Raw genomic sequence first — 288,358 nt, 5'->3', positions numbered from 1 at the left:
CTTCTTGAGGTTTATAATCTGCCAGGTGTAGGTACACCCACAGTGTTGTTAGGAAGGGAGTTACAAGGTTCTGAACCAGCAATGGTGAAGGAATGGTGATATAGGCACTATGGTTAGCCCTGCTATCTCACAGCACCAGGGACCCAGGTTCGATTCCCCGTTTGGGTCACTTTCTGTGCGGAGTCTGCATGTTCTCCTGTGTCTGCATGGGTTTCCTCTGGGTGCTCCAGTTTCCTCCCACAGTCTGAAAGATATGCTGGTTAGGTGCACTGGCCATGCTAAATTCCCCTTCAGTGTACTGGAACAGGTGCTAGAATGTGGTGACTAGGGGATTTTCACAGTACCTTCATTGCAGTGTTAATGTAAGTCTACTTGTTACACTAATAAATAAACTTAAAAAAATATATATAATTCGAGGTTAAAATGGTTTGTGGCTTGAAGAGGAATGTGCTGGTGGTGAAGTTCCCATGCATCCACCACCCTCTTCTTTCTAGGTGGTACATGTCACATGTGGAAGTTGTTTCTGAAGGGGCAAGTTGCTACAGTGCATCTGATAAATGATTAACAGTGGTGCCACTGCGTGTCAATAGTAGAGGGAGGGGGTGAAGTGCTGATCAAGTGGACTGCTTTGTCTTGGATGATGCCGAGGTATCGTGGGAACTGCACACGTTCAGGCAACTGAGGACTATAACATCACACCCCCGACATATGCCTTGTACAAATCAGCCAGGATGGTGGATAGGCTTTAGAGAGCCACAATACAGAGTCACAAGGCTTCTCAACGTGATGAAGTGATTCAAGTAGGTCAATATAACAATGCTATTTTCTCTTGTGTGCAAGTCCAGAGCAAGGGCACATAACCTTGAAATGAGAGCTAGGCTAGAAGTGAAATCAAGGATTACATATTTACAAAAAGGACAATCTGAAACTCTCTGGATCATAAGACATAGACACAAGGTCAATTGAAATCTCAGGTTTGAGATTGAAACATTTATAGGGTAAAGCTATCAAAGGGTATGGAACAATGTGGGGTAAATGGAATTGGAGTACAAATCAGCCAAGATCTAATCAAATGATAGAGCAGACTGTGGAGGAAGAAAGTCCTGGCCCCTTTTCTTTATGTAAAGATGGATTTTTCTGGCTTCGGATGGACATCTTCTCAGGAAAGCAAATAAAATTGGGCCAACAGAACACTGGCAACTTTCTGAAGACCAATTTTAACATGGAGAATTTTAACTCATAATTAGCCTGGTTTCCACTCCAATTGTAGGGATAATATCATCCCCAAAGTATCCTGAAAATGTTGATACTGATTCACTTTATTTTTGATGAAGAACAGGAGGCGGCAGCTTTTCCTTGTGGATATGTGAAGCATGTATTTTTGTGTATCATAGGAATGTAATCTGAATTTATGAGTCAAGTCTTATAAACATATCCTTTACAAATACGCATGGAACCTTTTTTAGAAGACGTGTTTGATGAAGTTTTAAGCGTGAATCAAAAATGTTTGAACTCAGAATGGAACTTGAATCTTTTCATAAGATCCAAAATGATTATTTACCCAAAGTGACCCGGTCATGATGAAGGAATGTATTTTACAGAAGAAAGAACACTTACGGGTAATTAAAAACTGGATGGTATATTTCGAAGAGTGTAAAACTCCTGAGTGTTCACATACATGCATAAGTCATTGAAGGTGACAAGACAAATTGATGAAATTATTACTGAGGCCTACTGGTGCCTTGGTTTTATAAAGGGGTGGGAGAAATTCATTTGTGTTGAGCTGCTCAAAAAGGATCACACAGCAAGATTTCATATCTTAAAGATTTTCACTATGACATGGGCTAAACATGACTTAATAGGCAACTAATCTACTGAACTACAGAAAAGGTATTTCCTACTAACTTCTTAATATAACTGAAAACTCCATGCCACGTTTATATGCATGGTGGCACCGTGGTTAGCACTGCTGTCTCACAGTGCCAGGGACCCAGGTTCAATTCCCGGCTTGGTTCACTGCCTGTGCGGACTCTGCATGTTCTTTCCGTGTCCGGGTAGGTTTTCTCCGGTTTCCTCTCACAGTCTGAAAGGCGTGCTGATAAGATGCATTGGCCATGCTAAATTCTCCCTCACTGTACTGAAACAGGCACCAGAGTGTGTCAATGAGGGGATTTTCTCAGTAACTTCATTGCAGTATTAATGTAAGCTTACTTGTGAAACCAATAAATAAACTTTATATATTACCTTGCAATCTCTAAAGAAATGTCTTGTTCTTAAGGTCTCAAACTCCTCCCAGTTTGACAAGGTCTTTTCTCCCTGTCTAACCAGGGTGAGTCTTTCAATGTCCTTTTAAACCAAGTCTCCTCCACTCAACCATCAGAGTATTAACGAATGGATTTCCCATGGCAAGGCACTCACCGGTTATCCTGTGTTCTTTAACAAACTCCATTTCTTCAAGCTGAGCAGCAATGCTCACCAGCTTTTTACTTGGTGGTTAAGCCAAAAACAATTCTTTTCCTCATCCAAACATGGTGGCATTCGTTTCCAGTCCCCTCAGATCTCCTAGTCTGACAGACAATACTATGTTTCTAAAAGGCAACTCTCCTGCATAAGCTATTGTGTCAACGTGTTAAAACTTACACCTTACTTTCAATATATTTTGATCGATCCCAATGTAACTAGGTCACATGCGCTTGTCACCAGACAGATTTAGTATGAGGTCACATGGGCTGTGTTCAGGCAGATTTTGTATGAACTCACTCCTAAAACTACTCCACTGTAATATGAATTGAGGAAAAAAGTTTTAAACATAGCCATCTTGTAAAGTCTAGCGGTCATAACAGTAGAACAGCAAATGTGGTTTGCTAAACCTTAGTGAATCACTGCTTAGGCCTCAGTTAAGTCTCAGGTGGAATCACAATGGGATTGGAAGGGGGGACAAAATAGTGGGGAACATATCAAAGTAGATCCCTGACACCTACCAGCTACTAGGACATTTCCCATAGAGAGTTGGGCAATGGAATTGGGAAGACACAAGACAAGAGCCAGCAGGCAATTGAAGACGTTAAGCATCAAAATAAGAAAGACATTAATGCAACTCTTAAATACTCCTGGGGAGATCGAGAGGCTTTGAGTAGTGAATATTCCACATCTCAATTAGATATGTCTATGAAAAGTGATATTGTCTAGAATGAGAGGTGTGGAATGGGATTAAGAACCAGGCCAGATATGAAGGGCCAAAATGGTCACCTTCTAAGCTATATGATTCAATGATTTTATCAATAAAAATATCAATTTCATGTTTGTAGGGATCACAAAAAATGTACTGCAATTGAGAAAAGAAAAGCACTGAAATACATGTCCAAAACAGATAACTGGAGATGACATAAATAATTTAACTAGGCGTTTCAAGAAATATGTAAGGGAATTTAATGAAGCCCACAAAAGCAGGAGATATGACATATTGGGTGAATTAATTAGGTGGGATGTGAAGTTTAGATTTCCCAAAGGTAGATTAAGATGTAGAGATAAAGTCAGCTATGCATTTGTGATGTGTTGAAAACTATAGCGGCCTGTGGCCGCATACCAATACATTTGCATATCATAAGCAGTTTTAACTTTAAGAGTTTTCCATAATGTCCTACCCTCGGGTGTGTGCAATAGTGATGAAGGTCAGCAGGTTTCCATGTTGAAGCCCATAGCACAAGGCAGTGGTTTTTGAAAGGTTGGTGCTCAGGCGTTTGAAGGAGCAGTGGAGGGAGGGGAGGGTGGATAGAAAGACTTGTTCAGATACAGGGAGATGTGGTGGAGGGAAGGGGTGAGAATGTTGGGTGTGGTTGATGTGTAATAGGATGGATCTGGGTAGGTCAAACGCAGATTGAAAGATGGATGAAAGGCCTAAAGAGCAGGGTTGGTGTTACCAATAGTGAGGTCGTGAGATTCTGGGCAATGAAGGGAAGCTGGAGGCATAGTCAATATTGAGAAAGGTCCAGAGTCAGAGTTGGGTACTGAAAGGTCCCATGTGTAGGTAGGCTAGGGGAGCAAACTGAAGCATGGAGGAGAATGATGGCGAGTTCAGGGTCAGAGAGGGCAATGAAATAGTCAGGAGTACAGGCACAGAGAGATGGCATGTGCAGGGAAAGGACAATTGGGTTCAGAGTAACAGGGATGTTTCACCAGAAACAGAGGGGGAAGAAAGCTTATATTGGGTGGGTCAAGGATGATGGGACTAAGCCTAAAAGTTACAGGGGAAGAGTAGAAGGTGCAGGATCAGATTTTGAATACAACATGCATCATCATAATTTTAAGGGGTGAAATTTTCCAGACTGCCCATGACTGCTTTAAGGGTGGGAGTGGGGAGAGGAACCAATGTGGTAAGAAGCAAAAATCGGTTTTATGCCACCATAAAATGCACTCTTGCCAGTCATGGCAAGTTGCCATTCTTGCCAGAAGCCAGAGTGAAACTGTTTTGCATTCTCCTGAAAGCTTGAATAGAAGCCCCCATCCAAACATCCACACCACCAGCAGGTTTTCATATGGATCCAGAACATGTCAGGGCCAAAATGGCAAATGTTGGACTTACTGTCAAGAAGTCCTGAGGCAGCTCTCGGAGATCAGAAGGGAAGGTGATATCTGGGTGCCTTTTAAATATGGTGCCCAGATGTCTTGGTGAGGCTGCCCCACCCACCGCACAAAGTGTTGGGAAACCTCACCTGGATAAATCATGAGGCCAGCATTGCGCAGTTCACAGCAAATTCCTGCCAGTCTCTGCAGTGGATGGAGTAGACATTCTCACCCCCACCGCAGGACTTAGAAGGGAAAATTCTGCTTCGTGTCTCTTTTCAAATAAAGGCTTTTCTGAATAAAAAATCAATTGAAGTGGGAGAGAGCTGTTTTTGGTGGGGGAAGTTAATGTTGTGTACAATTGTCCAATTAAAGGGAATCACAAATAATTAGTTACATATGAACACATTAAGTAGGAGGAGTAGGCCACTCAGCCCCTCAAGCCTGCTCCACCCGCCATTCAGTATATTTATGCCAGATCTGATTGTAACTTCAACCCCACATTCCTGCCATTCCCAATAACCTTTCATGCCTTAGGTAATCAAGAATCTATCTAGTTCTGCTTTAAAAACATTCAAAGACTCAGCTTCCACCACCTTTTGAGGAAGAGAGTTCCAGAGATTCGTGGCCCTCTGAGTGAAAACATTTCTCCTCATTTCTGTCTTAAATGATTCGCTCCTTATTTTTCAACATTGACCCCTTATTCTAGATTCTCCAACAAGAGGAAACATCCTATCCAAGTAGAACCCTATCAAGACCCTCCGAATCTAAAAGGTTTTGATCAAGTTGCCTCTTATTATTCTAAACTCCAATGGTTGCATACCTAACCTATCATTTTCTTAGAAGACAACACACCCATTCCAGATATTAGTCTAGCAAACCTTCTCTGAACTCCTTTCAATGCATTTACATCCTTCCTTAAAGACGTTAACAATACTCCACAATATTCTAACTGTGGCCTCAGCAGTGCCCTTTACAGCTGAAGCATAAACTTCTTACTTTTGTAATCAATTCTTCTCATAATAAACCATAACATTCTATTCGCTTTCCTAAATAGTTTCTGTACCTGCATACTAGCTTTTTGTGATTCATACACCACAACACCCCAATGCCTCCGAACCTCAGAGCTCTGCAATTTCTCATCATTTAGATACTGCCTTTTTCTCCTTCCAGCCAAAATAGCAGGAAGCATATTTCCCACATTAAAGTCCATTTGCCAGATCTTTTCTCATTCATTTAACTCAATATATCCCTTTGTAACCTCCTTATGTCTCCTTCACAATTTAATTTCCCAGGTATCTTTGTGTTGTCAGCAAATTTAACAACCATTCCTTCAGTCCCTTCATCTGAGTCATTGATATAAATTTCAAAATGTTCAGGTTCTGCCACTGACATCCCTGTGACATTCATCTCTTCACGTCCAGCCAGCCAGGAAAGGACTTATTTAAGCCTACTCTTTCTCTTGTTAGCCAGCCATTCTATAATTCATGTCAAAATGTTACCCCTACACCATGAGCTTTTCCTTTTCACAATAACCTTTGATGTTGCACTTTATCAATTGCTTTGATGCTTAATTAATTAAATGAATGAGAACCATGGACAATCTTACCTAACCTAAACAAGGTTAGCAAAATAATGATGCTTCTACATAACCATCACTCCGCTGCATGACTTCCATCATCTTTCTGCAATCCTTCCTTGCAGGGTTAACTCTAACCATTTAGAATAGAATGGGGAGTGGATATTTGTCTCACACACACTCGCTAGCATTGGCATCAAGAACATCTTAGGGGTGTGTGGACATTCACATACCTCCTGCATTCTGATGCAGCACCATCATTCAAGTGCTTTGCATGTAACTGCACTTGACATGTTCCACACAATCCACAGAAGTGAACATTCAATGAAGAATGCTTGAAAATGCATCACATCTTATTAGGAATAAGGTCCTCTCCTCACTAGCCATCACCTTGATTACAAACAATTACAGAAAACAAATTACATTGTGCATACTTTAACAAGTGAAGTAGACATGGAAAAACATCACGTGTACCACTTAAGTGCTCAAACTGCTACAATTTTCCTTTTCTGCTGCCATTTCTAGGTGCAACCCTGGCTGCAGCAGCTGAGGTAGAAAGAGTTTACTTTGTATCATGCCCCATAGCCCTGGATTATGGTAGTGGACCTACTCTGGAGGCATGGGGCCTTGAGGGCTTCATCCTATTGGGATCACCTTCATTTTTGCAAGGGCATTCCCCTCAGCTTTGGCTGCTGAAGCTATAGTGGAGGGGATGAGACTACATTGATAGCCATTGGATGTCATGAGAGGAAGGCCCTAAGCAGCTGACATACGCTTCCTCTCCATGTAGGTGATTAATGGCATCTTCCCATTTATTGGAAGGATGGAATTCCTGGACAGAAATCCTCAATCCCTTTCACCGAGCCACTTCTACATTGAGTGCATTGCTAGACTGATGAAATGCAAGTCAGAGGCATATACATCTGGTTCTCTTTGGTGCTTGTCAACCTCTCCACATTTGAAACCACGTGGTCAATTACTTGAGACATGGTAGAGCTCATGGCTTGCATGGGCTTTTTCATATTGTGTGTAGTCTCTGGTGACTATGCCATATTTTTCCCTAGCCTCTGCTGCAAGTTCAGCTGGTTTCTTGTGGCTGTGACCAGAGGCCTGCCATCAGTGTAGGACTCAGCAGGGGTGTGACCTCCAGCAGTCCTCTGGTCATCTGGGACCTAGCTGTCAAATCTCCCCTCAGCTGTTGCGACATGTTTGTGCTGTGTTTACCAGATTGTGTTTCTAAACCTACACTCGAACCCTCAGTGGACTGTGTGAGTATATGTGCGTTGATGGAAGTTGATGATGAGGTAGATGTCAGTACATCCACAGAGGTACTGGCTCCTTCAACCTCAGTGCTGGATTCTTCCGGTTCCCCTCTTGACTATGGCCTGGTCCTTTGATGGTGGTGACGTGTAGTGGTGAACAAAAAAAAAATCACATTTGGAATCACTGTAGTTTGAGCCCTACACATTTCATCATCACCATCTGTGGGCCAATTTGCTGCCAGCAGAATAATTGCCTTATCCTCCTTACTGCTGGGCAGTCCAACCTTGCTATCTACACCAGTTAGTCTCTCTCCTCACTAACAATCTCCATTGCCTCGACCATGGATGCTTGAGGAGCCATAGCTCTGGAATCCCCCCTCCACTGTGTCTCCTCTCCATGGCATTGTGGGCCTGCTCGTCTTGTTTGATGAAGTGCAGAGTTAGTGACATGTCAAATGACACCTAACCTCTCCATCTGCATGTGTCCCCAACACACCTACAGGTCTGTTATTTGCATGTTGGATCAAAGCTCACGCAAAAGGCAAACTTTCACATGCTTTGGTCTCATTGCCATGTGACACTAAGGCTGATCACACATTCATACTTCTGGCATAGCTACCCATTTGATGATCATCAATAATATCCATTATTGATGATCATACAAAAGACTCTGGTTGAGGATACGATACTGGCACTTACCCTTATGGATGGGAGCAAGTCATTAGCCTCTTAACTGCACAGGTTCAATGGATGGCCCCCACAGTTGATCACTTTCTCTGCTGCCTCTGTCCTGACTGTTTTGTTCTTATGGGAGGGCCTTCTTATGCCATCTTCAGGAAAAACAACTTCCAATCTGACAGCCTGGAGAAGAACATGCATGGAGGCATCACTGACGGTGCAGAGGGACCTCGGGGTCCTTGTGCATGAGTCGCAAAAACCCAGCCTGCAGGTGCAGCAGGTGGTCAGGAAGGCGAATGGGATGCTGGCCTTCATAGCGAGGGGGATTGAATATAAAAGTAGGGAGGTCTTGCTGCAGCTGTATAGGGCATTGGTGAGGCCGCAGCTGGAGTACTGTGTGCAGTTTTGGGCGCCGCACCTGCGCAAGGATATTTTGGCCCTGGAGGGAGTGCAGAGGAGGTTTACTAGGCTGATACCGGAGTTGAGGGGATTGAGCTATGAGGAGAGGCTGAATAAACTAGGCTTGTACTCGTTAGAGTTTAGAAGAATGAGGGGAGATCTCATTGAGACGTATAAGATGATGAATGGGATGGATAGGATAGAGGTGGAGAGACTCTTCCCGCTCAAAAAAGACAGTAGGACTAGGGGGCACAGCCTCAAGATAAAGGGGAGGCGGTTTAAAACGGAGTTGAGGAGGAACTTCTTCACTCAAAGGGTGGTGAATCTCTGGAATTCTCTGCCCGTTGAAGTGGTGGAGGCTGCCTCGCTAAATATTTTTAAGAAGCGGGTTGATGGGTTCTTGATAAGAGAGGAGATTAAGGGTTATGGGGAGAGGGCGGGAAAGTGGAACTGAGCCACGACAGATTAGCCATGATCTTATTGAATGGCGGGGCAGGCTCGAAGGGCTAGATGGCCTACTCCTGCTCCTATTTCTTATGTTCTTATGAACCATAAGGTTGGCCTTCTTCAGTATTCACTCATCTGCCTAAGAATATGTTGCTCTCAAGCAATGGACTTGTGGTGTTCAGTGTTCCTGGTTGAAAAGGAGGCTCTTTAAAAGGTTGCATGTAGATACACTATTGTCAGCCAATGGGGGGTTTTGCCAATGAAAAACATCCCCTGCCATTAAGTCTCACACGATTCTCATGCACGCAGCCGGCACACAGAATTTCAATTTTAGTTGTGTGGAAGACGACACAGAGAGAAAAAGTGAAAGTGGTGTGCAGTTCTGGCTATAGCACTGAGACTGGTGTTGTTGACAAAATCCTGGCCAAGATTACTTAACTAGAAGAGAATGTGATACTCTTCCAATGTAAGAAAATTAATGATAAACTGGAAGTGTCCAGAATGCGGATGATTCATCATGTATCCAAGATCATATAATGACAAGATGCCAGAGAAGACATACTTGGAAGAATTGTACTAGGATAATGCCAGGGAGTTCCTTAATCCATAATGTGTACTTGAACTTTTCTTTACTGGCAATGATTTTTGAGAAAGTGAACAGAAAGGAGAAGCATTGCTTTAAGGTGCGCAGGGTGTTTTACCTGGAATGGAGGCATGGCCTCTTTCAGGGTGATTTTTCACAGGCTACATGAGTGGGCTGGAGCCATTGGAGTAAAAGATGCAAACTCCTGAGCCAATCAGGAGGGAGGGACCACAGTGTACTGGAGCTGGAGGGCTTGGAGTCAGGGAGTTGTTAGGAGTGGGCCTGTATTAGTTATGCTGTTAAACCTTTCATGCAAATAGTTCTCATTGTTAATAAAACCTGGCCACATCGAGTCGCCTCGAGGTATTTACACTGGTGACAAGCAAAAATTGGATCAATTGTCAAAAACAGAGTACAAAGTTGGAGGGGAAGGAGAGTCATCACTTGAAGTTAAAGCACAAAAGAAGATAAAGACTCCATCTTAAGATGCAATTGTTTGGGAAGATAGAACCATCTGACCCAGAGATTGCATGTTGAGGGCAGTGTATTGATAGGCTGCTGTGTTTGTCAGGAACGAAATAGCAGCTGAGAAAAAAAACAAAAAAATAATTCTCACAGTCTGCAGCCCACAGACTCTCAACTTGGTGAGGGGCTTAATATCACCGGAAGCTCCAAAAACAAAAACTTTTGATCAGCTAGTTACTTCAGTTAAGTAATACTACAACAGCTGGCCTTTTGTAATTATGGAAAGTAACAAATTTCATTCAGCACATACCGAGCCAGGAGAGGCGGTCTCCCACTTCATGGCTAGACTTTAATAGCTGACAGAGAACTGCGAGTTCGGACTTGCACTGGGAAAAATGTTGAGGGACTGTTTGGTATGCGGGATTAAAAATCTCCAACACCCAAAAGAAACTGTGGCTGAAGTAAACATCCCACCGGAGAAAGCAATCGAGATGCCCCAAGCAACTGAGCGTGCTGAGCAAGGCATATGTGAGCTACAGGGAATACAGGATGAGGTGAACCAGTTGTGGCGGGAATCAGCTGCCGCTAGAAACAGCCCAAGTGATGTTAAAAAGAGTCAGTCAGCATCTGAGTTTCACACATCTTTTAAGTGTGGGGGAGATGACCCTCAAGAGATGCACTGATGCAAAAATTTAGTCTGCTTTAGTTGTACAAAGAAGGGTCATCTGAAAGCTATCATCAGGGAAAAGACATGCAAGCACTGCCAGAATGGACTACAGCCCTTAAACCTCAGTCATTCTGAGGCTACCTTGGCAACCTTGCTCCTATATCTTACGGTCTTATAGGTTATGGGAAAAAGGCGGGAGAATCGGGTTAAGAAATATATCAGCCATAATCAAATGGTGGAGCAGACACGATGGGCCAAATGGTCAATAATTCTGCTCCAATATCTTATGGTCTTACAATATACTGCAGAAACCTTAAGAATGTTAGGGACAACATCTGTACTGGTATCATGCTAATACCAGCCTGCTCAGCTGCCTGATATGATGATTGAAGGTCAGAGGCCCAGTCTCATGGGATAGGACTGGTTAAACAAATAAAACTGGACTGACTAGAGATCTTTAAGGTTCAGGATACAGGATTTCAGCAACTCCTGTGTGCATACCAAGAAATATTCAAAGGGAACTTGGTCGAATAAAAGGGGTAAAAATTTACTCGAACTCTAGTTTTTTCCAAGCTTGCCCCATACCATATGCATTGCATCAGAAAGTGAAGGTTGAACTGGAAAGACTAGAAGACCTGGGCATCATCAAGCTTGTACAATTTTCAGAATGGGCCACGCCAACATCCCTACCCTGAAAGTGGACTGTACTGGGAGAGACTGTGCAGACTATAAACTCACAGTGAACAAAGGGGCCCAGAATACAGAACCTCTATGCTAAGTTAGCAGGGGCTCTCAAGTACACTAAACTAGATCTAAGTCATGCTTATCAGCAACTGGAATTGGAGGAGGATGCCAGACAGTTAGTCACAATAAATACGCACAAAGAGTTATATCAGTACACCAGACTGCCATTCGATGTCTCGTCAGCCTGTGCCATTCCTCCACACACTGTGGAAAGCCTGTTACAACGAATTCCCAAGGTGATGGAATACTTGGACAATGTCCTTATTACAGGTTGCTTCCTCTTGAAGATAAGGCGAAAGCAATTAAAGAAGTGCCAGAGTCAAGGAATGTGAAGAACTGAAGTCTTTCCTAGGAACAGTCAATTATTATGGAAGATTTCTACCAAACATATCAACAATTCTGGCCCTTTTAGATCGAGGAGATATACAAAAAGAAGCTTTTGCAAGAAATAAACAAGTTCTACAGTCATCGTCATTGTTTGTGCACTTTGATCCGAGCAAGCCATTAATATTTACATGTGATACCATGCTACAGGGAGTTGGAATGGTCCTATCACATAGCATGCCTGATTGGGCAGAGAGGCCAATTGTATCTGCTTCAAGGATTTTATCAGACGCTGAGAAAAGGTATGAACCAGTCAACAAAGAAAGTTTAGCAATTATCCATGTGGTGAAAACATTTCACCAATTGGTCAGCATTTCACTGTTGTATCAAATCGTAAACTGTTGTTAGGGCTCTTCGGAGAGGATAAGCCAGTGCCACCTATTGCCTCTCTAGGATACAGAGATGGGCTTTGTTGCTGGCAGAGTACAGCTATCCTTTCCAGCGTAGGCAGGGAAAGGCAGATTTCAAATGCAGATGCATTGAGTAGCCTTCCCCTACTACAAACCATATCTGTTCTGCAGGAGATAGTATTGTCTCTGCATTTTTTGGACACCCTGCCTGTTTCAACAGTCTACATTAAATCATAGGCAGATAGGGACCCAGTTTTAACAAAGATCTAGAAAATAGTACTGACAGAATGGCACTTCAACAAGGCAGAGTAAATGAAGCTGTACTAGGGATGAGATAACCTGCAAAGATGGACTACTATTTTTGGGGTTGGGATGGGGGGGTGTTGTTGAGGGGGGGGGGGGGAGCGGTTGTTGTTTTGCCCTTGGGGTGACAGCCCATCTCCATGAATTACATGATGCCACCCTGGCCACAGCAGAATGAAAACATTGGCCAGAAGTTGCCTGGCATTGATAAAGATATTGAAGAAATAATTGGGCAGTGTGAGAGTTGTCAGATTCAGCAAACATTACCTTCATCAGCAATCATGCACCCTTGGGGATGGCCAAGCTGTCATTAGTCACAGCTTCATGTAGCTTTAACTGGACTTTTTTGGGGCATATGTTCCTGATTGTAGTAGATGCCCATTCCAAGTAGCTGGACAATCAGCTCGTGAGATCCATCACAGTCACAGACACTACTGAGAATTCACACTCTCCCTAAAGTGTTGGTATCAGACAACAGAACATCATTCACAGCAGATGAATTTCAGACTTTTCTTTAAGTGCAAAAGCATTCACCACGCTAGGGCAGCCCCTCATCTTGCTGCCTCAAATGGGTTGGTGGAGCATGCTATGCAGATATTCAAGACTTCATTAAAGACATAGACTGAAGGACTATTGTGTTTGGCAAGTTTTTTGTTGTCCTAGAGTTGCTGATGAGTTAGAGCCTGTGTAACAGTTTGGACTTGGCATTCCCAAATTCATTAGGAATGGTGGAGGCTAGGCAAGCGTCCCTGAAAGAGCATCATAACTCACAAAAAGGTGACAGATCATTTGAAATAGATGACCTCAGGTTGGCACAGAATCTTGGTGGCAGACCTACCTGGGTACCAGACAGAGTTGTGAAGAAGACAGGGCCAGTCTCTTATGTGGTGTACTCACTGAATCATTGAGTAAAGAAGCATGTGAACCACTTATGCAAGAGAGCAGAGCCAACTCCAGGGGATGAGCAAGTGTGCCCCGCTTCAAGTTCATATGTAACAGCCTCTGAATAAGACAGTTCCTTGTCCCTGATGGGACCAAGACTGCCTTTGGCTTTGGTCGTTGAGATAGAAGAAGCTGGTAAGGACTTAGCTCCAAAGATAGCTGAAGCATCCAACTCATCATTGAATCCTGTGTTGTTGGCTGCTGATGAACGTCTAATGGCGCTGCAGCAATCCATAAGGGTCCAGACGTCTCTGGACTGGCTGATGATATGAACTGTTTTCCCCAAATGTCCCTTTTGTAAGATTGTTGTTTCTTTACCTACGTATTAACTGTTTTTCTTTTTGGTTTATCATAGGTCATCCAAGAAGTTAGGAGGGAAGGAATGTGGCCCCTTTGACATGCTATCCTTTGTGGGCAACATAATTGGACTGAAACCAGTAGAGTACGAGCATATGAACCTAAGCCTATAGGAGTGAAGGAGCACAGTCCCAGGGCTGGAGGGCTTCACCTGCAGTTGGGGTGTTGTTAGGAGTGGATCTTACTCGTCATGCTGTTGAATCCTTCATACATATAATTCTCATTGTTAATAAACTCTGAGTTAATCTTTGCAAAATCAAGTTGCTTCGAGTTATTACACTTGGCATAAGCATGAAGGTATGATTTGATTATGTAATTATGATACTGGATGACTTGCTAGAGTTCTAATATTGCTTTGCTTGTAGATTTCCAGTGTCTGATGTTTTTTTTGAGTGAAGTCCTTCTTTAAACAGATGGGGCATTGGGAGAAACCCTAAGAAAATTTATCATCACTCCAAAAAATATTGGCCGGGATTCTCTGCTACCAGCAAGAACGGAGAACTTGGCACTCAGCCAAATCTCCATTTATAGCAACAGAACTGGAGAATCCCAGCCATGGGTGAGGTCAGAAAATCACAGACATTGGGTGGGATTTTACGGCCTCACTTGTCCTGAAACCATAAAATCCCACTCGAGATCAACAGACCTTTAAATGGTCCATCCCTTGTCCGCTGCAGGTGGGATGGTAAAATTCTAACCATTGTTTTCTATAAAGTATAGCCTCTGCTCATACAGCCTAAAACAAGTTAGATAGTCTGCTTCATATTAGTCCATGTTATGATTGAAATGTATTGACTATATATCTCGGGTTCTCCTAACTTTTATATCATAGCTGTCAATGTTTCCATAAGATTTCCTTATTTGTTCATTACTTAATGTTAACAATGTCTGAGTTTTAAAATTCCAGTCTGACTTGGCTTACTAGCTGCAATTCAAATTGTATCAATGCTTTTCTATTTTTGATAATGAACCTTACATTCTGATTTCCACACAGCTGAATACATATCTTGCCAGCACTGAAATACTGATTAAATGAGGTAATCTCATGGAAACAATTACAGTAGAAACCTGTAACTGATGTATTATAAATTTACTAAATTAATTGAAAGCTAAATTCAAACTTAATATAATGGCTGGTATAAAGAAAGGTTTCAAAGACTGATATCCAACCAAATACACATTATAAAAGGAGGTACAGTTCATTTTGTCATTAATGAAAAACATATATAACAATTTCTAGAGATTATATTAAATCAATGTAAAAGAGAGATAGTCCATTCTTCATTGTGTGGGAGATCTTAAGGTATCCGACTTCAAAATGCAAATTTTGGCTCATAGCTATGATCCTCTCTTTAGAGGTTTTGAACTTGAAGAAAATTTGAAATTGGGGTGGAATTTTCCCAAAATCCAAGGTTCATAACGGCAAGTAAACAGGAGTGATCTGCTGCGGTCTTTTCGGCCCACTCTGCACTGCAATCCTCCCACACTTAGCACACTGAACAAGCCTCCATGTGAACCACGCTGTTATGAAGCCTCCAGGTGCATGACTTGCCCAAACTGGCCGCAGCTGTGAGCCGTTAACCAGGGGAGCTACATTTAAACAATCCCGCTGCACTCACAGCTCCCACGCCAGCAGGATGACAGCACAAAGACCAACGCCACGCTTCACCGAGGAAGACCCAGGACAACTGCTGGATGCCATGGAGGACAGGCAAACCATCCTGTGTCCCCAAGAGGGCAGACAACCTAGGAGCATGGACTTGAATGTGGCCTGTGATGCACTGGCCATGACAGTCAATACTGGAAGAAGATAAACAATCTCATTTAGACTGCAAGGGCAATTGCCCATCCATCTTGTCCTGGCAGCAGTCCCGTCTGTCATACCTGGAATGTCATGTTTGATTAATTTACTGGAATTTTATGAGGATTTAACGAGTGCGGTTGACAGAGGGGAACTAATGGATGCGGTGTATTTAGATTTTTGTTTAGAATGTCAGTTACTTAATGTTTAATGTCTTGTTTGTTTAGAATTTCCAGAAGGCATTCGATAAGGTGCCTCACAAAAGGTTGCTGCATAAGATAAAGGTACACGGAGTTCGGGGTAAAGTGTTAGCATGCATTGAGGATTGACTATCTAACAGAAAGCAGAAGAGCGGAATAAATGGGTGTTTTTCCGGTTGACAACCAGTGACTAGTGGCACGCCGCAGGGATCGGCGCTAGGGCCTCAACTGTTTATCATATACATAGATGATCTAGAGGAGGGGACCGAGTGTAGGGCAACAAAGTTTGCGATGACACAAAGTTGAGTGGAAAAGCAAATTGCGTGGAGGACACAGAAAGTCTGCAGAGAGATTTGGATAGGCTAAGTGAGAGGGCAAGGATCTGGCAGATGGAGTATAACATTGGTAAGTGTGAGGTTATCCACTTTGGAAGGAACAATAGTAAAATGGACTACTATTTAAACAGTGAAAAATTACAACATGCTACTGTGCAGAGGGACCTGGGGGTCCTTGTGCATGAATCGCAAAAACTCAGTCTGCAAGTGCAGCAGGTAATCAAGAAGGCAAATGGAATGTTGGCCTTTATCACGAGGGGGATGGAGTATAAAAGCAAGGAGGTCGTGCTGCAATTGTACAAGGTACTGGTGAGGCCGCACCTAGAGTACTGTGTTCAATTTTGGTCCCCTTATTTATAAAAAGGCCATCGGTGGCAACGTGAGGCAGACTGAACTCAGCGCTCTGGATTCGACATAGAGCATAAGGGTGGCTGTGGGAAGGTTCTCAATGTGGAATCCTTACAGTATAAACCTATGTGCACCCAACTGGACGTATGGTGCAAACTAGCTTCCAGACATGGCATACAGTTCAGATAGATGGTGGGGGAGTGCCCTCCTGTCTTCCCTGTGATGGTGCTGTGTGTAGGGAGCACTGCAGAGTCCTTGCAGTATGAGGAGCTGTGAACGCACACACCAAGCTTCCTTGATTGGGGAAACGCTGTCAGACCGGGTGCTTGTTACTGTTAGTGAGATCTAGGATGGAATGTCAGCACACAGGTGGCACAGTTAACTGTGTGACATGAGTGGGATTTAAGCTCAACCCCATATGAAAGCCCTTGGGGGTCTTTCAGCAGTCAGGGAAATGCTCACCACAGGAGCCTCAACCTGCGATAACCCTGACCTGAGAACACCAGCCCAGCCCGAACCACCCCAGTTCTCTGCAGTCATGGGGCCTTCCCCATCCCACTGCACACCAAAGTAGTGGCTGATCCACCCTCTTTCAGTCTGGAGGTCGGTCCTCAGCAGTACTCACCTCCTCGCTCACCCTCGCAACAGTTGCACCTGAACCACACTTGAAGGGACCAGTAGTGATTTGCATCCATGTGACATCCTGCCAGAGAGGTGGAAACATTCCGGGAGGTGGGACAATCGCTACTGAGTTTGAAATCCAGTCAATCTGTTGGAAATTGGCCTCGCGCCCTTTCTGGGCATGATCCGGATATCCCCCCCCCGTAGAAAGGGGCTAGGAGTATCACAAACTATTGGTGCCGGGCGTGAAACTGATTTTTAGGTCGACACGCTGCTCTCCAGGATCAGTGCGATCTGCACCAGGCATGGTCAGAGAATTGTCCCATGCCAATTAAAATCTCTGCATTTTGGTTTGTCAGAAATCAAAATCTGAACCTGAAAAATCAAAATCTAAATTTGAAAGCTGCAGTTCACAAGAAACAATGGCTGCAATTCCTGGCATGTACATTGCTTAAGCTAAACCAAAACACTAAGAAGTGTGACTATTTGCATACACTACAAATGCATCTTTTTATTAGATTATCACAAAGCTAATAGTCTTCAAAAAGTCAGTTACTTGCTCTCTGCTCTGATGAAGGGTCATCCAGACTTGAAACATTGGCTCTATTCTCTCTCCACAGATGCTGTCAGACCTGCAGTGACTTTCCAGCATTTTCTGTTTTTGTTTCAGATTCTAGCATCTGCAGTATTTTGCTTTTCTACTCGCTCTCCTTGCCTCAGCTCAATCAGTCAGGACTCAGCCACACAAGAAGTAATATTTTGATTTCAGTTTAAATGTGCAGACCTAAGATATGAAAATATATGCCAGACTGCACCTGCTAGTAACCTTCTTTCCTGAATTCATCAGAGGATTCAAGCACAGACAGCATTCATCTGCTTTGTACTAGTGGAAACATGTCCTGGATACCCGTCTGATTTAACAGATTCATAAATTATTGCATAGCCTGGTTGCTCTGTTAAGTGGTTGGACAACAAAGCAAGAAGTAAATTATTTCAGGGATCCAGCACATTGTTCAAACCTAAAACAACACATGGGTTCAATTTGTGTCAGTTAGCAAGTCAGTACAACCTCTCTTGCCCACCTACACTGGTCCACTAATAACCTGCTGAACTGGGAACATGGAAACACATGGGAGCTGCCTCACCTGAACAAACCCCCACAGCCATATGGCCCTCATCTTAAAAGAGAATGAATATGATGTTACAAGCCGAAAGTAATCACAATCAATAAGGATAGGCAACAACACTTTCTCAACCATCATCCCCAACACTGGTGCTCCACAAGGCTGTGTCCTCAGCCCACTACTATATTCTTTATCCACCTCTGGCTGTGTGGCCAAATTCCCTCCAACTCGATTTTCAAGTTTGCTGATGACAGCACCATAGTGGGTCGGATCTTAAACAATAATGAGACAGAGTACTGAGAATAAGAGAGAATCTGGTGGATTGGTGCGATGACAATAATCTCTCCCTCAATGTCATTGACTTGAAGAAGTGTAGTGGAGAACACGCCCCTGTCTATATCAATGGGGATGAAGTATAAATAGTTGAGAAGTTCATGTTTTTAAGTGTCCAGATCACCAACAAGCTGTCCTGGATCCCCATGCCCACCAATGCCTCTACTTTCTCAGAAGACTAAGAAAATTTGGCAAGTCATCTATGACTCTCACCAACTTTTACAGATGCACCATAAAAAGCGTTCTTTCTGGTTGTATCACAGCTTGGTATGGCTCCTTCTCTGCTTAAGACCACAAGAAACTACAAAGAGTCATGAATCAGGCAAACCAGCCTCCCATCCATTGACTCTGTCTACACTTCCCACTGCCTTGGCAAAGCAGCCAGCATTATTAAGAACCCCATGTACCATGGACATTCTCTCTTCCACCTTTTTCGATCGTGAAAAAGATACAAAATTCTGAGGACATGTAGCAACCGATTCAAGAACAGGTTCTTCCCTACAGCCATCTGACTTTTGAATGAACCTACCTCACACAAAGTTGATCTTTCTCTACACCCTAACTATGACTGTAACACTACATTCTGCACTCTTTTCTTTCCTTCTCTGTGAATGGTATGCTTTGTCTGTATATATCACACAAGAAACAATACTTTTCAGTGTATACTAATATATGTGACAACAATAAATCAAAGCAAATCAAATCAAAAGCAGGGTGTTTGAGCCATGGAGGTCCGGTCAGGCTTCACAAGGCTATTCCATCAATCAAATCAGCAAGATATAAATGTTGGGTATTAATTTTGTCCCCCTGCGAATATACATTCAAGCACTTACCTGGAACACACATAGTGAATGCAAAAGCACTTAGCTGATTATCTTTACAGGAAAGTGTTACAGCTATTCCAGTACCACAGGAAATTATCATGGCTTTGAATTGTTTGGGCACATTGAAAGTCTCGACACAACATATGAGTGAGCATTGAAAGACCCTGAAAGGAAGGTACTGGAAGACCCCAAGAGGGCAGTGAAAAACCCCAAAATGAGAGAAATTATGAAAAGTCCCAGGAGTGCAATGAATGATAATGAATGATTAAATGAAGGGCTGCAAAAAAAATTACTGAATAGAAACCAGTCAACACTTCATCACAGGCAGACCAAACCAACAGTGAAGCTGAAAAGGACTAGACTGAAGTTAAGACAAGTAGAAATGAAGGTTTCCTTTGTGAAATGTATGTGTCCAGTGAGAACATAATGGATTCACCTCAAAAGAATCATAGAAATTGAAGACTTTAAAGAAACTAGAAACAGCTGAACATCAAGAGGAATCAACAAAAAGTATTAACGTTCAAGAGAAGACATTAAAAAAACAAGATGAAATGACTGACAGCAAACTTGGAAAAAGTTGCAAAATGACTTTATAAAATGAAGCTAAGAAGGAAAGTGCCTTGCTCTGAGACTTGGATGCAAAACTCTGGCATCTCTGAGAAGTAAAAGATGTTACAGGACCCCTTGGCTCTAAATTGGATCCTAGCCTCCTAGGTGCGAGTTGAGGATTGAGTTCTGGCTGTGATGTGTGGACTTGGCCTTGACTGCTTCTGAGGAGATAACAGTTATACTGTTTCCTCCTTTGTCATTTCAATATTTCAATAGCTGTCTACGTGTCTCACTTTTTTTCCATTGTGGAGCTTTTTGTTTCTACAGCCCTGAATCAGCCAAACATTTAGATAAATTGTTTTGGCTTGGGGAACTTAACATTTCTATTGCACTCATCTAAGTAATTTGTTTCTACTACTAGGGAAATTCAGACTTGATCATCTTTAGATCCTCTCAAGCCTTTGGGATGCCCCAATCACTTTTAGAGGCTTGCATGCCCCTGGAAACTCTGGTTAATACTGTTTCTAACTTTCTAGCCTTTTTAAATTCTTGCGAGCGTCACTGTTAGGCAAGTCCCTGACATTGTTAATGTCGATCTGATGGAAGCATCTCAGGCTACACAATTACAACTTTCTACAAGAAGCAGAAAACCCCTTAAAGACTCGATTTCTAATTGTCCAACTCGTGTATAATGTTAAGTTAGAATTTTGGCTTCAGTAACTTGGTTAGTGAAGATTAAATAAAGGATTTAAAGTCAGAGGGATATAGTGACTGTGGTGATGTCCTTTAAGGGCAATGCAACAGACAAGGATCACCTGGCTTGGGGGACTATTTGGGACTGAGAGCGGGTAATCACCCCAGGGGATGGAGTTCACTCTTAGGCACAAATCAGTCTGAAGGCGGGTCGAAGGCATGTAGGGACTGGGGTAGCAGATGGTCTGCTCCAGGGCCGGGGGGGCGGGGGTGGTGTGGGGGAGGTGCTGGCCTCTGTACAGTACAGTATTTCCTTATTAACAAATACCTTTTGTATTCCTGAAGAAGTCTGTGAGTGTGCATCATTGCAAGATTTCAGAAATCAAAGATCAAATTCTGGGACATGTTGCAACCAATTTGGGAGAAAAACTATTGCAACATTAGCAACAATGTTTTTCACATTCTTTGATGATGTTCCTTAATTATTTATTACTGATCCATTATGGATATTTTACAGATGGGGCAAAAAGACTAATAAGGCAATTATAGTTGATGGTGGGATATCATAAGTTAAAACCAGGGTAAAAGGTCTCACACCACTAGGCTAAAGTCCAATAGGTTTATTTGGCAGCACAAGGTTTCAGAGCTCCTTCATCGGGTGAGTGAGGACTTACGTTCACAAGCAGGGCATATACAGACACAAACTCAATTTACAAGATAATGGTTGGAATGTGAGTCTTTACAGGTAATCAAGTCTTAAAGGTACAGACAATGTGAGCGGAGAGAAGGCCAAGCACAAGTTAAAGAGGTGTGTTATATCTCCAGACAGGACAGTCAGTGAGATTTTGCAAGCCCAGGCAAGTTGTGGGGGCTACAGATAGTGTGACATGAACCCAAAATCCCAGTTGAGGCTGTCCTCATGTCTGCGCAACTTGGCTACCAGTTTCTGCTCAGCAATTCTGCGTTGTCATATGTCGTGAAGGTCGCGTTGGAGAATGCTTACCCGAACATCAACAGCTGAATGCTCGTGACTGCTGGAGTGTTCCCCGACTGAAAGGGAACCCTCCTGTCTGGTGACTGTCGAACGGAGTTCATTCATCTATTGTGGTAGCATCTGTATGCCCTGTTTGTGAACACAAGTCCTCACCCACCTGGTGAAGAAGCAAGACTTTGAAAGCTTGTGTTGCCAAATAAACCTGTTAGACTGGTGTTGTGAGATTTCTTACTGAGCTTACCCCAGTCCAAAGCTGACACCTCCACATCATAAGTTAAAACCTCCAGGAGTACAACCAAAGTTGAAACCCAATCAGAACAGTAGGCTAAAACTGGACAGAATACCTGGGAGTCCTCATTTGTTTAATCACACACCTCCTAAACTTAATGTGGCAGTGCTGGAAAAGTTATAAATTTTTTGCCACATTTTCTTTATACATTGTGCATTGGCATCAATTTTTTAAGGTAATTATAAATAGCTGACTTTATCTAAATTCAGTTACTTTTAAATACTTAAATATTGGTTGTTTCATTTGGTTTGGCATTTGACATAACTCATCCCTACGAAGGGTTGAATTTACCTAGTTCTATTATCTAATGAGATTTGTGACAGTCAGGTCAGATAGATGGATTTCACCCAATATTAAGGAAGGTATACCACTGGCTAAGTGAGAAAATAAAAGGATTCATCAGATTGTTCCCAAACAAAACTGAGCCTATCTAATTAATTAATTAACTTTACATTTATCTCATCACTTTATGTACTCATTGTAGTTGTTGATAATGAATGGTCAGACCATGATAGAATCTTAGATTAGAATCATAGAATCACTACAGTGTAGAAGGAGGCCATTTGGCCTATCGAGCCTGCACTGACCACAATCCTACCCAGGCCCTATTCCTATAACCCCACATATCAACCCTGCCAATACCCCTGACGCTAGGGTCAATTTTGGCATGGCCAGTCAACCTAACCCACACAACTTTGGATTAACTTTGATATCAGAAGATATTTAAGACAAAATTAATAATCTGGGTCAAGCCAACAACAGACATTGTTTAAAAAAACCCTTTTACCAGGAATTCTGTCTCTGCGTGCAAATTGATAAAAATAAATGCAAAATGGGAAAATTCAGATCATTTTGAAGTTAAAACATTGTATGGTTCCCTGTCAGAATTTGTGGAAATCACGGCTTCGTTCCTAAATTCTCCACAAAATAAGTGAAAACTAACTCCCAATAAACCTCTACACTTACAGGAAGCACATAAAAAAATACATTTTAATAAATATTGTGTTCATATATCTGTAGCAGTTCGCTTCTTTTCCCCACTATTGTTGCGAGCTAGTTACACTTACTTTCCTCTTGAGATTGAACTGATCATTTTATGCGCTGGCAATGTTACTAAAGTTCAATTGTCAAGGTCTATTTAAACTTTGGGTTTCGTTCCTTGTGATTTGGATTTTCCATCTAAATTGGAAAGTGTAACTCACACAGAAAGTGTTTAAAAATATCTCGGCTGGTTTGTAGTGACTTTTCAATTCTTGGGTGTGACAAAGTGGGCTTGACACCTGAGGGCACATATATTTTCTTCTCTCCAAGGTGATCCTTGAGGTTTTATAATCCCCTAAACTAACTGATGGGTGTCACTACTGAAGAGAAGACTTAAAGAGTTCACACTGAAGAATTCAAATTTCTGGCAGCTGGGATCAAATTGAAACTGATTATTGTATTTGATATCATTACACATTCCACAACAAGGCATGCAGATACCATCCCTGAAGGAAAAGGGTGGATTTCACACCACTCATGAGGCAATGGAATTAAATTAGAAGTCATTAAATTTATGAGGCAGTCATATCAATATTTTGCAAGGAGATGATTGAGGTCCATGACAGATACAGGTCAGAATTTTTACCACAAAGGAGGGAAACAGGAACATGATTAGTTTTGACATCAGGAACTCACAAGTAATGGGCAACACATTAATTTTGCTATTTTTATGAAGATCAGCCCTTAACTGAGAAGGGGACTGTCCCATTAGGACCCCAAGGGGCAGAAGTGGGTCGCTTAAAGTGGGCAACTGATTTGTCTCCCCACAGCAACAAGCACTGAGGATACTGGGGAGAAATTTGACAAGTATATAAAGCTTTTCAAATCGTCAGAGGGAAGTGAGATGTCACAGGAAAGACAAAGGCTTGAAATGGGGGGCAGGCCTATCCTTCACTCCATCAATACTATGATGTTTGAGGTCTGATATAAAGACTAATAAAAGGTCACAAGATCAGTGGAAGTAAACAACTGGAACTGTTTATTCATACATCTGTTTTCTTGTACAGTCAGCACAAGGCTGGCTAGGCAAGCTGAACTGAGGGAGGAGCTTGAGTCCTGGATCATCTGACCTACTCTGTTAAAGGTCCTTGGCCCAACATATATAACAAATACCAACCTTGACCTAATATTCGAGGCAATGAGGGAGAGGAGGGAAGTCATCTCTTCAGAGGGTGAAAGGGGAAGGCCACCAGGTGAAACCAAAAAAGCCTGAGTTCAGATTTCTATCACCAACAGAAGTGACAGAAGCGAGGAAGAATCTGAATTAGTGCCTTAAATAAAAGGATCAACAGACTCATACATGCTGGCAAGATGAGCGCAGCCCCCAACCTTTCAGACAGGTCTCAGGATTTGAAGCTTCCAGGAGAAACACCGTCTGATTCATGCTTTCCCTGGACATTAGAGTGATGTGTGGCGCGCCACTGGCTGACCACTCCAAATGACTCACAGCCATAATAATGCTGAGGAACTGCTATCACTAGAATGTGCTAGAGGCAGGTGGCATTGGCTACAAAGCACAACAAGTGCCTTGTCTCACTCTCTTTTGTCCTGGCAGCAGAAATAGGCGCATAATGTTAATGTTCATTATTCTTTTACCACATCACTTCAAAAAAGCAGGAAGCAATGGAGGTAACTAAGATGAATGAGGAGGCAGCTGGGCCAGGTGAAACGGGAGCTTCAGGTGGACATGATGATCACAGAAGGCAAAGCAGTCATAAGGATGCAGTGAACTCTCATTGTCTGATTGTGAGTGGTGCATTGAATAACATTGGGTAGCCTCTGCAGTTGCTTCTATTCTCCAAGGCCAGCTATCATCATCCCTTTCTGGGTTTCCCAAGTTGTAGATATTGAAACCAAAGTTTCCTCTCCGGGCTCAAAGCAACTAGAAGGAGATGAAGAAGAGGCCTTGCCTTACAAATTCACCATCCACCAGTGCAGATATACTCATGCCAGTGGATCCTCACCCGTGTACAGATGTGGTGGCAGAAGATGATCACAGCATTAGGAGGTGGTGCCAGAGGGAGTTCTGGCCAGCTCTCCTCGGAGGAGAGAGGGCAGCCAGAGTCTTTCTCAGCTGGGAGCAGGTGCAGGACCTCAAGAGCCACTGAACATCTGACTCTACTACGCATAGCATTAGATTTGCTCCCAAATGTCAGAGACAGTGAGAGGTCTTCAGCAGAGTTGAAGAATCCACCCTGCTCATATGTGCTGCAAAAGCTCAGGATGCAGAGCACATGAACTCCTCCATTTAGAGCATCACCAAACTTTTGGAAAATAAAACATGACATCACTTGAAGTGACTAATGTTCCTGGGAGACATCAGATGCTCAGCGGTCCAGTGATGTTTGGAGTGGTGCCACCAAGTGCCAGCTGATATCCTTTGCCAGACCTCCTGTCCACTGGACAAAAGCTGAGTATGCCACATAGGAGAATGAAGGTGCTATCTCGTATGAAGCATCCTTATTAGCTTCGGCCTCCTTGAAATCTCTGACTGAGGGACCATCAATGAAGTAGATCACAGCTGCCCAAGAAACAATGCAGGGGCCTCTGGTGATATTCCGACTGGCACCTCCGTAACAAGGATGACTGCCACATGCTTCTCAGCTTTAAGCCTGAAAGATTGAGTAGGGTGGCTTCACTTCCTTCAAAGCCTGAAGCATAGTCCCATGTGTAAGGTGGCAGAGCACAGAGGACACTATGCTGCTAGCAGTATTGAGTAGCCCACTGGAGGTATGATAGATGTCAGGTGGATAATACAATTGAGAACCAATTTAAATGTAGAAGATTCAAAGGGAAATTGAAAAAGCAAATAAGAGAAGAAAAGGGAGATGATGAGAAAAGATTGGCAGCTAACACAAAAGGGAATCACAAATGTCACAGACATATAAATAGTAAAAAGATGATGAGGAGTGGAGCTAATTAGTGACAATAAATGGAATATATATATATGTACAGCTGAGGGATGTAATGAATCCTTATCATCTGTCATTACCAAGGGTGCTGCTCAAGTGATGATGAAAGAGGAGATAGCTCAGACACGTGAAGAATTTTAAATTGATAAGTATAATATTGGATAGGTTGCCTGTACCTAAAGATATCAGAACCAAATAAGATGTATCATGGATACCAAAAGATGTGAGGATTGAAATTGCAAAGTCACTGCCCATAATTTTGCAATATTCCTTAGATTCTGAAGTGGTTCCAGAATACTGGAGAATTGTAATTAGTATATACCCTTATTCAAAAAAGCATGTAAAGTGTAAAGGTAATCCCAACAATTGATATTTGATTTGATTAATCATTGTCACATGTATTAGTATATTGTGAAAAGTATTGTTTCTTGCGCGCTATACAGACAAAGCATGCTGTTCATAGAGAAGGAAACGAGACAGTGCAGAATGTAGTGTTACAGTCACAACTAGGATGTAGAGAAAGATCAGCTTAATGCGAAGTAGATCCATTCAAAATTCTGATGGCAGCAGGGAACAAGCTATTCTTGAGTCGGTTGGTACTTGACCTCAGACCTTTGTATCTTTTTTCCGACAAAAGAAAGTGGAAGACAGAATGTCTGGAGTGCGTGGGGTCCTTAGTTATGCTGGCTGCTTTGCTGAGACAGCAGAAAGTGTTGACAGAGCCAGTGGATGGGAGGCTGGTTTGCATGATGGATTGGGCTACATTCAGGACGTTTTGTAGTTTCTTGCAGTAGTCAGTTAGTTAAACCTTGGCTGTGGGGAAGCTTTCAAAAACGATAATTCAGGATAAAATTAATAGTTGGGCAAATGCAAGTTAATTAAGGAAAATCAGCATGGTTTGAGGGAAGATTATGCTTAACTAAATTGCTGGAATTTTTTGATGAGGTAACAGCGAGGATTGATGAGTGTAATTCTATCGATCTACTGTACACCGACTTCCAAAAGGCACTTGATAAAGTGTCACACCACGGACTTGTGAGAAATGCCATACTTACTGGAACAAAAGGAACAGTAGGAAGCATGAATGCAAGATTAACTGAGTGACTGGAAGCAAAGAATTGTGGTAAACGATTGTTTTTTAGACTGGAGGAAGGTTTGTGGAGGAGTTCCATAGGGTTCTTTGATATTCTCCTCCCTCTATATTGATGACTTAGAACTTTGTGCACAAAATCTGAGGAAAAATCTTTTCACGTAGTGAGCGATTAGGATCAGGAATGCAGTGTCTCAGATTGTGAGAGAGGCAGTTTTCAATTAAGGCTTTAAGGATCATTATTGAAAATGAAATATTTGCAGGGTTATGGGGAAATGCAGGGGAGTGGTACTAGACGAATTCCTCCCACAGTACTGGCGCAACTCACCACTCTCCCAGAAAGTGACTAAGTGTCAGGCAATTGCAATTGGAGAGTGCCTGATGGACCGACGCAAACCGCTCTGGTGTTCTCACCGTTATGACACTTTGAGTAAAATACGCCCCCTCAAAATTCTAAGTATCGAATTCACGTGGAAACTCAAGTAATTCACATTTTTTTTCAGTGGGAGTTCAGAGAAGAATCTCCCATACTCTGTGCACTGCAGCGGTCACTAGCACGAATGTCATTAAATTTCAGTCAGCTGGACCTTTTCCTACTGGAGAGGCTGAAATCAGCACACTGAGGAGGCCATTGTGCATGTGAGAATCTGTCAGTGCTGAGATCAGTGGTGGCATTGATGGCCCCTTGATCACTGGCCAGCCTCATGATCTCTGCAACGCTAGCTCTCTGCCCCCACACGGCTAAATCACTGGCCACCTGACGATTCCCAGACCTAGTCTTGATCACCCCACCCCATGCACTGCAATCTCCAGCCTCCCTCCCCGCCACCTGATTCCCCCTCCGACAATAATCCCTGCTCCCCCGCAGGCCCAATCCCCCTGCAGTGACAATCCCTAACAGGATGACGGCCCGCCTCCCCCCCCCAACACCCCTCCCCCCACCCTGCTAAATACCTTCTAACCTGCCCCGATCACTGGCCTCCCTCCTTCTCACACTGATACCTATACAGAGTGGCAGCAGAAAACCCCCACCCCATTGTTCGCCCCTAGGCTTCGTCCCCATCCAGCTTGCCCCCGAGCTCCACCGCCCCATCTGCCCTATCCCCTTGGCACTGCTCCATGTCTGGTGATCAGTGCCAAGGTGCATTGGAACTTTGCCCTTTGGGCAGTGCCTGGGGGCACTGGCTGGCATTGCCAAGATGCCGATGTTTAGGGGTCACCACATCCCCAGCCACCCGACCTTCTGGGGGAGGGGGGATTCCGATTGAGCTCAAGTTAAAATTGAAATGCATATGCAAGACTGGTAATAGAGCCTGTTCAATTCTCAGAATGGACAGCACCCATAGCCCCTATCCTAAAACTGGATCAGACTGTAAGAATTTATGGGGTTATAAATTGACCATCAATAGTGGAGCTCAAATAGACAGATACATTGATAAATAGAAAGTGGAAGCAGGAGTAGGCCATTCGGCCCTCTGAACCTGCTCCACATTCATTGTGATCTTTGCTGATTGTCAAATTTAATATACTGATGCCCCCATAGAAACAAACTGCATTCCTTAACTTCTACATCATCAAGTTAGAATTCAAAAATACTGACCACCCATTAGAATCTGTGAAGTTTCACAGAGGTTGGTAACCAATCATCAATACTCACAAGGTTAATATCAGCATGCACGTCTGCTCTTTGGAGTCTCATCAGCCTCTGCCATTTTACAATGTAAATTGGAAAGTTAATTACAAGGAATCATGAATATAGTGGCTTATCTCAAAAATGTTTTAATTACAGGAGCCAGACCTAAAGAATACAGGGCAAATTTGGAGGAAGTTTCGAAACATTTTAAAGAAACAGGTGTTATGCTGAAATGGGAAAAATCTACTTTCTAAGCAAAATTACCAATTTAGTTTTTAGGAGAGATGCAAGAGGGCTGCATTCCTTGGAAGAGAAAGTAAAAGCCACAAAAGAGGTTCTGCAGCCAAAAAAAGTCCCAGAATTAAAATCATTTCTCAGAATGGTGAACTATTATGGTAGACTTTTACAAAATATATCTACCACCTTAGCACCACTCCACTAATTGTTAAAGAAACATCAACGTTGGAGATGGAGAGAAGACCAGAAAGTTAAATCAAACAGTCGCAGCATTATTGCGGCACCACTATTTAACCAAGCCCTTGGTGTAACTTGCAATGCATTATTATATGGAGTGGAAGCAGTATTGTCTTACAGGATTCCTAATGGAGCAGAAAGACCAATTGCTTTTGCTTGGAAAATAGATAAGGAACACTTGGTGGTCATATATGAGTCGAGACGTTCCATCAATTCACTTATAGACACCATTTTACAATAGTTTCATACCATAAGCCTTGGTGCTGGGCTTATTCAGGGAAGATACGCCAATGACTTTGACAAGACTGTAGAGATGGGCTCTCTTATTGAGTGGAAACAATTCTACTTTTCAACAATACTCAGGACATAGATATCAAATGCAGATGCACTCAGCAGGTTACCCCTGCCACAGACAGGGGCATCATCAGTTGCAGCTTCCGTAGGAAATAGTGCTGGTATTGCATATGATAAAGACTTTGTCAGTCTCAGCAGAACAAGTACGTGGACAAAAAGAGACTCAGTACTGTTGAAGAAAAAGAAAATGTCATGTGAGGGTAGAGATATGAGAAATCAGAGCTGCTTAAGCTCAACCAACAAAAGAGGATGGAGATAACTGTGAAAACATGGTGCTGTTGTGGGGGACGAGAGTTATAGTCCGATCCAAAGGAAGAGGAGTCTTTTTGCAAAAGCTGGACAACTCACAACAAGGTCTAGTCAGAAGAGATGTGTGGTGGCCAAGTCTGGATAGAGAACTAGAAAGGATGGTTAGTCAATACCCTGGTTGTCAAATGCAACAAGCTTTGTTGCCACTAGGTAATATGTATCCTTGGGGGTGGCCAGCCAGACCTTGGGCAAGAATACATATCGAATTTCAGAACCATTTATGGGCCATATGTTTCTAATATTAGTGGATGAACATCCAAAGTGGCAGGATTTGAGTTGGTGAGGTCCAGAATGGCAGCTGATATCATTGATGAATTGAGAAAAATCTTTGCCATTCATGGTACCACTGAGTTCTGGGGGACTATTCCTGATCCTTGCCAGAGAGGACCTTCCCCGGTGAGGCAACACAGGCAAGTGAGCCTGCCTGATTTCATCCTGGACTTGCTAATTCCATTTAAATGAGTATTAAAATAAATTGAAATCAAACATTCAGCCCTGCACCATTCCGGGCGTGAGGCTAAAAACGCCAGGTATCCGGTGCCGGTAAGATCATGAGAGGTGAGAAATCAGGCTAATTTCTCAGTCCTCTCATGATCTTACCAGATCACCCTGCCCATTGGCCCGTGGGTGCAACAGAAAAATCACCCCCAGGACCTTTATCCCAATGGATATGCTGCAATTTCCAGACCCTCTGCTCTTTCCAGGTAATCACATAACCCATCTGAAATTATGTTTCCCTTAGTTAAATAAGATACCTAACCCTACTTCAACTTGGTAAAGTATCTGGACTTCAGTTTGTCTTCAACAGCTTGAAATATCAATGTCATTTCTCTCCACAGAGATTGCCTGAGCTGTCTTGCAATTTTAGCATTTACTATTTTTATTTCAAGTTTCCAGCATGTGCAACAGTTTGCTTTTGATTAAACAAGGGCAATTGATAGGGGAGCAACAACTTCAGAAGGAAGAGGTGTGTTGGGAAAAATGGCTTACGTTTTGCTTCAGATTTATATTTTGGTTTATTTGACATGGATTTCATTTTAGTTTTCAGTTCACAAACCTTATTCTACATCCAGCCATGTATGAATTGCAACATTAAGGATGTCGAGGAACTAGGTCACACTGGTGCACTTCAAAAAAATTATCCTAAAAATAATCTTTGCTTATTAACCAGTCTAACCAGCAAGGAAACGATGGGCCCGATCTTACCAACAATTTGCGCCCGTTTTCGGGCGTGAAATCGTGCTAAAGTCGGGTCTGAGGCCTTTATCGTGATCTGCACCTGAGTCTGCGCAGATCGCCACTTTACTGAGACGCGCGCATGACAGAGATCCGTTCCACGCCAAAATTAGGCGCAACAACGATTTAAGTACATTTGCATGCATTTAAATTGAACTAATGAACTGCCTACCCAACTCTATCAGCAGTTCCCCCTTTACCACCAAGTTTACCTATCCGGAACCGTGCTTTTAGGGACCTGCTGAATAAAAGTCTGAGTCAGGGGTTCCAGTCTCTGATGAGCATGTTCAGTGTTTGCAACTGTTCTCTGACTTAGATCAGTGGTGGGGAGGAGGAGGGAGGCGGGTCAGATCATTCTCTGGTTGGAGGGTGGAGGAGGGGAGTGAGGTCAGATCGTTGTCTGGTTGGCGAAGGAGGAGGAGGAGGAGGCAGGTCAGATGGATCTCTGGTGGGAGGGGAGGGCTGATCATTGTCTGGTGATGGGGGGGAGAGCTAATCATTGTCTGGTGGCGGGGGAGAGCTGATCAATGTTTGGTAGTGGGAGGAGGGTTGATCATTGTCTGGTGGTGGGGGGGAGGAGGCGAGTCAGATGTTCTTCTGGGAAGGGAGGGGGAGTGAGGCCAGATCATTGTGTTGGGGGGGGGAGGAGGAGAGAGGCAGGTCAGATGGATTTCTGGTGGGGGGGGACAGGTGGACCTCTGGTGAGGGGGGTGGTGCAGATGGATCTCGGGGGAGACAGGGCGGTCCGCTGCCACTCTGCAGGAAATCGGTGGGGGGAAGGGAGGCAGGGGTGGTGATCGGTCTGGGTAGTGGGGGGGGGTGGATAAGAGGGCAGTGATGTGCACGTGTCCCCCTTATCCACCCCCCACTACCCAGACCAATCGCCACCCCTGTCCCCCTCTCTCCCCCACCGATCACCCGCAGAATGGCAGCAGACCCCCGGCCCTCCCTCTCACCAGAGATCCATCTGCCACCACCCCCCCACCAAGATACATCTTACCTGCCTCCCTCCTCCCCCCAACCCCCACCTAAGATACACCCTCTCTCCTGCTTTTTGTTCCCAGGCCGCTTTCTCTGCTTCCTGCAGCTCGGGAGTGATCTGACTCGGGCACGCATTTTCTAATTTTTTTCTAACTGCGCACGTGCAGCTCAGAGCTCCGATCGTTCCGGCAGCGCTAAGCCCCACCCACAGTGCAAATCAGACTGGAGATGGCTGAGACCGTATGGGGATTTCTAAGTCGGATCTGTACTACACCTAGAATCAGCACTTAGAATGAAAATGGTAAAATCGGGCCCGATGTTTCCAATTGTGGAGAGTGAACTGTGCGCAAGAACTAAGAAATTCAGATTTAGGTCACTAATAAGGAATTCAAGTAAAGTCATTTATCCAAAGAGTGGTGATTTACGCATATGTACATGCAGATCCTTATGCTCCCGAATCCACTTTAGAATAGTACCTTTGTTTCATATTATCTGTCTACGATATTTCTACCAAAACGAATCATTTTACATTCTCTGCAATATCTGCTACATGTCAGCCCTATCCACCAGCCTGGCGAAGTTCCTCTGAAATTCTACACAAGCATCCCCACAGGACACGATACCTGCAAGTTTGTGTTGTTCGCAAATTTTGAAATTACACCCTGGACACCAAAGTTTATGTCATTAATATACCTCAGGATAAGGAGAGGTCCTAATACCAAACCTTGGAGAATTCCACTACAAACTTTCCTCCAGTCCAAAAAATATCTACTCACCTTTTTTGCTTTCATTTCCTGTGTTAAGAACCCCACTGATATTAAATGCAAGGGTGTCCCAAAGCCCAGATGGGTAACTTGGAACACAGTTTCCAGTGGTGTATAATTTCGATTTGGAGGAAGGAACCAGCGAGGAATAGTCCAGTCATTGTGTGATCAATTAATATAGAATATTCATTAATTTATAAGAAAAACACACGACAAGAAAGACTATGAAACACTATAACAGTTCACTTAACTATACTGATAGCTGTACACACATTACATTAAGTTACCCATTTTTCCCCAACTACTTCGTTTCCTGAACTATGAGATGCCCCTTCATGCAAAACAACTGCCAATATTATGTCATTTTATGAGCTAAATCCAGCAGATAATTACCACGCACAGTTTATTTGTTCATGTTTGGGAAAACAATCTTTCATTTCAGCAAAGGCAAAATCTTCTTGGTGCGAGTTTTCTACCTTAACCAGTTTTCGATTTAGCAATAATTGGTTTTTAAGAGGCTTTCTGCAGCTGGATGTGTTTGTGATGGTAGCTGCTACTGTGTCTCTTTCCCAATTATTGTGCTATGGATATATTATTTTTCTCTTTGATGTTACCCACCCTGTGGACCCAGTTTTTAGCACGTAAGTGTAAATTTCCTTATCTCTTCATTTTGAAGTTCTCTTCTATACCCTATTGTTTTCAGCTAGACACAAAGGTAAACACTTGCTTTATTCATGGTATGATAATTCACATATTAAAACCTCTTCAGCAAGCTGCTCTTATTAGTACCCCTTTTTATTTTATCCCAATTTCATTTTTTAATCTTAATTTTCCCAATTCTGAACACCTTCCCTTTTATTTAAATAAAACACCATAATTTGAAAGACTATTTCCTTTCTCAACCATTTCTTATCAATTCCACCTTATCAAACGTTACAAAAATTTAAAGATATATATTAATGTAAAATAATCCCCGAAGTATTTACACACAAGATCTTCAACAGTCGTTTTTTACACTCATAATAGCGCTACAGCAATGACGTAGCTTTCTCAGCCACATGAATGATTTTCAAATTAAGCAACTATAGTAACACACTCCATCTAAATAACCTGGTGCTCTGATTTAGAAACCTCTCCAAAAATATTGGAGGTGCAATTTATGATTGTCTCTGCTGAATTACTGGCAGCATAAATCTCAAAATGTTGTTATGCCAATACCAAACATTTTTTTATTTTTCAATTGTAGAATGCTTCTGTTGATGAGGACTTAATTTGCTTGAGAATTACCCCATTGGTTTCTCAATTCCAAGTTCAATTTCCTGTAACAACACCGCCCCCACAACAATGTGACTAGCATCCACAGCCAGCTTAAACTGTTCGGTGTGGCTAACCCTGATGCTATTGTCAACACAGTTTTTAAATGTTGGAATGTAGTTTGGCAATCCTCTTCCAGTTAAATAACTTGAAGAAGAGGAAGACATGTTAATGGTGCTATCACGCTGCTAAAAATCAGCAAACGAATGATAAATCTACTCATTCCCAGATATTCAAAATCTCTTTTCTTGTTGTAGGTTCTGTAAAATGCCAAATGGCCTGCATTTTTGCATCTTGTGGAGCTATTTGACTACGTCCCATGATATGTCCTAAATACGAAATCTGAACTTTAACAAATTCACTTTTTACCAAATTCATGACTAGATAAAGGGGAGGCGGTTTAGAACGGAGTTGAGGAGGAACTTCTTCACTCAAAGGGTGGTGAATCTCTGGAATTCTCTGCCCGTTGAAGTGGTGGAGGCTGCCTCGCTAAATATTTTTAAGAAGCGGGTTGATGGGTTCTTGATAAGAGAGGGGATTAAGGGTTATGGGGAGAGGGCGGGAAAGTGGAACTGAGCCACAACAGATCAGCCATGATCTTATTGAATGGCGGGGCAGGCTCGAAGGGCTAGATGGCCTACTCCTGCTCCTATTTCTTATGTTCTTATGTTCTTATTAGCTTCTTTTAAGTTTCAAACGGTTATTTTAAGTATCTCAGATGTTTTTCTCAACTTCAACTAAATACCACTATATTGTCACTGCATAGTGACTCCGTTCTTGAATAACTTTATTAGTTTGTCTGTGAAATATCGCTGGGTGTGTTCTTCGCTTCGAATGGCATTATGTTAAATTGAAAAAGTTAATTTGGTGCCATGAATGCTGAGATTTCTTTTGTCCTCTCAAACAAAAGTACTTGCCAATATCGTTTTAGCAGGACTATTTTTGTGATGAATTTAGAAAATCCAACTCTTTCAATCTAATCATCCAACCATGGTATAGGAAACAAGTTCTTCTTGGTGATGAAGTTCACATTCTTCGGCACCATCACAATAGATGAACTCCAAACATTAGAACCCAATTCAATAATATCATCTGGGAGCATATATTCAATTTTCTTCTTTGCTGGATTTAACCTAGATGGATATTGCTTTATGGGAACTGTTTACCCCAATCTACATTATGCGTCGTTAACTCCGTTCTACCTAATTTATTCCCACAAAAACTTCTAAAAGACTGCAATAACTCTTCCAATTCACCTTGGCTCTTATCTGGAAGATAAATTAACCAGTTGTTTAAATTTCCCAGTACTTCCTCATTATCCAAATGAACAAATGAGTAAGAGGAAATTCACTCTCAGTATTTAATCCCTCTTCCTACTTCATTACTACCAAGACTTAATGCTTTTCCTCATCTTCTCTACCTCAATAACTCTTAAGCATGTTAATATGACATATTTTGTGAGATTGACATCTATCTGGTGTGTGATAATGTACTTTGCTCAGTTTGTTCAATCTGATACGGCCCACTAAATCTAGCTTTCAATGGTTTACTGGACACTAGTAATAACACAGACACTTTCTCCCCTACTACAAAACTGTGCTCTTCTATCAGCAATTGGTTTAGTTCCTTGCTGTGCTATCTTTAAATGCTCCTTTGCCACCTCATAAGCCCCATTTATTTTTTCTCTGGAATTTGATATGTAGTCCAAAAGTACAGTCTCTGAATTTCTTTGATATGCAGTCCAAAAGTGTAGTCTCTAATTTCTTACTTACAAGTTTTCTTGGATTAATTTCAGCAGTTCCTTGACCTCATGTCCATAAACCAATTAAAAAGCATTAAATATTGTAAAATCAATTTGTGCATCCGTAATGGAAAATAATAAACATGGAATCCAATTTTTCCCAATTATGAGGGTAATCTTGATTATACACTCTCGTCATTATTTTTCAAAGTTTGATGCCACCTCTTGAATACTCCCTGTGATTCTGAATGATACACCAATGATTTACACTGTTTTATTTCCAGGTTATTCATGACATTTTTAAATAATCCTGACATGGAATTTGACCCTTGATCCAATTGCATCTCTTTTGATAAGTCAGCTATAATAACAAAGTTTGCTAATTCCTTTACAATTCTCTTGGCTGTGATGTTTTTTAATGGTATGGCTGCAGGAAATCTAATAAATATATTCATAATAGTTACCAAGTATTGATTTCCACTTCACGTTTTCGAAAGTGGTCCAACAAAATCGACTAGAACTTCTACAAAAGGTTCCTCAAAAGCTAGAATAAGGATCAAAGGTGCTTGTTTTATTACAGCTTGTAGTTTCTACATTACTTGATACATGTGACATGTTCAACAAAAATTAACTACATCTTTATATAGTCCAGCCAGTAAAATCATTTCTGTATCTTCACTTGTATTTTTTTTATTACCAGATGTCCTCCTAATGGAATTTCATGAGCTGTCCTTAGAACTTCTTTCCTACACACAGGAGTAATACAATTTGAAGTATTTCTTCCCATTTGTCATCTACACTAATATGCAGGGTATCTCATTTTCTCATTAATATGTGTTCCTCTACGTTTAGGAGTGCACTGAGCCTCCAATTCTGAATTAGCTTTTTGTTAGATTAATTTTAATTTGGAGTCACCCTGCTGTAATTCTGTCAATCCCTTTGAGCTAAACACCTCTGTTTCTTTCCCTTCATTTTTTCATCTTCATTTGGCTTACTAAAAGTACTATCAGATAACCTTATCTCACTTTACTCATCCTGTTCTCTTAGCTCTTCCTTCTCTTGTCTCATCTTATGTCGTAAGAAGTCTCAGAGCACCAGATTAAAGTCCAACAGGTTTATTTGGAATCACAAACTTTTGGAGCGCTGCTCTTTCATCAGGCCACAACAACTGCTCGCACTGCTCCTCTAAAAGTTGTGCACATTTTTTCACCCCTTTATTCACTCCTGATGGGTGACATGATGGCACAGTGGCTAGCACTGATGCCTCACAGCACCAGGGTCCTGGGTTCGATTCCAACATTGGGTAACAGTCTATGTGGAGTTTGCATGTTCTCCCCATCTCTTCAAGGGCTTCCTCCCACAATCTAAAGATGTGCAGGGAAAAGTTGATCGGCCTTGCTAAATTACCCCTTTGTGTACGAAAATGCATAAATTAGAGGGATTAGCAGGGAGATAGTGGCACAGTGGTATTGTTGCTGGACTGGTAATCCAGAGATCCAGCGTAATGCACTCAAGACCCGAGTTCGAATCCCATCAATGTAGATGGTAAAATTTGAATTAAATAAAAATCTGTAATTAAATGTCTAATGATGACCACGAAACCATTGTCGGGTTGTTGTAAAAACCCATTTGTTTCACTAATGTCTTTTAGGGAAGGAAATCTGTCATCCTTACCTGGTCTGGTTTACATGTGACTCCAGATCCACAGCAACGTGGTTGACTCTTAAGCGTCCTTGGAGATGGGCAATAAATGTTGGCCCAGCCAGCATCGCCCATATCCTATGAACGAATAAAGGGGTGTCAGGTTATGGGGATAGGGTCTGGGTGAAATTCTCTGTCAGAGAGTCAGTGCAGGCTTGATGGGCCAAATGACTTCCTTCTGCACTGTAGGGATTCAATTATTTCTTCCTTTCTATGTCCAAACTATAACAGCTTCTCTTGTTCTCCAGCCTCTCATTTAACATTTCCTTTCTTAAAAAGAGTACCTGAGTGTTCTCAGGTTGGCAAGATGGGCTGAATGGCCTCATTTTTTGCTGTAACTTTTCTATTGTTCTATCGTTCTAACAACTCCAATCTAGAAAACCATAGAAAATTACAGCTCAGAACAGGCCTTTTGGCCCTTCTTGTTTGTGCCGAACTATTTTTTCCCTAGTCCCACTGACCTGCACTTGGAACGTATCCCTCCACACCCCTCTCATCCATGTACATAAGAACATAAGAAATAGGAGCAGGAGTAGGCCATCTAGCCCTTCGAGCCTGCCCCGCCATTCAATAAGATCATGGCTGATCTGTCGTGGCTCAGTTCCACATTCCCGCCCTCTCCCCATAACCCTTAATCCCCTCGCTTATCAAAAACCCATCAACCCGCGTCTTAAAAATATTTAGCGAGGCAGCCTCCACCACTTCAACGGGCAGAGAATTCCAGAGATTCACCACCCTTTGAGTGAAGAAGTTCCTCCTCAACTCCGTTCTAAACCACCCCCCTTTTATCTTGAGGCTGTGCCCCCTAGTCCTACTGTCCTTTCTGAGCGGGAAGAGTCTCTCCACCTCTATCCTATCCATCCCATTTATCATCTTATATGTCTCAATGAGATCTCCCCTCATTCTTCTAAACTCTAACAAGTACAAGCTTAGTTTATTCAGCCTCTCCTCATAGCTCAACCCCCTCAACTCCGGTATCAGCCTAGTAAACCTCCTCTGCACTCCCTCCAAGGACAAAATATCCTTGCGTAAGTGCGGCGACCAAAACTGCACACAGTACTCCAGCTGCGGCCTCACCAATGCCCTATACAGCTGCAGCAAGACCTCCCTACTTTTATATTCAATCCCCCTCGCTATGAAGGCCAGCATTCCATTAGCCTTCCTGACCACCTGCTGCACCTGCAGGCTGGGTTTTTGCAACTCATGCATAAGGACCCCGAGGTCCCTCTGCACTGTCACCTGCTGCAGTTTTTCACCACGTAAGTAATAGTCCTTCCTACCATTATTCCTACAAAAGTGGACCACCTCGCACTTGCCAACATTAAATTCCATTTGCCATTTCCTGGCCCATTCGCCCAGCCTATCTAGATCCTTCTGCAGACTCTCCACACCCTCCGCGCAATTTGCCGTTCCACCAATCTTGGTGTCATCAGCAAATTTCGACACCATACACTCGGTTCCCTCCTCCAGATCATCTATATAAATGGTAAATAGCTGAGGCCCCAGCACTGACCCCTGGGGCACTCCACTAGTCACCAACCGCCAATCCGAATAGCACCCATTAACCCCCACTCTCTGCCTCCTATTTGACAGCCAATCCTCTATCCACGCTAACACCTTGCCCCCAACTCCATGCCCCCTTACCTTCTGCAATAACCTCTTGTGAGGTACCTTGTCAAAGGCCTTCTGAAAATCAAGAAAGACCACATCCACTGGCTCTCCTCTATCCACCGCCCTAGACACATCCTCATAGAACTCCAATAAATTTGTCAGACACGACTTCCCGTTAACGAAACCGTGCTGCGTCTGCTCTATCAAGCAATTCCCCTCAAGACGCCTCGGTATTTCCTCTTTGATGATGGATTCTAACATTTTACCTACAACAGACGTTAAATTAACCGGCCTATAATTCCCTGCCTTTTGCCTGCCACCCTTCTTAAACAATGGTGTAACATTAGCCATTTTCCAATCTTCCAGCACTTCCCCGGAATCCAGCGACGTTTGGAAAATAACCACCAAGGCATCCACTATCACCTCTGCCATTTCTTTCAGAACCGTTGGATGCATTCCATCCGGTCCTGGGGACTTGTCCACAATCAGTCCCTCCAGTCTGTCGAGCATCGCCTCTCTAGTAACGATAATGTCATTGAGACCCTACCTTTCCATCGCTAACACCCGGCAAATTATTCACATCCTCCTCCGTGAAGACCAAAACAAAAAAGTTATTCAAGACCTCAGCCATTTCCCCATCCCCTACCACTAAGTCCCCCCTCTCATCCTCTAAGGGTCAAACGTTCACCCTAGCCAGCCTCTTCCTTTTTATATATTTATAAAAACTCTTGCTATCCTTTTTTATATTAAGCGCTAGCCCAGCTTCATAGTTTCTCCTACCCTTCTTTATCAACTTCTTTGTCAATCTTTGTTGACATTTAAACCTCTCCCAATCCTCTTCTCGCCCACTACTCTTAGCTACTCTAAACGCCTCCGCTTTTAATTTAACACTTTCCTTCACCTCCTTCGTTATCCACTGCTTATTACCTCTCCTCCTATGGTCCTTTTTAACCATCGGAATAAATTTCTGCTGAGCACCAAGAAAGATCTCCTTAAAGATCCTCCACTGCTCCTCAGCAGACCTACCTTCCAACGCGCTCCCCCAGTCAACATTCACCAAATCTTCTCTCATCCTACCGTACTCCCCTCTGTTCAAACAAAGGACGCGTGCCCGGGAACCCACTTTCTCCTCCTCCATCTGCACCAGAAACTCCACCATACAATGATCACTCTCCCCAAGAGGATCCTTCACCACAAGGTCCCTAATTCTACCTGCCTCATTACATAACACCAGATCCAAGATAGCTCGCTCCCTCGTCGGCTCCAACACACACTGTTCAAGGAAACTATCCCGGCAGCATTCCAAGAACTCCTCCTCGAGCCCACCGCGTCCAACATGGGTCGACCAATCAATATGTAGATTGAAATCCCCCATAATTATCGCCGTTCCATTCCTGCACGCCGCACTTATTTGCACGTTAACAGCCCGCCCCACCTCCAGATCATTATTTGGGGGCCTACAGATGACACCCACCAGCGTCTTCCTCTCTTTGCTGTTCCTAATCTCCACCCACAACGATTCCACTTTCTGCTCTTTGGTTCCTATATCATCCCTTGCTACCACCCTGATGCTATCCTTAATCAGCAGAGCTACGGCCCCCCCTCCTTTTCCCTCCTGCCTATCCTTCCTAAACACTTGATACCCCTGGACATTCAGCTCCCAGTCCCTGTCACCTTGCAGCCACGTCTCTGTAATGGCCACCAGATCATATCCATTTATGCTGATCCGCGCCACCAGCTCATCCACTTTATTCCGAATGCTTCGTGCATTCAGATAAAGTGCCTTCATCCCAGCCTTCACCTGGACCCTATTTGCCAGAACGCCACCAACCATACTCACGCCCCCTACTCCCTTTATTATTGGGACATCCTCGGCCTCTTCCCTTACCTGTACCCTCTCCTTAACTTTAGACCCCGTAATGTCACCTACCCTCGCACCCTCCCCCCACTAATTAGTTTAAAGCCCTGTCTACAGTCCTATTTACACGATTCGCCAGGACTCTGGTCCCAGCACGGTTCAGACCAACTCCATCCCACCTAAACAGGTCCCACCTACCCCAATACTGATGCCAATGCCCCATAAGTTCAAATCCAATCCTCACACACCAATCCCTGAGCCACCCATTCACTTCCTTAATCTTATCAACTTTACGCCCGTCTGCACTCGGTTCAGGCAGTAGCCCAGAGATAACCACCTTGTCGGTTCTACTTTTTAATTCCATTCCCAGCTTTTCATACTCCCTCCCCAGATCCTCAGTTCGCATTTTGCCTACGTCGTTGGCACCCACGTGTACCACAACGACCGGATTCTCATCCTCCCACTCCAGGTTCCTCTGCAGTCCAGATGCGACATCCTGGACCTGAGCACCAGGCAGACAACACACCCTTCTGTGCACTTTGTCATTGTGACAAAGGACAGTGTCAATACCCTTAACCCCACTATCCCCAATTACTACTACGTTCCTTTTCACCTTCTCTTTGCCTATGTCCTGCGTCTGCATCACTGTGCTGTGTGCAGTTTGCTCACCAACCTCACCTCCCTCGTTCTCGTCCAGACTGGAAGCAAGAACCTCAAACCTGTTATGCAGATTGAGAGGCTGAGGCATCTGCTCCCCACCCTCCTTCCTCCGCTCCCCACCCTCCTTCCTCCGCTCCCCACCCTCCTTCCTCCTCTCAGCAGCCCCCTCTTGTTCCTGACCCTTAGAGTTAGCCAGTCCAGGGGGGGTGGATGTCACTTGCACCCCATTGACAATGGCACCCTCTCTCCCCCTGATGAGCCTCAGTGTCTGTAGCTCAGAGGCCAGCTCATCTACCTTGAGCTGGAGCTCCTCCAGCAACCTGCACTTACTGCAGACATGGTCACTGGGAAGGACCCTGGGGTCCACCAGCTCCCACATCATACAGAAACAACACATCACATGCCCCTCCATTATTCACTGTAGTAATATTGAAAATTTCAACACGAACTTACCTGGCCCTTTTTCTCCCCAGCCGTTTTGCTCCTAAGCCCTAGTAGCTCACTCTGCTTCCCTCTCACTCCGCTGCCCGCTCCGACGCTGCCCGCTGTCTACACCAGGCCTCCTTTTAAACCTGGCGCTGTTTTAAAGCCTGCTCCCCCACAACTCCCTGCGATCTACTCCCTTAGAATTCTTAAAGCGGTAGATACAAAAAGCCCGCAAAAATGCTTTTAAATGATTTAAACAGTTCTACAAGGTAAGTTCTTACTACGAAAGTGCTTTAAACTTATTTAAACAGGTTTTTAACAGGTAATTTCTTATCTGTCTCTCTGCTCCTTCACTCGTCTGCTCCAGCAAACACCCATCCAAGTTTTTCTTGAATGTTAAAAGTGACCCTGCATTTACCACTTTATCCGGCATCTCATTCCACTCTCCCACCACTCTTTGCGTGAAGAAGCCCCCCCTAATATTCCCTTTAAACTTTTCTCCTTCCACCCTTAATCCATGCCCTCTGGTTTTTTACTCCCCTAGCCTCAGTGGAAAAAGCCTGCTTGCATTCACTCTATCTATACCCATCAAAATCTTACATACCGCTTCAAATCTCCCCTCATTCTTCTACGCTCCAGGGAATAAAATCCTAACCTATTCAATCTCTCTCTGTAACTCAGCTTCTCAAGTCCTGGCAACATCCTCGTGAACCTTCTCTGCACTCTTTCAACCTTATTTACATCCTTCCTGTAACTAGGTGACCAAAACTGTACACAATACTCTAAATTCAGCCTCACCAACGCCTTATATAACCTTACGATAACACTCCAACTTTTATACTCGATACTCTGATTTATAAAGGCCGATGTACCAAAAGCACACTTTACAACCCAATCCAGCTGTGACGTCACTTTTAGGGAATTCTGTACCTGTATTCCGATCCCTCTGTTCTACTTGTCATTTAACTATCAGGATAATGATTTTGTATCCCCAGTTCACTACAATGAAAGCATCTAACTATCCTCATATCCCTTATTCCTTCAGCACTGTCCTTTTTACATTGAAAATAAGTCTCTTTGGAATTTTCAACCACTGCTTCTGTTGCTTGACTGTCTTTTCTCACACCTTCCCATTGTCTTTCTTTCTCAGACACAGAAGTGTGTCCAATAAACGGCTTTGACCAATGAACCAGTTCATTGTCATTAGCAAGTTCCATAGCTTGCCTTGCAGTTTTAACACTTTGTCCCTCCATATGGGTTCTTCTCACTGCAGGTAATGAATCTTTGATTTTTTCCAGCGTAATTACTTCTCTAACAACCTCATAGTTTTCTTCTATTTTTACTGTTCTCAACACTTATCAAAATTACTTTGATAAATCTTTCAAGTAAGAACGTCCAGACTGTTTTTTCACATTTCAAAGCTTTTGTCTGTAAGCCTCCTGTATTAACTCATAAACACTCAAAGTCTTCACTGTCTCATATTCCCCAGACCTTTCTTCTGACAAAGATGCATAGATTCACTAGCCCAACCTACAAGTTCAGCCAGTAAAAGCAGAGTCCAAATATCTTGAGACGATTTAATTTGTCTGGATTTTTTCTGAAATTACTTAAAAGATGCCTCAACATCCTTTTAGTCAAAGTTTGGAAGAGTCTCCAAAAATCTAAACATCTCCCCACCAGGTTCATGTTGAGAACTACTTCCTTCTTCACTCTGTTCTAATGTCTCTGCTTTAAATTCCCGCATTTTAAATTGGAATTCTATCTCCTTTTCTCTTTCTGTCATTGCTAAATTCTCTTTTTCCAAATTCTGGACATTCTCTCTTCCAATTTTTTCTGTCAGGAAAAGATATAAAAGTCTGAGGTCATGTATCAACTGACTCAAGAACAGTTTCTTTCCTGCTGCCGTCAGACTTTTGAATGGACCTACTTTGTATTAAGTTGATCTTTCTCTGCACCCTAGCTTTGACTGTAACACTATGTTCTGCACTCTCTGTTTCCTTCTCAATGAACAGCATGCTTTGTCTGGATAGCGTGCAAGAAACAATACTTTTCACTGTATACTAACATAGAACATAGAACACTACAGCACAAACACGCCCTTTGGCCCACAAGTTGCGCCTAGCATATCCATACCTACCAGGCCTATCTATAACTCTCAATCCCATTAAATCCCATGTACTCATCCAGAAGTCTCTTAAAAGGCCCCAGCGAGTTCGCCTCTACCACCACCGACGGCAGCCGATTCCACTCACTCACCACCCTCTGAGTGAAAAACTTACCCCTGACTTACTTAGACAGGCACATGAGTGGACTAGAGATGGAGGGATACAAGAGACTTTTCTAAATAAAGATCAAGAGCTTTGGGGTGTCCCTGGGAATCAATTGATTCCTATGGACCTTCCAAAATATTTCATGGCTCACTTGCTTTATTTGCTTTATTTCTGCGCTTCTGGGGATTCCGTAAATATCTAAGTTCTGCATGTTTATTGATACCTTTTCTTTTACTTCACAGGTGATTCAGTCCGCCTTGTTGACCAACAAGGGGCATACACGCAATGGGTCATGCGATGGCTGCTCTTGGATGTTGCTTCGAGAGTTGCCTAGCGCTTCATGTCATTAGTGTATGCTTAAACTGGACCATCTAATGGGCAACATGACAGCTCAGTGACTATCACTGTTTGCTGTGCAGATACATGGATTTGGGCCGATGTCTGCGGGAGTTTGCACATTCTCCCTGTGATTGCGTGGGTTTTTTCCGGATGCTCTGGTTTCCTCCCACATCCCAAAAAACATGCTCTTAGGCTGATTGGTGTAACAAATTGTCCCTAGTCTTCCCTTGATCTTCCCCAATAGGTGTAGGCATAGGTCATGGGTAGAGGAGGGCACTCATAATGTTAAAATGGCGGCGCGGGCTCGTTGGGCCGATGGGCCTGTTTCCCGTGCTGTGTTGTTCTTTGTCCTTTGTTATTTCCTCTGTACCTGCTCCCCAGCACCTTAAACCTATGCCCTCTTGTAGCAACCATTTCAGCCCTGGGAAATAGCCTCCGAGAATCCACCCTATCTATACCTCTCAACATTTTATAAACGTCTATCAGGTCGCCTCTCAATCTTCATCTCTCCAGGTAGAAGAGACCTAGCTCCCTCAACCTATCTTCATAAGGCATGCCTCCCAATCCAGGCAATATCCTCGTAAATCTCCTCTGCACCCTCTCAATAGCTTCTACGCCCTTCTTGTAGTGAGGCGACCAGAACTGCACACAACACTCCAAGTGGGGTCTGACATGGGTCTTATAAAGTTGCAGCATTACCTCCCGACTCCTAAACTCAATCCCTCGATTAACGAAGGCTAGTACACCATACGCCTTCTTGACCACATCCTCCACCTGCGAGGCTGATTTAAGAGTCCTATGGACCCGGACCCCAAGGTCCTTCTGCTCCTCAACACTGCTAAGAGTCCTACCCTTGATATTGTATTCCTTCATCCCATTGGACCTGCCAAAATGGACCACAACACATTTATCCGTGTTGAAGTCCATCTATCACTTCTCCACCTAGTCTTGCATCCTATCTACGTCTCACTGCAACTTCTGACATCCGTCCAGACTATCCACAACACCACCAACCTTCGTGTCATTGGCAAACTTACTAACCCATCCCTCCACTTCCTCATCCAGGTCATTTATGAAAAAAAGTAATACATTTACATTAACTAAAATAGCAACTCTTCTACATTTAAATGCTTTGCTATTCTTTCAATTACCTCAGATTTCCTGATCCCTGTAGGTAACATTTGTTCCTAGCTACTTACATTTCCTGAGCTCTGAGATGGCACTTATTCCCAAACAACAATATTATATAACTCTATGAGATAAATCCAGCAAAAAATTACCATGCACATATTATTGGTCCACACTTGGGAAAACCATCTTCAGTTTCAGCAATGGTAAAATCTTCTTGGTTCAAATTTTGTTTCCGAACAGGCTGTCCACTTAACAATAACTGGTTTTTGAGAGACTGTTTCTGTAGCTGGATGTGGCTCTGATGGTAGCTACTTTTCCAGTTATTGCACTATGGATATATCAGGCAGCACGGTAGCACAGTCGTTTGCACTGCTGCTTCACAGCTCCAGGGACCTGGGTTTGATTTCCGGCTTAGGTCACTGTCTGTGTGGAGTTTGCACATTCTCCTCGCGTCTGCAGGGATTTCCTCCAGGTGCTCTGGTTTCCTTCCACAGTCCAAAGTGTGTGGGTTAGGTTCATTGGCAATGCTAAAATTGTCCCTTAGTGTCCTGAGATGCGTAGGTTAGAGGGATTAGTGGGTATAATTTGTGGGGGTAGGGCCTGAGTGGGATTGTGGTCAGTGCAGACTCAATGGTCTGAATGGTCTCTTTCTGTACTATAGGGTTTCTATGATTTCAACTACCTCCTCTTTGTCTTCCTCATTATGTGTGCAGCATCTTCTCTCTTAGTAAAGTTACATGCAAAGTATTCATTTAGTACCTCAGCAGTGCATCCTAGCTCCATCCATACATCTTTATATTCATCCTTAATCAGCCACACTTCTCCTTTCACCATCCCTTGACTGCTTAATTGCTTTTAGGTTCCTTTTTATCTTAGCTACCAATCTCTTCTCACACTGTCTCTTTGCTTCTCTAATTTGCTTTTACAATTCCCCATTGAACCTCTGTTGAGCTTGATTTGTATGAACATATGAAATAGGAGCAGAAATACATCATTTGGCTCCTTGATCCAACTCCACCATTCAGTAAAGTCACAAATGATATTTCTGTGTTTCGAATTCCACATTTCCTTCTACACGATAACCTTTTATCCTTTGATTCCCTCGTCTAACAAGAATCTATTTACCTCCACTTTACAAATCTTCAATTAAGCTATCTCCACTGCTTTCTTAGGCAGAGTTTTCCAAAGTCCCAAAACCTTCTGAGAGAAAAAAGTTCACCTCATTTCTGTTTAATAAAGGCAAACCCTTAATTTTAAAACAGTGCCCCTATTTCTTTTTTCCCTTTCCACATCAACTTTGTAAAGATCTTTCAGAACCTTACACCCTTCAACCAAGTCACCCCTTCACTCTTCCAAACTTCAGTGGAAACAAGTCCAGTCTATACAACTTATCCTCATAAGATAACCTGATTATTCTAGGTATCAATCTAGTAAACCCCTTCACTCTTCCAAACTTCAGTGGAAACAAGTCCAGTCTATACAACTTATCCTCATAAGATAACCTGATTATTCTAGGTATCAATCTAGTAAACCTCTTCTGAGCCACCTTCAATGCATCTACATCTTTCCTTGAATAAGGAGCCCAAAGCTGCACAATATTTAAGATGTGGTCTCACCAATGCTCTGTATAACTGAAGCATAGCATCCTTACTTCTACATTTAATTCTTCTCGTATCATTCCATTAGCTATAATTACTTGCTGCACCTGCATTCCTAACTTTTTGTGACTCGTACACTAGAATATTTAGATCCTTTTACACCTCAAAACTCTGCAGCCATTCTCCATTGAGGCAATAGTTTACTTTTTCATTCTTTCTGCCAAAGTGAACAACTTCAGCATTTCCAATATTATGTTCCAACTGCCAGATTTTTGCCCACTTAATCAACCTATCTATGTCCATCTGCAACCTCCTTACATCCTTGTCACAAAATACTTTCCTGTCTTTCTTTGTGTCATCTGCAAATTTAGCTACCATGCCTTCTCTTTCCTCATCAAAGTAATGACATAAATTGTAAGTAGTTGAGAGCCTAGCAAATATCGCTGAGGGACTTCATTCATCACATCCTGCCAATCAGAAAAAAATTATTCTTTTTGTATTCTGTCCATGCGGTATTACTGCACAATACCACGATCTTTTATTTTCCACAATAACCTTTGACGTGGCATCTTATCAATACCTTCAGAAAATTCTAGTCATGTATGTCTATACACTCCCCTTTATCCATAGTGCCTATTACTCTATTCTATTAATTAATGGGATCACTGGCTATGCCAGTATCTATTCCCCATCCTGAGTTGCCATTGAAAAGGTGGTGGTGAGCTGTCTTCTTGGACCACTGCAATCCTTGAGGTATACGTACACCCATGGTACTGTAGGGAGGCAATTCCAGGATTTTGACTCAGTGACAGTGAAGCATTAGCAATATATTTCCAAGTCAGTATGGTGAATATCTTGGGGAGGAACTTTTAGGTGGTGTTCCCAGGTATCTGCTGCTGTTGACCTTTTAGATGGTAGTGGTTGTGGGTTTGGAAATGCCACCTAAGGAACCTTGGTGATTCCTTGCTGTGCATCATGTAGATGGTATGCTGTTCATTACTGGCAGAGGGATTGAATGTTTGTGGAATGGGGAGCAATTAAGCTAAGGGGCAGCAATTACTCCTTCAAAGAAATCCAATAAATTGATTGAACATGTTATCCTTTTTATTAAACCATGCTGACTCTTCCTGATCACCTTGAGTTTTTCTAAGTGCCCAGCTATAACCTCCTTAATGATCAAATACCTTCCCATGACAGGTGTCAAGCTAATTGGCCTACAGTTTCCTCCCTCTCTCCCTCCCTTCTTGAATAGAGGGATTATAGTACTACTTTCAAGTGTGATAGAATATTTCCAAAATCTAGCAAACTTTGGAAAATTAACATCAATGCACCTACTACCTTCATTAGCCACCTCTTTTAAGACCATAGGATGATGTCCATCAGGGTGCAGAGACTTGTCAACCTGCAGTTCAATCAGTTTGCTCAACAGCATCCATTGTGATTGTAATTTCACCAAGTTCCTCTGTCCCTTCCACCTTCTTAATATGAAAACGTCTCAGTCATAGCTGCAATTATCTATAGTGAAGACAGAAGCAAAATATTTATTCATTAAATCTGCCATTTCCTTCATATCTATTAACTTCCCATTAACACTCCCTAGAGGATGAACACTCACTTACTCCTTTCTTTTTTAAGTACCCTGCAGAAACTCACCCATTTTTACATTCCTAGCCAGCTTCTTCTCACTCAAATTTTTGTCTCCTGATTAACTGTTAACTCATTCTCCTCCATTCTTTACATTCTGACAGATCATCTGACTTGCCACTCACCTTTACAATTATATGCTTTTCTGTAAAATTTGAAGATTTCCTTAACTTTTTTAAGTTAACCAGAGCTAGTGGGTCTTCCCCTTAGAAGTTTTCTTTCTTGTAGAAATATACTTAGTGTTATGAAATTTTCCCTTCCGTATCTGCCATTGCTTCTCCATTGAACTATCTTTTACCCTAGTATCCCAGTTCACTTCAGTTGGCTCAACTTTAACGCTCACACTGTTGCCCTTATTTAAGTTTAAAATAACAGTCTTAGACCCACTGTTCTGTTTTTCGAACTGTATGTAACATTCAATTTTATTGTGGTTGGAGCTACCTAAAGGATGCTTTTACTCTGAAGTCATAAATTAATGCTGGCACAATCCCAACCTGCTCCCTGGTTGGTTCCAGAAAGTTTTACAAACAAACAAAGAACAAAGAACAACCCAGCATGGGAAACAGGCCCTTTTTGCTCTAAGAAACTATCCCAAAAGTTTTCTATGAACTCTTCATCCAGACTACTATTGCCAATCTGATTTTTCAAGTTTATATGTAGATATCCCTTTATCACAAGCATCCAATATTTCTTCTTGTATAGTTGGTCTGACATCATGGTTACCGTTAGGGGGCTTGAAGATAACTCCCACCAGTGTCTTTTCGCCGACTATTCCTCGCCATCACCCAAATCGATTCTATATCCTGATCTTCTGAACTAAGATCATCTCTAACTATTGCTCCTTAGCTTCTTATTTTTCTTGAATGTCATATACCCCTCAATATTCAGGACCCGATCCTACAGCTATGTCTCCATAATGGCTATTGGATATTTCCTTATTTCAATGTGTGCTATCAATTTGTTTACTGTTATGCACATTCAGCCTTTAGTTTTTATCTTTTTGGTACCTATGTAACATCCCCTCTTGACTGTTCGTGCATTTTTATTTTTTTCTTCCTGCCATTCTCTAACCCTCATTTTGTACGTTACTATTTTGTTCTCCTGCCTTATCTCTATGCCTTGACCTGCTACATATTATTATTCACTTATGGGATGTGGGCATTGCAGGCTATGGCAGTATTTATTCGTCCATCCCTAATTACCATTGAGAAGCTGATGGTGAGCTGCCTTCTTGAGCTGTTGCATTTCACATGGTGTAGGTGCATCCATAGTGCTGTTGGGGAGAGAGATCTAGGACTATGACTGAATGACAGTGAAGGAATTGCAATACATTTCCAGGTCTGGATCGTGACTGGCTTGCAGGGGAATTTCCAGGTGTCTGCTGTCTTTTTCAATAGTAGTGCCCATAATTTTGGAAGGTGCTGTTTAAGCTGCCTTGTTGAGTTCTCGTAGAGCATCTTGCAGATGGTATACACTGTTGTCACTGTGATGGAGCGAGTAAATGTTTGTGGATGGGGTGCCAATCAAATGGGTTTTTTTATTCATTCAGAGGACATGGGCATCACTGGCTGACCAGGATTTATTGCACATCTCTAGTTGCCTTTGAGAAGTTGGTGGTGAGGTGCTTTCTTGAATTGCTGCAGTTCATGTCCTGTGTGTTGACCCACAATGCCATTAGAGATATCATTCCAGGATTTCAACCCAGCGACTGCGAAGGAACGACAATATATTTCCAAGTCAGGATGGTGAGTAGCTTGCAGAGGAACCTCCAGGTGGTGGTGTTTCCACGTATCTGCTGCCTTTGTTCTTCTAGATAGAAGCAGCCATGGTTTGGAAGGTGTTGTCTAAGGATCTTTAATGAATTTCTGCAGTGCATCTTGTAAATAGTACACACCACTGCTATTGTGCATTAGTGGTGGAGTTGATATGGTGCCAATTAAGTAGGTTGCTTTGTACCGGATGGTTTCAAGCTTCTTGAGTGTTGTTGGAACTGCACCCATCTCGGCACCTGGGGAGTATTCCATCACACTCCTGACTTGTGCCTTGGTGGACACCCTTTGCGGAGTCAGGAGGTGAGTTATGCACTGTCGTATTCCTAGTTTCTGACCTGCTCTTGTAGCCACTGTGTTTCTGTGACAAGTCCAGTTGAGTTTCTGGTCAATGGTAACCCCAAGAATGTTGGCAGTGGAGGATTCAGTGATGGTGACACCATTAAATGTCAAGGGTCAGTAGTCAGATGGTCTCTTACTGATGACATTTTTGTGACACGAATGTTACTTGTCACTTATCAGCCCAAGTCTGAATATTGTCCAAATCTTCTTGCATTTGAACATGGGCTGCTTCAGTATCTGAGAAGTTACAAATAGTGCTGAACATGTTTGCAGATGATTGCACAATCCCCACTTCCGACTTTATGGCAGATGGAATGTCATTGATGAAGCAGCTAAAGATAGCTGGGCCTAGGACACTTCCAGCGATGTCGCAAAACTGAGATGACTGACCTCCACAATGTTCCTGGTGCCAGGTATGACTCTAACCAACAAATAATTCACCTTTTATCTTGGGCGGTGTCAAGCTTCATGAGTGTTGTTGGAGCTGTACTCAACCAGGCCACTGCAGTGTATCCCATCACACTCCTGACTTGTGCCTTGTAAATGGTGGACAAGTTTTGGGGGTCAGGACTTATTCGCCACAGGATTTTTAACCTCTGACTGGCTTTTATAACCACAGTATTTATATGATTAATCCAGTTCAGTTTCTGGTCAATGATATCCCCAGACTGTTGAGTGGGGGAAATTGAGTGATGGTCATATATTGAACGTCAAGGGGTGATGGTTAGACTGTCTCATTGGAAACACTTTTTGCCTAGCACTAAGAGGCAACTGTTACTTGCCAGCCCAAACCTGGCTATTGTTCAGGTCTTGCTGCATGTTGACATGGGCTGCTTCTTCAGTATTTGAGTCATCGCATATAATGCTGAACACTGTGCATCCATCTGCATATTCCACTTCTACCCAAGGTTGTTCCCTCATCCCCCAATACAGTTCAGATGTAGACTATTTCAATGGTATGGCCAATCTTTCCCTTGTACTGATGTCAGTATTCCACTTCTCCCAAAGCTGTCTTTGAGCAATTCATTTCCCTAATTCTCAACTGTGCTAACCACCTGACATCTGTCATATGCATCCACTTTCTACTTCATCCCACTATCATTCAGGGTTTTCTCAATTTATTTGCCCTGAAGCTCTCCTTCATTGTAATATACTTGACTGCAGTCCATTATTCTCATTCAATTTCATTCCAATTTATCTGGGCCAGATCCATTTTCACTCTACTGCAACTTCTCCTCCCTCAATTATTCTTACTTGGATTGGTTTAGATCATCAATGGAAAAAAATCAAAAAAAAAATCACTGTGCTCTAAATGTTCCCCTACTGATACAATCCACTTGACCAACTTCATTGCCAAGAACCAGATCCAGTAATGCCTCCTTTCTCCTCAACAAAATCTAGGAATGCCAGCCCCACTCAGCCTTTTACACTAATTATCCCAACAACGACTGGGATAATTAAAACTTCCCTTTATAACTATTCCATTATTCTTGCACACCTCTGTAGTTTCATTGCAAAATTGTTCGTCTACATCTTTTCCATTAGCTGATGGCCCATAGAATGTAAAACGTAATGATACTTTGTTTCTTGGTCTAACCAATTACATTCTAGTCTTGACCTTTCTGGGAATTTCTCTCCAGCACTACAATGATCCCATTAACCAATACTGCCACCCCTCATGCTTTTATTTCTTCCCTTTACTGAACAAGCTCTATCCAGCAACATTCAGTACTCAGTCCTGCCTTTCTAAGGCAAGTCTGTTATTACCAAAACATCTTATTTCCATGTGGATATCTGTGCCTACAGCTCACCAATCTTATTTAGCATACTCCTGATTCATTCCTGGAGATTTTATTACACTCCCTCTACTCTAATGCTGTTTCTCTCATTGCTCAATGTACCTGTTTCTTTCTAACTATCCAGCTGGAAGTCGATAAAACTTCATCCTTGAATCTGTCTGAGGAGATTAGAACTGAGAATAAGTCCACAGTAGGCTTCTTATATCAGGTACAGAAAAACAGATTTCCAGCATGAGCCTTATCCAATATCTTGTACTGTAAAGATCAATGTGTGGTATTACATTCTGCTGGAAGGACACTACATTGAAAAACGTGCTGATACATTAGCCTAAATCTTCATGCAGAGACTCACCATTTTAGCAAAAATGGCATCATAGGCATTGATGCAGGAGTCTTGCCCAGAACTTGGCCTCTACCATTTTTACAAGGGGAAATAAAAAAAATCTAGAAATTTCTAGCTCAAACTAAATAATTCTTATTAACATAATAAAATATCCCAAGGGTCTTCAGAAATGTATAATTGGACAAAGTAGATGCCAAGCCAAAAGCTTAAGAGATTGTTAGGAGTTTTGTAAAGGAAAGAATGAAAGGAGACAGGGAAAGGGAATAGGAATAGGAATAGGAAAGGAAATCCAGATTGTACCAGGAGTTGTGGAGATGGCAGGAAGTGATATTTGTGATGAAAATTATATGGAATCAGTAGTTCAGATTGGAATCTAAGAGGATTCAACCTGAGGCAGGAGCGATGGGAGACTGAATCAGTGCCAATGGCACACAGTAATAAAAGCAAAATACTGGCAATCTGAAAGAAAAGCAAAGTGCTAGAAAAATTCAACAGGTCTGGCACCATCTGTGAAAAGAAAAATATGTGAGTCCAATATGATGATTCTTTACAGCCAATGAGCTTGTAGCAAGATTGCAGAAATAGCTTTTATCTTCTCAATGTTTAACTGGAGGGAATTGCAGCTTATTGGTGACTGGAGCAGTCTGACAACACAGCAACAGTATACTGGTTTACAAAAGGTGGAGGAGAGGTAGAGCTGCATATATTACAAATGCAAAATTGACTCTTATCAAGGCGTCTTGTGGATAAGGTACAGGTGGCTATGATAAAAGCACTCAAGATAAACTTGTGGCAATGCATGTAAACTTGAATTGATGTGGGGAAAAAAAAACACTCCATAGCCAATTCAGAAAGGATGGCATGAAGTCTCAATATGAGCAAATTGACCCACAGGTAATTTCAGTAGATCCAAAACCACTTATAACAGTTGGTGTAAATCAGGCATTGGAAAACTTTGTGGCTATCTAAAGAAAGGAATGAAAAATCCATAGTCTGAGCTAAAGATTAGGGATTATGGTCAATTCCTATTAAAGAAGATTTGAAGAACAATTCTCAATTCTGGTTCTGGTTTTTGATGTTTTGCTAATTGTTAGTTGCCTTGGAACCAGCACTTTGCAATAGGATTACACATTGCTTTAAAGATTAAAACTTTTTTTTTGCTCTACTGCTCAATTAGTACCAAGCTACTATCCAACTGCTTATTTGACACAGTTGAGAGAACATAAATAGTTCATTGCTAAAACATCCATCACTCAGGATACTGTATTTATCTATCATAGTATGCAAACAGTAATAATATGTTTTTGTCACACCTCATTCATAATTGATCCCAGTTATATACAAATAAGAACAAACTTGCAATTATACACTTCCTTTCACAACCTCAGGATGCTTGGAAACACTTTACAGCAAATTAAGCAATTTAAAATATAGGCAATATTGCAATGCAGTAGACAGTAATAGCTTTAACATGATGAAAAGTTAACAACTTTATCCAATAACAAAATGTAAATTTACACTGAATTTTAATATTCTTTTCTCTCAGTAATCCAGAACAGTGATTAAACATTTGTCATGATGCACACACTACAGATTTAAATGTTTATTGTTTCAAAATTCTGAATTTGTTTTGCAATACATTAATATTTTAACTTGAAGATTTTATGATGGTTAATATACAATGAGAAATTGGTTTTAAAACTGAATGGAACACTGGTCACCAAGATGAAACAATATATTACATTTATTCCAGCTTTAGGTTTCTGGGAAGCTTTAGTACTGTATTATTTGTAAACAACACAAATTCTTCCCTTCCAATGTGTATACACAATTAACGATTGATGGTGCATTTTTTCAGAAATGCAATTCTAGCAACTGATTCAAATTCCAGTCATATTCATCGCACAGTTCTTCACCATACAGGGCTAGATCTCTATATATTTCTAAGTAATTGCAGTATGTACGTAGATTAACAGCTAGAATGAAAATCCATGGAAACAAACTTAAGATTGGTTTATATGGGCCATTTGCATGCTAGGAACACTCCTATAAATATTTAGATGATTAAATACATATGGTAAAGATGGTTTTCTCAAACTACTCTGATAGTGATAAATTCCTTCACAAATGCTGGTAATGACAAATGTTTAGGCATCTGAATAATCAGTGATTTTGTTTTGAACAGGCAAATTACATAGCTATTATGCCACAATGTAGAGGGCATGCTCTTTGAAAATAATGTATTTGGTCCACATTTCTAGGTCTTCTGGGTAAGAATACAAGCAGTTTGTTGGATGGACTAGATGCATTTTATGATCTGGGGCAGTGCTGAATTCAATACATGTTGAATGGGGCGTATCAAAAAAATGAAGCATCGCTCCGGCAAGTTTCTACTGATGTAAATTACAATTGTGCCACCTTCTTCTCCGAGTATCTTTAGAAGCTGCATAACAGATGTAGCACAACAGACCATAAAGGAATTGTGACAGAAAGGTAAGGTGAGCTAATAACATATTAATGTTTCATATCGCTGTTATACTTTCTTGTTCCAGGGCACTGCTTTCACTCTGTAGAATTTTGTTCCCAGAGGAACTTTAAATCTGTTCTGAGCCTGAAATAAATCAAACAATATTTCAGTATGACCAATATACAAACTTAATTGAATCCATATATTTGCACCTTATCACAAATAATTTCCAGTGCAGGGATATAAAATCCAAATAAGTTCCCAGCTAATAAATGTGACTAATTTTAATATATTCCAGAGCTTTCACGGACTGTGACTAAAAAAGTTCAATCAGTTCATCCATTAAAATGTGTTCTGCTTATAAGATGCAAGTAGTCACACCACCATGAGTGAGTTTTTAAATCACTCAAAATATTAGCACATCATTAAAAACAAAATGTTCCATATTACCTTATTTCTAAATTGAATAGAAATGTGCAAGACAGCATAATTTTTCACTATTGAGCTATATTATGTATGTTTGTCATAAAACATTTGGTACTTCGTTCTTTTGCATCAGCCATTTCTTCTAAAGTCACAGATGAAGACTTTTCAAACACTACCTCACACCCACTATGCAGGTTAGTTAGATACTATATTAATCTTCTGTAACAGTGAAATTACACAGTTACTTGATACTTCTCAATATGATGATGTAACTTTCAATGGAGTGGCAATGGAGTCAGATCGGCACTCAGCTTGCAAGTTTGAAATCCAGGTGATCCCATTCCACCCGACCTTTTGGTTTGAAGTCTGAGCAGTGCAGGGCACCCCCGTGGACTAGTGATGGGGCTGTAGGGTCCAAGGTAAGTAAGCCATGCTCCTTTTGATGGCACCAGCTGCTGTAGACTAGGTAAGTTTAAAGGTGTTGCCAGGTTTGAAGATCTTTGACAAGGTATATGAATAAGACAAGGATCTGGAGCTTGGGGAAAATAGGGTAACTATTCATTTAACACAGTCAAAACCATCTGATGTTTGCAATTTAAAATCACAAATTTTCAAATGGTACCCTGTGCAGGGCAATTGTCCAGAGGAAGTTCGTTCTTCCAGGCAACTGTTTGCAAGCCTTATTATGAACTTCTGGTGTGGGTGTAAGTGTGAGGGGTCCCCAGCGAATCTCTGGCATTTCCCTTCAACCTCCGCCCCCCCCTGCCAACCTTCTGGCATGGCAGTAAAGGGTAATTCTTAATACATGGCGTTGAGGTATTTGGAAATTATTCACATTTTTCCTATAAAAGTACGCTCTCAGCACACAAATATTGACAGCACAAATGTCATAGCTAAGCTGATACTTGAAACAGGAATTTCCTAATTAAAGTACTCATTAGGTACTCATCACAAATCTCAATGCAAGCATTATCTTTCCAAGATAACTGGGTTCTTCTCACTCTTGAATCTATTCCTCAATAACGTGGATGCACTTCTGAACTAAAGTGAATGCAATGAGCTAGTACACTACAAAGAACTTTAATCATTTTATTCTGCAAAGAGACACCCAGAGGGAAAAACAAAACAATTACTTTTGTAACTGGCTCTATTTATGCTTGACTTACTTTTGAGTGTGCTACAAAAACTACAGGAGCATAGCATGCCATCAACATACTTCATGAATACAAGTCCTTACGGCTAATGCTTGCTATGAGATTAGCTAACATCTATATCTCCTGAGAGGTTCAGTCAGCCATCCTCACTAACAGGGAAAGTCAAGAAGAGCAAAGAATTGATTGTTGTAGTTTATTCTTTACTTTGTAAACCAAGGAATTCTTACAATTTAGAAAAGAGCTTCAATTCAACACTCTTTGTAGGTGCCTTAAAGCATACCACTGCAAACTCTTGACACGATAGCTAAAAACTAATGACAGCTGCGACTAATAGCCAAAGGCAATGGGTAGGATTTTCCCTGAGTCATGTAAAGTCCAGCAGTGGGCATAAAAATAGACATTCAACATGCCGGTCAAAATGATGATTTTTTTGCACCATTTTGCGCTTTGAACATCCATAGAGACCATGCCATATCACTAATATGATGCGGCAACGTGGCATCGGACTGGCGTAAGAAGCATCGCTGATATCACTAGTAGACAGCCTCTGATACACGTGCAATGCCATGACCTCAGCACTTCTCAACTCTGGGCACAATACTTAAATGGGACCCTGCTCAGCATTCACACACTGCAACTTAGGACCGCTTCACAGAAGGCAGGCAGAAAGCACAGTGCACAAATTCAGTGACATCTCACTGGAATGCCTAGTGGACGCAGTCACGGCTTGTCATGATGCACTGGACCTCAGCTTTGCCTGCAAGAGTTCCAACAAGGAGAACAATCTGGCCTGGGATGCAGTTGCAGTGTTGGCTGGTGCAGACACCCTGCAAAAGAGGTTAGCCAGCCAATGCAGAGAGAGTCATTTGTGGTTGGAGACATTAACTTTACTCATATTGACTGGAAATCCCTTAGGATTAGGGATCCAGATAGTGTGGAATTTGTTAAGTGTGTCCAGGAAGGGTTTTTGGAAAAAAATATGGATAGTTCAACTAGAGAGGGGCTAAAATGGACCTAGAACAAGGGAGTGAGCCCAGCCAGGTCATCAAAGTTGCAGTGGGAAAAATGAGGTGAACAGTGACCACAATTCTATAAGCTTTTGGCTACTGATGGAAAAGGATGAGTGTTGATCCTAGGGTTAAGGTGCTAAATTGGGGGAAGGCTAACTACAACCAGATTAGGCAGGATTTGGAGGCTGTTGTATGGGAAAGGCTGTTTGAGGGTAAATCCATATTTGGCATGTGGGAGTCTTTTAAGGAGCAGTTGATCAGAGTGCAGGACAGGCATATGCCTATGAAAAGGATGGGCAAGATAGGCAGGATTCAGGAATCGTGGATGACCAGGGCAATTGACAGCCTAGTCAAAAAGAAAAAGGATGCACACATGAGGTCGAGGCAACTAAAAACAGATGAACTATTTGAAGAATACCAGGAAAGTAGAAAAGAGCTCAGAGTTATAGGAGGGCAAAGAGGGGTCACAAAATGACCTTGGCAGACAGGATTAAGGAGAATCCCAAGGTTTTTTACACATATTAGGAACAAGGAGGGTAGCTAGCAAAAGAGTTGGTACAATCAAGGACAAAGAAAGGAAATTATGTATAGAATCAAAGGAAATGTGCAAGATCCTTAATTAATACTTTACATTGGTATTTACAAAGGAGAGGGACACATCGATTGATGGTGTCTCAGAGCAGTGTGTAAAACCTTTAGAACAAGTCATCATTACGAAAGAAGTGTAAGGTGAATTAAAAAACATTAAGGTAAACAAATGCCTAGGGCCAGATGGCATCTATCCCAGATTACTAAGGGAGAGAAGAGATGAAACTGCTGGGCCTTTAACAGAAATCTTGGTTTCCTTGTTGGCCACTGGTGAGGTCCCAGAGGTTTGGAGGATAGCCAATGTTTTCCTGCTATTTAAGAAGGGTAGCAAGGATAACCCAGGTAATTATAGGCCAGTATGCTTGATGTCAGTGATAGTGAAATTGTTGGGAGAAAATTCTTAGGGATAGGAGCTATATACATTTGCAACTGAATGGTCTTGTTAGTGACAGACAGCATGGTTTTGTACAAGGGAAATCATGTCTCACTAATTTGAGTTTTTTTGAGGTGGTGACAAAAATAATTGACGTGGGAAGAGCTGTGATATTGTCTATATGGACTTTAGTAAAGCATTTGACAAGGTCCCTCATGGCAGGCTGGTGCAAAAGAGTAAATCTCACAGGATCAGGAGTGAACTAGCCAGGTGGATTCAGAACTGGCTGTAGAAGACAGAGTAGCGGTGGAAGGGAGTTTTTTCTGACTAGAGGTGAGTAACTAATGGTGTTCCGCAGGAATCCGTGCTGGGGCCTCTGCTGTTTGTAATAAAAATGACTTGGAAGAAAACATAGCTGACCTGATTAGCAAGTTTGTGGATCATACTAAGTTTGGTGGAGTGATGGATAGCGATAACGATTGTCAGAGAATACAGCAGGATTAGATAGGCTGGAAAATTAGGCAGAGAAATGACAGATGGAATTTAATCCGGACAAATGCAAGGTGGTGCCTTTTGGTAGATCCAATTCAGGTGGGAACTATAAAACAAATGGCAGAACCATCAGGAACACAGACACACATCTGGAAGTACAGGTCCACAGATCCTTAAAAGTGGCAGCACAGATGGAAAGGGTGATGAAGAAAGCATATGGCATGCTAGCCTTCATTGGACAGGGCGCTGAGTATAAAAGTTGGCAAATTATGTTAGTTATATAAAAATAGTGTCCAGTTCTGGTCACCACACTACTAGAAGGATATGGAGGCTTTGGAGAGAGTATCAAGAAGGTTTGCCAGGATGTTGCTTGGTATGGATGTATTAGCTATGAGGAGAGATGGAATAAACTGGGACTGTTCTCTCTGGAAAGCTAGAGGCTGAGCCACAACTTGATAGCAAGTTATAAAATTGAGGGGTATAGATAGGGTGAACAGTTGGAAACTTTTTCCCCAGATTAGAAGTGACAATTACAAGGGGGCACAAGTTCAAGGTCAGGGGAAAAAGGTTCAGTGATGACATGCAGGTCAAGTTTTCTTATTACACAAAGAGTGGCGGGGCCTGGAATGTATTGCTAAGTGACGTAGTTGAGGCAGATACATTAAGACTTATGTGGACAGACACATGAACAGACAGGGAATTAAGGGATATAAGTGGTTGGTCTAGATCACGACATGATCGGTGCAGGCTTGGACAGTCGAAGGACCTGTTCCTGTGCTGTACTATTCTTTGAATGGATCTCCTTCATTCTGCCAAGCTAAGTCAAGTAATTCATCACTCGACTCAGACACTCAAGTCCACCACATGTTCACTTTTGTTCTTCTTCCTTACTTTTATTTGCTGAAAACCTATTACTTTTTTAACTTTCCTTAAAGTTGTTGAAAAATCAATAACTTGAAATAGTAATTGTTTCTCTCCATAGATGCTGCCTGACTGGTGGAGCATTTCCAGCATTTTGTTTTTAAAGCCTAAATGACTGGCTTGACATATTGAACTAAGCAGCAAAATTCTGAATAACTACCCCAAAATACTTAATGGCAAAATTGAGAGCTGTTTGAATTTGCACTTGGCTAGTCATTGATTTCCAGTGGCAGATCAAATCTTTGAGGTAAAAGGTGAAAGACTTACCTTTTTAGCTTGACAATATTCTTTTTCCATTACTTTTCCAAGCACCCAAGGCCTCCTCGAAGAACCTGGAACTGAAGTTAAAAAAATCCAATGATTAATCATTAACTCAAAGTCAGTGAGTGAAGCATTTGTTCCTTGAAAAATATCTTCAGAAAATCATACCTCTTAAATTTGGAGGGTGAGAAGTCTATTCGTAATTTTGCCATTTTCAACATCAGTGATCAGTCAGCAGAAACTATGGGGGCAAATTTTCCCATTCCATGTGCCATGGGAATCATGGGTTGGGGGGGGCAGGGGGGGGAGCAGTGGTGGTGGTGCGCATCCCAAAAAGGTCTGTTGACCTCAGGCGGGGTTTTCCACTTTTGGAGCAAGTGCAGCAGGAATATCCCACCCTACCAGTTCAACCAATTTTTCATCTTCGAAAAGTATTAAAACGGGCTGCTCATTCCCAGAAGCTACTATACCTAAAAAGACAAGTTCAACTGATACTTAAGATGTAAATTTAAAAAAATAAAATGACATTAGGTGTTGCCTTCAGTCATACTTCTCTTGTTAGATTACCATTCATGGGGATGGCTTTCTTTATTCTTGGATAAAAGTTTGATGTTCATACATGATTGGTTTCTGTTACTCCAGAATGAATAGTCACCCAGGGTTCAGAGTTCTCTAACAATATATGCACATAGTACGCTATTTAGTCAGGCTCTTTTGCCTCACACTATTAGTAAGGATATTGTTTTGCATGAAGAAGTCCAACATAAAAAATTAACACAAAAGCTATTTCACACAAGTTAACAACAAAGCTGAGGTCATAATTTTAGGTATTGTAAGAACATAAGAAATAGGAGGAGTAGGCCATCTAGCCCTTCGAGCTTGCCCCGCCATTCAACACGATCATGGCTGATCTGAAGTGGCTCAGTTCCACTTTCCCCCCATAACCCTTAATTCCCTTGTCTGTCAAAAACCTATCTACCCGTGTCTTAAATATATTTAGTGAGGTAGCCTCCACCACTTCAACGGGCAAAGAATTCCAGAGATTCACCACCCTTTGAGTGAAGTTCCTCCTCAACTCCATTCTAAGGGACAAAAGTGGGGAGTTATGTATTGAGTCGGAGGGAATGGGGGAGCTCCTGAATGAATACTTTGCGTCGGTATTCACGAAGGAGAGGGGTTCGGAAGCGTGCGGTCTCTTGGAGGGAGCTGTGGATCAGTTGCAGGAAATATCTATTACGAGGGAGGAAGTGCTAGGGCTTTTAGATAGCGTAAGGACGGATAAAGCTCCGGGGCCAGATGGTATTTATCCCAGGCTGCTTAGGGAGGTGAAAGATGAAATTGCTGGGCCTGTGGCGCAAATCTTTGTCTCTTCTTTGGACACAGGTGAGGTCCCAGAAGACTAGAGGGTAGCAAATGTGGTACGGCTGTTTAAAAAAGGTAGTAGGGATAACCCTGGAAATTATAGACCGGTGAGTTTGACATCGGTGGTAGGGAAATTAATGGAAAAGATACTTAGGGGTAGGATGTATGAACATTTGGAGCATTGTGATCTGATTAGGGATATGCAACATGGCTTTGTTAGAGGGAGGTCTTGCCTTACGAATCTGGTAGAATTCTTTGAGGAGGTGACAAAAACGGTTGACGATGGGAGTGCCGTTGATGTCATCTATATGGATTTCAGTAAGGCGTTTGACAAAGTCCCTCATGGTAGGCTGGTAGAAAAGGTTAAGGCGCATGGGATACGAGGTCAGGTGGCTAGGTGGATTGAGAACTGGCTGGGCAATAGGAGACAGAGGGTAGTTGTGGAGGGGACCTTTTCGGGCTGGAGGCCAGTGACCAGTGGTGTGCTGCAGGGCTCAGTACTGGGACATCTCCTCTTTGTAGTATACATAAACGACTTGGAAGAGAGCGTAGGTAGTGTGATCAGCAAGTTTGCGGATGACACCAAGATGGCAGGGTTGGTGGGTACTGAAGTGGAATGTCAGGTGATACAACAGGATATAGATAGGTTGGTGCATTGGGCAGATAGGTAGCAGATGGAATTTAATCCTGACAAATGAGAGGTGATGCATTTTGGAAGGAATAATGCAGAGAGGAGCTATGTGATAAAAGGCAGACCGATTAGGAGTATAGAAATACAAAGGGACCTGGGAGTGCAGGTTCACAAGTCCATGAAGGTTGCGACACAAATGGAGAAGGTTGTTAGGAAGGCTTATGGAATGCTAGCCTTTATAGGAAGAGGTATAGAGTATAAAAGCTGCCATCTAATGCTTCAGTTGTACAGAATGTTGGTTAGACCGCATTTGGAGTATTGCGTCCAGTTCTAGTCACCTTACTACCGGAAGGACGTGGAGTCTCTGGAGAGGGTTCAGAGGAGGTTTACCAGGATGTTGCCTGGCATGGAGGGGCTGGGTTACGAAGAAAGGTTGGAGAAACTGGGACTTTTCTCCTTGGAAAGACAGAGATTGAGGGGGGGACATGATAGAGGTATATAAGATACTGAAGGGAATAGATAGAGTCAATAGTGAGAGACTGCTCCCTAGACTGGGTACAAATACGAGAGGTCATGATTTAAGGGTGAGGGGGGAGAGGTATAATTTGGATGTGAGAGAGTCGTGGGGGTATGGAACACGCTACCGAGTAGGGTGGTGGAGGCAGGAACATTGGACTCATTTAAGTTTCAATTAGACAGACACATGAGCGAAACGAGGATGGAGGGTTATAGTAGGGGCTATTAAATAAGGTCAGAGCCTCGGGAGACACCGGAAATGCAGACTTGTAAGTTAACGTTTTTGTCTTTTTATTCCGCAGGTGGAGGTCCACCTCGTTGTCAAACGAGGGGCATGCACACGGTGGGTTGTGCGTGGGCTGCTCTTGGAGGTTCCAGGAGTGACCTAGTACTTCGTGTCGGTGTGTGTGCGCTTGATCCTGGACCGGTAGACGGGCGCCGCAACAGCTCGGTGACTAGCACTGCTAGCCGTGCAGATACATGGATTTGGGCCTGTGTCTGTGGGAGTTTGTGCATTCTCCCTGTGGTTGCGTGGGTTTCCTCCGGGCGCTCCGGTTTCCTCCCACACCCCAAAGATGTGCTCTTAGGCTGATTGGTTTACCAAATTGACACTATTCTCCCCTGAATCTGGCTAAGGTAGGGGTCCCATTCGTAGACACGCAGGGTAGAATAGGTGTAGGGTGATGCGGCAGCGTGGGCTCGTTGGGCCGAAGGGCCCGTTTCCCATGCTGGGTTGTTCTTTGTTCTAAACTGCCCCCCCTCCTTATCTTGAGGCTGTGCCCTCTAGTCCTGCTGTCCTTTCTGAGCGGGAAGAATCTCTCTACCTCTACCCTATCCATCCCTTTCATTATCTTTTACGTCTCTAAGAGATCCCCCCTCATCCTTCTACACTCCGAGTACAGACCCAGTCTAGTTAGTCTCTCTTCACAGTCTAACCTCCTCAGCTCCGGTATCAGCCTAGTGAACCTCCTCTGCTCTCCCTCCAAGGCCAAAATATCCTTGCGCAAGTGCGGCGACCAAAACTGCACACAGTACTCTAGCTGCGGCCTCACCAGTGCCCTGTACAGTTGCAGCAAGACCTCCCTGCTTTTATATTCTATCCCCCTCACTACAAAGGCCAGCATCCCATTTGCCTTCTTGATCACCTGCTGCACCTGCAGACTGGGTTTTTGCGACTCATGCACAAGGACCCCCAGGTCCCTCTGCACCATAGCATGCTGCAGCTTTTCGCCCTTTAAATAGTAATCCCTCCTACTATTATTTCTGCCAAATTGGATAACCTCACACTTGCTAACACTGTACTCCATCTGCCAGGTCCTCGCCCACTCGCTCAGCCTATCCAGATCCCTCTGCAGACTCTCCACACCCTCCGCACAATTTGCTTTTCCACTCATCTTTGTGTCATCAGCAAATTTCGTCACCCTACACTCAGCCCCCTCCTCCAGATCATCTATATAAATGGTAAATAGCTGAGGCCCCAGCACCGATCCCTGCGGCACTCCACTAGTCACCAACCGCCAATCAGAATAGCATCCATTGATACCAACTCTCTGCCTCCTATTAGATAACCAATCCTCTAACCATGCTAACACTTTACCCCCAACTCCATGCCCCCTAATCTGAGCGGCACCTTATCAAATGCCTTTTGAAAAAAAGAGAAACACCACATCCACCGGTTCCCCTCTGTCTACCGCATTAGTCACATCCTCATAGAAATCCAATAAATTTGTCAAACACGACTTCCCCTTAACGAATCCGTGCTGCGTCTACTCTATCAAACCATTCCTTTCCAGGAGCCTCGCTATTTCTTCTTTGATGATGGATTCAAGCATTTTTCCAACTACAGACATTAAACTAACCGGCCTATAATTCCCTGCCTTTTGCCTGCTACTTCTTTTAAACAGCGGCGTAACATTAGCTGTTTTCCAATCTTCTGGCACTTCCCTGGAATCCAGCGAAGTTTGGTAAATAATCACTAAGGCATCTACTACCACCTCTGCCATTTCCTTCAGAACCCTGGGATGCATTCCATCCGGTTCTGGGGACTTGTCCACCATCAGTCCCGCTAGTCGATCAAGCACTACCTCTCTAGTGACAGTAATCACATTCAGGACCACAACTCGTACCATCCTTCTATCTTTAATATCCGGCAAACTATTCGCGTCCTCCTTCGTGAAGACCGAGGCAAAAAACTTATTTAAGGCCTCCGCCATTTCCTCATCTCCCACCACTAAATCCCCCCTTTCATCCTCTAAGGGTCCAACATTCACTCTAGCCAGCCTCCTCCTCTTTATATATTTGTAAAAACTCTTACTGTCCTTTTTTAAATTTAGTGCTAGTTTAGCTTCATAGTCTATCCTTCCTTTATCAACTTCTTAGTCATTCTTTGTTGATTTTTAAACCTCTCCCAATCTTCTACTGGCCCACTACTTTTAGCCACTCTAAACGCATCAGCTTTTAATTTAATACTCTTCTTTATTTCCTTCGATAACCACGGCTGATTATCCCTTCTCCTACATTCCCTCTTTACCATTGGAATATATTTCTGCTGAGCACCAAAAAAGATCTCCTTAAAGATCCTCCACTGTTCCTCAGTCGTCCTACCGACCAATCTGCGCCTCCAATCTACATTCGCCAATTCCCCTCTCATCCTATCGTATTCCCCTCTGTTCAGAGGACACAGGTTCGGGGCCCCACTTTCTCATCCTCCATCTGCATCAAAAGCTCAACCATACAATGATCGCTTGTCCCAAGGGGATCCCTCACAACAAGATCCCTAATTCTTCCTGCCTCATTACACAACACCAGATCTAAGATAGCTCGCTCCCTCGTTGGTTCCGTCACACACTGTTCAAGGAAACTATCCCTACAACATTCCAAGAACTCTTCCTCAAGCCCACCGCATCCGACTTGGGTCAACCAATCAATATGCAATATTGTCTCTTCGGCGTAGCAAAAAAACCACATTTGTGCAAAATTAAGACGTACAGCTCATTGACAAAAGTGGATCATGGAAACATTATCAAAAAAGTAAAACCTTTATATTCTAGTCTCAGCGCACATAGTTACAACGTTATAACAAGATCATGGAAACGTTATCAGGTAAATTGAAAAAAGAACACCTTCATATTCTACCCTTATTGTGTATAGGTATAACATTCTAACAGTTAAGGGATCAAAAACAGAATCTATTTGGTTAGAATGAAAGAATAATACTATTTGGCCTGTATCATAGGTCACCAAATAACGGGAAGGTGGTAGAGGAAAGCATTTGCAGGGAAATTATGTAAAGATGGAAGAACTCAGGAGTGACAATGGAGACTCAATTATCTGAATATAGACAGGAATAGTGACAGCATAAAGGGTGAAGAATGGGAAAAATTCCTGAAATGCGTACAAGTTTTTGATTACTATGTTTCCAATTCAACAAGGAAGGAAGTAGTGCTGAGTCTTAGTTCTGAGAAGGAAGTAGTAAGAAATGAGTTTCAGTGAACTTTTGGAAGAAGAGATCTTAACTGTTCTAAATCTATTGAAATTAAGAAAAAGGATCAGGAATAATCAAGCATAAAATTGCTTAACTATAAAACATGTAACTTCAGTGCTTTGCAAAGGGACAAAGCGATTTGAAAATCAAGAGGAGATGGGCAAAACAGTAACTGGATAAAGGGAGGCCTTCACCGAGGATATGGTTCAGGTACAGAATAGACACATTACCATTAAAAGGAAAAGGAAGTACATCCACAGATGCAGCTCGAGGGATGATTAAAGGTTGGAGGTTAAAATAAGGTACAGACAAAGAAATTAATGACAAGTATTTGGTACATTATAGAGAGCCAAGCTGAATATAGAGGAGAAGACCTACAACAATGGAACAAAGGGACAAACAGAATATGAGAATAGATTAGCAGCTTGTTTCCCATACAGACTGATAACTGAAGATAGAGCTCCAAGGCAGCTAGCAGTACTACCTCTCAATGCCAAGGACCTGGATTCAATTCTGGCCTTGGGTGACTGTGTAAAGTTTGCACAAAGTTTTCACATTCTCCCGTAGTAAGTGTGTGTTTCCTTTGGGGGGGGGGGGGTGGCGGTGGTGGTGGTGTGTGTGTGTGTGGTGGTGGTGGCGGCTCTGGTTTTCCTGCCACAGTCCAAAGATGTGCAGGTTAGGTGGATTGGCGATGCTAAATTGCCCCTTAGTGTCCAAAGAGTTCTAGGTTAGTTGATAAGCCATGGTAAATGTGTGGGGTTATAGGGATAGGGTGGCGGGGTGCTCTGGATGGGATGCTCTTGGATGTTCAGCACAGACTCAAAAGGACCAAATAGTCTCTTTCTACCCTGTAGGAATTCTATGGCTCTATGGTTTAAAGAAATTTGAAGTTGCAGTTAATAGTTAAAAGGGTGACAGAAGATTTCACATTTTAAGACTTTTACTGGAACCAACGTTTCAACACCATCTTTGTAGGCAATTAGTACTTGAAAACACAAAACATTCTTTTTTTCTTTTAGTACAACCAAAGAGATACTTCAGATATCTTTCAAACTGTCCTTCAAGTAGACATTCAATTTTCTGGAAAACTGTCCAAGATGAACACGGATAACTGTGTAGTGGTCCATTTTAGCAGGTCCAATGGGATGAAGGAATACAATATCAAGGGTAGGACTCTTAGCAGTGTAAAGGATCAGAAGGACCTTGGAGTCCGGGTCCATAGGACTCTTAAATCGGCCTCACAGGTGGAGGATGTGGTCAAGAAGGCGTATGGTGTACTAGCCTTCATTAATCGAGGGAATGAGTTTAGGAGTCGGGAGGTAATGCTGCGGCTTTATAAGACCCTTGTCAGACCCTACTTGGAGTACTGTGCTCAGTTCTGGTCGCCTCACTACAAGAAGGATGTGGAAAGTATTGAAAGGGTGCAGAGGAGATTTACAAGGATGTTGTGATTGGGTGGCTTGTGTTATGTGGATAGGTTGAGGGAGCTAGGTCTCTTCTCCCTGGAGAGACGAAGGATGACAGGTGACCTGATAGAGGTTTATAAGATGTTGAGAGGTTTAGATCGGGTGGATTCTCAGCAGCTATTTCCCAGGGCTGAAATGGTCGCTACGAGGGGACACAGGTTTAAGGTGCTGGGAAGCAGGTACAGAGGAGATGTCAGGGGTAAGTTTTTCACTCAGCGGGTGGTGAGTGGGTGGATTCGGCTGCCGTTGGTGGTGGTGGAGGCGAACTTGATGAGGTCTTAAGAGACTTCTGGATGAGTATATGGGATTTAATGGGATTGAGGGTTATAGATAGGCCTGGTAGGTAGGGATATGATCGGTGCAACTTGTGGGCCGAAGAGCCTGTTTGTGCTGTAGTGTTCTATGAGTTAAAGATCCTGCAGTTTTCTTTTGTCCTTTTCATTCCTCAGCCTGGGAGCTTTTATTCTTAGACCTATTATTTCACTTTCTTATTTCCCTCCCTGTAGAATTTTCCTTTAGTGCAAGCAAGGCAAATCTTTCAACCTCCTTTTAAGCTCATAAAATTGGTCTTTTCAATCAGAATGTGAACTCCCAACCATATTCCTGCATGTTGAACCATAGTGTCATGCTACCTATTGCTCATCCCCCTCTCCTTGGCCCTTTCATACTAACCTTGTGGGCAAGTTTCCAGGGATATTTTAAATACTATCCCCTCTCAAAGATGATCTGCAAATTAATGTGAATCACACAGTATCTAGGCAGAGAAGCTGATTAGCAATCCTAGGGACCTAATTGTCTCTTAATTTAGAAGTAAATGGACGTTTAAGACACAACTGTTTACAAATCCACATTCTCAACACTTTCCTGGCACTTTGGAGACTCTGTTTACCCACTGTTGGCATACAAGCTGTTTCCGTTGTCTGCAATTGGAAACAGCTTGTGCATTCTTCCCAGTAGAACAATTTAGCTCTCCTTTAATCTCTAACAATTAAATCTCCCAGGCTTTCAATGAAGCAGATATCAGAACAGGTCATGTCCAGTTCATTTCACCTTCAACTAAAGGCAAAACCCAAAACATAATAATCTTTAAAAATTCATAATTGTAACATACGAGCATGAAAGGGAACACAAAAATCTGTTATAAATACAAACAATAAAACAGATTTTCAAAGGAATAGTGGGGCTGATTATTGTTTGAAAGGAAGATATTCTTGTAGATGCAGACGGCATGGCTGAGGTCAAACTTTGCACTGTCTTCATGAAAGAGGATGCTGTTAAAGTAGCAGTAATGACAGTGGAGAGAATAAAACATACTTGAAAAGGTTAGCAGTCCTCAAATTAAGTCAGCCTGATTAGATGAGATGTATCCTATGTCAGAGATGCTGATTAAGGGTGGAAATTGCAGAGGCTTGGCTGCAATTTTCAAATTCTCCTCAAATATAAAAGTGATGCCTAAAGATTGGAGGATGCTAGACCCTTGTGTTTTCATAACAAGGAGAGAAGGATAAACCGAGCAACTAACAGCCAGTTAGCCTAACATTAGCTGTTTTGAAACTCAGGCAATAATTTGGCACAAAATTCTTAGATACCTTGGAAAGCATGGGTTAAAAAATGAAAGTCAGCTTAGATTTGTTAAAAGGCAGATTGTGTTTGATTAACTTGATTAAATTAGTTATTTGATGAAATAATGGTGAGGGTTGATGCTGTGCATGTGGATTCCAGAAGGTGTTTGCTGAAGTGGTACAGATTAGACTCATCAGCATCCAGCTGGCATGGTGAGCAAATGGCTGGGGCCCTATTTACAAGGCTGCCAATAAGAAAAACCTTATAGTGGTGGAATTGTAAGAATGTCAACATACATATTAACCAGTGAAGGTAGGCTAATGATATACCATGGTGAACTCCTCCTTGGCTGATTTCTCAATTAGTACATCAAGGAAGGGGAGTTCATTTGACTCCTTCATTTTGAATTTGAACGTAGAATGAAAGCCCATTGAGACATGCAAGGAAACTATTAAATGCGACTTATTATATGTGACAGCCATTTGCTGATTCATTCCCCATTGCAGTGCCTTGACCATTCAGAATCAAGTTGTCTGGTTCAAATTTCAAACAATGCTTGGCAGTTACGTCAATCACCATCAACTGTTGCATTCTCCACGGCAATACCTCTACCCAGAGTCCACTTGCCAACCAATTTACATACTTCTCTCATACAGCACAAATTGTTTTGTCTTTTCTGGTATTCTTGTGAAGTGTCCTGATGAGTACTTCAGCCTCTCTCTTTTTTCAGCTGTACTAGCAAATTACTAAAAGAAAGATTTTAGTAAATTAATAATTCACTAACTGAGTGGCCTTTTCAAACATTTTAAATGAAAATCATGGACAGTCATATATTCTAGTCTATTGATCCTACCATTCCTGCAAACACACCTCTTACCACTTAAGGTTCAGAACATCCTTTTTGGCTGAAATGAGTAAAACTTGGCAACTTACTTTTATAAGAAAAACATGTTTACATTGAAGTGCATTTTGTTACCTTCATCAGAGATATTCCCATAAAGTGGTGACAAATCAGTATTAATGATCGGAATAAAATGCTCCTACAACAGACATGTAGATAGAGCTTCAAACTATATCGACCAGGTAGTGATTAACTCTGGATTACTTCTCAAGTTTCTGTACTGGTAGCTGAAATCTCCACTTTTTGACAAGGATGTTTATTGTTACATTCTGGGTTATATTTTACGTAAGCCTTTAAGATACTGTACTACACCCACTCTTCATTTTCCATTATGCCTCTACATTCCCCAAATCCTGGGGATTTATCAGCTTAGAAAAGCATTTTATACAATTTTTGTGAAGTATCACAGCGGCATCTTGACTAACCCAACAAATTACTTATTTGGAAGACCTACTGAAGTGTATAGTAGCAATGAAATCCAGTTACGCACTTTGAGTGTATTCAGTAAACCGATCACAATGTGAATAATGCATCAAACATTAAAGTACAGTAAATGCATCATTTATGCACATGTGGCCTATCCCTGCTCCTTATTTGTATTTTTGTATGAGCTTAAAATTTCACATGCAAGCTAACCCTGTAACTACAGATAATGTTATTGAGGCGCAGTAGGTAGGCACATGCAATGATGCAGCCTGGGTGAACTTTATTCAAACATTCATTTTAAAACTCAACCCTATAAAGTGCTCAGAGAGTCTACTGACGGTATGAACTAATCTTGGCAATAGCGAACACAAAGACAAAATGCTATAAAACTGAGTTCATGTCAATGTTTTAGAGTCAGATTGATCTGACGCTGCAATCAAGAATAGCTAAATATGGTAGATGCTTGAAATTTTTAGAACAGAAAATACTGTTAGCACTGAGGAGGTCTGGCAACGTGTATGGAGAGAAAGACTACCTGAAACATTAACTATCAGACAGGTCGATGACCCACCAGAACCTTTGATGAAAGATTGCATAACTGAAATGTTAACTCCGTTTCTTTCTCCACACAGCTGCCAGACTTGTTCAATGTTGACAGCATTTTCTCTTTTCATGATTACTTTAAAGGAATTTGTTTCAGTGATGTAAATGTGCAGTTACTTCAATTTGAGGTGTTCACAAAAGCTAGATTGTTCTTACAACCATCATCCTTACATTAACACTTTTGCATTGCAGCATACAAATAAAAGTATAATACTGAACAAGTTACAATTACAAAGTCTAATAGCTAATTATTAACTACAACTTTTCTTGCGCCATAAAATTAAAAATTAAATGCCATGAAATTATAAAAGAAATCATGTTCAACACCAAGTCTCAGAGGTCTTGTGTTTGACTTCTACGTCCGCTGACCTGAGTAAATTCAAAATAGGTCATTTCAATCTTTTATATCTACAAGGACAAGAAACCATCTCATAATAAACCAGGGATTTACAGTATAACATACGATTGCAGACTTGTCCAAACATGGCAAAAAAAGCAACAGCCTGTACAATCACAAAGAACATCAAAGCTGCTTCAATGTTTGATGACAACTAACTTGTCTCATTCACTCAACTTGTTAACCACCTCATCCAATGGTCATACTCTAGTCTCATCTAGTCCATCACACATAAGCATACAAGACATATCAGAGGCGCCACAGAGATTTTCCAACACCATATCATTCTCTAGACAGTGGCCTCATGTGACATGTGGCTATTCTTAATTGAAAAAATCATTACCATACAATCCGCACAACTGACCAACCAGCAGCAAGATCTGTTAATATGTACCAACATATTACGAACAATAGCCTATCAACAACAGCAGCATGATCCCACCCATATGTCTATCCTCCACTCTTTCACCTGTTTCCACTCAATCTTGGAGATGATCGGCAGAATATGGTGTCTGAAATATTAAAGCCAGTTTTTCTAAGGAGTAACTACCATTTTCAGAGTAAATTTTTCATGGTGTAACCATAAAATTGACTTATTCAATGTTAATGCTCCTACCATGAAAAGCTTCAAACAACTTAAGTTTAATTGTTAGAAAACACTGGACTGAAATGAAATGGCTGCTTTCCCCAAAGACACTCCAGGTACGACTGATGGATTTTTTCTATTTATTATTTTCATTGAGTTCCTGGAAAAGCCAGAATTTATTGCCCATCTTAATTACCCTTTACCACATGGTGAGCTGCCTTCTTTAACTGCTGGCAGTCCATGTGGTATAAGTACATCCACAGGTCTGTTTGACAGTGAAGGAATGGCGATATAGTTCCAAGTCAGGATGAAATGTGCCTTGAAAGGGAACTTGCAGGTGCTGGTATTTAAATGCATGTGCTGCCCTTGTCCTGTTAAGTGATAGAGGTTACTGGTTTGGAAGATGTTATTGAAGGAAACTTGAGTTGATACAGTATATTTGCCATGGTGCCAGTGGAGGAGGAGATGAATACTTTAGGTCATCGATGGGGAGCTGATCAACTGAGTTTTTGTATCTTAGATAGTGTTAAGCTTCTTGAGAATTGTTGGAGCTGCACTCGACCGGGAAAGTGGAGAGTTTTCGATCTGACTTGTGCCACATCGATATGGAAAGGTTTTGGGGAGTCAGGAGGTGAGTTACTCACTGCAGAATTCCCAGATCTAATCTGTTCTCGTAGCCATAGTAGTAATATTGCTGACCAGAAACTTAATTGGACGAATGGTAATCCCCAGGCTGTTGATGCTGGAGAATCCTAGAATCCCAGAGGCACTAGTTACAAAATTCCTCAGATTCTGGAAGGAGCCCAGTGGATTCAAAAATAAGCAGCGTAATAACTTCATTTAAGAAAGGAGAGAGACAAAAAGCAGGAAGCTATAGGTCAGTTCACCTTACATCTGTCATAGAGAAATTGCTAGAATCCACTATCAAGGAGGTTATAGCAGTATACTTAGAAAAATCATCATATTATCAGGCAGGGTGAATATGGTTTTGAGAGGGGAAAATCATGTTTAATTAAATCAATTAGAGTTCTTTGGGGAAGTAACAGGTAAAATGGATAAGGAACCTGCAGTAATGACGATTTTGATTTTCAAGGCACTTGATATGGTGCCACATCAAAGGTTATTACACAAATAATAACTGTGTAGGGATAATATTAGCACGGATAAAGGATTGGTAGGGAGCAGGGATAAATGATTATTTTTTGGGTTGGAAAGTTCTGACAAGTGAAGTGCCACAATGTTCGAGCCTCAACATGAACGATTAAGTCCACAAATCCCCAGGACTTGATGGCCTACACCTTTGGGTTCTAAAAGAGATGGCTGCAAAGCTAGTGGATGTACTGGTTATGTTTTTACAAGTAAACTGTAGGGAGGACACAGAGGCTACAGAGAGAAATAAACAACTTAACTGTGTGGGCAACAAGATGACAGATGAAGTGTAATGTAGAGAAGTTATTTACTCTGTTTGTAATAGAAAAGCAGAATATTAGTTAAAAGGTATGGAAATGCAAGTGTTGAGGTTCAAAGTGATTTAGGTATGTTGGTACAAGGAACACCAAGTTAATTTGCAGGTACGGCAAGCAATTAGGAAAGCAAATGACATGTTGGCTTTTATTGCAAGAAGACTGGGAAACAAGAATAAAAAGGTCTTGCTATAGTTGTACAGCGTTTTGACAAGACCATATTTGGAAAACTGTGTGCCGTTTTGGTCTCCAGATTTAAGAAAGGATATACTTGAATTGGAAGCAGTACAACTAGATTGATCCCTGGATGACAGGTTTATCCTATGAGTCAATTAAATTGGGTTTTTATCTCTCTAGGTTTCAAAGAAATCACCTTTCTTGCTTCCAAACTACAAAGATCCCAGGGAATTTCATAGGGTAACTATTGAGAGATTTTTCTACTAGCTAAAACATGGAGACACATAAAAGCATAAGAAATAGGAGCAGGAGTAGGCCATCTAGCCCTTCGAGCCTGCCCCACCATTCAATAAGATCATGGCTGATCTGAAGTGGATCAGTTCCACTCTCCCGCTCTCTCCCCATAACCCTTAATTCCCTTGTCTATCAAAAACCTATCTACCCGTGACTTAAATATATTTAGCGAGGTAGCCTCCACCACTTCAACGGGCAGAGAATTCCAGAGATTCACCACCCTTTGAGTGAAGAAGTTCCTCCTCAACTCCGATCGAAACTGCACCCCCCCTTATCTTGAGGCTGTGCCCTCGAGTCCTGCTGTCCTTTCTGAGCGGGAAGAATCTCTCTACCTCTACTCTATCCATTCGCTTCATTATCTAATACGTCTCTATAAGATCCCCCCTCCAACGAGTACAGACCCAGTCTATTTAGTCTCTCTTCATTGTCCAACCCCTTCATTTCCGGTATCAGCCTAGTGAACCTCCTCTGCACTCCCTCCAAGGCCAATATATCCTTTCGCAAGTGTGGTGACCAAAACTGCACACAGTACTCCAGCTGCGGCCTCACCAGTGCCCTGTACAGTTGCAGCAAGACTTCCCTACTTTCATATTCTAACCCCCTTGCAATAAAGGCCAACATTCCATTCGTCTTCTTGATCACCTGCTGCACCTGCAGACTGGGTTTTTGCGACTCATGCACAAGGACCCCCAGGTCCCTCTGCACCGTAGCATGCTGCAGCTTTTCGCCTTTTAAATAATAATCCCTCCTATTATTTCTGCCAAAGTGGATAACCTCACACCTGCTAACATTATACTCCATCTGCCAGGTCCTTGCCCAGATCTCTCTGCAGACTTTCCACACCCTCCACGCAATTTGCTTTTCCACTCACCTTTGTGTCATCAGCAAATTGAGTCACTCTACACTCAGCCTCCTCCTCCACATCGTCTATATAAATGGTAAATAGCTGAGGCCCCAGCACCGATCCCTGCGGCACTCTCTCCTCATAAGAGACCAATCATTTAGGGTTGAAATGACGAGGAATTATTTTACGCAAAGAGTTGCGTTGTGAATCTTTGGAATTCTCTACCTCAGGAGGGTTGTGGATGTCCATCAGTGAATATCTTCAAGACGAGCTTGACAGATTTCTGGTGTCTTAGGAAATTAGGGTATATGGGGAGCAGGGAGGAAAATGCCTGCTCCACATATTCATCCAAGATCAGCCTTTATTATACTGAAGGGTAGAATAGGCTCAGTGGGACATACGGTCTATCCCTGCTCCTATTTCTTGTTCACATGATTGACATTCTGAAATTGTGGTCAGTTTGGGGGAGACTAAGGTTAAACACTGAGTTTACCACTGATCCTCACCCACTGTACTACCACACCCCCATCTCCCATAAAACCTGTCCCATAAAGATGATCAACATATCGATGAGTGGGTGAATTTACATAATCCTGTAATGAATTGTTGAGGCTTCAGCCATGACAAGTCATATGGTCACATAGTAGCATGGTACTGCTGACAAGAAAAAGAGACTAGCTATTGAAGTTTTTTTGTCCTGCACTCATCAGGACAGATGCAAAAATACCAAAGTTCAAAAGCAGCAACAATTTGTACTGCATGAAACAGTACTGATTGATTGGTAAACTAACTCAGGCATTATCACGGAGAATGCATGAGAGAACATTGTCCAAACTTTTGCTTAATTCACAACAGGTGCACTACCTGGACATGCCTCCTTCACCCTACCTATAAGTAGGCACGCTTTTATTGTGTATGAACGAGTCACATTGCAAGTTTAACTGAATCTTAATTGGTTGTTCGTATAATTCTTGGCACATTTCAGACAGATCATGCTGAACAATCCCATCATAAAATCAAATCTAATGTCTGACATTATGTTCTAAGTTTTATAAGCAGAGACTGTTACCTCACAAGAGGTTATTGCAGAAGGTCAGGGGACATGGAGTTGGGGGTAGGGTGTTAGCGTGGATAGAGGATTGGTTGTCAAATAGGAGGCAGAGAGTGGGGGTCAATGGGTGCTATTCGGATTGGCGGTTGGTGACTAGTGGGGTGCCCCAGGGGTCGGTGCTGGGGCCTCAGCTAATTTACCATTTATATAGATGATCTGGAGGAGGGAACCGAGTGCAGGGTGTCGAAATTTGCTGATGACACCAAGATTGGGGGAAAGGCAAATTGTGCGGAGGGTGCGGAGAGTCTGCAGAAGGATCTAGATAGGCTGGGCGAATGGGCCAGGAAATGGCAAATGGAATTTAACGTTGGCAAGTGTGCGGTGGTCCACTTTGGTAGGAAGAATGGTAGGAAGGACTATTACTTACGTGGCGAAAAACTGCAGCAGGCGACGGTGCAGAGGGACCTCGGGGTCCTTGTGCATGAGTCGCAAAAACCCAGCTTGCAGGTGCAGCAGGTGGTCAGGAAGGCGAATGGGATGCTGGCCTTCATAGCGAGGGGGATTGAATATAAAAGTAGGGAGGTCTTGCTGCAGCTGTATAGGGCATTGGTGAGGCCGCAGCTGGAGTACTGTGTGCAGTTTTGGGCGCCGCACCTGCGCAAGGATATTTTGGCCCTGGAGGGAGTGCAGAGGAGGTTTACTAGGCTGATACCGGAGTTGAGGGGATTGAGCTATGAGGAGAGGCTGAATAAACTAGGCTTGTACTCGTTAGAGTTTAGAAGAATGAGGGGAGATCTCATTGAGACGTATAAGATGATGAATGGGATGGATAGGATAGAGGTGGAGAGACTCTTCCCGCTCAAAAAAGACAGTAGGACTAGGGGGCACAGCCTCAAGATAAAGGGGAGGCGGTTTAGAACGGAGTTGAGGAGGAACTTCTTCACTCAAAGGGTGGTGAATCTCTGGAATTCTCTGCCCGTTGAAGTGGTGGAGGCTGCCTCGCTAAATATTTTTAAGAAGCGGGTTGATGGGTTCTTGATAAGAGAGGGGATTAAGGGTTATGGGGAGAGGGCGGGAAAGTGGAACTGAGCCACAACAGATCAGCCATGATCTTATTGAATGGCGGGGCAGGCTCGAAGGGCTAGATGGCCTACTCCTGCTCCTATTTCTTATGTTCTTATGTAAATATGCAAAGTATTCTGCCTATTGTGAACAGTCAAAGGAATGTGCTGTTTAGTATGATCCACTAGTCATTGGGATGTATGGCCTACATATCTGGCATTACACCGGGACTGAAATTCATATACCACATTACTTTGTGTGGTAGGTAGAATTTTTTTTGTGGCTTGACAGTAACATCCCATTAATAGGAAATACTAGTTGTATTGTTACTTTTTCATTGAAGCATCTTCCATGGCAATGCTTTGACTAGTCAACTTGTCAACAAATGATCTATTAAAAAGATCAAGGGATACGGGTGGTGGGGGGGGTGGAATCATGATATTGAACTCGATGATCAGCCATGATCAAAATCAACGGTGGAGCAGGCTTGAACAGCCAAATGGCCTACTCCTGCTTTTATGTCTCTACGATTACACTTTCACCCAGTCTAAATTGTTGCTATCCTTTGAAATTTTGCATTCTTGCGGTCTGTCCTGAATGCAAGATGATAAATTTTGATCTCATGTCTCTTCAAGCAATATGTAAACCATTTACCTGCACTCAATCTGCCCAGTGACAAGTAGAGAAAATTATTCAGTAATAACTAGCATTAGGGCAAGATCTCAGAACTTGTCCACCTAATGTCTGTCAAATACTTAATTAGGAAATACCTGCAGACTTTTTAAATTGAAAGGTTTCAATCCGAAAATCACAAAACTTTAAAATATGGGTACCAACCACACTTTAGTTATTTATCTGTTTTTCCTACATTTCATATTCAAGGTGTCCACAATGTGAATAGAATGAGTTGCTGAAAAAAGTAAATAATTACACCATTTGTTGACTGTTGCTAATGATATGGAAACAACTGACGTGCACTTAAGTGACAAGCCCTCTACTGTTCACATGCAAAAGCAAGAAGGACAAATATCATGAGGTCAAACGCCAATACACTAAAAGAATATTATTCTCCCCCCACGTAAGAATTTAAATAATCTAGTATTGAACTGTTGAGGCTTTAGCCATGTCAAACATAAATCATTTTGTAGCAAAAGACCAGCTGCAGAAGGTTTTTGTTTTATACTCATCAGGACAGGTGCAAGAATACCAAATTTCAAAGCAAGCAACAATTTTATACTTCTATTCAAAACAGTACTTGCTCACCTGGTTTAAGATCCAATGCTCCCAATGACTCTGAATGCAGGAAGTAAAGTGTTGGGCCAACAGTGAACAGAACGTAGTTATCATGACGTTCATCCAAGATAATAAGCACTAAATCCCCAACTTGGAAACTGTAAGAAAAAGTGATAAGATATCAATGGTAAATTTGAATACTACTGATCACTCAATAAAGTTCAAAATATGTCAGTACACTTAAATTATATTCTTGCCAAAGAATGGTGTACAGGAGTTCAAAATTCAATTGAATTCTCCAATGCCTTCACATCCTTCCTAAACTATGGTGTCCAGAACAGAGTGCAATATTGTAGCTGAGGCTGAACTAGTGTTTTACATGGGTTTAACATAACTACTTCACTTTTCTACTCTATACCCCTATTGATAAAGCTCAGGATGCTATATGCTTTATTAACCTCTCAACCAATCCTGCTGTCTTCAATAATTTATACACATTATCCAGGGCCCTCTGCTCCTTCATTCCACACTTTAGAATTGTACCCTTATTTCATGATGTCTCTCTGCATTCTTCCTACCAAAATGAATCACTTCACACTTCACATTAAATTTCATCTGCTACTTGTCCACCCTTTCCACTAACCAGTATATGCTTTTGAAGTTCTAAACTACCCTCCTTACAGTTCACAAATTATTCAAAGTTTTGGATCATCCACAAATTTTGCTTTGTACATCAAGGTCTAGGTGATTATATGAACTCTGCTCATTGAGGAACTCCTCTATAATCTTTACTCCAGTCTGACAAGCAACTGTTCATGACTACTTTGTTTCCGATTATTTAATTCATTTTGTATCCATGTTCCTACTGTCCCTTTTAGTCCATGAGCTCTAAATGTACTCAAGTCTGCCATGCAACATATTATCAAATGGCCTTTTGGAAGCTCAAACACCACAACAGCAGCATTAACAACCCCTGTTACCCTCATCAAAAAACTTAAGCAAGTTAATTCAACATGGTTTGCCTTTAACAAATCCATGCTGTCTTAATTACCCCGCAATTTCTCAAGCGACTATTAATTTTGTCTCAAATTATTATTTCCAGAAGCTTCCCCATCATTGAAGTTCAACTGAGTAGCCTATAGTTGCTAGGCTTATCTTTGCACCCTTTTTTGAACAAGGGAGTAAACACTTGTAATTCTCCAGTCATCTGGAATCATCCTGACTCCACGGAAGATTAGAAAACTATAATCGGTGCTGATGCAATTTCCACTCTCATTTCTCTCAATATCCTTGGATGCATTCAATCAGTCCTGATGCTTTATCAGCTTTCGGACAACCTACTCAATGCCTTCTCCTTACCAATTTAAGACACTTCTACTACCTGAAGTACCTCTTCTTTCACCATTGCCTGGGAAGCATTTTCTTTGGTAAAGATGGATGAAAAGGATTCATTTAACACCTTAGCCACATAATCCCTTTTTTGGGCCTTAAAAATCAGCCTAATTTCTCCTCTTATCTTTTTACTATTTATATTCTTATAGAAGACCTCTGGTATCCCTTTTGTTAGTTGCCAGTTCCTTCTCATTAAAGATTAATTTTGCCAATTTTGGTCAATTAAATTTCTTGGGGAATCTCAAATATTTTGATCATACTATTTTTAACATAGATCAATGATCCAACGCATTTCACAGAAGTACAAGGACAACTAGCCACCGAGTCCAAGACAGATAAATTGGGGAATTCAAGAAACTCCTTTATCTAGGTTATTTAGTGTTTAGAATGCGCTACTTGCTACAAAATGGAATAGCTGAAGTGTACAGTATAAATCCAATTAAGAGGAAATTAGATAAACAAGCAAAAGAGATAGAAGGACATGTTGAAAGTAAGAGCTGAGGGTGGAAGCTCATGAGCAGCATAAACACCACAAACCTATGGGGCAAACAACCTATTTCTCTACTGGGACCAAACCTGACTTGATCATTTCTTCAAAATCCCCTACAGCCAGTTTCTCTATTATGGATAAAACTGCAGAAGCTGCTTCTACAACAGGTACTTAGGTCTGATGTCAGACTGAAGTGCAGCACTGTGTCGGTGTTTACTTAAGTTTTATTACCCTAGGTCAGTAGAAAATAAGCAGCAACCTTTAGATGATATATTTACTGCAATATATCTTGGGTTACAACAGGACAATGGAATGTGAAAAACAAGGAAGCATATAGCTTGGCTTTAGAAGTAGTTCATCTTTGGACAGTATTTAATTCTTATTTAAGCTGAGTATTCAAGTGCATTTAGGGAGAAATTCTTTTCTGTTGTTGAGATCCAGACTTGCGTTCTCATGCTGTTGGGGCCAGCAACTCCAAAGTCCCAACAGGCCTTGGCAGTTGTGTGTATGTGTAGGCTGGGAGTGGGAAGTGCATGCACAATCCAATACTAGTAGTCCTCTGGGCCAAGGATGGGCCCGATGAGTTGGCACAAAAATGGGGAGAGGAGCTCAACAACCAAGAGGAGTCCCTGACAGGGGTCATAAAGACCAGAAAGGGATAGATCCCAAAGAGAAGGGGGGGTGGGGGGGGGGCGGTGGTGGTGGTGCAGGGAAAGGAAGAGACAAGTCCCAGTTAAGAGGAAAGACACCCCCAACAGAAAAAGGCTGCAGTTGGCAGAGCCAAGAGGGCTCAGGAGAACATCAGGCAATCAACTGCTTTGTGTTGGGTAATTTCTTTGTCTTTCTGACCTTATAAAGTCTATTTTTGTTTATTCAAAATCCGTGGATTCTTGTGGCCTTACTCTTTTAGCAAGTGTCTTCAATCTCAAACTTTGTTCACTTTAAACAAAACATTGTTGGTCCCTAAAGCTGATCTTACCAAAAACTTGGATATCTGGACCAGCATCATAACATAGTCATTAATATTTGGGTTGAGTAAGGGAAATCTGAAATCATGCAGAACTTTAGTACTGATGGAAGTTTAATCTAACACTATGTGTGGGTGGCACGGTAGCACAGTGGTTAGCACTGCTGCTTCACAGCTCCAGGGACCTGGGTTCGATTCCCAGCTTGGGTCACTGCCTGTGTGGAGTTTGCACATTCTCCTCGTGTCTGCATGGGTTTCCTCCAGGTGCTCCGGTTTCCTCCCACAGTCCAAAGATGTGCGGGTTAGATCGATTGGCCATGCTTAAAATTGCCCCTTAGTGTTCCGAGATGCGTAGGTTAGAGGGATTAGTGGGTAAAATATGTGGGGGTAGGGCCTGGGTAGGATTGTGGTCAGTGTAGACTCAATGGGCCGAATGGCCTCTTTCTATACTGTAGGGTTTCTATGATTTCAAGTTATCTATATTTCTAAGCTGTACGCAGAGGAACAGAAATGCAGAGAGCTAGCAGAATAGATGCAGAGTGTGCGAAATAGGCCATAACGAATCTTCAGTTATAATCATAGGCAGCACATTTCTATTTCATGAACAAAAGGGATTGTGTAAAAAAAGAGAAAAGCGCAAGACCATATTCTGTGGAAGAAAAACTATTTTCACACATGCAGGAAACTGAACTCGGTGTATATTGGAGAAATTAGGTGAGCAGTAATTCAATGAAGGGTAATCCTAACCAGCATTGTGGCACAGTGGAGCAAGGTATCTTCCATAAGGCCAACAAGTTAGTTAAAAGAGGTAAAGAGGGCTTCTGGTGTCAGGGAAGCAAGTATAATTTTTATTTTAATGGCAACAGCAGATTTGATAATATGTTGCCTCCCCAAGTGCCACGATCAACATCAAGTGACATAATGAAAAACTTCCAGAAAGGGAGACAGAACAATTATCCACCCTGGTCACCACTGGAACAAAGCAGCATAGGTTAGCAGAACATCATGGGGTACTGCAGAGGTAGTTTATGGAAATCAGTAGCGTTTTTAAAAAAGCATCAAGAGTGGTAATCTCTGCACTGTTTTCCATACAAGGAGTTTGGCAGGGTATAGGAAAATTTATACAGTCATATGCGACTGCAGGGTTGAGGGGATGAGAATGATCGAGGTATCTGGGGCCATTTAGGGAAAAGAAAATTCTATATTGAATAAATGACCATCATTTGAATTGAAGTAGAAACAACAGACGTGCAGAAAGTCTGATTGAAGGGGAGCGGAAAACTATGCTTGAACTTGAAAATGGATTAGCAAAGCTTTTATGAAAAGAAAGAGGAGCAGGAGTAGGCTATTCGACTCATTGAGCCTGTCTGCTATTCAAACAGGTAATGGCTTATCATTTACCTCCCGGACCATTTTTCTCCACTATCCCCATATCTCTCGATATCATTAATATCCAGAAATATATTGATCATGTTCAAGACAGAAATCGATGAATGAACTTCTATAGCCCTCTTGTGGTAGAAAATTCCAAAGAATTACCATCTCTGAATGAAGAAATTCCCTCATGTCAGCCTTAAACGGCCTGTCCCTTATTCTGAGACTGTCCCCTGGTTCCACGTTCTAGGTTCACCAGCCACAGGGAACATCTTATCCACATCTACTGTATCCTACCCAAAGGAACCTGTAAGTTTCAAATAGATTCTAATAAAAGTTGGCAACTTTGCTAAATGAAGAAAATACCACAAAAAAAATGCATTTTTGAGATAGTAACAGATACCATTTATAGAAGCAGATTGAGGATGGCGTGGCTAAAGAATCTGCAAATGTGAATCAGAGCCTGCTTTGGTGAGCGTGCTAGGCTCTGATCTTTCATACAGGATTGGAACCCCTACTTCTGACCCTAATCAAAGCAGCACAAAATTAACTTCCTCTGATTTTTCAGGGCAATCTGCTGATGGGGGAGCTCAGTCAGTGCAGGAAAAATTTTAGAAGTTAAAAGTTTGTTTAGTAATCACAAATAGGCTTACATAAGCAGCAAGGAAGTTACTGTGAAAGTCCCCTAGTCATCACACTCCAGTGCTTGTTCCGGTATGGCGAGGGAGAATTTAGCATGGCCAATGCACCTAACCACATGACTTTCGGACCGTCGGAGGAAACTGGAGCACCCAGAGGAAACCCCTGCAGACACATGGAGAACGTGCAGACTCTGCACAATGACCCAAAGCCGGAATTGAACTCAGATCCCTGGTGTTGTGTGCCACCATGCTGCCCTCAGAGGGAACAGAAATAACGCTTGCATTTTACTGCATTAGCTACCATGTTCTGTTAAGTAAGAACGTAAGAACGTAAGAACGTAAGAAATAGGAGCAGGAGTAGGCCATCTGGCCCTTCGAGCCTGCCCCGCCATTCAATAAGATCATGGCTGATCTGTCGTGGCTCAGTTCCACTTTCCCGCCCTCTCCCCATAACCCTTAATCCCCTCTCTTATCAAAAACCCATCAACCCGCTTCTTAAAAATATTTAGCGAGGCAGCCTCCACCACTTCAACGGGCAGAGAATTCCAGAGATTCACCACCCTTTGAGTGAAGAAGTTCCTCCTCAACTCCGTTCTGAACTGCCCCCCCTTTATCTTGAGGCTGTGCCCCCTAGTCCTACTGTCTTTTTTGAGCGGGAAGAGTCTTTCCACCTCTATCCTATCCATCCCATTCATCATCTTATACGTCTCAATGAGATCTCCCCTCATTCTTCTAAACTCTAACGAGTACAAGCCTAGTTTATTCAGCCTCTCCTCATAGCTCAACCCCCTCAACTCCGGTATCAGCCTAGTAAACCTCCTCTGCACTCCCTCCAAGGCCAAAATATCCTTGCGCAGGTGCGGCGCCCAAAACTGCACACAGTACTCCAGCTGCGGCCTCACCAATGCCCTATACAGCTGCAGCAAGACCTCCCTACTTTTATATTCAATCCCCCTCGCTATGAAGGCCAGCATCCCATTCGCCTTCCTGACCACCTGCTGCACCTGCAGGCTGGGTTTTTGCGACTCATGCACAAGGACCCCGAGGTCCCTCTGCACCGTCGCCTGCTGCAGTTTTTCGCCACGTAAGTAATAGTCCTTCCTACCATTCTTCCTACCAAAGTGGACCACCTCACACTTGCCAACATTAAATTCCATTTGCCATTTCCTGGCCCATTCACCCAGCCTATCTAGATCCTTCTGCAGACTCTCCACACCCTCCGCACAATTTGCCTTTCCCCCAATCTTGGTGTCATCAGCAAATTTCGACACCCTACACTCGGTTCCCTCCTCCAGATCATCTATATAAATGGTAAATAGCTGAGGCCCCAGCACCGACCCCTGGGGCACCCCACTAGTCACCAACCGCCAATCCGAATAGCACCCATTGACCCCCACTCTCTGCCTCCTATTTGACAACCAATCCTCTATCCACGCTAACACCCTACCCCCAACTCCATGTCCTCTGACCTTCTGCAGTAACCTCTTGTGAGGTACCTTATCAAACGCCTTCTGAAAATCCAGAAAGAGAGTAAAGTAAGAGAGTAAATGTCTCAAAGCTTCTTTGAAATGCAACAGAAGGGTTAGGTCAGTGAGGAACTAGGTCAGGTCAGAGGAGGTAGTCAGGCGGCAGGGCTCATCACATCATTTTGAAGGCAGGGGGAGGGTGGTTGGTGGGGCTAATCAATTAGTGTCAGGAGATCAGTGAGTGATTGGGAGCTCAGTTGTGCAATTACACAGGTGTTGGATTAATCTTAATTAACATTTCCTAGGTAACTAACCAGTTAATGGGAACTATTTAAATTCTCTATCTCATTGAGATGTTTCTGGAAGGTCCAGAGAAGTAGGGGGATTGCCTATTGGAAGTTCAAACATCCCAGGTAATTTTCACAGAGTCACTGCACTGGGACTTCTGAAGGGTCTGGTGACACAGCTTTGGGAGGTACCTCAGGTCTCTGACTGGAAGATCTGGACCTTCATTTCCCCAGGGTTAGATTGTACGTTAGTTCAGAAGGTGCTCAAGATATCTTATCAATGATCAAAATTTCAGACTTTGATCTTGCAGGAAGAGTGATCATATTGTTGGGATTCAAAGATTTTGTAAAGGGACAAATAGTCCTTTTTCATTTCAGATAAAGAACAGGTACTACACTCTGTTGTGCAATGATCAGAATGTTATCAGACCTGATTTTTGTAACAAATGATAATGAAAAAAGCCTTTTTTTTTAAAAGCACAACTAGGTCAGCCACTAAATTTTATTTTAATGCTAATTGGGCAAATTAAGATTGCAACAATCACACGCAAAGTAAATTTTTACATTATTTGTCAATATTAATTTTAAACTTCTTCAGTTCTCATGAAGGATTACTTCTGAAGCATCAACTTGTCTGTACTCTCCACAGATGTTTTAAATGTGATCTTGTTTCAACTTTAAGCAAAATGTTTTCCTGATGTAATTGGATGAATGAAACAAATCTAAGTGATACCTTGTGACCTAACTTTTCCTAATTTTCAAAGCCACAGCAGATAAGATTGCAGACAGGTTCTCTTATGTTGAAGTGAGCCACTCCATCTAGAGGCTGACTAGAGAACTGATCAAGTTAAATAGTTTCAATAGCATTCAAAGTGAGATAATATGGAAACCCCAATCCCCTTATCCATCTGATCAGGAGGATCTTATTCCATTTTCCATTATCTTGTGAAGGATAATCAAAAATGAGGGAAATAATCTGTCAGTAATCTGCAGGACAAAATTAGGAATTCTTTATTTCTGTTTTGAACATGCTCAATAAATGAACTTCCAATGCGTTCTATGGTAGAGAATTCCAAAGAATCAACCCTCCAAATGAAGAAATTCCCTCATGTCAGCCTTAAATGGCCCTGCCCCTTATTCTTAGATTGTGTTCCCTGGTTCGAGATTCACCAGCTAGGGATTGTCCAATATTTTTAATACAGTAGCTATCCAGCAATCCCAAAAAAAATCCACACCAAAAAACAAAAAAAAAATCACTGCTCACTGTTCTTAAAGAGTAAAATGGATGGCAACTTCTGGTGACTGTGCTTACACAGTTACATGAGGAAATCATGAAGTTGCTGTTCAAAATGCACTACAACTACATAAAAAAACTAGTATTCCACCCAGAGAGCTCCTATTGAAAGATATGAGGCAGAATGAAGTTGGGATGCATGATATATTCCCACTAAATATATTCCCACTAAATATATTCCCACTAAATATATTCCCACTAAATATATTCCCACTAAATATATTCCCACTAAATATATTCCCACTAAATATATTGCCAAGGGTTGGGATTCATCAATTCATGCGCAAGTAAATTTTAACTGTAATAAGTTTCAATTACTGCCAAACCACCTTTCAGCACTGAAACTTGATTCTTACAAGTGTGACGTCCTATTCCTTCAGGTTTTAAATCTTGAGTTTTTTAAAAAATATAATTTTAGTAAACTTCTTTTCATCTATCACTTGCTTTTAATCCCACAAGAAAAATTTCTCACCTCCCCTCTAGATCTCTCGCCGATGATTTTGAATCCATGTTGTGTAGTTATTGATCCACATGGAGAATTTGTTACACCTATTTACTCTATTAAAAGCTTTCATCATCTTGAAAATCCTTATGAGGTCACCTCCTAACTCTGTTCCAAGAGAACAGGCATAACTTTACCAACATACAAGAGGCCCCTCATCGAAGTAATCATCCTTACAAACCTACATACAAACCTTGAATAGAATTACAAGTAAGGAAGGCATACTATAACCCATTTCAGACCTAGGTGAGAATATACTTAGATCTTGACTAGCTATTTCAGTTGCCTTATTATGAAAAGATATATAGGCGTTAGAGTGAGTGCAGAGATGATTCACAAGGATATCAAAAAAATGCATGGGTACACATTTCAGGAAACTTAACAGGCTGGCTTTCTATTCTGTTTGCAAAAAGATTGAGGGGTGATCTAATAGAGGCCTTTAAAATTATGAAGGATTTTGATCAAGTGGATAGAGAGAGAAAATTTTTACTTGTGGGGAAGAGTGTAACTAGACGACATTAACATAACATAGTCACCAAGAAATGCAATCTGTAGTTCAGAAGAAATTTGAGTGGGAAGAATGCAGAACTCACCATCACGATAAGTAGTTGAAGTGAATAGTGTGGATGCATTAAAAGGGATGCCAAACAAGTATTAAAAGGAAAAACAACTTGGTTTTGTGACAGAATTTGGAAGTGGCACAAATGGAGCATAAACACCAGCATGCACTGGTTGGGCCAAATGTCATATGTACTATGTGATCCTCTGCAAATCTCCTCTGCACCCCTTCTAATGCTTTTACACCTTTCCTGATATTTGGTGTCTCGATGTTCACAACACCTGCTGAACAAGTAGTGAACTACAAAATTTTGGCACGATCATTTTGCTTTACTGAAATTCTCTGCTTATAAAGACAAATAAGCCATATGTTTTTGTTTAACTTCATTAAGAATTCTTTAATCTAATGGTTTAAGCAGATATAGAATTGCATATCTTGGTCACCCAGGTACTCAACTGCTCTGCAGAGAGGGTGCTACACTCTCTTAGATTTCCAAAAATGCCAGTTCCAGTTAAAAATCCATTGAAAGTCTGTGGGCAAGGAGAAATAATCATTCACGGTTGACTATAAAAATCTGGGCCAGTATTTTAAGGATTGTTTTTGGGGAGTGGGCAGTATGGGGGGGTGGAACTAAGAAGAAAACATTCTTACAATTCAGTACCTGCCCAACTTAATCCATCATCAGTTGTGTATCTCAGTTTCTCTTTATGTAGCTATATCCATACACTGTAAATTAATGTATACATATAATCACAAAATATACCAATTAATATCTAACAATTTGCTTTAAATAAATAGAACATACTTACTCTCGAATAGCTATTTTGTCAGAATGTCTGGAAGATACAGAGGACATGCTCTGAGACATCTGAAAAATTAGAAGGTCAATCAATTAGCCCGAGAAAATTTTAAAGTACATTGTAACCAAAACACAATGATACAACAGCTTGCTCCAAGTTGGTGTTGGCCTCATACTGTATCTCAATTTAATTCATTCTCTGCATTATCCCAAGAACCTTTAGTATTTCCTTTGAATGTTTATTTAATTATCTCTTGTTCATAATCATGAAGTGTCAGGACAAAATAGACAGGTAGAAACTGCTCCTACTGGCTGTAGAGTCAAGAACTGGAAGACAAAACAGCACAAGGAAAAGCCTTTTTCCAACATAGCAGGTGGCTAAGATCTGGAAAGCACTGCCTGAGAGTGGGAAAGGTAGTTTCAGATTTTGCTTTCAAAACAAAACTGTATAAATACCCGAAGAGAAAAGACCTGCAGGACTGGTGGGAAAAAACAGCAGATGAGTAGGCCTGAATTGATCTTGCAGCGAGCTGCCCAGAGACTTGGCAGATCATACAGCTGCCTTCTATGCTTTAACCATTCTATGATTCAATAAGCTTTTTTATATGACAAAGCACAAATTTAGTGAATACATTTCTTAATGTACAATTAATGCTATGGGATCAACAGATCATAGGCAGGTGCTGAAAGAAGTCAGTAAATATGCAGTCCATCAAAATAAACATGGTAAAAAAATTAAGCAAAAACTAATTGACTATATCTGAAGATGTTTGCATAAAACATGAAACTTCCTGCATTAACTGAGTTCCATCAGTATGGTGGAATGTTCTCTAGGGCAACAATCAATCTGGTGCTAGAAACATTGTCAAGTAAAACTATGTTCATTATTCATTAACTAGTTATTAGGGATCTGTCAATGCTTTATCCATCATTCATATTCTCAGGAAATCCTCACAGTGAATGTATTATTTTAATATTAAATAAACGAACCAGTAAATAATTTGGGCATAGCAAGGACCCAACAAAAACGCTCAACATAATTGACCAGTTATTCTGCTTTTAGTGATTATTGTGTAGGATAAATGATAGGAGATCAGAAAAATTCACTGCTCTTCTTCAAAAGATACGATGGGATCTTTTATATCGAAGTAAAATGGCAAATGGCATCTTAGCTTAACAGATCTTCTGACAAACAGCTCTCTGCTGTTCCTTCATGTTTCTAAAAAGGTATTAACCTAGTTCATACCCCAAAGTGGACTTGCACTCTCAAACCTTCTTACACGGAGGCAAGAGAATACTGCTGAGCCAGGCTAATAAAACACATTCAAAGTTCAATTTTTTTTCTGAGAAAGCATAACAACAAGATTACATGTTGCAATTTACATTACTTCATTTTTAAAAAATTAGTACATGGATGTGGAATTGCTGGCAATGCCAGCATTTATTGTCCATTGTTAATTGCCTTAGAGAAGATGGCAGTCAGTGAAGTGCAGTGAAGGAGGGAGTTCCAGAATGTTGGCTCAGTGATCATGCTGGAATTGAGAGATATACATCCAAGTTAACAGTGCGAGACTTGGAGGAGTATTTGCACTAGGTGTTGCTCCCATGTGCCTGCTGCTCTTTTCCTTCTAGGCAATAGAGACAATGGCAGGAATTTTACCACCCTGCCCACCATGGGAATCAGAGCAGCCAAGGGGCAAACAATGGGAAGGTCCGTTGACCTCGGGTGAAATTTTACAGTGTGTAAAATCCCACCCAATGGGTTTGGAAAGTGCTGCTGAGGAAGCCATAGCAGCGCATAGTGTTTCTTCTAGATGATACACAATGCCGACATGGTCCTCCAGTAGTAGAGGGAGCGAATATTTAAGGTTGTGGATGGGATGTGAGGTTAAGTGGGCTGCTTTGTCCTGGAAGGTCCTGACTTGTGTTGGAGCTGTAGTTGTACAGACATCTGGGAAGTATGCCATCACAAGGCTGACATGTGCCTTATAGATAATGGATCAGTCTGGAAAGTCAAGTGGCAAGTTAATCAATATCAAATACCCAACTTCTGATCCACTACTGTAGACAAAATACTGATGTGGTTGGTTAAGTAAGTTTCTCGTCAATGATGACACCCAGGATATTGAAGATCTTGGTGAAACCACATCTAGAGAGGAGTGTGCATAGTTTTGGTCTCCTTGCCCAAGGAAAAATACACTTGCCATTGAGGGAGTGCAACAAAGGATCACCAAACTAATTTGAAGGACAGGAATATTGTTCTGAGGCAAGATTAAATAAACTAGATCTTAATTCTCTGGAGTTAAGAATGAGAGGTGATCTCATTCAAACATACAGAATGCTTTTAAGTGGCTCCACAGAGTCGATGCAGGAGGAACCAGAAAGTATGGTTCAGAATAAGGGGCAAGACATTTACGACAGAGATGAGGATGAATTTCTTCACTCAAAGGATGGTGGATTTTTGGAATTTCTGTCCCCAAGGGCTCAGTTAAGTATGTTCAAGACGGAAATAGGTAGATTTCTACATTTTAAAAACATCAAGGGATAGTAGGATATTACAGGAAAATGGTGAAGTAGATCAGCCATGAATACACTGAATGGCGGAGTAGACTCAAGGTTGAATGACCTTTTCCTGCTCCTATTTCTTATATTCTTACGTTGACGATTGTGGATTTAATACTGTTGTTGAGCGCCGAGATGATGGTTGGACACACTCTTATCAAAGATGGTCAGTGCCTTGCTCTTAGTTAACACAAGTATTATTTGCCAATTTAGTTTTATAAATACTTGATCAATTTAAAAATTTCCCACAATGAAATATACACATCTGTTTCCCATATTGAATTTTAAGTTCAAATTCCTATGTCCCTTTCTTTCAATACTATTGGGATTCACTGATCTCTACAATTTTTTCATGCCATCAGGTTTAGTTATGGGCTCTGTTTTGTTCATTAGATTGCTAGCATATTAGCAAGAGAGGATAAGGGAATTTGGTGGAAAACAGTGGTGCAACAGGGAAAAAGAAAAGTGGGAAGGAAAGAGAATTGATGTTCCAGAATTTCCCTCTGAGGATATTTTACACTCAGCATCCATATTTCAAAGTCTCTTCCATAATTAACAATCTTGACCAGATACATGTAGCATCATCAAGATTTAGCCAGCAACAAGAAAGATAAATTGTGTTGCAATTTTACAGTAACTTAGATTGAGCAAAAATAATCCACTGATAATGTATTACATACTTAGTGAACTAAGGTTCATATATTTATTTAGATGAATCATACCAATTGGATAAGGCAATTTAAGAACCAACAGTTTCAAAGTACAAAACATGGAAATGAAGTAAAACAATTTTATTAAAATGTTCTTTGATGAAAAGGAAATGGAATATTTGATCTACAGTATTTTGACTTCCAAGCTAATCAGAGAAGGCATTTGAGTGGTGAAGCCCAGATTAAAGGGAGGAAAATCAGCTCGAGTACATTAATTTCCCAGAGATTGCTCGTATTCACCCCCTATTGATCAGCTCAAAAAAGCGTTGGCAGATTTTCTGTTCTGCCTCTGTGAAAAACAGTACGTACCAAAAGGAACCACAACATTGAAGAGGTATTGTGTGGTGATTAGTGGTTGAGGAGACGAAAAACTTATTTTACAACTGGGATCCCAAAATCATGCACAAGCCCTGCAGCAGCAATGGCAAATGTGGCAATGAAGACTCTGGTGAAAGAAATGGCACATCCTAAGAGAGTTTTCTCCAAGGCTCCATCAGTGTCTCCAAATCTAGCTGAAAAAGCCATGCATCTCTCGCTGCATTCATTGCTCTGTGACAGCTTTTGTGCACTCCCAACTCACCCATGCTTTAGAATTGAGGCAATTTTTGAGTGTTAAAATGGGGTCACAATGTACAGAAGTTTGGGAAGCATTGCTTTAGAATTTAAAATGAACTACTGCTCATAGCAATCAAGTTTAGATTATGTTCAATTCCAGATTTCTTTCTACTGTACCACAAAATTTTGCTGAACACCAAAGATTGGAAAGTGAACATTATTCTAAACACTACAACTGGCAAGTGTTGACAAAATAAAATGCATATATATCAATCAAGTACAAGAATCCAGTACTGTTAGTGGTACATACAGGGCAGGAGAAATAGCCCATTTGGCCCCTTGAGTATGCACCGCTATTTAATGAGATCATGGCTGATCTGGGTTTCGAATTCCACATTCCCATCTACATCCAATAACCACCTATTCCATTTCTCAACAAGAATCTATCTCTACCTTAAAAAATTTAAATGACCCCACCTTCTGTGGCAGTATTCCAAAGTTGCACAACTCTCAGGAAAATATTCTCATCTTTGTAACTTTGATTTTTATTGATAGTATAATATTTGTCACTCTGGATCTGTGGGCAGTGCTGTGGACTCAAAGCTTCGAAATTATCCACAACTCTGCCATTTCCATTTGCAGTAGCAGAAAATTACATTATTCAGAAAATCAGGTTTGCATATATAAATGTTCTACCCATGCTAGTAAACAAAAATGCAACTCTTTAAAAACTCCAAGGAACCATTGCCATAAACCTATTTCGAATTTGATATACAGTGACATGGAAACCTTGGATTGTTATTTACAATCAATCTTTGCCACCTTGCACTGCAAGAGGTATATACAGCTTTTGTATTATTTTAATTAATACTCCATGTAAGGATTCCAATTTAAGCCGAAATCAATCTCTCAAAAAATTCCCAGAAGACACTAATCAAGCTAATCATAGACAAAGGGTTTTCTCAAATAACACTATGCAAGTATTTTTTTCAATACTGGAGAGATTTTAATGGTTAACGTTTAAGATTGACCAGATATGAATAAAGGAATATAAGAATTCTTTGATCATTTGATGAAGTATTCAAGATAGAAATGGCTGAGATAACACTGCACATTAAAACAATACTTCCTTTATAATTTAATTACACTCTAGCTTTCAAAGACAGATTCCAGTAGATGACGTTTAACAATTAACGTCAATGCGATTAAGATAACTGAAACAAACAATAGGAAAACAAACAGATGTGTAGGTTAGAGGTAAAATATGTAGGGATGTGGGGGTAGGGCCTGGGTGGAATTGTGGTCAGTGCACACTTGATGGGCCGAAGGGCCTCTTTCTGCATGGTAGGGTTCTATGATTCAAAGCAGCCATTAACCCTAAAAAAGATGGGTAGCAAGATATGTGGGCCGAAGAGCCTGTTTGTGCTGTAGTGTTCTATACAAAAGTCGCAAAACGATGGTGACAGTCATTGTAGTTGATGCCCTAGAGTGTAAGAACATAAGAAATAGGAGCAGGAGTAGGCCATCTAGCCCTTCGAGCCTGCGCCGCCATTCAATAAGTTCATGGCTGATCTGAAGTGGCTCAGTTCCACTTTCCCGCTTTCTCCCCATAACCCTTAATTCCCTTGCCTACCAAAAAGCTATCTACCCATGTCTTAAATATACTTAGCGAGGTAGCCTCCACCACATCAACAGGCAGAGAATTCCAGAGATTCACCACCCTTTGAGTGAAGAAGTTTCTCCTCAACTCCGTTCTAAACTGTCCCCCCCTTATCTTGAGGCTGTGCCCTCTAGTCCTGCTGTCCTTTGAGTGGGAAGAATCTCTCTACCTCTACCCTATCATAAGAACATAAGAAATAGGAGGAGTAGGCCATCCAGCCCCTCCCTTCAATAAGATCATGGCTGATCTGTCGTGTCTCAGTTCCACATTCTCGCCCTCTCCCCACAACCCTTAATCCCCTCGCTTATCAAAAACCCATCAACCCGCGTCTTAAAAATATTTAGCGAGGCAGCCTCCACCACCTCAATGGGCAGAGAATTCCAGAGATTCACCACCCTTTGAGTGAAGAAGTTCCTCCTCAACTCTGTTCTAAACCACCCCCCCTTTATCTTGAGGCTGTGCCCCCTAGTCCTACTGTCCTTTCTGAGCGGGAAGAGCCTCTCCACCTCTATCTCATCCATCCCATTCATCATCTTATACGTCTCAATGAGATCTCCCCTTATTCTTCTAAACTCCAATGAGTACAAGCCTAGTTTATTCAGTCTCTCCTCATAGCTCAACCCCCTCAACTCCGGTATCAGCCTAGTAAACCTCCTCTGCACTCCCTCCAAGGCCAAAATATCCTTGCATAAGTACGGCGACCAAAACTGCACACAGTACTCCAGCTGCAGCCTCACCAATGCCCTATATAGCCGCAGCAAGACCTCCCTACTTTTATATTCAATCCCCCTCGCTATGAAGGCCAGCATCCCATTAGCCTTCCTGACCACCTGCTGCACCTGCAGGCTGGGTTTTTGCGACTCATGCACAAGGACCCCGAGGTCCCTCTGCACCGTCGCCTGCTGCAGTTTTTCGCCACGTTAGTAATAGTCCTTCCCATCATTATTCCTACAAAAGTGGACCACCTCGCACTTGCCAACATTAAATTCCATTTGCCAGTTCCTGGCCCATTCGCCCAGCCTATCTAGATCCTTCTGCAGACTCTCCACACCCTCTGCGCAATTTGCCGTTCCACCAATCTTGGTGTCATCAGCAAATTTTGACACCATACACTCGGTTCCCTCCTCCAGATCATCTATATAAATGGTAATAGCTGAGGCCCCAGCACCAACCCCTGGAGCACTCCAGGGCCACTGCGCATGCACAGTCAGCCTGCGGTTTGCTGGCCAGCTCAATGGCCAGCGTAGGTCCCCTGCAGTGCTGCCTCTCCCGACACTGCCACAGCCCAAATGCAGCCCCCACAAGCATTCCAGGGCCAGCACCAACCCTCCCCCACCCCCAGGAAGACCCTGGTCTCCAGACCCCCACCCCCACCTTCCATTCCACAGGAGGCAGACACCCCCATCTCCTGGCAGATCTTTGCCCCCCAATTGCTGGCCTCCCTCCACCCTGATCGATCCCAATGCAGAGTGGTAAAAGGAGCACCATCCCACCAATCACCCCTAAGCCTGCTCCTAGGCTCCATCCGCTTGGCACTGCTCGATGCCTGGTGGGCAGTGCCAAAGTGCTCCCTGGACGTGGGCACTTTGCTCTTTAGAAGCCCCGAATGCGCCCCCCTTCACTCCAGTGGGGTCTCTCGCTAGTTCCCTGAAAGTGGGGAGCTAGTCCGAACCCCCGCTGGAGTGAAGTTGCACTGATGGGCTGGGAGAATGCTAGCGGGCCTGGAGACTTCAGTCCCAGGCCCGATAATTACAGTTAAATTACATTAATAGATTGCTGTTCCTGCCAGTTTCTAGCGTGGTCCTGACTGTGCCGAGATGCGTGCACATCGGGAATGCATGTGCGAATCCCACTAATCAGCCCACATGCGATTTCTCCCTGCCTCCTGCACTAAAAAAAAATCAGCACATCGGGATGGGAGAATCAATCCCTTGATGTCCCCATCACCGGAATAAATTGACAGTGTCCTTTTGCAGATGTTCATTTAACATGGATTCAGATTATATGAACGAAAGTTTGATTATACACAGTTTTCGTGTTATGGTTCCAAAAACATTCCATCAGTATGGAGGGATTTTAGAAAATGATTTGTATGTTTGTATGCAAGGTAATGGATGTAGATTTTATGGTGCAGTGGATTGCATCCTGACTCTGAGCCAGAAAGGAAAGAGGCCCGCCACAGAACTTGATGGTAACGTGCATTTATAAAACAGCTACACGTGTTGCAACCTACAAATTTGTTCAACGTATACCAATGGAAGGCAGTAAGAGTGAGAAAAATTCCTGGTCAGCACGTGACGGTACGGGAATCACAGCCTCCACTATCACTAACCATAGCTCCAGACCAAAACAAGCATGTGACAAGTGCTTGTTGCCAAAAGTAACTCACTCAATGAACTGTAACACACCATCACAAGGTTACTATTGGTGAATACCAAGTGATGAAGCTTATATAAGGCAAGGTATGTGTTACAATGCAATTTTTATAAACTTGCAATTGAAAAAAATCTTTGCTATTTCTTATTATAAAGTTATTTCTTATTATAAAGAATTAAATCAAGCTCTAGCTGTTTGTTTCAATGAATGAGTTTTGATTTTGTCACATTATTGAATACCAATATTGTGAAAATACTTGCATGTTTTCAGTTTTCTGTATGTATGAATATTTTCAGTGAATTGAGGAACATAATTTGTAAAATGGTTCAATGCAAGTTTTCTTGCTTATTAGCTTAAATAACATTTTGGACAAAAAAACAGTCAAAGACTTACCGCCAGATATGTTTGAACTATATATTGTTAGTAATGATTTTTCCTTCAGGCATAGAGCAACAAACTCTGATTTTAAGAAACGGAAAGACCCACAAGTACCAAAAGTCAACTACAAAATAATTAGAAAGCCTAACAATTTAGAACAAACACATCATTTACAACGAGTTTTAAACATTTCTTTGCAGAATATGCCAGACACTATAAACATGCAACACACTTTGAAATCAATATTAAAAATAGCAATGAGAAAATTAAATGTGCATTTCCCACAAAATTCTCTAAAGTTCTTTTTGAAATGTTTTCCCTCATATTGCAATCGAGGGCATTCATCAAATTAGAATAACACAAAGAAAATAAGTTCTTGTGCAAGTAAAATAATTCCTGAAGATTCATGTGCACGCTGTGCTTCTATTCTGACAGCAACGCCACATGAAATATGTCCTTAATAAAATGTATAATCAATTTGTTACTGGAAAAAGTTAAGTATTAACCATTTCCATATTTCTTATTGTACAGAATAGTTCTAAGCGTTAGGAGTTTTCCAATCTAGGGCTAGATATTTTAGTTACAGTTAACTAATAATTATACCCTGTTCATAGCCTACAAAAAAAGAAGATACAGACTGGCTAGCAAACTGAATAACCACATTTAGAATGTAGCTTTTGGCTTATTTAGCAACAAATATGAACTAGCTTCAAACAGACTACATTAAATTACTTAAATAAATAGTGCACATCTCTTCAAAACTGGAAATTCTGCAATTACTTGCAATTTCAAACATTTCCTGTATATTTTAAGAGGCCAAAATATTTTGCAACAGTTTCTGAACACAGAATAAAACTGCAGAATAGCCAAGATAGAATTTAAAAATGCAAATTTCATCTGGCACTCAAAACAAAAATCAGGCATTTCCGTAAAAAAAACCCAAGCGAAACCAAGCTATACAAATTGATGTATTGTGTGGCACTTTAGAAATTTAATCCTAATGCTTAAGAAAACACAAGTATCAATACAAACAAAAATCATTTGTATTTTCTACTTTAGAATGTGACAGTAGAAATTTTGACAGAACCTAGCATATAGTGAGGAGAAAAACAAACAACTTTAAAGTTGGGAATGTTTGCAAATTGGCATCTAACATTACTTTTCCCATCTTTTCCTTCACTCCTTCCCAGTTTTCAAGTGAAGCAGTCAGATTAAGACAGCTCACTGCAGGGTTTATTGTGAAACTATTATTCTTGCATTAATGTGTTGGACCAAATTAAAAAATGTTTATTTGCTTTGTGGCCCAAATAGAATACATACCAATCTTTGATTTAAACGTTTATTCTCCTCTTCTTTCATTTGTAACGTCTACAAGCAAGCAAAATAAATTCAATTTTTAAATTGGCAGCACATTTAACACAAAAAACTTAGAATTTGTATTTTAACTGGTTGCCTCGTTAAAAGTACTTGTGTCAAAAGAAACAGTGACACCATTAGGTAACAGCAAAATGTTTAGAAAAGATATATTCATCAAACTACATATGGCATCAACATTTTTTTTCCAACTCCTTTCCCTGATTACGTGTACACAATTCAGCAGCACAGTTGAAATACCATCAAATAACTCACGTTTTGGAATGTGCCTCAAGAGATAACGTTATTTACAAACAGATTAGAAGCTCAGGATACTGTGTTTCTATGCATCATCCAATTGCATACTATATAAGCTTCAAGAGAAAGATGCCAGTTCAACACTGGTTAATTAAATGTTGTGAACAATGTGATGCAACTTCAAAGATTGTTGAGACATTTATTGTAAAGAGAAAAGATCGTTAAGGAAAAGAACAGAAAACTCAAAGTGATTAATTTCTGTGATAATAAAAACAGATGAAAAAAATGACTGACAGTAGCTACACAGCATGAATAAAGGATCATGCCTAACATTCAGAAAACTCTCACTAGCAACAATATAAACATGATTAAAGTTAATCAGAGCAGTTGAATGAAAGACTGCCCTGTTCAAACAGTTGATATACAGCAAGAGTAGGCAATAACACATTTTTCAAGTGAGAGTTTAAGTTATCAACATTTGTTTAACCACTGATTCATGTAACAGGTAAGAATGAATAAAATGAGAAGCAAAGAAAAAGCCAAATATATTTTTAAGAATGGAATGTTTTTATAATTAGGCATTCATGCCCTAATATCCTGAAACACTTATCAGCCAACAAGTGTACTCCGTGTTATATAGCAAACATGTCAAAAAAAAAATCATGAATATGATGAATAACCACTAAATATATATTTTGTTATTGTTGATTGAGGGATAAATGTTGTCCAGAAAAATCTCTCATAAGGGCTAACTGTTCATTTTCAACAAGAGCTGCATTTTGTTCACAACACCTTTTTGGAACTCTCATACAAGACAGGAAGCATACTGCTAAATGTACGACAGCGCTTCTCTTTTAATCAAAACTTTTTTATCCACTTGACATGATTCTACTGACATATCCAAGTACAAATTTAAATGCATTAAAAATATTCAGCTAAAGGATCAAATGAATAGGTAATTATACATTTACTGTATTATGAAGGGACTACCAAAGATCAAGAAGAAATGTTTCAGTCATAAAGTAGGGAAAAGGGGTATGTGGGAATAGTTTCAAAGTTTGGGGATAAAACAAAACTTGGAAGTATTGTAAACAGTGAAGAGGACAATATAGAACTTTAGAAGGATATCGACAAGTTGGAGGAGTGGAAGGTAGGTGACAAAGTTCAATATGAAGAAGTGTGAGGTGATGCATTTTGGTAGGAAGAATATGGACAGACAATACAAAATAAGGGGTAATATTCTAATAGGGATGTAAAAGCAGGAGGACCTGGGCATAAATGTGCATAGATTATTGAAGGTTGCAGGACAGTGGAGGGAGCAGTTAATAAAGCAGATAGTAGTGAACTTTTATTAATAGAGGCAGAGTACAACAGCAAAGAGGTTATGCTGAATTTATGCAAGACACCAGTTAGATCTCAGCTGGAATATTGTGTACAGTTCTGTGCATCAGACTATAGGAATGATTTGAAAACACTGGGGAGAGTGCAGAAGTAGTTTACAAGAAGGGTCCGGGGATGAGAAACTTCAGTTACAAAGATAAATGAGAGGGGTTGGGACTGTTCTCCTAGAAGGTGGCTGAGGGAAATTTAATAGAGATGCTCAAAATCATGAGGGGGCTGGACAGTGTAGGTAAGGAGAAACTATTCCCTCTTGTAAAAGTATTAAAAATGAGAGGGCAGGGATTAAAGATGATTTGCAGAAGCAGCAAATGTGACGCGAGAAAAAAAACTTTCATACAATGAATGGTTTGGATCTAGAATGCACTGCCTGGAAGTATAGTGGAGGCAGGTTCAATTGAGACATTAGATGACTATTTGAATAGAAACAATATTCTGGGGTATGAGGAAAGGTAGGGAATGGCACTAAGCCATGATACTTATTTGGAGAGCTGATACAGATAAAATGGATCATGTGTCCTCTTTCTGCACTGTAACAATTCTGGGAAATAGTCTTCCTGTTCCAAAAATTATTAGACGAGTGTAAAGTGTGCGTTTTCATAATATGGTGATGCTTCAAACTCTCTTTTCTTTCGAGGTAAAACGGAGTAGTGGAGAGAAGTGAAATCTACTAATTCTACTAGATAAACCAGTGTAATCTGATTGCATTGGAGAGAGACGCTCAGAGGCTCAGTGCCAACTGTCACAACTTGTGGACACAAGAAAAAGAACTTGTGTAGACTAACTGACTTGAGAGTAAGGGGGTGGGCAGGTGCAGGGAGAAATAGCATCTGCTGTGAACAATTTGCTGAGACACAAATTGCAGGTGGAAGCTCATTCTCTAGTTGGACACGAGTAAGAGGAGCAGGAGTAGACTCTGTAGCCTGTTGAACCTGCTCCACCACTCAATAGGATCATAGCTGATCTTGGGTTTCAACCCTATTTTCCCAACTGTTCCCATTATCCCTTAAATTCTGAGACACCAAAATTCTGTCTACCCAGTCTTAAAATATTCATCAATGGACCATCCATAATCCTCTGGGGCAAAAAATTCCAGATTCACAATCCTCGCGTGAAGTAATTGCCCCTTATTTCAGTTTTGAATGATTTTACCCTTAAACTGAGGCTGTATGCCCATGTTTTAAACTCCCCATCCAAAAAAAATCTCAGAATCTACCTTAACAAGCCCGTTCAGAATTTTGTAAATTTCAGAGATTGCCTATCATTCTTCTAAACTCCTGAGAATATAAACCCAATTTACTTAGATAAGACAACAACCTAACCCAGGGGCTAATTTAGTGAACCTTTGCTGTACCACCGCCAATGCCAGTATATTCCTTCTTAAATGAAACCAAAACTGCACAGTATCCCAGATATGGTCTCACCAAAACCCTGCACAATTGAAGCAATGGTTCTTCATTCTTATACCCCAATCTCTGAGTGAGATACAGAAGTGTCCAGAGGGGCAATATTTTCACACATGTGGTGAGTGTCTGGAACAAGCTGCCAGAGGGGTACAATTTTATCTTTTAAAAAGCATTTAGATAGTTACATGGGTACAATGGATATACAGGAATATTGGCCAAATATGTGCAATTGGGATTAGTTTAGGAGTTTTAAAAAAGGGCAGCAGGGGCAAGTTGGGCCAAAGGGTCCATTTCCATGCTCTAAACCTCTACGAGTGGACCTTGCTACTCGGAAAATGGAGCAAAATGACTCATGACGGATACTGGATGTTATGACTCAAAGTAGGGAAAAATGAACCAGGAGTATTTTGGGACTGGTTCCTGTAGAAACTAAAATTCTGTGGAGTGTGTGCACAGCATAAATACTATTGGGTTTTGTGTCATATTATGAGGTTGATCAATCGCTGGTGGGGGGGTGGGCAGGCAAATCTTTTCTGTAATTTAGTGTATTAGCTGTTTACTGTAATTGTGTATTAGCTGTTTGGTTGATGTTGATTTTAACTTGTAACTGTAAAATTCTGAAATGTGAAATCTTCTCATATGATACATTGAGTCAGTCTCTGGGAATTCAAATCTTTTCAGCGTTATCGATCTCCAGTTTACAAACCCATCCATGACCTCTGTGAAAGGCCTGAGAATAATCAGTAATTGTACTGAGCCTTGCAGTGCCTCAGCTGGAGAAGTAGCTGAAAGTAAGAAACTGGCTATGGCACATTACACTTGAACAGAATATTCTTTACATAAAAGCATAGAAACAAGCTGTATCTGGTTGGAAAGAACATGTAGTAGCATGGGTGGGTGCTTTGTGCACAAGTATTTAAATTTTACAGAAGATGTACGTACATGTACACAAAGAAAATCTAGTGGTAGATCCTGTGTTTAATCTATATTTTTGGACTTGTTTTGGGTGCAACAAATCAAAAATTCAACGCAAATTACAAAGGCAACACTTGGAGATCCAAGTAGCTGTTCACAATGGACAGAAGTCTTGGTCAGAACTAAACATTTCATTAAAACAACCAAGCTTGGTTTTCAGGTAAACACAGCTTGTCGGCTGCTTTACAAGAACAGTATTTTGCTAACCACTGTTTCGCAACAAGTTTTGCTTTTTTTTAAATTTCAAAGGAAATCACCAATTATGAAGGGAGATGAAGACGCTTTATCCTACACACAAGCAAGATATTCTCCTGTATATATCAGCAAAGTGATACTTCATCAATGGAAGTGACGATGCGATTGATAAAACTTCAGCACAATGCTTACCCAAGTGAGGTTGAAAAACAAAAAAAAAAGGACTGAGTTGAGAACTTTCCTACCCAGTAAGGGCAAGGTCACGAACCACTAAAGACTACACTGCACTCATTTTAATACAGACAAAAAAAAATTAAACTGTTATGGAATTTTAGAATTTCAGGCACCCATGTGTTCAAGAGGTTCCGAAATGGGTTTGCACAAATTTAAACAATGATCAAAATGGTGCCCTTCATACACCAGAACAATAAGATTTTCTAACCTTACTCTCACTAAATGCCTGGTTATAGAAAATGGTAACAGCATATTGATCCTTCCACTTTAATTACATTTTTCATTCTGTTAGTGTATTCACAAGGCAGGTGCCCTGAATTTAACACTGAAGATGAATTGCAATTTGATCCTTGATAAACTCAAGATTGGAATGTTCAGAGGATTCAACTGGAATGGCCAGTGAACACATCATGCATTTTGAATGCAATGGAACCTGAACAATACAAGCCTTGGAATAGAGACTTTCCTACAAGATCACCTAGCAGGCAAGAATAACACAAGACTCTTCTCTACCAACTGCATTCTTAAACCCTCCTCCCTGCCCCTGCACTCACTCTACCGAATGAGAGGCTTTGCAGATTCTGTGACAAAATCTGTCACAGAAACAAAACAAAATCTGTTTTAAGATACATCATCTATGAAGTCTCCCATGTTTCTCCCAAATATCCCCCATCACTTCATCAACCGAGTTCAACTTGCCTCCCTAGCTCTGCTTGCAATGACCTTAATTCATATCTTTTATCCGACTGCCTCTCTTAAAGGTCATCTCATCCACGATTCACACCGCTCATTCCTGCTCAAATGTTTGATAACACAATTGGCCCCAATTAAGGGAATATTGTAAATGGCTCCAGTTCTTAAGCTACTGCCTTATAACGTCCAAAAAAAGCCCTAATCTCAAATGTCCTCAAAACTCACACCAACAAACACTCCCCTCTAACTAACTTCCAACCTTAAGCAGCATTTCCCTTCCAATATATGCTTGAGATCTGTGTCCAAATTTCCCACATTTCTGTTTGAATTACCCTTAATCAAGTTTCTAACTATTCTACAACATTGAAGTGGTTCTACTAAAGGCACAATGAGATTTACTGTCTGTGCTGCATTACATCCCTTAATCATTCTGCAGCTTTTTGACAATCATCCTTACCCTCTTTCATCCTGTTCAACAGAGCTCACCCTTGCTTGGTTCCATTCTTTAAATCTGATCATAGCCAGAAGTCGTCTAGTAACAACTTGTATTTATCTCCAAAGTCCATCAAAAATCATTTTTGGCATCCCCAATTTCTCATCTACATGCATTTGAATTAGTAGGACCAGCTTTCATCAATATCCAACTTCCTATCGTCCCTTCCATTCCTGTAACATTCTTCATTCAGTTGCAGTGTACCCAGCAACTACAATTTGATCCCTGATAATCTCAGATTGGAATGTGCAGAAAATCAGCTGGAATGGCTAGAATGAACACATATGTAGAATATCAAAGATGGATAATACCCAAGTCAAAGATGGATAATACCCAAGCCAAAAATGTACTGATAAAGGTAGAATCACCTATCTGGTGTAGGCAGACTGCAATTACGCATGCCCAGTATAATGCCACTCAGAGATTGATACTGTTTTAGCCACAGCTCTTTTTTTTTTAAATGGATCATGCAGTTTAGACAAATCAGCAAGATAATTTCATGAAGGAAGAATTTTTTCATCTTCACCAGATCATTCAGATACTTGTAAATGTAGAAAACTTCTCCCACAATTAAACAGTCACAACATTAAAAGTATGTAACAAAGACACCAGGAACATTGGTTTGAGTCATACCAGAAGATTACTAAGAAACATAACAATGAGGTAAATAGTCTCAACACCAGGTTAAAGTCCAACAGGTTTATTGGGTATCATGAGCTTGGAGTGTGGCTCTTTCATCAGGTGAGTGCAGAGTTGGGATTCACAAACAGGGCATATAGAGATAGACTCAATTGCAAGGTTAACAGTTGGAATGCGGGTCTTTACAGGTAACCAAGTCTTTTACAGGTACAGATAATGAGAGTGGAGAGGGCAATAATGACAGGTTAAAGAGGTGTAATTGTCTCAAGCCAGGACAGTTAGTAGGATTTTGCAAACTCAGGCCAAGTGATGGAGGTTACACGTAGTGTGACATGAACCCAAGATCCCAGTTGAGGCCATCCTCATGTGTGCAAAACTAGCTATCAGTTTCTGCTGGGCAATTCTGTGTTATCATGTCTTGAAGGCCGCCTTGGGGAACGATTACCCGAAGATCGGAGGTTGAATGCCCTTGACTGCTGAAGTGTTCCCTGACAGGAAGGGAACAGTCCTGCCTGGTGACTGTCAAGCAGTGTCCGTTTATCCGTCGTCGTAGCATTTGCATGGTCTTGCTGATGTACCGTGCCTCAAGACACCTTTTCCTGCAGTGCATCAAGTAGACAACATTGGCTAAGTCACATGAACATGTATCGCGTACCTGATGGATGGTGCTCTCACAGACGATGATGGCATCCATGTCGATGATCCAGCACGTCTTTCAGAGATTGTTATGGCAGGATTGTGTGGTATCGTGATCGCTGTTCTCCTAAAGGCTGGGTAGTTGCCGTAAACAATAGTCTATTTGAGGTTGCCCAGTTGTTTGAAAGCAGATAGTGGGGGTGTGGGGATGGCTTTGGTGAGACGTTTGTCTTCATCAATTAAATGTTGAAGACTTCAAAGATGATGTCGTAACTTCTCCGCTCCAGGGAAGTACTGGACAAAAGAGGATATTCTGTCAGCCGTGTCCCTTGTCTGTCTTCTGAGGAGGTTGGTGCAGTTTTTCGCTGTGACGCGTTGGAACTGTCGAAAAGTCGAGCGCCATATCCTGTTCTTACAGAGGCATCTTTCAGTGTCTGTTGCATTCCTCCTCATCTGAACAGATCCTGTGGATACTGAGGGCTTGTCCAGAGGGGATGGCTTCTTTTTAATGTGTTTAGGGTGGAAGCTGGAGAAGTGGAGCACAATGGGATTATCTGTGGGCTTGTGGTACAATGAAATGCTGAGGTGACTGTCCTTGATGAGGATGCGTGTGTCCAAGAATGCAACCAATTCTGGAGGGTAGTCCATCCAACTTCTCATCTCACCTGAAGGAGTAGCACTCCAAAAGCTTGTGATACCAAATAAACCTGTTGGATTTTAACCTGATAGAAATGTAGAAAAACTACAGCACAAAGTTGTGCCGAACATGTCCCTACCTTAGGGATTACTAGGCTTACCTGTAACCCTCTATCTTACTAAATTTCATGAACTTATCTAAAAGTCTCTTAAAAGACTCCATCAAATCTGCCTCACCACTGTTGCCGGCAGCCTATTTCACGCACCCACCATTGAGTGAGAAACTTAACCTTGACATCCCCTTTGTGCCTACTCCCCAGCACCTTAAACCAGTGTCCTCTTGTGGCAACCATTTCAGCCTTGAGAAAAAGCCTTGGTAAGATGTTCATCTTCATCGATATTGAGAGACTTCTTACTGTGCCTACCCCTGTCCAACACCAGCATCATCACATCATGCTTATGTCTCTTGAGAGTTGCTGATTCAAACAAAAGTACCTTTCAGATTAACAGCAACTATTTAGTCTTCTCAGGGCATCTGCTTGTACATTTCTGGACCCCCTTCCCCCAACCAAGTGTCGTTCCAGTGTTCTAAAGGAAAGCTAATGGCCATACTTCATGGTTTGCCAAGTATGTATGTGATACATTTTCACAATTTTAAATGCTTTCCCACCTCCCAAACAGGAGTTTCCAACAGTAATTGGAGAAGGAACCATTGAAACAAAGGCCTAAAATGGAGAATTGTCCATAATGATTACAGAGACCGATGATATGTAACAATAATACATGCGCTGTGTTTGTTTTTTTTTTAAAGAACAAACTTGCATAAATATAGAACATTTCACTTTCTCAGGATTTTCCACATCTCTTCACAGTTCATTAATTACTTTTGCTGAGCAGTCATTGCTCTGTCGGTAAACATGGTAGCTAGGTTCTACACTGCAGGTAGATTCAATATAAATACTATTCCTGAGGCTTCTGGTGAGTAAACATTAGAGGCAAAGTATTCAAAATTCAAAACAACAATCACCACTATATATACACCACAATGTATGTACAATATATTTCAAACTAACTCAATACGTTTAGAATAGTTTGCAGGATAAATGTATACAAATAGAAAACTTTTACAAGGTAGCTCAAAATTGGCAAGAAATCTACCCAAAACGGTTCAAATATGTTAGGTAGATTTCTTACATAACAAAAATGTTATGGCTGTCAGTAACTGAACTGTGAAAGTAGCATTTATGGACAAAAGTAAATACATATATCTACATAATGTATATGTATGGGGGTATCCGTGATGGCACCCATAATATTGTATAGAGTAATGCTCCCTCCAACTCTGCATCAGTGCACGCTTATATTTACTAAGCACATCAACCATTTGCTTGAATAAGACAAAGAACAAAAAAATGCAGTACAAGCATAAATAAGTATACAGAAGTCTAGTTTGCAGACCGGCCCATCAGTAAATGAGATGGCATTGTTCAAGTTGTTTTATCAAGACTCAGCTTTTTAAATTAGAAAGATGCTTCAAGATATTTACAGTCAGATTAAGAGGCTTTTGTCCTACATCTGGGCTAGATTAAATACAGGTGCCAGCACAGATCCCAGAGACGAAAGGTCAAACAATGAAATGCAAATTGCCATTTTGATGGCAGAATATTATTTTGAAATGGCAAGATCCAATTAACTAAATAGCTAAGTGATGTATTGAAGGGGTGTTATAAATGGTCCTTCTCCTTTAGCTCCATGTGCTTCCACTTGCTTGGAGCAGGCTAGGGTTGGAGTGGATGAAGCATTATAAATTCAGAGAAAACAATCAATTTTGCATCAAATGGACAAAATTCATTCATATTTTTGAATAAACTACATCATTTTTAATTTAGTGCTACCTAAGAGACTGCATGCTACTTCATGAATACCATGGTATGCATCCCATAAGAATTCATTTACAATGCCAATTACTGGTAGAAATACTCCTTACTACTGTAAGAGCAAATCAGTAACGCACTGTCATAGTATTAAAAAAGGCATATCCTGACAGAAATCTTTAAGAACATCTTCGATGTACTACATTCTACAAATAACCATTTTTGCACTCAATAAACCTCGTAGTACAAAATATTGATTTTTAAAAGAAATAATGCATTGCACAAGTATGTGGAGAATAAATAGAGGGCTAAGTATTACTATTCAGAGAATTCAGTAATTTATGACGCATGCATTAAGTATACATTTCAATTAACAATACTAGCTTCATAACCAAATGCATTGCTCATTCACCAGTAATGCATAATTCTATGCATAATTAAAAGAAACCGCCACACAATTATAATTCAGAAAGGTGTTGGAACACAGTCAACAGCAAAATGTACTTGTGCATTACTCTTATCAAATCGGCGCAGTCAGCTTTCCTAAATAAAGGAACTTGCACTTGTACAGAACATTATCAGGTTATGAGAGCACCTCAAAGCTCTTCATCTCCTATAAGTGGCTACATAGGTTGAAAATATGCAAGTTGTGCCTGCATTATGGCAATCCAATCCTTGGGAGCCTAGTCACCTTAGTCCAATTTATAACTCATTCTTTCATTTGCTAGAGGAGTTTATTAAACTCTGCAAGTTTGGAAGGGGTTGCTTAAAACACTGTTGTCTCAATGAACAGATTTTAAGCAGCATTTCAAAATCTGATTGCATCAGAAATTTTGGATATATGCAAAATAATGGGAACATAGATTTAGAGTTTTAACTACCAACCTTTTGTTTAAATTCAAACAGGCAGATCTACTCTGATCAAGGTATTACCATGGTGAATGAACCAGGGAGCAGCTGGTAACCATACTTTTGTATATTTACAAATATCTCTTATCAGCAATATCAAGTTCTCTACTGGCAAATAATTATTTAAACTTGTATGCTTTTAGGGCTTCAAAACAAGACAGCATATTTGACAATTCAAATGCAGATAAATGCTGGCAGCTGATTTGCACACCCGAAATGCCCTACAAACAGCAAATGAGATGACTAGCCTGTTAAACTATTTTTGAAGGAGAAATGCTGACCAGAACAGTGGGACAGCTTCCTGCTCCTGTCTGAATAGTGGATTGTATCTGTATACACCCAAATAAGTTGTGTTTTAGTGTCTCATCAGAAAGACGGCGCCTTGTAGCATTCCCTCATCAAAGCATTGGAGTATTAACATTTACTGTGTGCCCAAGCCTTGGAGCAAGATTTGATGTCACAACCTTTGGCATCAGTGGGAAACACACCAAGCTGACACACTAATCAACTGGATGCTATCAGGAAAAAAAAATCAAATTTGTGTTATTTAAATTATGCTCAAAATAGACAAATTTTAAACACAAAAATGCAGCAATCATGCAATGGATTATGGTCCGCTTTATTCCATCTTGAGATGTATTTATTTCATTATAGAGGTCTAACTGTATTTTAAAATATCACCTGCATCTTAGCCATACTTTATTAGACATAAACATCTACTTACTCTTTCTAAAATCATAATCCGATGTTTTTCCTCAGACATTTGGGTGGTTTCACTGCAATGAAGTAAAGATAGCTTTGATTAATGCATTGAAAAATAGTTGAAATAAAAATAGGTCAATGTTTTATTACAACGTTCAAAGAGCTCCAGATAAATAACCAGCAACAGATTTTGCATTGCAGTAGGTATACTCTTTGAAACATTGTCAAAGTCCCAAATATAGTATTCGTCAAGAAGGCACATGTACCATTAGGCTTCTTAAATTCAGGATTAGAGGTGGGTTGGAGAGGAGAGAAAATATAGGGATAAAGGGATAGCCTTTGTCTGAAAGAAAACAGTCTAAGCAACCTTGTTTTTTATTAAAGAGCCAGAAAACTATTTGGATTGCAAAAGTTATCTAATGTATGTTTCTACTTCACAACAGAATTGCCTAAAACCTTATCTACAAAGTAGAATGGTACCAAATACCAGCTTTGATCATCTTTGGAAATATTTGAGGCAGGATGGAGATTAAAAAGACAAAAAAGTTGGTTAGGCTTACAAACAATTTTCTACATACAAAAATGCAGCAATCATACAAAGAGATCAATGGATTTCTGAAGTGAGAAACAAACAAAAAGTCTAATTGTAAATGAAATTGTCACCAATTTTGGGATACCATATTTAATATGGAGATGTTTCTAAAGGTACGTTTGTTGAATTAGTGCTTGTCCACCTTACATGAGGACTTACAGCATACACTTAGTTCTAAACAAAAACTGCAATTCAGATTCTTGTAAGCAATTGGGACAATTTTGCCATTGGTCCATTTCAAGAACGAGAGGGAAATCAGCACAATTTAACCAACAGTTGAAAAACCAGCTTGCACTATTAGGCTTGCTTGTGCCCTTCTGGTGTCAACATTATTTAGCCCTAGAAGCACAGGGTGAAAAGGACCGAGTTCTCTCAACAGGAAATACAGGACCTGAAAAAAATAGGGCAACTAACTGTGTACCTCCCTAACCAAAGGATTGTGAAATAATCTGCAAGTAGTCTGAACAATGAATTACAAATTTGAATGATAAATTAAGTGCCAAATTAGGTGTAGTAAAAGTAGTATGGAGACAAAGACTAGATTAAGAGATGGAAAAGGGCCAGAGGAAAAATTTTGAAAACTTTGTTAACTATTGAAATCTGAAGGAATAACACTCTAGACTATTAATTGTTAAGTTTCAGTGTCAGAAACATTGACCGACAATAACAAATAACAGTTAAAAAAGGTATTTAGATAGAATTAGACAAGCCCTAACTTCCTGTTGCAAGTTTAGTTTCGATCTACTGTCAGAAACATGACATCACACAATATATTTAATGGAAAGCCAGATATCAAGATGCTAATTTCTGCATTTAATGATGTGTTTGCTCACACTAGAGGTTGCTGTGGCATTAGCAGCCATGTGATTTCAAGCATTACTCATCCAGCCAGTATTTTGGCAGCAATTGTCAGGAAAATATTGTTCCTTATAGTTTTAATTGATAAAGGTCTTAAGATGGTGAAAAATATGTCTAATGGTTAAAAGGAAGTGAGGGGAATTAATAATAAAGCACATAGTATTCTGGAATTTATAAGTAAGGGCAATCAATTTATGATAAATCTGTATGAAACATTGATTAGGCCTTAATAGGGATGTTTTGTCCAGGTCTGTGCACTACAAATTAGGAAGAATGCGAAAGTATCACAGCGGGTACAAAAAAGATTCACAAGAATGATTCCAGAGGTGACAACAGATTAAAAAAGTTGGGGCAGTTCTTCCTGAAGAAGAAACAAAGAGGAAGACATTTGATAGAGGTGTTCAAAATCAAAGATCTTGACAGAAAAGAGAGAGAAAATGTTTCCATTAACGGTATAATTGAGAACCAAAGAATTTCAATTCAAGGTGAATGACAAAAGAAGCAACGGCAACATGAGGACAAGCCCTTTTACACAGCAAGTTGTTAGGATCTGGAATGCATGGAAGCAGCTGCAAATAAGGCCTTCTAAAGAGAATGAACTACTTATAAGAGAAAGCATCTTCAAAGCAAAAGTCAATGGTCAATGGTCAATGGCTTTTGCTGAGAACTGGCAATAAAGTGACAGGTCAAATTGCTCCTGTACTTTTTTGATTCTACGAAAAGCAATTATTAGACTGTTTGCTGTTAATTATGTTGCCAAAAGAGTACAGACTAGCATTAACATGACAGGAATAGGATGTTATATAGGTAGCTCCATCTTTGCACTTGGAGTTGTAGGGTTTTCTTGAATTACTGTTGAGTTATCACAGAGATAAACACTCAAGTTAGAGTAAGGTAGAGCCAGGTACAACAGTTGCTTTGAAAAATGACAATATTTTGATTTTTTTTTAGAAAAAGGAAGGTTTAACAGGTATTAGTGTAAAGAAAACGAGTGAGTTTTTGGGAGCCACAATTGCAAAAAATAATTTACTTTGTGACTGAACATGTTCCGTGTTTGTTTGTTCTGTGGTATCCAAATTAAAGTAACTACTGCAAGTTGATTGCAAATTTAATTACAAATTATTCCTGTTACTTACAACCTGTTGCAGCAAAAAGTAGTCCTCCTTCAACATTAAAGATAACTCTTAATTGCTTGGGCAATTTGTGATCTGATTCTTTGTTGTCACATGTATTAGCATACAGTGAAGAGTATTGTTTCCTTGCGCAATACAGACAAAGCTTACCATTCATAGAGAAGGAAACGAGAGAGTGCAGAATATGGTGTTACAATAAAAGGTAGGGTGTAGAGAAAGATCAACTTAATGCAAAGTAGGACCATTCAAAAGCCAGATAGCAGCAGGGAAAAAGCTGTTCTTGAGTTGGTTGGTGTGTGACCTTGTACCGACGAACATATCTTTTTCCCAACAGAAGTGGGAAAGAGAGAATGTCCAGGGTGTGTGCGGTCCTTAATTATGCCGGATGCTTTTCTGAGATAGCGGGAAGTGTAGACAGAGTCAAGGGATGGGAGGCTGGTTTGTGTGATGAATTGGGCTACATTCATGTCCTTTTGTAATTTCTTGCAGTCTTGGGCAGAGCAGGAGCTATTCCAAGCTGTGATACAACCAGAAAGAATGGTTTCTATGGCGCGTCAGTAAAAACTCAAAAGGTGAGAATCGTAGCTGACATGCCAAATTTCCTTAGTTTTCTGAGAAAGTAGAGACGGTGGGCTTTTTTAACTGTAGTGTCAGCATGGAGTTGACCAGGACAGGTTGTTGGTGATCTGGACACCTAAAAACTTGAAGCTCTTGACTCTTGCTATTTCATCCCCGTTGATATAGGCAGGGCAATGTTCTCCTCTACACTTTCTGAAATCGATGACAACCTCCTTAGTTTTGTTGACATTGAGGGAGAGATTATTGTCACCGCTCCTGTTTACCAGATTCTCTATCTCATTCCTGTACTCTGTCTCATTATTGTTTGAGACCTGAACCACTACAGTGCTGTCGTCAGCAAACATGAAAATCAAGATGGAGAGGAAATTTGACCACACAGTCATGGGTATACAAGGAATATAGTATGGGGCTGAGAGCACAGCCTCGAGGGGCACCAATACTGAGGATGATCGTGGAGGTAGTGTTGTTGCCTATCCTTACTGATTGTGGTCTGTGGGTTAAGGAAATTCAGGATCCGGTTGTAGAGGGAGGAGCCGAAGTCCAGGCCATGGAGCTTGGAGATGAGTTTTGTGGGAATAATAGTGTTGAAGGCTGAGCTGTAGTCAATAAATAGGAGTCTGACATAGGTATCTTTGTTATCTAGGTGTTCCAGGGTTGAATGCAGGGCTAGGGAGATGGCGTCTGCTGTGGACCTGTTACAGCAGTAGGCGAACTGTAATGGATCCAGGCAGTGCTGGAGGCTGGAAGTGATTCATAATGATGAATGTTAGAGCCACCAGACAATAGTCATCAAGGCACGCTGCTTGGCTTTTCTGTGGTACTGGGATGATGGTCAATTTCAATAATAAACAGGAAATAGACCATTCTCTCTCTCCTTACTGCAAAACTATGAGTTTGATAGTCTAGCAGTACAAATTTCTCATGCTGGAGACATATTCTGCTGTATTTTCCGCAACTCAAAAAGCAAAACAGTTGTCACCGAAGGGAAAATGCAAGGTTGAAATAGTGATTGTGAAACCAATCTACTTCAGCCATGAAGTGAACATAAGCCATGAGTGTCCCTTTCTACATGGAAGATAAAGTAAATTCTGAAAAGTCAGAGGGAATCTAAATTTGTTGAGCTAAGAAAAAGCCATGCCTGAAATAAGCCTAATAGGCTAAGATATTCAAAGTGGACTAGATCATGGACAACTTCCTTCTGTTCTGACACTGAGTACCAGAAATACAATTTCCTCTGAGAAACTGAGGGAGCAAGTTCATCATTTGGAAGATTCAAAAGGGTTTTATGGTTGCTGGTGACAGTTGGGATCAACAAAAGTGCTCTAACTATTGAAATATATAGTCCACTAAATCAAATGTTTAGTTATAAAATTACATAGAATGCGCAGCACAGAAACAGGCTATTTAATGCAACAGGTCAATGCCAATGTTGATGTTAAAGTAAAGTTTGAAGTTTATTTATTAGTCACAAGGGGCTTATATTTACAGTAACTTCATTGCAATGTTAAAATCCCCTAGTCGCAATACTCCAGCACCTGTTCAGATATACTGAAGGAGAATTTAGCACAGCCAATGCACCTAACCAGCATATCTTTCAGGCTGAGGGAGGAAACCTAGGTAGACACTGGGAGAATATGCAGACTCCACATAGGGAGTGACCGAAGCCAGAAATCGAACTCAGGTCCCTGGCGCTGTGAGGCAGCAGTGCTAACCACTGTGCCACCATGCTGTTCTACAAGAGCCTTCTCCCACCTCGCCTCCTGTGACTATTAGCACCAGGGAGGAGGTAGCATAGTAGTATTGTCACTGGACTAGCAACCAGAGTCTCACTGAAATGGGAACGCAGGTAAGAATCCCACCATGCCAAATGGTGAAATTTGAATTCAATTAATCACCATCGCCATGAAACCACTGTCAATTGTTGTAGAAGCCCATTTGGTTCACTTATGTTCTTTAGGGAAAGAAATATGTTGTCTTTATCTGACATAGCCCACATGTGATTCCAGGCCAAAGCAATGTAGTCGACTCATATCCTCTGAAATAACCTAACAAGCCACTCAGTTGTATCAAATCTCAAGAAAGTCTCTAAACAACAAAACCAGACAGACTATCTGGCATCAACTTAGACACTGGAAATGAGAACAGTAAACTCAGTCAAGTCTTCCTTATGAATGCCAGGTGTCTATGCCAAAACTGGGAGGGCTGCCTCACAGATTAATCAAATAACTGCCTGACACGGTCCTAGTCAGGGAATCATACCTTACAGATAACGTCCCAGACATCACCATCACCCTTCCTGGGTATGTCCTGTCTCACCGGCAGGACAGACCCAGTAGAGGTGGCTGCACAGGGATAGTAAGAAGTCTGACAACACCAGGTTTAAGTCCAGCCGATTTATTTGATAGTAAACTCACAAGCTTTTGAGATTTCCCTCTTTCTCAGGTGAATGGAGAGTTCTGGCCTCAGACAGTGCATATAACAGCACAGACAGTTTAAAGATGCACGGAGATATACGGTCAGGAGGAATCTGCCCTGGGGAGCCTCACCATCAACTCCAGACCCCAAGTCTCATGGCCTCGGTCCACCACCACCCCCCACCCCATAATCTCCTCTATGTTGATCATCACTTGGAGGAAGTGCCGAGGGAGGCAAGGTCTTATTGGGGTGGAGGGCAGACACATCAATGTCTATTGTCAAAAAGTGTCTTTTTTTATTATCCAACATATTATTTGTCTTCCTAATTGCTTGCTGGGCCTACATGCTAGCTTTCTACGTTTCTTGTAAAAGGATATCCAATCTCTATAAACCAGCATTTAATGGTTTACACAATTTATGAATTTTCTATTCTTCCTACACAAGTGAATAACCTTACATTTCCCAAGGTATATTCCATTTGTCATTTACACTTCCATTCTATTTGTGGTTTTCTTACAACTGACTTCCAGTGCTCAACGCCCTAGCCACACTGTACACACAGTCCCCCAACACTGATGTGCCCTTGTCGGTCCCAAGCCTCCATGCAAGCTGCCATTCTACTGCTCTCCTCCCTTCTGCCACTGAGTTTACCAAAGAAAACGCTGAACTTAAGCACAACTATATGAAGCTGATTAGTGCAGACCATTTATAAACAAGCAGGAATTTAGTACATTCTCCTGCTCTACTGGCTTTATCTCAAACTTATTATAATAAGTTTCACACGAATGGATATTCACTGTTTGCAAACTTATTACAAATATGAACTTGACAGAGGCTGACATGAGGCAAGGACATTGCTGAATTATCTCAGCACCTCATCATCACCGTCAGGAAAACTAAATTTCCACTACTGCCAAATTCAGTCACCCCATTTTCCATGTTTCAAGTTTCATTAAATGCTCCATTGTCTACACCTGGACTCCAGTTCAAAAACTGAGCTAACTTCCTCAGGATGCAGATGTGCTGACAAAGATTGCAAAGCACTCCACAAACACTTGCATGCTGCAACTGCAGCACACCAATTGCATGGCTTCCCACATACTTGTTTGATTTATTTAATTCATTTAAGTCTATGCATTCAAATCAACTAGCTTGTAACTTTCACTCTTAATTATTTAATATAGTATAAGGTTTACTTAGACGGAATTAAATATTTACCTCAAACACAAACCACATCAAGTAAGGGAGATAAAAATCTCCTTCCCAGCTGCACCAACTTAACACTATTTTCTGTTTATAACTATTCAAGGACACCAATGAAAGTAGCTGGTCATACAGCATAGGACAATCACGTATGCAAGCATACAAGAACGAGCTTGATTGAGCTATACAGCAGGGGAATCATTTCTTTCATATCACTCTCCAGAATTTGGGGAGAATTAAGGAATGAGGCACAATTCAGTCTTGAACTAACAATCTAAATTCTTGAACAAGGCAGCAAACAGATTATCCTGGGCTGCTGCTTATGATCTCTCTAAATGGCTGGTAGAAAACCATTGAAACGTGTCCAGGGTGAGTTGGAGACCACTATTCTTCCTTTGCTTTTGCGAAGGGGCTCTTCTATTTGGTGCATCTGTCCTACAGTACATCTAAAGAACTCACCATTTTGAGAATTAAAGGGATGTGCATACATAAAATTATATAATTTACTCAGTATCAGAGCAAATCATTGTTTCTTTCAAATTCAAATAACTGAATCTTTTCAACTGTAAAAAATATTTTATTCAGCATGACTACTCACCGTACAGCCATAGTGCTTGCCTCCATTGCAGAGTCTATTTTGCCATCCTCCACTGCTGCAGCAGCAGGTGCAAGTCTTTCCGAATCAAATGGAATATCAGACCCAGAAGCAGAAGCCTCGGCTCCAGAAGTTCCAGGTGATGAAAAGGGAGAACAAACCAGCACGTTACTTCGTAGTCTGTTAAGTTCCTCATCAAGCTTCTTCTTTTCTTGTAGCAAAGTAGCTCTGTCTGCAGAGAGGCTTTCTATCAAAACTGAACAAACAATAAATACATTTAAAATTATGCACATTAACACAAGATTCCACCTTAGCAACAAAGACAAGTTCTATATTATTGGATGTCAAATACAATCTTATGAGTTTGACAGCAGTTAACAATTCAGTTTGATGAGAGGTGACAGATCAAGAAATAAATCTTGTTCAAGTAGTAAAGCAATACATTCTTGGGTACTTGGTAAGTGCATCTAAATCACTCAATGTGTAAGCATTTACGTGCACATGAATATTATACTGAAAAAAATTCCTCCGCTATTTCTGTTTTGTACCCAGGGTGATCATATATACATAGGTCAATGAACATGTTTAAATCTATTTTATAAAACAATATTTGAAATGCATTAAGATCATTCAGGATAGGTCCACTTTTAATAGTTAAAAGTATTTAAATATTGAATACAAGCATGACATTAATTAGCTACAATGTTGTGATATATTGACGTTTGTCATCTGCCAATGTTTTAGCATATATGCTGCTTACATTTACATCAATCTTTTTAGCCATGATTCAGGTTAGTGAAATTTTATAAAATGCTACATAGGCAACAGCTTGGGATATGATCTCATGAAATATGTGAAATCAAGTAGTTAAGCATTTTATACATTTATGGAAACCAAAATCATCCAATTTATAACATGCTGTTTACAATCAATCCTATAAGAGTGCCAAGACTAGAAGGTGTGTGTGATGTGAAAGGACATGGGCTCTATTCAACTTGGGGACAGGGAGAGATTTTCCTTTTTACATCTGCAAGCAATGAACAGAGGGGAAGGTTGAACAGACTACTCTCCAAATGATTTTATTCTGTGTGATTATATCTGCTAACTGAATATTGATGAACATTTTCTCAGTCTTAGTTACCAGTGTTCTGATGAAAGGTCATAGACCTAAAATGTGAACTGTTTCTCTCTCCAAAGATGCTGTTCAATGTTTCCAAAACTTTCTGCTTTAAGTCATTTAACAAATTTGATTAAGTAGTAATTGAAATTTTTTTTTCTACCAAGATTCCGTAAACATTAATTGCTGCAATCAGCATGATGCCTTAATCAAAGTAAAGTTTGTGTTTGGTTGCCCTCTCGTAGAGATCCAAAAACATTAACTGCTTTAAGTAGATACTATTCAGTTCCAGAGTTCATTTACTATGTGAAAATAGAAGTTTGCAAATTAAATCTCTGACTCCATGTCAGATTAAAAAATGCAAGCAACCACTTATCATTATCGTCTTTAAAGTCCTTAAATTAATCCCATGGTAAGTACATCCGAGCTCACCTCTATCCTTTTCTTGTTGCTGGGTTAGCTTTTTCAGTTTGTCATTCAGCTCATTGATAATTTGTTCTTTTTTCATTTTTTCACGAGTGAGAACAGTGTTGAAGTTGGTCTGGAAAACAAATTATTTGATAGGGCAATCCAAGATCTAAAAATCAGCACACTGATAACCCCAAGTTTTAATAGTGCTTCCAAATTAACTACAATGAATTGCTTCAAGTTAAAGTGATGATATCAAGGAATTATATTCAATTAAAACTCCTACGATATATTGTACAAATGCTCTTGTGTTCAAAATACCAGGTGCAAAAGCAAAAGCCTAAAACTCTCAAAGTGACACACAATCTTTCAATTTAAAAGAACTGATCTTGGACCAAGAAAACTTTAGATAATTATAGGCAAGGCAACTGCAATGTTCTCACCTACTTATTGGAAAATCATGAGATGGGAAATTTTAGTAATGGGGCTCGCCATCCTTTAGTGCTGCCAATTTCTCCCATAATGTTACCTTGCTTATGCTAACTTGGTTGAGTCTTTGTCCCCAATTTAATAATGGCTTCCCGGAATGCCTGAAGTGCTATTCTTTTGGGAGTCCCAATGCAGTTATATCAAATTTATTTTTGTGATGTACCCAATCTGAAAAGCATGTAATTGAAATCATGGGCGAGGTTGCATGTCAGGTTCTTGATGACTTAAAACCTCCTGTATTTAACTGTGTAGGCAGGAACAGACCAATCTGGCAAGCCATCAGCGCAGCATATTATCAAATTAGCACAATTACCCCTGAGCAAGCAGGAATTTAGTTGGAGCTCAGGGATTCAATGCAAGTGGCATTCTAGGAACGGTCCTTCTTTCAAAGGCACAGTGCTGATCAACAGACCCAGCAACAGGAAAGGGAATGGTCAATGAAAATGACCCTTGACTTTAACAGCCCCTGAAACACTTTTCTGCAACCCTCACCCGACCTAGTCCAAGAATCCAGCAGGTAATGTCCTTGGACCATTACCGGCAACAGCTGTAGTTACTGGTGGCAGTGTTGACAATGGAGAGCTGGTGGTTTCTGAATGGTCAACAACTCATGACAGGATTTCCACCCCCAGGTTTCTAAATTCCAGGGAAACCTCTAGTTAATTCAATCAGGCTTCCCCCTCAAATGTAACACAGGTCTTTCACTGGTTCTTCAACTAGTGTGTACACCTGCGTCAAACCTTTCAGTTCTGCCCAACACACTTAACAGCGCAAAACTGCATTATTGAAGTAGAGTGGTATCCTAAATTAACTGATAATATAAATGAATTGGGACTTGGACATACAACATTCTGACTCTGCGCTGAGAATATTATCTGTTGTGTCGTGATAACAGCTTGTAAACTTTGAATATTTAAAATCAAATAGTTTTATATAACAAAAAAAATTTATACAATAGATAAACATTGGGAAATCTACCTGTTGCTCAGCTATCAGTGATGTTTTAAGGCTTTGAAGTTCTTCATTCCTTTTTTCTAGTTGGTTTAATAGATTGGCCTTCTCTTCTTGAAGCTTCCCTGTAAGGTCAGTATTAGCACTAGGTGGTGGACTCCAACTCATTGACGTAGATGAAAGTGGAACTTTCCTGTATTGACAATTTTAAAAAATGAAGCAGCAGCTATGGGACAAATAGAAAAATTCACAAGTCTATTTGAAAAACCATTATTGGACTTCCCATATTTGTTTCTCAAAATGTAATATATTTTCTTGTTAACCTACACTGCTTGACTTTAGATATAGTGCATCATAGAAACGTGCATCATATACACATCAGATAATGTACATGCAGTTTGAGAAATCATGCCTTTAGTTCATTGGAGGAAGAAAACAAAGACCTTAAACACAAAAACCACAAGTCACAGCAGGTTAAACTAATCAAAGACAACACCAGGAGGTAGCTGTGTGTGTTGTGGCTCAGTTTCAGTAATATACAAGATCAGCAATCTAATATTATTCCTATCTGAACAGTTATATACAAATGAAGTGCAAAAACTACAATCCTTAAGGCTAAGGCATTTAAAGTTTGTACTGTAGTAACATCAAAGCCTCCATTATCTTGAACTGTCTGGTCAATTTATTCAACTGTTTAGAAGCCTCCTCTGGAGAATGGGCTTTGCTTTTAAAAGGAAGAGTGTTTGCACTTTGTTTACGTTTAAAACTTAGGGATGAATCAGGAGTGCACAAAGCATGCATACAATATATCTAAAAGGTGTTGGGACTGAAAGGAAGAACAGAACCAAGTCATGCAGCTACATATTCAAAATGCTGTAAACAGTCTGCCCATGGGTTCCATTGCACTAAATCAAACAATTCCATAGAAGTTCCAAAAACATAGTTTAGCAAAACTCTACAATACCTTAAGTTTGAATAACAATGAAATCAGCAACCTACAGAACATTTAACCATTGTACTGAACATTCAATGCTATCCTAACCGGAGTAGGGTAGTTATTACAAGCCTATTTCTGAACAATTAAAGAACAAACCCATTTGTGAATATGAACAAAATGCACAGAAGATTTTGTTGGGCAGCTTGTTATAAACTCAGTGACTGAAATCAATACTTTCCTTTTGTGCAAAAAGCAAAAGAACAGTATTTTTTAAACCAATGTCAGTGACCACCAATACCATGGGACTTAACAAAAATAATTGTTAGTATCAATGGAAATGCAGCAGCTAATCACAAAACACAGGCAATAATGATCCCAGAATTATCAAACACTAACTGACCCGACAGCCACTAAACAAAAATGTTTGCTAACCCAGTAGCAGAATATCCGAACACACTAAAATCCAAATTTATATAATGGTGAAATTTCTCAAAGCATTTCACAGTTTATTTTTGGCATGTAGTGACTGATAGTTAAGTATACTGTTGTGAAACAGTAAAGAACAGAATGATTAACTAATGGGCTCTGTCTAAGCACCATAATGCATGAGCATTTCTATAGTGTTTTCTGGGACACAAAGAATTTGCAAAACAAGACTGATAGCTATTTCAGCAATTTAGGCAAAGGCAGACTGTGAAAATAAAACTTTGAAAGGATTATAAAGTTGCAACATTACAAAAACAAAAGCCGTTCCTAGAATTCAGAACAACTGATTTCTATAGCATAAAAGCCCATCATGTTGGCTTGCCATCAGGGCAATTTCCCTAGTACCCACTTCCGTGTCTTTTAGGGGTGGCATGGTAGCACAGTGGTTAGCACTGCTGCCTCACAGCATCAGGGACCCGGGTTCAATTCCTGGCTTGGGTTACTGTCTGTGCGGAGTCTACACATTCTCCCCGTGCCTGCATGGTTTTCCTCCAGTGCTCCGGTTTCCTGTCTCAGTCTGAAAGATGTGTTGGTTAGGTGTATTGGCCGTGCTAAATTCTCTGTGTACTCGAACAGGCGCAGAAGTGTGGCGACTAGGGGATTTTCACAGTAACTTAATTGCAGTGTTAATGTAAGCCTACTTGTGTCACTAATAAACAAAACTAAAACGTTTTCCCAGTGGCTGCACAATTTCATTTCAGGTAATAATCCAATTCCTTCTTGAATGCGTCAGTTGTACCTGCATCAACGACAGCAGCCTCTAACAGTGCATTTCAGATCCTAAACACACTGAGTGAAGAAGTTTTGCATGCTATCATTGCTAATTTTGTCAATTACCTTAAAATCTACGTGCCCTCTAATTCTTCATCTTCCTACCAATGCACAGTTATTCTTTTATCTATGCCCAGAACTGCATTCGAATCAAATCTCTTTTCAACCTTCTATTTTCCAAGGAAAGCAGTCCCATTCTGTTTATGTAACTCCCTGGAAGCAAGGGCATGGACAGAAGTCTTACCCAAGGATGGCAGGAGGCAGCCAGCCAAACTCACTATTCAGGTGTAACTTCAAGCTGCAGAGATTGTCACAACATCATAAAATCCAGCACAGCAAACTGCCCTAGAACTTCAACCTCCCTAGCAGTTTACTGCAGAGCACTCCTCAGACTGGCACACCTTGCTGTGTTATTTACTTTTTCTCTTCAACCTCTTCCTCTAATCTCCATCCCAAGTGATAGCAGGAAAATCTGATCACAATCCATTGCCTCCATGGGCCCATTCCTCAGTTTGTGTTGGGGTGGAGTAAGGGGGTGGCAGGAGTTGCATTAGGCTGCTAATGTGAAACTTTCAATATTGCAAGCAAATTTCTCAAGTATAGCATGCCCTGATGGGGCTGTCATAAGTTTTTCTGGTAGCAAGGTTTGCAGCTGCAGGTGCCAGCAGCACATCAGGTTTCTTCCTCCTTTGAGGATGTCAGGCACACTCTATCTTCCTCTGGCAGCATCTCCAAACCTCCATGCAGGAGCATGTTGCACAGTGTACAGCAAACAATTATAATTCTGGTCAATCTTGCTGGGGCATATTGGAAGATGCCTCCAGATCAGTCAAGGAAACAGAACCTCATTCTGAGTAGATCAATTGTTTGCTCCATTGTGACCCTAGTGGAAATATGACTCCTGTTTTATCTTTGCTGTGTCTCTGTAGAAGGGTTCTTCGCTTATGAAAAATACAAACAAAAGTCACAATTGGAGATAAAATGTTTGTTTTATACAGTCTAATAGGCAGCAGTAAGTTTTCCTGAGCTGAGTAAAAACAGTTCTAACCATCAGCCCATGTTCTTGTAAAAAGAAACAAATGCAGGAAGAAATGAATATCCAACATGTGATAGACCCAAACCTTAGTTAATCATTTCTTAATAGGAAGCACTGCTGATTAGAGGAGAACACAGGAACAATTATATGTAACTGTAATCACGTAGGCACACAAATATATATCAGTAGCTCTACAATTGCTTATTAATGCATGCATTTGAGTACTTGAGAGAAGAGAGTTAAACGTTGTACTAAAATAATTGAAATAAATTTAACTTTTTGCTTTCTCAAAAAGAAATGAAAATGAGATATAAAGATGAAGAAGAATGGGAAAAATAAATCTTAGAATGTCTTGAGATGTATCACTTAATTGAAGACTTATAAATGCATAGGAGCTTCACATACCTCTCAGCTCTATTTTGCTCTTCAAATTGACTTTCAAGTTGTTGATTTTTTATTTGCAATTCTTGCTCAAGAGCTCGCCTTTTCCGTTCACAATCCTCATGCATTTTATTTCCAACAAATTCCTCTCTTGCCTGGATTAACATGTTGAGCTGTTGCTTCTCCTCCTGAAGACCACGGATAGTATCTTTAAATTTTGTTTCTAATTCAAAGGTAATTCTCTGTTTTTCAGTTATCATTTCCTCCTTTTGGGCTTCTATTGTTTTCAAACATTCTTCCAACTTAGCATTGAGTTCTTCAACTTGCCCCTTTAATGCTACTTCCACATCAAGTGCTTGCTGTCTCATTGCATCTAATTTACTTAGCTCTACTTTAAGTAGGGACTTCTCCTCATCTTGCCTGTTTATCAGCTCAGAAATGCACTGATCTTTTTCAACAGCCATCAGTTTTCTTTCTTCTGCAAGCCCTACCTTATACTCCTCAATTTTTAGCTGAAGCTGGTGTTTCAAGTCAATTATCTCTTCGCTATATTTCTCAGCTTCTTTCATAACCTGACATTTTGTGATCTCCGCTTGTTGGACTTGATTCTCTTTTAAACACTGCTTTATTTCCTCAGTTTCAGTTTCCTTCAAAGCCAATTCAACTTCTAGCTTGCACCTAATGTCAGAAAGCTCTGATACATTAACTTTAAGTTCATTTAATTCCTGTTCTCGCTCCTGAAGCTTTAATGTAAGGGACTGTTGCACATGATCTAACCTTGCCTCATTTTCCCTTAACACTTGTTCTTGCTGACTACAGTGATCACTTATCAACCTTTCCATTTCCTGTTGATGCCTGGCTTTCAGGTTAGCTTCAAGATCCTTCAGATGACTTTGCTCAAGATTCTGAAGTTCTTCTCTTAAGCACTCCATCTTCTGATCAGCCTTTATGTTCAGTCTGTTTAATTCTTCTAATAAACTCTCTTTCGATTGTCTGAGTTCTTGGATTTCTGTCTCTTGTTTTTTTCGATATTCCACCAAGTCACGTATTTCTTCATCTTTACTAATTTGCAAACACAAGAGAGTTTCATTTTTAGTCCTTGTTGTAACAATCTCATGATCCTTCTGTTTTAAATCATTTTCAAGCTCCAACAAATCCTTTTTCAGCTTTTCTACATTTTGATGAGCAGTCACAACCTTGACATTCCATTTGTCTATTTGATCTTCATAATCTTTCCTCAAAATCTCTAATTTTTGTTGATAATTTTCCTTTGCTCCTGCCTCAACCCTACATTTTACAGTTTCTATTATGCTTCTCAATTCTTCACTTACATTTTTCATAGAACTACTAAAATCACATTGCTCTTTCTGAACAAGCGCTCTGAAATGGGTAAGGTCTTTCTTAATGTTTATAAAGTGCAACTGAGACATTTCAGTGATAAGCCTGTATTTTTCTATATGCACTTTTAGAGTTGCAACTTCTTTAGAGTCCTCATTTGCACCAGAGGTAGTGTCCTGCATACGTCTATTATCAATAGCATTAATAACTGAAGAATATAATGATTCAAGCATCATTTCAGGGCTTTGGGGATCACTGTTCAAGTTGGGAGAGGTTGGGTTCTCCTCAATCATAAATTCATTGACAGCTGATACAAAATCAGACTCTGGACTTTCTGCCAATGAGTCCATATCAATAGATCCTTGTTTGAGAACTTGTTCTAAATTTGGATGAGGAATAGTTTCAAAATCAAACGTATGGGCATCAATACTATCAGGAGATAACTCTTCTAATGAGGCAGGGACATTAGCAGGTGGACAGATTGGTCCCTGAAGGCTAAGTGTAGATGTGGCTCTAGAAGAGGTAGTTTTTGTTCCAATTGTGCTTTCCAGCCTGTGTGTTGCTGCTGTTGTTAAAGTAGGTTGATCAAGGGACACCTGTAAAGAAAAGAAAAAGCATTAGTGAAACATTAGTTTCACACCTGCTACAAAATAGCTGCAATTTTGTAAAATAGCTGCATTCCCTATCCCAATTCCCTCCTCTTTCTTCTCCCTCCACTCTTGCCTTCCCTTCATTCTTCCGCCCTCCCCCATCCACCCCTAACTACACTGCATGCTTGCTCTCCTCAATTTCCCAATGGTGGCACAGCGGTTAGCACTGCTGCCTCACAGCACCAGTGACCCAAATTCGATTTCTGGCTTGGATCACTGTGCGGAGTCTGCACGTTCTCCCAGCACCTGCGTGGGTTTTCTCCGGGTGCTCTGGTTTCCTCCCACAGTCTGAAAGACGTGCTAGTTAGGTGCTAAATTCTCCTTCAGTGTACCCAAAGAGGTGCCAGATTGCAGTAACCAGTGGATTTTCACAACAACTTCATTGCAATGTTAATGTAAGCCTACTTCTGAGACAAATAAATAAACTTAAACTTAGCTTCCTTTACCCCATCTTCTCTCCTTCACTATTTGCTTCTTCCTCTTAATTATTTCTCTCAACTTTGTAAATGGACTTAACTACCCAAATGTAACCCCATGAAAGTTCAACAAGTGTCAATAGCAAAACCTTCATTTGGTGTCTGGAGAAGTCAATCCAACTTTCCAAGGCTATAAACAGTAGTAGTTTTAAAAGTATACAGAAAATCAAGAAACAGGCTCATATAAGCCAGTTTAAACTCCTTTCAATTTCCTGTATTTTTGCCCACATGTTAGTTTCATGTCTTTTGGCAAAACTGTGCGAACCCTTTATTTCTGAAACAAAGTGCTGCTGTCAACAATACTAAAAGAATCCAATCCAAGTTACAATTTAGATCATCTAACGTGACTCTGTTTCCCAATGGAAACTTATTTCAGATGAAAACTGGAAGAATGAAGAATTTGTACACATATCTTTTGGCTTATGCTCCACAGGCAACTGAGTTTTGAATGATATTATGTTTTGCAGAGGATAGAATATCAGAGACCAACTAAATATAACCTATGACAGAATTAACAGAGGCAAAGATGCAGATTTCAACAGCAGATAAGTTGGGTAACCATAGTGATGGTGTAGCTGTGTGGTAGGAAGATCATCTCAGGGTCAAGAGCAATGTTAGCCAACAGCCTCAGACATTTGCCAGGGAGAAGGATGGAGTTAATGGTGAGAAGTTGGCACTTGTGTTAGGGAACAAAGACAATAGTTTCTAACTTCTGAACATTTAATTAGAGGAAATGTCAGCCCTACCAACATACAGTTGCAGTCAAGTAATCTAACAATTCAGGCAGCGAAGGGAGCAAAAAGAAGTCGAGAAGAGGCAAAGCTTAGAACACAGAAATTTTGAATCAGTTGAGAAAAAGAAAACATGGGTATCACTCTTAGGGAGTCACCAGAGGCAATGGTGGGAGAATGAGAAGGGAAGCTATTGCAAGCAATTTCCCGGTTACACCAGGATAGGTTCAGATGAAACCAGATTAGTGCGTCCCACTCAGCCCAAATACAATGGAAAGACACTGAAGCTAAACTTTGTGATCGACAGTGTCGAAGGCTGTAGATAGGTCAAAGAGGATGAGAAAGCCTGGCACTACCCATCAGGTACAGGCAGTGCCAATGGACAGGCCTAAGATGCGGGGGGGGGGGGGGGGGGGGGACATATCAGAGTGGTGATGGGCCAGGGAGGGTGAGGGGACTGACAGATCTCAGTGTGTACTATGCATGCACAATACTGAGAAATCAAGGTTCATGTGCAATGGCACCATCTTGCTGTCAGCAACCAGCTTTCAGACAAGAATAGACTCCGTTCATTCCCCCTACTGGCATGAATCACACTTTGCCTCTACTTTTGCGCTAAGTGACATAAGGTACTGTTGACAGCTCACCAAAAAGAAATATAGATGAGGTTCTCTCCTGTCTTCCTGTTCATTTAGTACAGATCTGCAAAGTAATAACATGCTCAAGGATTGAAGAGGGGTTTAAGTTTGCAATACTGCAGGCGTCAAGGGTTATCTTTGAGGACAGAGATAACAACAAATTTGAAAGAGAAGAATACAGCTTGAAGAAAGAGAACTAACCACATCATCATGGGTGGGGGTGAAGGAAGTAGGGGGAAATGGTTCAAGACATTACCACAAATGAGATGTTGCGTCCATCAGCAAAGACTGGAAAAACTGGGAAAAAAGATTGCGAGTTGCCTGCTCAGTACACACATTTGATTATGAAAGAGTTTTGTGTAGCAGGTATTGGGAACATAAACCACTTGCCAACAATACCAGAAACTAGGGGCCTTAAGTACAAGGTAATCACAATAAAGAACTTAGGTGAAACTTCTTTACTTAGCAAGTGACAGAAATGTAGAACTCAGTACAAAAGGAGCAGTTGAAATAAATAACACAGATGTATTAAGAGGGGAAGATAGATGAGCCTACGGAGTAAGGAATAAGAACATAAGCACATGAAGACATAAGAACTAGGAGTAGGTCATCTGGCCCCTCGAGCCTGCTCCGCCATTCAATAAGATCATGGCTGATCTTTTCGTGGATTCAGCTTCGCTTACCCATCCGCTCACCATAACCCTCAATTCCTTTACTGTTCAAAAATGTATCTATCCTTGCCTTTAAAGCATTCAATAAGGGTGCCTCAACTGCTTCACTGGGCAGGGAATTCCACAGATTCACAACCCTTTGTGTGAAGAAGTTCCTCCTCAATTTGGTCCTAAATCTGCTTCCCATTATTTTGAGACTATGCCCCCTAGTTCTAGTTTCATCCGCTAATGGAAACAACTTCCCTGCTTCTAACTTATCTATTTGTTTCATAATCTTATATGTTTCTGTAAGATGTCCCCTCATTCTCTGAATTCCAATGAGGATGGCCTCTCAGTCTCTCCTCATAAGCCAACCCCCTTAACTCCAGAATCAACCTAGTGAATCTCCTCTGCACCCCCAGTACCAGTATATCCTTTCTCAAGTAAGGAGACCAAAACTGTACACAGTACTCCAGGTGCGGCCTCACCAGCACCTTATACAGCTGCAACATAACTTTGCTGTTTTTAAACTCCATCCCTCTAGCAATGAAGGACAAAATTCCATTTGCCTTCTTAATTACCAGCTGCGCCTACAAACCAACTCCTTGAGATTCCTGCACAAGGGCATCCAGATCCCACTGCACAGCACACAATTTTTTACCATTTAAATAACAGTCCATTTTGGTATGAATAACAGCAAAATGAATGACTTCACATTTACAAACATTGTAACCACCAACATTGAAGGATATTGTGACTGAGTAAATCGAAAAGGGGTGGGAGAAGGTTCACAAGAAATATAAAACACTAGTACTGCCTGTTTCTATGCTGCAATTAATTTGCAATTGCGACGATTTGTACAGATTGTCCTACTCTACATCCAGCTGACCTTATGGCCTTTGATCCAGACACTAGTTACCTCTGAGAAAATGTGTAATTCGCTTGCACTGATGATCTCTTTAGATGGATGCAGCTAACAAGAATGCACTAGCTTATTATTCAGTACAAATGTAAGTGAACAGCTTTTAAAAATCTTTTAAACCACGAAACATAAAATCAGCAAATTACCAATTATTGCACAGCAATTTGTCAAATTACTTATTATATGAAACAGCATTTCATAATTATTGAACCTGCAAGAATACTCAACCACACTGGAACTTTATCAGCAAATAGTTGAAACTTGCATTAAATAATGAAAAGGCAATTCACAAGATAAACTGAGTTTTTTTCCCATTAATGGATATAAACGTAAATGTCGTTTCTTTTCCAGCGCATTAACCCAAGTGTTCAAACATTCATTAAAAAAGTCAGTAAGTAAATGATTTTTTTGCTATGACTAAAAACTAGCAACTTAAATTAGCACCAATGAAATGATATATTACCTTTTGTTCAGTCAGTAAGTCAGTGATAGTCTGTGACATTTCATCCAAACTCTGAGCAGCTTTGACCAAATTACGAAGAATTTGAATATGCTGGTGTAAAGGTTCAAAGTCACACAATGTAGGAATCCTGAATGGAAAATGAACAAGAAACAGAAAATTAGAGGAAACACACCAAATGTTCATGTCTCAATTATGCTCATTACAATAGCCAAACATTTTAAATAACAGGTTTCAAAGTGTTTTTTTTAAACCTGCCGCCATTGTAAATAAGAATTCAAAACAGCTACGCAGAAACCTTGAAAAAAAACATTGAAACAGCATTTTCAAACTGACTGTGAACTATTTTTAAAACATTAAAAAACTGCCCAAAATAAGAAATGCATTGTACCTGCAAATTCTATGCCTGACTCAAAGTCACTTGTGCTACAAGAAACATCAAGTGGAGGCAAATTACTTCCAGAAGGAAGACAATAAATGAAGAAAAATTAATCAACCTATCTTTTTATGCACTGGTGACGTGGCAAGAGCTGCAAAAACATAAGCCAGCACTAGTCTGTTATTCTTTCAATTAACAACCATGGAAGAGTCTTTTAAATTACTCACCTTTACAAGGAGTAGTCCTCACTTCAGGAATCAAGTTATCCTCAACATACCATGGCTAAGGTCAGCAAACGGCAATGAAAAAATAAAAACAAAACTCTAAGACTTTCAGCCAGAACTGCATGACATATATATAAAAAATATGTGTCCCTATTCAACCATCTTTTTATTTTTCAGTGAGATGCGGCAAGATGTGTGTGTCTTCCCCATCACCCAATTAACAGAAAATTGACAACATTTGAAACTATTAAATGTTAACTATTCAGAATGCTTAATTGAAAGTTTAGTCTAGTTAACATTTTTCTTTCTGCACTGTCGGGATTATATTCTATGAATTGTTATAGATTTAGGTGTATGAAATTATGGTGTATGACATTATAGGCAGAAAATATAGCTGTAAAGAATGAAAAGTAGAAAATCTGGTGTGTCTTAATTTGAGAAATGAAAAAAGGGGACCCCAAGATGAGTACATGTATCTTCCTTCGTTATCCTCCACATACCACGATGCAGACTTTACAAAGAACTGTCCCTTTAGTAGCAATGACTCATTTATCATTAGTTACAGAGACAGCTTAGGCACACTACATTTGTGCAGGAAAACCAAGCTGACGCCTTTTGAACATAGCAATCACTCAACGTGGCTGGATTTAGATGGCTTAATTGTTTAAGTATTCTACTTGGTGGCTCCTGCTCATGACTGTACGGCATTTCATTTTATTTCACTACAGTGCCAACTGGTTGCCATTCAAAATGCTATCAACTATTTGTTTGGTCTCATTTATCTTCAGTATTTCTTCTCATAGGTTATTCAGATTGATGTCCCTTAATAACTTAACTTCCACGTGCATTGCAACAGAAAATTCCTAGCATCCACATGGAAGAAATTACATTTCATTCCACATTTCGAAATGCTGGTAAAAATGGTATAAAAATTTGGTGGATTCCAAGGCAATAGACAAAATGCTTTGGTACAGTCCTCAGCCTGTTTTAATATCATGGTTGAATCGTCACTCAGACTTGTAAATTGTTCACTTTGATGACATTCATACCATTAAGGCACAAGTTCTTCAGATCTGAAATTTCATGAGATAAGCAAGTCACCACTTCAAGATCAGGCAAGAGAGCGTACTAATATTCTGGTTCAATCTTTAATATTTAAGATTGGTCATATGCTCATACTACTGGATTTTTTTAAAAAACTAAAAGAATATAATCTGTTTATACAGTGAGTCAGTGTACTGTAATGTTTACAAGGTGATTACGGTTGGTCATATGACAGTAATGATGCAAGGATTATTTTCCATATTTGTCAAGACACAAGTAAACTTCCACAAGTCTCATGCTTTTATCTCAGGAAATAGTGCCCTACATCAAGTACTTTCCTATTTGAAAGCAACTGAGGGGTGAGCAAGAAAGTAGTCTTTTAATCCCCAGACTTCTATGTTGCCTGCCTGTCATCAATTGTGTGAAAATGCTTAAAGTCTAGGCCACAAATACAAGCAATGAATAGGACATTACAAATGGAGAAAAGGGAAGGAAGCAGAGTACCAATTTTTAAGGGGATTCCAACATCCCATTTCTTAGGTAAAATCTTCAACATCAAAGATGACTTGCTTCCACTTGTGTTCAATCGTTTCTGAAGTGGCCAATAAGTCCACTGCACGGTCTGCAGACTCTGTTAACATAGAGGTGATGCTTGAAGGGTTGGGCAGATGGGTTGTTTAGACGTTTGTGAACTGTTCCAATACTTTGACTTTGTCTCTGCATGTTCCAGACAAAATCTCTGAGTTCGGTAGTTTCCTGAATGGCCCTTCTTCACTTTGGTCAGGGTCTCCCATGAATCAGCCAAGATGTTTGACCTTGTCAGAGATGCTTTGAGGGTAGCTCTAACGCATTTCCACTATCCTTGGAGTGTCTTGCTGTGACTGAGTTCTGGTATCAGTCACACGATTGCCATGTCCTAACAAGGTGGTCATTTTAAAAGTGATGGCACTTCAGAAGTACTTCGCTGGGTGTAAAGTGCTTGGAGACATCAGGTGGTTGTGAAAAACATATACAAATCTCTATTTTTTAAACCTACAATATTCTTCACCTTCACTCATGAGGTGGGCAGCAAAACTGAGTGCAATTCAGCAAATACTTAATACAGTCAATATAAATGGAGTGCAAAGGAAATTGCTAATTACAGGCATGGTCTGACGCACTTCCAAACTTGCAGCCTCTACCATCTAGGATTCGTGGGAATGTCATCAACTACAGGTTCTCCTCCAGCCAGTACACCATCCTGACTTGGAACTACACTCACTGTTCCTTCGCTGTCACAGGGTCAAAATCCTGGAGCTCCTTTCCTGACAGCACTCTAGGCGGACCTACACCAAATGTAATGTGATGATTCAAGGCAACGGCTCACGCTATCTTTGCAAGGGCAATAAGGGATGGACAATAAAAATGCTGGCATAGCTAGCACACTCATATCTCATCAAAAAAATTAATAAAACATAACAATAGCTGTAGTACTAAGTGAAAAAGACAACAATAGAAATTTGGCTACACAACATCGGAAACAGTCCTTTACAATTTCCAAAGACTGAGCAGTGTGCAATGTGAGCTCACGATAGTAAACAAAGAACATAATGCATCAAATTCCTCAAATGAATGGAAAACAAGCATTTTCAGGCCTGTTGAACTCATTTACTTTTTCTTATAATTTGCTTATGAGATTTGAGCAATTTTGGCAGGATACTGTCCATCCCCAAATAGCCTCAAGGCGGTGTGGGCCAACTGCCTCCTTGAACTGATGCAGCCCGTGTGGTTTAGGCACATTCATAGCACTATTGGTAAATGGAGAGTTGCAGATACTGATCAGGTGACTATGAAGGAATAGGAATAGCAATATATCTCCAAGGCAGGGTGGTGAGACTTGCAGAGGAATTTGTAATTGGTGTTCCATGTATGTGCTACCTCTATCTTTCTAAAGCATAGAGATTTAGGGTTGGAATGTCCTGCCTAAGAGGCATGGGTGAGCAGTTGGAGTGCATTTTTAAATGGTACTCATTGCTGCCACTATGCACTGGTGATGGAGAGAGCGATTATCCAAGGTGAGAAATTGGGTACCGATCATGGAGGCTGCTTTATCCTGGATGATGTTGCAGTTGAGTATTGTTGGAGTTGCACTCAAAAAATTCCACTGAACACCTGATTTCTGAAATGTAGATGGCAGAAAGACTTGAAAAGAATGAGTTACGAGCCACAAATATCCAACCTCTGACCTGCTCAAGTTCATTGTATTATGAGTCTGGTCCAATTAAGTTTCTAGTCAATGGTGGCCACCCCAAGATGTTAATGCTCAGGAAATTCAGTGAAGGTAATATCATTGAATGTCTTGGGGAGATGGTTAGACTCGGTTAAATGTCACTTCATTAATTGTTGCCTGAATTTCAAAGGTTGTTTCTTTCAACTCAACTCTGCAATTCAATTCTTTTCTCCAGGTTTGGACTAAGCTTTAAAGAGATCTGTAGTCAAGTGCTCTGGCAGAATCTGAACTGAATATTGGCAAGTATCATTCTGCAGGACTGCCAACGACTTCTTTAATTACTTTACTCGTAATTGAAATTAGATTAATGGGCTCGTATTTGGATGACTAGTTTTGTTCTGCCTTTACATGGGTAATTTTTCACCATCAGGTAGACAACAGCAGTTTACCTGTACTGGAACAGTTTGGTTGGAGGCACAGCATGACTGGAGGACAAGTTCTTCAGTACTCCAGTCTGGATCCAGCAAAGGCTATGATTTATATACACTCAGCTGTTGCTTGGTATCATGGGAATGAAATCAAATTTGTTGAAGGAAGTCATGTGATGAGGGGACCTTCAGGAGGAGGCTGAGATGGATCATTCGATCTTTCTGACTGAAGATAATGCAAACACAAAGCTGGTCTTCAGAATGATGCTATTCTTAAAAACTTTGTAGCATTTAAAATCTTCAAAATCAATACCAGCATCTAAAATGTATTAGATGCATCACATTAGATCAAACGTGTGCATTTTCAATTGGCACTCCAATTTTTTCCTTTTTTTGTTGAATTCTTGCATCAAGGTGAGGAATGTCAGTACCAGAGTCTGTATCAGCTATTCACTTTGCATTTTGTTTCTGTGTTGAACAATTTTAGATCAGAGTTACTCTTCTACTTGAACAATAATATAGTAGACTCCCAATTTCAGAAATAAAAATGTCCTGCCGTATTTTGGGGAATTAGGATCAACTTTTCACAAAGGGTTTGTATTGTTTTGATTTAAGTAATTGCATACAGGTTCATCATTCTCTTTCCAGCTTATCTTGGAGCCACCAAAAGGAATTCATTTGTTAATGGCTAGTCATTTGTTAATGCTAGACAGACCAGTTTGTAAAATCATAGGATCCAAGAATCACTACAGAGCAGAAGGAGACCATTTGGCCCATCAGGTCTGCACTGAATATAATCCCACCCAGGCCCTATCCCCAAAAGTCCATGCTTTTACCCTAGTGAGTTCTCCTGACACTAAGGAGCAATTTTGCATGGCTAGTCCACCTAATCTGCATGTCTTTGGACTGTGGGAGGAAACCTGAGCATCCAGAGGAAACCCATGCAGGCACGGAGAGAATGTGCAAGCTCCTCAGAGACAGTAACCCAAACCAAAAATTGAACCTGGGTCCCCAGCACTGTGAGGCAGCAGTACTAACAACTGTGCTACCATGTTGCCCCATATCATTCCTCATAGATAATTCAGAGTTAATGGATTTACCAAAGACTCTGACTCATTTAGAGAATAGGATAGCAGAAGGTATTTCTAGACACCTGACATTTCAAGTGGAGGAATCAGAGGGGAAGAGTTACTGGTTTTGACATGTCGTCTAACGGTGAATTATTGTATGAAGGCCAAGTCAGGATAGCCCATCAACGTCATGGTCAGATGTAGTAAGAAAAATAAAGCAGCACACAAGCACAATGTCAACGGCCAGTTAAAAGAGATCTAGATAAGACAAAGCTTGCTTATGAGGAATCAGAGACAGAAGGTTGACCAACAAGTCAATATATGCCTGCTAATATAAGGTAGCATGATATGGTTTATTAGATTTTTTAATGTAGAGAAGTGAAGTTAAGCTAGGCAAGACTCAGATACAAATACACTTCTATGATTCTATGACTAAGTGTTGGCCTATATATTCATTTGTTTTCTGTAAAATAAAAACCCTGATCTATTCAATATATGGCCTTGCTATTCCTGACTTCTTAAGTTCTACTAAAAAGTTTGGAGAAGCATGTATGAGGACATCTGTGAAAGACAGTTATACGAATGCAATTATTTTCCAACTTAAGCATTAATCTTTGTTATTTATAGACTCTCAAATTACCAATTTGTGGAAAATTCTAAGCATGTTTTACTTTATTGATGACAGTAGATTTGAGCCTACCAGGAACTAGGTCAAGATTATCAAAACTTATTTAAACTGAGAATCATAAGTGAGGTGAAATAACACCTGCCCTAATCGTCAAAGAGTTTGGGATTTTAGACCAAGTGCCCGAGAAAGAGGATGTTTAATGACGATCCTTAAGGACTTGAATTCAACATGGAGAAGAGAGGGGAGTCAGTTATCTATTTAAAAGGCATGTGAAAATACCATTTTACAGGGACACAAAACAGTGAGAGAAGCCAGATGAGCAAAATACATTTTTTAATACTTTAAGCTTTTTTTTGTGACAATTTACTGAGCTACATGTAGTATATTTTTCAATGAACAACATAAATACATGGAAAATCTAGCAACATTTGGCCCAACACATTAATGGCAATTGTAACTGGTCTTGCTATTAAAGATAATTTTGATGCTTATGTTCAGCATTCGTCTGATTTTCATCCCACTATTACTTCAACACAAAATATATACTTTAATAAACCTTGGAGGCAACATGGTCTCTCCTCATACATATAGGTAATGGGATCCAACACAATCCAGAATGGGCATCAACTATCACACTGATAAAGACAACAGTTAAAATTGGTGATTATAGAATATTTATAGAGTGTGAAAGGAACGTTAGATGGTTCTGGCTGAAAAAAAAAGTCTTAAAAGGACTAATGTCCCCAGAATGCTGATTTTATGCATGGTATGTGGAGGATAATTGAAAAAAAAACCATCACATAAATACAAAATACAGTGGCATATCATTCTAAATTGTATTTGGAACTGGTATTTTATTGCATATCACATACATAACAGTTTACCTACCTTTGGTACATTATCTTTGCTATTGTACCAATCATGATGTTCTCTAAATTAAAGTACCCAAGAACTTGTTCTCAAATTCATTCCAGAGTTCATCAACAGATTATAGCAGCACAGACTCAGCCCATAGAACCAGCAAAAAAAAAATCACAAAATATATTGACATTCAAGTTTTCTTCACTCCTTGATGCAATGCAATCTCCACACTTAAATCCATATTTTTAAAAAATCCATACATTAGAAAGCAACTTGGGTTGTTTCCTTTTTCAGAATCAAGCACCAACAATCCTACCCCAATGGATCAGAAATGAGGGGCAAAACAGGAACAAACTTTGCATACGGAGTTTACATAGTGTAGGTATGAGAAAGGATAGTCCTACATTTAAGGTTTCTCAAATGGTTGTTTTCAAATACAACCATGAATACAACAAAGCTGCTTAATAAAACTGGATGTGGCTTTCTAAATGATCTGACATCATCCCCAAGTAAGAAAAGTATGGTGGAAATTTCAGACTTGGACATTGTAGGCATGACTATAGCCAAACATGGCATTGGTGATACAGAAACTAGCCCAATAAACAAAAGTTGTTAAATGTAGAGCTGCATTCAGATTTACCAGCTATCCATCTGGAGAAAATTGTGATGGTGTCAACATAAGTCTCAATAAATTGATAGGCAATTTCAGGATTAAGGCTTCAGAGGGCAACTTACTTCTGGAGAAAAGGGTATTGTATGATGCTAACTAATGTGAAAACACCCAGATGACTCAGTATTGAACTTAACAACATCACTAATTATCTTCAATGTGTGGAAACCTGTTCATCAGAGGAAAACCCTTCAGCAATATCAGTTAACGTACCTGCTTTAGATGGATTAGTATTGAAGCTCCTGATAAACCCTTATTCTTTACAAATTTTACAAGTGAAACAGGATGAGGTAATTCCAGACCTTAAGGAAACCTCTGCTCTAGAGTACATAACCTGAAGTTACAAAAAAATGCTTTCTTAATGCCTCATGAAATTATTACAGGATATTTTCCTCATCAAGGTTGTCTTCCTTTCAATGACACATCAAATCATTTTCCTACAGAACTGTTGGCAATTGAGTTTGATGTTACTATTATTAACTTTCAAAATAAAGAAAAGATACAAAGCAGAAAAGAGACCATTTCTAGCTGGAATCAGTGCTGATGATGGGAGAAAAGAGTGTGTTTCTGTCAAAAGACTTGTGAAAATAAATCAGGCCAGACAATACTGAGAAAGTACTGTACTGTCAAAAGAAACCGAACCTAGATGTGAGTGGCTTAATTAAGACATGTGATCTCACAATATAATCAAAAAGGGATTCTGGCAGTGTTACGACAATGATAATCTTCAATCAGTATCAAAAACTAATGATTCATCTCACTGCTGATCATGATTTATTACTTTGCTCAAAACAGCTTGTGGCACATTCAGCTATGTGTCACACAACTAATCATAAAAATTATAGTACAAATGGAGAACATTCAGCCCAAAGTGCTTCAATACTAGCTCTTCAATTTCAAATATACAACTAATAAGAGACCTTAAAGACACATTAGACTTAAGGAGACAAATCTCCATGTGCCTTGCCTCTCTAAGCAGGTGAGCAGACCATGCTGTTACGTGAATAAAAATAAACAAGGGTAGCTAGGCATGCACACAAGAAATTAATTACTGCTTCCAACCTTGAGACATCATAAGCACCAGCCAGCTTTTTTCAAAAAAATTGGAACCAACAAGAACTGAGATACATTAGAAGTTTGGTACAATACTGGATAACAGTTTACTGTAGCTCCAGATGCTATGATAAATAGACAACTTCAGTTTTGAAGCTGGATGTATGAAAAGACTTACCTACCACAAACTGATGGCATTCATTCATCAGAGACTGATCCACTTGTGACCACACTGATGTCTCAGTCACACAAATTACTACTGCTGGGTGTTCTCATATTTAATATCACACCATGACCCTCAAAGTGCGGCACCCCCTCAGAACTGATCCTCTGACAGTGTAGCACGCTCTCAGAATTGAGAGAATGATTGTGGCAGTGGCTTTGTCCATTAGCCAGAAAGTCAGCAACAATCTCATGGCAGTTATATGCCAGGAGACTCACTCAACAGGATTAAATATCATTTAAGCATTAACTGTCTGCATATATATGCACAGCTCTGGTGAAAGGTCATCTAGACTCAAAACATTGGCTCTATTCTCTCTCCACAGATACTGTCAAACATGCTGAAATTTTCTAGCATTTTTTGTTTTTATTAACTGTTCACATTTGCAGCTCTCGTGCCCTTAAAGGAAAAGATTGGGCCTGAGTCAATCAGCCTCAGTAGCGCCACCAAACTCTGAAGCCACTGTCAGAACTGCAGCAGACCCTGAAATAGCAGCCCTGAAGGTGCATCCCAAAGATGGATGAGCGTTATGGGCTCATCAGATCTTCAGGCTGGCCCCAGTAATGGGGTTTTGTTGGAAGGCAGGGGGCACTTGCAGCTGGGGCGATCCTCATCCTCTGGCAGGATTTCATTGAGGCACAGGATGCTCAATCAAGGTATCTCCTCCTGAATCCAAGCCTATCGAGATAGCCAGGTTATACCTAATAACAACCTCCCAGCATGGCACACAGTCCATTTCCTCACCCCCACTGTTAGCAGAATACCTTCAATTAAGGCAGCATGGTAGCACAGTGGTTAGCACTGCTGCTTCACAGCTCTAGGGACTTGGGTTCAATTCCCAGCTTGGGTCACTGTCTGTGTGGAGTTTGCACATTCTCCTCCTCTGTGTGGGTTTCCCTCCGGATGCTCTGTTTTCCTCCCACAATCCAAAAACGTGCTGGTCAGATTGATTGGCCATGCTAAAATTGCCCCTTTGTGTCCTGAGATGCGAAGGTTAGAGGGATTAGTGGGTAAATGCATAGGGATATGGGGGTAGGGTCTGGGTGCGATTGCAGTCGGTGCAGACTCGATGGGCTAGATGGCCTCTTTCTGTATTGTAGAGTTTCTATGATTCTATGGAGGGCCTCAACTGATTTCCAGACAATGGCCAACCTCAATCTCCCCCATTCCCAACTTAAGGGAGAGTAGAAAAGGCAAAAAACTCCTCACTTTCTTGCCTGTTTATAAAGCCCCCTCCACCTTCCAGACCACTCCCAGCAGCAGAAATAAAATCCTACCCTGTAAGCAGTCAATCTGAAGGGATAAAGTGTCACTCATTGCAATATGATTGCCCTCAATAAGAACAGCTATACATGTCCCTCAAGGAATAAAAAGAGCAGTCCATTGAAACACACCAAGGAATATTTAATCCATTATATTTCTGGGTTAATTCTGTACTTAACTAATCTACCCTTGTTCCATTTTCCTGCTCATTCCTTATGTCCTTTTAAGAATTTTCAAGTTCTGTTGTTGGTTAAATTTAATTTTTGAAGATTTGCAGCCAAACATTTCATATTCTAATAAACCTTGCATGAACATCCAGCTTTGTACTTCTAGTACCTCCTTTAAGACACTGATTAATCTGCATTAGGATACTACTCAAAATAAAGTAGCTGCACAGGGCTTGAAACACAAAACCTTTTTTGATTTTCAATGATCAGGATTAGAGGGTAGTAGCAGTAATATAAAACTAATAATTTACCCAGCATAGAATTGCTGATTGCCCTGTTGTACATGGTTCTCTTTGTATAAAGAAATGAAAACCGAATCAATCTACAAGCGTGACAAAAAAACAAACTTATAGTAAGTTAATGAATCCTTCTTCTTAAAAATACACTCTCAATGGAATTGACATAAAAACTTTTACCCAAGTTCTCTCAAAATATTTTGTGCCTTAAAAATATAAGCTTAACAAAAAAGAAACTTTTGAAATTCATCCATTGCCCAGAACGCATTAAAAGAAGTCTCTGACACATGCCACCAATAAAAGTTTGGCAATTTTTCTCTTGTCACAGCTAGAGAGATAACGAAAACAGAAATTACTGGATAAACTCAGTAGACCTGACAGCATCAATGAAGAAAGAAACAAAACAGCATGGTGGCACAGTGGTAAGCACTGCTGCTTCACAGCACCAGGGACACAGGTTACATTCAGGTCTCGGGTAATTGTCTGTGTGGAGCCAGTGTCTACGTGGGCTTCCTCAGTGCTCGATTTTCTCCCACAATCAAAGACGTTCAGTTTAGGTGAATTGGCTATGTTAAACTGCCCCTTAGCGTCAAAGATGTTTAGGTTAGGAGGATTAACCACGTTAAATGAGCAGGGTTAAGGGGATATGGAGGAGGAGGGGGCCTGGGTGGAATATTCTTTCGGAGAATTGGGGCAGATTTGATGGGCTGGTTGACTTTCTACACTGTAGGGGTGTCTGAGTTGATATGATTCTTCTTCCGAACTGGAAAGGGGTAGAAATGTAATGGATATAATTGGAGAGAGGATAGAGGTGGGACCGAATAAAAAAGGTCAGGAAATGTCAGACCCAAGGAGAAATTGAAAAAGATGTCATGGACGCAAGATAAAAGCAGTACGAATAGCAGCACATATAGCAAAATGTGTTAATAGGCAAACAAAGTTCAGTGCTCTTTACCAAAATTCGATGCACTCCAGGGTGGTTCTGGCAGATCAGAAAACAGCAAACGTCTTACCACTGTTTAAAAAAATTAAGTAGACTAACTAAGTAGACTAACTAATTAAGTTAACTACGGCCAGTTAGCTTAACTTACATAGTGGGGAAAATGCTTGAATCTATCAAGGAAGAAATGGTGAGACATCGGGATAGAAATTGCCTCATTGGGAAGACACAGCATGGGTTCATGAAAAGAACGTCATGCTTAACTAATTTACTGGAATTCTTTGAGGACATTACGAGCATGGTGGATAACAGTGGATGTGGTGTATCTGGATTTCCAGAAGGCATTCGACAAGGTGCCACACAAAAGACTGCTGCATGGCGATAAGGTAATGTATTAGCATGGATAGAGTATTGGTAAGTTAATAGAAAGCAAAGAGCGGGGGTAAATGGATGTCTTTCTGGTTGGTAATCAGTGACCAATGATGTGCCTCAGGGATCAGTGTTGGGACCGCAATTGTTTACATAGATGGTTTTGAGTTGGGAAGCAAGTGTTGTATGTCAAAGTTCGCAGATGACACTAAGATGAGTAGCAGAACAAAGTATGCAGAGGACAGTGCAAGTCTTAAAGGGGATAGTTCAAGTGAGTGGGCACGGGTCTGGCAGATGAAATACAATGTTGGTAAATGTGAGGTCATCCACCTTGGCAGAACAACAACAAAATGGACTATCATTTAGATGGTAAAAAATTCAAGCATGCCACAGTGTAGAGGGTGTCCTCGTGCATGAATCGCAAAAAGTTGATTTGCACGTACAGCAGGTAATTAAGGCGACAAATGGAATTTTGTATTTCATTGCTAGAGATGGAGTTTAAAAACAGGGAGGTTATATTGCAGCTGTATAAGGTGCTGGTGAGGCCCCACCTGGAATACTGTGTACAGTTTTGGTCTCCTTGCCTGAGAAAGGATATACTGGCACTGGAAGGAGTGCCGAGATTCACTAGGCTGATTCCAGAGTTGAGAGGATTGGCTTAAGAGGAAAAACTAAGTTGACTGGGAATATACTCTTTGGAATTTAGAGGCGGGGGGGGGGGGGGCGGGGGGGGGGGGTGCGCGCGCATCTTATAGAAACATAAGATTATGAAGGGAATAGATAAGATAGAAGCGGGAAGGTTGTTCCACTGGCGGGTGAAACTACAACTAGGGGGCATAGCCTCAAAAGGGGCAGCAGATTTAGCACTGAGTTGAGGAGGAATTCTTCACCCAAAGGGTTATGAATCTATGGAATTGCCTGCCCAGTGAAGCAGTTGAGACTACCTCATTGAATGTTTTTAAGGCAAAGATAGATTTTTAAACAATAAAGGAATTAAGGCTTATGGTAAGCAGGCGGGTAAGTAGAGCTGAATCCACAAAAAGTTCTTACTGAATGGCACAGCAAGCTTGAGAGGCCAGATGGCCTACTCCTGCTCCTAGCTCTTATATTCTTGTGCTCAGTGAAAACAAAACTGAAGAACAAGGTGACAGATGGCACTGTGAGGGTGAAGGGCACGGTGGTGTTTGCATTTGGACAAACCAAGGAAACAAAGCAAAAGATGGGTCAAGATGGAGTGGAAAGTTTACAGTCTAAAGCTGTTAAACTTAACATAGGACTCAATCCAGAAGGCTGCAATGTGTCTAACTGGGTGATGAGGCGTTGTTCTTTCCAGTTGCATTAGGCTTCATTGGAGCATTGCAGCAGGCCAAGGCCAGACATGTGAGCATGACAGCAAGATGCAGAGGTGAAATGACAAGCCACTGGAAGGTTTGGGTCATGCTTGCAAATGTACTGAAGGTGTTTGGCAAAGCAGTTTGTGTTTAGTCCCCTCAATGTAGAGCACTGGGAGCAGCGACTACAGTAGACTAAATTAAAGATGACAAAACTGAAATGCTGCCTCACCTGTAAGTAATGTTTGGACCCTTGAATTATAAGGAGAAAGCAGGTAAAGGGACAAGTGTTGCACCTTCTGCAATTGCATGGGAAGGTGTTGTGGGAAGGGGATGAAGGAGGAGTGGACCGGAGTGGTCCCTGTGAAAGACAAATGATGGAGACTGATCCTTCAAATGCAGATGCTGGTGGGGTGAAAAGTGAGGACAAGGGTGGTGGTGGTTGAGGGCAGAGGTGCAGGAGGTGAGCAGACTTGGTTGAATGCCCTGTTAACCACAGTGGAAAGGTACGTTGGTTGAGGAAAAAGGCAGACATGTCAGCAGCACTGTTTTCAACACAATCACTGGGACAGATGTGGTGTGACAGAAACTGTGAAAATGGGATGGAGTCTTTACGGAAAGCAGATTGTGAGGAACTGTAGTCAAAAGGTAGCTGTGGGAGTCAATAGGTTTGTAATAAATATCGGTGGTCAGTCTATCGCCAGAAATGGAGGCATAAGTCAAAGGAGGGACAGGAAGTATCGGAGATAGGCAATGTGATGGGGAGAGAAGGCGGAAACTAGAAGCAAAGTAGACAACCTTTTCCAGATCTAGACGAGAGCTTGAAGCTGCACCAATACACAGTCATTGATGTAACGGAGAAAAAGTTGTGGGAGAAGGCCTGGATAAGAATGGAACAAGGAATGTTCCGCATACTCTACAAGCAGGTACACATAGCCAGACCTTTTATTTGCAGGAAGTGAGACAAATTAAAGAAGAAATTGTTGAGTGAGAGAATGAGTTCAGCGAGGTAGAGGAAAATAGTGATGGTTGGGGAGTGTTCAGGCCTCTGCTCAAGGAAGAAGTACTGAGCCCAAGATCCTCCTGGTTGGGATAGAGGTGTAGAGGGATTGAGTGTCCAAAGTGAAGAGGCGATGGTTCTGGGTTAGAAACTTAAAATTGTTGATGTGACATATGGCATCAAAAGGAATCACAACGTAAGTGGGAAGGCACTGGACAAGGGGAGAGAGGATCAAGACAGGCAGACAAGTTCCATGGGACCCTAGCCAGAAACAGGCTGACATAAACAGACCTCTCAGAATTATCCTGCTTGTGGATTTTGGGGAAGCTGGTAGAAGTGGGCTATGTGGGATTGGGGAATGATGAGGTTGGAAGCTGCAGAGGGAAGCCCTGTGAAGAAGATAAGGATAGTGGTAGTCCTGGAAACAATACCTTGATGTTCAGTGGTAGGGTCATCTGGATGGGTGGGGTCAGCGATAAGAGGAAGTTTCAAGAGTTTGTGCTCAACAGGTCACTACACCAGGTAAGAACACCACCCTCATTGGCAGGTTTCATAAAATTAGAGTTGTACTTTACAAACAAATCATAGTTCAATCTGTGTCAAAGATTGATGCACTTTTTGATATTTTAATGGAATGGATTTACATCCTTGGAGAACCCTAACAAATGACAACAAATTACAAATTACAAATTCTGACAACATTCAGCTGCATGTTACCTGAGGAAAGGCTGAACTTCTGAAGGACAGCATGACTGCAGAAACTGCAAGTCAGCTAAGGATACCTCTGGAAGCTCAAAGTCAAACTTTCGTGGTTTGTATGTCTGTAACAATAAAAGTCAAAATTCAATGTTTTTGTTGTAAAACATACTTAACATGTAATAGACACCAATTTGGTAATTTGTCATATGTAATTGTTTAGAGAGAAATTGGAATGCACTTGCTCTCCATCAATTTTTAAAATTGTCTTAATTAATGTTTCGAACTAACATTTAGCAGGCAGTCACATCACCGTGAAATTTTCACTGTGGCAAATCACGAATAGCATAATTGTAGCCCAACAGGTTCATTAAAACAGTTGATAACAGGGAAAATAAATCTTGCACTTTTAGTTTTATAATGGTGCCTTCAAACTTCTTGTAATAAATAGCTCACTCTCCTACATTATCAATATTGCCAGTACGGAGAGTCTGATAATATAGACTGTGGTTAAGTATGCATAAAGAAAATTAATTGTCTCTTGCTAGGAAACATTGCGCCATCAGCAGAGAAAATCTCTATTCTTTTCTCAACAACCAAAAGACAATTGTGGAATTAAAAACATCATGACATTATAAAGAATTAAGTATTACTAACACTATAATAAATTAGTGCTAAATTTATCCATCAGTAACTTAGGAAGAAATTGCAGCTTGAGGGATGTCTTGTCCTGACAGGTAGAACTGTAGGGCATACCAGAAGTGAGAATTTAAACTGCTACCTTTAATAAAAATAACCATTAACTGTTTATACAAATTCCATGACAACTGACAACTTTGTTGTGATCACTGTTGAAAAATATCTAATTTGCTCAAAGGAATTTTCATAACTGGACAAAGTCTACAAGTTGGAGGAAATAAAGCCTCGATTTTATAAGAGATCTGACTAAAATACATGTGCAATCTCACTAATTATATTTGCTGGCAAGGCAGCTGAACTCATACTCATGATCAGGATCTACAACTTGGTTCACAGTTGAAACAGCGCTACAATTAACTCCCATTTATTCTCAGAAAGAATCCATAAACAAAACATTTTACTCATCCAAAGTGTTTCATGCAAATTTAAACAGCCGATTTTAAAAAAAATCAGTTTTCAAATCTCTTTGCAATTTTGCTTTAAATAACCATAAGCTCATAGGAATGCTCAAGAGGCTAATGAGCTCAAATTTTAGGCCCCACAATGACCAAGATCAGAGGCAGGTGGGTGCTGAAAATGCTGCACTGGACTATCTACCACTTCCCACTTCCATCCCACCTACAGGGAGGTGGAAGGGGCAGGTGGTTACCCATTCTCCTCTTTTGAGTTAAACAGGGATAAAATAAAAGGGACAGCCCTGTAAAAGGGAATCACCTGAAACAAAAACAAATCAGAAATGAAGCTTAAAATATTAAATCAAATTAGGAAGTAGCTAAAAGAATTGTTATTGACTGATTAAAACCAATTAAAGAAGGCAGATTGAGATTTTTCAGTTGGCCTCCAGGTGATTGCAGGCAGCAGGGCCATTTAACTGCTTTGAGACTGTCTCCCAGCAGTCCACTGGGAAGGCCGGCATGCCTGGCAGGACTAGCAGCCCTCCCGGTCCATCTGCTTCTGCAGCAACGCCAGCCTCTTTGTAAAGGGAGGCTCCCCAACAGCAGTGAAACTGGAGAAGGGGCGCCTCTATTTTGAAGCGCCCTCTCCTTCACTTACCTTCCATTGTAGCCTGTTCCTTTTAAGCTGCAAGGTCTTGGATTCATTCTCCAGGTTCATCAGCCCACCTGTCATTGTTGATTGGAAGGCAAGCCTGCTCCACTGACCACTAATGGGACACTCTGGGGAAGATCACCAAGTGACTGTTTCCCACAGACTGCAGAGTTCAGAACTTCACAGGAAAATTCAGCGCCTTGATTCAAACCTTTTCTTAAGAACGCAACAAACTGACTGCAAACGCTCAATGACTTAAAATATTCTAAGAAATTCTTCAGACAAAAGTTACTTATACGTACACAAAAGGATGATGGCGGCCATGAGTCGAGTCCTTTAAACAAACGATTTCGAAGAAATGACCTTCCTGTGAGAAAAGAAAGGTTAGTATAAATATACAATTGGTAATCTTGAAAATGTTAAACAATTTACATTAAATATTTTGTACAAAAAACATTAAAATGAGTAAATAGATCCTCTGAGCTGGATAAGGCTGTGATGAGCAAGCCAGACAGGCAAGTCTGTTTCCATTACTGTTTATGCTGAGTAGTAAGGCCACAACAATTAGGCACAGCACCACCAGGTTAGAAAATGTGTGCACAGCGGTGCTGGTGGGAGAGGCGGCAGAAGGGTCAACCAACGTTTCTGTTTCTGACAGTTATTCAACAACACTATTACTGTTGTGTGAAGGCAGGACAAGGGTACAACATATTTCAGATGAATGGTCCACAGCCACTCTGTCAGGGTTCAGATGTAAACAACGATCGCTTAGGCAAACTTCCACAGGACACACACAGTGTGTGAAAAAGCAAAAGTTAATATTCATAGGAGATCAAGGGGAATAAATTTACAGCTAAAAATAATACAGCCAGTGTTCACCATCCTCCAAAATGCTCAAACACACAGTCCCTTGTATTTATTATGCAAAGCATAGAAAAAGCATTTAATGGGCATCAACATCTAAGTCAATCACTGTTGTTGCAAAACTATCCGCCCAAAATTAAAACTATGGTGGGCATGAATTTCAAGATTTTCATCTGTTTGGGTCTCATTTAAAAAAAGCAATTCTGAGGCTGTCTCATTCTAGGTCAAGTATATAATCCCTAAGTATAACCATAGGGATCTGCTTGAGCATGAACTGAACCAACCCTGCAAATACACTCACTTCAGTCTCTACTTAAGCTCAATGGTCCAATCCATTCCTTCTGAACTTTAAAAAAATTTGTTCATGGATGTGGGTTTGACTGGCTGGGCCAACATTTATTGCCCATTCCTAATTGCTGTTGAGCGACTGGCTTGCTAAGTAATTTCAGAGGGGCATTTAAGAGTCAACCACATTGTTGTGGGTCTGGAGTCACATGTAGGCCAGGCAAGGATGACAGATTTTCCTCCCCGAAGGAGATTAATGAAACAGATGGATTTTTCCAACAATTGGCAATAGTTTCATAGTCATCACAAGACTTTTTACTCCAGATTTTTATTCAAATTAAATTTCACAATCTGCCATGGCGGGATTTGAGCCCAGGTCCAATATGCCACCACCTCCCCTCTTTAGAATATGTTGCCAGGCAAGTGCAAGTTGCTGACCTCCAAGTTATTTTAATGCAAATTATTGGAAAATTCTAAAAACGGTGTGACAAGTGTAACATATTTGACAGTTTTTACAGATTAGATTCAGAAAATGCCAGTACAATCATATTCCTTGAATTAAGAAAAAACACAAAAATCACATATGTCAGATATAAACCACGAGCAGATTGCTAATATTCCCATTTTGCCTTCATGCAATGAATCTGAATAATGGAGAAATTAACTTACTGAACAGCTTTCCAAATGATTCCCTTTTTGCTCGTTCAGCTTCGTAGAGTTGCTTTCCTTCTTTTACAAGAGCACTGGCCCACTTTAAAGCAAAAATGTGAATTATTTTTTGTTTGTTTTTCAATGCTGTTCATGAAAAGTATACGGAGATTAGACCAGAATTGATTAACATACCTCCCTGTAATGTTTAGTGAACATTTTCCGCCTTACTATCTCAACAACAGCTAGGCAGTACATTTGAGGAACAGTACTAAGTGCCTCCACAATCCGGACTCTTTCCTGCAGTTCTGTCAGAAGTCGTAGCAAAGCCTGGAGTTTTTCACCATTCTGATCTGCGTGAAGCATCACATAACAGCACCATCTAACAAAGACACATCAGAATTGGCGCTAAATTAATATGCAATTTTGAAACAGTGTCTGGAAAGTTTGTAACATTGAAATATATCAAAAACTTCTACTGTGGAATTCTGACACGTGACTTTTATGTTAAGGCCATCAGGGAGGAAAGTCTGTACATTTGAGTTTTAAAATCCCTTCCTTGGCAAGTTGCTGAAATGATAATGTCACCACCTCAAGAGAAACACAGCCTATCTGGTAAGCAGGCCAAATAGCTGTGCATGTCTTTAACAAATCAGATTAGAAGATTGTGAAATCAGCAGCACAAGGACCAAATGTCAAAGCAGATGAAAAAAATGAAGGACGGGGGCAGGGGGGTGGTGGTGGTGGTGGTGGAAATTGGGGAAGACGATGACATTGTTAAAAATTTCCAGCAATTAAAACTTGATGGAATCAGAGTCTAGATACGCATATAGTTTGTGACATCGGCTTTTATTTAGTCTAGATCAAGCCTCTGTAGAGTCAACAATCTCTCAGTAGGCCGGCAATGTTGTTTTCACCCAATCCCACATGCTGTCACTTTGCATTTTTTTAATCCAATAAGAGAAGTATATAAAAGAATAAAAAGAATACTGGTGACAAGGAATGGGATAAACATTTTAAATCGGAGCTGCACTTACCAATTGGGAACTTAAGATTCTTTTGACCTTGGGCCAGAATCAACAGGTCAAATAATTGCACCTTCCATTGGACTGGTATGGTTGTTGGACAGGAAAGAAATGTCCATACTAAAATTTAAAAGTGGCATCCCAAGGAGTTCAGATTAAAGACCCACAGAAGCAGTTAAATGAAGCGCCAAGATACAGCAAAAGAGAGGGAGAGAGATTTTGTGCACTGCATTAAATCTAAAAAAGCTGCTACAGTTGGCTCATAATCCGCAAAATAATTTAGACCATTGAAATTAAGGGAAGCTATTGAAGGAACGCTGTTCAGCACGTTTCGGGCTCCCTGTAAATTGTCAGGAAAACTTGTCATTAGACAATTCTAGGTATAATGCGAGAATAGGAACTCCCATGCAGAAAGATTTAGGTGTTATATTTTAGCAAACAAATTCCTGAGGATGTAGTAGTGCCTGCACTTCTCAGAACCACTGGCAGTAAAACTTTTAATTTACTCTGGAGTCTGGTTCAGCCCAAAAAACTCGATAGCAAAACATTTTAGAGGACTATTAATTATTGCAGAGAGTTTTAGGTTTCATAAGAGGGTCAGCTAGGAGGAGAAAATATAGCACAAATTGCTGTGACCCTAAAGCACCTTACAGAGCATTGTGAATATGGTGAATCTCCAAATGACACAATCAGAGACCATCTGGTTTGTAGACTGAGAAATGAGGTCATTTAGCAGAGATTGCTAATTGAATGGAATTTGGATTGGAAAATAGATTTGGAGATTGCCATTTTGATGTAGAGTGTTGTTAAGGAAGCTTCTCAATTCAGAGCAGACATGAGAATCTATAAAATGGCTGCTGACAAGAGAAAGTGTATCCAAAAACAGGCATGTCATCACTGTGCAAAAACATCAGGGAAAGAAAGACCAATAGCTTTTGTATCATATACTTTGACAAATGCTGAATCAAATTATGCCCAGTTGGAGAAGAGATACTAAGCTTTATCTTTGGAATGTGGAAATTTCACTAATACCTCTATGGTTGTCACTTCACATTGCAGACAGACCACGTCCCTTAACTATTTTTAGGACAATAAAGGTATTCCACTACTTGCCACAAGCACACTTCAACAACGGCCTTTAATGCTATCCACAGATTCCGATAAGTACCAGTTACAAAGCCATGCCAATGCTGAAGCATTGCATAATTGCCTTCGACTACTGGTCAAGAATCACCTAATAGTATTTTCCTATTTTCTATTTTTCACAGATTGAACAATGACAGAAATAATTATCCTGTGATGGGCAAGGTACTGGAAGGTACGTGTTCTTCACGCAGAGGGTCGCGGGGGTATGGAACGCGCTACCGAGTAGGGTGGTGGAGGCAGGCACGTTGGACTTGTTTAAGGTTTACTTAGATAGACACATGAGCGAAACAAGGATGGAGGGTTATAGTAGGGGGTATTAAATAGGGTCAGAGCCTCGGGAGACACCGGAAATGCAGACTTACATGTTAACGTTTTTGTCTTTTTATTCCGCAGGTGGCGGTCCACCTTTTTGTCAAACAAGGGGCATGCACACGGTGGGTCGTGCGTGGGCTGCTCTTGGAGGTTCCAGGAGTGGCCTAGTACTTCATGTCGGCGTGTGTGCTTGATCCTGGACCAGTAGACGGGCGGCGCAACAGCTCAGTGACTAGCACTGCTGGCTGTGCAGATACATGGATTTGGGCCTGTCCCTGTGGTTGCGTGGGTTTCCTCCGGGCGCTCCGGTTTCTTCCCACACCCCAAAGATGTGCTCTTAGGCTGATTGGTATACCAAATTGACACTATTCTTCCCTGAATCTGGCTAAGTTAGGGGTTCCACTCGCATACACGCAGGGCAGGGTAGGTGTAGGAGGATGCGGTGGCGCGGGCTCGTTGGGCCGAAGGGCCTGTTTCCCGTGCTGGGTTGTTCTTTGTTTAAATGGTGTTAAAAAAAGGGAAAAAAAAACAGGAACACATCATGAATTAAAACCATACATTTCCAGAAAACTCCAGCTGATAGTACAGGGCAGATGATTTTTGTGGGGAAATAAGGGTAATAATTCCTCCAATTTTGTGACAATAAATACAGGACAGTTACATGAAGGACATTTAGGTATGGTTTGAATGAAAGAACTCGTGAGATGCTACTTCTAGTGGCCTGAACCAGATACCCAATTGAGGAAAATGCAAGACTGTGCTAGTCAAGTGTATGACTATGGGATGCAATGCAGTTGTCTCCATGGGAATGGCCTAAAATGCCTTGGCAACATTTACACTGACTGTGCAGGTCCATATGAGGGATACATGTTCATGGCTGCCATTCCAAATGGATGAAAGTTGCTTGAATGAAGTCAACAACTACGGAACAAACCATTCAAAAGCCCATTGTGATTTTCACCAGATTTGAGAAACCAGTACAAATCACAAACGATAGTGGACCACAATTCACATCTGGAGAGTTTGTGGATTATCTGAAGGTCAGCGGTGTCCAACACATAAAATCAACACCTTACCAGCTATCAATGAATGGATTAGCTGAACGTTTGTCCAGTCCTTGAAGCATTCACCAAAAACCTCCAAGGATCAATAAATCACTGTCCAAACAGTTTCATGACAACGTATCACAACACCACAACTGGAACTAGAGTTCCCCAGCTTTGCTATTACTGAAGAGGAAGTTCAGAAAATACCCTTGAACTACTCTTATGGCAGGAGACATCAAGGCTGTAGAACATAAGCAGCAGTTGCAAATCTTAAGAATCCACAGAATCCCTAGAGGCAGTCCATCGCGTCTGCACTGACACTCTTCACCCCCATCCTTTTCCTGTAACTTCACATAATTATCCAATTTGCTAATCCACCTAACCTGCATCTCTTTGCACTGTGGGAAGAAACCGAAGCACCTGGAGGAAGGCCACGTGTACATGGGGAGTACATGTAAACTCCATACGTTCCAAAGCCAGGATCAAATCCAGGTCCTTGATAGTGAGAGGCAGCGGTGCTAACCACTGTGCCACGATATAACGCACTTTTTAAGACAGAAGATAATTCTAAAAGAAACCTGTTTCAACAATGAAAGCAAGCTTTGCTGTGCAGCTAATCCACTGGTGAAAAGTAGGTTCTTGCAACTTATTGGCCTAAACTAGCCCCATCTCTTATACAGTACAAACTGAGGATGAACTACTGTGGAGACAACATGCAGATCAGTTGTTAACAAAACACAATGTAGCAATACCATGTACGCTTGAACTACCACTGGATGCCCATACCATCAGATATGGACTTCAGATCAGTTAGCAGAAATCGAGATTGCTGAATAATCTCTTCCTTCTGCAAAAAAGAGTCCACTACATCTTCCAGGGTAGAGGTATTCTCTGGAGAGCACCTCTATTTCCTATCAACTATTATGACTATGTAATTGATGCATTATCTACCCTTGTATAGATGTTTTGATGACTATGCAAAATAATATTATTGTTAAGTTTATTTGTCACAATTAAGGCTTATATTAACACTGCAAAGAAGTTACTGTGAAATTCCCCTAGTCACCACAGTCTGGTACCTGTTTGGGTCAACGTACATAACCAGCACGTCTTTCAAAATGTGGGAGAAAACTGGAGGACCCGGAGGGAACCCACACAGACAAGGGCAAAATGTGCAAACTCCATACAGATAGTGACCGAACCTGGGAATTGAACCCAGGTCCCTGGCGCTGTGAAGCAGCAGTGCTAACCACTGTTCCACCATGTGGGACCTTAGACGCAAAAGGGAGAGGAGTGCCATATATTTGGAGCTGTTGTCATCTTGTTGCACGAACAGTCTGGTCACGTGTATAGTTTGCCTAGTCTAGATCAAACCTCTGTAGAGTCAGTTTATCAATAAACCTGCATTGTTGTTTTCATCCAACCCCATTTTACATTTTTTCATCCAACAAATACAGCATATAACAGTATCACCCATGCACTGTATAGGTCAACCCAAATTGATACAATTTTCAACTCCTTTCAACCAAAGACAGCAACGCAAAAAAAAACTATAACAGCCAGCCATTTGGCCTCACAATGCATATTAATTTATCTATGTGAGAAGAAATTTCTAAACAAGATAATAGTGCTTAAAGAAACAAATCCAGAGTTATACAGTAATTCTGTGTTCAAAAAGGCAGAATATTTAGGAGTGACTCACCAAACAACGTAGATTAGAAACAGAGCAAAGGGGTAACAAAACAGATGAAGACTGACCTATTAATCTAATTTTCATTCCATGCCTCGTAAAGGAACCAATTTTCAGAAATAAACTGAAGAATTTGTAGATCTGTCTACTTAACAGCAGTGACCGTTGATTCAGAAGGGGTGCTCAACATTCTCGACTGCTTTGAGGAAGTGACAACACAAGAGACTATACTAAGCCATGTAAGAACATAAGAACATAAGAAATAGGAGCAGGAGTAGGCCAACTAGCCCTTCAAGCCTGCCCCGCCATTCAATAAGATCATGGCTGATCTGTCGTGGCTCAGTTCCACATTCCCGCCCTCTCCCCATAACCCTTAATCCCCTCTCTTACCAAAAACCCATCAACCCGAGTCTTAAAAATATTTAGCGAGGTAGCCTCCACCACTTCAACGGGCAGAGAATTCCAGAGATTCACCACCCTTTGAGTGAAGAAGTTCCTCCTCAACTCTGTTCTAAACTGCCCCCCCCCACCTTTATCTTGAGGCTGTGCCCCCTAGTCCTGCTATCCTTTCGGAGCTGGAAGAGTCTCTCCACCTCTATCCTATCCATCCCATTCATCATCTTATACGTCTCAATGAGATCTTCCCTCATTCTTCTAAACTCTAACGAGTACAAGCCTAGTTTATTCAGCCTCTCCTCATAGCTCAACCCCCTCAACTCTGGCATCAGCCTAGTAAACCTCCTCTGCACTCCCTCCAAGGCCAAAATATCCTTGCGTAAGTACGGCGCTCAAAACTGCACACAGTACTCCAGCTGCGGCCTCACCAATGCCCTATACAGCCGCAGCAAGACCTCCCTACTTTCATATTCAATCCCCCTCACGATGAAGGCCAGCATCCCATTCGCCTTCCTGACCACCTGCAAGCTGGGTTTTTGCGACTCATGCACAAGGACCCCGAGGTCCCTCTGCACCGTCGCCTGCTGCAGTTTTTCTCCACGTAAGTAATAATCCTTCCTACCATTATTCCTACCAAAGTGGACCACCTCGCGCTTGCCAACATTAAATTCCATTTGCCATTTCCTGGCCCATTCGCCCAGCCTATCTAGATCCTTCTGCAGACTCTCCCCACCCTCCGCACAATTTGCCTTTCCACCAATTTTGGTGTCATCAGCAAATTTCGACACCCTACACTCGGTTCCCTCCTCCAGATCATCTATATAAATGGTAAATAGCTGAGGCCCCAGCACCGACCCCTGGGGCACTCCACTAGTCACCATCCGCCAATCCGAATAGCACCCATTGACCCCCACTCTCTGCCTCCTATTTGACAACCAGTCCTCTATCCACGCTAACACCCTACCCCCAACTAGCTGCTGTACGCTTACTTCCAAAGGACTCTAGGGAACTAAAGGGTCTACATGAAGGACTCACATTTTTGCTATAGGCCTGTCCAACTGCTTTATTTTCTCTAATTGAGCAAATCCTTGAAGCCTAAATAGAATGCAATTCTTTCCAACTCTGGTTACGTGTCAGCATCTACAAAATTTAGTGTTATCTGGTTATTGCTAAATGACAGCAACAATTTAACACATATGCATCAACACAACTAAAAGGAAAAGCACAGTAAGGATCCCCAACACTTGAAATGTTACTTCTACTCTCTCTCTTCACAGATGCAAGTTTGAAAGCTCATGCTTTCAAACAAACTAAAAAAAGGCAGAGCTAATTAAAATTAACTAGGAAACTAGATTAAACAGTAGAGCAGTAACGATGCACTGGCATTTTTTTTAAAGAAATATTAACTCTCAAAAGATTTCTCCCAGCAAGAAATAAAGACACTTGGTGAAAGATGCATCACCCATGGCAGAATCAGGGAGTTAAGGGCATCAAATTGAAAGAAGCACTATAAATCTGCAAAGAATCACGATAGGTCAGATTTTAAGATCCAATGCCTTAAAACTATAGAGGGAGAAAGTAGAGTACGAGAGAAAGATACCTAGTAATATAAAAATGGATAGTAAGAGTTTCTCTACGTATTTGAATAGGAAAAAGCAAATGTATAACTAATAGTGTCCTAGAGTGAACCTGGGGATTTGATAATGGAAAACAAATTTGTGGAGGTGTTGAACAGGTATTATGTGTCTATCTTCACTTAGAACAATACCTGAAAAATCAAAGGGTGAAGGGGAGGGAGGAACTCAAAATAATTATTACCTGGGAAAAATAATGTGCTGGGAAAATTATTAGACCCAGAGGCCAATACACCCCCGGAAGCAGATGGCTTGCATCCTAAGGTCTTAAAATAGCTACAAATACTAGCATTGGTTATACCTTGCAAAATTCCTTAGATTCTAGAAGGGACCTGGAAAATAGTGAATATAACATCTGTACTTAAGTTGAAAGGAGTGAGTCAGAAAATTAGAAACTAAATGCTAATTAACCTAACATCTGTCAGAAGCAAGGTACTTAAGAGAATCACTGTGGAATCAAGCAGATCTCCTAAGATTTTCCAGCATTTTCTCTTTTAAAGTCAAAATGGCTTTGCGGAATGGAAATGGTGTTTATCTAATTTATCGGAGTTTTTTGAGAAAGTAAGTAGCAACATACATGAAGGGAACCTACAGATGTGGCATACCACAATTTCTAAAATACATTAGATAAGGTTCCACATCAAAGATTACTGCATAAGGTAAGACCATAAGGCAGGTAACATGTTAGCACAGATAAAGTATTAGTTCACTAACAGGAAATAGAGTAGGGATAAATAGGTCTTTTCAGGTTGTCACAGGGATCAGTGCTGCGGTCTCAACTATTCTCTTCCCCAGAAAGCATCGGAGGCTCATAGTCATTGATTTTATTCAAGGCTTGAATTAAGTTTGAGAGACAACAGGTTAGAAAGGTAGAGTTGAGACAACTATCAGATCAGTCATCATCTTATCGAATGGCATAGCAAACTCAAAAGGGCCAAATGGCCTGCTCCTAAGTCCTATATTTCTATATGTACACACACAGTACCATGCAAAAAGTTAGTAAGAGAACAAAAATAGTTATCTTTCATCTAAATATTTAAGTTACATACTTTATTTTAACATTTAAACTAATGTACAACAAACAAAGTACTGGTACACAAATTGGCATTGGAAATTTCAAAACAATGCTAATGCTTGAAAATTAAATATCCCCTATTTCACGTTAAGTAGAAATTAAGAATGGGTTCAAAAATAATAATAAAAAAATGTTGGGGAACAATTTAAAATGTAGCTTATACAGTTCAAAAGATAGAACATCAGTTCTACGCCCACAGTACCTCAAGCAGAGTACATACCCACTGTACACTTGGCATATTTTAGGATAATAAATTTTGGATCATGGAAGGATTTCAATTTACCTCCAGCTCTATTTATAAACTGAATGCCAAGTCTTCAAGCAAATTTAAATTACTGGTCTCCATAAACAAAGGCATTTCACATAAAAATAATTCAAAACTGAATGACATCATACACTCTAATCATTAAGTTTTGAAACAAAAATAGCTCGATTTTTGTCGAATATGATAATTGCTACTTTCTTTCCACAATGTTTGATAAAGTTCAAGTGTGATCAAACTTACTTCAATCTGACTTGCAAGTTATTTGCAAGCTCTTGTTTAGCTGTGGTACATTTCTGTTTAATATCCAGCAGTTTCTTGTGGTTTGTTAACATTATCATTAACTGATTTGCATGACTCAGGCATAAATCAGGAAGAACAGATGGGTCTTTCAGGTTTTCAGCTCTCTTCTGATTAGCTAAAAATCCCTGTTGGCATAAAACAAACTACTGATTATGCAAAATTCACATCCATGAAATACTTTTAAGCAGTACAGAAACATGTTACAAGTTCAATAATGCTTCCTGAGGTCTACAGCATTCAAATAAACTGGGCATATCTAAGCACAGCAAAACAGGAAAGGAATGTGTAGAATGGATATTTACCCCAACAGTACCTAGCGCTCGGTACTACTTAGTAAGACTTAACTGCAAAAAGGCTTTAAGTCAACAGTATTTTTGTTAATGAGATTTATTGTCCACGTCCCAAGACTGGAAATCAATGGACCTTTACATGGTCTGCCATATTTTCTGTCCTGTCCACTACGATTTCCAGTGGGCAGGACAGAAAAATTCTGCCCTTTGTCTGTTTTGAGATTCTTCTTAAAAAATAAATTAATTAATTCTGATAATTCCAATAGTATGAATGCCAGATTCTAATAGCCAGTGAACAGAATATAGGCTTTCTGCTACAAACTCCTTAGTCACACTGAAGTTTCTATTGAGATACTCAGCAAATGTAGAGAAAGATGAGATTCACAAAAACATTTGGATCCAATAAATGCGTTTAGCATAATAAACCAGAACGAAGAAAGAGAACCATCTATATAGTTATACAAAGGTGTACTCAATTAGATTTTAAAGCTATCTGCTTCATAAAATTGAAGTTAAATAAGACTGTTACACAACTTACATTGAGCTGTTTCAAGCTAATTGAAGGAATACAAAAACCACTCCATGTAAATTTTTAGAACATTATCTCTTCTCAATGTTATACCATAAAGTTGAAGGAAGATATTTTCATATCAAAATCATAGCCAATCATATTGTAGTCTTAATTCCAATTTCTTGACTATCCTCTAACTCTTAACTCAGCCTTAAGTATATTCAATGAGCCAGTCTCCACTGCTGCCTGTGCAAGAGAATTCCTAACACTAACCATGGAAAGGAATTTTCATCGGTTTAAAAGTGAGATTTTAACTATTATTTTTAGATTACCCCCAACAAGAGGATACATCTCTCAGTATATACCCCATCAAGTTGCTTCAGGATCATTTAAACATAGGTCCAATCTATTGTAAGGCAATCCCTTCATCCCAGGAATCAACCTTCTCTGAACTGCTTCCAATGCCAGTATTTTTCCTTTAGTAAAGAGACCAAAAATGTACACGAGTTCCTGGATAGATAGATGTAGCAAGTCACACCTCCCTTTTATTCTACATTTCCCTTGCAATGAGAGGCAACATTCATTTGCCTTCCTGATTGCTTGCTGTGATTGCCTGAGGGGTACCATTCTATGTCAAAACACTTCAGGCTGCATTAGGAACAAAAGGGATTTGTTAAGAAAAAGAAATCAGGTACAGGGAAATGGCAGCTGAGGCTGCCTTGGGGCAGAACCCCAGTTCTTTCTTGCTTGCTACATGGCTGCTCGAAGAATTGCACAAGAAAAGACTCCACTCTCTGGAGTGATTGGTCCCTCAAGTGAGGTGATCCTCTGCTGTGCTACTTAAAGAGACAGACCCTACAATCACTAACTTGCTTTACCAACATGCTAACCTTCTGCAATTCTTTTGAGGTTACTAGATCTTTCTGTACTGCAGCATTCTGCCAGCTCCCTCCATTTTATAATGGATTCTAGTATTTTACCAATGAAAGATGTTAAGACTAACTGGCCTATAGTTTCCTGCTTTGTGTCCCTTCTTTAAAGCATGGTGTTAAATTTGTGGTTTTCCAATCTGCTGTATGCTTTCCTAAATAAAGGGAGTTTTGGGGGTTACCAATCAATGCATCCATTTTCTCTGCAGCCATTTCCTTTAAGACACTAGGATGCAGGTCACCAAGTCCAGGGCACTTCACAGCATCTAGTCCCATTAATTTTTCTGATGCTTTTTCTCTAGTGTATTAATTATTTTAAGTTCCTCCCTCCCTTCTGCCTCTCAGTGCTGTATGTTTTCTACTGTGAATACAGATACAAAATGCTTACTCAAAGTCTTCACCATTTTCACGCTCTTAAAAGAATCAAATTTACATTAGCTACTCTTTTTTTTACAAACTTCCAGCGGCACATTATTTTTGCACTCCTTGCTGCTTTTTTCTTACATATAAATTGATCCCTCAATTTTTTTTTTTTTACTTGCAGGTTTCCAAAGCTTTCCAATCTGGCGTATTTTGCAGCATTGTACAATTTTAATTTCTATTTGATACCATTCTCAAATTTCTTCAGGTATGGATAGTGCATCCTTTGTGTAGCATCCTTTTTTCCCTCAAATGGCATACACCTTTGTTGAGATTTGGCTAATATTTTCTTACTGCATCACTACTCTATTATCTTTTAATCCATTTCCCAAATCCACCTTAGCCAACTCTATCTTCATATCCTAGCAATTATCTTTAAGACACCTGTTTCAGAGCCAAATTTTTCACCCTCAAAAGGAATTTGAAATTCTTCATGTTACGATCATTCTTCCTGAAGGATCCTTTACTCTGAAATAATTAAATAACCCTGTCTTATTACACATTACCAGGTCTGAAATAGCTTGTTCCCTGGTTGGTTTCAGAATGCATTATTCTTAGAAACTATCCAGAATACCCTGTATGAACTCACTCTTCAGACTACTTTTGCCAATTTGATTTGTCCAACTTTTAAGATTAAAATCTCCTATAATTACTGCACTACCTTTATTATAATCTGCCATTATTTCTTTACTTATATTCTGTCCTTAAGGGTGGCTACTGTCAGGGGCCCTGAAAACCACTCCCATCACTAACTTATTTTATTTGCTGCTTTCACATGTCCAGTATATTCAACTATTAAAATATTAGATTTCCACATTCCAAACTATAGAAACTTGTAATAAAAACAAAACAATGTTAATAATTGTTCTTAAAAGATGCAAGTACAATAAACTGTCTGGTGCCAGGGAACAGGCAGATAGTTAATGCAATTCCTATATTTAATGGTGGAGAACAGAATATGTCCAAGGAATTATAGACAGTCAGCTTATTAGTGATAGATAAAATAATGCAATGCTCAAATACAGCAACATCTAGAATTGAGAAATATAGCAAGGAATAATCAGCATGGATTTCAAAAGTAGAAGTGTTGCTTTGGCAACCTTATTCAATATTTTAAGGTTTGAAGTAGCAGAAGTTGGGAAATGACATTACGAAAAGTTCAATGCTGTTTACAACTTACACTAAATGATTGAAACTTTGGAATCAACGGCAATTTCTAATTTTGCTGATAACACTAATATTGAGGACACTGCAATGTCTTACAAGACAACGTTAATTAACTTGCAGAACAAACAAATAATTAACTAACAATGTTCAGTACATAAATTTAGAAAGAAGAGGAGGGAGGTCACTTATTTGGAAGATGCAAGAATCAATAGAAGAACAAAGGGATGGATCTTGAAATACAAAAATAATGATCCTTAAAAGTTGTGCCCAATAAAAAGGGAAACCAAACACGACTTTATTTCTACAGGAAGAGAACTGTAAGTTACGCTAAACAAATTTGATGATACCATGTGTGCAGTTCCAGTCACCATTTAATGAAAAAACAAAAAAGAGGCACTGGAGAGAGTGCAGAGAAAATTTACAAGAAAGATACCAGGAATGCATAGGTGTACACAATTGACAGGCTAAGTCCTTCATCATTCAAGAGAAAAGGCTGAAGGGCAATATAATGGAGGCTTTGAAAATTATGAAAGGTATTGAACAAATGGATAGAGAGAAAACATTTCCATTTTGGGGACGTCATCAACTAGATACAAGATTGCCACCAAGAAATCCAATAGCGAATTCAATGAAACCTTCTTACTAAAGTGTGAATGTGTAACTTGCTACAATGGAAAATGGCTGAAACAAATGATATAGGTATATTTAAGGGGAATCTGGACAAGAACATGAGGAAGAAGGGAACAAGTGATTACAATGGTAGATTTACAGCAGGAAAGATGGGAGGAGGCTCAAAATAGTTGGACCGAACAGCACATTTGTCATATATTCAAAAATATAGCTTAAAAATAGTGAAATCAGTTACAATAAAACAACTAAATTGTTTTTTGTTTTAAAGTAATCATCACAGGAGAACAGAACTCAGAGCCTAACTGCATGCATACATCTCAACCCACTGGCTTGTTTTTTTAATCGCAGTAGACACTGGTATTAATAAACTAACAGAACGGAACAAATGCAGAGAAACAGGCAACCATAAATCAATAAATAAACACACCGACAGTTCACTGATGAATTCTAAATTATTGCAAGAGCGAATCAGAATTAACGCTCTATTAACTTTTTGCCTCTGGATTACTTCACTTAGTGAAAAGTCTGACAACACCAGGTTTTAGTCCAACCTATTTATTTGATAATATACTCACAAGCTTTCGGGGTTAGCCCCTTCGTCAGGTGAATGGAGAGTTCTGGCCTCAGACAGAGCATATAAAGCACAGACAGTTTACAGATTACTGATTAGAATGCGAATCCTTACACCTAACCTGCTGTTCAAGTGGCTGATAATGTGAGTGGAAGGAGCACTGATCACAGTTTGAAGAGATGTGTATTGTCTCCAGACAGTACAGTAAGTGAGGTTTTGCAAACCCAGGCAAGTCACGGGGGTTACAGATAGTGCGACATGAACCCAAGATCCCTGTTGAGACCGTCCTCATGTGTGCGGAACTTGGCTATCAGTCTCTGTTCAGCGACTCTGCGCTGTCGTGCGTCGTGAAGGCCGCCTTGGAGAATGCTTACCCGAAGGTCAGAGGCTGAATGCCCGTGACCACTGAAGTGTTCGCCAACAGGAAGGGAACAGTCTTGCCTGGTGACTGTCGAGCGATGTTCATTCATCCGTTGTCGTAGGGTCTGCATGGTCTCCCCAATGTACCATGCTTCGGGACATCCTTTCTTGCAACGTATCAGGTAGACAATGTTGGCCGAGTTGCAAGAGTATTTACCGTGTACCTGGTGGATGGTATTCTCACGTGTGATGATGGTATCCATGTCGATGATCCGGCATGTCTTGCAGAGGTTGCTGTGGCAGGGTTGTGTGGTATTGTGGTCACTGTTCTCCTGAAGGCTGGGTAGTTTGCTGCGAACAATGGTCTGTTTGAGGTTGTGTGGTTGTCTGAAAGCAAGAAGTGGGGGTGTGGGGATAGCCCTGGCGAGATGTTCGTCTTCATCAATGATATGTTGAAGACTCCGGAGAAGATGTCGTAGCTTCTCCGCTCCGGGGAAGTACTGGACGACGAAGGGTACTCTGTCCACTGTGTCCCGTGTTTGCCTTCTGAGGAGATCGGTGCGGTTTTTCACTGTGGCGCATCGGAACTGCCGATCTATGAGCCGCACTCACAAGACAGCCCCGAACATCACCCAAGCACAACGCAACGCCATCCACGCTCTCAAGACAAACCGCAACATTGTCATCAAACCAGCAGACAAAGGAGGGGCCATCGTCATACTGAACAGAACGGATTACTGTAAAGAAGTGTACCGACAACTAAACAATGAGGAACACTACAGACAATTTCCCACAGATCCGACCAAAGAACACACTCGTCAACTCAACAATCTGATCAAGACCTTTGATCCGGACCTTCAGAGCACCCTCCGTGCTCTCATTCCACGTACTCCCCGCATTGGAGATCTCTACTGCCTCCCAAAGATACACAGGGCAAACACACCTGGCCGTCCCATCGTATCGGGCAATGGAACTCTGTGCGGGAACCTCTCCGGCTACGTCGAGGGCATCCTGAAACCCATTGTACAAAGAACCCACAGCTTTTGTCGCGACACTACGGACTTCCTACTGAAACTCAGCACACACGGAGCAGTTGAACCAGGGACACTCCTCGTCACAATGGATGTCTCAGCGCTCTACACCAACATCCCCCACAACGATGGCATTGCTGCGACTGCCTCAGTACTCAATGCAGACAACTGCCAGTTTCCAGATGCAATTTTACAACTCATCCGCTTTATCCTGGACCACAATGTCTTCACCTTCAACAACCAGTTTTTCATCCAGACACATGGAACAGCCATGGGGACCAAATGTGCACCTCAATATGCCAACATCTTCATGCACAGGTTCGAACAAGACTTCTTCACTGCACAGAATCTTCAACCGATGCTGTACACTAGATACATCGATGACATTTTCTTCCTTTGGCCTCATGGTGAACAATCACTGAAACAACTATATGATGATATCAACAAATTCCACCCCACCATCACTCACCATGGACTATTCCCCAGAATCAGTTGCATTCTTGGACACACGCATCTCCATTAAGGACGGTCACCTCAGCACCTCACTGTACCGCAAGTCCACAGACAATCTCACAATGCTCCAGTTTCCACCCTAAACATGTTAAAGAAGCCATTCCCTATGGACAAAAGCCCTCCGTATACACAGGATTTGCTCAGATGAGGAGGATCGTGACAGACACCTCCAGACCCTGAAAGATGCCCTCATAAGAACAGGATATGGTGCTCGACTCATAGATCGGCAGTTCCGATGCGCCACAGTGAAAAACCGCACCGATCTCCTCAGAAGGCAAACACGGGACACAGTGGACAGAGTACCCTTCGTCGTCCAGTACTTCCCCGGAGCGGAGAAGCTACGACATCTTCTCCGGAGTCTTCAACATATCATTGATGAAGACGAACATCTCGCCAGGGCTATCCCCACACCCCCACTTCTTGCTTTCAGACAACCACACAACCTCAAACAGACCATTGTTCGCAGCAAACTACCCAGCCTTCAGGAGAACAGTGACCACAATACCACACAACCCTGCCACAGCAACCTCTGCAAGACATGCCGGATCATCGACATGGATACCATCATCACACGTGAGAATACCATCCACCAGGTACACGGTAAATACTCTTGCAACTCGGCCAACATTGTCTACCTGATACGTTGCAAGAAAGGATGTCCCGAAGCATGGTACATTGGGGAGACCATGCAGACCCTACGACAACGGATGAATGAACATCGCTCGACAGTCACCAGGCAAGACTGTTCCCTTCCTGTTGGCGAACACTTCAGTGGTCACGGGCATTCAGCCTCTGACCTTCGGGTAAGCATTCTCCAAGGCGGCCTTCACGACACACGACAGCGCAGAGTCGCTGAACAGAGACTGATAGCCAAGTTCCGCACACATGAGGACGGTCTCAACAGGGATCTTGGGTTCATGTCGCACTATCTGTAACCCCCGTGACTTGCCTGGGTTTGCAAAACCTCACTTACTGTACTGTCTGGAGACAATACACATCTCTTCAAACTGTGATCAGTGCTCCTTCCACTCACATTATCAGCCACTTGAACAGCAGGTTAGGTGTAAGGATTCGCATTCTAATCAGTAATCTGTAAACTGTCTGTGCTTTATATGCTCTGTCTGAGGCCAGAACTCTCCATTCACCTGACGAAGGGGCTAACCCCGAAAGCTTGTGAGTATATTATCAAATAAATAGGTTGGACTAAAACCTGGTGTTGTCAGACTTTTCACTGTGTTTACGCCAGTCCAACGCCGGCATACCCACATCATGATTACTTCACTTAGCCAAAGAGTCATTGTGGGTGCACGGCAATTGGGCACCCCTTGAACAATCAGAGGTGTGCATCAGCTACAAAGGCTTCCAATTCATTCAGCTAGTGTACAATCAAAGTCACTTCTGCAGGTGTGTGCAAGATTCCTGAGAGTTTCCACGATGCTTTCATTCTGTGCCAGTTCTAAGTCTCTTCACAGCTGGAAATGGATTTTTATGGGGTAGCTGTTTGGCGATAAGGACCACCAACTACAAACTTGGCTTGTTAGAAACTCCAATACTCAGCCCAATAGCTACATAATCCATTGAATCCCCACAGTCTGATGTGGTCATTTGGTGAGGAGAAATTTTGTGAATTTCTGAAATTCTCTACCTCAGAAAGCACACTGTGTCACATTGAGCGTATTCAACACTTAGGTCAATAGATTTTTGGTCACTAAAGGAATCAGAGGATATGGATGTTTTAAAATCATGTTTTATATCAAAAATGACTATTTATTGAATGGGCTAAAACCACTGGACTTGTGTTTAAAAACTGAACAACAGGATTTTAAAGAGATTAAGCAGCAGATCCTAAGATGGCTGAACATCCATACATCTAACCCCACATACTACAAAGTCAGCAGGCTGTCCAGAAGTAGCCCATCAGAGATGGCTTAGATGTGTGAATCACTCATCTCCTGAACCATTTGCAAAACATTCAGACATAACATATGTAAGGAAACTTCACCAGTCAGATTATCCAAATTTTTTAAACAAGGGTCCTGAAATCAGCTTGCTTTGACCATGTTTAGGTAACCAGCCAGCTTGCGAGAAGTGATTATGCGATAAACAAGCTAAACTTCTCTTCATTTCAAGAAATTGTTTCTTTCCAGACGAGAGTAAGATGAGAACGATTCTAAAGCGACTCTTTCTCTCCCGTCATCCATCTGGAAAGCTTGTGCACTTGCCTTTTTTTCCACCAGCAGAGCAGGCAACATCTTAAATATAATCCCAACAGCTGCAAACTCCAGATGAACAGAGATAAATCATCCGACAAACATCTTTAAATTGTTTCAATGCTGAATTGGGAAAGACTGTTGATCCCAGTTTGAAACCATTCAAGTCAAAAAGCTAAAGGATCTATAAAAAGTTGACTTTTTTTGGTCCCTGACGTAATTTAATCTATTCTCCGCCCCCCCCCCACCCAATTTGTAACTAACTTGTGAGAGAGAGAACTTGTAAATGCATGTGAGAGCAAGAGTGGTAGGGTTTTTATTATTTTAAATAAGTACAGTAGAAGCAGTCCTCAACTTTGCAACGTTTGCATCAAGACGAACGGCACTTTTATGAATTAACACCCAATTTCGACTTTACAATTTTGGTTTCCACTTTTACAACCCCATGCCAATATCTTCATAAGTTCACACTGACATTCTACACTTCCCAATTGTATGACCGGACAGTTTGAACCATGTATATTAGGTTAGAAACGAGTGTTTTATCCTTTTTTTAAGTGCAACTGTCATAACTTAAATGCATTTATATACTTAAGTTGTCAGTCTTTCATGAGGCAAATCAACAGTGATTGACGATTTCATTATATCCCCCATATTAACCAAGGATCTTGAGCTAAGGCATGCATGCATGAACAGTTACCTCAGCAACTTGACAGCTAAGAGTGGAGAGCATTTAACAAACAGACACTCCACGAGAGTGATTTCCAGCTTTGGTTCATGAACCAATCCTCCATTTACACCAATGTTCCGATAGCAAAAATCCATTCCAATTTATGACAATTCATAGAATCCCTACAGTGTAGAAGGAGGCCATTCAGCCCATCAAGAGTGCACTGACAAAAATCCCACTTAGGCCCGAATCCCGTAACCCCACGTTAGTCCCCCAATCGTAAGGGGCAGTTTTGCATGGCCAATCAACCTAACCAATACATCTTTGGACTTTGGGAGAAAACCAGAGCACCCAGAGGAAACCATGCAGGCATGGGTCGAATACGCATACTCCACACAGACAGTAACCCGAGGCCAAAATCGAACCGAGTCCCTGGCACGGTAAGGCAGCAGTGCTAACCGCTGTGTCACCATACTGCCCCTCGATCTATAACATGGTTTTCAGGAACCAATTGTGTTGTTGATCCAAGAACTAACATACTTACTATTGTCTTTTCTTTTAAAATCTACTGTAAAACCCCTGTGTTACTTTTACATTCACAGCACTTAAACATCTAAATACTCACTAAGTTGGCAAGCAAATCATTTTAAAGAAATACCTGTTGTGACCAAACTGAGGGGTGGAAAGACAAAAGGGGCTATTTTACCACTTATACTGGGTGGCATGATAGCACAGTGGTTAGGACTGCTGCCTCAGTGTCAGGGATTTGGACTCTGTTCCAGCCTTGGGTGACTGCAGAGTTTGCACACTCCAGTAGCTGCATGGGTTTCCTCCAGGTGTTCCGCTTCCCTCCCACAGTCTAAAGATGTGCAGCTTAGGTAGATTAGCCACATTTACAGGGATAGGATGGAGGGGTAGGCCTCGGTAGGATGTTCTGAGCAGACCCAACTGGCCAAATGTCCTTTTCTGCACTATACAGATTCTATTTTATGGTTCTCACCTGACCATCACAGGCAGGTTATGGAGCTGCGGCTGAAGATAAATCACGATCTTACTGAATGGGTGAGCAGGTTTGAGGGCCCTAGTACACACTTCCATTTCTTTTCAACAGTATGATATATCAGTAACTGTTACTTAGTTATGCGACTATGTAGCTGGGTGCTCGCCATCTCCCAGCTCTGATGGCCTGCATGCTGAAATGCCATTGGTATCTGGTGCCATCTCCTCTTTCTTTATCAGGTACAAACTATTTGAATCAGATTTTCTACAGTGCAAAAGGAAGCCATTTGGCCCATTGAGTCTGCACCAACCACTTCCACCCAGACCCTATTCCTGTAAGCTCATACATTTACCCTGATAATCTCTGATACTACGGTCAATTTAGCGTGGCCGATCAACCTAACCCACACATCTTTGGATTGTGGGGGGAAACCAGAGCATCTGGAGGAAACCCACCCTGACATGGGGAGAATGTGCAAACTCCACACAGACAGTGACCTGAGGCTGGAGTTGAACCCATGTCCATGGCACTGTAATGATGTGGGTATGCCGGCGTTGGACTGGCGTAAACACAGTAAAAAGTCTGACAACACCAGGTTTTAGTCCAACCTATTTATTTGATAATATTCTCACTAGCTTTCGAGGGGACAGCCTCTTCGTCAGGTGAATGGAGAGTTCAGTGCTAATCACTGTGCTACCATGCTGCCCCAAAAGCCCCTTCTAACTTGCTGCCTCTCCCCAGTACCTTGCATTCTCTTTTCAAGGGTGGGGGGGGGGGGGGATTTCTGGGGCAAGGGTGGCAAAAGAGATATAATGGCACATGCTCTTCCGATAGTTGAGTGTATGTGGTGAGTGATTACGAGACACAACATTTCATGATGATGAGGGCTAACGGGAATGATGAATGGACAGATGGGAATGCAAAGAACGGCACAGAAAGACAAGGCCTGCACAATGAGATAAGCGAGTCTAAGGAGTTATGCCATGGAATAGGCATTGACAAGGCTGATGCAAAGCAGCTGCATCGTGGGCACAGTCAAAAACAAATGAATGTGTCACCGTACTCACCTTTCCTAACTTGCTTGGGACCTTAAAGCATTTTGAATTGAATCCAGCTGCATGGAACTATACTCTGCTTCTGACCTCCCTGCTATGCCAAACACCTTTCAGTCTCCATGGTAGGTTTCTTCCTCCCATCACTGGGGAAGTGCAATGCTCTCAGTCTGACAACCTCAGCTAAATATCCAGGGATGCATCACTGAAACAAGGCTGAGCCTTTGTCATAGGTATTTTATTCAGGAACTTCCCTTTTTTGTGTCCAACTAGCATGAGTTTCCTTTAAATACTAGAGTTGAGATTGCATCATGCGAGTTTACATGTCCAATGACACTGATTAGATGAGAAATCCAGAGGAAGATTATAGTGAGATAACAGAATCAAAACATCATTAACAGACACACTGCATTTACTTTCAGGTGCTGAGAATCCTGAATGTTGTGTCTCACAAATTAAAATTTGAGCATAATATTTATTTATATAACACATGCTTCTGGCAGAAATATATTTCATGTAAAATTACATCAATAAGTTGCTTAAGCTTCACCAACAACATATTAACCCTCGAATGTCTCAAAGGTTTGAAATACCCCACACGTTACATGGCAGTGGTCTTCATTTTATAAAATGGAAATTTACCTGAGCTAATTCTTTTTGTTCATTCACCAGTCTGTTACAGCTGGCTATCATTTGATCCAGGGCATATAGGCGGTCCTCAAGTCCCTTAATTGCCTTCATATTCTGATTATCAAGTTTGGAAATTGTTTCACGACAGTCTGTCAAAAACGGCTGAAGAATTTCTGGATCAAGCTGAAAGCAAAATAAAGATGATGTTTAACTTGCTGTACCGAAATAGGCAATTACATCCTCATGCAATAAATGTGACTGATGAAAGTTTTTGATTAAATTAATGCTTCTCATCAGTCTATAAATCTGTTATAGCACGACAATTGCAAAAATTACCTTTACTGAAAAGCGTGCCATTCAAACCTGTACTCCAACATATTTAAATATATACACTAATCCATTTTTGGCTGAGCTTTGTCAAATTGCCCTCTTTAGAGCATGTCCCACTTCAAATTGTTTTTCTATTTAAGAGTAATGACTAAATTTATTGTTGAAATCGCAAGTATATGTTATCATTTATAACTTGCTTTTAGCTTTAAGAAATGCATTACACTAAAAACCATAAGTTTGAATCCACAAATGAACATACATAAGAACATAAGAAATAGGAGCAGGAGTAGGCCATCTAGCCCCTTGAGCCTGCCCCGCCATTCAATAAGATCATGGCTGATCTGTCGTGGCTCAGTTCCACATTCTCGCCCTCTCCCCATAGCCCTTAATCCCATGAATGAAAAGCTTCAATTTCATGATACAACATCAAAAAACAAAATAAAGCCTCATAACCATTATATGAAAAACGCTGCCTGCTTATTTTCAAAATTTTGGATTAGTTAAATATTTAACATCTCAAAAACACTTACTCGATTCATTGAATCGAAGCATTTCCTGACCAGTGATTCCACATCATTTGGTCTATCTTGTACATTAATCCAATCCAATAAGGAGACATTAAAGAAAGTTTGTTCATCCATTTCTTCTTTAAGTTCATCTTCCCCTGCAGTCTTCGAAGTTCTCTCTTCACTGGTCTCATTGTCCTTTCCGTCCTGTTGAACAACACTATTCTGTACAGAATGTTCAAATGATATAGAACTAGAGGACAATTTCCTGTTAACTGCCGGTTTAACAGAACAAAGCATAGAATTGCTGGATCTCTCCTCTTCAGTTTCTTCTTCTGGGCTTTCTTTTTCCGAAGGTACTTTCAGTCTTTCCTGACATTCGCGGTAACAGTGTCTGGTCAGGCACTCCAACAGTGGTATCTTAGCCATTACCAAGACTGCTGTGCCTAGACTTAATTCATAACATAAAATAGTGCATTAGTACAATCTGTAGTAATTGAACAGTCCAACAAAGTGCTTGAAACATTTCCTGTGATACAGATTCAGCATTGAATCACCAATGATGTTTCCTGCCATCCATCCCATGACTGCAAAACCAACATCTCTATAAAACCATAGGAGGTAATCTGTCAGCCAAGAGCCTTGCTTTGCATTTTGGAAAATATTCTCGACAAGAGTGGAAGCAGCAAAACCGCTCCGACACAAGTCAACTGCAAAAATGTATGGGTTTCTAAAGTTTCCTTTTAAACAATTGAAAAGACTGATGCTGGGTTACTTTAAAGACAAATTTGGTAATCCACTTTGGTAGGAATAATGGTAGGAAGGATTATCACTTACGTGGCGAAAAACTGCAGCAGGCGACGGTGCAGAGGGACCTTGGGGTCCTTGTGCATGAGTCGCAAAAACCCAGCTTGCAGGTGCAGCAGGTGATCAGGAAGGCGAATGGGATGCTGGCCTTCATAGCGAGGGGGATTGAATATAAAAGTAGGGAGGTCTTGCTGCGGCTGTATAGGGCATTAGTGAGGCCGCAGCTGGAGTAGTGTGCAGTTTTGGGCGCCGCACTTACGCAAGGATATTTTGGCCTTGGAGGGAGTGCAGAGGAGGTTTACTAGGCTGATGCCAGAGTTGAGGGGGTTGAGCTATGAGGAGAGACTGAATAAACTAGGCTTGTACTCGTTAGAGTTTAGAAGAATGAGGGGAGATCTCATTGAGACGTATAAGATGATGAATGGGCTGGATAGGATAGAGGTGGAGAGACTCTTCCCGCTCAGAAAGGATAATAGGACTAGGGGACACAGCCTCAAGATAAAGGGGGGGCGGTTTAGAACGAAGTTGAGGAGGAACTTCTTCACTCAAAGGGTGGTGAATCTCTGGAATTCTCTGCCCGTTGAGGTGGTGGAGGCTACCTCGCTAAATATTTTTAAGACGCGGGTTGATGGGTTTTTGATAAGAGAGGGGATTAAGGGTTATGGGGAGAGGGCGGGAATGTGGAACTGAGCCACGACAGATCAGCCATGATCTTATTGAATGGCGGGGCAGGCTCGAAGGGCTAGATGGCCTACTCCTGCTCCTATCTCTTATGTTCTTATGTTCTTAAATTCCTGCCCTCAGCCTTTTGTTTTAAAACAAAATTTTCAACTTAATTTTGAAAATTTTCATTCTTCTTACTCTGTCCTTAAAGCTAAAAAGCCAATGCTCAGAATGGACCAGGTACACCAAAATCTATTTTTTGCTTTCTCCAAAAACCAAATTAAAAATCCAATTCATGGTCTTCACAAGAGAGACAAACAAGATCCAAGCTGACAGGACAAGACAAGGCATTGCACTCCATCTTGGGCTTGATCCAAAAGACCGAGGAGCGATACCACATTGGCTTTAAGTACAACAAACTCTCTGCGCAAGATACTTCATGCCTTCAGGAACTGTTGCTATAATTTGAGTAAATGTACTTGCAAGTCATTCTATACTAACGAGCTACTTTCAAGTCAGGTTCCTTAAAATTATAAGATAAAAACAGAAAATGCTAGATTAACTCAGTAGGTCTAACAGCACCTGCTGAGAAACACAATCAATCCATAGGACCCTTCTACAGAATTTGAAGAGGGGTAGAAATATAAAAAATTATATAGTTGGAGAGGGTGGAGCAGAATAGAATGACAGGGATAGGTCAAAACAAAGGAGGCTGACAAAGGTCCATCTTACCTTCTGCCATTAGCAGCAGTATTCAGTCCTTAAATGGAACCACTAAGACACCCCTTTGTCTCATGCCCCAGCTTTGCCTGGGGTAGAACATTTGAGCTATGAAACAAGACGAGATAGGTTTGGGTTGTTTTCTTTAGGGCAGTAAAGGCAAAGGAAGGGCCTGATTGAGGTGTACAAGATTATGAGTGCTATGATCAGGGAGGATAACTGTTCCCCTTATTTGAAGGGTCAAAAACAAGGGGGGATAGCTTTAAGATGAGGAGCAGAAGATTTAAGAGGGGATTGGAGGCAATTTTTTTTTCATCCTGGGTGGTGGGAGTCTGGATTGCACAACCTGGGAGGGTAGTAGAGGATGGAAACCTCAACTTGTAAAAGCATTTGGAATGTCATAACAGTCAAGGCTATGGGCTAAGTGCTCGACAGCAAGATTAGTGTAGATATAGCACAGTTTTGTGGGTGCAGGCTCAATGGGCCAAAAGGCCTCTTCTGTACTGTATGACTATGGACTCTATCTATTTTGCCCCAACTATACAATTCTTTACATTTCTACTGCTCTTCAATTCTGTAGAAGGGCCATATGGACTCAAAACGTTACCTCTGTTTTTCATCCACAAATTCTGCTAGATCGCAGCACAGTAGTTAGCACTGCTGCTTCACAACTCCAGGGACCTGGGTTCAATTCCTGGCTTGGTTATTGTCTGTGTGGAGTTTGCACATTCTCCTCATGTCTGCGTGGGTTTCATAAGAACATAAGAAATAGGAGCAGGAGTAGGCCATCTAGCCCTTCGAGCCTGCCCCGCCATTCAATAAGATCATGGCTGATCTGTCGTGGCTCAGTTCCACATTCCCACCCTCCCCATAACCCTTAATCCCCTCGCTTATCAAAAACCCATCAAACCGCATCTTAAAAATATTTAGCGAGGCAGCCTCCACCACTTCAACGGGCAGAGAATTCCAGAGATTCACCACCCTTTGAGTGAAGAAGTTCCTCCTCAACTCCGTTCTAAACCGCCCCCCATTTATCTTGAGGCTGTGCCCCCTAGTCCTACTGTCCTTTCTGAGCAGGAAGAGTCTCTCCACCTCTATCCTATCCAGCCCATTCATCATCTTATATGTCTCAATAAGATCTCCCCTCATTCTTCTAAACTCTAACAAGTACAAGCCTAGTTTATTCAGCCTCTCCTCATAGCTCAACCCCCTCAACTCCGGTATCAGCCTAGTAAACCTCCTCTGCGCTCCCTCCAAGGCCAAAATATCCTTGCATAAGTGCGGCGACCAAAACTGCACACAGTACTCCAGCTGCAGCCTCACCAATGCCCTATACAGCTGCAGCAAGACCTCCCTGCTTTTATATTCAATCCCCCTCGCTATGAAAGCCAGCATCCCATTAGCCTTCCTGACCACCTACTGCACCTGCAGGCTGGGTTTTTGCAACTCATGCACAAGGACCCCGAGGTCCCTCTGCACCGTCGCCTGCTCAGTTTTTTGCCACATAAGTAATAGTCCTTCCTACCATTATTCCTACCAAAGTGGACCACCTCACACTTGCCAACATTAAATTCCATTTGCCAGTTCCTGGCCCATTCGCCCAGCCTATCTAGATCCTTCTGCAGACTCTCCACACCCTCCACGCAATTTGCCGTTCCACCAATCTTGGTGTCATCAGTAAATTTCGACACGATACACTCGGTTCCCTCCTCCAGATCATCTATATAAATGGTAAATAGCTGAGGCCCCAGCACCGACCCCTGGGGCACTCCACTAGTCACCAACCGCCAATCCGAATAGCACCCATTAACCCCCACTCTCTGCCTCCTATTTGACAACCAATCCTCTATCCACGCTAACACCCTACCCCCAACTCCATGCCCCCTTACCTTCTGCAATAACCTCTTGTGAGGTACCTTGTCAAAGGCCTTCTGAAAATCAAGACAGACCACATCCACCAGCTCTCCTCTATCCACCACCCTAGACACATCCTCATAGGACTCCAATAAATTTGTCAGACACGGCTTCCCCTTAACGAAACCGTGCTGCGTCTGCTCTATCAAGCAATTCCCCTCAAGATGCCTCGCTATTTTCTCTTGATGACCTCTGGGTGCTCTGGTTTTCTCCCACAGTCCGAAAAGGTGTGTGGGTTAGGTTGACTGGCCAAGCTAAAATTGCCCCTTAGTGTCCTGAGATGCATAGGTTAGAGGGATTAGCGGGTAAATGTAGGGATATGGGGGTAGGGCCTGGGTGGGTTTGCGGTCGGTGCAGACTCAGTGGGCCAGATGGTCTCTTCTGCACTGTAGAGTTCCTATGATTCTATTATCTCAGTTTTTCCAGAATTCTGTTTTCATTTCAGATTTCCAGCATTTTGTTTCCTATTTAAAATTATAAGTGATTTTTAAATTGCAGCATATGCTGCCAACTGCACACTAAATTGACAAGCTTGATATCAAATTAAAATTAGATCAGCAGGTCCTAAAGAACAACTGATGAGGGCACCATCAAGCAGCAAGGACCAAAGATCTGGGTCATAAAGAACCAAATAGTACAAAAAACTGTTCAGATTGAGGCAGACAAAGATTTCAAGCACAACAATTGTGAAGGAAGCTCAGCGTATTGAAAGCAGGTGTATTGTAAGGGGTAGTAGTGCCATCTAGTGTTTAAAAGCTAAACATTGTAGTGAATGGAACAGTTGCCAATTCGATTATGGCAGTACCAGTTTTCAGCAGACATTATTCACTTAGACATAAGAATTCATTACATAATGATGAGGAAACAAGTGTGGCAACAGAAAATGCAGTCATCAGCCTTTTATATATTACTAGTCAATCTGCTGTAGCATTACAAAATGAGGAATCAAAACCCAATGTGGTTTTCAGGTGAGCAAGAATTGGCTGCAAGTCTAAGGCATAATAGGGTACACATGAATTCAACTTAACATTCAGTTTCTCCCCTGCTCATATTGCCAGTACTCATCCTTTTGGCTAAGATGCAAATTAGATCAAGCCTTGGAGGAGGAGCTACACCTGCTCCAATCAACTTGGATCATGTAGATCAAGCCCAAGACAGGAGGTGAGAGCCCTGTCTTCTCAGCTTGGATCGGGAATGTCTCAACTTGTTGAGACTGAACTGGATGATTTGATTGAATTGGAATAAAAACAAAAGAAAAAAGAAAGAGTTTAAGTTGTGGGAGGCAGAATTTGAGAAAGGGCCTCAGCGAAATAAATTTAGGAATCAAAACTGGAATTGAAACACATTTTAAACTAAACAGGTTCAACAAGAAATAGTTCTGGGTGACTAATTTCAATGAAAAATACTTCCACCCAAGAGAAGACTGGAAAATATATAATTGTCCAAATGTAGGCTGAAATAGTAGTGAGGTAAAGGGAGGATGAGCTCCTAGAAAAGATTCAGAAAAAAATTTCTTCAATAATATGTTTCCAGTCCAATGAGGAAGGAGGCACTAATAGAACTAGTTCTTGGTGATGATAAGAGCCAAGTAGATCAAATGTCAGTAGAAGATATGATACTATGATCACTGCCCCCTAAAGTTTAAGTAGCAGGCCAAAAGAAGAATTCCAGATTGAGAAAACTTAACTGTGGGAAAGCTAACTTCAATGGGGTAAGAACAGACGTGGGCGAAATAAAGTGGAATCAAAGTTTGGCAGGAAAAAAATGATAACTGATCAATGGGTTACCTTCAAAAAGAGATCATTTGGGAATAGTTAAGGTACATTCCCTAAAAAGGGAATATAAGGCAAACAAATCCAGAGCTCTCTGGATGACAAATGAAATAAGTCAAAGAAAATGTGTGCTTATGACAGACGTCAAGTTGAAAATAGAGAAACAAGCTGAATATAAAATGCTCAAAGTAGTAGTAAGCAAGAGAAACAACGAGGGCAGGAAGACACCAACAACCAACATGGAAGGGAATCCTAAAGTCTACTTTAAGTATACAAATAATTTGATTTATTGTCGTCACATGTGTTAACATAGTGAAAAGTATTGTTTCTTGCGGTTCATACCACTCAGGAGGAAACGAGAGAGTGCAGAATGTAGTGTTACAGTCATAGCTGGGGTGTAGAGGAAGATCAACTTAATGCAAGGTAAGGCCATTCAAAGGTCTGATAGCAGCAGGGAAGAACACGACAGATCAGCCATGATCTTACTGAATGGCGGGGCAGGCTCGAAGGGCTGGATGGCCTACTCCTGCGCCTATTTCTTATGTTCTTAAGAAGCTGTTGTTGAGTTGGTTGGTACACGACCTCAGACTTTTGTATTTTTTTCCTGAAGGAAGGTGGAAGAGAAAATACCCGGGTGCGTGGGGTCTTTAATTATGCTGGCTGCTTTGCCAAGGGAGTGGGAAGTGTAGACAATGGATGGGAGGCTGGTTTGCGTGATGGATTGGGCTACTTTCCCCCTTGTGGTCTTGGGCAAAACAGGAGCCCTACAAGCTATGACACAACCAGAAAGAATGTTTTCTATGGTGCATCTGTAAAAGTTGGAGAGTGTCGTAACTGACATGCCAGATTTCTTTAGTCTTCCGAGAAAGTAGAGGTGTTCCTTAATTATCATGTCGGCATGGGGGTACCAGGACAAGTTGTTGGTGATCTGGACACTTAAAAACTCTCAACTTTTTACTTCGTCCCCATTGATGTAGACAAGGGCATGTTCTCCTTTACGCTTCCTACAGTTGATGACAATTTCCTTCGTTTCACTGACATTGAAAGAGAGATTATTGTTGCTGCATCAGTTCACTAGATTCTCTATCTCATTCCCATACTCTGTCACGTCATTGTTTGAGATCCAACCCACTACAGTGGTGTTGTCAGCGAGCATGAAAATTGAGATGGAGGGGAATTTGGCCACAGTCAGAGGAATGTAATGTGTATATAGTAGGGGGACTGAGAACACAGCCTTGTGTCGAGCACCGTTGTTGAGGATGATTGTGGAGGTATTGTTGCCCATCCTTACTGATTGTGGTATGCGAGTTAGGAAGTTCAGGATCCAGTCGCAGAAGTAGATGCCAACGTCCAGACCACAGAGTTTGGAGATGGGTTTCGTGGGAATAATAGTGCTGAAGGCTGAGCTATGGTCAATAAACAGGAGTCTGACAAAAGGTGTCCTTGTCATCAAGATGTTCCAGGGCCAAGGAAGTGGCAACTGCTGTGGACCTGTTGCAGCAGTAGGCAAACTTGTGGATCCAGGTAATCCAGGAGGCTGGAATTGATTTGTGCTTTGACTAACCTTGCGAAGCACTTCATAATGATGGGCGTCAGAGCCACCGGCCGATAGTCATTTAGGAAAGGTTCCTTAGTTTTGCTTAAGTACCGGCATGATGGTCGACTTCTTGAAGCAGATAGGGACCTCAGATTGTTGTAAAGATAGGGTGAAGATGTCTGTGAATACCTCCGCCAGTTGATCCACGCAGGATCTGAGTACACGTCCAGGTCCCCCATCCGGGCCAGTTGCTTTCCGTGGGTTGACCTTCAAGAAAGCTGGCTGACATCTGCAATGGTGAACCCAGATGCATGTTCATCCAGGACTTCCAGGATGGGAGGACATGCTCTCGTTGATTGCTTACTCAAAATGGGTGTAGAATGCATTCAACTCATCAGGGAGGGGTGCGTTGGAGCCGAATATAGTAGAGTGACAAAAGGAATAGTACGGCCAACAAGGACAAAAACAACAATTTCAAAATTTGCAGATGAAAAGTCTTGAAATCATTGTGACCTACGAGGAGGAAAGTGTAGAACTTCGAAAGGACATAGGTAACTTGGTGGCAGGGCAGATAAATAGCAAACAAAATTCAATTCAGAAAAGTGTGAGTGATTCATTTTAATAGAAAGAAATAGATGGGCAACATAAAATACACTTCTGAAGAGGGTGCAGAAGCAAAGGGACCTTGGGCACAGTAAAATGGCTGACTCTTACTACCCTTTGAAAAAAACCTAGTAAGCGATTCAGTTGTATTAAATTGCACGAATATATGAAAATATACAAAATAAAACAGAACAAACCACTTTACATGGGGCTTGAACATAATGACACACCCAACCTAAAATCCTGCAATTCTGCATTGAAATTGGAAGGGCCATCTCAGACAGAAGGCAATAGCTTGATGTAATCATACACTGAGAATCATATCTTTCTGCTAATGTCCTAGAATCCTTCATTACCATTCCCAGGTATCACAACTTCAGGACAGACCTGGGGTGATGATGCAGTGGCACAGAGTCAGGAAGGGGTGGCCCTGACAGTTCTTAGCATTGACTTGAGAACCCATGCATTAGCATGGCAAAAGTCAAATAAAACTTCCTGTTGATTACAAACTAACACCCTCTCCCAATTGATAAATCAGTGCTCCTCCAGATGAGCACCACTTTGAAGAAAGAGGATAGAAAGGGCACTAAACATACTTTGAGTGAGGAACATCAATGTTCATGTTACTAGGAATCATCCAGGGGCAGCACGAACTCAGCTGTTCGAGTCCTGGAGGACACAGGTGTTAAACAGGGCCTGTGACAGGTGGTGAGTGAACAAGGGAAAACCTACTTCACCCTCACAAAGATGCATCTGTCCATGACAGCATGGCAAGAATGACTGCTGAACAGTCCTTGTGCAAATAGAGAATAGACTCAAAAGCTCAAGCAGCTCAAAACTGACTATTCAAGAGAAGCTGTGGATCATCTTTATGGTAAAATAAAATTCTACTGCTAATCTACAACCTCAGGCCATTGGTTATTCCTCAAATCAACCATCAAGAGGACGGCATGGTGGTTAGCACTAATGCCTCACAGCGCCAGGAACCAGGATTTGATTTCTGTTTTGGGTAACTGTGTGGCGTGAAGTTTGCACATTCTCCCCATGTCTGTGTGGGTTCCTCTGGCTATTCCAGTTTCCTTCCGCAGTGCAACAATATGCAAGTCAGATGGATTGGCCATGTTACATTGTCCCTTCGTGCCCAAAGCTGTATAGGTTAGCTATGTTAAATGTGCAGGGTTATGAGGAGATGGAGGAGGGGTCTGGTTAAGATGCTCTTTCAGAGAGTTGGTGCAGACTTGATGGTCCATATGGTCTCTTTTAGCATTGTGGGGATTCTGTGGACCAACCTTAGTCTAATGAAAAGTGTAGAAGACTAGGTGTACCTAAACTGAGCTGCCAATATGAAGATGCAACATAGCATATTACTCGTGTTGATCAGTCCTATTAACAGAAATGAGCAATTCCACAATCAATTGATGAGATCAAGGTTGTGCAACTCGCTACATTTAGTCAGACTGGATGAGCATCCTTCCTCGATTCTGGCAGAGATCAGCACAAGTGGAAAAGCTGATCTCTGATAGCCAGAAATGTCATATTGATGATCCCAGATTCCTTCACAGGTCTTCCAGCATCCCAGGCACCAGTCTTTAGTACCTGATAGAACCACAGAGTTTCTACAGTACAGAAGAAGGAAGTCATTCAACCTATTACGTCTGCACTGACTTTCCGAAAGTGTGCGCCTAGGCTGAAACCCACAACCTTATCCCTGTAACCCCACGCATTTACCATGACTAGTCCACTTAGCATGCACATCTTTGGACTCAATTTGCTTCACATGAACGAGATACAGCTGGGCATATTATTTATAGCAAGGGTTAGTGGCTCCCACAGACTTCAACCTATAAAGACCTGTGCTCCAGAATTAATTTTGTATCTCAGCTATGCCCCCCACCTCTAAGCACAAATCTCTTTCTTAGTACCCATTGAACCCCACTCCTCCTTTCACCATGCTGTTGTTATTTAACTAAAGGAGGAACCCAAAGTTTTCTAATGCTAGTTGCAAATCTGCACGTACTCTTTGCTTCTCTTATTTGCTTTTCCAATTCTCCACTGAACCCTCTCAGCCTGGTTCTCAGTCACATTATCCACGTAACATCTTTTACTTCTTCTGTTTCAGCTTAACCATTCGCCTTTTCACTCTCGCTCTCATCATCCAGGGATCTTGAAATTTGTTTGTCCTACCTTTCCACTTAGAGAATATAGCTTGAGTCTGTCTGAACTCTTTTTTAAAGTCATAGTTTTGCCTACCAATCTTCGATTCTAATTTAACAATTCTTATTCATTGAAGTTGGTTTCATCTAGTTAATTACTTTTACTCTGGATTGTTCCTTGCCCTTTTCCATAGCCAACTTAAAACCTTGAGACAACAATCCCTGTCTGCTAAAATTTCCTCAAACAACAAATTGCCATACCAGTGCTTTATAGATATTTTCCAATGTTGATCCCATTTTAATCCACTATCACTAAGGGCACGTGGGGATGGACAACAAATGCTGGTGATAATGCCCACATCCTGCGGCATATGTAAAAATTTCTGATAATTAATATGATCCTAGATACTAGCAAAAAGAAAAATGAAATAAAGCAGCTTAATAACATGCAGTAAATAAAACTCATAATACATGTAAATATGAATGTGGCTTTTAAAGTACTTTGAAAAGAGTTATTTTACTCATGTACGGTTCTCCATATTCCCTCAGTGAAGCTTCCTGCTCCCCACCCAGATATTGTAATCTGCTCCTCTTCCCACCATTACACATGGACAACCCTCTTTCCAAACTCCTTCCCCACTTCCATTCATTCAAACTGCATTTGCAATACACTTCTTCCCAACCCTACTTCCCAGTTCACTAACTCAACTGCCCCTCTTCGCAAGCCCCATTGCCTCACTCATTAGTGCCTGTCTCTCAGCAGCCCCTTTCCCCAAAACCCTCTCCCACAACACACCACCCACACACACTTCCCAACCTCCTTCACCTCCATCATTCACTCAGCAGTCCTTCTTCCCAGCCTTCTCATCCCATTCATCAGCTTCCTCCTAAATCCCTTACCCTCACTCACTCAATAGCTCCTCTTAAACTCTTGGCCCCTATTCACGCACCCAACAATCTCTCCCCCAAAACTCTCCTGCACCACACACAAACAGGTCCCTTTTCACAATCCATGCCCATTCCACTTAATTAGCAGTCCTTCTTCCCAATAGGAAGAATCAGTCACTCAGCATCCCATCTTCTCATTACCCTCTGCAACTCGCTCATCAGACCCTCTTCCCAAATTCCCTCACCCCACCAGTCACTCAGCTGCCTCTCCCAACCCTGCTGAAATTCAGGCTCCTACTCCTCCTGGACTTTCACCACACACCCAGCAATAAAGCACGCCTTCCCATTGGGAAAAGTGATGGCTCCTCCGAGCCTGCTCTCAGCCTTGTCATTGTCAGAGATTTTCCAGACTTAATGTTTGCCCCTCCAGGCTTTGGCAGCAATTGGGAAATTGTGGCAGGGAGGCAGAGGTTGTAAAATAAAAAGTGGATGGAATTCTATTGTCCACAATTACAGACTCTGATATCTTAATACACTCTTAGCACCATTCTCCCCTGCCTTTAATCACCACCATTTACATTCCCTTTGTTTTTTTTTGTCTATGCCATTCTTATCAATTACAGCCCCTCCAACCCTTTGCCTTCACCACCCCCTCCATAGCATAAATCTTGTCTGATTTTCCTTGTCTTCGACAAAGGGTCATCCTGACTTGAAATTTTGGCTCTTCTCTCCACAGCTGCTGTCAGACCTACTGAGATCTTCCAGCATTTTCTGTTTTTGAATCAGAATTCCCTGCCTACTCTCCCATAATACACAGTAACATTAAGTTACTTGAGGGATTTTGCATAATATATTAAAAATGCAGACAATGCAATATGATTAAACCCAAGACAACCACTTACCAGAACGTAGCACCAGAGAATAATGGATGCAGAATCAAATACAATATACACTCAGTTCCCAATCTCAACTACAACACTGCAGATGAACTATGCACGCAAGTCTCATTCTATCACTTGTTACCAGAAGGTAGCAAGCATAGGTGAATCGCAGGAAGTGGGGTAGAGGGAGAACTAAAGTATTTATATTCTCAAAGAAAAAGAATGTCACATGTCCATTGTTGTTTGGTGTCTATCATAACTCCCTATCCAGATTAATTAAGCCTTACAGAAATGAAACCACAATAGTGAAGGATTTTTCATTAAAAAGGATTGATGCAAGACATTTTTAAAAAAGGCAATTCATAAACATGGCACGGAGATACAACCCAAATGTCTGATCCTGAATAAAAATTACGTGTGCATGAATCCTGCATTTTAGCAAGTTGTAGTGAATTCCTAGGTGACAATATAAGCTTCAATAGTATTTATAGAATATCAAACATTCATAACTCATGAACACCTACTTTGTAAGTTTTTGCTTAATATCTTCCACAGAACGTTCATAATTGCTGTATGCATTTTCAAACTTTGCTAGTAGTTTCTGAAAAGAATGGGTGCAGTCCTCCAAATTAGCCATAATGGCAGCCCAACCTTGATGCTGAAGGTGCTCATCATGGACCAATCTTTCACAGAATGAACAAAGCTTCTTTGCTACTTCATACATCTCCTACCCAAGGAAACAAAAAACAAAGAAACTGTGAGTTGATTTGTATGATAACTTAAGCATGTGAATCAACATGCATTGCAATATTTCATTCTCAGGTATCTGTCAATTTTTCAGATTTATATTCCTGATAACAATAATAATTTGAACAAAGATTTGATGATTTCTAATGAATAGGCTAACTGAAAAATAACAAGAATCTAACAAAAATTGATTATAGCTTTTTTTTTGGAACATCGGACCTGGGAGCAAGACTAGGTTATTCGGCATTGCTGGGCCTGTTCTGGCATTCAAAAATTAATTCATTCTTTAATGGCTGATCCAGTTGTGGTCTCACTTCACTTTCCTAACTGCTCCTTGATTCCTTTGTCTATCAAAAATCTGTAATTCTACCTTGAATAATATGTTCAATGACCCAGCCAGCCTCCATGCCTTCTGGAACCTCACCAGATACATAGCCATATATATTTGTTTAATGCACTTCTTTCTTCAAAATGATTTAAGCATCGTAGATTTAAGACATAAATTGCCTCTCACGAATTCAACGGTTTGAATTTTTAAATGGCCGTGCAGGTAAGAGCAGTAAGTCTACAGCCAGGAATAGCTACCCACAGAAGGCTTGAAGTCAATCAGGGATCATTAAAGTTTTGTTACTACCACTACCGACGACAACTGAAATTTTCCAGTCAGCATGCAAACTCCCAACAAGACTGAAACATTGTTCAGAGATGGAGGTGACCTCTTGGTGTCAAGGCCAGTGCTCCATCCATCATTTCTGACCCTTCAATACGAACTTGATTGTAAGATAATCAGTTTTAATGTCACCTTTAAATAAAGTCCCCAGAGAGCATTTCCATCACGAGTTTCTAGGTCTCTCTCTCACCTATGTACAGTTAAGCAGCTCCCAACTCCAACATTGGGGCTAATTTTTCAAGATTGGAGGAGTTCACAAGTGAATTTGCCTGCACCCTTAACTGAACTGCAAGGGCATTTTTTGTAAAAAAAAAATCATACTAAGAACACAACGTGGATCAATACCAAAAATGTACCCAACTTTAAGTCCCAACCCAATAATGAAATTTAAGCGCTAGATATCGGAAAGGTATCAACTACATTGAAGCAATGCTGCCTGTCTGCAGAAAGCAGGTTCTATTAATGACACATAATACAATTGGTAAGTTCATCTGCTTTTGGTAGTATCAGAGAGATGTGTGCTGAACAAGAGAAGTACCCAGCTGTTGATTTTATACCCACCTAAATATGCAGATAGGATCTTGTCAAACATGGAAAGACTGCAACTCCAGCAATACAACATATTCTTACCATGGCAATAAAACACCAGCCCAAGTCTTGGAGTAGGACTTGAGCACAATATCTTGTGACTTGAATGCAATATCATGCAAGTGCATGATTGCTGAGCCAAGTTAACATGGCAAATTAAGGAACAGCACTGACTATAATTGTAATTTCTTGATTTTTATTACATAACATATAGAATCTGCTCACACCACTGACCAAATCTAATATTTTGCTAAATTATAAACAGCACTTCTGTGGGAATGAAAAATTGAAGTGAACGGAATTTAGAGAAATCAGTGACAGAGTCAGTAATGACTTACCATGGCATCTTCGCTGTCAGGAAGGTGGATCATTAATATCTAGGAAAACTCCTACTCCTTTACTCATATCAACATATGGGCAAGAATTCTAACATCCAGGAACTCATTAAAAAAGGGCTAAAGCGCAATCCACATTTATTAACTTTTTTCATATACAGAATAGCCTTAAAGCAGACGACATTTATAATGCAAAAAAAATCTGTTCTTTCATAGTTCAGAACTCCGAAGCATGCAATAGAAAGAATTCCTCCAGCACAGGTATGATATTCAGAATAAATTAAAAAGTAAACTTGAACAAAAATGGGATGCAGCTGCAGGGAGAAAGGGTTCCATTATGACCTTAGGATCTCTGGAGGGAAGTAAGCTTTAGTGTACGTTCTTCGCTCAAAATGCTCCTCATAGCAATGTGAATTAATGTGGATGGTAATTAATAAGCCTTGTCTGAAAACAAACTTAAGCTGTGAGAAGACATTAATTGCAGCCTAGATATTAGAATGTACATGGACTCATTTCTTTCAGGTCACGTTCCTCAGTCATGCACCTAGTAATGGATATTTAAGAGCAACTCTACAAAGAACAAAGAAAATAGAAAATTACAGCACAGGAACGGGCCCTTTGGTCCAAGCCTGCACCGGCCATGGTGCCCAACTTAACTAAAACCCCCTACACTTCTGGGGACCATATCCCTCTATTCCCATCTCATTCATGTACTTGTCAAGACACCCATTAAAAGTCACTACCGTATCCGCTTCCACTACCTCCCCGGCAACAAGTTCCAGGCGCCCACCACTCTGTAAAAAATCTGCTCCGTACATCTCTTAAAACTTGCCCCTCCCACATTAAACCTATGCCCCCTACTAATTGACTCTTCCACCCTGGGAAAAAGCTTCTGACTATCCATTCTGTCCATGCCCTTCATAATCTTGTAGGCTTCTATCAGGTGCCCCCTCAAGCTCTGTCCTCCAGCAAGAATAAACCAAGTTTCTCCAACTTCTCCTCATAGCTAATGCCTTCCATACCAGGCAACATCCTAGCAAATCTTTTCTGTACCCTCTCCAAAGCCTCCACATTCTTCTGGTAGTGTGGCGACCAGAACCGAACACTATATTCCAAGTGCGGCCTAACAGGTTTTATAAACAGCAACATGACTTGCCAATTTTTCAACTCTCCACCTGCATTGCCACTTTGTGACCTGTGTACCTGTACACCCAGATCCCTTTGCCTAATCAATATTCTGCCTTTTACTGTATATTTCCTATCTATATTAGGCCTTCCAAAATGCATTACCTCACATCTGTCCAGATTAAACTCCATCTGCCATCTCTCCACCCGAATCTCCAACTGATCTATATCCTGCTGTATCCTCATCACTATCCGCAAATCCACCAGCCTTCGTGTCGTCTGCAAACTTAATCAATCCAGTTACATTTTCCTCCAAAATCATTTATATATATTACAAACAGCAAACATCCCTGCACTGATCCCTGAGGAACACTACTTGTCACAGCCCTCCATTCAGAAATGCACCCTTCCACTGCTGCCCTGTCTTCTTTGATGTGGAGATGCCGGCGTTGGACTGGGGTAAACACAGTAAGAAGTCTAACAGGTTTATTTGGTAGCAAACACCACTAGCTTTTGGAGCACTTGCTGCTCCTTTGTCAGGAGCAAGCTGCTCCCGTTTGTGAAAAGATCTCCCACTCACCTGACGAAGGAGCAGCAAGCCCTCCGAAAGCTAATGGTGTTTGCTACCAAATAAACTTGTTGGATTTTAACCTGATTGTAAGACTTCTTACTGTTCTTTGACCGAGCCAGTTTTGTATCCACCTTGCCAGCTCACCTCTAATCCCATGCAACTTCACCTTCTGCACCAGTCTGCCTGAGGGACCTTGTCAAAGGCCTTACTGAAGTCCATGTAGACAACATCCACTGCCTACCCTCAATCAACTTCGTCACCTCCTCGAAACACTCGATCAAATTTGTGAGACACAACCGCCCCTTCATAAAACCATGTTGCCTCTCACTAATACATTCATTTATTTCCAAATGGGAACAAATTCTGTCTCAAAGAATTCTCTCCAATAATTTCCCGACCACTGATGTAAGGCTGCTTGCAGCAAATACAGTAAGCAGGAAGGTTCCCAGTACTCTAGGGCACTAGTAGTAATTGGCCAACCAGCCCCAAAGGAACCGGGAGTTGCCCCATTATTGGGATTCTTTAAATTTATCTCTAGATAACTCCGTCCTGCAAGCTAAACAAATGCATTAACATGCATTTAAGGAGCAGCTAGGTAAGTATACAAGGCACCAAGAACTGGAAGGATTTGTAAATGAAATTAAAGGTAAACTTGTGTGGATAATCAGTTGGGTAGGATGACCCTTCTCCAGACTATGAATTTTACAAAATAGGTAATGTGGCCTGATGGGTATTCATAAAGACAAGAGCAAAGTTGGATGGCTAAAAGGGCTAGCTCTACATCAGGCTAAGAACTGTGGGAGCAGCAAAGAATAAGGATGTGTAAATATGGAACAAACACAGGAATTGATTAGACAGTGGCTATTGCTATACCTGAATTGATTAGACAGTGATTGAACACAGGTCCCTGTGTGTCATGTTGTTTTGAGAATTCTGACCCCGATAGAGGGCCAAGTCTCAGTATTCATGACCAAAAAGACTGATTGAATAGTGCCTATCCTTGGAGTATATGACTAGAAGCGTACTCAGTACTAGCAGGATCGCTTGAAGGAGGCACAAAGACATCAGCTGCAGTAACCCAGGAGTAAGCACTGTAAGATTGAGTCTGGAATTCGAACACATCGAAACAAAACCTCTGTAGGCAATGTGATCAGTTTGCCTCACCACGAGTAGCATCTTGTTTCAATCTGTCACATGCATTAGCATACAGCGAAAAGTATTGTTTCTTGCATGCTATACAGACAAAACACACTGTTCATAGAATACATAGGGGAAAAGGAAAGAAGAGGATGCAGAACAGTGTTACAGTCTTGGCTAAGAAAGATCAGCAATGTATGGTAGGTCTATTCAAAAATCTGACGGCAGCAGGGAAGTAGCTGTTCTTGAGTTGTTTGGTACATGATCTCAGACTTTTGCATCTTTTTCCCGACAGAAGGCAGTGGAAGATGCATGGGGTCCTTAATTATGCTAGCTGCCTTTTCCAAGGCAGTGGGAAGTGTAGACAGAATCAATGGATGGGAGGCTAGTTTGCACGAAGCACTGGGCTACGTTCACAACCTTTTGTAATTTCTTGTGATTTTGGTCAGAGCAGGAGCCATATCAAGCTATCATATGATGCATCTGTAAAAATCAGAGGAGAGTTGTAGTAAACTTGTTGAATTTCCTTAGCCTTCTGAAAAAGTAGAGATGGTTTAGTGTAGCATCAACATGGAGAGACCAGAACAGGTTGTGGGTGACCTGGACATCTAGAAAATTGAAGATGTCAACCATTTCCATTTTATCACTGGTGATACAGACAGCAGGTAGGGATGTGTCCCCCACTACACTTCTTGAAGTCGATGACCATCTCCTTCGTGTTATGACATCGAGGGGGAGATTATCGTCACACAATTTCACCAGATTCTCACTCTCCATTTCGTCATTGTTTGTAATCCGACTCACTTACGGTGGTGTCATCAGCAAACTTGAAAATGGAGTTGGAGTGTAATTTGACCACAGTCATAAATGTATAAGGATTAAAGGGGCTGAGGACACAGCCTTGCAGGGCATCAATGTTGAGGTGTGGTTGCCTATCTGGACTGAATCTTTAAATTTAAGGCGCGAGTTTATATATTTTGTAAAATTTTGATACCTTTTGAATACTTGTGTAGAACAGAGTAGGGCAAAGGTTAGTTACTTGTCTGTAACAAAGTCAGAGGTTAAATAATTTTTACATAACACTGATCATAGAATTTACAGCATGGAGACAGCTCCTTTGGCCAAACTGGGCCATGCCAACCAAAATGCTTATCTAAGCTAACCCTATTTGCCTGCATTTGGCCCACATCATTCTAAACCTTTCCTATCCATGTGTCCAAATGCCTTTTAAATGTTGTCAATGTTCCTGCCTCTACTACTTCCTCTGGCAACTCATTCCACATACGTACCACCCTCTGTGCAAAGAAGTTGTTCCTCAGGTTCCCATTATTTCTTTCCCCTCTTAACTTAAACCTATGCCCTCTAAGTTTTCGATTCCCCTACCTCGGGGTAAAGATGTGAGTGCATTCATCCTATCCATACCTCTCATGATCTTATACACCCCTATAAGATCACCCCTCAGTCTCCTACACTCCAAAGAAAAAGGTTCAGTCTAATCTCTCCCTATAACTCAGTCCCTCAAGTCCTGGCAACATCCTTGTAAATCTCTTCTATGTTCTCTCCAGTTTAGTAACATCTTTCCTATAGCAAGGCAACCAAAACTGAACAATACTCCCAAGTGCAGCCTGGAGTATTGTTCTATATTCTATATTCAACTTCTATATTCAATGCCCTGACTAATGTAGGCCAACATGCCAAAAGCCTTCTTCACTGCCCAACTACCGGTGACTCCACCTTGAGAACTGTGCACCAAGGCCCTTCTGTTCCTTTGATATTCCCAAAAGCCCTACTTTTCACCATGAAAGTCCTAACTTGATTTGACTTTCCAAAATGCAAACTTCACACTTATCTGCAGTGAACTCCATTTGCCACCTCTTAGTCCACTTCCTCAGCTGATCAAGATCCTGCTGCAATTTTTGCTAACCTTCCTTACAATACCACCTATTTTAGTGTCATCTGCAAACTTATTGATCATGCCGTGTATATTCTCATCCAAACTGCTGATACAATTAAACAGTGATGGGCCTAGCACCAACCACAGAGTATGATAAAGGAGATTTGTTATGCATTAATTTAAGAATTTGAGTCTTTGTCCATGGTGTCAGTTGACCTGACTTCGAGGGTAACAATAGGATGGCAGTGTGCCAAAGTGTGGATAAGTAGCTGGATTAACAATGCTCTTTACTGATAAATTGTGCATTTTTAGTTGGTTTAATTCTGTCACATTTAAGGATTCCCTAAACCGTGACACTGCAAACATGCACCCAAGCTCTCCTATAGTAAACAGTTTGTGCCCCCAAGGAACAAAGTGCACACTCTGCCATAAAATTAAAAATTCTGCGGATATAGACTTTCCAGTTGACTCAGAAGTTGAAATAAGTGATGCATGAAAGAGAGAAAATGACAGTGTAGAAGTTGAGTACACAGAAATAGAAGCTGTCAATGATTCAGGGAGTAAACAAAAATAATGTCTCTAAAGAGTAAAACTAGTAAAGGAAGACATGTTGATAAAGGGGAAGATCTAATTAAAAGAACAGCTTAAGTCAGGATTTGAGGGTGCACATTCAAATCTTTCGAAACATGCTGCAAGCATATTACATGTACCCAGCTACAAGGTACAGCAATTTACTTACACATTGTCAGTTTACAAAAATTGCACCCTCCCATCAGCCACCCTCAAAACTAGATACAGAGCATATTTGAGGCACATCCATGCATGCTGGTTAACAACTTTGATGATTTTGGACAAGGTGCCCTTTCATTAATAATGCTACACCAGTATTCTAACTTCTTGTTGCCATATTCTTATCTTAATTTAGGCACTGCATTTGAAGCAAGTCAATGATTCATTCCATCATTCTGGAATAATTTTCCAGGTTCCACTTTGGCTTGCTTCTAAAGCTGTTCAGGTTGCTTTCAACCTGGGCTGAGACAGTTGCTGAAACACTCCTTCACAACACATGGCTCAGAGTCCACCTTAGGCAAGACAGAAGTGCACAGAGGAGACTGTCCAATGGGCTACCACAGGCTTCAAAAGCTAAGCTCCAATGTCATTCAACATGTATACGAATGTCTCCCAACAACCATGTCCTAAACGTCCATCCACGTTGTTAATATTTGTAACACCCCAAAGTCCACGCTTCTGCATTCTGGACCAGATCCTGAGCAAAGGTACTACAAAGTTGACAGACTACTGCAAGACATGGCTTTGAATGTTAAACCCCTCTAAACCATGGGCCATAACTTCCTTGGCATGGCCAGTGTTGGCTTGTCACTCCAGACATGTGCTAAATTTCTTCTGTGCCAGTCACACCCAAACTTCCTGACACAGGCCAGGCAAGATCCAGGCAGTGAAGCTTTCACCAGGCCCAGCATCATTAACAGAGCCTAAGTGAAGAAGGACATACTTTTTTTAAACTGCACTAAAGCTGGTCAAGTTTAATGGTCCCATGGAAACTGACAGACAAGGGAGAAGATAAGTGTGTAAGGCAAGGAGATAGGATTTGGGAAGTGGGAGAAATCAGAGGCCCAAGGAAGGATCAGTCTGGATCTTTAAAATAGTAACATGAAAAAATTAGAAGAGGTTATTTTTTCTACATTTTATGTTCTACACCCTGCCCCAGTCCGTTTTCCCCACATCACTATACTATCGCAATATCTCAATCTCTCTTTGGATTTCCAAGTCTGTCTTCACCAGAAATTTATGAGTCACAACATTAACACTGCAATGAAGTTACTGTGAAAATCCCCTAATCACCACACTCCGGTGCCTGTTCAGGTGCACTGAGGGAGAACTTAAGTGCGTGGTAATGCACGTAACCAGCACATTTTTCAGATTAACATCTGCCCCATGCAGTTACATTTACAAAACCTGTTCCCATATTCCTCATTCCCTTTTCCTTCATAAACCTATTCAATCCATTCTCAAATGTTGGCACTTTTTGTCTATAATAATTTTCTCTTAACTACAGGCAACTTTTAAGAAAGAAAGTGTAAGATTTAAAGTAACAAAGTTCATGCCTCCATTAGTAGGAGCTAAAACTTGAAAATAGGAGCAAAGGTATGAGAATAAAATAGCGAAGCCCAAATGAATATTATTGCTTAATAAAAAAACAAATGAATGGTCAAATCTTAATGAAGCTCATTTAATTACAATTTTGGAAAGTACAAAAAAAAAATCAACCAACATCCACAGGAAGCACTCATTTGAGGTTTCCATCTGCATTCTAGAATTGCAAGGTATTAGGAACGAGTAGGAAAATAGGAAAGAAGAAGATTTCCATCAAACTTAATTTCATTAAAAAATTATCAACATTTAACTAAAGTTTAAATTTAAACTAAAATTTAAATTTAACTAGCATTTAACTAAAATCCAATAACAAAAAAAATCATCTTATGTATTTACTTTTAACTTTACAATCAAACGAAAAAGTTGTAAGAAAAACAAATCTCTCATCCAGCAAAGATAAACCAGGCATATTTCTGCACTGAATATCACTTCTGATCAGAAACATGCTGATTAGATCAATAGTATCACAATGATATGGAGAACCATTTGCAGCTGATTAATAACATTAACTTAGGAGAAAATATGATAACAATAACTTTAACTCATAAAATATAAACAAATGATATACATAGATTTTCACTAATCTTACCACAGCAAGCTGAGTTCTAGAGGCCACTGTATGAAATACAGCTGGCATCATAAGCGACTCCTCTACCTTAAGCCCCATCTCATTTTCTGCAGAAAATGTTGTCTTAGGTATCGTTGGTGCACGATCACATAGAATCATCTCTTTGTTGTATAGAAATATGGGATTTGTATCCTGCGAATTAAAATTTGCAAAACAAAATCAAAATTAAATTTAGCAGTGTCTTCCTATAGAATTAGAATGAGTAGCAGCTTGGTTACAGAAATATATCAATTTAAAGCATACTAGGAATAGAAACTTATATAAATGGTCATATATTTAATATTACGATAGAAATCATATTCTATCTGCCACACATTTTTCAAATTAATGCATGGATTCTAATCCATGTGTACTGTACTAAATATTAAAAACTCACTATAGTTTAAAATGAGACCCAAACTTAATTATGGATAAATTGAGAAGGTAATTTATTAAATACTGGTGTTTTCATTTTGTCACTTAGAAAATGCAAGTCTTATATCCTACATGATAGACCCTGGGCAAATACTTATACAGCAGGCTTGAGGAACTTAGGCTCAGAGTCATTGAGCTGCGGACACTACAGCTAGGGAAGTTGAGAGTTGAGGCAATCACACGCCAAGGATAGGATCTTTTAGTTTGAAAAGTGGTCAAGGACAGGAGGGTGTGACTGCAGCTCAGGAGCATAAGGGACGCAGAGGACAGCAGCATCAGCCTCTGCAATTGCCAAACAAGTCTGAGGTTCTTTCAGCTTAAAAATCGTAGAATCCCTGCCGTGCAGAAGGAGGCCATCAGCTCAATGAGTCTGCACCGACCACAATCCCACCCAGCCACTATTCACTAAGCCCCACGTATTTACCCTGCTTGTCCTCCGACAGTGGCAATTTAACATAGCGAATCCACTTAACCTGCACTGCTTGAATAAGAGTGGGGGTTTCAGGGTGGATGCACTGAATGACCATGGCACTGCGGTACAGGATGCCATTCAAGTGGGGGGAAACATTTAAGAATGTAGAGGTAGTAGGGGACAGTAGAATGAAAAGGGGATTGACAGTTCTCTGTAGCAAGAAGTGAGTTTAGGCAGCTGTGTTGCCTCTGGTGCCAAGGTTGGGAAATCTGCTCAGAGCTGGATCCATTGGTACCTGCATGGACCACAGCCAATGACACAGGGAAGATGAGGAAGCAGATTCTGTATAGTCAGCTTGAAGAGCTAGGCACCAAATTAAGAGTAGAACCTCAAAAAGGTAATAATTTTTGGATTATTACCTGAGCCACGTGCAAATCGGCACCGGATAAATAAGGTTAGATAAGGTTGAATATGGGGCTCAAAGATGAGTGTGGGAGTAAGGGTGTCTGGTTTGTTGGGCACTGGCACCAGGAAAATGGGGTATGCATTGTTAGGATGGGCAGCACAGTGATTAGACTGCTGCCTTACAGCGCCAGAGACCTGGTTTCGATTCCCAGATTGGGTCACTGTGCAAACTCCACATAGACACTCTCCCCGTGTCCGAGTGAGTTTCCTCCCATAGTCCAAACACGTGTGGGTTATGTGCATTGGCTATGCTAAATTGCCCCTTACTGTCAAGGGAACTAACCTCAGTAAATAGGGTAGGGGCTAATTGGGATTGTGGTCAGCACAGACTCAATGGGCTGAATGGCCTCATTCTGCACTGTAGGATTTTATGATGGTTTGCATCTGAAACCTTCTGAGGCTGATGCTTTAGCCAGTTGCACAAGTACAGAAGTGAAAAGTGGCTAAATTAAATAACGGGGGCTAGGGATCAAATTTAGGAAAACTGTGATATCAAAAAAAATTGAGTCAAGGCAAGAGAAATAGATACTAATATGGGAAGTGATGAACAAATCATGACAGGAAGCAACTGAGGATAAATCTCAGAGTCAGTTGGCAGATAAGGCTAGATGTTACGAAAGTAATAAGGCCAATGCACATAGCATTTGAAACAAAACAGATCAATATGATCTGACAGCCATTAGAGAGAGTTAGCTCCAGGATGACAGATTGGGAGCTGAGAATTGAAGGATATGTGACATTGAGGAAGAGGAGGATGTTGGAGGTGTGGCTCTGTTAATTAATAATGGTATTAGCACATTAGAGAGAGAGAGAGAGAGAGAGAGAGAGAGAGAGAGAGAGAGAGAGAGAGAGAGAGATACAGACAGAGATCAGCCAAGTTGAGGAAACCAGGATTTTTTTTCTAAATCAACTGTGGGACATGTGTTGTTGACTGGCCAGCATTTACTGTAAAAAGTCTGTGTTTACACCAGTCCAACGCCGGCATACCCACATCAGCATTTACTGCCCATCTATGGTTATCCTTGAGAAGGAGTTGCCTTCTTGAAACATTGCAGTCCACATGTTGTGGGTTAACCAACAATGTTGTTGGGTCAAAACCCTGGAATTCCCTCCCCAGATATTTCTAAGTCAGGATAGTGAGTGGCTTATAGGGGAACTTGCAGGTAGTGGCATTCCCATATATCTGCTGCCCTTGTCCTTTTAGATGGAAGTGGTTGTGGGTCATGTAGAAGCAGTTTGGGTTGAGATAATAAACTAGAAAGGCAAGAATTCAGAATGTACAGAATAAACACATTCCAATGAAGAAAAATTCTAAAGATAAGAGCTCATCATTTGTGGTTAAATAAAAACATTAAAGAAATATTAAACTTAAAGAAAAAGCAAACATTTGTGCAAAGACGAATGGCAGGTCAGAAGATTGGAAGGAAAAACAAAATGATTGATGAGGAGGGAAAAACTAGAGCATGAGAAACAGCTAGTCAGTAATATAAAGATGGACCGCAAGGGTTTCCATATATATATATTTTTAAAAAAGAAAATAGTTAACATAACATAAGAACATAACACAAGAAATAGGAGCAGGAGTAGGCCATCTAGCCCTTCAAGCCTGCCCCGCCATTCAATAAGATCATGGCTGATCTGTCGTGGCTCAGTTCCACATTCCTGCCCTCTCCCCATAACCCTTAATCCCCTCGCTTATCAAAAACCCATCAACCCGCATCTTAAAAATATTTAGCGAGGTAGCCTCCACCACCTCAACGGGCAGAGAATTCCAGAGATTCACCACCCTTTGAGTGAAGAAGTTCCTCCTCAACTCCGTTCTAAACCACCCCCCCTTTATCTTGAGGCTGTGCCCCCTAGTCCTACTGTCCTTTCTGAGCGGGAAGAATCTCTCCACCTCTATCCTATCCATCCCATTCATCATCTTATACGTCTCAACGAGATCTCCCCTCATTCTTCTAAACTCTAACGAGTACAAGCCTAGTTTATTCAGCCTCTCCTCATAGCTCAACCCCCTCAACTCCGGTATCAGCCTAGTAAACCTCCTCTGCACTCCCTCCAAGGCCAAAATATCCTTGCGTAAGTGCAGCGACCAAAACTGCACACAGTACTCCAGCTGCGGCCTCACCAATGCCCTATACAGCTGCAGCAAGACCTCCCTGCTTTTATATTCAATCCTCCTCGCTATGAAGGCCAGCATCCCACTAGCCTTCCTGACCACCTGCTGCACCTGCAGGCTGGGTTTTTGCGACTCATGCACAAGGACCCCGAGGTCCCTCTGCACCGTCACCTGCTGCAGTTTTTCGCCACGTAAGTAATAGTCCTTCTTACCATTAATCCTACCAAAGTGGACTACCTCGCACTTGCCAACATTAAATTCCATTTGCCCGTTCCTGGCCCATTCGCCCAGCCTATCTAGATCCTTCTGCAGACTCTCCACACCCTCCGCACAATTTGCCGTTCCACCAATCTTGGTGTCATCAGCAAATTTCGACACCATACACTCGATTCCCTCCTCCAGATCATCTATATAAATGGTAAATAGCTGAGGCCCCAGCACCGACCCCTGGGGCACTCCACTAGTCACCAACCGCCAATCCGAATAGCACCCATTAACCCCCACTCTCTGCCTCCTATTTGACAGCCAATCCTCTATCCACGCTAACACCCTGCCCCCAACTCCATGCCCCCTTACCTTCTGCAATAACCTCTTGTGAGGTACCTTGTCAAAGGCCTTCTGAAAATCAAAACCACATCCACCAGCTCTCCTCTATCCACCGCCCTAGACACATCCTCATAGAACTCCAATAAATTTGTCAGACACGACTTCCCCTTAACGAAACCATGCTGCGTCTGCTCTGTCAAGCAATTCCCCTCAAGATGCCTCGGTATTTCCTCCTTGATGACGGATTCTAACATTTTACCTACAACAGACGTTAAACTAACCGGCCTATAATTCCCTGCCACCCTTCTTAAACAACGGCGTAACATTAGCCGTTTTCCAATCTTCTGGCACTTCCCCGGAATCCAGCGACGTTTGGAAAATAACCAAGGCATCCACTATCACCTCCGCCATTTCTTTCAGAACCCTTGGATGCATTCCATCCGGTCCTGGGGACTTGTCCACAATCAGTCCCTCCAGTCTGTTGAGCACCGCCTCTCTAGTAACAATAATGTCATTGAGACCCTCCAGTCCTACCACGTTTCCATCTCTAACACCCGGCAAATTATTCACGTCCTCCTCCCTGAAGACCGAAACAAAAAAGTTATTCAAGACCTCAGCCATTTCCCCATCCCCTACCACTAAGTCCCCCTTCTCATCCTCTAAGGGTCCAACGTTCACCCTAGCCAGCCTCTTCCTTTTTATATAAAAACTCTTGCTATCCTTTTTTATATTAAGCGCTAGCCCAGCTTCATAGTTTCTCCTACCCTTCTTTATCAACTTCTTTGTCAATCTTTGTTGACATTTAAACCTCTCCCAATCCTCTTCTCACCCACTACTCTTAGCTACTCTAAACGCCTCCGCTTTTAATTTAACACTTTCCTTCACCTCCTTCGTTATCCACAGCTTATTACCTCTCCTCCTACGGTCCTTTTTAACCATCGGAATAAATTTCTGCTGAGCACCAAGAAAGATCTCCTTAAAGATCCTCCACTGCTCCTCAGCAGACCTACCTTCCAACTCGCTCCCCCAGTCAACATTCGCCAATTCTTCTCTCATCCTACCGTACTCCCCTCCATTCAAACAAAGGATGCGTGTCCAGGAACCCACTTTCTCCTCCTCCATCTGCACCAGAAACTCAACCAATGATCACTCTCCCCAAGAGGATCCTTCACCACAAGGTCCCTAATTCTACCCACCTCATTACATAACACCAGATCCAAGATAGCTCGCTCCCTCGTCGGCTCCAACACATACTGTTCAAGGAAACTATCCCAGCAGCATTCCAAGAACTCCTCCTCGAGCCCACCGCGTCCAACATGAGTCGACCAATCAATATGTAGATTGAAATCCCCCATAATTATCGCCGTTCCATTCCTGCACGCTGCACTTATTTGCACGTTAACAGCCCGCCCCACCTCCAGATCATTATTTGGGGGCCTATAGATGACACCCACCAGCGTCTTCCTCCCTTTGCTGTTCCTCATCTCCACCCATAAAGTGAACATTGGTACAACAGAAGGTGTACCTGGGCAATTGGTAAAAGGAAAATAGGGTTATGGCAGATGAATTAAACAGGTATTTTGCTTTCACTGTAGAGGACACAAGTAACATCCCAAAAATAGCTGCAAAATCAGGAAATGGAAGGGAGGGAGGAACTTACAATCACCACAGAAGTGACATTGAGAATTGGGTCTGCAGGCTGACAATTCCCCCTGGTCCAGATGGATTTCACCCTAAGATCTTGAAAGATGTGGATAATGAAATAGTTGATGCATTGGTTTTAAATTTCCAAAATTCCCCAGATTTGGGGAAAGGTTCTATTAGCTTGGAAGATAGCAAACATAACTCCTCTCTTCAAAAAGGGAGACAAAAAGAAGGAAACTAAAGGCCAATTAGTCTAACATCTGTCATAGGGAAAATGTTAGAAACCATTTTAAACAATGTTATCACAGGGCACTTGGAAAAATTCAGGGCAATCAGATGGTCAACAAGGGGTGAAAGGATATGGGGTTTGAAGTTAGAATCAGATCAGCCATGATCTTACTAAACAGTAGAGTAGGCTTGAGGAGCCAAGTGGCCTACTCCTGCTTCGAATTTATATGTTTATATGATATATCTGTGATCACAAAGCAGACTTTACTCCAAACAGGCAAATCATTTCCATTTGCATTTATCACAACACATTTAATAGTTTTAATACAAGCTAATTCAATTTACAAACATTGGCTAATTCTACACACACGATTCTAACTTTCTGACAGCCAAATTATCCTTCCCTCATCATTTTTATTTCTATCTATTTTCACTGGAAAATATAGACAAGTGTAACAAATCCCTCAAATTTTCAGATCGCAATTGCAGAAATCAATATCAGCCACTTTCCTCTGAACACACCAACATCTTCCTAAAGTTAGACTAGACAAAAAATGCGCTCATGATTCCAAATGCTATCTCAGCAGTTGTCAACTTAGTGGCTAACCTGTTTTAATGCAAGATCAAGATGTATTATATACTCATGTTACTGTTTTATATCAACTGGATTCCATTACTACATAATCATCTCAAATAATTTTAATAACATTTCATACTTTCTGTTCCTGTGGTCATAGCCTTTAATCTCACTTAGCCCATCTACTTAATTGTCCCATATCCCTGTGAAAGGCAATCTCACACTCTCCATAGTCGAAGAGCAAATCAATAAGCCTTCAATTCTAGGATTACTATAGGCTTCCAAGTCCTGAATCATAGAAATCATAGAAACCCTATAGTGCAGAAGACGACCATTTGGCCCATCAAGCCTGCAGTGACAACAATCCCATCCAGGCTCTATTCCCATAACCCCATATACTTACTCTGTTAGTCCTCCTGACACTAAGGGGCAATTTAGAATGGCCAATGCACCTAACCCACACATCTTTGGACTGTGGAAGGAAACCAGAGCACCCGGAGGAAATCCACACAGACACGGGAAGAATGCAAACCCCACACAGACAGTGAACATAAGAAATAGGAGCAGGAGTAGGCCATCTAGCCCTTCGAGCCTGCCCCGCCATTCAACAAGATCATGGCTGATCTGAAGTGACTCAGTTCCACTTTCCCCCCATAACCCTTAATCCCCTTGCCTACCAAGAACCTATCTACCCGTGTCTTAAATATATTTAGCGAGGTAGCCTCCACCACTTCAACGGGCAGAGAATTTCAGAGATTCACCACCCTTTGAGTGAAGAAGTTCCTCCTCAACTCCGTTCTAAACTACCCCCCCCTTATCTTGAGGCTGTGCCCTCTAGTCCTGATTCAAGTCAGGAATCGAACCCAGGTCACTGGAGCTGTGAGGCAGCAGGGCTAACCACTGTGCCGCCCCTGCGGTTTAAGTCTTTTAATTGGTTTATAAATATCCAGGTAGACAATATTCTGAATTTATCACAATGCATATTTGCATTAAGGAATCTGTACCTATTCAGTCAACCAAACTTTTCTGAGGTTTTGTTTAGACTCTGCTCCTACCACTTTAAAACCAGAAGTAGCATCTTACAACTTCAGAAATTAACACAGACATGATATTTAAAAAAAGTGGAGCACTTATTTACCATCTAACAAATATTAGGGTTGACATGCTTCAGTATTAGTGCTGATGGTGTTATTCTATTGTATACAGAAGTAAAAGAATTCCATAGCTAAATTAAAAATTGAAATGCATCATAACTGTTAAATAAGTTTTTTCATAATTAGAATAATAAACAAAGAACAAAGTCACTTTTAACCCTTCAACTATATTTAGAAGCAACATTTTGTTTGTCCAATGTGATTCATTAGCGGTGCTCTAGATGGAACACACTTAATTTTAAGGACCAAACTGTTTAAATTTAATGGTGACTTACCGTCCCGGCACTGTAGCTGCAAACACGCCTATCAGCAACCATGCATTCTCCTCCATTGACGACCAACACTTGATGCTGAGTTGCAATCTTATATTTAGCTTGGATGGCATGTTTAAGATCTGCAACACTGTAAAGTACAGTTTATTAGTTAGTCACAAGTAAGGCTTACATTAACACTGCAATGATAGTTACCATGAAATTCCCCGAGTCGCCACACTCCGGTGCCTGTTCGGGCCAATGCACATAATCAGTACATCTTTCAGATTGTGGGAGAAAACCAGAGCACCCGGAGGAAACCCACAGAGACACAGGGAGAACATACAAACTCTACACAGACAGTGACCCAAGCCGGGAATTGAACCTGGGTCCCTGGTGCTGTGAGGCAGCAGTACTAGCCATTGTGCCACCATGCCACCCAGTAATGAAGTTACATACTCAAAACATTTAACAAAAAAGAATGAAGTAAACAAAATCTCAAATCCTACTCTGCTCAATGGGGGATAATACTAACTATGTTTCATTTGACTAAATTAGAAATTAATTCACACATTAATTTTAAACCTAATACAACATCAGTCAATCATCTTGTTTGTATTAATTTTCACAATTTTTAAATATAGGCCAGAACTTTGTGCAAGAAATTGCAATATAGCTTGCCTATATCATGACTTGTTTGAGCATGTGGCCAGACAATAGTGACTTCAATCCTAGTGCACAGCTGGTAACATGCTGATGGAAAATACTGAGCACTTCCCATACCTTGGCAGCTACCTCTATCAAAAAAATCACTAATGGAGAGAAAATCCAACACGAGGTCAGCTGAGCCAGCTTAGCCTTCTCCAAATTAGAACAGTGTTTAAGGCAAAAGATCTCTACGTTAGGATTCTTGTTGACTTGCAAAGAGCAGTTGTGATCACCACACTCCTGCACAGAATCAAATTATGTACCTACATCATCAATACATATAGATGCTAGAGATATTCTATCAGTAATGCCTCTGCCGCATCTCCTGATCCAATGGAAGGGCCACTGACTAAGTGGTAACAATCTTTAAAAAGCCAGCTCTAGAAGCAACCAGGCAAATCGCCTGCAAAGTCAGTGTCCCCAGATGGCCAAAAAGCATGCCCCCTGCCCAATGCTGTCGTCTCAACTCCCAAATGGCCAACATTCCAGAGGACAAAAAAAAAGACATTCTAAAGCTCTCCTTAAAGTACAACAGCATTGACATCAACGCCTGGGAGGAAACTTGCTACCAAAATGGCAACAATTCATCCATAATGCTACATTATTCAAATATGTTAATCAGACAAAGCAATAGCAGAAAAGGAAGCAAATCTTGCGCTCTGGATCCATGTCCTGAATCATATGCCCACTGCTCTACAGGTTGAGAATCAGTCTATTCAATTACATGAAACTCAAAGCAGAAACCAGTGACTGAGAGTAGATGTCATTCTCAAATCAAGGGAAAGCCAAAAAGGAATGAAAATACTAGCCTGCGACATGAAATGTTGAGATATTCAATGTTCACTCTTTATCTCCGTCCCTCAAGTACAGAACTTAGCTCAACTGCAAAGAACTTACTTAAATACCAGTTGGAGTAGGTAAGAGGCAAAAGCAGACCAGCAGTTGTGTTGAATTTATGACAAATTTAACTGTGAAGCTTTTACCAGCATCAATAATGACAGGAACTCCCAAATTAGATCATTCAGAGCACAATCCATCAAAAAAATACTCTATATGCCATGATGCATGTTAGATTATGGATTAAGTCTATTCCTTGAGTTACAACATAACCAACATATAATTCCAAAATAATTCTAGGTCATGATGGAGGTAAAAAAGGCAAACTTGTTTCGGAATCAAAGTTCATATATTTGAACATTAGTAATTATAACCAAGTGTGTTGGGAAAAGTCAATATCAAACATGGCACTTTATACATTGTCATTAATGATACCCCCCAATTCAAAACTATGTTTAAAAAAAATCTCAGGTTATTTTGTACAAACAGTTTACAGCACAGGCTCAGTTTAGAGAAGGAATTCTTCATTTTAATCACTCAGTGTTGCATCTAAGATTTGAAAGATCCATAAGTATTTCAAGTATGCATCTCCAGCAGAGTTTGGCTCATAAAAGTAGAGATCTTTGTTAGTCACAAGTAGGCTCACACTAATACTGCAATGAAGTTACTGTGAAAATCCCCTTGTCGCCACATTCTGGTGCCTGTTTGGGTATACGGAGGGAGAATTTAGCAGCGCCAATGCATCTAACTAGCATGTCTTTCGGACTGTAGGAGGAAACTAGAGCACCTCGAGGAAACCCATGCAGACACGGAGAGCATGCAGACTCCATACAGACAGTTACCCAAGCCAGGAATCAGGTCCCTGGCATTACTGTTTTTACTGTGTCTACCCAGTCCAACGCCAGCACATCCACATCATTATGAGACATGTCATCTTGGCAAAGGTAATATTTGAGCCACTTTTCATCCACTTCCTATACTTGTGATTGAGATATCCAAGAATGAGCAAAACCACCAACATCTTTCATTATGTGACCGTCAAAATGCAAAACAGGCTGAACCTGGAGCTATTTTTTTTAAATGTAGATTAAGACTGGTGTTCAAATCTCAAGGAAAATATGCTAAACAAAACTGTCATCTTGAAAAAAAAATCCAAACAAGTCCAAAACATAAATCCAAGTTTCAGTCTATAAAAGTGCCTCATTGACATCATTTTACAAGTTGGAAATATAATTCAAGGCAGTAAGTATTTCGAGAACTTTTCATTCTGGGAGACAACAGGATGACTCTGAAAATAGGTGGGGGAAAGAAGTAAAGAACTGAAGAAAATGTCTCTACAGAAGACTTCTTTGTGCTATTGAGAGTCTAAGTCAGTTCAGTTTGGTACAAACAATGGAGATTGGCCCACTGATTTTGCTTGAAATGTGTGCACGTAGGATATAAAAGAAAAAAAAGGAAAGCTTAACCTGGTGGGCCTTTCCCAATTTTCATCTTATTTCCCAAGTAACCATTCAATGCAAATTCATAGTTCCTTTTAATGTTAACCAAATGCATGCATTCAATTTGATTATTAAACAACAGTGCCATGAAAGATTGCCTAAAAGCTAGCTACATTTTTAAAAATGCAAGGTGTACTTTTGCATGTACTGCACAGGTAAGAGACAACATATATATCAAACACTTTGAAGTATTTTCTACATTGAAAGGTCATAGGATCTGGTAAAACTTTGAAGGTATATACTTACGTCTGTACAGCAAGTTCTGTGTCAAATGTAAGGGTAGTTCCAGTGTTAACCAGAAATACATACAACTTCATATTGCTACTGCCACTTCCTTCAGCTTTCACTTTACATCAGTCATTTACACCTATTCACAAAAAAGTAGAGGATCATTTTCAATTGTGTATAGTACAGCAATCAAAATGAGCTGCAATTCAAATCTATGGATGATGTCATTGCTCAACGTAACACACAAATATTTGAAACATACAGTCTTGAGTTTATTCTGAGGTTCAGCACATAAAATTGTCCTGCCATTTACCTAATCTTTGGCCCTTCATTCATCAGAACATACTGTTCCGATCTCAGAAGAAAACAAAATTTTTTTAAAAAATCCAAAATCCCAGTTATTTATTGAAGGAATGAACAAGCAAGATTCCATGGCATAAAACAGAAGAAATTTTGCTAAAAAAGAGTTGAAGAGCAAACATTAATTATCTTGGGTAATAACCTATACTCTAAAACCTCAAATCAATCCAAGTTAACCATGAGTTAACACGTAAATTGTGGCTATAAATTACACATTAAATGCAGATACAACCATGACATCTTACGAAATGGCTCAGCAGTCCACCCAGCATATAGGTCATCTACGTCATAAAGGCCTTCAAAATTTGTCTACTTGATTGAATTTCAGTTCCTTAATGCCCAGCCAACAGCATATAATCAACTGGAATTCCAAGGGCAGGGACCTTCTCAATGCTGCAGGTAGTGCAGATCCACTAATGTTACCTGCATTCAGTATCAACAAGAGCACACACTCCACCCCAGAAGCCTCGGATGAACCCACATCTAAAAAGGTCAACATCGCAGACGTCAGATCAACTTCTTGAAAGTCAACCCACAGAAAGCAACTGGCCCAGATGGGATATCTGGATTAGCACTCAGATCCTGCAGGACCAGGTGGCAGGGATTTTATACCAATCTGAAGTCCCTGTTTCAAGGCCATCATCCTTGTACCAAAATAAAAAAGCCAGATAACGTGCTTCAATGGCTATCATCTGGTGGCTCTGACATCCATCATTATAAGTGCTTTGAAAGGTTAGTCATGGCATGAATAAATTCCAGCCTCCCAGATTGACTGGGTCCACCACAGTTCACCTATCGCTACAATAGGTCCACAGGAGACACCATCTCCCTGGCCCCACACTCAGCACTGGAACACCTGGAACAAAGACACTCATATCAGACTTCTGCTTATTGATGACAGTTCAATCTTTAACACTATTATTCCTACAAAACACATCTCCAAACCCCATGGCCTGGGCCTCGGCTCTTCCCTCTGTGACTGCATCCTCAACTTCCTAACCCACAGATCACAAATCAGTAAGGATTGGCAATAACACCTCCTCCACAATCATCCTCAACACCAGTGCCCCACAAGGCTGTGTTCTCCACCCCTTATTATACATCTATGACTGTGTGCCCAAATTCCCTTCCAACTCAATTTTCAAGTTGGCTGATGACACCACCACCATAATGGGTCGGATCTCAAACAATGAGACAGAGTACAGAAAAAAAGAGAGAAGATGGTGAATTGGCATGATAATAACCTGTCTCTTGATGTCAACAAAAATGAAGTAGATAGTCATCTACATCAAGGAGGACAAAATGGAAATAGGCAACAGCTTCAAGTTTCTAAGTGTCCAGATCATCCATAACCTGCCTTGGTCCCTCCATGCCAACGCTACAGTTAAGAAAGCCCACCAATGCCTCTACTTTCACAGGAGGAGAAGGATATTTGATATGCTCAGTACAACTCTCACCAATTTTTGAAGACACACTATTGAAAGTATTCTTTCTAGTTGTATCACAGTTGGTATGGCTCCTGCAAAGAAACTGCAAAGGGTCATGAACGAAGCTCCATTCATCACCAGCCTCCCATCCATTGATTCTGTCTACACTTCCCACTGCCTTGGAAAAGCAGCCAGCATAATCAAGAACCCCACACTAGACAGACAAATCTCTCTCATCTTTTTCTATCAGGGAAAAGATATAAAAGTCTGAGATCATATACCAACTGACTCAAGAGCAGCTTCTTCCCTGCTGCTATCAGGCTTTTGCATGACCTACCTCATTAAGTTGATCTTCTCAACATCCTATAACTGTAACATTACATTGTGCAACTTCTCCTTTCCTCCTCTATGCACTGTATGCTTTGTCTGTACAGCATGCAAGAAAACACACCTTTGCGTATTGATAGTTTCTGGATATAGTTTCTTGTCAACTTCAGCCTGCCTCTTACCACACCACTGGAATCATAATTATTGACTGGGCTTGGATGGCAGAGTCCTTTTAGATGTTTTAACAGCTTAATATCCCCAGAAGCTTTGGTTTCTAACCTCAGTTTCAATATTAGTTTCCTTAGAAACTAGAAAGGACAGTTTCTCTTCTTACCTTCTTGGTTTCCCTTTTCAGTTTGATTCTAACTCAAAAAATAAGTTTTGAGACAATGGATTCCATTACAACATCTACACAGCCTCTCCATTATCTTCACTAATTTTCTCTATTCTGAGAATTCAATACCCTAGTCCTGGCAATGATCTTGCACCTTTCTCTAGGTTGTGATACCTCCCTTCATGGCTTCATTTTACACTTTTTACACTTCAAAAAGTACTTCATTGGCTAAAAGCACTCTGGGACATCCCAAGGTTGTACAAGGTGATATACAATGGAAAATCTATCTACTTACCTAAAACAATTCTATTTTCCAGAAGCTATGTTGAATGTCTCAAATAATTCCTTCTAGCATCTCGCCTCTGATTGAGCCATTTGTTTGATTTCAGTAACTCGTTCATTCTGATTTGTCGGCTTTTTCTTTCAAATGATGTGCGTGCTGCTGGGCAAGATCAGAATTTGTTGCCTATTCCCAACTATCCTCGAGAAGGTAGCAGTGAGCCACCTTCTTGAACCACAGCAACTTATCTAGTGTAGGTATAGCACAGTATTGTTATGAAGAGTGTTTCGGGATTTTGATCCAATGACAATGAATGATCAATGATATATGTTCCAAATCAGAATGGAGTGTGACTTGGGGGGAACTTGCAGTGGTAATTTCCCTTGTTTTTCCAAGCAGCAGGGGGTTTGGAAAATGATGTCAAAGGCATTCTGGTGAGTTGCTATACTTGCTATATTTTCTCTCATAAATGGGAGCTATGACTGTGACCCTGCATTCTGCAGCCTCTGTGTATGGTATGCTTTGTTTCTATCGCCAAATTTTAAGTGTTAGAATTTTAAAGTTTAAAATTTATTTATTAGTGTGACAAGTAGGCTTACATTAACACTGCAATGAAGTTATGTGAAAATCCCTTAGTCACCACACTCCGGCATCTGTTCAGGTACACCAAGGGAGAATTTAGCATGTCCAATGCACCTAACCAGCACGTTTTTCGGGCTGTGGGACGAAACCGAAGCACCCACAGGAAACCCATGCAGACATGGGGAGAATGTGCAAACTCCACACAGTAACACAGTGAAGGAGGTGAATGCTGAAGGTGGATGAATTGCCAATCAAGTGAGCTTACTTTGTGCTAGATGGTTACAAGCTTCAATGATTTGAGCTACACCCTCGGCAAGTGGAGAGTATTCCATTGTGTGCCTTGTAAACAGTGGATAGGCTTGGGAGTCAAGGGATGCATAACCATCCTCTTCATCACAATCTTAAATGATTAACCTCTTATCCTAAGGCTGCGCTTTTGTGGTAGACTCTCTAATAGGGGCAGCAGCCTATCTGCCATAACAAATGCCCCAGAATCCTATGTTTCAATGAAGTTACTTCACATTCTAAACTCAAAAGAATATAGGCTGACGCTACACAATTCCCATCATAGGACATATGTCAACTCTCTCATCCCATAAAAATCACTCCACTGTCTCTGAGGAAAACTTATTTATCTTTTAACAAGACCACCAAAGCTGTGCACAATATTCTAGTTGTGGTCTCAGCATGTCCTTTACCATTCGAACAAGACTCCCTCACTCGTACTGCAACCCAATAGTAAAAGACGTGTGCATACACATAGATACACAGACATTCAAGGGCATATAATAGTACTTTATAGCCAAGGAAATACTTGAAGTGTAGCCACTATGATAATGACCAGATAATCTGTTTTATTGAGGTTAGTTGCAGGATACTTTGGCCAGGACAAAGTTAATCCCCATTCTTTCTCCAAAATGTTGTGGGATCCGTTAGATCCACTCTAGGGCAGATCTGGTTTGACACTTATTCCAGAAGACAGCACATGCTTAGTACAGCCTACATTACATGTTGATGCCTATGGAGCAGTGCGTGAAGCAACAACCTGCAGACTTAGCACAAGAATGCTGCCACTGAGCCAAGACTGATAACTGTTAAAGAATAAGCATTTAAGGGAACAGAGCATGCAAGTGCAAGTTTAGAATCCCTTTTTAACTGAAGTTGACGATGGAACTTGATACAGAATGCCATGCCTTAACACATCACTAGGAATAACCATAGACTTTAACTTTTCAAGATCTAGTCTATTCAAACCAATATAATCAACTAATACATTCAATGTACAGAAATACTTCTAAAAGTGGATACATTGCCCACTATATTACCGGTCTTCCAGAAAATATGGAAGAACATGGTGTCGGCTCTCCATATTTTTTAGCATTATCTTAACAACCTGTATTCATATAACACCTTTAACATAGCAAAGCATCAAAACGCATATATTTTACAGGAGTGTTATTAAAACTAAAGGCCTGAATTGTCCAAGTAGCAATAACAAGTAAATTGAAGTTGCGCATAAAGATGCTCCCAACATGATGCTTCTGCACGCTCCCTCTGGGATATTTCTCCTTCAGAGTACAGGCGCAAGAGAATGACAGGGCACACCCCTTTACTATTCTAGCTGTCACATGGTTAAGTGCCAGTCTTTGATTAGGTGAGTTAATGAGATGAAAATTAGGTCAGAGGGTAGATAGAATTATTTAAGTGTCAAATGTGGTTTTAATCTGTCTAACATTCACTGGGTAACTGTCCAGAAACGTCCGTGTTACGTAACAGTCCCTGAGCTAGCGTCTGACACATTTGCAGCAGTTTAAACTTCCCAGGCAATTCCCTTGTTGGTTTGTGTGTCAGGGCTTCTACAGGATCCAGATGCACATGCTCAGTCACATGTCCTATTTCCACCAATCCAGAGGCCAAGATCTGACCCAAAGTTTGACAGCCTCACATTTGGGTAGATGACCAAACATTTGGTCAAAATAGCTGTTTTGTAAGCATGTCAGAGCAGCCAAGAGAGGTGAGGAGGCAGAGAGGTTTAAAGACTGAATTCCAGCACTTAAGGCCTTGGAAGTTGAAGACACAGCGACCACTGGGGAGGCAATTAAAATAGGGGATCATCAAGAGGCAAGGATGAGAGAGGAAAGGATTGCAAATGTGCCAGAAGACTACAGATGAGAAATCAGGAGGGATAAGATATTTGGAAACAAGGAAGGGAATTGAGAGGCACTATTTAATTGGGAGTCAATTTAGTTCAACAAGTGAAGGGGATGATGGGTGAACAGGACATCCGATATTCAAAAATGGCACATCTTATTCACTTTCAATATAGACAATATTTCAACTTTTCTTGTGCACTCAAATAGTTTGGCAAATGTACCATATACTTAAGGCATTATAAGACACTCAATCTTAAAACAATTGACCTTGGCACCCAATTTGATAATGGGTCAGATCTTCTTGTAAAAACGTTAACCACAGACGTTAACACGCAAACTGGCCAGCAAATTCAGGGAATAAAGATATGCCGCACGTGATAAATCTCCAGAATTCATTGGTCAACTATGCCACCTATTCATTTGACTGGCATAAATGGACCTGACAATTAACCTCATTTTTTTTTTCAGAACTTGCACATCATTTGTCCACTAAACTCTCACAGAAAATCAAGTCTCGTAATTAACAGTTTAAGTGTCTATTTATGTGACATTGTTAATGTAATGTCAAACAAGGGCAGTATGGTTTTAGTGGTTTGCACTGCTGCCTCACAGCACCAAGGACCTTGCTTTGATTCCAGCCTTGGGTTACTATGTGTGGAGTTTGCCATTTCTCCGTGTCTGTATGGGTTTCCTCCAGGTGCTCTGGTTTCCTCCCACAGTCCAAAAGATATGCAGGTTAGGGTGATTGGCCATGCTAAATTTCCACTTAGTCTCAGGGGGACTAGCAGGGTAAATATGTGGGGTTACGGGGATAGGGCATAAGAAAGATACAATCGAAGTGCAGACTCAATGGGGTGATTGGCCTCCTTCGGTATGGATTCTAAGAATACGTCAAATTCTCTGGTCCAGCTACTGAACAATTTGAACTGCAAACTCTTACTCTTCAAGATTAAGACTAAGACTGTCAACCATTTCTGTTCCTTGGTCATATTTTTCTCTCATAATGCAGTCCTCCTTTTTACGTCTGATTTGATTAATTCAGCCTCCTTAGTTTGTTTTCTTTTCAATCTTCAAATTTCAAGTGATTAGGGTGATAAATTGTTGGTCCCATTCTTCACTGAGGACGTAAATGACCTGACCACACAGTTACTAATATAGATGTAAAGGGTGCAGGAAAAGGTTTAAAAACAGAGCATCCCACAAGATGCTCCCACCAGCAAGATTCAGCACTTTATCTTGTATTTTTTTTGATTGAATTGAAATTAAAAACAAGTCCAATTCAGAGTCTCAGCAAGTTGAGACATTCCCGATCCAAGCTGACAAGACAGGGCCTCTCACCTCCTGTCTTGGGCTTGATCTACATGATCCAAGCTGATTGGAGTAGCCATAATTCCTCCTCCAAGGCTTCATCTCATTTGCATCTTAACCAAAAGGCCGCTTTTAAAAATTGCTTCAAATGAAGCTAAAACGTAACCTAATGACTTCAACCAAGCACAGCGTTTTGATACCACACTTGATCTTCGCCAAAAGACCAATAAGGTTACTTATTACTTTTTGTTAATCAGTACTTACAGTTCAGTGGACAAAAATGCATTGGCAGTTGTTCTAATAGCTAGAAATTACACAAGAGGTGATTTAATATGACTAAGTTCTTCAGCTAAAGCAATCCAACAAATCAAACCCCATGGCTCCATACAATCTGCCTCAAACATTTACCCAATTTACTCTTAATAGATGCCACATGATGGTCTTGAACTCAACTTTGCTGTGGCAAAGCACTCCATACCGCAACAACTCTTTCTACCAAGAGATATCTTTGAATCTCTGATTCATGAGCATTTGTTATCTACTCCTTGGAGGAGAAAAATCTTCATAATTTTAAAAACCTATTATACCATTATTTTCTCTGCTCCAGTGATGTAAGTCCAGTGATGCAAGTCCAGTGATGCTGGGTATAAAACTTGCATATTGTGATGCACAAGACACCATGCATGAGAGGGGCCAGCTTTGTCCTGGCTGTCGTTTTTGTTTTTAAGCTTTCCTTAAAACCAGTAATTTTCTATCCTTCTGAGTATTCACCAACATAATGCACTGTATACATTCTATAGGTTAAATGTCTATAATGGGACAACCATAATTACATACACCAAACTTGGGCCTAATCATTCATTGCCATGTAAAGCTTTTTCATTGCTTTACTCATGTATGGTGACCCCCTATTTGAAAGATTCAACATGCTACTGGCTTTCATGGCTTGATGACCATTAACTATCCAAAAAGATGAGTACATGAATCTTTGGGCGGGATTTTACAGACACACTTGGGCTGGGCCAGAAATTCCTGTCCAAAGTCAATGGAAATTTCCTTTGTCAGACCCTCTTCGATTCTGTGGAGGGCAATATGGTAGAGTTCCAGCCTCTAAGTCTTTATCTTCAGCAGTACTCTAAAGTCTACCACTGGCCTATTCCACAAACCTGTCTTTTGCATGTTTTTACAAGCTACACTGTTACTTTTAAAAGCCCTTTCTTTCATTAACAAATTCTGAGATTGCGCTCCCACAGCTAAGTCAAGGCTTTGACAAAGGGTCATCTGGACTTGAAATGGCAGCTCTTTTCTCTCCTTACAGATGCTGCCAGACATGAATTTCTAAGCAGATATAGTGTGATAAAGTCTCTTATTTTAATGAGTTAATCAGATGTGGGTGTCACTGGGAAGGTCAGTGTTTATTGCCCATTCCCTATTCCCTTAAGTAAAGCATGAGCTGCCTTCTTGAACAGCTGCTGGTACACCCATGCTGTTGCTATGGGGCAAGTTGCAGGATTTTCACCCAGTAACAATGAAAGATGGGCAATATATTTACAACGATGGTGCACAACTTGGGAGAAATCATGAGAGGTGGTGTTTCATGCCACTGCTGTCCTCATTCATCCAGGTGGTTCAGGTCATTGGTGTAGAAGTTGCTGTTGAAAGAGCTTTGTCAAATTCCTGCAGCACATCTTGGAGATTGTGCTGGGTGAGGCACTGGGTGGGATGTTAATCAAGCCCTTTGTTCTTCCTGAATGGTGTTGAGCTTCTTCCACGTTGTTGGAGCTGCACTCACCTAGGCAAGTGGAAATTATGCCATCTCACACAACTTGTGTGCTTTGTAGATGGTAGAAAGGCATTGGAGTCAAGAGGTAAGTTATTCACCACAGAACACCCAGCCTCTGACATTCCCTTGTAACACAATTAGGTAGCTTGATTAGTTAAGTTTCTGGTTTCAGGTGACAAATCAGAATAATGATGATGGAGATTTAGTGATGGCAATGTCACAGAATATCAAAAAAGTTGGTTAAATTGTCTTACTGGAAAAGTCATTGCCTGGCGCAAATGTTGCTTGCCACTTATTAGTCCAAGTATAAATGCTGTATTGCAGTATGAAGGTTCAGGCAATTTCATTCTCTGGGGAGCTGCAAATGGAACTGAACATTACAATCACCAGGGAACATCCTCACTTCTGACCAGATGATGGACAGAAGGTAACTTACTAAGCAGCTTATGACTGGGCCTAGGACTCTACTCTGAGGAATTTCAGCAGCAATATCTTGAGCTGAAATGATTGACCTCTGACAACCAAAACCATCCTCCTTTAAATACACAACTTGGAGAGTTTCCCCCAATTTCCACCATTTCAATTTTATTTGGGGTCCTTAATGCCACTCAAATGTTACCTTGACACAAGATCACTCTTATCTCACATAAGATAAAAACAAAATACTGCAGATGCTGGAATCTGAAACAAAAACAGAAAATGTTGGAAAAAAGCAGGTCTGACAGCATTTGTGGAGAGCGAATACAGCCTCTTACCTCACCACACGAATCTAACTTTTTTGCCCATGTTTGGTCCAAGTGTCAAGTGAGGTCTAGAGCCAAATGATCTTGGCAGAATCCAAATCAAGTATCACTTAGCAGGTTACTTATAAGTGGGTGTCAGTGGATAGAACTGTCAATTCTAACTTAAATCAGACAGCAGACTGATTTGGCAGCAATTGGGTTTGTTTTTTTTGTGGACAGGATATACCCAGGCAAATTTTCTACTTTGTTGAACTACATTAAAAGTTTGATCTCCTAGTTCAGGAACATAACTCTTCCGTGCTACAAATGCTGTCAACGTTCACTGCTTTTGCTGTATCCACTGCACTTAACTGTACTGGCTGAGACTAGAAGCTGTGATGCTGGGAACCCAAGGAGGAGACTGAGATGGATCATACAATCAACATTCCTGGCCAATGATGGTTGCAAATGCTTCAGCCTTAGATTTTGCATTCAGGTGCTAATCTCTGTTACTATTGCCGATATGGATTTTCATGGGGTATATCTTTCCCTCAGTAACGTAATTGTCCACCATCATTCACAACTCGATGTGGTAAGACTGCTAAGCTTTGATGTGATGCATTCATTGTGCGGTCACGTAGTTGTCTCTGGCATACCGCTTCCACTGTTTTGAATACATGTTGTCCTGTGTTCACCAAATTAGTATCTTATATTTAAGTATGTCTGTGCCTCTCATTGAGGATTTGTCCCTGGCTTGATATGGGTAGGGACACATACAGCCAAGAAGTCACATATTAAGGTGGAATGCAATTCTGCTGCTACCTATGACTAGTAGGAAGTCTCACAACACCAGGTTAAAGTCCAACAGGTTTATTTGGTAGCAAAAGACACTAGCTTTCGGAATGCTGCTCCTTCGTCAGATAAGTGGGAGTTCTGTTCACAAACAGAGTATATAAAGACATAAACTCAATTTACAAAATAATGGTTGGAATGCACGTTTTTACAGGTAAAAAAGTCTTAAAAAGGTACAGAATGTGGGTGGAGAGAGCGTTAAGCACAGGTTAGAGAGATGCGTCTTGTCTCCAGCCAGGACAGTTACTGAGATTTTGCAAGCCCGGGTAAGTCACGGGGGTTACAGATAGTGTGATATAAACCCAAGATCCTGGTTGAGGCCATCCTCACGTACGTGGAACTTGGCTATCAGTCTCTGCTCAGCAACTCTGCATTGTCGTGTGTCATGAAGGCCACGGTGGAGAACACTTACCTGAAGATCAGAGGCCAAATGCCTGTGACTGCTGAAGAGTTCCCCAACAGGAAGGGAACACTCTTAGAACATAAAGCATTACAGTGCAGTACAAGCCCTTCAGCCCTCGATGTTGCGCCGACCTGTGAAATCAATCTAAATCCCACCTAACCTTCACTATTCCAATATCATCCATATGTTTACCCAATGATCATTTAAATGTCCTTAATGTTGGTGAGTCCACTACTGTTGCAGGCAGGGCATTCCACGCCCTTACTACTCTGAATAAAGAACATACTTGCGACATCTATTACCCCTCAATTTAAAGCTCTGTCTCCATGTGCTAGCCATCTCCATCCAAGGAAAAAGCCTCTCACTGTCCACTCTAAGCCTCTGTTCATCTTGTGCCTCTATTAAGTCACCTCTTAACCTTCTTCTTACGAAAACAGCCTCAAGTTCCTCAGCTTTTCCTCATAAAACCTTCCCACCGTACTGGGCAACATACTGATAAATCTCCTCTGCATCCTTTCCAATGCTTCCACATCTTTCCTATAACACGGGGATCAGAACTGTACACAATACTCCAAGCGCGGCCGCACCAGAGTTTTGTACAGCTGCAACATGAACTCATGGCTCCGAAACTCAATCCCTCTACCAATAAAAGCTACCACACCGTACACCTCAACAATCCTGTCAACCTGGGTGCCAACTTTCAGGGATCTATACACATGGACACCAAGATCTCTCTGCTCATCCACACTACCAAGTAACTTACCAATAGCCAAGTACTCTGTATTTGTTAGTTTTCCCAAAGTGAATCACTTCACACTTTTCTGCATTAAACTCCATTTGCCACCTCTGCAGCTTATCTATGTCCCTCTGTAACCTGCAACATCCTTCTGCACTGTCCACAACTCCATCAACCTTAGTGCCATCCGCAAATTTACTAACCCATCCTTCTACACCATCACCCAGGTCATTTATAAAAATGACAAACAGCAGTGGCCCCAAAACAGATCCTTGCAGCACATCGCTAGTAACTGGACTCCAGGATGAATATTTTCCATCAACCACCACCCTGTCTTCTTACAGATAGCCAATTTCTGATCCAAACCGCTAAATCACCCTCAATCCCATGCCTCCACACCTTCTGCAATATCTTACTGTGGGGAACCTCATCAAACGCTTTACTGAAACTACATCAACTGCTTTACCCTCATCCACCTCTTTGGCCACCTTCTCAAAGAATTCAATAAGGTTTGTGGTGATTGTCAAGTGGTGTTCATTCATCCATTGTCGTAGCATCTGTATGGTCTCCCCAATGTACCATGCCTCAGGACATCCTTTCCTGCAGCATATCAGGTAGACAACAGAGGCCGAGTTGAAAGAGTATGTACCATGTACCTGGTGGATGGTGCTCTCACGTGAGATGATGGCATCCATGTTGATGATCCGGCATGTCTTGCAGAGGTTGCTGAGGCAGGGTTGTATGGTGTCGTGGTCACTGTTCTCCTGAAGGCTGGGTAGTTTGCTGCAGACAATGGTTTGTTTGAGGTTGTGCAGCTGTTTGAAGGCAAGAAGTGGGGGTGTGGGGATGGCCTTCGTGAGATGTTCGCCTTCATCAATGAGACGTTGAAGGCTCCGGAGAAGATGTCGTAGCTTCTCCGCTCCAGGGAAGTACTGGACGACAAAGGGTACTCTGTTTGCCGTGTCCTGTGTTTGTCTTCTGAGGAGGTTGGTGCGGTTTTTTGCTGTGGTGCATCGGAACTGTTGATCGATGATTCGAGCGCCATATCCTGTTCTTATGAGGACATCTTTCTGCGTCTGGAGGTGTCTGTTGCAATCCTCTTCATCTGAGCAGATCCTGTGTATGTGAAGGGCTTGTCTGTAGTGGATGGCTTCTTTAACGTGTTTAGGGTGGAAGCTGGAGAAGTGGAGCTTCGTGAGGTTACCTGTAACACCCACGACTTGCTTGGACTTGCAAAGTCTCACCAACTGTCCTGTCTGGAGACAATACATATCTCTTTAACCCGTGCTTAACACTCTCTCTATTCATTGTCTGTACCTTCAAGACTTGATTACACGTAAAGACTCTCATTCCAACCATTATTTTATAAATTGAGTTTGTGTCTTTATATGCCTTGTTTGTGAACAAAAATCTCACTTAACTGACGAAGGAGCAGCGCTCCAAAAGCTAGTGGCTTTTGCTACCAAATAAAGCTGTTGGACTTTAACCTGGTGTGGTGAGACTTCTTACTGTGTTTGCTCCAGTCCAACGCCAGCATCTCAACATCGTGACTACCTAGGACCCACAGTATCCCCATAGATTTTGACCTTCTGTTCTTAATTTATTTCATCATGTTCTGGTAGTGCCACAAATATAACAGAGCATGCCCTCAATTTAAAGACAGGACTGAGTCTTCACAGGACACTGGTGCAGTCACTCCTCACACTACAGTTTTGAACAGATGCACTGACAAGAGGTAGATTGATGAGGACGAAGTCAAGTAAATTTTTACCCTAATGTCGGTTCCCTCACCACCTGCTTTAAGACTAATTTGGCAGCTATGGCCTTCAGGACTTGACCAGCTTTGTCAGTCAGTGCTACAATGCACTCTTGCTGATAGACATTGACAGATCCACAGAGCGCATTTGGTGCCCATGCTACCTGCAATGCTTCTTCCAAGTGATATTCGACATGGAAGAGTCCGGATTCATCACAAGGGAGAGTGTTTGCTGTAATCTCAGGTTTCCTTATTCATGTTTGATCTGATACCATGAAACTTCAGACTTGATGCTGAAAACTCCCTGGGTAGCTCTCTCCCAATGGTATACCACGATAGGTGAAGGTGTTGGGGTATTCTGGGACACGGCTGAAAGGTATGATTCTGAGAGTGTGGCTACATTTAGTCTCCCAATTTTGACAGCAGTCCCCAGATGTTCACAAGGAACACTCGGCAGGGTGTACATTTGTTGTTCAGTGCCTAGACTGGCACCAAGTGGACCGTCCAGTTTTATCTTTCTTAGCATAACAGTTTTGATAAAAGTGAGTAGTTTTTAGGTCACTTCGAGTGCAGGTAAGAGTCAACAATTCTGCTCTGGTTCTGTTATCAAAAATAGGCCTGGCCAGACAGGCAATACAAACTTTCTTTTCTAAAGGACATTAGCAAATCTGATAGACTACTCTGCCATCCGGTACTTTCAAGGTCACTACTGGAGACACAAACAAAAAGCTCAACTGGCTGAACACTCAGAAGAGGCCAGCAAATTGTGCATTTTCTCAGCACATTCTCTTTCTCACCAGTAAACGTGACAGAGACTGCTATGAGAGTAGGACTCCTGAATCACACCAGGAGATGGTTAACGCAGCTGATCACTAGGCACGAACCATCATCTCACAAAATGGAACGTCTGCACCAACTTTGATGCTAGTTATTTTCTTTCAAATTTGTTAATTAGTTGCAATTAAATTCGCCAGCTGCCATTGTGGGATTTGAATCTACTACTGCAGGCCCTAGTTCACCAGTCCAGTAACGTAACCATTATGTTACCGTGCCATCTCTAATTTTTCAAGAGCCTGAACTGTATGGCAGCAAGATTCAGTGACTCATCCGCCTCAACTTGCTATTTGTTTCAGAACTCATACAGAGACAGAGGATTGCAAAGTGGAAAACGTGGCATCCTTGCTCAAGAAAGGATGCAAGGACATTGAGTCATTACACGCCAGAGTTTAACATCAACAGTGGGTAATGTTTTAGAAATATAATAGGGGGGAAAATATCAAAAAGCACTTGAAGTTTGGATTAAAGAGATCCAGCATGGATTTCTAAATCAAAATGAATTTTTTGAAGTAGTAACAGAAAAAGTTGATGAAGGGAATGCAATGGATGACATCTATGTAGATATTAAGAAAACCTTTATCAAAGTGCCATATAAAAGGCTGGTTAGCAAAACAAATTCTTGGAATAGGAGGGCCAGTGTCAGCCTGGCTGACAACTAATTAGCTCAAGTACAAAAAAGTGAGTTGTGTTTGTTTTTCAGACTGGAGGATGGTGGCCAGTGGTGTTCCCCAAGAGTCACTGCTAGCACCTTTGCTTTTCTTCAAATATAGATGGTCAGCAAAAATGGTAGACAAGTAGTAGATGTACTTTAGTCGTGATAAGCTTGACGTGATGTACTTTGGCAGAAGGTAGAGCAAAAGGCATATAAACTTAATAGTATATTTTGCAAGATTGCATAAATGACAGGGCATGGTGCAAGAATACTTAACAAATACAAGATCTTGGGCTTCATAGAGTAAAAAAACAGAAGCTAGACTGAAAGCTTATAAAGTTCCGGTTAGGCCATAACTAGAGTAGTACCTTCTGGCCATGACACTTCTGAAAGAATGCAAGGATCCTTGAGAGGGCGCAGGAGTTTTCCAAAATAGTTCTCAGGGATGAGGGAATTTAGTTACAAGATTATGTTGGAAAAACTGGGATCACTCTCCTGGCAACAAATAAGGTCAAGAAAGAGGCAATCAACGTGAACAAGATTACGACAGTTTTGGATAAGATAGACAAACTAAAGTTGCTCCTACATCTGATCTCCACACAAATGTGCCTCCATTTGTGTGGAGGCACAAAAATTAATGTTCTGGGGAAGAGTCAGAGAGCATGTGAGGAAGAACAACTGTTAGACAGCAAGTGGCAAAGACCTGGAATCTGCTGCTGGCAAGGGTGGTGGCAGCGAAGACAAATGATTCACAAGGAAACTGGATAAGCACTGGGGGAAAATAAACCTGCAGGGCTACTTGATAGAGCAGGGATTGCTCTACCAACAGCCAGCAGTGACTCAATGGGTAAACGGCTTCTTTCTGTGCCATTATGACTAGAGTTTTCTGGTTACTTGGGTAAAATTATTATTTTGTTTAAGGACAAACAACTTATACACAATTAAATCTGTACCTCAACACTATTTAATAACTTGATAATCAAATAATACCAGGATAATAATGATGTTGGAAAAATAACCAATAATGTCATTACATACTTAGTAAACAACATTTAAGCAACAAGAATTAGTCAATCACCATTAAACACTTGTCAGAATTTTTAAAATTAATTTACGAGATGTGGACATTGATAGATAGCCCAGCATTTATAGCTCTTCTCTAGTTGCTGTTGAGTAAGTGGTAGTGAGCTGCCTTCTTGAACCACTGCAGTCCTTAAGGTGTAGATAGACCCACAGTGCTATTAGGGTGAAAGTTCCAGGATTTTGATCCAGCAACAGTGAAGAAACAGTAATATATTTCGAAGTCTGGATGGTGAGTGACTTGGACGGAAATCTCCAGGTGGTGGTGTTCCTAAGTATCTGCTGCTCTTGGGAGGTGCTGCCTAAGGATCCTTAGTGAGTTCTTGAATGCAGAGTTAGCCAATTGGTTCCAAGATTAAACAAGGGTAAATCTATCAGAAGGGAAGGAGCAACTGTAGTCTTGCTGCAGGAGGCACTACAAACTTTGTACTTGGCAAAGACAGCAGGAAACATAATTTACTGGAAAAAACAAAGTTACTGTGGACGCTGGAATCTAAAACCAAAAGAGAAAATGCTGGAAAAACACAGCAGGTCTGGCAGCATTTGTGAGGAGAGAAAAGAGCTGATATTTTGCGTCCAGATGACTGTCAAAGCTGAAAGGCATGGAAAGTGGGTGATATTTACACCGTAGGTGATGGAATGAAAGATGGGTCATAACCACAGAAACAAGGGGAAAGGCTGCTAATGGCAGTCCTTAGGGCAAATAGAAGATGTGAATGGCAGAGAAGCTGAAATCGAAAGGTAAGTTGTGACAGATGAAGATGCCAAGGGAGAGGGAGATGGGTGGGAAAGAGGTAAAAATTAAGAAAAGGGAGAAAGGAAAAGCAAAGGGAGGGAAAAGGTAAGGGAAGGGGGACAAAATAGGGTGAAGGGGGGGGGGGTGAAGAAAAATAAAGAAATAAAAAGTAGAGAACAGTTAAAAATTAAATGAAAAAGGGGTCGAGGTGGGGAAGAACTGATCATCTGAAGTTGCTGAATTTGATGTTGAGACCAGAAGGCTGTAGCATGCCTAGGCAGAAGATGAGATGCTGTTCCTCCAGTTTGCGTTGAGCTTCACTGGAACATCACAGCAGGCCAGGGGCAGACATGGGAGCAGAATCATGTGTTAAAGTGACAAGCAATGGGAAGATCAGAATCCTGATTTACAGGTCATCTTAGATACAATACAGACAATTTTGTAAAGTTGTGTAATTGTATTAATGGTAGTTATGGTGACGTGAACTCAAAGGTAGCTATGAATAGGGCTACTTACCCTTTGAGAAAATATTAAAATGACAGTTTGGTCGACAATTTCAAGTTTTTAACGGATGCATAAATAGAATTTAAATGTTATATCACTGCGAGTGCAGTGCTACAGATTGGTTTTGCATTGTAGAGGCTACATTTTTAGACTGTTAATAAATGGCAAAGTGGGTAGCACTGCTGCCTCACAGCACCAGAGACCCAGGTTTGATTCCTGGCTTGGGTGTGGAGTCTGCACATTCTCCCCATTTCTACACGTTTCCCCTCCGGGTACTCCAGTTTCCTCTCAGTCCAAAGATGTACAGGTTAGGTGGATTGCCATGCTAAATTTTCCCTTAGTGTCAGGGAACTAGCTAGGGTAAATGCATGGAGTTATGGGGATAGGGCCTGGGTGGGATTGTGGTTGGTGCAGACTCAAAGGGTCGAATAGCCTCCTTCTGTATTGTAGGATTCTATGGTTCCAAGTTGCAATGTGCAACATTTACTGAATGACACTTAATGGTACCCCAACAGTGTATTAAATTTATATTATTATAGATTTCAATGTCAGGGGTAGGGGAGGGTCAAAATTTGGTCCTACAAAATTAAAAATTATGAAATAGGTGACAAAATAACAGCTTGTGAAATAACACATGGAATTGCATGCCTGTTCATAGATTATTGCAGTTTTGACAAATTGGGGATTAGCTGTGGGCATGATTTTAAACAATGCAAGGTTGTAAATTGAATATTAGCCAGTTGTTCCCTTCCTAGAAAGCAGTGAGCCTCTGGAGTTGCCAGCTGGTATAACAAGCATTGACTCAACATTCCTTCAAGGGGAGCTGGATTGCCCTTTGAATGGACCATAACAGGAGTAAATTACAGATAACACGTGGTCCATGGGATCATCTGCACTAACTTTGTTCACCCATTAAGGGAACTCATCAATGTATTTTTCCAATTGCTCCTTTACTTGGGTTTGCCTCTCCCAGAGGTTTCATGGTTGTAGGGGGACAGGAACAGTTCTGGTGTCCAATCAAAATGCTTCAGCCTTGAATTGTGCAGCAGATAAAAAGACAACTTTTCCATCCGTCATTTAATTTGTCTGTGTTTATAATGTTTTCACAAGTTTAATCCTAAAATGTGAGGCACCATTCAAATGCTGAAAATACCAAATCATAGAAATTCTCGTATTTATGAACTCACCATCTCTAATTAACCAAGTAAAATATTATCAAAATATAAGCAGCTGATAAGAAAAATTAATTTCCACAGACATACATGTCCAAGCCATCAAAACACTTAGTATTCCCATCTCCAGTGGTATTTATTTTACCTTCCTTAACATTGCTACATAATTTATAAAAATGACAACTATATACACAACCAACATCTTTTGTGCTCCTCCATAAACATGTTGAATCTTGCAAATATTCCCACGTTAAGAATGCCTCTGAATAACGCCTATGAATAAGACGACACCCCTGGTGTCAACTGTAACGTTTATCCAATAGTAGAAAATCAAAATAAATAAGCAATATCAGTTGCTTTACATTTCAAAGGTACCGGGTGCTGGCGCCGGGATCTTGTTTACACAGCTTTTAGAATATAAATATACACATTCCTGAACAGCAACATGCTAAATATATCAGAAGGACAAACAACTGACAGGATAAAATGAAATAGAAGAAAACATTCGGCAAAATTGTGAAAATGTTTTTTTTGCTCTCCGGTTCGTTCTAACCGAATTCTGCACTTGAAGCAATGTTTGACAATTACAAAACGTATCAGTGTGTCCAGTGATACAGGGACTGTGTTTACTGGTGGGAAACACAATTCTGATCAGTGAGCACTCCGAATGCAAACTATGACTGTACAACTTCAGCGTATTTATTCCGTTTGGGACAAAGCAGCTCCAACTTTTCTTTAACTGTTGTTAAACGACAGGGAGGTGATCGTCCCAGAGGCTGAGTCATCCTCAGGTACAAACTTCACGCCCAAAGCCGCTTCGCTGCTCGACTTGTTCCCGGGAGCGTACACCGGCCTAATGTTTTCGGACTTGGGCGGCGATTACAGGGGTACCGCGCCGCAATCTGCGGCCCTTTCATCTGGCAGCTCCAGGCCCGGGGCCTGAGATCAACCCAAGCCGCAGAGCTGTCCAAGCCAAGATCACGGCCCCGCAGCCACAATTCCCGGCACTGCCACGGATCCACCTCCCGGCAGCCCCGGGTTTTTCTTGAGCCGAGTGGGGCCGAGGTTAGGCCCGAATTCGGCTCCTCCTCCCCTATCCTCACACCACCCCACCGTCCGTCCATACGACTGCCTTTCCAGGTCGGTCACTTACCGCGGGGCTGGCAGGCAATAGCCGGCGACTCTCCGGCACGCTCGAGCCAGCTGGCAGTGTACAAACCGCCTCGCGCTCAGCCTCTTCTTTCTGTTTTTGTTTCAGTCAACACCCGACAGCCGCTTGTGACGTCACCACGCCGACGTCCTGAAACCTTGACGCGCACCGCTTTCCGTCCATTCATTCAGTCGCCTCAGCCCCGCCCCACCCAGTCCAGCCCCGCCCCCACTCACACCTAGGCTCCGCCCCCACCCACCCAAGCCCCGCCCCCACATCCCAGCCCCGCCCCTACTCACCCCGAACCCTGCCCCCACACACGCCAGCCCCGACCCCACTCAACCCAGCCCCGACCCGTACACTCCTAGCCCCGCCCCCATACACTCCTAGCCCCGTCCCCATTCACCCAGCCCCGCCTCTATTTACCCCGAGCCCGCCCTCCACTCACACCAGACCCGCTTCCACACACCCCAGTCCAGTCTCTACACATCCCAGCCCCGCCCCCGCTCACCCCAGTTCTCCCAGTCATCCCGAACCCTGCTCCAACTCGGGCCCTCCGCCCCCACCCACCCCAGCCCTGCCCCCTCCCATCCATGTCCTGCCCCAACTCACTCCAGCCCCACCCCCAACTCACTGCAGCCCTGCCCCCCACTCACCCCAGTCCCACCCTTACTCACCCCAACACCGCCCCCATTCACCCCAGCTCTGCCCCCCACCCACCCCATCCCCATACCCGCTCACCCGAGCACCACGCCCCCACTCACCTCAGCCATCTGTCGCCGAGATCGCCCCTGGGAGGGTCCTCATGTGGAGATGGCAGCGTTGGACTGGGGTAAACACAGAAAGAAGCCTCACACCACCAAGATAAAGTCCAACAGATTTATTTGAAAACAAACACCACTAGCTTTCAGGACTCTGCCCCTTCATCAGGTGAGTGGGGCGTTCTGATCACAAACAGGACATATAAAGACACATTCAGTTTACAGAAAACTGATTAGAATGCTATCTCCACGAACATTGTCTGCACCTTTAAGACTTGCTTAGCTGTAAAGACTCACATTTTAATCAGTATTCTGTAAACTGAGCGTGTGTCTTTAACAACTATATGATGACATCAACAAGTTCCATCCCACATCAGACTCACCATGGACTACTCTCTGGAATCAATTGCATTCTTGGGTACACGCTTCTCCATTAAGGACGGTCACCTCAGCACTTCACTGTACTGCAAGCCCACAGATAACCTCACAATGCTCCACTTCTCCAGCTCCTACCCTAAATGTGTTAAAGAAGCCATCCCCTACAGACAAGCCCTCTGTGTACACAGGTTCTGCTCAGATGAGGAGGATTGCAACAGACACGTCCAGATGCTGAAAGATGCCCTCACAAGAACAGGGTGTGGTGCTCGACTCATCGATCGACAGTTCCAATGCGCCACAGCGAAAAACTGCACTGACCTCGTCTGAAGACAAATATGGGACACGGCGGACAGAGTACCCTTCGTCGTCCAGTACTTCCCTGGAGCGGAGCCTTCAACATGTCATCAATAAAGACGAACATCTCGCCAAGGCCATCCCCACACCCCCACTCCTTGCCTTCACACAACTGCACAACCTCAAACAGACCATTGTCCGCAGCAAACTACCAAGCCTTCAGGAGAACAATGACCACGACACCACACAACCTTGCCACAGCAACGTCTGCAAGATGTGCCGGATCATCGACACGGATGCCATCATCACATGTGAGAACACCATCCGCCAGGTACATGGTACATATTCTTGCAATTTGGCCAACGTTGTCTACTGATAACTGCAGGAAAGGATGTCCCGAGGCATGGTACATTGGGAAGACCATGCAGACACTGGAACAGCAGATGAATGAACATCGCTCGACAATCACCAGGCAAGAGTCTTCCTGTGGGGAACACTTCAGCGGTCAAGGGCATTCGGCCTCTGATCTTCAGGTAAGCGTTCTCCAAGGCAGCCTTCACGACACATGACAGCATAGACTCGCTGAGCAGAGACTGATAGCCAAGTTCCGCACACACGAGGACGGCCTCAACCTGGTTCTTGGGTTCATGTCACACTATTTGTAACCCCCATGACTTGCCTGGGCTTGCAAAATCTCATTGTGCTGTCTGGAGACAATACACATCTCTTTAACCTATGCTTAATGCTATCTCCACTCACATTGTCTGCACCTGTAAGACTTGATTAGCTGTAAAGACTCGCATTCTAATCAGTATTCCGTAAACTGAGTGTGCGTCTTTATATGCTCTGTTTGTGATCAGAACTCCCCACTCACCTGACAAAGGGACAGAGCCCTGAAAGCTAGTGGTGTTTGCTACCAAATAAACCTGTTGGACTTTAACCTGGTGTTGTGAGACTTCTTACTGAGATCCTGAGGGACACTGGCCATTAGCTCTAAGGACGAGGTGGAGCCATGTAGATCCCCTTTCAAAATGAAAAGTAAGCGAGAGTTGAACATTTGAACAACCCTTGGAATCTACACAAAAACAAAAAGCCACTCTAGAGGCTCAGTTTGTTTAAATCGATGTCCTTGGAAGGTAAACAGCATAATCCTTGGTTCCCAATTTGCGACCCTGAAAGAACATGAGTGTGCAGCATGAGTATACCGCTTCTGGTAACAGGACACATCAAATGTTTCAATGCATTGTGCAACATGCAAACATCCTTCCTGAGGCTGAGTCTTGACATATACCATGGGATGAACAGGAACTGTAAATTACTTCCATAGAATCCCTACAGTGGGGGCAGGAGGTCATTCGGCCCATCGAGTCTGCACCTATTCTCTGAAAGAGAATTCTACCCAGCCTCCACACAAGGCAGCAGTGCTAAAAACGGTGCCATCATTTCATTCTTTATAAATGTAATTCCTCACCTGATGAAGAAGCAGCGCTCTGAAAGCTCATGTTACCTAATAAACCTGTTAGAGTTTAATCTGGCGTTGTGAGACTTCTTATTGTTCCTAACATTTGGCAATGCCCCAAATATTTATAATCAATCAACATTTTCATTTGTAAATTAAGGCTTCATAGGTTGGTCAGACTTGATGCTGATTGCAAACATGAAAACATGCATAAACACAATATTTTCAAAAACCAACATTTTGGAGTACAGTATATGTATAAATTATAACTCACCCCTTTCCACCCACCCTCAAATGGTTTGGCAGAGCGAGCTGCACAAACATTTAAAGCTTCCGTGAAGAAGCAAACTCAAGGCCACTGACATCATTATATGATAACAAGTTTCTTGTTATCATATAATACTGCACCAAATGCTTTCACAGGGGTTATGCCAGCTGAATTATTAATGCGGTATCATTTATGAACCCACTTGGATTTAGTGTTTCCAGATTTGTGGGGGAGGATGGAGGTTAGGCAAACCTCCCAGAAAGAACACCATGACTCGAAGATAAGACGCAGAGCATTGAAGATCAGCGGCCTAGTCATGATGTGAAATTTGGGCAGTGGATCAGCCTGGATGTCAGGGAGAATTGTTAACAGAATGGGACCAGTTTCATATGTGTTGGAAATATGAGGTTGCTGCGTGAAAAAAACATATGGATCATATCGGGAAGAGAACTGGACCTGATCCAGAGGACCAACAGGTGTATCATGCTGTGGATTCTCATGTACCTGCTGTGGAATCAGGATTCCTGTGGCGTTTGTGGAGCCAAGGCAGCCTCCAACTTCTATAGCCAAGGAGGAAGAAGCTACCAGGGCAGATGTTGACCCTGAGCTTATGAGTTTGCACTTTGTTCAACAAATGCTGACCTAGCCAGTGATGCTCCTGAAATAAAAGAAAACAAATATTTGCTGTTGGTAGCACTACAGCTGAAAGTGGTTTTGAGCTAGTACATGTTGTTTAATGTACAGTTCCAACTGAATTACGTTCCATGGTGTGAGGAACACTTTAAACAATTCCACAGACATCTTGTTGAAGTTGTGCAAGACATTGGTAAGGCCACACTTGGAATGCTGTGTACAGTTCTGGTCACCCTATTATAGAAAGGATATTATTAAACTAGAAAGAGTGCAGAAAAGATTCACTAGGATGCTACCAGGGCTTGATGGTTTGAGTTATAAGGAGAGGCTGGATAGACTGGGACTTTTTTCTCTGGAGCCTGGAAGGCTGAGGGGTGATCTTATTGAGGTCTACAAAATAATGGGGGGCACAGATCAGCTAGATAGTCAATATCTTTTCCCAAAGATAGAGGAGTCTAAAACTCGAGGGCATAGGTTTAAGGTGAGAGGGGAGAGAAACAAAAATGTCCAGAGGAGCAATTTTTTCACACAGAGAGTAGTGAGTGTCTGGAACAATCTTCCAGAGGTAGTAGTAGAGGTGGGTACAATTTTGTCTTTTAAAAAGCATTTAGACAGTTACATGGGTAAGATGGGTATCAAGAGATCTGGGCTAAATGTGATTAGTAATTGGGATTAGCTTAGGGGTTTAAAACAAAAGGGCAGCATGGACAAGTTGGGCCGAAGGGCCTGTTTCTATGCTGTAAACCTCTATGACTCTGTGAATCTAACAGGCCACGAGAGATTTAAAGGCTGAATGCAGCAAGTTGCTTAATATTTTAAGGCATGCCAGTTTGTACTCAAAGATACCAGTTGTTTAAATAATGTTTTTTTTGGTGAGGAAGAGATGTGCCATGAACTATAATCATCATAAGTTACCGAGTGAAAACTGGAGTTTACTATTAATCTTACCGTGAGTTTCAAGAAATTGCTGCATTTGTTCTGTAAAGCAAGTTAAATTCATTGTGGGAGTTTGGGACTTGTAGTTAATGACAGAAGGACACCTTTAATAAAAATGTACATGTTGCTCAAATGCTCTCAACCTTTGATGCCTGAAACGATCAATGCCCCATTGTGGCAGGTTCATAAATGATCATAAAATTTAACGTTTATTCTTTCTTACTTTCCCTTTCTCTTTCTCTCATTCTAAACCCACTCTTTCTTTACTTCTCTTTATTTTTCTTTTTGTATTTAATTTGATTCAAATTCTCCTTCATTCTAGTTTCTTTTTCTATCCCATCTAGTTAAGAAAGGAGATAATTTGTAGGTTCTGTCATTCATGAAGATCTCTATTGTCCCATTGATTTCAACATGCCATTATTAGATGCACTTAACAAATTGCAACTGAAATATTAGAGTTAAAGTTTGAGGAAGTATTTCCCACCCCAGAAAATTCTCGGCCATTGTTTTATACATCCTGCAAATATTGAAGAAAGTAGAAAAATAGAAGCTTGAAGGAAAGATCAGATGTTAACTATGAATATGCATTCCATTGACATAATCCTGTCACATTAGAACAGGAAACAGATTTGCAGTTGAGTAGAAAGTGTCTACATATGCTTCCTAAATGTAAGTTGTGTCCTCATGAAAACACAGAGTTAAAAAAGTAGTTCAATACTAAGAGATCACATGCTGAGAAATTGAAAAGAAACTACAGCAGAAAAAAACAAGACATTTAAACAAAATTTAAGAGTTATTTTCAGTTATGATATCTCAGATTAAACAATTGCATTTCACTAGCCATGATGTGACATGCAATATGCTGCATGTTTACGTTATCAGTGTGCTGCACTCTTGTAAACAATGTTAACAATTGAATTGTTTCAATTCAAAACCCTGCCTGTAATTGGTTTCTGTGCTTTGGCACAAGGTTGGCTTGGAGTTCTTAACAACAGTAATAAATTACACTTAACTAGTGACTTGCACATAGAAAAGCACCCCAAAGTGAGTCACAGAGATGTAATCAGAGATTCTGTTTGCTTTCAAAGCTCAAACAGTAGATCAAGCTGCAAGGGAACAGACACCATGACCGACCACATCCCTCGATTCCACTGGCTCTTTTTTTCAGTGAGGAGATCTGGCATTACTATTCATGCCCTTCCCTAAGGAAATACATTATACTGGTTGGAAGTTTGAAATATTCCCTTTCAATAGTCCTTGTTATACCTTTAGATGCCCAAGCACATTTATAATTTACCAGGCCTTCCACCAAAAATTATTAATGATTAGTAAGGTGCTCTAATTATTGACTTCAAACTATTGCATCCATGTATAAGACTCCCAGCTCGCTTTTTCAATAGTACCCACCTGATTGTACCTGTTTTGTAATTTGCACATTGATTATTTCTGGCCTTATCCAATAGTTTGGTCTGTACTGCTAAAAAATACCTTTTTATCAGAGCTTTTCACCTTGCATCATCAGATCAATTCACAAGAATATCAATGTCAGGGAAAACAAAAAACTTTTACACACTGGCACCATATCTGGCTGTTTCACATCGCTACTATGCAGTGGCAATACCAGTGATATTCAGCACTGACAGGATGCTGCCTTCAAGCTAGAAAGACATTCTGCCTATCACTCAAACAAGTAATATGGTATATGAATTTCAATACCTGTGCAATACTGGTATTTAAGTCATACATCCAAAAGACTGATGAATCCTATCAATCAGCATGTCCCACTGTTCACAATGGGCAAGATACAGACTGTACCCAATTCAAGACACAGTGTCCAACATTACAACATTTGCTAAATAATCCTCAGTGTGCTAAGAATTATGCTGACGACTAATTTAAGATTGACAGTCAGGTTTGCAGTGTGGCACATTTGTCTATACTAGAAGCTACATATATAGTCCTGTCCTTTACAACAGAAAGAATACACTTGTTTTAGCTTAACAAAATAAGTGACAGACATTTACGTGTTCACGCCTCAGGGCAATCAGAGTCAAGTTGCCTCATTTTAATTTCAAATAATGTTTGGCGGTTAACTGTCAGTCACCATCATCTAGTGCATTTTGCATGGCAATGACTCTACCAATCAGCATTCGCTTGACAACCAATCAGCACTCTCTTTTCACACAGTATAAATTGGGTGTTTCCCCTGACATTGGTACTCTTGTGAGTTGTCCTGATGAGGACAAGGTGAAAAACTTTGCCAAAAAATAGTTCCTTTTTCAGCAATATTCAAGTCCTGTACCACCAAACAAAATTTTGATCTGTTGTATTTCCTGTTGTCCACAGAACCTTCTCTTCATTTCTTTCACTTTAGCATTTCAGAGTCTTTATTGGCTAGTTTAATAGCCAATTTCCTGACAACCGCTTCAGTCTCTACACCCTAGCTATGACTGTAACACTGCATTCTGCATCCTCTCGTTTCCTTCTCTATGTACAGTATGCTTTGTCTGTATAGCTCACAAGAAACAATAATTTTCATTATATGCTAATATATGTGACAATAATAAATCAAATCAAAAAAGTAAAGAACTCTTTTGGTTAAAAAAATTGTTCATTCATGTTTTTAGACATAGATTCTTGATTAATGATGTTGAGTCATGCAGTGTCCAGATTTCATGTTGTCTCATTTGAATGATTTCTGGCTGCAGCCAGGTATGATCCATGCCATTAGCTGGCTGCACACTGAACAAAGAGTATGATGTAGTGCGAGGCTAGCATGTGTTCCTATTAGTCTCCTCCTGCCCTTAAAAGCAGTCTTCCCTTTTAAAGAGAAGATGCACTGAATTATAGGAAGTTCCTGCTAACTGCCAGTGCTACAACTGGAAAGAAAATAGAGCAGCAGGACAGAGAGCTTTGTGGTTCATGGATGTGACCCAGCATGCTTTAGTCATGGTGATTGACTGGAGGAGGGAGGCCATATTTCCATAGAATGGTCAGCAGGCCCTTGAGCAATGTGCTCCTGAGGGAATGGAAGCAGATGGCCAGGGAGTTGAACTCTAAGAATCTGGCACTGGAGACCCGGAGATAGAGTTGGAAAGAGTTTCATGGCAGGTAGTCAAAGCTAGTGATTGCATCTCATATCCACCACGCCACCAACCTCCAACACTTCTCAATGCACTACATTCCCATCACTCACTCAGAAGCTGTCCCTGGCATTCAGGACTCATGCCTAACATTCAGACATTGTCACTCACCCTCACATATTTTCCAATTGTGTCAACCTCTCACCCACGTCTCGCAGCCTTCGCATAATTCCAGCTGTGCAGCTATGACAGGCTCATCAACCAAATGCATTACAATAAAATTACTGGTTTTATTTCTTCCCTTTTGCAGGAAAAGTCTGTCCAAGCTCGAAGAGACCAAAGCCCAAATAGTGGAGGGTAGCCTGCTTTCATCCTCTGAGTCTGACAGAGGAGATGGTGCTCTGCATCATAGGATTAGCTACAATAGAGCCGATCCATCTTGACCAAAAGCATTAGGCATAATGATATGATACTATCTGATAACCCTTAACCACTCTGAACACACCCTCATCTGGCCAAGAGATGTGACCATGGACCTCATGCTTTATATCCCAGTGCTCCCTCAACACAAGCTTCTTCTGAGCTTATATTTTCAAATACTCAAGAACAGCAGCAACAGCAGCCCTAAGAGGAAGAGAGAGAAGAAACAATGCTATTCTACAAGCAAAGAAGAACCATCACAATCTGATATTCATTGCCTTGATTATGGCCAACCGTGATACAGTCATTGCTCAAATTCTAGAAGCTAGTATAGAGTCAGGATCTACATGCAGTCAGTCACTGGGCATAAGGTGGGTACGCCAGGCCTAGGAGAAAGGATAACGTGTGTGCCAGCTCACTGGAGGACAAAATCACAAAGGTGCTCTGCTAGAGAAGACTCAATTGTGGAATTTAATGGATGGCATGCAGAAGAATGCTGTGATGAAGCACATTGAGAAGATTGATAAATTAGGTCTGAGGGAGAAAGGAGTTGAGTGGAGGGCTTGAGAGGAAGGGGCCTGCGTGGGGCATCTGAGGAGGAAGGGGACCGCAGCGGAGAAAAATGAAGGGAATGGGGACTTCAGGATCTGATTAGGGGGCCGGGGGCGGGGGGGGCCGGAGCGGGGGGGAGTGGGAAGGGTGGCTTCACGAAGCGAAGGGCTGAGTGATTGGTCTGAGGGAGTAAGGGGCCTGAGCTGTAGTTTGAGGGGAAAGGGGGCCTGAGGTGGGGGGAGGTTGAGGTGGAAGAGGGCCTGAGCGGGTAGCCTGAGGCAGAGGGAAGCTGAGGAGAGAGGGTGGGGATGAATGGGGGTCTTGGGGGAAGGGAGCTGAATGGGAGGGGGCTCGCATCAGATCATCATGCATGTGTGGTGCTGGGCAGAGGGTTACCCATTATTTGTAGGTGGATGTGAAGATGTTCCTCTTTGGTGAGGGGTTGGTGGTGCCCCTCTGGTCAGTGTGGCAGGTATCATTTCATTTTTTGTGCGAAGTGGGTACCTGTCTCTGTGCGGAGCGATTTAAAAATGGCAGACTAGTCTCATAACAGTGAGGTTGGCTGGCTGGTTGCTCAAAATGAGGGTTTTAACATATTTCAGGTGTGTGAATTCCACTTGGCACATGCTGCTAGCATCAGCAGGAAACACTCCCATTTTCCCACCAACATGGGCGTTTAGCACGAAAACGAGAGAATCATACCTCCTGGCTGTTGAATATATTCAATAGATATGTAGCTAGCTTTTCTTTTTCACAATTTACCTGACCCTGAAAATCAGTAGATTAAATGCTTTCAGACCATAATTAGTTTAACAACTTGGAATTGGTTAATTGAGGATAACAGATTAGCAACAGATAATACAACAGATTGCAGGAACAAGGTTCAGCAAGAAACCGGTGGAAATACTTCTCCACAAATTAAGGTAGAGAATGACAGCACATCTTGCATTGAAGAAGTAAACCCAGAAAGACAGTAACATAGAAATGTGGCTAAAAATAATGAAAGATCTGCATAGCATGCTTATTAATAGATTATTACTGATTGACAGATTGGAGAGGACAATTGGACACGCGCATGAATTACACAAAAATAGAAATAGATGGAGTGTTAGATGTTCTGCTTTTTCCAAAGTGCATTTGAAATGTGGGCCAGATTTCTCCAGCCATTCACACTGGTGGGATCTTCCAGTCCCACCAACTGCATACCCCCACCATGGGTTTCCCAGAGTGTGGGGTGGAATCCATGGGAAATCCCGTTGACAGCAGTGGGACCAGAGGATCCTGTCCCTGTTGAATGGTGCTCTGCCTCTCATTGCCAAGAAAAATGCTGAGAGGAGGCCAGAGTCAATGGGAATTCCCATTGACAGCAGTGAGACTAAAGGGTCCTACTGCCAATGAATTTGCACTATCTCCCCCGCTGTGAAATTTGCTGAGGGGAAGCCAGAGAATCACGCCCTTGTTTCTGGCTGGTGCAGTGTGTTTTGATTGTCAGCATGCCCTCCAGAGGGAGCTGGACCTGTTCTTGACTGGGATAGAGATTTTATATCATTTAGATGGCAAATAGATTAACAGAACAATGTGATCTCTTAGACCTGAGGAGAGACTGAAAGATTACTCCCTAAATAATCTTTCCTTTATTGTCCTTGGGGATGCCACTTTTATTTATCTCTCTCTCTGGAGGTTTGTCCAGGGATGGCTGTACAGTGGTATAAAGCATCTAGTCAGTAAGCTCCAGTTTGGGGACAGCTTGATGGACCAGCTGCTCTTTCCTTGCTTGTCAGTTGCACATGTTATTATGAGGTCAAGGCAGTGAGATTGAATACAATCAATGTACATCAGAGCTAGGTAAAGTTCAATGACCTCACAAAGGTAGACGAGACACATTTTCCACTCACATGATGCTGGATTGCTGTCCAAACAAGCTAAATGCAAATGTCTTCAAAAGCTGCAGATTTCATACATAGAACAGTACAGCCCAGGAATAGGCCCGTTGGCCCTCCAAACCTGCACCAACCATGCTGCCCAACTGAACAAAAACACCCTCCCCTTCCAGGGACCATATCCCTCTATTCCCACCCTACTCATATATTTGTCAAGACGCCCGTAAAAAGTCACTACTGTATCCGCTTCCACTACCTCCCCCGCAAAGAATTCCAGGCACCTACTACTCTCTGTGTAAAAAAGTCTGCCTCATACATCTTCTTTAAACATTGCCCCTTGCACCTTAAACTTACGCCCCCTAGTTATTGACCTTTCCATCCTGGGAAAAACCTTCTGACTATCCACTCTGTCCATGCCTCTCATAATCTTATAGAGTTCTATCAGGTCTCCCCTCAACCTCTGTCACTCCAGTGAGAACAAACCAAGATTTTCCTCCCAGCTAATGCCCTCCATACCAGACAACATCCTCATAAATTTTTTCTGTACCCTCTCCAAAGCCTCCACATCCTTTTGGTGGTGTGGTGACCAAAATTGAACACTATATTACAAATGTAACTAAGGTTCTATGAAGATGCAAGTTGACTTGCCAATTTTTAAACTCAATACCCCATCCAATGAAAGCAAGCATGCCGAATTCCCTCTTGACTATCTTCTCCACCTGCATTTCTACTTTCAGTGACCTGTGTACCTGTACACCCAGGTCCCTTTACCTATCAATACTCTTAAGGGTTCTGTCATTTACTGTATATTTCCTACCTATATTAGATCTTCCAAAATGCATTACCTCATATTTGTTCAGATTAAACTCCATCTGCCATCTCTCCGCCCAAGTTTCCAACTGATCTGCATCCTGCTGTATCCTCTGAAGGTTCTCACCACTATCCACAAATCCTCCAACCTTTGTGTTGTCTACAAACTTACTGATCAATCCAGTTACGTTTTCCTCCAAATTATTTACATATATATATTACAAACAGCAAAGGTCCCAGCACTGATCCCTAAGGAACACCACTTGTCACAGTCATCCATTCAGAAATGCACCCTTCTACTGCTATCCTCTGTCTTCTTTGACCGAGCCTGTTTTGTATCCACCTTGCCAGCTCACCTCTGATCCCATGTGACTTCACTTTCTGTACCACTCTGCCATGAGAGACCTTGTCAAAGGCATTACAGAAGTCCATGTAGGCAACATCCACCTGCCCTACCCTTATCAATCATCTTCATACTTCCTCGAAAAACTCGATCAAATTCGTGAGACACGACCTCCCCTTCACAAAACCATGTTGCCTGTCACTAATACGTCCACTTATTTCCAAGTGGGAATAAATCCTGTCTCAAAGAATCCTCTCTAATAATTTTCCTACCATGGATGTAAGGCTCATTGGCCTGTAATTACTTGGATTATTCTTGCTACCCTTCTTAAACAAAGGAGCAACATTGGCTATTCTCCAATTCTCTGGGACCTCCCCTGTAGCCTGTGAAGATACAAAGATTTCTCTCAAGGCCCCAGCAATTTCCCTCCTTGCCTCTCTCAGTATCCTGGGATATATCCCATCAGCCCTGGGGACTTGTCTACCATAAAGTTGCTCAAGAACCCCAATACATCCTCCTTTTTGATCTCAACATGACTCAAACTACCTACACATCCTTTCCCAGATTCATCATCCTATCCTTGTAACTCATAGCCTTTAATCTGGGCAGCATCTGGATAAAGCTTTTGTGCACCCTCTCCATCTTTCCTGTAATGTGGCAACCAGAATTCAACACAATATTCTAAGATACTTCCAAGATAACAGGGACACACAATGGGCTGTAATTTCTGACTACCATTGAAACACGTTTGACTGACAGAATTGCAAAAATAAGTATACATTTATCTGCATTTTGCCCTCACCCTTCCAATCCCAGCATGTCCCTAGTTCCTGCAATGAAGCAATCCACATAGGCCCCAGCGAACTGCAAGATTTACAAAGTCAGGTTTGTTATTTAATGTCAACAGAACTGTGAACACTCCAAGACAGCAGCCACAGACAATATAGATATTTAAAGAGCAAGTTTGATTCTGAAGAATCTTCACAATTTCATAGGTATTTCATAGTTTTATTACTTTGCTACTTCTTTTAAACATTTAGTGCTGTTGTTATTGACTCTAAATGTAATGTTTTTGCACTTCTTATCATGATTGAAAATAAATGTTCATTAATAATAATGGAACTTAGTTTTTCTTGTTTATTTTAAATCTGTAATGTTTTTAAATGACTTTAAGTGTAATATGCTGTAAAGTATTCATATATTCACCTGCAGAAAATGGCAACACAGGAGATTTTGTTGAAGAAAAATCTAAACTTCTCTGATGAAGAATTGAATATCCTCTTAAGTGATGTGGAAGACATGGGCAGCTACATTCAAGGATGAAGAAAATCAAAACCACTAAGCATGCTTCAGAGTCCTGCATGGCAAGAGGTGGTAGTAGTAGTCAGTGCAAATTGCGTTTTGCCCGTGGATCAGTGCCATAAAAAACTGCATGTTAGAGTTGTGCTGCTAGGCTAGGTATATATTTACATAGATAAAGCAATTTCAAAAACTTAGGGCAGAATTTTATGAGAAAAATTCTAATGTGAAAACGGGAGTGTTTCAGTTCCATTTTTTGGGGCAAGTCTTCACTCCCAATCTTACGCACTTAGTGCATGGAAAAATGGTCTAGACCATTTCCAGTCACTAGAGATAGTGGGAGTGGTTTAAATCATCAGCCAGCTTACTCTAGCAGCAGAGAGAGCTATTGTACATATACAGATCTCTGTGGCTGCACATGCACAATTGCAACAGCAGAGACCTGACAGTGAGCGAGAGAGAGATCTATCGGGCCTCTGCTGCTGCAGCTGGCCTCAAAGAACACCCCCTCTTCAGCTATCACGAGGATTTGCAGCTGATCACAAGCCCCCCACGGCCCAGACTGATCACCGCCCCCCCCCCCACCCCGCAACCGATTGCCTGAAGAGTGGCAGTGGGCACCCCTTCCCTCCCCCATAGATCACAGCTGCACAGTGCCCCTCCCCTGCCCTCCCTGATTGGGCTGCCCTGGGTTCGTTAAACACATTAATGAAGATTTGAATAAACTTGAATAATATATTCAGCTGGAAATGGGCAAGAGGCTGATCACACTGCATATCCAGTGCTGCTAAGATCACGAGAGCCATGAAATCAGTTGTGATCAAGTGGATATCAGGAGGCTGTGGACTGTGGGCTAGAGGAGGAGGAGTCCACCCGTCTGATCACGTCCTGCTGTTGCCACATCCTGCAGAATCTGATTTCTTAGTTCTCACATTATTTTACTGGCTCACCCTGCCTCACGATCTTAAAATCCTAGTTTGTGAGTTTAAAATTCAGAAGGATCACAAGTGTTATTTTGTGTATTATGTTTCTGCATTCTTATAAAATGCAGTTGCCTTGAAGATTGTTCCAACTTTGAATTAAGTGTTACCGTGGAATAAAAAGTACCCTCAGGGTACAAGTTTTTGGCTGCCTCCAGAAGTCAGAAGATGTCTGGCAGGATCAGGCAGCAAGACTTTTAAAGATGCTCACTTGTTCCTTTAGACAAAGCTGACCCATAATGCCTGTGAGTACTCATTGACTGGAAGAGTGGATGCTCTACATTAAAGGCCTAACAGAACAAGAGAAGTATATACCAGGATCTGTCACAGAAGGCTTAAAATTTTTGATATCAATTCATACTTACAATACTCATTCAAGCTCATTCATACAAGCCTTAATTGATGAAAAAACAGATATTAGCCAGTATCTAACTGTGGTTCATATTCAGTATGTGCAGACGATTCTGGAATTGAATGAGCTTATAAAACAGCAGAATATGCATCGTAGTGAGATTCTGGCTACTATTGTAACACCGGCAGCTGCAACATCCGACCAGCAGCTGCCCAGTGTTGGGACATTTGCTGCTGGATTTACTGCAGCACCTGCATCTTCAGGCCAGCAGGAACTCAGTGACAGAAATCTGCTGCTGGGCAGTTGGGCATAAAAGAGGTCAAGTCACAGGGACAGGGGCAAAGGAATTACCGTCATTCCCACCCCCCCCCCCCCCCCCCCCCCCACCCCCCAACCCCGCCACTGGCAACATGGCCTTCCCTACCTCATTCACCCCTATTTTGTCCACGAGGGATATTTTGTTTACATTTTCATAACTTTGTGTTCCTTGTTTATTGCCCTTTTCAGCACTAGCTTGACCAGCATACTGTGTTTTGTTAATCTGATTTATTTTTTGGTTTGTATTGTTTATTAGTGTATTTATACGTTTATTTAACATTACACCTTCTACTTCAGATTTGTTGTTTATTTGAGCGTTGTTATTCAATTATAGTGTTCTTAAGCTTAAGTATCCAGTGTTTTCAATAAGCAAAATTGTTAGGTACCAGATCAAGTTTGGATCCCACACTAGATTCTGGAATACCTGTTGGAGAGAAAGTTCACATCAGTGGACAGGTGGCTTGCATATGTCATTTTAAACATTACACGTTAATAAGCATTTTAAATAGCCAAATTACATAGATAGGCTTGACATAGTAAATGCAAACCTCCTTTTCACATATCAAATCTACTATTTAAGAGTCATCTAAAGATCAGAATGCATTAAGGACACTTCTAAAACTTCAAAATGGTGGTGCAAAAAGCCAATCAGGAAGTTTGAATGTAACGCTAATTTACTGCGCATGTTCAGCTGTCGGGACTTGTGTAGGTTCCTGATGTGAATCCACTTAGATACATGAATGGATCAACTCTATGACCCAACACAAAGAAACACAAAGGGACTTGGGAGTCAAGATTCTCTTAATGTTAAAGTGCAGGTTCAGTCAGCAGTTAGAAAGGCAAATGCAATGTTAGCATTCATGTCAAGATGGCTACAATACAAGAGCAGGGATGTATTTCTGAGGCTGTATAAAGCTCTGTCAGACCACATTTAGAGTATTGTGAGCAGTTTTGGGCCCTATGTCTAAGAAAGGATGTGTTGGCCTTGGAAAAGGTCCAGAGGAGGTTCACAAGAATGATCCCTGGAATGAAGAGCTTGTCAGTTAAGGACTCTCAGCCTGTACTCATTGAAGTTTAGAAGGATGAGAGGGAACCTTATTGAAGCTTACAGGATACCAAGAGGCCTGGGTGGAGTGAATGTGGAGAGGATGTTTCCATTAGTAGACTAAAGAGAACCAGAGAGCACAGCCTCAGGCTAAAGGGATGATCTTTTAAAACAGAGATGGGGGGGGAATTTCTTCAGCCAGAGAATGGTGAATCTGTGGAACTCATTGCCACAGAAGGCTGTGGAGGCCTGGAAAATGAGTGCCTATAAGACAGAGATGGATAAGTTCTTGATTAATAAGGGGATCACAGTTATGGGGAAAAGGCAGGAGAATGGGGATGAGAAAAAAATCACCCATGATTGAATGGCAGAGCGGACTTGACGGGCTGAGTGGCCTAATTCTGCTCTATGTCTTATGGTCTTAACATGTCAGCTTCAATATGGGCAAGTGAACCATAACGTTTTGCAAATTAAGAAACATGTTATCTGAATTAATAATAGAGAATATGGAAGTCATGTGGATTCCTGAAATCCAATGTTGACATGCTGAAAGAAGGTATCTTTAACATTTAAAGTGTTGCAAAGACATGATAGACAAAATTGGGGTCAGTAACATTCATTAATTTTAGCTGCATGGATGATTTTTAGGACCAAAGTGGCAGCTGTTGCTCATGCACACACTTCTGCTACAAATCACAGTGGGACATCATTTTGGTGAGGGTGGTCGTCCATACAAAGTTAATGTTCTCCAACAATATGTGTGCAAAGCTGACTTGATGCCAGCAATAACGTTTTGGGCATTTTAGCGATAGGCCCAGGCCAGTCTGACTGGGTAGTATCAGACTTCTGGGCCACTGTTGTGTTTTGGAGTCAGTAGGTGCGCTGAACTATTCCAAGTTATACAAATGATACTGGGCTAGAGCGGACAGCTCTGGCTGTGTATACCACAAGTATGGTGCAAGTTTAAAAGCAGTTAAATATCAACATTTCAAACCCTTCCTAGTTCAAGTAGATCTGCTGAAGGTGAGATAAACAGGCAGTGCTTTCTATATTCTTGTTGAGAACTGGCCACCAGTTACAGGTACTGGTTAAATTATTCACATGACTGTATTGGGAAGGTAGCCTGTGCACTTCTATAAAATTTAACATTACATCAGTTACAGTTGTTGCCAATTTGATATACTATTTACTTAATCAGTGCAATGTAAGTGTTGTTTTCTTTGTTTCTTCTAATCTTGGGATACTGAATACAACTTGTGTTGAAAGCCAGAAGTAACAGCACAGTGGCACATGGTTATCACAGCTGCCTCACATTGCCAGGGACCCGGGTTTAATTCCAGCCTCTGGTCACCGTCTATGTAAAGTTTGCACGTTCTCCTTATGTTTGTGTGAGTTTCCTTTGGGTGCTCCAGTTTTCTCCCATACTCCAAAGATATGCAAGTTAAGTTGATTGGCCATGCAAAATTGGGGGACAAGCAGGGTAAATACGTGGGGATACGGGGATAAGGCCTGTGTGGGGGAATTGTTGTCAGTGTAGGCTTGATGGCCTGAATGGCCTGTTTCTGCACTGTAGGGATTCTATGATTCTAAACATTTGAAAATCCCCAAGTTGATTGTTACAGGTGAGAGAAAGGAGGAACCAAGAAGGGAAATAAATGTGAATAACCGAGCCTGGGAGATTGGTTAATGGAAGTGGGGTGAGATGGAAGGGTGAATGAGAAATTAGGCCAGTGAAGAAATTTACCTGCTTGCCACTGGCTTTCTGTAATGTTAGTTCTGCCTTTGTCTCCCAGAATATGTCGAGCCTGAGTCAGTAACCCTAATCAACAGGCAGAATATAATGGCACAATGCAATCCCTATCAGCAACAACAGAAACAGAAAATGCTGGAATATCTCAGCAGGTCTGACTGCACCTGTGGGGAGAGAATAGAGCCAACATTTTGAGTCTAGATGACCCTTTGTCAGAGCTCAATCCTCACGCGCATCTTGAGGGATTATACATCTTAGCCTCCCCCACTTGTTTTGGTCACATGGACTGAGGCTTTAAAAATTATAATACAGCAGTGAATCCAACAATTACTGGATTATTCTAGAATTTGATAGACTCTCATAGTATCCAAAGAAAATTCTCACTTTTTTTGAAAATGGCCACTTTTCCTGATATTTTGTAAGCTCTCCAAAGTTAACTAACCCATGACAACTGTCAATGTTTTGACTTCAAAGCCTTACACTCTCTATTGTATATTCGGGCTACTTCTACCTCTATAACATTACCCTCATCCCAGCTCATCTACTGCAAAAACCTTCATTTATGCCTTTGCCATCTCCAAACTTCATTACTCCAATATTTGCTAGTGTGCCTAACATTCACCACCTCCCATAAGCTTCAACTCATCTGAGGTGCAGCTTACCAAATCTTATGCCAAACAGCCCTGTGGACCAGTCATAGATTTGTGTATCAGCCCACATTGGCTCCTAGTTCTCTCAACTCCTCAAATTTAACATAATTATTCTCATATTAAAATTCCCTGAAGTCCTATTTTTGCAAACTCCTCTAGCCTTATAACTTTCATACCTAAATTCTCTGTTCCTCTGACTGATTGGCGACTGTGCCAACCACTGCCTGAGCTCCATAATTTGGCATTTCCTTCCAAGCTCTTTCTGACTCTTTGCATGTCCACGTGGTCCATGAGGACCACCCTTAAAGCCCTCCTTTGATGATACCCATCATAATGATTGGGATTTTCCGCCACACTCGCCTGAGACCAGAAAATCCTGCCTGTAGTCAACTGGCCTTTGCATACTTCGTGTTCCGCCTGCTACGATTCCTGTGGCAGACAGGATGGGAAAATTCTGCCCAATATCTCCCTCTTTTTTGTTTGCTGCCTATTTGTCTGATTTCTCTGGGAAGTATTTAGGATTATCTTTTGCATTAAAGACACTTTATAACTGCATGTTGCTATTATTGTTAACAGTACATCACAATTTGAATTTCCTTTGCCCATTGTTATTCTGCAATAGTTTTACATATTATTGTTTAAAAACTAGAGTTTATTTCGTTTGATGGCTTTTGCCTTCACGAAGAATTCCAATCATAAATCTATTGAATGTTCATTTCTTCCCAAATGAATACTGAGAAGAAGTAATTATTTACTGTATTAATTATCATGCTGATCTTAAGTTTTTGCTTCATTTGCATTTTTAATGGTTCTTAGTCCTGCTCTGGCTGTTAAAGTATCCAAAACAAGCCTTTCTATTACATTTAGCATCTACAGCTAGAGACATTTCTCTTTCACTTATTTAATATGACTGCAAATTGCTGTAATCATCTCTGTGAAGGATTTGTAGAGGTTCTTCTTCAACTCATTTCCAATTAAAGACTCTTTACTCCCAAATGCAGCTGATTAGATAATTGCAATATTTTGAGCTGCCTCCAATCTTTATGTACATTTTCTGCTGACAATATAATGTACTGGAAGTAACTTGCTTTTAAGGGAGTTATTCGTAGTTAATCTTAATCACCACAAGATGGCAACATTACACATCAGAAAATGCTATTTAGAAAATCAAAAGATAAATTGAAATGAAGAAGGCTGTTCATCCAAGCTTGTTAACATTCACCGAACACCATGAAACTATATACATTCTGGATGTCAAGTGACACCAAAATTAATTTCTCTAGCAAATCATTGAAAAGTTGGGAGTATCCTTCACTGCCTGATTCTCTGATAGGAAGATCTCACCAAATTTAATCAGTCCTACCTGCTGCAGGAATTATCATAGGTGGGATGAATAATTTGACAGACCATTTAAAGATCCTTTGACCTCAGGCAGGAATTTCTGGTCTTGGTGAGGTCACAACCAGAAAATCTAGCCCTAATTACTTCACTGAAAGATAACTATTTCAATACAATAACATGGACAAAGGTTAAGAATAGGAAGAGAACAATAGGCCTAATGTGCCTTTTTTTTAGATCAACCTCACCTTTCAGCCTATTCATCTTTTTTGTCCATCTCTTCTTTCTCCAGAAAGATATATAATTATCTTTTCAAACTCATTCATAAAGACTGATTTTTCTGAGAGCACACTTCCAGTAAGAAGATTAGATGCATGTAGGGATTCTATGTATCTAGAAATGCATGTATCTAGAAATCACAAGCACACACACTCCCTGATGATTTGCTATTGATGTTTTGCGATTTGTACACATTAAGAAAATGATGGTTTACCTCAATGGCTTCCTATCGAAATTTATTCCACAATTCTATTATCCTTCGGGTGAAAATGTTCCAGTCAATTCCCTTCTTCCTCCTAATACCTCCAATTTTAACTTAGGTTGCATGATAAGAAGGTAAGAATGTAGGAAATATAGGCAGGAGTTGAACAGCATCCCAGCTCCTCCTCTCCACCATAGAAGGGAAGCAGCGGCACAGTGGTATTGTTGTTGGACTAGTAATCCAGAGACCCAGGGTGTTGATGGAGTTTTCTTTTGAGGCTGTGTATTGCTCAAGTCTAAGGTAAATACAGAGACTCGTGAAACTCAGTGTACTGATTTTAAAATGTTATTTTATTAATGAAATGATTGATTGGGAGAATGATATAAAGAAGCTCAGCACTCAAGATAGAGAATGTGGGCAGCCCAATATCACCCTGAAAAACAATGCCTCCATGAGGCCAGTTATACATTTTCAAAATCATATTTCCCACCTTTCCAGTAGGCAACATCCAGTAAACATTAATACAAATCAGTCAATAATCACCCATGTCACTGACTCCAGCCAATACCAATTTACATCCTGATCTCATGGGATCTTATTTGTCCTTAATTTTGGATGTTACTTCCCTCAGTTGCCCAGCAACACAGGACGCTGGGCAGTGAAATGGCAAAATGATTCCCATTGACTCAAACTCACGTGGCACTCGTCCAACCCTGAGAAAATCCTTATGATTGCCTTGCACCTGTGTTATCAATTTTAAGCTGTATAGTTTTATCCATCAAGCTGGCATTGATAGCCATTTTGTTCCTCACAACTGCTGATAAAGAGGCCGCATTCAGTAAAACCAGTGTCCTATGGAATGCAGGCTCCGCCTACTACTTCATCCCATCAAGCCTGGATGTATCTTGCTGTTGGCTGAAGTTTCACAAAATGTATCTTAAAAGTAAACTGCATCCATTTTATAAATTCAAAATACATATTTTAGATGAGAAATACTTGTTATTCAGTTAGAGATATCTTTAAGTGATAGCCCCTTGTCAGCTCTTTCTATCATCTAAAACCATTCACTCTTAAGTCAATATTGTGTTAGTGTTCTTAAACCATGATTATGTGTTTCTATTAGCCCATTTTAGCCCTCCTACATCCTAAGTCGATGCTGGGCTGTCCATTTGGTTTCATTCCTTTTGGTTCCTTTGGTAGTGATTGAATACAACGGAGTAGCTTGCTAGGCCATTTCGGAGGGTATGTATGAGCTAACCACATTGCTTTGAATCTGGAGGCACATGAAGGCCAGACCAGGTAAGGATGGCAGATTTCCATCTCTAAAGATCTTAGTAATCCAGTTGAGCTTTTATGACAGTGGCTTCATTCCAGCCAGATGTGCCAGCTGCAAGGAATGGCCCAAGATGCCATGTTGAAATGAAGGCAGCCCAAGGGCTTCTTGGCTTGGTAATGGAGGAAAGCATTCAGGGTAAGGAGCAATAATGTCTCTAATCTTTTTGTCCACAGAAACTAGGAAGTGTGTAGATTGCAGGTTATTGGCAAGGCTGTCGTCTTTCTAGATTTAATGTGAGTGAGGTGAAGAAGTGCCCATTGACGTTGATCATAGTTCAGGTGAGAGGTTCACCTTGAGGAACAGGAGCCAGCAGATTTCCATAGGAATCATGATGCTGAGGAGGAGGGAACAAATCCATGGAGACACTTGGTATGATCAAGGTCTACAGAAACGTCTCTCAAATATGGAGATGAGTGAAAGACGGTGCTGCAGATGCCTTTGCTTATCTAGGGATGTGGAGGGTCATATTTGATGCTGCACAGATCGGGAGGCCATCCATCTCTCTGAAGGTGACTGCCAGATCATTTTGGGGCTCCACAGGGAGCCTATGCGGGATCTCACAATCACTCTTGCAAAAGTATTAAAGATTAATGCCCTTTACAGTAAAGCATACCTTTATGTTTAGTTCACCATGGATGAAGCAAGCCAGGTTATGAAATTAGTGGCCTCTCTGGCTTCCCACAAGAGCAGGGCACCATCAACTGTACATATGTGGTCTCAAGAGCATCCTAGCAGCAGCCTGAAAGGTCCATTAACAGAAAAGGATTCCACTCTCTAAGGGGGCAATTCTCCCATCCCGCCATGCTAATTTTTTAGCATGACAGACCAGGAGAATCACTTGTGGTGTTATTTGTGGGATTCATGCACCTGTTGCACCTGTTGCACATTTCTGAGCACCGGATATCCGCACAGTCGGGATCACACTGGAAACTGGCAGGAACAGCAGGTAAGTGATCTATTTTAAATCTTATTTCAATGTGATTAGCAGGCCCAGAACTGAAGTCTCTGGGCACGCTATTGTCTATCATCACACCAGTACAATTTCATTCCAACTGGGTTCGGATTAGCGGGAGACCTTGCTGAAGAGAAGAGGGGAAATTGGGGCATCCTTGGGGGTCATGTGGCAGGCTGGTGCTGCCCCCTGGGCATGGGCACCCTGGCAGTGCCAGCCTGTGCCCTCAGCACTGCCCAGGAGGCAAAGTGCCATGCCCAAAGGGCACCTTGGCACTCTCCATTGGGCAAGGGGCAATGCTCAGGGACTGGGGCCATGTGGGTGGGACCTACTGGGGGTGAGGCCCAGTGGGGGATGCATGGGTGTGGGGGTCCCGCTGCCAGTCTATATGGGGATCAGTTGGGACTGGAGGGAGGCCAGCAATTGGGGTGGATTGGGAGGGGGCAGGGCTGCAGGGGGGGAGTCTGCCTCCTGTGGGGGAGGTCTGCCTGGTGGAGGGTCATCACTGCTGGGAGGGGGGGCTGAAGATCGGGGTGTTCCTAAATGGTGGGGGGGGGGGGGGGGGTGGGGGGGGTTCAAGGCTGGCCCAGGAATGGTTATGGGGCCATGATGGGGCCATGGAGAGTTGGGGGGACAGCACTGCAAGGGTCCCAGGCTGGCCAGTGATCAGGAGAATTATAGACAGGGGCCACTGTGCAGGGGGCACAGAAGCCCAGAACTATTAACTTCCAGTGTGAATAGGCCCTGTCCCCTCAAGCTTCTAATTGTATTCACAATTGTGACCTCTGCATTGCACAGAGTGTGGGAGATTTGAGTGTGAACTCCCGCTGAAATAAATAATCATGATTTACACCAGTTTTCCTGTGGATTCAGCACTTAGAACTTTTTGGCAGAATTTCCCCCTAAATGGCCCCTTGATTTGTGATCACCAAAAACAGATCATGCATGTTTGTAATAAGGGCCTGGAGAACTCACAATTTTTACATCTTGAATCACCCCAAGTGCCACAAGTCTTTGAGGGCCTTTTGTACATCGAGGCTTGGTGCCGCAGTGATAAGATTTGGCGAATGACACCCATTCATCATCCACAAAATGCACCAGAGAAGAGACATATTCAGCCACAAGTTCCTTACAGAACAAACTATAGGTGCCCTAATTATGTATTTCAGATGTTTGGACCAATCACATGCATCTCTCCAGTATTCTCCACAGAAAGTGTCTCACATCATTACTTGTTGCATCCTGCACAGTCTAATGCTGCAAAGGGGATATAAGTTGCCACGTGGAGACATAGCCAAGCCACATGTCTCCTCAGATGATCATGACATGGAATAGGATGAAACTGAAGAGAGTGAGGGTGCATATGTGCCATTTGAGGAAGCCATTGCATGGGCAGGACATGGAAGATATGCCCTTGACACCATCATAGCAAAAAGATTTCTGGAGTAGAAAAGTGAAGACAAGGTGATATGAATACCGTTTTCCAGTCCTCACAAGGACATCAAGAACTTCTTTGTCATCATAGACATCTCAATCAAGGTCATCACTCCTTAAAAGATTAGTAACCTTTGAGGTTAATGGTGGGCTCATTACTGGAAGCTAAGTATCCCAAGGAGCATCAGACTCTTGTGAAATAGGGTAATTTCTCTACCAGTGCTCACTCTGAGGTCTTTTTTACCTCAACTACAAAAATTTCTACCACCAGGTGCAGTCCTGACATCCACATTTGTGTAGGACCTTGCATGAAAAGGTGATGTTAAAATGCTGATGGGCATTCAGTAATAATGTCTCATCTGCTGATAGTGTGACATCACTGTGGACTCTAAACCTTTGACTGCCTGATGTCGATTATGTAAATGTGTGTTTGAAAGGAGTGGAAGCTTCATTTAGACTGGTGGAATGAATAAGACAAATTATCCTCTACCTGCACTGCAGAACATTCTTTTTTTATTTACTAGGAGCACTGAGCTCTCTGGTGACCTCCTCCCAGCCTGCTAAAGTAAGGTGTGTAGCCCTTCTGCTGCCATCTCTTAAAAAGCAGAACTCCTGCCTTTCCTGAATAGCCTGGAGTAGTTTCTCCAGGGAGACATTGCTGAATAATAGAATTGCTTGCTTTGAAAGTGTTTCAGACAAAGCATTGAAGTTGCCAACACACCTGTTTGGCAGTGAGTGAATGTGCGTGTATAGCTGCTATTTAAATATGGCACCAGGAACTTCAACTCATGGCAGGAGGGATGAGTCACTGTCCGCCCAGCAAAGAGATTCAATGAGCTCCTCACTGATGCATAATTAATGAGTTAAAAAGCCGATGATTGAACGTGAAAACCCATTGTGCTGCCCAGTGGAAACCATGCCGGGTTTTATCTCCAAAATGGAGACGAAATTCAGAAGATCCTTAATGTAGATTATCGCTTGTTACTTTGTTGACAATTCTGCTTGCCCCATATTTGCTTCTCCCTATCCACACTTGCTCGGAAAACAGTTTCAATTTAAATGTTGAAATTGACATTTACAAATGTTGGCAATATGTAGGAAATTGTTATCAGATTTAGGCCAGTTTCAATTTAAAAGTAATTTTCCTAACTGTCATGTTAACTCAAATTCCAAGCAAATAAATCCCGAGCCATTGCCAAGGGCTATAATCCAAAAGTTTTGACAATGAAAATCAAGTATTTGACTTTATTTTCATTCTATGTAAGGCATATAACACATTGTGTGAACAGCATTTGTTATATCTCAGTGTTCTACTTTTAATTCTTTGTTCCAGTTTTTACTTTTAAGTCCATAATGGAAACTATTTGAAAATAGTTTTAAAGTTTATTTATTAGTGTCACAAGTAGGCTTACATTAATACTGCAATGAAGTTAAGAACCGAAGAACCCTTACATTCAACTATTTATTCTTTCTTGTGATAAAATACAGTATTACTTCTTGCACTACCGTCTGTCATGTTTAAAGGAACGCGAATGAAATATAAATGGATACAAATATGCATGCAAGTGGGAATTTGTTAATTCATAGATTTTCTGTCTCTCTGACTATTCAGTTTATTTATAGTATTGTTCCATTAAAAAATGTTATAATAGAAGAAGTAAGTTGTGTGAAGTATTTGGTATTTTTGATTCATATCTCTCAACTGTTTTTCTGTTAAACGTGAGAAACTATTGAGTGTAACTTGGAATATCCAGTATTAAAGAATAAATCGAGTATTGCTGAAAAAGACACATGTTGTCAAAGTTTTTCATCTTGCACTCATCAGGACAATTTACTAAATACTAAATGTAAACTGAACAGCACTTTATACTTCATGAGGAGAGAGTGCTGATTGGTTGGCAAGTGGACTCTAAGCGCATTTGCCAGTTTTCATTTCTGAGCATACTGATAATATTAAAGTGAGACACAGTTGCACAGTCAAAAACATCTTATGACACAACCATAGGAGAATGTAGTTTCAGGAGACATAAATGTGTTGGAATCCTGAGCTCCCCTCACAAGGCATACAAGTGCAATGGTGGAAATGTAAAAAAAGTTGTACGGGAACAAAGGTACTAGGTTGAAATTGACAGAAAAAAATGCTAAAAATGTTCATGACATTAATATAAAAATGAAGAGGGTCATGTGACCCGTATTGAGATCTACCTGACAGCAAGTCTAGGTCGTTGGATAGTTCAAAATTAAAGGTGGCCAAGATTGTTTCCCGGGGGGGAAAGTGCAAGTACTTGGAGGCAATGGCAAAAATCTATATGTTAACAGTGAGTCCCAGAAGAGTGCTGAAAATGTTGAGGTGTAAGCAGATATGCTTTGTACTATCTGTCTATTTACTTCCAAGATAGAAGTATCTCAAGGATAAGTAATCTGCAGCCCTTACTGTACCCAAGGCCCATGTGATTCACATTGCCATGGTAATTGGTTTCAGGATGGGAAAAGTACAGAGGAAGCCAGTATGACTTTGGATAGCAGGCTTTCCTCAAATATCATTGAATATCCCAGATTCTTTAGTCTGCTGAAGTCTGGGAGAGAGGGACGAGCTAGAGGTTGAAAGTCTTTCTGGTTCACAGCACTTAAATACAGGTTAAAGCTTGTGCTCAGGTTGGGAAAACCAAATTGTTGAAAAGTTTTGAAGATTTATCTAGCTTGTGTGAGGGTGAGGATCTATTGTAATACTCTCACCATGAAGGGCAATTCCTGGATTGGAAGTTAACAGGTTAAGAAAGAAAGAAAACAGAACAAAACACACAGGAGCAAGGAATCATTTTGGACTGACTCTGGGAGAATGGAAGGGCTACTTAAAAAACAATGCAACCTCTACCCATGAAGTATATTATTTTGGTCATGCTAAAAATAATAAGGTTTAAAAAATAACCTTTCTCTGGTTTACAAAATAAATTTCGTCCTCATATACCGTTTAATCAAGAATGTCTTTGATCTTTTGTTAAAGTAAATGTCTTAAAACATGAAATTTAATCATGCAATGCTTTTAGCTATTAGTGCAATGTTTGAATTTTTAAGAAGTTATCAGCAATACTTAAGGAAACCAAAACCATTGTCTTTTTCTTCTGTTTACATACTCCATTCCCTAAGTATTGACTCCACCGCCTCTCCCTGGTAAATTTCTGATGTCGAACCACACTGTTCACAATATTTAGTAGGGTGGTATCATATTTAACCCCAAGGTAGACTTTGGATCACGTATCACTAAGACTCCTTATTTCAATATCTGCATTATCACCTGACTCCTTATCACCTCAGCTCACTTGTAAATCATTCATGCCTTTGCTATCTCTAGATTCCAGCCTCCCATTTCTATCCTTGGCTAACAAAGGCATCCAAACTCTGCTGCCTATGTTCTAACTCATTTGAAGTCCCTTTATACTTTACCCCCATATGTTCACTTGGCTCCTGTTAAGCAACACTTCATATGTAACATTTTCATCTTTATTTTCAAATCCTTCCAAGCTCTTACCCCCTCCTTAAGAGGGAGGCAATGGCGTAGTAGTATTGTCACTGGACAAATAATTCAGAAGACTCAGGGTAATACTCTGGTGGCTAGATTTGAATCTCACCACAGCAGATGGTGAAGTTTGAATTCAATAAAAACATGGAATTAAAAGTCTAAAAATGACCATGAAACCATTGCTGATGGTCGGAGCCTTGGACAAGCTTCGCTTTGTCAGTCTCACCTAACTGGAGTCAGGAAAGTCGGGCAAGACAGATGCCTTGGACTGGCAATCTGCACCACTGATTACCATTCTGAGGATGTTCCGGCCACGATTTTGGAAACCACTCCTTTTTCAGGATCACAATCTGGCCATAAAATTGTTTAAAACCTTCCAAGAAATTTCATAAACTAGAACAAAGAACAAAAAAAATTACAGCACAGGAACAGGCCTTTTGGCCCTCCAAGTCTGCACTAACCATGTTGCCCGACTGGACTAAAACCCCCTACATTTCCGGGGGACCATATCTCTCTATTCCCATCCTATTCGTCTATTTGTCCAGATGCCCCTTAAAACTCACTATCGTATCTGCTTCCACTACCTTCCCTGCCATTGAGTTCTAGGCATCCATCACCCTCTGTGTAAAAAACTTGCCTTGTAATCTCCTTTAAACATTGCCCCTCGCACCATAAACCTGTGTCCCTAGTAATTGACCCTTCCACTCTTGGAAAAGAAACTTCTGACTACTCACTCTGTCCATGCCCTTCATAATTTTGTAGACATCTATCATTTCAGCCCCATACCACCCACCACCACCTCCCCCCACTCCACCCCCACCCCAACTCCGTCATTCCAGTGAGAACAAACCAAGCTTCTCTAACCGCTCCTCCTAGCTAATGCCCTCCACACCAGACAGCATCCTGGTAAATCTTTTCTGTACTGGTGAGGACATTTTTGCAATGAATTTCACTTAAATGTTTTCCTCTCATGAATAAGATGATGGGACATACATAAAGTCAGGAACAGAAAATAAACACTTGTTTAAGAGTAATTAACTGCTTGATGAAAATTTATATTCAGAAGGACTTGATACTTTCTTCCACACTGTGACTCCACTTGAGAGGTTAATATTCTTATCTTCTCAGATCTGCTGTAAATTTTTAAATAGTTGCAAGTCTCCTCAGTTTACATCTGTTTCAGCATACATTGTAGGATTGCGACAGCTGGTGCTGCAGCTGTCAGCCCTGCTATCAGTACACAGTTTAACCTGTCATGAAAACCAGGAAACTATTAATGCCGGATCACATGTCACAATTGCAGACCTGTCACCCTGATAGTTCTGTCATTGGACACTGTTGAGATAAGAAACCCCACATCAAAACAAGCAAGTCCCTGATAACAGAAACAGAAAATTCTGCAAACTTTCAAAAGGTCAAACAGGATCTGTGGAACAGGTTAACATCTCCAACCATTAACCTTATATCAGAATAGGAAGATCTTAAAGAAGATCAGGCCGGAAATTTACAGCCTCAAGATGACTATATAACTGTGTCTTTTGGAGTTGGGTGCATGCCACTTGTGTGTATATATTATATATATATATATATACACACACACCTGAAGAAGAATGTGTATATACCAGGTAATATGCTGAGATGTACGTCACTCTACAACTATCAACCATTTCCTCATATTTCTGAGTAAATGTCAGATTTGTGACTTTTGGTTTATCTTTGCTTGGTAAATCTTGAGAAATGTAAACTTGACCAATTGTGTCCGTATATTTCAGTTGGTCGTTCTACACATCATAGACGTATCACCAGTTTGACTCACGAGTGAAATTAACTATTTCTCAAAGATGAAAATTTTGGATTTTGCTTTCTTCTTCAACTTGTAATATGGCCGCAATGTACTTCTCAGCCAGAAACGTAACAATAGATTGACAACACAACTCTTTTTTTCTGGTTGCATTTGCCATTCCTATCATTTGATTTCATTATTAGCTCTGCTGTCAGGAAAGCACTAGAGGGCAGCAGAGACCAATCCACAGTGCAACATTTGTGACTTGCTATAGCTGCCGGAATTCTACCACTTCGCCTGCCACGGAATTGGAGTGGTGAGGGGTGGACAATGGAAATGTCAGTTGACCTCGGGCTGGATTTTCTGATTTCTCTTGAGCGAGGCCGGAAAATCCTACCCATGTCTAGCATGCCCTGCTGCTGCTGCTAGCGAGAATGGAGAATTTACTACTCAGCCAAATCTCCGTTCACAGCAGCGGGACTGGAGAATCCAAGTTGTGGGAGTTAAAGTTAGAGAATTCCGACCCATGGATGCCTTTTCTTACTTGTTACATATATCATACGTAGAACAAATTTCCAAAAGCTATTGCAATGTGCATTGGCAAAATAATGAAAAATAATCTTTCGATTATTTATACAGAGTTTATACAGTCAGTAACAAGAGGCTTTTTTGACTCATTACTAGTTATAAATGTAAATAAAATTCAAAATTATTTGGCCTCCTGTTGTCAGTTTTATGACATTTCTTATCACATCTGTCCAGTCTGTTCAGTTATTATCTGCACTGTAACATTACACATTGAGAATTATGCTCCACATATTAATAAAGAACAGGGATAACATCTGGAAAGTAGCTGTAGAATACATTCGCTTCTTAATATGGAGCTGGAAACGCAAGCAATTCTGTCACTGCAAATCACCAGCTGAAAGAAAAAAACACCCAATTTTGTTAATTAAGCAGTTGCAACTTAAAAAAAAAAGGCACCTTGGCCTGGTTATCTGTCATCATCTGAAATTGAAAAGAATACTTTTACTGTTTGGATGTATAATTGTATTATTGAGTAATAGGGGTTTGGTTTTGCAATGGATTAGCATGAGGTTCTTCCATCTATCTTGTTACCTCTTTGAAAAACACATTGCAAAAACTCATCACCTTCCGCATGAGGTAAATACAGAAGTGAAATACATTGTGAAAGCAATATGCCTTTATGAATGCAAGGGTGTACACTGATTATAGTTTTTGGGATAAATTTTATGAATTTGCATTCCAAGGCCAGAGGCCTGGATGCTGAGGGTATAAAATCACAATTTTTGGCTGGGACTTTCCTTCAATTGAATAAATGGCACTCCAAATTTACACCAAATGTAAAAAGAAAGGCTTCAATTCACATAATACTTCTCATGACTTCAAGATATTTTAAAGTGCTTTACAGCCAATGAAAAAGATTCACAATTATAATGGAGGAAATGTGGCAGCCACTTTGTACAGAGCAAAGTCCTACATATAGCATACTGAACAAATACTCTTCTTCAGTAGTGGTTGAGGAACAAACACAGGCCAAGATACCAGGAAGAGCTCATTCCATCTTCTAACAGTGCAGCACTTTCCCAGTATTGTGCTGATCGGTCAGCAGAGCTTTTATGCTGAATGCTATGGGTACGCCAGTTATCACTTAAAATAATTGATTATTACAAAAATGCAATGGACAAGTCACGCCACATAAAGATATGCACAATGTACATACACAAATATATCTCCCAGTGTCAATTACACCAAATTATTTCAATGGACATGTCATTCATAATCAAATCTACAGATTATCCACATTACATAGAATCAAACCAGACACAAAGGAGGAGACTTTTGCCAAATTTGTTTGGACACTAAAGAGATAACAAGGTGGTGTTAAGCTGAAATTTCAATTTAGTATGCAAAAATAGTGCTAACTGGGTCATGGAGTTGAAGCCAGTGTTAGGAATGGCTGCCCTGAGGCTTGTTAAACAGCTGCCTACCTTTTAAAATGTCACATTAAAGAGAATGTGTGGCTAAGGTTTCATCTAGAATCCTCTCCAAGCAGCTACCTGCAGTTTGAGAATAAACAGTGATGGTGTCAATTTCAAATTTAAAGGGATATTCCCGACTCCAAAGGAACTCTCATCATTTCATGGGCGTTACTGCTGGATTTGTGAAGAGAATGATAAACAAGATCACAGAATCATTGGCTGGAATCTTCCGTTATAGAGTAATAGAGTTATAGAAGTTTACGGCATGGAAACAGGCCTTTTGGCCCAACATGTCCGTGCTATCCTTTTTTAAAAACCACTAAACTAATCCCAATTGCCCGCATTTGGCCCATATCCCTCTATACTCATCTTATCCATATAACTATCAAATGCTTTTTAAAAGATAAAATTGTACCTGCCTCTACCTCTACCTCTGGTAGCTTGTTCCAGACAGTCACCACTCTGTGTGAAAAAATTGCACCTCTCACCTTAAACCTATGCCTTCCAGTTTTAGACTGCCCTACCTTTGGGAAAACATAGACGATCTAGCTGATCTGTACCCCTCATTATTTTATAGAGATCTATGAGATCACCCCTCAGCATTCTATGCTCCAGAGAAAAAAAAATCCCAGTCTATCCAGCTTCTCCACATAACTCAAACCATCACGTCCAGGTAGCATCTTGGTAAATCTTTTCTGGTTTAATAATATCCTTTCTATAATAGGGTGACCAGAACTGTACACAGTTCCAAGTGTGGCCTTACCAATGTCTTGTAAAATTTCAACAAAGGCACAACATTTGCCACTCTCCAATCTTCAGGCACCTCAACTGTGATTTTCAAAGATTCAAATATCTCAGCTAGGGAACCTATAATTTCCTCCCTAGCATCCCACAATGTCCTGGGATACACTTCATCAGATCTCAGGGATTTATCTACCGTGATGTGCCTTAGGACTTTCAGCACCTCTTTCTCTATAATGTGTACACTCCTCAAGACATCACTATTTATTTCCCCAAGTTCCCCAACATCCATTCTTTTCTCAAATATGGATGAGAAATATTCACCTGGGATCTCACCCATCCCTCGTGGAGCCGTACGTAGATGACCTTGTTGATCCTTAAGAGGCCCTACTCTCTTCATTGTTACTCTTTTGCCCTTATGTATTTGTAGAAGCTCTTTGGATTCTCCTTTGCCTTATCTGCCTAAACAATCTCATGTCCCCTTTCTGCCCTCCTGATTCCCCTCTTAACTATACTCTTACACCCACTATACTCTTCAAGGGATTCACTTGATCCCAGCTGCCTAGGCATGTCATGTGCCTCTTTCTTCTTCTTGACCAGAGCCTCAATATCCTGAGTCATCCAGGGTTCCCGACTTCTGCCAACCTTGCCCTTCACTCTAAGAGTAATGTGCTTACCCTGAAAATTGGTTATCACACTTTTGAAAGCCTGCCACTTACCAGACGTCCCTTTGCCTTCTCACAGACTCCCCCAATTAACTTTCGAAAGTTCCTGTCTGATACCATCAAATTTGGCCTTGTCCCAATTTAGAATTTTAACTCTTGGGCTGTATCTATCATTCTCCTTAGCTATCTTAAAACTAATACAATTACGGTCACTGGCCCCAAAATGATCCCTTGCTAACACTTCTGTCATCTGCCCTTCCTTATTTCCCAAGAGGAGGTCAAGTTTTGCCCCCTCTCTAGTTGGGCCATCCACATACTGAAAGAAAAATTGCTCCTGAATAACTCAACAAATTTCTCTCCATCCAACCCTCTCATACTATGGTTGTCCCAGTCAATTTGGGAAAGTTAAAATCTCCAACGATTACCTCCTCATTTTTCTTGGAACTATCTGTAATCTCCTTACATATTTGCTCCTTAATTTCCCGCCGACTATTTGGAGGCCTATAGTACAACCCTATCAAAGTGATTTCCCCCTACTTGTTTCTCAGTTCTACCCATATAGACTCAGTGGCCGAACCCTCGGATACATCCCCCTCTCAGTACAGCCGTGACGTTTTCCCTAATCAAAAGTGCAGCTCCCCGTTCTCTCTTACCTCCTGTTCTATCCTTCCTATAGCATCAGTACCCTGGAACATTGAGTTGCCAGTCCTGTCCCTCCCTCAGCCATTGCTATAATATCCCAGTCCGATGTGCCCATCCATGCCCTGAGTTCATCTGCCTTGCCTGTCAGGCTTCTTCATTGAAATAAATGCAGTTTAATCTGGACTCCCCTTGCTCTCTGTCTTGCTTTTGCCTGGTCCGTCTGGTACTAGGATTACTGACACTGCCTTTACTACTTAATGTCCTGTCTTTAACCTCTGTGCTGTCTTCAAACTTCTCTTCTGTCTCACCCTCCTGCCAAACTAGCTTAAATCTTCTAGCAAACCTCCCCACCAGGATGTTAGTCCCCATCCAGTTCAGGTGTAACCTGTCTCTCTTGAACAGGCCAAATTCAATTCCCCTGCCCATCGAGTTACCTACTGTTGGTAGGACTGAAGATTCTGCCCGTACACAGGTTACAGCATGGAAAGATAGCATTCAATCTATCTCCATAAGCAGTTCATCAAGTTCCATCCCTGCCCCCTTCCTGGTAACAAAGCACTTTATGTCTTCAGATAATTGTCCAATTTGCTTTCGAAAGCCATAGGGTGGGATTCTTCTCCCATTCTGCAGTGTGTTTCAGGCAGTGGGAGGCAGCACCGCCGCTGGCGGTGTGTGCTAATGGTCCCGTCATTATCAACAGGATTGTATCACAATTAGTGGGTTTGCATTATTACTCAGGTTGCTGCCTGCTCTGGGCGGGTACCTGCTCAGGGCCAATGGGGCAGGGTGGCTGAATCCCGATAGCCCTCACGCTCAGTGTTAATCCTGATTTTAGCCCTGACTCCTGACTCAGCAGGTAATCAGGGCCGGTGAATCCCCCCACAAAACTACTTCAGATGTGGGGTGGAATTTTACCGGCATGTCCACCTAGAATTTGTACAACACTACCTGAGGCCAACAGTGAATGCCATTCTCTGAGATTTGCCCGCCCACAGAATTAGGCCAGGCATGCCAGTAAAACTCCAGCCGTAGTCTCCTAAAACCTTGTTCAATTGTAACAGAATGAGAAAAGTTGGGAGGAGGTTTAAGTGGAGCATAAAGACTGGGATGGACTGATTAGGTCAAATGGCCTTTTTTTCTGTGCTGGAAATCATAATTAATTGTATTTAAATTGCTCAGTTGCCATGGTGGGGCGTAACCCGATGTCTTCAGGTCAACCCCAAGCCTTTGGATTATTAGTCAAATGTCTTTAACCCAATATCACTATGTCCATTAACATTGTCGTGATAACGACAATTTGTGCAAGCTGTGGGATTGGGGTGTGAAGCTTACAGCAGTATGAGGTAAGGGTGAGATAAAGCTCTGAATATGAAGCATGAGTCATGTTTAATAGAAATTGTTCACTGATGAGTAATGGAGGTGTGTTGAATTGACCAGTGTGAGAAGAGTGCTGCAGTTATATGGATATGGCATTTGAAAATGCATTCATTAACCTTGAACACTAGACTTCTTGCATCACTGTATTGAAATCCTTGGGGCTAGACTCCTGGCATTAAACATGATGGCAAAAAACTGTCATTGCCTTCCTAGTGTGTGTCTAGAAGACATTTACCCTTCCTGTTCACATCTTCCCTCCCGTACAGTGTAGCCCAGAGGACCTGTACGCCAAGTTGTGCCATACTTATATCTTTCTCAGGTCAAACACATGTAACTGAGCTATGACCTCACACAAAATCTTTGTGCAATATATATATCAGCCTGGCTAATTTCTAAAATTGTAAGAACTGAACAAAAAATGTTGAAGCCATGATTATCTGTACCCCTGAACAAAATAAACTTTTTGGCGAAGTCAGATAAGCTGGGATATCGTTATCAGTGAAAAGATACTAACCACCCTGTGGTCTGCAGAGACAAAATTTAAAGGAAATTATACAAAGACCATCTACTTTCCATAAGCTCAGCTATCCACTGGAATTATAGAGGTTTACAGCATGGAAACAGGCCCTTCGGCCCAACTTATCCATGCCACCCAGTTTTTACCACTAAGCTAGTCCATGTTGTACGCATTTGGCCCATATCCCTCCATACCCATCTTACCCATGTAACTATCTAAAAAAAACAAAATTGTACCCACCTCTACTACTGCCTCTGGCAGCTCGTTCCAGACACTCACCACCCCCCGAGTGAAAAGATTGGCCCTCTGGACTCTTTTGTATCTCTGGATATACCAGGCTGTTAAGACAAAGAGACCTTGACACTTCCTTTGAAATTCTTCATGGTTGAAACATTAACAACCTCCAAAACACAAACAAAGCAATGTACACCATTTGTTAAAGCCAAAGTGAATAGGTGGGAGTCATGTGACATGGCCACGCTAATTGGAGGATCCAGTTACATAGAACATAGAACACTACAGCAGAAACAGGCCCTTCGGCCCACGAGTTGCGCCAATCACATCAACACCTACCAATCCATAGACCTATCTATAACCCCCAATCCCATTAAATCCCATATACTCATCCAGAAGTCTTTTAAAAGACCCCAGCGAGTTCGCCTCCACCACCACTGACGGCAGCCGATTCCATTCACTCACCACCCTCTGAGTGAAAAACTTACCCCTAACATCACTTCTGTACTTGCCTCCCCGCACCTTAAATCTGTGTCTTCTCGTAGCGGCCATTTCAACCCGGGGAAATAGCCCCTGAGAATCCACCCTATCTATTCCTCTCAACATTTTATAAACTTCTATCAAGTTATACTGCAAATCAGTCAGCCAGTTTTCCATCTACCAAACAGCAACAAGAAAAAAGGATTCGTTTAGGCTTGAAAGCCTGCCCTCATCTATACTGTTCCCCTTGAACCACTGAGATTCTCTACCATTGCCTGCAAGACTAATTAATCATTGTGCATCTATATTATCATGGAAATCATCTTGCCTTTAAAAGTAAATTATCCAGCATCAACCTTAAGCCTGCAGACCTCTGTGAAGGAATACACCATAAGACTTCAGTTCTGGACTCACATAAAACAATAATTGTTAAATCTATAGAAATTGTCTTCTTAATGTTTTGTTTTCTGTCCTCCCTGTTTTATTGTATGAGTGAAAAGGAAGCTCTCGTATTTGAGTGTGTGCAAATAAACACCCTTCGAAGTTTACACGTTTGCTGTTGCAGGTGGTTTATTAATAAAGATTGAATCAGGCTGAAACTGATGGGTTGGGAGATATGCCACTGCTTATAAATAGGCAAATCAAAACGAAAACATCTTTCTGTTTATGGACAGGTGGTGAAAGAAGAAACCCACTGTTGTCAGTAATATTCAATTTTGGAATGATTTCCAACAACTGCCGCAGTCAAATTGTGCATCCTCCTTTGGCGGTGATCAGTCACTTGAGCTAGTCCTAGACTTTCATTATTTTATGTTTGTGCTCAGCCTCTCAACAGATTGTTTTGCACTATCTGCACATTACAATCATTTAAGCCTGCATCAGAGAGAATGGTATCGGCTAATTGTACATTGCAATCTTCACTAGATTTTGGGGGGCTGTCAAATGCTGCCTGCAGTCACTCTATTTCAATTATACCTGACAATTTGGTCAAGGTAGTTTGATTTATGAGTCTCTTTTGTCAACTTGCTAACTTTTTTCAAACCAATAGCATTTCCTTTCTTCAGTGTGACAGATTAGAGAGATGCAATCAATTGCCTTAATTTAAAGCAGTTTAATTTCTTTTAAATATCCATATTATAGCATTCATCAAGAAATGGAATGTCAGGATGACAACCTAAAATAAAGACAACAAACCTGGTAAGTTTGGATTCATTTCTGCTTATCCTGTTGATATCTCCTTGGACCAATTATGTTTAACACGCAGCTTTAGTATTCATTTTCTTTGCTTGTTAAGGACTTGCTAAACATGAATTAAAGGTACAAATGTGCTCCCAGTTGTTTTATAGCACAGGCTGTGTGAATGACACCTACTACAAAAATAGTGAAAAGATAAAGAAGATAGTCCAGCATTGTGCAATACAGGACAGAGTCTAAAGAGCAATTTAATTGTTTCAGTTCATAAGTAACATTAATGCATCAGTCTGTTTATCTTGCTGAAAACGTTGGTAGAGAAAACAAGGACCAGGAAGGTCCAAAGTCATGTAACAATCACCAGCATAATTATCCCTGGCAGTCTGTTTATTGGCCTTAACGGAATTACCTTAACCTTAACAAGGAAGCAATGTGAGGCATTCATGCTTCAACAAAGTTCACACCCCTAATTGCCCTTGAGGAGATAGTGGAGAACTGCATTCTTGAACCACTGCAGTCCATGTGCTGTTAGAGAGGGATTTTCCAGAATTTTAACTCAGTAACAATGAAGGAATGCAATATAGTTCCATAAGGTGGAGATGCCGGTGTTGGACTGGGATGGGCACAGTAATAAATCTCACAACACCAGGTTAAAGTTCAACAGGTTTATGTGGAATCGCAAGCTTTTGGAGTGCTGCTCACTTGATGAATGAGCAGTGCTCCAAAGCTCATGATTCCAAATAAACCTGTTGGACTTTAACCTGATGTTATGAGACTTCTTAATACAGTTCCAAGTCATAATGGCATGTGGCTCAGAGGAGAACTTGCATATGATGGTGTTCCTATGCATCTGCTGTCCTTGTCTCTCTAGGTGGTGGAAGTCATATTTGGAAGATACTGTTCCTTAATGAGTTGCTGAGGTATCCTGTATATGATATACTCTGCTCCCATTGAGCAGCGGTGGTGGAGGGTGTGAATGCTGAGGATTGTGGATGGGGTACCAGTCAAGCCAGCTGTTTTGTCCTGGGTGCTGTTGAGCTTCTTGAGTGCTTTGAAGCTGCACTCATCCAGGTAAGGCGGGGTTATGGAGCAAGGATGAGCATATGGAGTTAGGTCATAAATCAATCAAAATTACATTGAATGGATATACAGGATCAAAGGGCTAACTGGACTACCTCTGTTCCTACGAAAAGCTTCTAAGCCTGTGTTTCTTTACCCGACACTTCCTAGGGGCAAGTGATGACCTAGCGGTATTATTACTAGACTATTAATCCAGAAATTCAACTCACGTTCTGGGGACCTGGGTTCAAATCCCATCACAGCAGATAATGGAATTTGATTTCAATAAGAATATCTGTAATTAAGAATCTATTGATGACCATTGTTGATTGTCCGAAAAACCCATCTGGTTCACTAATATCCTTTAGGGAAGGAAACCTGCTGTCCTTACCTGGTCTCGATCCAAATATAGTTAATTATTTAAGCCGTGAGCAATAAGGAGCCAATCAAACAAGGTTTTCTTGAGTTAAAAAGAAAACAAATTTATTAACCACAAACGCAACATCGTACACACAGGTACCAGAAGTAAGGGAAATTAGAGTTCAATTGAAAAATTAAAAGAATATACGGTTAACTGTTTGATTGTTCTGGTTGTATAGGCCTTTAAAAGTTGTGACCAAACTGATTTTCTGATGTGATCGGATATAGAATCTGTTGCCACTATCATGAAATCTCGGTTCACTGGTAGATTTCTAGTTGATAACTTAGTGACAAATCCTATAAATAATGTAGAACCTAAAGCAAGCATATCCTATCAAATAACCTGGATTTCAAAGTGCCAGAAGTGAAAGAAAATTCAAAACTACACCATGCTACCTTTTGATCTGCCTTGAGATTATCCTTTAGCAATGCCTAATTCACAGGGCCAGTCATTCAGAAACATTAATGGCCCAGATTTTCATATCAAAGTAATAATCAGACTAACCATTATTTAAATGCAAATTTCAAACAACTTTAAGTGAGTGCAGATGTATGGTTGAATATGAAAATCCAGAAGTTGCTGCCTGAGGTGTGCCAAGTACAGCATCTCGCTGCTTGACTCAACTGTTGCAACTGTACAAAACTCTGGTGCGGCCGCACTTGGAGTATTGCGTGCAGTTCTGGTCGCCGCATTATAAGAAAGATGTGGAGGCATTGGAAAGGGTGCAGAAGAGGTTTACCAGGATGTTGCCTGGTATGGTGGGAAGGTCTCATGAGGAAAGGCTAAGGGACATGAGGTTATTTTCATTAGAGAGAAGAAGGTTATGAGGTGACCTGATTGAGGCATACAAGATGATCAGAGGTTTAGATAGGGTGGACAGTGAGAGCCTTTTACCTCGGATGGTAATGGCTAACATGAGGGGACATAGCTTTAAATTAAGGGGTAGTAATTATAGGACGGGTGTCAGAGGTAGGTTCTTCACTCAGAGGGTAGTAAAGGCGTGGAATGCCAACTTTAAGGGCATTCAAACGGTCAGTGGATAGGCATATGGATAACATTGGAATAGTTTAGGTCAGAGGGTCATTAGATTGGTTCCACTGGTCGGCGCAACATCGAGGGCCGAAGGGCCTGTACTGCACTGTAATGTTCTATGTTCTATGTTCAACATTTTACTGGGAAGTCTCTGAATGTGCCTAGTTGATAGAAACAAAACTGGACACATAAACTTAAGTTTATTTTAATGGTGTGATCAGTTTTACTCACTGCACACAATCTCTCTGTTACTAAAAAGTCAACTTTTAAAAGTCTAGGGTGTCATTCCTTTAGCTTTGAATTGTTGTAAATTTTATATGTTGTCTTTTCCTTTCTATCTCTTTCTTTCCCTCTCTTAATTAACGTTATCTTTCATTTCCTCTCTTTTTGTTCCTGATTTAACATTGAATTCATTGTTCTAATTAACTCTGATCATTGACTCACCAACTGCAACATTTATGGAGAGAGAACGGAACCAACATTTCAAATCAGGATGACCCTTTATCCTTGAAAAGTTGACTTGATTCTCTCCACAGATTCTGTCAGGCCTGTGGAGTTTTTCCACCATTTTCCATTTTAGTTTCAGTTTCCAGTATTTTGTGTTTAGCAACATTAATGTTTCCATCTTCACAGATATTTTCAGGCCTGCTGAATAATTGGGGTGGCACAGTGGCTAGCACTGCTGCCTCACAGCTCCAGGGACCCGGGCTCGATTCCTGACTTGGGTCAGTGTCTGTGTGGAGTTTACACGTTTTCCTTGTGTCTGCATGGACTTCCTTCAGGTCCTCCGGTTTCATCCCACAGTCCAAAGATATGAGGTTAGGTTGATTGGCCATGCTAAATTGCCCCTTAGTGTCAGGGGGCCTAGCTAACGTAAATGCTTGGGGTTATGGAGATAGGGCTGAGGTGGGGTTATGGTCAGGGCAGACTTGATGGCCAGAATGGCCTCCTTCTGCACTGTAGGAATTCTATGAATTCCAGCTGCTTCTCTCTTTAATTTGGACTTCTAGCAACTGCAGTATTTTGACCTTGTTGAATTCCTAATCCTTCAGATTTTCAGTTGCTTGCCCTTTTCACATAGATCACTGATGCCTCATTTCAATCTTCCACATACAGCCCCTTGCAGTGCAAAATCTCATGCAAGTTAAATGAGTTTGGCAGCTACTGTAAGTTCCGGTCAAATATGTTTAAAATTTGTATTTGTTAAATGGAATTTAAAAAATAAAAGTTAAATCTTGCTTCAATATTTTTAAAGGATTATGAGAGATGATGAAGTGTGTTAAACATTTATATCAAAGACACATTGCATAAAATGGTTTGTGGTTGCAATTATAAAGCCTGAGTTCATGTTATAAATTTGTAAATATATGTGTAGTAGTTCACTATAGGTAATTTAAAGCCTTCTAAGTTATATAATGAGCATGATCTCAAAGATGAGAGACAGAGCTCCCCCCCACCTCTGCACCCCCACCCCAGTCCCCCCAAACAATGGACATGCATGGGTGGGATTCTCCGGCCTCGCTCATCCCAAAAATGTAAAATCCAGCTTGCGGTCAATGGATGTTTCCATTATTTGCCCTTGCCCGCTCTGATTCCCACTGGCGGGCAGGGTGGTAGAATTCCGGCTAATGACTTTATTGATAGAGGATCACCCCCATAGCACAGGGAGTCTTCTTCTCCTACAACCATTGAAAGAATGGTCACCATTGTCCATTTCTCCCACACACACACACACGCACACACAAACACAATGCAGGCATGAGGGTGACCATACCCCTCCCCCCACCATACCTCCCTTGCCTGTCCACACATGAGAGACACTCTGACATAGGCTTTTCTCAGGCCCAGTCCTCTCAGATCCCCTTCTGGCTCCACCCATTGGCACTGCCCCCTAGAACCTGGCAATGGCACCGTGATCTGGTGCCTTGGACTCTGAAAGGGGACAGGGAGGTAGATATTGCGATCATGTATTCCTCTGCTGCTGCCAAGGAACATGGGTGTTGAGGGGTGTTAGTGGGGTTCAGAAAACCCTGACCTTTTAAAAACTAATGAGATTACTAAACAGGGGAACTTAACTTAGAATAAGACCATAATGTGTCTTATACTTATTTTAAACAAATTTTCTATTTGCATAGACTCTCACAAAACTACTGCGATGGAAATTAAATATTTATTGTAGATTTAAACAAGTGTTTTTAAATCCTTGGACAAAATGCAAAGTGCCTTGTGGCATAATGAGAAAAGTAAACTAAACAGGCCATATGCTTTGGAAATAATAAGCCACAGAACACAGTTATAGACCATAAGACATAGGGGCAGAATTAGGCCACTTGGCCAATCGAGTCTGCTCCACCATTCAATCATGGCTGATGTTTTTTAATCCCCATTGTCCTTCCTTTTCCCCATAACCCCTGATCCCCTTATTAATCAAGAACCTATCTATCTCTGTCTTAAAGACATTCAATGACCTGGCCTCCACAGCCTTCTGTGGCAAAGATTTCCACATATTCACCACTCTCTGGCTGGAGAAATTCCTCCTCATCTCTGTTTTGAAGGATAGTTCCTTTAGCCTGAGGTTGTGCCCCCTGGTTCTAGTTTTTCCTACTAATGGAAAAATGTTACCAGAAAAGTCATGGAGAATTCAAATTCTTATACTCTGGAAAATAAATAGAAGTATTCACAAAGTATTCAATTTCACTGATTAAAATATTAAATTCTTACTGATAATGACACATAATGAGACAGCGGGAATGTTACCTGTTCAACTCTGTGGCTTAAGGTGGGAATGTGACCTTTGAACCTTATGTATTTACATAAATGACGTTGCTTAGCAACAGTGGATAGGAACTTCCAGATCCTTTAAACCAATGAATTCCTAATTCTGCTAGAAGTAGGATGCAAATTGGCCAAGGTAAATAAGGGGTAGTAATGTGATTGGAGTAGCCTGTTAGAATGGCAATGGAGGTGGGAGAAACAAATCCTTGAAAATGTATAACTGTTTTGCCGTTGCCTTGTAAACTTCAGAAAGGAATTGGCAAGTCTGGCTACTTTTCTCCCAGGGCGTGTTGGTAAATAAAAATGTCTTTAACTAGCATACTATCTTTTGTGAGTCTTAGTGTTTAGCTGGGTTCAGATTAACACTTAGCAGCTGGGAGAAAATCCCCACTTCAGGGGCTGTTTGTGCTCATGGGAAGGGGTTGATCTCAGAGCTCTCTCTCCCTGGGATGATGGTCTAGTGGTTGCACTTGTCCTTGTTGTCCTGGAAAAAGTGGTGTTCACTTTCAGGATGGTAATTTCAGACACCATTCTGGTAAAGAGATTCATTATTGTCTCTGTCCTTTAAAACCTTTGAATTATCCTAGCCGCTTTGATATCCATGCCCCATGGAACAAAGAACAAAGAACAAAGAACAACACAGCACGGGAAACAGGCCCTTCGGCCCAACGAGCCTGCACCGTCATTTTAACATTGTGAGTTCCCTCTTCCACTGATGGAAGCTTTCAAAATCACCGCAGCACTCCATTAGGTATAGCTCTTGGGGCTAAAGGGGGCCAAGGGATATGGGATGGAAGGTAGGATGAGGATATTGAATTTGATGATTAGCCATGATCAAAATAAATGGCAAAGCAGGCTTGCAGGGCTGAATGGCCAGCTCCTGCTTCTATTTTCTATGTTTCTATTTTTCTATTCACAATAGGGATCTGTGAGTATCTGGCAGCAAAGTGTTGGAGAGAGGGCTGTCTGGAAAATGCAGTTTCAAATGTGGCTGTCTTAGCTTTCTGTGTTAATTTTCACATTAAGTGCCGACTCCTCAGAAGCCATTTCCCCCCCAGCTTGGTTCCGGGTTGGAATGGAAGTCTTCCCTGAGGACCTTGTTGTCAAACAGCCTGACTTTTCACAGTGGTGTCTACCGCGTGCACTCAGTACAATATGCTTTGAGAATGGGACACAGGTCCCAGAATGGTTCACAAGCCAAGGCTTTCTATTCCAAGTCTTGGGATTGCTGTTGTTGGTCTCCCTTTTAAGCTTTCTCAAGAGAAGGTGGACCAGGCCCTCACGAGGGAAGGACCGTCTGTGCCCTGATCATGTAGATTCAAGTTCAGAGAATGACGTTCGTTCTAATGTTTCCGAAGGTGTCTTTAAAATAATTTCCAAGATGGAGGATCTTGAAACGAGGATAAAGCAGTTGGAAGAGTATTTCCAGATAATAAGGAAAAGTCATGCTTTACCCAATAAGAAACCAAACCGTACTCCGAAGTATATTTAACAAAACTTCATATAGTGTTAACGTTAGCCTTACTTAATAAATAAACTTTAACTTTACTTTAAAGGGGGATTAGCAGGGTAAATATATGGGGTTAGAGGGATAGGACCTGGGTGGGATTGTTGTCAGTGCAGACTCGATGGGCCGAATGGCCTCCTTCTGCACTGTAGGGATTTTATTCTGTGGTTCTATGAAAAAAAAAGACCCTGATTAATATTATAAATTCTAGGTGTTAAATGACTTCTTTAAAGTGCTCTTACAGCTTTACCAGGGAGATCCCCTTGCTTTCTCTCATAAGGCTCAGCTTCTCTGAAACATACTTGAAGTGCTTTGATGGACAGCAGGCTGTTAGATTCACTGAGAAGATTTCCCTTTAACATTGAAAGAGCTACATCTGCCCAGCCTCTTTGAAGTGCTTTGATTGACAGCAGGGATTGAGTTTCACTGCGGAGTTCCCCATTTCACTTGCAAAGAGCAGCATTATTATGGTTTACAAGTAGACACTCATATGTGTTGCTCAGTCTTACGTTTTGAAATAAAATTGAGATGGAATGCAGTGAAGAAAGTTTATATCTCAATTATTCTGAATGTGCCTGTGCTTGATAAGGATTCAGCCTCTGGTAGGAATTATACATTTGCTTTCATCTTATTGTGAGAGGAGGAAGATGCAATTTTTGAAATCATGGGCTGACTGGCCGAGGGCGGGAAAATGGGGAAGTAAAAATATTGTGTAAACGCCTTTCAGGGGCAGGTGATTGACCACCAGTATGAGATCAGTTGTTTGCAGTCAAATTAACAGTCAGGGGTTGGGTTACAAAAGAAACGATTATCGCTGATCATATAACTGTTACAAAAGAAACGATTATCTCTGATCATATAACTGATACAAAAGAAACGATTATCGCTGATCATATAACTGATACAAAAGAAATGATTATCGCTGATCATATAACTGGTACAAAAGAAACAATTATCGCTGGTCTGGTACAAAAGAAATGATTATCGCTGGCCATATAACTAAATAGGTTTAAGATAAGGAAGCGCGGGAACCAATGGGAAAAGAGAAAGGAAGTACGGGAGCCAATGGGAAAAGAGAAAGGAAGTACGGGAACCAATGGGAAAAGAGAAGGAAAGGCGGGACATATGATGAACTCGCGAATGCATATAAGGTGCAATCATGTATTGTAAGGGTGTGTGTACCTACGGGACCACACCCGTTCTTGCAAGATCGAATAAAACTGACATAGGGAAACTCATCCGTGTCTTTGATTTCGAACGGGGTTAAAGGGGATCTGAAGTGAAATCGTGCCTCCAGAGGTGTCTCCTTAAAGGGGGTTGTCGCCGGTGGAGACCTAACGGTGATAACTAAGCCGGTCGAGCGTCCACCCCTCCAGGACTGGGTCAGTTGCTCGGGTGTACTCCATACAAACTGACTGGCCTCAGACTGGGAGCCGTTCTCACTTCCTACATTATTAATGCACCAACATGGATAATAAAAGCTTTTGCTGTGTTCCAGAAGGTAACAGAGCAAACTGTATGTAAAGTTTTATGAAAGGATCACGAGTATATGAAATAGTCAATGAAGTTTTCATCCACTTATAAATCTGATGATTTTTCTTTTCACGCATTTGTAATTCAACTAGTGTAATATTTCTGAAATTTAGACACAATTCCAGATGACTCATAGCTCATTAATTGTGTGATACCAATGAACCTTTCAGAACATTTGCAATTCATATAAATAGAAATGCAGAAATATCAAAGCAGAGAAAAAAATTAAAACCAATTTAGTGAACTATAATTTAGCAGGTTGTGTGTTCTTGTATGTGGTAAATATTGCTCTCTAAATAGTTCAAAAACAGATTTTATATGTGTATAGAATACAAGTATGCATCGTGTATCTGCATGGTAAGAAAGTTTATCTTTGGGTAAGCACCCCCAATGGCCCTTAGAACAAAGAACATAGAAAAAAGAAAATTACAGCACAATATCAGGCCCTTTGACCCTCTAAGCCTGCACCGACCATACTGCCCGCCAGAACAAAAACCCTCTACCCTTCTGGGGAACCATATCCCTCTATTTCCATCCCGTTCATGTATTTGTCTAGATGCCCCTTAAAAGTCACTATCGTATCTGTTTCCACTACTTCTCCTGGCAGCGAGTTCCAGGCACACACCACACCTCATGTAAAAAAAACTTGCCTTGTACATCTCCTTTAAACTTTGCCCTTCACACGTTAAACCTATGCCTCCTCGTCATTGACTCTTCCACCCTGGGAAAAAGACTCTTCCACCCTGGGAGAAACAGTAATTCTATAAAGCTCAACGCAAGATCAAGGAAAAGCACTTCAGGTTTCGAATATGCAATTTATTGTATTGAGTTCAACAATTTTAGATCATAATCTCCTTATGTCATTGCTCCTCTGTTTGGTCCTGCCCCACCAACTATTTTGTCATTTAATGTCTCCTGTTTTCTGTCCAAGAATAAACCTTCTCTCTTGTTTTTTCATTCCCCATCCTGCCCCAAAGGCTATTATATTCTAACCTCTCTCATTTTTAATGAAAGAACATGACCCGAAATGTTAATTCTTGTTTCTCTCTCCACAGATGCTATCAACCTGCTGAGCATTTCCAGTATTTTCTACTTTTATCTTTCATATCTACTCTCAATCATGTTTCAAAACAGTAATTTATCCAGTTTGAATCATGGGATTCAAGAATGCATTTTGCAAGTAGGTTGAAAGCAATGAATGATAAAATGACATTCTACTTAATATGTTTTATCTCATTATTGGAAAATAGTACTTCTTGTAATTTTGTTTGGGACTTGCTAGTTTTGAACATATTTCAATTTTTGTGGTCATAATTAAAGCAGAATGGCAGTGGATTCCAACCCACCCATCGTCACCCCAATAGGTCCTGCCCCCTGTATGCCTGCCCCTCTCTGGTCCTGTTCTTTTGGTACTGCCTGATGCCTGGTGGGTAGTGACAGCTTGCCCCTTGGGCAGTGCCAGGGTGCCAGTGCCAGGCAATGCCCAAGAGGCACCTCCCCTTTCCTCTGACCTCCCATTGGGGCCTCAATGGCCTCTGTGCCCAACAGTGGGATCAGGATGCCTGTTTCCTATTAGTGGGAAGCAACTGTAAATCCCGCTGGAGGGAACCACATCCAACGTGGCAGGGAGACACTAGCGGGCCAGGAGAATACCGTCCCAGGCTCGCTAATCATATGGAAATGTTTTCTGTCAAAAAAAAAAGCACTTGGGAAACTCACGGCTGTCCACAAACCTCACTAAAGTCCCCCTGGTATATCCTGGCCAAAACCTTTGGAGAAGAATACAATGCTTCATCTGTCTATAAAGTGCCAATATCTAGGGGCAATTCTCTGTTCGCCAAGGAAACCTGACTCCATATTGGGTCAGACAATTCTTCAGGCAATGTTGGCAGCCTCCTTTTGTGTATAAATAAGGAGCCAATGCCTGTATTAGGGCTTCTTTGTTGACCTAATCAATGCTCAGTGGAATAGGAACTGAGTTGAGTCTCCTCTTCACAGGTGTTTTTAGCAGTCATTGAGGCTAAGTAATTGATAATAACAAAAAGATGATTTTCTTTTTATGCTTGCTTTAGAACTGGGATATACAGTAATACTGCTTCAAGATCATTGTACTTCTAAGAGCTGCTACCAACCAATGCTGTGTCTCCTTCCCCTGGCTCCCCTTTCCTCCTACAGTCTTAGTGGAGAAGAAAGCAGCCTGAAATTTGAAAGGAAGCCAAATCTTTTAACTTAATGTTCATGATTTATTGCACCCATCAAGGTCCTTTACCTTGTAAACATATCCACAAAAGATGAAGTGTAAGAATAAATTGAGGTCACTTACCAGGCAGACACTGGTGAAGAAATCAGAATAATTTACATTGCTTCTTTTGTGTAGTTGCTCAGGCTGATACAGATTTGAGAGAAGCTGTTTAGAGAATTAATGGGCAAGTTCTGATTAACTACAAACTGAAGACCAAATATATTGTGCAAACATGTCAATAGTTCCAACAGCTGCAAGTGAGGAGAAGGAGGAGAAAAATTGGGGCTCTGTAAATCTTGTTCAGGCGCTACTGATGATGGAAAATGGCATGCCTGTTTCTGAGAATGCTTCCAATGGAATGTGTGCCAAATGCATTCTAGGTAAAGGTTTGCCTGGAGCTGAAATACAGTTTTACTGATTGAGAAACTTATGCTGAAACAAATTACTTCCATCAAGGCTGGCCTGGTCAGACTTTCTCTTGGAATTGAGCATGGATGGGAGTATGAAGAGAGACCATAAAGTGCTAAAGATGCTTCAAAATGAAGGAGGAAGAGCTATCAGACCCAGAAAAGGCTTTGAGGATCAATTCTCTTACCCGAACTTCAGTGAGAACCCATGCTCAAGGCATCTTCAATCCATTAAGAAGGTCATAACCGAAATCTGTCAACTGCTGCAGATAACTGCCACCTCAAAACAGGGCAAGGGCAGTATTGTCTGTGGTTGTCAAGATGACCATAGTGATTATGCATTTGGCTCCTTCCAAGTGTTAGGGAACCAGATCAGAAACCTCAAGGTATTTTACGAAGACGAACTAGATCCCAACAATTTTTTTTATTTTGGTGTTAGCATGAGGTTAAACTGTTTCACTCCAGGTGTGATTCTACTAACATACTGTGAAGTCTTTACCAAAACAACTTTTATTTAACAAATGAGCTTAGCTTTTAACAATCGAACAATACTTAAAAATGACAAGATACAATTGTTAACTGCTAACCTGTCACTATGATTTCCAATCAAGCAAAATTTCCTTTATAAACTCAAGCCTATTTTTATAATTAGTTAGCAAAACACAGGCATACAAGTCTGCGACTTAGGTTAAAGTCCTGGAGCTTTCAGAAAACTTCTGGAGAGAGAGAAAAAAAAACTTGTTTCTTCTTGTAGGGCCAGGCAGCAACTGCATGTATTTTAAAATGAAACTGAAATCCATTACTGCAAGCTTAGCTCATCCCATTAATTATATGACTCTGCCCTTGTCAATCAATTTGATCAAACACTCTCATGACTCTGCATACCTAGTCTAAATTAAATTTTAATTTTAATAAATAAAAGGTCCATTAATTCTACAAAGTAACACTTTTCTAGCTGAAATCTGTTATTGTCCTGTGTTCTCAGCACCTGAGTTGCAGGGCTTCCCAGCCAAATTGACACCTGTAACAAAAAACTGCATTGTAAAGCAGTCTTACCTTTCACATAAAATATATCAAAATCACACAGTGTCATCGTGCAAGTTGCTGCTGGAGAAATAAGCAACATTTCAGTACATTGCCACATAAGGGAGCTCACTAAGGCTCTATATACATAAAGACACGGCTTCATTTCAATTTCTTGTGCCAGGCAAAAAGCAGGTGAAGTGAGTACAAAATGTTGCACAGATTACAGATGTAAGGTGTAATTGACTGCACACATATTACTTGAAGTGCTCCTCATCTGACTTGGTCATTTTAACAAACTGAAAGCAATTCCGCTCCCTCAATGTGCAGCTGGTGTGTGATCACAGACAGTGTATCATGCAGGTAAATGCTCATTAACCTGACAGCAATCACAATTCCTTCATTCTGAGGCTGTTCTCCCTGATACTGTATTTGACAAATTATGACAAATCAAAGATTGGTTGCTAGGTGACAAGGGTCATTCGCCCATGACATGGTTCAGGACTCTGGTCTACAGCCCATGCATATGTGCACAGCAGGTCTACAATGACAAACATGCTACCACAAAGAATATTATAGAACACACTATTAGCATCCTTGAACCATGCTGCATCTGAATGGATTGCTTTGGCGTAGCCCTGCAGTTCTCATCTGTTTGGGTCATAGGGTAATAGAGTAATCACAGTATAGGATGGAGGCCACTTAACCCACCAAGTACATATGTGTTCCCTGTAGAGTAATCCAGTCAGTCCCATTTCCCCACTCCGTCCCTGAAAACCTCAGGGTTGTTTCCAATTTACTTTTGAAATTATTGATCATTTCCACTTCTGTCACCTTTATTATGCAGTAAGTGAGTTCTGGGCCATTTGTCTATTTGTCTTGTCTAAAAACCTTAAATCTGTATCCCCTTAGTCTTTGTCTTCTTAGCGAATGGGAACAGCTTTTCTTTGTCTACCATATCTAACCAGTCATAATCTTGTGGACGTCTATCAAATCTCCCCTCAGACTCTGAGAACAACCCTAACTTCTGCAGCCTAACCTTGCAACAAAACCTCCTCACGCCTGGAACAATGCTGATAAATTTCCCCTGCAGGCTTTCAAGTATCTTCACCTCCAACCAATACTAGGGAAAGTGAAATCTGTACTGTTGGGACTGTACACACCTGAACTATGCTAGGACTAGTGTGCTTGTGAGCCGCACAACTCCGGAAGTAGAGACAGTTTTTAAACCTCGTAGTGGGGGAACAAGGGATCAAATTTAGAAAGATGTGGTAAATCAAAGGACAGAGACAAGACAAAAGAGAAAAATATTATTGCAGGAAATGAAAAACAGACTATGACAGGAAGGGATGAAGAGTACAAACCTGACAGTAATTCAGCAGATGAGACTTGAAATTGTAAAAAGAATAATAGGATAAAGCTAAAAGTTCTGTATCTGACTATATGTAGTATTTAAAACAAAACAGATTAAATGAAAGCAAACAATAGAAATAAAAATGTATAACTTGATAGCCAATACAGGGACATGACTGCAGGAGGACATGGATTGGGACTTAAATATTAAAGGGTGCAGGATATTTAAGGAGGATAGAAAGAAAGGAAAAGATGGAGGGATGGTATTAGCATAATAGAAAGGAATGACGTAAGTTCAGAAAATCAATAAGTGGAAGTAGTTTGGGTAGAGATGAAAAATGGTAACGACAATAAGTCACTCCTAGAAATCATGTACGTCCCCCCCTAATAGTAACCACATGGTCGGGTGGAGGAAATAAAACTCATGTTATAAGGGGCAACATATTGGTGTGGATAGAAGATTGACTGCCTAGCAGGAAGCAGAGAGTAAGATAAATTGATCTTTTTCAGATTGGCAAGATGTAATGAGTGTTGTGTCACAGGGATCACTTCTGGGACCTCAACTGTTTACAATTTATATAAATGCCTTGGATGAAAGGATTAAAGGAATGGTTTCCAAATTTGCTGACAATATAAAGGTAAATAGGACACTATTCTCCCCTGAATCTGGCTACATTAGGGGTTCCATTCACATACACACAGGGCAGGGTAGGTGTAGGAAAATGCTTTGTTGAAGGTGTGGCGTGGGCTCGTTGGGCCGAAGGGCCTGTTTCCCATGCTGGGTTGTTCTTTGTTCTTTGTAGGCTATGAAGATAACGTAAGGAGGTGCCAAAAATATAAATTCTCTCTTCCACCTTCTTCCATCGGGAAAAAGATACAAAAACCTGAGGTCACATACCAACTGACTCAAGAACAGCTTTTTCCCTGTTGCCATCAGACTTTTGAATGGGCCTACCTTGCATTAAGTTGATCTTTCTTCACACTCTAGCTATGACTGTAACAATACATTTTGCACTCTATTGTATCCTTCTCTATAAAAGGTATGCTTTGTCTGAATAATGCACAAGAAACAATATTTTTCACTATATACTAATACATGTGACAATAATAAATCAAAACAAATCAAATCAAAAATATGTTAAGCCATGGGCAAAGATTGGGCAAATAGAGTATAATGTCGGAATTGTCCATTTTGGAAGCAAGAATAAAAGGAAGCATTTTATCTAAATAGTAAGAGATTGCAGAGTTCTGAGGTGCAGATGCTTCTGGGTATTGTAGTGCATGAACTACAAAAGGTTACAATACAGATGCAGCAAGTAATCAGAAGATCTAATAGAATATTACCATTTATTGTGGGAGGAATTGTACTCAAGAGTAGGGAGGTTATGCTTCAGTTGTATAGGGCACCAGTGAGACCACATTTACAGTACTGTGTATGGCCTTGGTCACCTTATTTAAGGAAACATATAAACTCTTTAGAAGAAGTTCAGAGAAGATTTACCAGATTAATACCTGGAATGGGTGGGTTGTCTTATGAGGAAAGGTTGGATAGGTTAGGCTTTTATTCCTTGGAGTTTGGAAGAGTAAGGCAACTTGATTGAAACATAAGATCCTGAGATGTCTTGACAGGGTGAATATGGAGAGGATGTTCCCACCTGTGGGAGAATCTAGAAATAGGGGTTACTGTTAAAAATAAGCAGTCATTCATTTAAAATGAAAATGAGTCAGCATTTTTCTGCTCAGATGGTCATGAGTCTTTGGAATTCTTTTCCTGAAAAGATAGTGGAAGTAAAGTGTTTGAGTATTTTAAAAGGTGGATAGATTCTTGGTTACCAAGGGGGTGATAGATTATCATAGGTATGGTGGATACAGATTTAAGGTTGGTCTAGCCATGATCTTACTGAATGGTGGAACATGCTCAAGGAACTGAATAGCTTATTCTTGTTCCATGTCGTATTTTTTGTTAATTATCATTCTATTCCCACAGGACGTCTAGATTCATGGTACTACATGCTATATCATCTGACATTTAGTGGAACAACCTTTGCCACAATCTATCAGGTGAGAAGCAGGAGGAGGAAGTGATAGTGGAACAAGTACAACAGGAATTGGAGAACATGAAGAGGAAGAGGAGGAGAAGCATAAAATTAAATGCCACCAGGAAATGCATATTCAGTCCAAATTTATAAATCCAATTGCAACTTCATATATACAAAAACTAAATTGGCAAATTTATCCACATTAAAGCAACATTTCATGCCCCTGATTGTAGCTTTGAGGTTGATTTAATCATTGTTTTAAATTTCTCAATATTTATCTTTTGTTTAACATTTCTGATTTTCTTCTTTCATATCTGCTATCTTTTTAGTATCAGTAAATGCTAGAACAATTGATTTTTTTGGGGTGAGGGGCTGGGCATGGATGCTGTGGTCGCTGCTTTACAGACCATTCTTCAGCAGTTGTAATCAAAGACAAGTAAGATTTCATAAGTTATGGAATTCTTCAGGGATTGCAAAACTTATGAATCATTAATGCTGCGGGGGAAATTTTTGATTCTGGTTCACAAGATTGGAAGAGTTTTTGGATCACCCTGTCATTGCTGATGTACTTTGATATGTCTATTCTACAGGATGTGTTGAACAAATTGTTAATTAGATTCTGTCACTTTATATATTACTGTTTGTCACTGAGAGCTTTATTTTCCTTAAAGAATGGGTCATCTGCTTTATCTTTCATGGATTCGTACACACAAGAAACAAAGTGACAATGAGATAAACAACTGGTGAATCTATTTTTAGCATTGGGAGATAAATATTTTCCCTGAACACTGAGTAGGACAATATTCTTTTTCAATTAATGCCATAAAAATGTTTCTGTTCATTTCATGGTCAGATTGGGTTTAATGCTTTATCCATAAGATAGCACAGTTGACCAGGCAGCACTCATTGACTAATGTACTGAAATGTCAGCCTACATTATGCACTTGATTCCTAGATTGCTGCTAGAACCCATGCCCTTTAGACTTCAAGGTAAGAGTACCACCACTGAGCTGCTGGCACAGCCATCTAACTGGTATGAGCAAATTGTGAGTCGAGCTGCGGCAGATGCAATGTTTCTCCAAAACAGCTCAATGCAAAATTAAAAAGCCTCACAAATGACTGAGCTGTGTGAGAACTTGTCAACTGCAATGGAGAAACAGAAGGCCTTTTTACTTCAATATGGTGATCTCCAAGCATCCTCTGCACACAAAATACACGATGGTCTAAGGCCTGGAGTGCAACAATCAGGAAAGGGTTGTATACTTAAGAAAGACAATGATAATATAGTAAAGAAATTATAAGATTCACGTGGATATGAAGGAAATTCTTAATTGTTACTGATGCATGAAGAAACTACCGTCCCAACACAGTGAGCAAGATATAGGGAGAGTACATATGGAAGTAGCTGAGTGTTGCAGATTATCTTGCCCATGCCATGATGATAAAGGAAATGTACTGAAAGAAGAAACTATATTTAAAAGATAGAATCATGCAATCGTACAGTACAGTGAGAAGTCATTTGGCTTGTTGTGCCTGTGCCAGTTCTTTCGAGAAAAACAATCAATTTCATCCCACTCTCCTGCTCTTTTCAAATAGCACTGCAAATATTTCATTTTCAAAATATGTTACATTCCTATTTAAAAGTTACTGAATCAACTTTCACTACCTTTCTCAGACAATGCATTCTAAATCAAAGCAAGTCTGCCTTAAAAAATGTTCTCTTCATCATCCCTCTGTGTTTTTGTTTTGTCACCCATTTTAAACCCATGAGTTGGATTTTCTGATCCCACAGAAGGCCACTCCTGGCGGAGGGCTCCTTGGTGGCTCGGCCAGTGAAAAACGCAAATGAATGTTGACTTTGGTGAGATTGGAAGATTCTGCTGGCAGCCAATAATGACTACTTTTGCTGCAGAAAACTCCATGGGAGGGCTAGAAAATCCTGACCCAATTCCTCTAATTACCGACTCTTCCACCGATGGAAACAATTGCTCCTAATTTACTCTATCACAACCTTAATTCATAATTTTGAACACCTCTATTAAATCTCCCCTCATCCTTCTCTGTTCTAAGCAAAATATCTTTGCTTCTCTAGTCTCTGAAAGTAACTGATTTCCCTCATTTCAGTTATACTTTTTGAAAACCATAAAAACCAGTAGCAGGAGAATAGGCAATTTAGTCCCTTGAGTTTGCTCCACTATTTAATATGATCATGGCTGATTTCTGCTGAGCCTCAACTCCAATTACCTGCCCATTCACTATAGCCCTTCAAACAATTACTAATTAAAAATCTATTCATCTCAAAGTTGCAGCATCCACCATGCTCTAGAGCAGTGAATTCCACACACCTATGACCCTTTGAGGGAAGTTATTTTGCCTCATTTCTGTTTTAAATCTGCCACAACTTATCCTAAAAGTACGACCTCATGTTCTAGATTGCCCAACAGGATGAAACATCCTCTCCACATCTACTTTGTCAATCCCCGTCATCATCTTGTACATCTCAATTAGATCTCCTCTCATTCTTCTAAACTCCAAGGACTATAGGCCTGTATTGCCCAATTTATCTTCATAAGTCAAACTGCTCATGTCTGGAATCAACCTAGTGAACCTCCACTGAACTGTTTCCAGTGCAACTAGATCCCTCCTCAAGTAGGGGGACAAAAACTGTGCACAATATTCTAAGTGGAGTGTCACTAATGCTTTGTGCAGTAGCCACAACACTTCACTAATTTTACATTTAATTCTTTAGTAATAAATGCCAAGATTCCATTTGCCTTCCTTATTACCCTCTGTATCTGCATACTAGTTTTCTGTGATTCATGCACAAGGACCCACAGATCCATCTGCACTGAAACACTGAAATCTCTCTCCATTTGGATAACAGTTTGCCTTTATATTTCCTGACCAAAATTGCTAATCCTCCACTTAACCACATTTAATTAGCCAATTTTATGCTTTTTTGTGAGCATATGGAGTAGGTGAGGTTTGAATGACAGATTGTTTAAGTTAAAGATTCAGAAATAAACTTCTTTTCATTCGAGAAAATCTGATTTAACATTGATATGATTCAGGGATTTAAAGCAAGGCGAGGAACTGATAATGCTGACGCAATCACATAATTTAATCTTGATTGTGAGAGAAAAATTGGAGGACTTAACCAGGAAATGAACAGACCTGAAGGAATATCTGAGGTAGGGAGAATGTCTCCAAAGCTCTGCAGCTTTACGCAACAGATATGTAGCCAAGGATTTGCACAACATTAATAATTCAAACTGAAATTTGGAACACAGGTGCCAGGCCATTTTCCTGCGGCATGAATGCTCTTTTATTTGCAGATATGAAAATGCCGATCAGTAGCAGTTAGGTTGGAAACTGGAAGGTGGATTTTGGGAGGGCATTGCAGATCTCCCTACCTTAAGTGGTGGCTGCTCCGAATATGGTCAGTCCTTTTTCCTCAATAGGATGAAGAAACTGACCCCAGGAATGAGAAGAATGTTTATCAGTTGGTGGGGTGTAATGTATTTCAGTGATCTACCTGTTAAGGTTGAATAGCTAGTAGTGTGTACAGTCTAAGAGAAATAGTGAAGCCCACTGCAGTGTGAAATTGAGGCAAAGTTGTGAATGTGAGATATGAGTCACACTTGGTGCTATGTAAGAAAAGATCTTAGATAAATGGACCAGTGGTCCACCTATAAGGATATTTCAGATGAAGATATAATCACTGACTCTGGTGATGGTGTCAATAAACTTTCTGAGCCATGCATCTGGGTTCTTGGGACTAGATGGCATTGACCATAATGATTCCCAATCTCCCTTCATCTCGTTATTTGGAGGACCACCCAACACTTTCAGGAAAGAGTAACCCTCTCCTCCTGTCCACCTCATGTATGAAGGTCTCCAGTTCTGTGTCAGCAATCCTTGAAGCACAGTCTCTGGCAAGTTTTTTCATTTCCACTCCTCTTGTACTTAGGGACTCTTCAGAAACCAGTTTCAGAACCTGCCACAGTCAGAATGATGCAGGTTTAAGTTGAGTAATGCAGGCTAGCTTTAAGTAATGCTAGCCTCACAAGAATCTGAGGATCCTGAGATAAAGACAAAATACTACGGATGGTGGAATCTGAAACAAAAACAGAAAATGCTAGAAAATCGCAGCAAGTCTGACAGCCTCTATGGAGAGAGAATAGAGCCAATGTTCCAAGTCTGGATGCCCCTTCATCAGAGCAGAGAATGATTGAATAGTTGAATGAACGAGTGCTGGCTAATTGGATGTTACTATCCTCAGGTCTGTTTTATAGTACAATCTGATTTTTTCTCCTGAGAGTCTGATGTAAGCCATGTTAAGCAAATAAACCAATATAAATCATGGTTACAGAAATGAAACTATGATAGTATATCAGGGAATACTAATTTTGCCCTTAACCTGACAAATTGTAAAAATCAATAAGCATTGAAGCTTTTTGCCATGTGTCTTTTCAACGCAAAGTTAACAGTAGTATTCAGAATGGAACTTGCGTTACATAAAATGGAAAATGTATAGTGGTTTTCCAAAAGCAAATAACGATGCTGAAAATCCAGCAATATTGATATAGAAGGAAATATTTGTAATACTTCTTGTTTATTTGATTTGTTTTCTCTTTGTACTTGATGTTGCCAATTTTTAAATAATCTCTAGCTTTCCTTCTTGTGGAAATCCTCATTGATGTTTTGAATTGAGCACAATGCATGGAGGTACAGATAAGAGGCATTTCTTTGCTGCAAAATAGGCCTCCTTGGAAGCTGCCTTTTAAAAATGTTGTGGAGATGCTGGCGTTGGACTGGGGTAAACACAGTGAGAAGTCTCACAACACCAGGTTGAAGACTAACAGGTTTACTTAGTAAGTGCTTGTATTTGCTTGGTATTTGCTTGTGCTACCAAATAAACCTGTTGGACTTTAACCTGATGCTGTGAGACTTCTTATTGTGTTTAAAAATGTTAACAGGGCATTTAATTTGTTGATTCATTCTAATGAATACACTAATGAGTGTGTCTTGGCAGCAGTGGTGCTAGCACATGTGCTGGTTCCACTCAGCTCAAATATGAAGATTAGTTACAGAGTGTTGAGTAGTTTATGAAAGTAAAATCTTCCTTTGATTCCATGAAGAGTCCCCTTCAACATGACATTGAGATTGTATCAGGAGAAAAAATTTAATGTTGTCTTTGCAACTATGGAACTTTAAAAGTCATTGATCAATACATAAAAACGTAGAAAATAGGAGCAGGAGTAGTCCATTCAGCCCTTCTAGCTTGCTCTGCCATTCATTCTGATTATGGTTGATCATCCGACTCAGTAACCTGTTCCCACTTTCCCCCCCATACCCTTTGATCCCTTTAGCTGCAAGAGCTATATCTTATTCTTGAAGAACGTACCACAGGGAGAGATCCCTTGGCTCCTTGTGCCCAGGAACAAATTGGATCAATGCTAAGGAATATTGCAAGAGGGGTCAAATACGATTTATGCTGGGGATAGCACCTTTTGGGATTCTCCCAAGTCCCCATTAGTCAGGGGTATGGTTTACTCCTTCCTTAGTCTGTGACCCCTGGGTCTGGACCATCCCGCCATCAGGAGCATCCTTCCTGCATCTACCTGGTCTGGTCCTATTAGAATTTTATAAGTTTATAAGAGATCACCCCTCCTCCTTCTGAATTCCAGCGAATATAATCCTAACTGACTCAATCTCGCATCATACATCAGTCCCAACATCTCAAGGATCAGTCTGGTAAATCGTCATTGCACCCCCTCCGTAGCAAGAATATCCTTCCTCCGATAAGGAGACCAAAACTGCACACTAAATTCTAGGTGTGGCCTCACCAAGGCCCTGGCTGGAATTCTCTGATGTCATACACCCCACTATCGCTGCCAGTGGGAAAGGAGAATTTGGTGCTCAGAGAAATCTCCATTCATAACAGTGGGGCTGGAAAATCCCAGCTGTGGACAAGGTCAGAGAATCCTGGCCCCTGTATAACTGCAGCAACACATTCCTACTCGTGCACCCGAATACTGCCACTGTGAAGGCTTCTTCACTTCCTGCATACTTATTTTCAACAATTTTTAAATATACTGCAATTTTATTAAGTCTCAGGTTTCATTGTATGAATATCTAATATATATTCCATTGCATGCATAGGGAAATTATAAACCATAAGGCTATAAGAAATAGGAACGGGGTATAGTGTTTGGCTCCATAAGTCTGTTTACCGTTCAGTAGGATCATGTCTGATCCAACAATCAGTCATGTCCACGTCCACTTTCCTGCCCTTTCATTGTAACACTTGATTCCTTTACAAATCAAAAATCAATCTATCTCAGCCATCATCATCTGCTCCCACAGTTCTCTGTGGCAAAAAGTTCAAATACTCATAGCCCTCTGAGAGAAGAAATTCCTCCTCACCTCAGTCTTAAATTGGCACCCTTTTTTTTGAGATTACGCCCTCTGGTCCTAGACTCTCCAGGAGGAGAAACACTCTTTTGGCATTTACACTGTCAAGCCCCTTAAGAATCCTATATGTTTTGATGAGATCATGTCACATTCTTCTAATTTCCAAGGAGTAGAGTCCCAACATGTTTAACCTTTCCTCATAAGACAATTCCTCCATACTGGGGATCATCCTAGTGAACCTTCTCTGAACTTCCTTCAGTGAAATAATAACTTTCCTTAAATACTGCTCACAGTATTCCAGATGTGGTCTAACCAATACCTTATACAGCTGCAGCAAGACTACTCTTATATTGCATTTACTCCAATATTCCATTTTCCATCCTACTTACCTGTTGCACCTGTGTGCTAGCTTTCTTTGTTTTGTGCACAAGTACTCCTAAGTCCCTTTGCATTGTAACTTTCTGCAGTTTTTCTCCATTTAAATATTATTTTTGTTCTTTTGTTCTCTCTTCCAAAATGAAAAATTTCATATTTTCTCACATTATGTTCTATTTTCCAACTTTTTGCCCACTTACTTAACCTATCAATAGCTCTTAGTAAACTGTTTGGATTCCTCTCGCAACTTGTCTTTCCACTTATTTTTACGTCACCTGCAAATCTGGCTACCGTACATTTACTTTATTCTTCCAAGTCATTAACATATATTGTAAACAGTTGAGGTCCCAGCATTGATCCCTGTGGAACCCCACTGATTACAGATCACCAACCTGAAAAACAACCCCTTATCCCCATTCGCTGTTACCAACCCATTAACCAATTCCTAACCACGCCAATATACTACCTCCAACACCATGGCCTCTAATCAGCCTACAGTTACCTGCTTTTGACTTCCCTCACTTTCTGATTAGGGGTGATACAATCCTTCAGTACTTCTCCAGAATCCAAGGATTGTTGGAAAATTACAGTCAATGCAACCGCTATCTCTATAGTTACTTCCTTTAGGATCCTAGAATGTAAGGGCCAATGGTCTTATCTGCCCCATTAGTTGATGTAATTATTTTGTCAATTAGTTTGTCTACTTCTCTAGTGATGGTGGTGGTACTTCTCCCATATCCCTTAATATTAGGTGTATAAACAATTCCTCTTTTCAGTGGTGACATACTATACATATATTAGCAATCAACCTCAATTTTTCATGCTATAAATGTATGTTTTACTTACTGGTACCTTACAACCTGGCACAAGGGATGAAACAGGGGAGACCAGCTGTGTTGTGAAAATGTGCGGAAGTTTAAGATATGCCCACACTTTGCCAACGAAATTTCCAAATGGCGCCCACCCACACCCATGTTGGTGGTTTATTCTTATACTCAGCATCCCATTTTTGGAGGGAGTTTTCAAGGTTTCAAAGGTCGATTTATCTGCTGACACCTATGGTAACTTACTGCATGTTGATGGGGTTTTCGAGGTGGGCGGATACCGTCAGGAATTTCAGACAATACAAGACCCACAAAGCCAGAGTTGAAGTTTAAAGATGTAACCTTAATTTTGACCAACAGCCACTAGGAGAAATCATTAAAGAATCAGGGCAGCTCCCAAGATGGAGCAGCTAGACCTCTCCAATCAATTCTAACATATATAATTCAAAATAAATCAATTACAGGTTTTTTTTAATCAACTGTTCCCACCTTACTTCAGTTTTAAATCAATCATCTTCAATATACATACATCAATAATAATACCTGTCATAAATTTCAGCCAATCACATCTTACCCCCTGGCATAATGGCATTGTATTAGTCCATAGAACCTGGAAGCTAACTCTTGCCTTTGCTAACTCCGCTTCCTCTGTTGTCTAGTAACCTCAGACACTAGCCCAAAGTTCAAGTGAAAGTTCCTGTAATTCCTCTATAGGTCACTGCCAAACCAGGTTAACCAAAACTCCACATCTGGTCATGCATCTATCTTAAGAACATAAGAAATAGGAGCAGGAGTAGGCCATCTAGCCCTTCGAGCCTGCCCCGCCATTCAATAAGATCATGGCTGATCTGTCGTGGCTCAGTTCCACATTCCCGCCCTCTCCCCATAACCCTTAATCCCCTCGCTTATCAAAAACCTATCAACCCGCGTCTTAAAAATATTTAGCGAGGCAGCCTCCACCACCCCAATGGGCAGAGAATTCCAGAGATTCACCACCCTTTGAGTGAAGAAGTTCCTCCTCAACTCCGTTCTAAACCACCCCCCCTTTATCTTGAGGCTGTGCCCCCTAGTCCTACTGTCCTTTCTGAGCAGGAAGAGTCTCTCCACCTCTATCCTATCCATCCCATTCATCATCTTATATGTCTCAATGAGATCTCCCCTCATTTTTCTAAACTCTAATGAGTACAAGCCTAGTTTATTCAGCCTCTCCTCATAGCTCAACCCCCTCAACTCCGGTATCAGCCTAGTAAACCTCCTCTGCACTCCCTCCAAGGCCAAAATATCCTTGCGTAAGTGCAGTGACCAAAACTGCACGCAGCACTCCAGCTGCGGCCTCACCAGTGCCCTATACAGCCGCAGCAAGACCTCCCTACTTTTACATTCAATCCCCCTCGCTATGAAGGCCAGCATCCCATTAGCCTTCCTGACCACCTGCTGCACCTGCAAGCTGGGTTTTTGCGACTCATGCACAAGGACCCTGAGGTCCCTCTGCACCGTCGTCTGCTGCAGTTTTTCACCACGTAAGTAATAGTCCTTCCTACCATTATTCCTACCAAAGTGGACCACCTCGCACTTGCCAGCATTAAATTCCATTTGCCAGTTCCTGGCCCAGTCGCCCAGCCTATCTAGATCCTTCTGCAGACTCTCCACATCCTCCGCGCAATTTGCCGTTCCACCAATCTTGGTGTCATCAGTAAATTTCGACACCATACACTCGGTTCCCTCCTCCAGATCATCTATATAAATGGCAAATAGCTGAGGCCCCAGCACCGACCCCTGGGGCACTCCACTAGTCACCAACCGCCAATCCGAATAGCACCCATTGACCCCCACTCTCTGCCTCCTATTTGACAGCCAATCCTCTATCCACGCTAACACCCTACCCCCAACACCATGCCCCCTTACCTTCTGCAATAACCTCTTGTGAGGTACCTTGTCAAACGCCTTCTGAAAATCAAGAAAGACCACATCCACCGGCTCTCCTCTATCCACCGCCCTAGATACATCCTCATAGAACTCCAATAAATTTGTCAGACACGACTTCCCCTTAACGAAACCGTGCTGCGTCTGCTCTATCAAGCAATTCCCCTCAAGATGCATCGCTATTTCTTCCTTGATGACGGATTCTAACATTTTACCTACAACAGACGTTAAACTAACCAGCCTATAATTCCCTGCCTTTTGCCTGCCACCCTTCTTAAACAACGGCGTAACATTAGCCGTTTTCCAATCTTCCGGCACTTCCCCAGAATCCAGCGAGGTTTGGAAAATAACCACCATGGCATCCACTATCACCTCCGCCATTTCTTTCAGAACCCTTGGATGCATTCCATCTGGTCCTGGGGACTTGTCCACAATCAGTCCCTCCAGTCTGTCGAGCACTGCCTCTCTAGTAACGATAATGTCATTGAGACCCTCCAGTCCTACCATCTTTCCATCGCTAACACCTGGCAAATTATTCACGTCCTCCTCCGTGAAGACCGAAACAAAAAAGTTATTCAAGGCCTCAGCCATTTCCCCATCCCCTACCACTAAGTCCCCCCCTCATCCTCTAAGGGTCCAACGTTCACCCTAGCCAGCCTCTTCCTTTTTATATATTTATAAAAACTCTTGCTATCCTTTATTATATTAAGCTCTAGCCCAGCTTCATAGTTTATCCTACCCTTCTTTATCAACTTCTTTGTCAATCTTTGTTGACTTTTAAACCTCTCCCAATCCTCTTCTCGCCCACTACTCTTAGCTACTCTAAATGCCTCCGCTTTTAATTTAACACTTTCCTTCACCTCCTTCATTATCCACGGCTTATTACCTCTCCTCCTACGGTCCTTTTTAACCATCGGAATAAATTTCTGCTGAGCACTTGTCAGTGAATAAATTCTATTCATGAAATTTGATTAAGTGTTCTGCTGATAAAAACTTGCATATTTCCAAGGTTTTGGTACTCTCTTAGAATATGGTTTTATCCTAATGCCCTTTACCATGATGCTTTGTGGCAATCTGCCTTTGGCTAAAGTGAACAACAATTCTTAAAAATACATTAATACATTCAAAATATCAGCATATATATTTTAAATCATAATCACTTATTTAAATCTCTTACTGCATTTCATGTGTGTAAACTGCTTTCTTGTTAGCTTATAAATCTGTTTTAAAGTCATTTAACTCAATGCTGGTAGGTCTGTCATTGTCTTAATGTCTAGTGGTTTAAAAATCTTTACGAATCTATTAGGATTTCTCTCCTTTTACTGCAAAAGCAGTTTTCAATGAAACATTCAATGAGTGCACACTATTTTATTTTTGTACATAGGCTGACGGAAGACACTTGTGTGAATTATAGCTGTTACTCAACATCGTCAACTAAGAATTATTGTTGCATAATTTAGCAGATTGGATGAAATTCTCCAGAACCTGATTTTGGCATAAAATAAGTGAAGGTGTTGGATTTGTTAGAAACTTTGGATTTTCATTTGAGGAGTTGGATCATCTTTAGTTGCTGGTGTAAGGCTGACACTTCTAATTGCAAAAAGCATTGATTTTCCTTCTTAGTTATTAAGGACAATGGGGAGCTGGTTCAGTTACAATTGTGTAACAAGAAAGGTAAACTTAGCTCAGGGACGCAGCACAGCAGCACATTGCTGTGGCGTCAATCAAAAACAGACATACAAAAGGCAAGGTCACAATTCTTTCCTTCACATTATCACCACAATTTTATACTATACTACTATGGGTGGCACGGTGGCACAGTGGTTAGCATTGCTGTCTCACAGTGTCAGGGACCTGGGTTTGACTCCTGGTTTGGGTCACTGTCTATGTGGAGTTTGCACATTCTCCCCATATCTGCATAGGTTTCCTCCAGGTGCTCCAGTTTCCTCCTGCAGTTCAAAAAATGTATGGGTTGTGTGCATTGGCCATGCTAAATTGCCCCTTCATGTCGGGAGACCAACTGAGGTAAATGCATGGGGTTATGGGGATAGGATCTAGTTGAGATTGTGGCCAGTGCAGAGTCGATGGGTTGAATGGCCTCCTTCTGCACTGTAAGGATTCTACGATACTCTGACCATCATAATGACAGACAGGTTGCTGGAGCAATATTAATATATGTAAGCTCATCAATTTTAATGTAAAGGAAATACTGTCTAGGGATTAAGTGAGAGGTTGACTGCATATCCGATGAAAGAGATGATGCAAATTAAATGAGTAAATAATAGGGAAGTGTGTGTAGATGGGTAGTTTAGGGATTAGATAAGAAGTGATTTCAGAGGAGCATTGACTATAATGCTAGCATATTAATTAAACAAAGATGAGAAATTTGCAATGGAAAGTGGGTGGACGTTGCAGTCGTGAGGAAATTGTTTATCAGTAAAAATAATTTGTAAAATGTTATGCTTCTGCATAACTTAAGCACCGTGTCATTTAAGAAGCTGCATGTTTCCTGCTGAAAGGCTAGGGTTCATGGCATATTTTAACCTAGAGGGATTGATCCAGGAAAGATTTTAATTTTCTTTGTATCTTCATTTGATCGTTTTAAATTATATTATTGCAAGCATTTGCTATCAATAGCATCGTGATTCTGAGGTGCATAATAATGCAGGAACTATTCTAATGTCACTATCTTTTTAACTTTCCTGTGGCATATTACTTGAGTACTCATAATATAAGAACATCAGAAATAGGAGCAAGATCTACATCGACCCTACTTTCCTGTCCTATCCCCATAACCCTGATTGCCTTGGCATTAGAATCAGGAAAGGATTGACAGGCTGTGTTTCTTGTCTCTTGAACAAAGGTCAAGAGATGACCTAATAAAAGTCTTTTAAAATTATGAGTAGTTTTGATACAATGAGTGCAGAGAGAATGGGCAGGAATTTGTGGCCACACTCATTCCAAGGCTGGAAATTCCCACCAGAGATCAACGGACTTCGGGTGGGAATTTTCTTTCCCGCCAGCTACGATTCCCATGGTGAGCTGGATGGGAAAATTCTGCCCAATGTTTCCATTTGTGGGGAAGAGCCTAGCTCGAGATCATTATTATAAGATGGCCAGCAAGAAATCCAATAGAGAATTTAGAAGAGTTCTTAATAGAAATGTGGAACTTGTTATTGCTGCATTAAGCCTTTAAGGGATAGCAGCATTCCATCACTAATAGTGATCATGATACTATCATCAATTGTCAAAAAAACCCATTCAGTTTACTAATGTCCTTTCAGGGAAGGATATCTACCATTGTATGTGATTCCAGACCTACAGCGGTGTAATTGACACTTAATTGCCCAGCCCTGAAATGGCCTACCAAGCAAGATTCAAGTGCAGTTAGGGATAGGCAACAAATGTGTCCACATCCCATGAAAGAAAACAAACCTTCTTGACTGCTTTAATGACAATATTGAAAACATAGATCTTGGAAGCTTTCATATCATGGTTTATTTGGTCTTTCAGAATGCTTTTGATGAGTGTTAATGCAGAGCTAAAAGAACTTCAACGGAATACTTAAAATTCACCATTCTGTCCAATGTTCTATTGGAAAGGCACTTTATGTGACTGTATTCCTGAAGTTACAAGATGAGCTGAGCTGCAAAGCAGCTCGAGCACAACATCTTGCAAAATGAGCTGGTTAACTGTAGGGTATAAGGATGATATTGTTTTGATAAGGCTCAGACAATGCTATCAGTTAGAATGAAACCATAGTATATCAGGTTTGGTGGATTTTGCTGAAGGTAACTGACTGTAGAGGAGAAATAGCAAGAAACGTCAGACTTGCAAGATTGTGCACTAGCTCAAGACTAATCGACATTTGACTTGTGCAAAGAGGATAAAATGGCAGCACTCTGATGTTCACCGCTACCTGGTCAGTTATCTGAAGACTACAAACAATGCCTGCTGACTCTTGCAGATAATTACAGGCTACATCCTTTTCAGGGCAATGTTGTAATAAATTTTCTGTAGACAGCAATTTATTGCAGGGTGTTAAATTGTTAAATAAATTTAATTATTAATAACTTAACTACATAAAGTAAGCATATATGATAACGTGTCAGAAGAAGGGCAAATTGTGAGATAGCTTTGAAGAACACCTGCACTCTGTCCCCATGATCCTGAGCTTACGTTCATTTTTCCTTTTAAATTCTGCCTGACTCCCACTCTGACCTCTCTGTCTCCAACCTCCTGACTGAGCTTCAACGTAGGGGAGCAGTGCATTGAATTTTGATCAGGAAATTCAGTCTTCCAGATTCAACATCAACGATTTCAGGTCATAACCTCTGCTCCAAATCCTCTCACCTCATTTATTTTGAGAGTAACTGGTGGCAATGATGTTGCTGTGGACATTTACACTTCACCTAGGCTCATTTTTGCTTTCATTACTTGCGTTGCATCATCTTCACTTCTGTCATTTAATCTTTCCTGCCTTCTACTCCATCACAGACCTTTCCTTTTGTTATACCACAGCCTCTTGCAACCTCCAGCCCCAACACTTCCACCGTCCCTTTCTTTGCCTCTGTACTTGCATAATGCCTGCCAACTTTCTATTGTTTTCCAGTTCTGATGGTCTGAAATCTTGACCAGTTAGTTTGGGTGTGGTGTGGGTAGTAGATGGTGGGCAGTAAAATGGAAGTGGGCCATGTTTGGCTGAAAATTTGACATCATGATGCAGCTTTGGGATTTAGGTTACTAAGGTGGCAGGATACCAACTGATCTATTTAAAAGGTCAATTAACTCAAATTTTATGTGGCATCTTGGATTTTATCAGTGGTGCACCATAACTACAGGGCTTCGAAGAATGAGTCAGCGTGCAGTGACAATAGGGGTGGTGCACAAAGAATATTGACAGATATCCACAGAAGGGAAGAAAAGGTGCTAGGAATGTTGGGCCATATGGTCAAGATCATATGGGGTAGTGCCATTTGCCCTGAGAGGAATCAGGAACAGGTTTGGGGGATGAAGGTCCTTTCCTTATGGAAACCCATATGAACCAGGAAGAGAGTACCTGACATGGGTCTCATTCACCTGGTCCTGCTGAGCTCAGGCTGATCTAGACACTAGCTAGGGGGAAGAGGTCACATCATCAACCACAATGAGCAAGATGCCCAGCTTAATGGTGTGCACAGTGCAGAAAAATACAGAAGGGAACACATACTGCCATGAGTACA

At 41.2% G+C, this 288,358-nt stretch overlaps 1 protein-coding gene across 2 annotated transcripts; it reads right to left on the bottom strand.

The window, feature by feature from the left end:
• Positions 1-54,683: 54,683 nt before the first annotated feature.
• On the bottom strand, positions 54,684-221,429 carry rb1cc1 (RB1-inducible coiled-coil 1). 2 transcript variants are annotated; one of them, XM_080194232.1, is made up of 23 exons: positions 221,305-221,429; positions 202,166-202,286; positions 198,900-199,026; positions 191,027-191,197; positions 181,720-181,922; positions 169,282-169,708; positions 168,434-168,604; positions 156,378-156,562; positions 147,744-147,930; positions 147,570-147,651; positions 146,054-146,118; positions 144,027-144,130; positions 129,158-129,284; positions 123,314-125,223; positions 119,706-119,871; positions 118,263-118,371; positions 116,717-116,969; positions 109,361-109,412; positions 98,258-98,305; positions 88,707-88,765; positions 78,956-79,083; positions 60,873-60,943; positions 54,684-55,785 (listed from the first exon to the last, which is right to left on the bottom strand). In XM_080194232.1, the coding sequence occupies exons 2-23, from the start codon at positions 202,234-202,236 to the stop codon at positions 55,708-55,710; spliced, it is 4,794 nt and encodes a 1,597-aa protein (XP_080050358.1). In that variant the 5' UTR covers positions 202,237-202,286; positions 221,305-221,429; the 3' UTR covers positions 54,684-55,707. The 2 variants fall into 2 exon arrangements, with proteins under 2 accessions (XP_080050358.1, XP_080050359.1); XM_080194233.1 differs by lacking the exon at positions 98,258-98,305.
• Positions 221,430-288,358: the final 66,929 nt, after the last annotated feature.

This window comes from Carcharhinus amblyrhynchos, chromosome 8 (genome assembly GCF_965287045.1).
Source record: "Carcharhinus amblyrhynchos chromosome 8, sCarAmb.v2.hapA, whole genome shotgun sequence".
Classification (NCBI taxonomy): Eukaryota; Metazoa; Chordata; class Chondrichthyes; order Carcharhiniformes; family Carcharhinidae; genus Carcharhinus; species Carcharhinus amblyrhynchos.
The sequence above is the reverse complement of the archived record's forward strand: the minus strand, read 5'-3'. Positions and strand labels throughout refer to the sequence as shown.

Excerpts from the sequence above, each read along its gene's own strand:
- rb1cc1 (XM_080194232.1), bottom strand. The coding sequence starts at position 202,236 with ATGAAGTTGTATGTATTTCTGGTTAACACTGGAACTACCCTTACATTT. Across the intron at positions 147,931-156,377 it reads AACTTGCAAGTCAGATTGAA|ATGGTGCTGTTATGTGATGC; the intron begins GTAAGTTTGATC and ends TGTCTTTGTTAG. Across the intron at positions 147,652-147,743 it reads TCACTAAACATTACAGGGAG|TGGGCCAGTGCTCTTGTAAA; the intron begins GTATGTTAATCA and ends TTTGCTTTAAAG.